The sequence below is a fragment of the Halichoerus grypus genome, chromosome 14, assembly GCF_964656455.1.
Source record: "Halichoerus grypus chromosome 14, mHalGry1.hap1.1, whole genome shotgun sequence".
In the NCBI taxonomy this organism is placed as follows: domain Eukaryota; kingdom Metazoa; phylum Chordata; class Mammalia; order Carnivora; family Phocidae; genus Halichoerus; species Halichoerus grypus.
In genome coordinates this window covers 18,648,644-18,892,436 of record NC_135725.1, presented here as the reverse complement: position 1 = coordinate 18,892,436, position 243,793 = coordinate 18,648,644, and the positions used below count along the sequence as shown (strand labels likewise).

General features: G+C 41.0%; 2 protein-coding genes across 4 annotated transcripts in view; one reads left to right on the top strand and one right to left on the bottom strand.

Annotated features, from left to right (window-relative positions):
* The first annotated feature begins 4,372 nt into the window (after window positions 1-4,372).
* GNA14 (G protein subunit alpha 14) lies at window positions 4,373-192,465 on the top strand. The gene is made up of 7 exons (XM_036103224.2): window positions 4,373-5,168; window positions 104,703-104,887; window positions 182,775-182,929; window positions 185,381-185,509; window positions 187,419-187,548; window positions 190,366-190,519; window positions 191,410-192,465. The coding sequence occupies exons 1-7, from the start codon at window positions 5,045-5,047 to the stop codon at window positions 191,598-191,600; spliced, it is 1,068 nt and encodes a 355-aa protein (XP_035959117.1). The 5' UTR covers window positions 4,373-5,044; the 3' UTR covers window positions 191,601-192,465.
* A 12,043-nt stretch (window positions 192,466-204,508) lies between these two features.
* VPS13A (vacuolar protein sorting 13 homolog A) overlaps window positions 204,509-243,793 on the bottom strand; it is a 268,847-nt gene continuing 229,562 nt past the window's right edge. Inside the window, exons 68-72 of one of the 3 annotated variants that reach the window (XM_078061570.1) lie at window positions 228,575-228,689; window positions 212,333-212,418; window positions 209,324-209,447; window positions 206,930-207,004; window positions 204,509-205,903 (exon numbers count right to left, since the gene is read on the bottom strand). In XM_078061570.1, coding sequence (XP_077917696.1) covers window positions 205,853-205,903; window positions 206,930-207,004; window positions 209,324-209,447; window positions 212,333-212,418; window positions 228,575-228,689 — 451 coding nt within the window. In that variant the 3' untranslated portion in view covers window positions 204,509-205,852. The other 2 variants (XM_036103219.2, XM_036103220.2) reach the window with 2 other exon arrangements.

Sequence of the window (243,793 nt, the reverse complement as noted above, 5' to 3'; positions counted from 1 at the left end):
TCTGCCTTCGGCTCAGGTCATGATCCTGGGGTCCTGGGATCGAGCCCCATATCGGGCTCCCTGCTCAGTGGGGAGTCTGCTTCTCCCTCTCCCCTTACCCCCCACTCATGCTTGCTTTCTCTCTCTCTCTAATGAATAAATTAAAATCTTTTTTTTTTTAAAGAAGTGGTATAATAAACAGTTTCTGGTCTTTAGGCAGAGAATATTTTGGAGCAACATGTGGACATGTTGGTTGCCTTAGAAACATAGATGTTGAGTACACCCAGCCACCTGCTATCATTATTATGCATTCATCCAAATAATCATAATGACTCCATTGACTCTTACCTATCGCACTCATCTGAAAGAGGAGATGATTGGATGGGGTAGGTGACAAGTGGAGAGAGGGGAGAAAGACTTAAAACATTATAGAAAACACAGTGAGCTCAGAAAATTGAATGAAAAATTAGGAACTCTGAAAAATGAATTAGAAAATTGGGAATCATTTGGACCCACCCATCTGGGTTATGGACAAGCAAACCCTACTGATAACTGGTCTGCTTAAGAGTTAATACTCATGTAGGGGCACCTGGGTAGCTCAGTTGGTTAAGAATCCGGCTCAGGTCATGATCTCAGGGTCCTGAGATCGAGCCCCGCATCGGGCTCTACACTCAGTGTGGAATCTGCTCGAGATTCTGTCCCCCTCCCTCTGCCCCTCCCTCTGCTCGCTCTCTCAAATAAATATTTTTTAAAATAGTTAATACTTGTGTATACAAATACAACTGAAACAAAAGTTTCATGCAACAGTAACACACAGCAGCATACTCTGATATTTTCTATTTCTATTCTATTCTTTTTCTTTAAAAAAAAGATCGGTCATAACCCAGGGATGGGTCATGATTACAGTTTGAAAACTCCCAAAGAGCAGCAAGAAGCAGAGGTGCATTAGTATTAGTGCTATTTTAGCTTTGTGAACTTCAAGGTCATATTTTTACTCTGGGTTCTTTGTTAAAATTCTAAGATGCTACATTTGTCAAAGAGAACAGCATCTTTCCAGCCTTCTATTCGCACATTTCCTTGGAGTTCTGAATTAAACACAGGGCAGTCATTCCCTCTAAGCAGGCAAATTGGGGCCACTTTACTAAAACACAAGTGTTTCCTAAGTGACACATGGATTCTTGTGGACGTGCTTATTGGTTTTTCACTGTCTCTGAGTACAAGAGCCTCCTTTTCTCTTCTAGTTTCTTTTTCTTATATCAGGCAAATTCTTTTTAATTTCAACTTTATTCAATCGACTAAATCTTACTAATTTAGAAATACGAGGATGAACACAAAAACCTCTCTACCTACATGGTAACTAATTAGGAGAAAAATCAAACAGGCGTAACAGAGCAAAAAGTTGGAGAGAGGAACATAGAAGGTTTCACAGGCAGGAGAGAAAGAAGGGTCCACCTGACAAGGGGTGGAGATGGTTTCTCCAGGGAGATGCGGTTGGGAGAGAAAGTACCAAACGGAGGAAACTGCATGCGTTAAGACTCGGGAGGTGGGGAGAACACGTGGTTATATTTGCCTGGAGTTCCGGGAGAGTGATGGACGCTGAATGAGGCTCCGCTGAAGCAGGAGGTTAGCTGAGGGGCCCACTCCGCACATCTGTAGGCTGCAGAGAGCCACCCCGGTGACTCCATGCTCTCACTGTCCTCTCTCTGGGAGGGAGCAAGGAGGGATGGGTTCAGATTTTAGGGTCTCAGTCTTAACTCCTTTCTACCAGACTTCTAGCCTATCTGAAGTCTGGAATTGTACCTGGAATGGCCCAGGTCCAGAGTCTGGCATGGACTCAATGGACGTTCAGAGGACTCCCAGACACGTAGTTCATCTATGTTCCTAGCACTTGCCAGGTAGCTGAAACTCAAGTCCACACTATGCTCTGATCTTCAGCAGGGATGGAATGGAATTGTTGTACTTTGGGAATAACCCAGGAAAACAAATACTCTCTTTTACTAAGGCCTCTTTCCCAAACTACCCCTTCCTGGAAAGATGCTGCCAATGATTTAATAACTTAAAATTATTCTCATCCAGCCCCCAGATCCTAAAGATCAAGAAAATAGAAATGTTAATAAAAAACGGGCATAAAAATAAAAATAATTGTCTTGTGATATCCTCATTTTATTGTTCTTACTAGTTACTACTGCTCAATAACAAATTTTGGTTTATGATTATTTTTAATACTATCTTCTAAGTGTGAAAATCACCAAAGAAATAATTGAATGTCAGAGTTGGGAGATCTCTTTGAGGTTATTCTGGTACATTCCTCTCATTTTACAGTTGAGGAAAGGGGGGTGGCTAGATAACTTTATATGAGCTGCCCCCAAACAATTTTATACCAGAGAATTAATCAACCAAAAAGCCATGACCTGGAGCAACTTACCTTGTTGGTAGATGCCCCTTTAATCTCTTAAAAGTGTGTATGTGTATTCCCATAATCAAATTTGTATCATACTGTTTATATTTTTGTATCTTGCCATTTTCACTCAATATAAGGTTTCCCTCCAAATCTTTAGTTGGTATTCATATATGTTACATATTCAAATATTTAATGACTTATAATATCTCATTGTATGTATATATATATCATTTATTTGACTTACTTCCTGTTGTTGGGCATTTAGGTTGTTTTGGGTTACTGTCCTTATTAGAAATAAACCTTTGTACGTAAATCATGACTTCTCTCTGATTATTTCTCAAGGGGAGAATTACTAGTTTGGGCAAAGGGGGTGGACACATTTAACACTTCTGATACCTACTGCCAAGCTCACCAGCCCAGGAACATTTTTCAGATTTGCCAGAAGCAACAGGTTTCAAATCTTTTTCGGAATCTTAGCAACATTGGCCCTAACAGGTCAGTCATTCCAGCTAACTTGGAGTTCAAATTTGCCCATTTACATCATTTAAATCATTTCATCATTTCAATCATTTTAATCATTTAAAATACAAATGACTGTAATCATTTAAAAATATTAATAATGATGATGCTCTTGGCTTCTTAAGAGGTCTTATTCTCAAATTGTAAATTTATCTGTAAGAACCAAGGAAGGAAAGTGTGATTACACGGCCACGGATCAGATGAGAAATGTCCAGAAAGTTCCCTGTAGGGGTCACTATTACTGTTAATTTCTGCCTGCGAGTTAAGAGCGCATTTAAGAATGTAAGCACATTCATTTTTAATGCCTGGTTCGTTCCCATTCTCTAAACCGTAAAATAACTAATAAGACCTTGAAGCTAGAGAGCATCACAATGCCAAGTTTCTTATATAATGACAAATACCACTCTTTCCACTCAACATGCTCCTCAGTTTGAACTGATGAAATATATGCCACTCCTATGAAAGGCACTTACGCCTGCTCGTAAGAGAGGAGGCATTAGCTAATTGCCTAACGCCATAAAGTGTTTACGCGGCACACAGTAACTTGAAGAGGAGAAGGCAAAAACACTCATTGCTGTGGACGACGGGATCCCCTCCCTCCACCTTCCCCGTTCTGCTTTTCCCGTGGGCCTCTCGGCGCTCTGATTCAAAACCTATCTCCACCGAAGACAAAAATCAGATGTTGTAATACGCATTCTATGGTAGCATTTGAGCACAAAGACGTGCTTTTTAATTTTTTAAGTGTTTATTACGCGGCTCAAACAGGCCCCCGACGTTCCAGGAGCGGGGTCAAGGCGTCGGTGCGGACACACCTCCGCAAGGCAGCGGCCGTCAGGTGCCGGGCAGGCGTGTCAGCCTTCTCTCCAGAGCCCGAGTCTTGCCCCTCATAAAATGCAAAGTAGCCAGCCGTTTTCCATTTCCCCCATCCCCAGCCCTCCTCCCCAGGAGCCCGAGGAAGGGCCCGGAAGGATATGCACTCTCCGCTCTGGCGTTCACCTATTTAATGCAACCCCGTGGCATCTGCCCGCGGGGTCAGGTCCGGCCGCACCTTGCAGGCAGGCTGCCCAGCTGGCCAAGCTCTTAGGCCGAACCTGAGCTGAGCTGGGCTGGGCTGAGGCGCCCGGGAAGCGGAAGGAGCCCGTCTAGGACACCCAGGGTGTGTGGTCGTGTGGCTGGTGTGCAAGCCTTCAACTTCGGTGGGGGTGGAGAGCTCCTCGTTGCCCCTGGTGCGCTGCGTCCCGCGGCGGACGCCGGGCTCCGTAGCACTCTTCCTGCAGCTGGGAGTCCTTGAGGCTGAAGCCGGCGGAACTCACTCACCTGTCCGAACCCTATCTGGGCAGGAAGCAGGGCCCGGCGGCCAGAGCGCGCTGGTCACCGCCACCTCGGCAGGCGGCCCTCCGGGTGCAAGGACTTCACGGCCAGGGAGGCACGTGGGGGCGGGGGGGGCTCTGCTCCCAGGAGCTCCAGGCCCCCGGGATCCGCGCCCCAGCTCCTTGCTGGTCCCTTTCGCTCCCAGGCACCCTCAGTTTGGCGCGCCCCGAAGGCCAAACGGGGCAGACGCCAGGGTTGCAGGTCCGAGACGCTCCGCCTCCTTCTGCCACTTAGAGTCACTAGCGCCAGCTGGAACCTTTACGCTCAGTCTTAATCTGCGGTCACTTTCGGAACTTCCCAAGCAAGGATTAGCTAGGCCCTCTGCCTCCAACCAACGCCGTGCCTGCCGCCTGCCTGGGACACCACCAGGACCGGGAGATCCCGCTCTCCCCCCGCCCCCCGCCCGGGCACCGACGCCCCAACTTTTTACGCGCGGTCTGCGCCCCGCGACTGGGTGTCTGGCCCCTGTGCTAAGGGGCGTGCGCATCTTCCGGGTGCCGGCAGCGCTCCCATCCTCTCGGCTGGCCCTCCTCCTCCCCAGGAACGACTGTGGGGCTGATGAGCCGGGATCTGCAGGGCACTGGACTCTTCCTGGGGCTCTGATTTCGCCCCCGCCTTCGAATCCATCTTCGAGGTCGGGACTGAGCCTCAGGCGGCCAGGCTTCTTACTCCAGAAGTCCAGGCGGCCTTGTCTTTTTCTTTCCGAACGCGGGTGCCTGTGGCAGATCGGCCGGGCGCCGGGACCGCGTCGCGCCGTCGGGTGCAGCGCGCACCATGGCCGGCTGCTGCTGCTTGTCGGCGGAGGAGAAGGAGTCGCAGCGCATCAGCGCCGAGATCGAGCGGCAGCTTCGCCGGGACAAGAAGGACGCGCGCCGCGAGTTCAAGCTGCTGCTGCTGGGTGAGTACCTGCGCCTCCCCGAACGCTGCCCGCCCGGCGTTTTCCGCGCTCCCGGCCGCTTCCCTCGCTCTGATCCCCTCCAGGCCTGGAGCCCGCGGGGTGTAGCGCGGCTTCTTCCTTTCGGGGGCGGGGGAGGGCGGGGGGCTCGGAGGCCGGCAGCTTGGGGGCCTTACGCACCTGTCCTTTGCACCCTCCAGTTGGGCGACTTTCGAAGGCACGCCTCCCCTACCCAAAAACAGGCTGAGACGTAGCATTGGATCAATGTCTGCTTTGTTTGCCCCTCTCCCTAAACCCTCCCTCACCCCATCCTTCTGCCCTCAGCTTCTTCAGAGCCACGTCTTGGATGTTGGGGTAGGTGGTGGGGAGCTGCCTGATGAACATCTTTGGGTGCAGCTCTAGTTCTGGCCGCCGTGCTCCTAGTTTTAAAGAAGTACGGTTGAGTGAGTGCTCACCGAGTGTGGACTGGGCTCGGTTGTGACCGCATCGCTGGGCCAGAACTTGGAAAGGTAGTAACCTCCCCACTTGGAGAACTAAAAAGGGAGGTCCGGAAAATGGGTAAACTTGCTTTGAGAAAAGACAAAGCAAATACCTGGTCAGTACTAGGGCTGACGTCCAAGCCCTAGCCACTCACCCCACTGTGACCTCAACCGCCTCCCTTTGGTGACCCCCTTTGGCCAGGCCTTTGTGTTTGGAGCAGGCCCAAACCTCCCCTGCTCCGCTCCACTCAGCGTGTACTCCTTCCTAGTGCTGGAACTTGGCTGCCCCAGCTGCGTTGACTAGTTACTCATCTGGCTTTTAATTTTCCAAAACCGAAAATATTAAGTTTCCCCAACTTATGCCCTAGGGCAAGGATCCCACCTTTTCTGACTTTCTAGAAGCCTGTTCAATCCATTTGCTGTTTGAGGAATATTTACCTTTTCATCCAGACCAGGATATTAGCTGTTAGATCTTTCCAGATAGTAGGAAGCGTTTCAATTCTTTGATCCCTTCCAGACAAGAATCCTCTTATACCAGTTTATTAATCTTGAATATAAGCAGTCACCCTCCCAGAAAGCTTCAAGGAAAGAAAAGTTTGATCTAGTTAGGATAAAATGGAGAAAGCTTTTATTCCGTATTGCCTTCGGGCCTGGGCAAAGGAACCCTTTTGCATTTATTCCCCTGGGGTTTAGAAGGTGTATGTGGGGGTTTCTGGCCTTCACCAGGCTGTGCTCCTCCCCACTGGGCTAGGTGTCTGCAGGTGGAGTGGGCTGCCCACCCAGAATACACGCTGCCCCTCCCCCACCCCCAGACTCCCATGGGATTCCCTGCCCGAAGGCCCCAAGCCTGCTTCCATGGCCTCTCCAAGTGGGGAGGGGAGCAGACCTCCTCTCTGAGGAGTGGCTGAAGGGCAGCTGTTCTCTGGTGTTGGAAGAGCTTGGAAATGCGGGCTGAAGGTCTGCAGGTGTGCCCCTGAGGCCTTCCTGGGGACAGACCGAGTCTGGGTGGGGGAGGGAAGACATTGTGTCCATCTAACAGGGTTGTTGAAACAACCTGTGTCTGGCCCAGAACCCCCCCTCCCCCCGCCCCGCCAGGGGTCTGCGAACTCTAAATTGTACCTGGCCTTCCAGGTTGTTAGAAAGCTACATTTGTCAAGGGAGGAGGATTATGTGACAGTTGGCTAGCTTGATGACCTCCTTAAAGTAATTACGTTGGGCCTCCATTTGTCCTCTTGCCCCAGGCCCCACAAATGATAGGGGCGGGCCTGGCTTTGGTGGCATACTTTGTCTTTTCAAGGGAAGTCTGTCCCTTCTTTCATGGTGAAGTACGATGATTTGTGCCGGTGTGTGAAGTACAGTGTCTGGAATACACCAGGAACTTGACAAATGCCGGTTGTACACTGAGCCATCCCACACTGGTGAACAAGCCTGTTGTTTTGGAGTAAAAATGCTTGCATTTACACTCTAAGTAGGGGAGAAATGTTTGTAAGGTAAGTTGTTCGCCCTGGAGGTCAGGTTTAATACTGGTGACTAGAATATCTTCTTTGCCTCCCCCAGGCCTTTGCCCCAACCCTTTCCCTGCATTCTCCAGGCACTGCCTCGTGTCCCAAGATCCCCATTTTCATTGTGCCCAGCTGTGACTAGCCTACTGGCTCAGTGCTCGTTACTTAAAAACCACTAGAAACAGTTGCCGAGCCACATACATCTGTCAGGAACCCCAAGGAAGGACTTAAGAACTTTGGGTTTCTTTCCCTCTCTCAGGGAGCAGGACACACTTCCAGTTCTCCCCAAGATAAAGGAGGAAGCAGTGACTTCAAAGATAAAGGAATCAGGACTTGGTGTATGCTGTTTTGTCCCAAGTCGTGCAGTTTGAGTGTGGAATTCACCTGAGTCTCTCTAATGGGTGAATTAGATAAACCACTGCTCAGATGCCTCAGGTGAAAACTGCACTTGGTGAATGGGAGTTGAGGATCCTGTGTGGAGTGTGGAATGACCCGAAAAGCCACCAACCCTTTCACAAGGAAGCATGCTTTGGCAACAAAATGATTTGAGGAGGTTTCTGAAGTGCATTCAGTAGAGCAGTATCCTGTTTACACTTAATAAAAGCATAGGTCAGTGTCCACAGGGAAAAATAAAAGCTGCTATCTGGTTTGGGTTAGTAATTGCAAGAGGTCAATGTGATGCTTTCAGCTGAAGGAGATGGGGGGGAATAGAGCAGATGATTGAATTTGGTAGAAAGACATTCCTTATTAGTTCCTCAGATAAAAGGACTGAAAGTAGTTCTGCAAAGAACCCTGATGAGTACTATTCAGTGCAGGAAGAAAGTGGACAAAAGCAATTAAATGGGGTGGGGGGAGAAATGAGATCTTTTATTTTTTAATATTAAATGAGGCTCAGTGAAGTGTTAATAGATTGAGTGTTTCCAGAAACTGATGGCTTAATTTTGGATGCAGACCTCATGTTGGAACTGTCTGGAAGGAATGTACACTGGGGAATTGGTATTTAACTTTGCTGGCATAGGGATTAAAAATGTAAGCTCTGAGGCCAGATTGCCTGGGTTCAAACCCTAGCTGTACATTTTTTTTTTTTTTTTTTTTTTTTTTTTTGCCACAGACTAGCTTCTCTTGGGTTTGTCTGGTAGTGTTAAGTGTCAGCTATCTTCACTCCATTTTTGAGCATTTTTAGCCACCAATGAGGTGTTACTTTTTATTTTAGTTGATCAGTTGCAGGTTGCATAGTAGTTTGTCTAAAATGCCCTGGTAGTGCTCTAACAGTAATGTTTTGCTTTCAGTTTCCCTTCTTTTCTGAGCTGTAAGCTAATTTCAGTCTCCCTACTTACACCAAAATGGGTAAAAATCTGAGTCCCCTACAATCTTACTGCATTGGTTATAACAAAATCTCATTTGGAGACTAATTATGTTCTAAGCTGGAAGTCTATTAGAGAAAGTAGCCTAGCAGGGCACCTGGGTGGCTCAGTCGTTAAACGTCTGCCTTTGGCTCAGGTCATGATCCCAGGGTCCTGGGATCCAGCCCCGCGTCAGGCTCCCTGCTTTGGCGGGGAGTCGGCTTCTCCCTCTCCCACTCCCCCTGCTTGTGTTCCCTCTCTCACTGTTTCTCTCTGTCAAATAAATAAAATCTTTAAAAAAAAATAGCATAAGGAAGGTGGTCTTCTTCATAGAAAGTGACAATTTTCTGGCTCTGAAGAGGAAAAGGAGTGAAACGGTAAAGTATGCCCATGTTCCTTTACTCTTCACTTGCTTCAATCCAGCATTCTCCCAAGTGCCGGGCACTGCTCAGTATCAGATCGTTTGTAAGTGAAGTGCTAAATTGGAGGTGTTTGTTCATGAAAAGTAACTTAGGAGGAGGATGGTCATAAGTGCTTACTAGAGAAGGTGGTATAGGCAGTGCATGAAGGGGAATCCTCTGGAGGGATCATCTGAGTAGGCCCTTAAGAAACGGGGAGGTTAGCGTGCTGATGGCCATCCACGTGTGGGCTCGTGTCGGACACACACAAACTTCTTCCCATCTACCAAGAGAAACTTCTGAGAACAGTAAGTGGTGTTCTGAGGCTCTGGGATGATAGGAAGGGGTCCTTGGAGGCAAGATTTCTTTGAGTTTTTATGTTTTGTCTTAGCCCTTTATGTGAATATTGTGTTCACTACAAAATAGATGTTAATGTAAAAATGCTTCATTTTTTGGTACCATAATGTGCTTCAGAATGGGGGACTGTGATTTTTTTTTTTTTTTAAATCTGTGGCTTCTGTCCATTCTGGCTGGAGTAAACCAACCTTACTAGGTAGTGTGCTTTTTTCCCATGACACAGCAGTCCCTCAAGACAGCTCAAGACGCTATTCCTTTTGTCTTTAAACTAATACAGAGCTTTCTCAAACCATGGACTTTTACCCTTTGTACATTTTCAAATAAAGTATATTGAGGCATAATTTATATCCAGTATGGAACTCCGGATACACGATATTGCGAGCTCCGAAGATCCTCTCTGGAGGCGCACCGTGTCCATCTGCCCCTCATTGGTGATGTTCAATTCAGTCACTTGTTCAAGATGCCGCACATTGTCTCTACTGTCCAACAGTTTTGTGGGGAGATAGTTTTTAAGGCCCGGCAAATATCCTGCTCCTCACCAAGATCCCCCTCTAGGTTTAGTATCCATTGATGATTCCTGATCGAATGCATACCATGATGGCTACAGAATGCTTTTCCTAAATTCCGCACTCTCCACCTTTACCATTTGGCGCTGGACATGTTACTGTAAGAGCCTTCCTTTTGCCCCTATTTATTATCCGTACATATTCGTGAATCCCTCATTGGTTTTTATTTCATCCCTGTACTTAATTGTTTGGGTGCTCACGTTGTACTCAGTTTGTGCAATGAGACCCTTCTTCCAGCTGCTGCTTGCATCAGGGCAACATGGCCCCTTTTTTTTTTTTTTTTAACCTTCGTTACTCTCTGGCATAATGAGCCTGGAGCTCCAACTGATGCCCTTCCCAGTTGGGGAATAAGCCATTCTCCACAGGGCCTTGGTTACTTTTAGTGGCAAATGGCACCTTTTAAGATGTTTAGGGCACTTGAAACAGAGAGCAAATACCCAATTCAAATCACTCACCAGTATCAATGTACCTGAAGGAACCACATTCCTCAAGGCATGGAGTTCGAGGATGAATGTCTTGAGGTTGTAATGTTGTGAGCAGATAAGGGGAAAATCGGACAGTAGAGTTAGACAAAAACAATGTAAAAAAAAAAAAAAAACCTTCAAAGGTTTTTTTTTTTTTTTCCTTTAAAGATGCCTTGTGGTTTATAAAAACCCTTTTTCTTTTCTGGTGATACCTGAATTTAAAAAGTTTTCTTGTAAGAACCCCCATGTGTGGAGTTGCAGGGAGGAGGGTAGCTAGATTACTAAGGCAGAGAGAGGGGTTTTTAGTGAGTCAGTGGAGCAAAGATACTAACTTACCAAAGACAAAGGTTAATATTCAGGCAAAAAGGGGACTCACCAGGATGTCTCATGAAAGGGAAAGAATTGGATGATAAAGACTGGGAAAGCACCAGTACCAGGGCATTTCTGGGGCCTTCTACAGGGCCCAGCCATCAGCGTGGGTTGGCTCCATTCCCTTCCAAGCTTGAGAGCTCTCTGGGCCTTTCTTGCCCCAGTGAGAGCCCACGGTCTTGGGTCAAGCTACACTCCTGGATCAATCAGTTCTGGCCGGGGGCTGTAAATCAAGACCTGCTCTGTCATCTGAGCACCGATCGCCTGGGGTGGGGCTCCCTGGGGGTCAAGCAGCCCTTGCTGCAAACACTATCAAAGGAATCAGAGTGTACCAGCAGAAATCCAACGGTTCTAAAGGTGGAAGGCACTGCTGGAGTCTGTGGGAGCCCTAATTTTGATTAGGATCAATTGGCTCTCTGCTGATGGATAAATTAATGGGTTGTCATATCAGCCAGGGTTCTTGGTTGCAAACCATTTACACAGAGAAATAATTTATTGGAGGGGAAGCAGGAAGTTCCCAGAACCGTTGGGAATTGGAGAGCAGGCTCAGCCGAAAGGGCATGATCCAAGGGAGTTCTGACACTGGTCTCAGTCCACACTGCCAAGCACACAGCCAGGGACTCCTCCTCCCCACTGCAGTTGAGGCTGCACTTACTTCCACAGCAGTGCTGTAAATCGTCTGTGACTGTCTCCTATATTATGTGTCACTTTGCAAAACCTCAGGCCATCTGTTTGCGCTCAGGTGCCAGGGAGCTGGGGGACAGGCAGCATGGCATGATGGTAGGGACTTGTTCTCTGGGTTTAAAATCTAGGCAAGTAGGTCCCATTGCGCTGTCAACACCCTGTCTGGGCTAAGGCCACTTGCCTACCATTTTGAGGTCACTGGTAGAACTAACATGTTCTCCGAAGGACACGTGGATAGGAAGGTCAACAGTGTGAAGGCTCTGCTGAAGGGTCCTGATAGCTCAGACAGCAGGGTCCTGATACGTGGCCACAACTTAAAACCATGAAATAAGCTGCATATTAAGACTTGGGAAACTTGAGTTGCTTTTTCTTTTTTTTTTTGGGGGGGTGGAGAAGGCTCTGAGTATTGGATATATAACCATGAACAAGACATTCTTCTCTCAACCCCAGTGTCCTCACCAGGAAAATGAAAGTTTTGGATCAGGTGACCCCTGATACCTTTCCAATGCTGTCCTCGAATATCTTCTTTTTTTTTTTTAAAGATTTTTATTTATTTATTCATGAGAGACAGAGAGAGAGAGGCAGAGGGAGAAGCAGGCTCCCAAGGAGCAGGGAACCCAATGTGGGACTCGATCCCAGGACCCTGGGATCATGACCTGAGCCGAAGGCAGACGCTTAACCATCTGAGCCACCCAGGTGCCCTCCTCGAATATCGTCTACCAGTGGTTCTCAAAGTCTGCTCCCCGGAGCATCAGCATCTCCTGTAAACTTGCTAGAAATGCAAACTCTTGGTCTTTATCATTGCTCTCTGGATCAAGTTCAGGAGTGGGGCCAGCAATCTGTATGTGAATAAGCCCTCCAGATGGTCCTGATGCATGCTCAGGTGTGAGAACCTCTCTAATAGCATTGGTCTGGCGTCCAGAACTGGCCAGCCTCTGATTGTCTATACCTCTAGGCTCTAAGGCAGATACCCTTATTTTTCAGCAAATCTCCAGGAGGCCCCTGAGACTGACCTGCCTAGGGCATGATTTCTTTTTTTTTTTTTTTTTTTTAGGTTTTATTTATTTATTTGACAGAGACACAGCAAGAGAGGGAACACAAGCAGGGGGAATGGGAGAAGCAGGCTTCCCGCTGAGCAGGGAGCCCGATGCGGGGCTCAATCCCAGGACCCTGGGATCATGACCTGAGCGAGCCAAAGGCAGACACCGCCTAACGACTGAGCCACCCAGGCACGCCTAGGGCATGATTTCTTTATTGAAGTGGAATAAGTCGCTTTCTCATCAACTTGATGAAGGGTGGTCAGAGTCTGAGCTAGGTAATTTGTATGGTTATTTAGCGATTGTCCCCATGTGCCAGGTGGGTGGGCAAAGAGCAAGCACACGTGTACGTTTACCTCAATTAAGAGTCCTTATAAAAACAAGTGTTTGCATTTGTATGCACCCTTATACTTTGATGTACTACTTAAAAAGCGATGCTCCTATAAACTGCAGTGGTCTTAGATCTAATAACTAAAAGTAGTTACTTTTTATCATGGACTAAGTGGTGTAGAGGAAACATATTCTAGTAAGAGCTGCTACGTATCTGTCTTCTCTTTGAAAAATCACGTGGAAAATTGGCTGGTATTTCCAACCAAAGGGTACTGTTCCTGGTTGTTTAAAAAAATTTAAGTAACTGATGAGTTCTCGTATTTTGTACTTTTTAAAAATGAATAATAGGAGAAGAGAACATTTATCTTTTATTATTTTGCCTGAAAGGTGTCTTCTGGATTGTTGGTCCATTGTCAATGACCCACAGATGGATTAACCATGCTACTGCTCTCTTGAATCTGCCATGAATAACAAACACCTTCATTCTGAGTGACTCATTCCCTGAATTTTTGTTTCTGGTGCCCAGCGACTATGTAATTGGGAAATACAAGCTAATTGTATTACTAAGCAGTATCAAATAAATGAAGGTGATAAATCCTGTCCAGAATCCTTGTCTAATCTACATAGTGTATTTCGTAAATGCATGTCTGCAACTGACTGGAAAAACTTAAGCTCGTCTCTCACCACAGAGTTTGAGAAACAGAAGTGCAAACTTGCATTTTATGAATGGAGAAGAAAAGGTCCAGAAGCGTGAAGAGACTCAGCAGATGTCACAGGGCTCAGTGACTAGTAACTAAATGGCAGTAAGCCAAGGCTTGGAGTCCAGTCTTCGTTGCCAACTCCTTTTTTTTTTTTTCCCCCCGTCAAGTCAGTCTGAGTCCTCTTGTTGGATTTCTTAGTTTCTAAGGCAACATTGATTATAAGACATACCACTGATTTGAAAACAGCTTTTCAGGAAAGCAAACACCATAATAAATGAACACATCAATGCAAAGGCATCTTGACTTTAAAAATGTTAATTTGTGTGCCAATAAGTCTTGGAATCAAGGATTTAAAGGCTATTGATTTTTCTTTTTTTTTTTTCTTTATCAGATAGTACAAATCTAAAATAAAGGTACTCCAGTTACTCATATAGAATTGAATTCACGAAACCAGTTTAAGTGCTGAGATTAAAAGAGAAACCTCTGTGTATTGCCATCATCCCACCTGGTTCTGTTTCAAGTAGAATGTGAAAAAGGTTGTTTCCTGGATTAGTGGGACTGTTAGATATAAAGAACGTTAAGAAAGAAAGGAGAGCCATGAAATGTTGTGGGAGATCTAGTGACTGAGTGATGGTGGAGGCATCCAAGCAAAATATTCAGTCTGGGAAGAGTTTTACATGAGACCTTGAACTCCATGAGCATTTTGTTCACACTGACCAACTGCCTGTCCCCTCCCCTGCCCCAGTGCTGAGCGCAGACCTTAGCTTAAATATTGGTTGAATAAATATGCTTGTCTCTTTTTCTTCATGAACTAGCAGATGGGTAGTATGAAGAATTCCTTATAGTAGCTGGAGGTCTCTATTGTTTGAGGTACTTTAGGAACATTCATGAAAGGAAGACTGGCATGGGTTGGATCTTGAAGACAAGCAAAGTAGAAAATTCCAGAACTGTTTTGTTTTTGTTTTTTGTTTTTTGTTTTTTTTAGATGTCCAATGTGTTAGCTACCTACTCATGTTGACTGTTTATGCTTAGAATGGCAGTGTCAAATTATGAAAATTGAGCCCAGGTCCTGGAATAAAATGATTAAGGAGGGCACATGTTGTGATGAGCACTAGGTGTTATACACAACTAATGAATCATTGAACACTACATCAAAAACTAATGATGTACTATATGTTGGCTAACTGAACATAAAAACTAAAAAATAAAATTGGTAAAATAAATTCCTTGTAGTTGCATAAGGATTTTTCCTAGTAACTGTACATAAGATTTCGATCTGTAACCGGAACTATAGTTGAGAAATTGTTTTTCTTCTCTATTGCTTTATTCTGAAATAATTTGAAAAATCGTAACTCATCATAGTTTTAATATAACTTTTCTAAATATGTGTAGATCTGCCTATATAAAAAAGGATTTTATATAGGCCTCATGATTTTAGAGGGCCCTCTCACACTTAATTTTATGAATAAGAAATTTCGAAGCTCTGAAAAGAGAATCAGTCATTACAAGGACTTAAATCCCCTGAAGCTTAAGACCTAGTTTGGTGTGTTGGGAGCCATATCATAGCCTGAGCAAATTTCACAGGAGAGTGACCTCTTTCTGTGCAGTGAACAGAATCATCTTATATTGCCCTAAGTGGGGATGTTGGAAGTGGCCAGGCATGATGTGCTCCACATATAAATATATTGCATTTATTGATATAAATCTTTGTAATTGGTGTTATTTAAATCCATGGCTTAAAGATTTTAGGATTTTGAGTTTGTTTTAAAAAAAAAATTCAAGAGAGTTAACAAAACAGGACTACCCACTTAAAAAACTTGCCAAGTAAGAATGTTAAAAAATATTGTAGCATATTCATCTAAAAGGCCGTTTAGAGAGTGCCATTAGAGTTAATTCTTTTCTTCACTTATCAAAAATGGAACTCCTTGAGCAAAATTGAAAGGTCTTCCCTTCTCTCCCTGATTCATCCAGTTCTACCTATCTGTGTCTCAGTAAATGGTACCACTGACCCCTCAGATGCTCAGGACAGAATCCTGGGTGTCTTCCTTGATTTTCCACTGTACCTAACACTAGAAAGGGAAATTATAATAATAAAGCTAACATTTATACATCCAGTCCTCCTCCCAGGCACTTGAATGATCTCATTTATTCCTCACCATTAATATCATTAATTATTATTATTATAGTATATATTTTTAATAATAATTATATTATAATTAATAATAATTATTATTAATATTAATATCATTAATATTATCCTTTCCATTCTACAGATGGGGAAACTCAGGCCCTAAAGCAAGGTTCACCAAGGGCAGAGCCAGGGTTTGGATCCGGGTAGTCTGACTCCAGAGCCCTGGTTCTTAATCACAGTCCTGCTCCGGTCTCCCAGAGCCAACACCTCACCAAAATCTTCTCCAAGAGGCCAAATCTCTACTGTGCCTATTTCTTGGAATTCTTTGCACCATCTCTTATTTGAATTCACCAACCTCTCCCTCACCCTGAGTCTAGTCTCCACACTGCAGCCAGAGTGACCTTGTGAAAACAGAAATTGGATTGTTGTTTTCCTGCTCAAAATCTTTCTATGTGTTTTTATTGCCCTTGGGTGCAAATCTAAAATCTGTGCGTGGTGTGTGAGACACTGTATGTGTCCCCTGCTGCATTCTGTGCCATTATTCCCTGTGATCACTCACTCCTGCCTGTACGGCTTTCTTTAGGAACTTCAATGGGCCATCCTCCTTAAGGCCTCTGCACATGCTCATCTCTCCACCTGCAGCATGAGCTCTTAGTAGTCTTCTAGCTAACTGCTACTTATTTTCAGAATGCTTCTTAAATATCCCTTCCTCCTGGAAGCCTTCACTGACTCTGATCCAAATTAGTTCCCTCCAGAATATTCTTCCATAGCCCATTCTGTATTTCTTACTTGAGATTTTTCTTGTTTCTTGAGGTAGGCCTATATTGCTATAAACTTCCCTCTTAGAACTGCTTTTGCTACATCCCAAAGATTTTGGATCGTTGTTTTCATTTTCATTAGTCTCGGTGTCTTTTTTGATTTCCTCTTTGATTTCTTGGTTGACCCATTCATTGCTTAGTAGCATGGTATGTAGCCTCCATGTATTTGTGTTCTTTCCAGATTTTTTCTTGAAATTGACTTCTGGTTTCATACCTTTGTGGTCAGAAAAGATGCATGATAGGATTTCATTCTTCTTGAATTTGTTGAGACTTGTAGCCTAACATGATCTACCCTGGAGAATGTGCCATATACATTTTAAAAGAATGTGTATTCTGTTATTTTTGGAGGGAGTGTTGTGTATAGATCTGTTATGTCCATCTGGTCTAATGTGTCTTTCAAAGCTACTGTTTCCTTGTTGATTTTTCTGTCTGGATGATCTATCCATTGACGTAAGTTGGGTATTAAAATCTCCTACTATTAGTGTATTCCTGTTGATTGCTTCCTTTATGTCTGTTAATAGTTGCTTTATGTATTTAGGTGCTCCCATGTTGGGTGCATAGATACTTAAAGGGAACAACCCAATAAGAGGACATAACAATTTTATCATTATGTAGTCTCCTTCTCTGCTTCTCGCTACAGTCTTTGTTTTAAAGTCTATTTTGTCTGATACAAGTATTGCTACCCCAGCTTTCTTGTTTTCATTTGCATGGTGAATGTTTTTCCATCTCTTCACTTTGAATCTGCATGTCTTTGGGTCTCAAGTGAGTTTCCTATAGGCAGCATATAAATGAATCTTGATTTTTTTTTATCCATTCAGTCACCCTGTATGTTTTGATTAGAGCACTCAGTCTATTTACATTCAAATTCATTATTGATAGGCATGTACTTATTGCTATTTTGTTACTTGTTTTGTGGTTGTTTTTGCAGTTCTATTCCTTTTTTCTTCTCTTGCTCTCTTTGTGGTTTGATGGCTACCTTTAGTGTTAGGTTTGGATTCCTTTCTCTATTCTTTTGTGTATCTATTACAGATTTTTGACTTGTGGTTACCATTAGGTTCATATACAACATCTTCACATACAGCAGTCTATATTAAGTTGATGGTCACTTAAATTTAAACCCATTCTAAAAGCACTGAAATCTTTACTCCGTCCCCCCATCTTATATGTTTGTCCTATTTTACATCCTCTTATTTTGTGAATTCCCTTGACTGATTTTTGTAGATATAATGCTCTGTGTTTTAAATGCCATACTGGTTTTATAAGTGATTAATCTACCTTTATTATGTGTTTGCGTATTTTTCATAATTTTCCTACTTCCAGTTATGGCCTTTTCTTTCCACTTAAAGGGTTCCCTTTAAAATTTCTTGTAAGTTTGGTTTAGTGGTGATGATTTCTTTTAACTTTTGTTTGGCTGGGAAACTCTTTACCTCTCCTTCTATTCTGAATGATAGCCTTGCCAGGTGGAGTATTCGTGGTTGCATTTTCTTTCTTTCTTTCTTTTTTTTTTTTTCCTTTAAGCACTTTGCAGGCCAGAAGGGAGTAGCATGATACATTGAAAGTTTCTGCTGATAAATCAGCTGAGAGCCTTAAGGGGTTTCCCATGTATGTAACTGTTTTCTTTTGCTGCTTTTCAAATTCTCTTTATCATTACTTTTTGCCATTTTAGTTATTATGTGTGTTGGTGTGCATCTCCTTGTGTTAATTTTCTTAGGGGCTTTCTGTGCCTCCTGGATCTGAATGTCTATTTTGTTCTCTAAAACTATGGATGTTTTCAGCTATTATTTCTTCAAATAAGTTTTCTGCCCTCTTCTCTCTCTCTCCTTCTGGGATCCCTATAATGCAAATGTTACCATGCTTCCTGCTGTTGCTGAGTTGCCTTAACTTACTCTCATTTTTTTTTTTTTTTTGGCTGTTCAGCTTGGTTGCTTTCCATTACTCTGTCTTCCAGATCGCTGATCCATTCTTCTGTATCCTGTAATGTGCTCTTGATTCTCTCTAGTGTGTTTTTAAATTTCAGTTACTGAGTTCGTCTCTGACTGGTTCTTATATTTTTAAATTTTGTGTTGAAGACCTCACTGAGATCCTCTTCTCTTAGGTCCAGTGAATATCTTTATAAGCATGATTTTGATTTTTTTTTTTTTTTTTTGGTCAGGCATATTGCTTATCTCTGTTTAATTTAGCTTTTTAGCTAGGATTCTTCTGTTCTTTCAGTCAGGACATATTCCTCTGTCTCCTCATTTTGTGTGTCTGTGTTTCTATGTGTTAGGAAGGTCAGGAACATCTCCTGATCTTGAAAGTAGTGGCTTTATGATAAAGAGGGCCTGTGGTGCCCTGTAGCCCAGTGTCCCCTGGTCACCAGAACCAGGGCCACCAGGGCTGTCAGCTGTGTGGGTTGTATGTGCCCTACCATTGTGGCTGAGCGGTATTTGCCTTTAGTCCAGTCAGCAGCAATGACCTGCTTCACCTACTCTGTGTACACTGGGCAGTTTGGGTCCCTGTGCTGTTGAGGATCCTGTCTGAGGTGACTTGACGCTCACAGGTGGGGGGTGTCAGCATTCAGGCTACCTGTCTCCACTCAGTCTGTCTGTTGTAGCTGTGTGCACACTGAATGGTAGGGCATTTTGTGTGTGCTCCCTCCCCACCCCCACCAGAGGCTTTCCTTGGTGGTAGTGTGGCCATCATACCAGATACTCTCCTGGGCCAGAGTAGCACCAGACAGCAGGGCACTTCCTGTGCTGCCAACTAAAAGGCTGGGCTGCTGGAACTGTGGCTGTGCTGGTGTGTGTGTTATCTCCCCCTCTCTTGAGGGCAGTAGGCTCTCTGGAGTGGTGCTAGTCCCTTCTAGGGCTGCTGGCTGGGTGTGTGGGGGCAGGAGCTGCTTTGGAGGAATGCCTGCCAAGTGGGGCAGGTTGGACGGGCAAGTCTGCAGAGGAATGCAGGGCTAGGCACACGGTCCTGGCGAGATAGGTGGAGAGTGTTTGCACTGGTTCCTGCAGGTGTCTAGCTATGTAGGCTTGGGGAGGGAAGAGAAATGGTTCCCGACCTCATGGAGGTTTTTAGAGAAGTCTTCTGAAGATCCCTGCCCCTCTAGGGCACATTCTGAGCTTAGTGAATATATACCTCAGGCTCTTTTCAAACTGCTCCTTCCATGCTGTGTCCCAGCAGGGTTATTTGTTATGCTGGTTCTTTAAGGGCAGGAACCTAGTTTCTTATTGCCCTCTGGCTCTCCTGGAGCTAAACCCGCTGACTTTTAAAGTACCTGAAGCTAAGCCCCACTGATTTTTAAAAACTCACAAAGTGAAGCCCCACTGATTTTTCAAAGCCAAATGTTACGGGGACTTGTCTTCCCAGTGTGGGTCCCCTGTGCATGGGGTGCCTGGGGTGGGCCTGGTCCTCTCACTTCTCCCTACTTGTAGCATTCCCTCCCATTTGTTATCAGTCTTCCCAGGGGTTTGGTTCTCCGCAGGGTCTCTGCCCCTCCTACCCTTTTCAGTGTGGCCTCCTCTCTCCCATTAACTGAGGAAGGTCTGGTCTGCCAGTCTTCAGGTTGTTTTCAGAGTTAGCTCCACCCGTGGAGCTGTGATTTCAGTGTGGTCTGTGGGACGAGGTAAGCTCAGGATCCTCCTCCTCTGCCATCTTCCTGACCTCCTCTACATTGCTTTTTTTAAAATAGTGCTCCTCCTGGTTTGAAACTCTTTCTGACAGTGTATTTACTGTCTTCCCTTCTAGTCTCTCAACTTGCTGAGTGTAGGGACTATTGGAACCAGTGACTCCTTAGCATTTTGTACAGTGCCTGGGTGTTCCAGAAACATTTACTGAATAAACAAATATATTGCCACATAGTATCAACATTATCACATAAAAGAAGTGATATTTTAATTTCAAGAAGTGTCAAAGGTTTATTATTTTTTTTTTTAAGATTATTTATTTGACAGAGACACAGCGAGAGAGGAACACAAGCAGGGGGAGTGGGAGAGGGAAAAGCAGGCTTCCCAGTGGAGCAGGGAGCCCGATGCGGGGCTCGATCCCAGGACCCTGGGATCATGACCTGGGCCGAAAGCAGACACTTAACAACTGAGCCACCCACGCACCCCTCAAAGGCTTATTCTTAATAGAATATAGCATTTTAAATTGAATAAATATCTGACTATTTGTCCTTTTTAAACTTTTACTTTAAGACTAATGAACTTCATTACATACTGACATTGGATTGTGGGCTGATGTTCTGGAACCAATGATTTATTGCATGTGTCTTATTTGTTTTCTAAGCTTTCAGATTTAGGCACAGAAGTAAATACTTGCAATATTAAAACTATTTTTACTTTGTTAAAAAGAAAACCACTGGCCCAAACTGACGTCACTTAGGTTAAGGCCCTAAGTCAGTAAATCAAGACTTAATACCTAACTTAATTGCAGTTTCAATCCCTCTAGAAATGTAACCTTTATCCAGTCCATGTTGGTTAACACGGGAATTTCCTGGTCAGCACTAAAAAATTCACTGATAGACCCCTTCTGTTCCTCTTACGAGGGTAACCTTGCCTAAAACAACAGATTCTTGGCTAATAATTTCCTTTTTCCCCACTTCTTTCTGCCTTTAAAAACCTTTTATGTAGCCCTTTGGAGCTCCCTCTTCTTTACTAGGTGTGATGCTGTTCAATTCATGAATCAGTTAATAAAACCAATTAAAGCTTTAAAATTTACCGCATTGAATTTTTAACAACTTAAAGAGTGGAGTATTTGTAGCAGAGACTGCTAGCCGTCTCTGGAATATCTGTTCTTCCTCCTTCTGTAATTGAAATTATACCTGGGCACATGGACACCCCACTAAAGACTATTTTATTTATTTGTAAACCAAAGCATCACTTACTCCTTTATTCCATTTTTTATTAAAAAAAAATCTTACCTAATTTTAACTCACTGGATTCTGTATGCCCTCCCACCTCCAATGGTGACCAGTTTCTTCTCTACCTAATTTGTGTTAAAGAGATTCTATACTTTTAAAGCTCTTCTGTCTTGAGACTATCATTTCTTTCACTGTCCCTGAACTTTAAAGAGGAAAAATTCAGATCAGACTCAGGAGATGAGACAGATGAGGTCATTTCTTAATGCTTGTCTGTATTCTGCTTTTGGATATGCTGAGTTTGAACGCATCAGTCTAATACTGTTCACACAATTTTTTCCCTTTTTATGGAAACATTAAGCCATTTAAGAATGATTTTTAAAAAGCAAGATGAGGGGCACGTGGGTAGCATGCTTGGTTAAGGGCCTGACTCTTATTTTCGGCTTAGGTCATGATCTTAGGATCATGAGCTGGAGCCCTGAGTTGGGCGCTGCCCTGGGCCTGGAGCCTGCTTAGGATTCTCCCTCTCCCTCCACTCCTCCACACCCCAGCCCTCCCCTGCTCATGCTCTCTCTCTCTGAAAAATAAATACATAAATAAAGAAGAAACAAGATGAAATGGAGTGAATTAAATACAAAGTCTTAATCACAAATCATGAACTACCAAAAACTCCACACCAGCTGCTAACCTTCACAGCAAGTACTTGGGTTAAATGCTGCCGCTTCTAAAATGTCTAAAAGTTGATTGAGTCCCTCCTTTTAATATCTTCTCTTTGTCTTTGTCGCTGTGGAATTGTGGACTATCTATAGGTAGCTCATGCATGAGAAAACTGCTTGAACTTTCGCTGACCATTTTCAAATTACCATTCAGTTAAGGTAATGAGTGAATTTTTCTTCCTTGCCTAATCATTTGTGTCAGCATTAGGGGATGGACAGGTGGAGAAAATGAGGGGGAAGCTCTGGTTTACTTGATATAAGCTCTTCAGGATAAGACTGGGACAGTAAAGGTAACCTCTATCAATGAGGGATGGCCCCAGGGGAACAAATTTATCCTGTGTGTGTGTGTGTGTGTGGAGTTACACATGCACATAGACCATCACCACCACCAGATAATTTGAAATCAATTAGCACTTACAAGGCAATTTGAATTTGCTGTTAGAATTAAACCACTTCTGTCTACAATGGAGTTGTATCTTGGTACAAACCAGAAAATGGCCAGAAATGTTATTACCCAGGAAAAGTATATTCATTTGTTTAAAGTGTTCATCTTGAGCATCTGAATTTCTGTTTGAAGTCCTCTTCCTCTTTAAGGAGAATCGTGTTGGCCAAAACAAAGGGTTTTGTGTTTATTGTGATTCTGAAGACTCAGTATCTTATATCTCCTCAAGCTATAATTAGAAATATTTCTAATTTGTGTTTTTTCCAGAATTCTAAACATTCCTTATTAGACTTGCTGCATTGCCTGTTTAATGAATTGCTTTCCCCCTTAATACTTTTAAACTTTCAAGTACCCAAAAAAGCTGGATGTTGTCAAAGCCTTGTAGATGAGTTGCCAAAAATCTTTGGTATGAATCCCAGTTTGGCTTTTCATTCGTAGTGTGACCTTGGGCAAGTCACAAAATCATAGAGGCTCCTCATCCATAAAATGAGAAGGCTGGATTGAACAGTCTATAAATTCTTCTAGGTCTGAGTTGCCATGATAACTCTTCAATCATAGAGGAAGTGTTAGTTACCTTGATCACTTAGGATAGACACTGTGTGTGTGTGTGTGTGTGTGTGTGTGTGTGTGTGTGTGTGGTGCACCTCCAGCACAACAGAAGAAAGTATCTGGTTGCTGTTTGCCTTGGTGATAAGTGGCAGAAAGTTCTTCGTATTCCTTTGTTCTCTGTGTTTAAATTTTCATGTAACATGAGACTTCATACGAGCAATAATCTCAGGGTATTAGAACAGGTTTGTCAGGGATAGAAATGTATTGCATTGGTAATCTGACCAGAACTTCTGATGTTAGGGGCACCTGGGTGGCTCAGATGGTTAAGCGTCTGCCTTCGGCTCGGGTCATGATCTCAAGGTCCTGGGATCGAGTCCCGCATCGGGTTCCCTGCTCAGTGCAGAGCCTGCTTCTCCCTCTCCCTCTGCCACTCCCTCTGCTTGTGCTCTTCTGTCTATCTCTCTGTCAAATAAATAAATAAAATCTTAAAAAAAAAAAAAACTTCTGATGTTAGAAATCTCCTTTGATATAAAAATGATTCCTAAACTATTTGTCATTAGCCAGAAGCCTTCCAGCCTTCAATTTATTTTAGAGTAGAAGAACATTTTAATAATAATAGCAGTAAACTTATAAAACCCCTTAGAATCGTATCTGGCATATAGTCAGTGTTACATATCTATTAGTTGATTTCATCCTTGCAAGTTAGTGAGATATGCGATAAACTTTTTTCCATAATACTGATGAGGAAACTGAGATAAAGAAAGATTAAATGAACTGTTCAGAGTCACTAAGTGTGGGGCTGGGATTTGATTAACCCAGGCAGTTTGGTTCTAGGCATTCCTTACTCTTTTTTTAAGTTTTGATTCCTTTTTTTTTTTTTTTTTTAAGATTTTATTTATTTATTTGACAGAAAGAGAGCACACAAGCAAGGGGAGTGGCAGGCAGAGGGAGAAGCAGACTCCCCACTGAGCAGGGAGCCTGATGTGAGTCTTGATCCCAGGACCCTGGGATCATGACCTGAGCCAAAGGCACTTAACCAACTGAGCTACCCAGGTGTCCCGGAATTCCTTACTCTTACCACTCTTTCCTACTGCCCCTGGGAAAGAACTCACCGTAGAGCATCCATGGCCGTGTTGGGCATTGGAAATAAGTCTGAATGGAGTCAGTGGTCTGGTGTGTGTGTGGTCCTGTGTCTTCCATTGCAGTGCAGTGTGTCTTTGGGTTAGTCCTTTAATCTCACTGAACCAGTGCTATCCAATGGAAATAGAATGTTAGCTGGAAGAGTGAGCCACACATGCAATTTAAAACTTTGAAGTAGTCACATTAAAAAAATAATAAAAGAACTAGCAAATTGATTTTAATAATGTATTCTATTTAACCCAATATATCAATATAATTACTCAACATGTAATCAATACTATTTAGAAATGAAATCTTCTATTTTCTCATATTAAATCTATGAAATCTGATGTATATTTTATATTCAAGCACATCTCAATTCAGATGACCCACATTTTAAGTGTTCGATGGCCCCATTTAGTTAGTGGCTACTGGATTGGATTGCACAGATCTGAACTCTTGAGAGCTACCATAAAATGAGACCATGGTGATGGATGATCTCTAAAATGTCAGCTCTGAAATTCTAGAAATCTGTTGTGAGAAGTATCTGTACCCCTTAAATGATTTACCATGAGATTACATGTTTCTTCTCTGCTTGAGTAGCATGGAGAATGCACTTTAAGACAAGAATTAAAGCATCAGAAAGGCAATGTAATGTCAAAATAATGTGTGCATATCAAAGAAGGAATTTCAACAAGTGAACATGCTCTAGTGGTTTAAAAAGAAAAAGATTCCTTCTACAAATCTCCAAGAGCTTACTGTGGGCCCCGTCCTGTTCTAGACATGTGAGATTCAGAAGAGAATAATCCATAGCCTCTGCCTTCATGGTGCTTAGGCTGAAGTGCAACAATAAATAGATGTGTGGATGATTTTAGGTTAGCTAAGTACTGTGAAGAAAAATAAAGGGGAGCAAGGGGTTGGAGAGTACAGACTGAAGACCCCGGGGATTGGTGGATCTAGTTTTAATAGGAAGGCTTCTCTGAGGAGGTGACTATTGAAGGGAGATGGGGTTGAGAGAAAGGACAAGCTATGTGAAGACCTAGGAAACAGCGTACCAGGGATGACACAGCAGTTTAACTTGGAAGACCGCCTGAGGTGGAAGTGAGCTCTGTGGTTTTGAGAAAGAGCTAAAGGCATTGTGTTGAGTGAGAGGAGGTGACAGGAGGCATGGTTGGGGAAGTAGTTCAGATTTCATTATAAGTGCAGTGGAAGGCCAAGGGAGAACAAAGGTTGCCAGAGGGAGGTGATTTGATTGTTTTTATGAAGAAAACCTGTGACTGTTGGACAGAGAATAGGCTGTTTAATCAGAGTGGAAGCAGGAAGACCAATCAAGATGCTATGGGATAGTCTAGGTGTCCTGTCATGGTGACTTGGACTAGCATGGGAATTATGGAGTTTGATTGAGTTGGTTAGACTTTGTATATGTGTTGAAGGTAGACTTGATTGGATCTATTGGTAGATGGCCCAGGGGGATGCAAGGACAGAATCAAAGTGATTCCTGGGTTTTGGCTTGAGTGACTGGGTCAGTAATGGTGCCATTTATGGAGATGGGTGAGAGTGAGGGAAAAACAGGTTTAACAGCAACCAGGTGGTACAAGGGACAGGGGATCAACAGTTCTCTTTTCAGACTTGCAGATTGATAGGTTTATATAAATGTAGATAACAGGCTTGAAATTGGGGACGAGATTTATTGTCTTCATCTTAGGTATTCAGAGAGAGGACTTTGCTGTGACACAAAGCAGGAAGTAGTGGGGGTTCCTGGGTGGCTCAGTCAGTTAGGCATCTGACTCTTGATTTGGGCTCAGGTCATGATCTCAGGGTCGGGAGAATGAGCGCCACGTTGGTCTCTGCGTTGAGCATGGAGCCTGCTTAAGATTCTCCCTCTGCTCCTCCTCCCTTCTCACGTGAGCTCACTTGTGTGCTCGCTGTCTCTCTCTCTCTCTCTCTCTCTCTCAAAACAAACAAACAAACAAACTGGAAGTAGGGCTATGGTTTCATCTGGGCACTGACTTTAATTGTTTCCTTTGGGATAAAGATGAGGCCTTTATGATTCTGAGCCTGAGATGGTGATATAAATGACAGGGCGGGGAATCGTGACTTAAATAAAGAAATGTTTTCCCTCTAGTGCTATAGGATCTTGGTTCTGTGCTTGAGAAAGAGCCGTAACCAGTACTGGTAATCAGCTGGTGAGCATGAGCGTGCATGTACTAGGTGTTAAATACTGATGTATTCTTTTTTTTTTTTTTTAAGATTTTATTTATTTAACAGAGAGAGACACAGTGAGAGAGGGAATACAAGCAGGGGGAGTGGGAGAGGGAGAAGCAGGCTTCCTGCGGAGCAGGGAGCCCAATGTGGGGCTCGATCCCAGGACCCCGGGATCATGACCTGAGCCAAAGACAGACACTCAACGACTAAGCCACCCAGGCACCCCAACACTGATATATTCTTATGCTAATTGGTAAATAGCCATTAGCCAGAGTGCCCTCTCCCCCTGAGGATATCAACCTCTCCATCAGGGCCTCACCTCTAGAATACTCTAGATTTTTCCTTACTAAGTAATGCCTCACACTGCAGTTAGCTTCCTTGGCTCCGTTCCAGCCACTATAGTGGAATAACCTCTGTTCTGATTGGTCAGTGCTCCTGCCATATGCATTGATAATCTTGTGAATATCACCCAAGGTTCTACCCTTGGTAGGCCATGACCAAGCCATTTGAATGTGGAAGAAACACCTTCTTGAATCAGTCACTTGCAAAAAAAAAATCCAGAATTGTGATATCCTTGATCTCTCATGTGAATTATGTTTCCACTTACTTTATTGCTCTGTGAATATTGCACATGTTTTATAGTAGTCACTGGTGAGGTTGACAAGGTCTTACAAGCTTAAATTACTTGTATCCTGGCATAAATACTACAGATTGAACACTCCCCATATTACTCCATGACTAAGAATTATGAATTTTCAGACAGAACCTTTATTCTTTCATTTCATATTTATACCATAAAATGTAGCTCCAAGGCGGAGATAGGAAATATTTGAGTTATGATAAGGAAACAAAAGATCTTGCTTTCTCCCTTTGACTCTATGCTATATCTTGTACTTTGGGCTTTCTCTGATTAAAAAATGAAAATAACACCAAAAGAACTGATGATTCTGTACTACTTGGAAGGCTTGCATTCACAGTGAAGTTTTGAGTATGGTAAAATTCTTCACTCATTATTTAAACAATTACACTTATGTGTATATATAACCTAAATATAATATGCAATATTCTGTGTAATGCTATGTACTTCATTTTCAACCACCAACACTGAGTTGGGAGATTGTAAGTATAAACTGTATATGATGATAAATAGGTTGATGAAGGGACAAAAAGCATGTCAAATAGGGTGGGGAGAGTGGATTCAGCTCCTGCTTGGTCACCCTGCTTTAACGGAGGGTCCCATCCTCTTGGAGAAGGAGCACAAACATGGAGTGGTGATCTATGGCAGGATGAACCATCTGCTGAGTGCCTGATGAGGGTAGAGCAGAATGTGCTGTTTCCCAAGGCTTTGGCCTTGACCACGTGTTCCCGGAGGTGGGAAGAACTGATCAAGATCTTGACAAATCTGTGGTACTTAAGTAGAAAAAGAAAGAAGGTTCTTCTGATATTCTAGACTATAAAAAAGAAAATGTCCCTTAAGACTGATTTCTCTTTACTGGTTTAAGCATTTTCTCTTGACATCCCAATTTGGGATAATAATGAGAGGCACTGGGAGAGTTTATTCTTTAGAATGTTGATGGTTAATTTGGGGACTGATAGAATCAAGTGGCCAGTCACATTTCTTACTGTGTAAAGGTTCTAGGATAGTGCTCCTGTCATATTTGTTTCAGCAGCTTGAGAACTTTATTCCATAGGCAATTGAGAACTTTCTCTGTGCCACGAACTGCATGTACAGAGAAAAGACTGACAAATGTAAGTGGATTTTTGGTTAAATGGGACTTTGAAACCCTCTTGTCTTTCCAAGTTCATCACCCTTTAGGAGGCAAGCTGGCTTCTATTGCTTTACATACTTTAAGTGTTTATAGTTAACTATGATTATGGGAATATTTACAATCTCCCACCCCCATTTAGAGCTGGTAGGCTCTAAATTGGAAGAATCTAGGTAGTGGATGATTCAGAGAGAATGCTAAGTGAGGAGGGCCAAGTTGATCGACAGTACAGAACTGAAGTGGGGAGAGAAGAAAGAGAAAGGCCATGTCAGGAGGGCTTTTCTGGATGGAGTGTTGAGACTAGGAAGGTCTCAAGGAACGTTTTCTCTGTGGAAGATACGAAGAGGAACAGTGATAAGGAGAGAATATTTTGAGGATACATTCTGAAAATTAAGAATTTACCTTCCTGTTGGTATTTTGTAGACATTGAGATAGAATTGGAGAATTCATGTTAGTTGCCTCCTTTTGGTTATTTGAATGTGACACACTGTCAAAATTGAGCTGCATGGAGCACCAGGGTTTGAGGAAATACACTGAAAACACTAAGATAGGAAACTATGACCCAGACGCCCCAAGAATGGAGGACCCGGGGCAGTTTGGCTGACCTTGTGTGACAGCTACAGGTGGATGGAACATGTGTCTAGTGTTGGTCATTGGAATGTGGGTAGAAGTGATACACACCATTTCCATTTTTTAATTGGGACATCAGATTTTTTTAGCCATTAAAAGGTAATCACTCTTAAGGAAATTATTTACAATCTTCTGTTTCTGCTTAGGGAACTACCACCTATTTGGCAATAAAAAAATGTGGCCCATAAAAAATCTCGCATTCACAATCCTTTTTATCTTTTTCTGTAGTCCTGTTTGAGGCCATTAGCTACAGAGAGCTGAACTACAAGATGAACAGTGCCCTGTGGTTTGAGTCACCATTTAGGGGAAATCTGCCCAACTATGAACATGTACATTGAATTTGGTATGAGTGAAAAATAAGTTTTTCACTATGCTAAGTCACCAAGATCTTGGGTTTTATTTGTTACCGCAACAGAGCCTAGCCTACTCTTATTGTCTATTTCTAAACAAGGGCAGCGATAACAGCTCTGCTCCTCTCACTGACTACTCTGTTAGCTGCTGTTTCTTCCCTTATGCTGTGGGAGGAACAGCTGCTAATCTTTGGTGAGTATGTTGCTCTCATCCCCGACATGTTTTCCAACTGGATTGAAATTCTTAATGATGTTGTTTTGTTCAAGGAGAAGCTGGTGGGGGGCGGAGGGAGCATTGGGAACAATTTAGTAGCAAATGATTGGCACATACCCAATTATAATGGAATTTTCCTGAAGCCAGTTGATGGTCTACAAGCCCATTAATGAGCGAGTGTTTGTCTTCCTTTCTTTTGCTTGTGTGTCTTTGTATTTGCTTGCATTTAAGATTTTGGTTATTTGCGGGTTTTTGTGTTTTTATTTATTACACATTTTGCCTGGTTTTAGACTCTAATAGCATGAGATCTCTCAGGGAGGATTTCAGCCTTGCTAGATACAGATTGTGTTTGGAGCTGCCTACCTTTTCAGGTTGGTAGAAATGATCTGGAATAGGATCCTGGGGGAAAACGTTTTCCATAGTTGTGTCACCTCGGCTACCTGCTAGCCATGGTCTCGGTGAGTATTTTGTTTTATGTTTCTGTGGGTGGGTGTCATCTTATTTTTTTTCCTGTCAGACACAAAATGGTAGATTGTGTTAGGAGCTCAGTTTTTCTATATTCCATCTGTTACTTATTGTCTGTATGACCCTTGATGAGTACTTTAAATTTTTAAAAATATTTTATTTATTCTTAGAAAGAGCACAAGCAGGGGGAGAGGGAGAAGCTGGCTCCCCACTGAGCTGGGAGCTTGACTTGGGGCTCGATCCCAGGACCTAGAGATGATGACCTGAGCTGAAGGCAGACACTTAACTGACTGAGCCACTGAGGTGCCCCAGAGTAACTTACTTTCTTTTAGGACTCTATTATTTCCTTATTTGTAAAATCAAGTAAGATAATATTTAGGTCTTTAGCATAGCTCCTGAGTTTAAATAACCATTCAGTAACTATTTTGTTTATATTATTTCAATGACAATATTATCTGTTGTTTTCTCTTTAGCTTTTTTTTTTTTTAATTGTGTGTTGATATGGGTCTTAATACTTTGCGTTTTGGGGACACTTGAAATTTAGAAACTTCTAGATCATTAGAGCATTCTGAGTAGATTTGTGAACATAATGGCAGGTTGGTGTAGAAATCCAAACACTAAATGCTGTTTGGGTCACCCAGAATAATCTTTCCTCATTTTTAACTTAAACATCAGGCTATATTGGGTGTAAGAAGAAAGATAAATTACTCAAACTCACTACCAGCAGAAAAAGAATTTTCACTTTCATTGCGTTGGCTTTGCCCCTCTTTGTCTGGAGATGACATGTAAGAAAAGGCTGGAAAGAGTGCAGTACAAAAGGAGGACAGTTAAAGCCAAGGGATATTCGTTGTCTGCAATTTCTGCTTTCCATCTCCATGGCCAGTGTTGGGAGGCAATTTCCCATGGACCTCTCATGATTCTGCATGTCTTGTAAGCGAGCTACTAACTGCCCTTTTCCAGGACTTTAGTTTCAAGGATGTTGGTATAATAAACAGTCTTGAAAGATAAAGTGTCTTTCTCCAGATAAAAAAAAAAGCAGATATTCTTACTGCCTGCTATACAGGATTCAAGTTTCCTAAGCTCAGAGTTCCTCTCTTGTAATGCAGCCACAGAGCTTTTAGGCATCCATCCAGACTTGTTCTCATGGGCTCCTTGGGACCTTGGCGACAGGAGAACTGATAAAAATTTGCTGATGCTCATGCTTCTTTCTACACTACAAGCAATAAAGTCCATTGTCTTGGACTCTGGAGTCTCATGTCTTCTGCCATCATCCATGAAAACTGGCAGTAACTTGTTAGCTTTCAAGTAGAGTCAAATCTTCGATCTTTCTTGTTCTTGCCAACCACAATCTAGCTGCCTAACTAGCTGTTACTAGTTTTCTAGCTGCCTTAAAAGTACTTGAGAATAGGGTGCCTGGGTGGCTCAGTTGGTTAGGTGACTGCCTTCGGCTCAGGTCATGATCCTGGAGTCCTGGGATCGAGTCCCGCATTGGGCTCCCTGCTCAGCAGGGAATCTGCTTCTCCCTCTCCTGCTCCCCCCTCTTGTGCTCTCTCTCTCTCTCTCTCAAATAAATAAATAAAAAAAATCTTAAAAAAACAAAGTAGTTGAGAATAAGACTCGCTAAAAGAAATGTAACTGCATTAAAGCCATAATCTATGTGGTATAGTCGGAGTGTGTTTTTATCCACTTCTACTCCATTATCCTGATACTGCATTATTAAAACCCCAGTTTGATAAGGACAAAACCATTCTTGAAGGCAAGGGAGGGGGACAACCTTGATTGAAATGAGAATCCTTTTTAACATAAGTGAGAGGGGAAAAATTGGTGGCACTCATCTATAGAATCCTCTCTGCCCCATCACAAGCAAGAGTCCAATCTTCTATCTCAAAAATACTTTTAATAGATGATTCTTGTTTTTCTCTGCTCTAGTCTATAATGTAACAGAAATATGTAACAGAAGTAGTTTATTTAGTTGCCTGCAGTTAATCAAACACATTATAGATGTTGGCATTAATGAATAAATGGTTTATTTAGCTTTAGTTTGTGGCATGTTATGGGCCAAATGATTGTGTCCCTCCTAAATTCGTATGATGAAGCCTTAATCCTCAATGTGATGTATTTGAAGATGACACTTTGGGAGGAAGAAAGCTCTTAACAGGAAAGGAAATGGTCAGCCCCTTGATCTTGGACTACCCAGCCTCCAGAAAGAGGAGACTTTCTTTTGGTTAAGCTACCCAGTCCATGGTGTTTTGTTATGGCAGCCCTAGGAAACTGATACAGAGCAGCATGTAATCACTGAAGAGATATTCAACAGTCAGAAAAGTTTGTGAGTGTCTTTGGAGTTGGTCTCCTTAAGAAACTACCTTCTGGTTTCATAACCATTCTTGATGAGGCACGGATGATGTTAAACTGCCCAAGACACATCTGAACGGGTTGGACCCAGCATCACTTCCTCTGGTACTTTGACTAAGCCATCCCAACTCCCATACATGCTTATTTGTATCATCTGCCTCAGAGTGGTTTCCTGAAGCCACTCTCCCTGTTCCTTGATTTATGGTGGTTTCTGTTTTCAGAATTTCACTTATTCTGATTTCTTATTTGTGCCTTTTCAGCATGTCCTTTGATATCCCTGGTGTGTATGAGCTGGTGAATAATTTAAAATTCTTTTACTCTACTTCTGTGGTAATCGGTCTTTTATTATAATAGATTGTTGAAGCTCCAAAGAATCTCAAATCATTCCGTGCAAATCCATGATTTTCCAGATAAGGAAAGGGAGGTGTCTTAGCTTGAGCTGCTATAACAAAATACCTCAGACTGGGTGGCTTAGAATAGCAGACATTTATTTTTCACAGTTCTGGAGTGGGAACTCCAAGATCATGGTACCAGCATGGTTGAGTTCTGGTGAGGGTCATCTTCTTGGCTTATAGATAGCCACTTTTAGCCACCTTCTTGATGTATCCTGATGCGGTGGAGAAAGGAAACTCTCCTGTGTCTACAACTTGTTAGAAGGGCACTAACCCATCCTAGGTGCTCTCTATCCCCACAACCTCATATAAACCAAATTACCTCCCAAAGACCCTCATCTCCTAATATTATCATATTGAGGTTTAGGGATTAACATAAGAATTTTGCATGAACCCAGACATTCATATGAAAACAAAAATCTTGGGTTGAAGTTTTTGAGCCATACAGCATTTTTACTTTCACAACATCTACCCAGAAAACAACTCCTGAGCTACAACTAATTAAGCCCTTTATAGCCCATTTCATGGCAGCATTCATGCAACAATTCTCTTTTGAGCCTTTGCTAAGGCACAGTGGGTATACCAATATGCAGGAGACACAGCATCTGAAAACAGATCTCAGTTTTGATATTCATTATACTTGTTCTAATGATAATGGCCATTTCACCTCCTAAGAAGAAGAAAGCTATACATGTTAATGAAGGAATCTCAACCAAGAGGTTGAGATTCTGGTTTTGTATAATCACAGAACAGTATTCATTAACTAGTTGTCCTAAAAATAACAGCCAGCTTAATGGGTTTGTAGGGAGAAATGTTGCTTGACTTGAAAGAGATTTGTACATACTTACACTAAAAGATTTAGTAAAAAGGAGTTTTTTGTTGTTGTTTTTTAATCATAGAGACTGGAAAATTACCTTCTTAGAATTTTCTTTAGGTCAGGATAGTTTTTTCTTTTTAGAAAACAATAACTTTTAATAGATGGTAATTTTTAAAGATCAATTAGCTGCCTTTTCCTGGGTCAAGATCTTAAAAGGGGAGAGTAGTTTTCCTCCTTCTGGGAGAATAATAAAGCACTTAACATGTTTCTGTTTGATTTCACGGCAGCCTCCCTAAGAATCTAGTTCATCTTGCTAGAACAATCTAGTTCATCAGGGCTTTCTCTCTGCTAACCCCTCTATTAAAGGGAAAGGGAGAGCTGTCTCAATATATTACACTTATCAAGATTTGCTCTTTGCCAGTGGATATTCTTTTATCTAGTTGTGTTTCTGGAATGGAAAAATACTGCTTGTAATAGGATCTGAGAACATGGGAGGAATTTAGAAATCATACAGTTCAGCTTCACTATTTGAAGGTAAGGTAACTGGCACCCAAAAAGCTTAGTAATTAGGAATCAGAACTGGAACCAAGATTCTTTGGCTTCCAGCTCATTGTGGTTTCTGACCCATGGTACTGGCCTCTTTTCTCTTTGGATGGGTCTTTGTCATCCATATTTCCTCCTCATCCATGGTAAATGACAGAAACAAGGGGCAGATCTCATGGCAATGTTGATGCAACAATTCTTCTTCGAGCCTTCTCCAGGACTCAAAGATGTATGTGACATGTCACCAGAAAACAGGGATGTTGGCCTCTGGAAAAAATTCCACAAACATTTATTGAGCATTTCTATGTGCCACACACCATGTAGGTCCCACAGCAGTCTGTGACAATCATGCCAAGTAAACATTCTTGCTTAGACTTTGCTTGGTAGGGTGGAGGGAAGAAAGAAAATCCTGATAGTGACTCTAGTCTGTGAAGGTCTCTTCTAGTCCAGTGAGGAAATGATAGGGACTTATTCTGCCTCAGAGAGCAGAGATCCAGTATCTGAAACACGAGTGAGTTTTAAGCTGTGTGTTAGGTCACTCTCCCTCTTTGAGTTAGCCCAAGAGAAGTTGCTCTGGGGTTTCCAACCCCTTTCATGACATTTTCACCTTCTGCTCATTCTTTCCCTCACCAGAACCCTGGAACATACTCTTCCATGTGCTGTTGTTTGCCTATACCTGCATGCATGGAAGACTCCATTGCTGTGCATTTGCAGCTTAGAATTTAGGCCAATCATTCTTGTTTACTAGGGCTATTTATTTTTTAAGCTTAATCTTCAGAATTTGTGGAAGGAGAAACCTTTTTAATGGAAGGGGAGGAATCTTGAAAATTTTGGAGTGACTGTGAAATCATCTATGTATCAACATCTGATTCCAAGCTCTTAGAGTTAAAAGTAAGGAGTCCCTTGTGGCCATCTTTTCTTCCAAGGATTGGTAATCTCTCCAGTCAATATAGCTGAGATGCAGATGGACTCTTTCCTGTAGAAATTTTGACAAATTTATGGACAATTAAGAGTGCTGGTTCCCTTAGTCACCATAGCCTGGTTGGATTTTCATGTTTAAATATTTTAGTTAAAAAATTGTGAGGTACTTAGGTAGTTTTTATAGGGCCAAATACCAATTTTTTGAAGTTGGACTGTTGGGGAATGCTGAAATCAATGAGGGTAGAAAGAGTGATAATTGTTAGCACCTTATAGTTCACGTAGTGATTTCCTCTATTTAATTTGATCCTTAAAATGACCTGATAGGTAGTCAGTATTGTTTGCGTGTTACTTCTGCAGAAACCCAGATACCATTTAACTAATGGTGGAACCATGACTTGTCCTGGACTTTGGGGCTCTGGGTTATGTGTTTTTGCTTCATGTCTTTGATTCCTTGGTAAGAGCTGAGAGGTAGGCCAGCAGGACTGGCAGGTGGTTAGTGATGAGAGAGAAGCCAGGTGGAGTTGATCTTGCCACGTTTGCAAACTATCCATGGTAATGTGGACTTGAGAGAGTGATCGGCTGGTCCCGTTGCCCATGTGGCTAGATTCACTTCAGTGATGATGTGTGTAAAGAATAACCTCAGCCTGGAATCATCCCACCCTCCTCTGCTGATTTTGGAAATCTGCCTAGGGCTTTACCAAAATGAGAGTGGCTCAACTTGAACTTTTGAAGTTCTGTCATTTTAATTGGTTTTAGGAACATCTTTTTCTATCCGATACATGCTTCTAAATACAAATCACAGGACTGTCATCCTATCAGACCTTGTCAGAGCTTGGCATAGCAGAACTGAGCATCTCAAACTTTTTCATCTAAGTATCCTTAATAGCAGAAGGAGGAACCCTGGGCTCCTGGGCATAAGGTCAAGCAACTGTACCTCAGCAGGAAGTATCTCTGAAGTCTTATGTTGACAAAAATTAATGGGGATTTTACATTATGCTCTGAAATATTTATTCCTACTTTCAAGATAATGTTGCAGATTAATTACAGTGAGTGATGGTGACATTTTGTCTGTGACTTTGTGTACCTAGCACACAGCCAGTTGCTCTTAGGCTTCTCTTCCCCAATTGAAGAAGCACAGACCCAGGCTGGTACTCAAGTTCCTCCTGTTTCCTCCAGGACTGTAGGAATCTGCGGCCATTCCTGATAACCAAGTAGGTGTGGTTTCAGGTCTGCACCAGTGGCTCTTAGATATTTACAGTCACTAGACCAAAATGTTAGACATCACACCAACTCTTCATTTTCCACACACAAACCATCACAATGCTATAGCTAGGAGGAAGGACATTGCTTTTGTAGCAGTAGGAGGTGATGACTGGTTTTAATAGAAATGTAATTGTTCATGGGAGAAGAATCTAACCATGCCCATGTTACTTCAGTATGAGCCTGCTGACTGTGTGAAGAGCCTTGTGGGCCAAACTTTGACAACCACTGATTTGTCTGGGTGACCAGATGTTTGCCTTACTTTAAAGAAGGCCATAAAGGGCTGGCAGTGAGGAAATCTAATCCACTACATGTAGGGCATTTATGAGTTGGGGGCAGGTTCAATAATACTCAGCACTGGCTACATAATTTGTGGTCCAGTATAAAATAAAAATGTAGGATCCTCTGTGCAAAAATTATAGATTTCAAGATGGCAACAACAGAGGATTAAACCAAGCATAGGGCCCTTCTTGGCATGAAGCTCTGTACAATTATCAGCCTGATAAAATTTCTTAAGTTGGTTAAATTCTTTGTATAACTAGAGTGTGAAGGAAGAAACCACAAATGTATAGGTTATCAGAGGAAAAAGGGAAGGAGAATTACAAGGGGAACAAAGTTTTCTTGTAGATGGAGGACACAAAGGCTGTGGTCCACATGGGATATGCGGGAGAGGAAAGGAGAATGTTGCAGGCTGGTGAGAATGAAAACAGATGGAACACGTATTCCAAACCAGGTGTCTCCCAGGGGTTGGCTGTAAGGGCTACTGGGTACATCCTAGTGGACAGAATAACACACAAAGCACAGTATTGGTTGGTTCATTGACTGCAAGATGTTCTTTTACACCATTCATGAAAACTCAGTGGCATTTAGTTGCATTTGCTATGAAGTCAGAGAATTGTGAATGAGTTATTATTATTGGTTTTGTCCACCTTGGAAAAATATTTAGTCGGTAGTGTGGAGAGATACAGGGAATTGGCATGGATGGGGATTTCAGTGTCTTTTCAAAAGAACAGAAACTTGAACATCAGTAAAGTATAAAGGCTGTGAGCATGATGCAAGCTTTATGGCAGGTGGTATAATCAAATGCAGCTCTCATTTATTGTTCAGTCAATATCATTAATGGGATGAGAGGCCAAACTCAAACAAGGCTGGGCAGGGAGGGTGGGTGTGTGAAGACAATGAGGAGCAGAGGTGACTATGGCAAGCAAGAGAGCATGGAGCCTGTTGAAAGATGCTTGGAATCAAATAATTCTAGAACACAGAGCAAATCCTTCCATAGGTGAGGTTTCGTTGCCTGGCCATCAGTTTATAACTCCTGAGAGATGAGTTTTGGGGGAGAAGGCAGACCCATCAGTGGCCCTGGAAAGTATTGAAGTGAAGCCTTGTTCCCAACAGTGGAGAGGTTAAGAGACAATATCCTCTAATGAGCATAATGCTTCCAACCAAGAGGCAGGCATCAGGTGTGCCTAGACCTGTCCTCACCTGTGTTGTCCTCTGTCCGTAAGGTGGGTTTTGCATTCTTTTGCCCATAGAGATCCATCCCATAGGCTACGTTCGTGATCTAGTAGGTTTTAATGATTACTCAGGAAGTTATTCTTTCATTGCTCTGAGTAAACTCATTTGCTTTTCATCCTATTTCCTCTTCATGCAGAGCTACATCTTAATGTATTTTTCTATGAGAATAAAACTGTCGTTACATGAATGTGTTGTTTTCCCTATTTGAAAAGATTGGAAACCTTAATTCCTAAAACAGTGTGTGGAGCCAGAGAGTTTTATTCAAGTGATGTTTATTCTATTACAATAAATAAAGTTCTGTCTGTGAACACTGATGTGACTGATTAATCTTGAGTAAAAAAAAGATTCTTTGAGTTGTCTTCCTTTTGCTGAAGATCCTCAGATCTCTTCATCGCTCATACTCTTTTCTGTGCTCTGATTCCTCCCGACTACCCCGCATCTCCCAAGAGGAACTGCTTGAGAATGTTTTAGCACCTCTGGGTGTCATGTGAAAAGCAGTAGAGAGTTTGTGCATTTGGGGCGCTGGAAGGAGAAATTGGAGACCACATTTCCCAGTTGGATTGAGAACCTCACACATACCTATGTACCCCAGGGAGTAGTGAAGGAGAAATAAATTGCTCTCAAACTGTCCCAAGAAAATCATGTTTAAAACAAAAAACAAAGCCAGCTTTTCGGACAAAAGCTCTGACAAATGCTTGAGCTCTGTTGCCAGGATAGGGACCTGACTGTCATTAACTTACCTGGTTTGAATTACAAGGATGGAAAGGGAGATGCTTCTGTTTTCTTCTCTTCTCTTTACTCATTAGGTAGATACAGCATTTGGACATCACCAAATCTGGACCTCCAATATTTTCTTTAACTGCAGAGCTGTGAAAAGGCCCCCAAACAAGGACATGCATGTCTAGTTATAGCTGGATTTTAGTTAAAAACAAGGAGAGAAGTGTTATTTCACATATAAAATGGAGATCGTTTATGATGCAAAGATACACTCTACAGTTAGAATTTTTTGTTCTGCTAGTTTTTTTAGATTTAATTTTCTTAATTTCTGTCGCTAGCCACCATGTCCTGGGAAAGAGATACCTGTAATCTTAAACTGGGATGTTACTTGGTATGATGGCGGAGGGAAAGGTTGTCTCACCAGGAGGAATGCCACGGATAGAGAGAGGTGCAGCGGCAGCTGTTGGATCCTGATCCAACACACACTTGACCGGTACATCTGTCCTTGACCTTTCCGGGAAACATACCACAGCAGGCTTCCCAGGGGTTAGCAGATGCTGTGCCCTCAGGGCTAGGCATATCTAAATTACAAAATTGGTGGCATTTGTCCCCACTCACCTGTTTTCTGCACGGCGACCAAAATTTGTTTACCAGCAGAGCTGCATTTAACCTATATAATGTGTCTTTGTGGGAAATAGGAAAAGGTTCCCTCTTGGAGCCAATCCACGGGGCCAGATTCAGCCCTCCCTTAGCATCCTTGATGAGAAGTGTGCACTGCCCGCCATCCCTTACAAGGATGCTCGGTATCGCTCCAGGGTTTAGCCTTTCTCCTTCCCCCTACTCAACATCTTCCCTGTTGTGTGTCTTTTGCTTCTAGGGCCTTCAGTTTACTGCATGACCTTATCAGACAATGACTAACATCAAACCAAAATGTCAGTAACAGTGTTTTTTCCAGGCATGCTGTTATATTGCCAGGGCTGTTTTCATTGTTCAAAATACTGTTTCCTGACTTTACATCTGGTTAAAAAAAAATCCTACTCATTTTGCAATGCTTCACTCTGATGTCAATTACTCTGAAAATTCCAGAAGCTCTCAACTGACTTATCTCCTCCTCTGACTGCTTCCAGTGCTTGGTGTGTGAATCTATTTGCATATTTCTTCTATTGCTTTGTAAGTCTTTGCACATCAGTCTCCCCTAATGGGAGATAATCACCTTGAGTTCAGAGAGTGTTACTCATTTTTATATCCTCAGCTCATGGTTTACTATTTAGAGGTGAATATAAGTCCGCAACAAATAATGAATCCCGGTGTTGAATGAACTGGTCAGTCAGACTTAGTTTTACCAGGAAATCCTTTGGTTTTGAGGCATATTTACTGCCCAAGTTCACTTACTAGTGTCATTGAGCAGGAAGCACTGTGTGCAGGGTAATGTAGACTCTAGCTGGGGATATAAAAGTACATAGTGATAAAACAACACAAGAGGTCAGAGTCCCTGCAACCTTTGGCGACTAGAGAAGACTTGATGGGAGTGGATTTTGAGCTGTATCTTGAATGATGAGCAGAATTTCAGTTTGTTCATTCAGTGTCAAAACACATATCTGATGTCCTCGGATATGAGGATACAAAGATGGCTCAGTCAGGAGTATATTTGTATCTGTTTCAAACTTTTGAGGTGGTAGAGCCCCTCAAAGTAATAGAGTTCTGTGCTCAACTCTATGAAATACAGCGAAATTAACACAAATGACTAAATGGGCTAAGTAATATACCAGCCAGGTTTTAGTGCAAACAAAAAAGAAAGTGGTTCCATGTGTTCAAAAAAAAATTTTTTTTAATAAAAAAATATGTTGGAGAAAGTTAAAAGGGAGATTTCTATCAAATCTTACTTTTCTGTATACTTGGAAAAGCTTTTAACAGCACTGAGGATGAACACCACGCAAAATGAGTATTTTAAAACTGGCTGAAGAAGATGGTCAGAAAGCGAATCATGAACTGAGGCAGAGGCTGTTGGTCAAGTTCATCAGCATGATGGGGAACGATGCTGTTGGTTTTGTGAGCAAAACTCAGCTTCGCCTTTAAAGTTATCCTGTGACCATTCAAGTCCACTTGCTTACAGCCATTTTTGCTAAATTGTTCAGCCTCCTCCCAAGGAGTTCAGGCTGTGAGGCCAACGGGGTTTCGTGTGGTACACGTGCCACCTCTTGAGAAGGGACCTAAATGTGGGCAAGAAGTTTGGTTTATCAGGGCACTTCCGATCTGTCAAGGCAGGTCCTGAAGAATGTTGTTTGTTTGGAGTGCAGCCAATAGCTATAAAGTCAGCTTTGAACAGATTCAACCAGGCTTGAATTTCAAGGCTGGAAACAAGATAACAAAATGGCCGAACTTTTCTCCACTGTGAATATTTGGGGAGTCTGCTTAATCCCTTACTCCTGTTTCTTTCCCCTTACATGACCACCTGAGGTATATGCCAGGGAGCATTTAATCTATGATACCCCACAGCAGTATCCGAAGCACTGATTATGGGATGCCGGGGTGGGGGGACACGAAGAGGGGAGCAAGAACCTTGGTTAAAAGGGAAACTTTGTGACTTCTCAGTCAGGTTTCTTGTTCTAATCCTAGATAAAAACCGTCAACAAATATCAATTGTGCAGTACTGTGTTACAACCAGTCCTTTTGGCAGAAACAAAGAAATGATTGTAAAACACTGTCGTCCTTTGGAGGTTTTTACCATCAGTTTTATGAACATGATTTAATTTCAATCATTAAGAAAATGATATTTTCTAGGGGCACCTGGGTGGCTCAGTTGGTTAAGCGTCTGACGCTTGGTTTTGGCTCAGGTCATGATCTCAGGGTCGTGAGATTGAGCCCCATGTCGTTCTCCATGCTGGGCATGGAGCCTGCTTAAGATTCATTCTCACCCTCCCCCCCACCTCTCTCTCAAAAACTATCATTTTCTTTTTTTTAATCCATCCCGACATTTATGTTTGTATTTGGTTCAGTAAATAAAAGTTGTTCAGGGACACCACCCATAGACACTGAGCGTAGGTGTAGCTGGCGTTAGGGGAGAAGCATGTCCTAGTGTCGAAAAACATCAAGTGGGTTTGCATTTTTCTGTTGAGAAGCACATTCTCAGGCAGTGCTCTTAGCAGTGTGTCCATGGACTCAGAGGGAATTGCTCCCTCCTGCGGGTGTGCGGGAGCCCCAATGTGCCATTTCCACTCTCCCTGTCCTGGGAGATAAACCTAGCCCTGGGCTTGGGCAGTGTTCCAACAGACTCCTATCTTGTCTTTGTTTAAAAATATATATGTATCAGCCTGGTCCATGAAGACGTGCTTGTCTTTTGAAAACATCCCTGAAAGCCTTGAGTGCTCCTTTCCTATCTTCCTCTTGTCGAAATGGTTGCAATTTGGGTTTTGCCGTAGTGAAATTCATTTCCTGTGGTGGTGCTGTCCAGATTGTCCAGATTGACTTGATCACACGCACATGCCTGTCAAGTGCTGGCATGGGTTAGTTGAGAGCAGCAGGAAGCGAAAAGGAAATGAGAAGCACAGTGTTCTCTAATCACACCATCAGCATTTTGCTTTGGGAACAAGGGTTCGAAGGGAGGTGTATGATGGGCTGGAGAAAAGCTGGGGCTTGGAGGCCAAATCCCCCCACTGCCCCTTCCTCACTGTGTGCTCACAGGCCCAGAGAAGTTAAACAGTTGCTGGTTTCATCTTCTGCAGGAGGGGGCACCAGGGATCTGTGTGTATTGCCCTCAGCACGATGCCCACGGAAAGGCTTCAATGCACGGTGGTTACCATTAATAGGAAGAAACAGCGAAGGTATTTGTCACTAAGAATCCTCCTCTGTGCTCCCGAAGCTGTGATGGCCCATTTGGGGGAGAGAAGGCACATTCCCAACCGTAATTCATTCATTTAGCTCCTCAAATCCCTGCTGAGCGAAGCCAGGGAATAAATCCAGACATTAATTGAACAAATATTCATCAAGCATCAGCTGTGTACTTGGGACTCCTGCCAAGCGGGTGGAGAATGCAAATATGAAAGCTGGGAAACAGTGGCAAACCGCCCGGGGGGTGGAGGGGGTGCACCGAGGCCTGGCAAACAGTTGTACCCCAGGGTGTACCTGAGCCCTGTGAGGGGGAGGAGGTGTGTGGCAGGTGGGAACTTGGCAGAGGAGATTTCTTGCCAAAGGTGGCATTTGAGCTGGGCCTTGAAGAGTGGGGGAAATTCTGAGGAATGGCCTTTTGGGCAGAGAGGCAACAGTGACGGTAAGTTTCCATCCCCACAACGACACACACAATGCTGGTCCATCCCTTGGTTTCCAGGGGCCTTCAGTGTTCTTCCTAACAGTGTCTTCTTGCTTTAAACGAAAACAAAGTTGTTTGCAGTGGACAAGGACTTGCTTAGTGCACCCGGCTCTCCCACACACATGGGGAAGACATCGAAACTTGAGCAGACTTGGCAGGGTCAAGTCCAGTGTCTGTCTTTGAGAGAAAGAATAGCATGAGCAGGGAAGGGGCAGAGCAGACAGAAAAGGAAAGAGAATCCTAAGCAGACTCCACACCCAGCACGGAGTCTGATGCAGGGCTCGATCTCACGACCCTGAGATCATGCCCTGAACTTGAAATCAAGAGCCAGTCGCTTAACTGACTGAGCCACCCAGGCACTCCCAGTATCTGTCTAAGAAAGGGCTGCTGGTTATCAGTTCAGTTATAACTCAGGGTTTCTCATGACTGTTGACGAGTCCTTCAAATTTCTTTCACCTTTTATAGACCCCAAAGTTTTAAGTTTTCAGTGTGTGCGTGGGGCCCTTTCCAAAATGGAGAGACTAGGGAAGGAACTTCACCAGGACTGACAGGCTCTCTGGCTTTCTGGTTCTCTACGTTTCTTCAGGACTTAGTAGCCTACCTACAGACACCTGAACCTTGGTGGGGGTAAGACCATTGTAGCCTATTTAGTGCTAGCTGGAGACCAGAACACTAGAATGATGGAAACTACCTTTTCCTTCCACTGCTTTGAGCTGAGGCCAGCATGGATGTACTTGTGAAAGTCTGATGGTAACTCTTTAACCAGAAAAGACGTAATCTCTGTCTGGGACTAGAAGAACTGAATATTTGAAAAAATATAAACCCTGATTCGAGGACTGGGCCTCCCCCCGTCTCTAAACTCAGTTTCTGTACCCTGAGCCGCCTTGAGTCCTGCTTTTCCATGTTATTGCTGAATTATTTCCTTATCCCTGTAACTGTTTTAACTTCGTCTGTGCAGTGATGTGTTCTGCCCCCCACACCCCTTTCCCAGAAGACTCCAGCACATGAGGCCTTGCTGCAAACAAGCTTTATAGATACTGCTGCATTAGGCAAATAGAAATGGTTCTACGAAGTTCTTTATAAACAGTGAACAACGGTACCGTACAAAGTGCTTTCAGCACTTTCAAACCTCCTCATTTGCTCACTAGCAGGGAAGAGTGAAAAAGCAAAACAAAACAAAAAAATCAAACAAAATCTTCAAAGCAAGTTTTACAAATTGTGTACATAGTTGACCCGGATGTGTTTTTCTCTTAGCCTGTCTCTGCTTTGCCAAGATGGGGTTGAAAATGAGAATCTGTAGAAAAGAGAGTGGTTGTGATTCTTTGCAGGATGTGTTGGGACAGCCTTGATCAGAGTAAAGCCCGACGGCCATCAGCTCAGACCTCGGACGTGGGGGTGCTCACCGCTCTGCCCTGCCCCACGTGTGTTTGGGCATCATTTCAGCCTTTAGAAGGCAGGAGCTGTGAGGGAGGGAGTTTCGTTCATGCAACGTCCAGCTTTGGCTTCTACCTCTAACTGGAGGGAATAACTGCCTTGATGGTTTTTGTGGGATTCTAAAGGAACAGTACCTGTGACAACACACAGAACAAAGTAAAGTGCTAACCCAGATACAGGGAAGCAACACATCTGTTAAGAAATAGTTTACGGAACTGTTTCCTGCAAATGGGTCTAGGACAAAATTTGAAATTACACATCAGGGCTGTAAGTGTGACTCCTACCTTCTCTTTCTTCCCCAGCAGACCTTTCTCTGCCGTCCTGCAATCTCCCTCCTCCACCCAGCTCCCTATTAATTTTTCCTAGGAGGAATTGATGGAGACATAGCCCAGCCCAGGGGGGAAAAGTCTACATGCCTTGTGAGATGTGACTTTCCCAGGATTAAATTTACCTGGTTTTTGTTCAGTTAAAATGATGAATCCGATACCTGCTTGCATTTGGTGCTGAGCCAGGCACAGTCCATTGAATGGTTTCCATTTCAAGGGGCTTGTACTTCAGGAAGGGGAATAAGGCAAAAATAGGAAGTATTAGCTACCCTATACTGTCGTGTTAGTTACTGCAGTGACACGTGCCTTAAATACAGCTATGGCATCCGAAAATGAGAATCGTTTTGAATACAGAAGACTCAAGAAAGAAGTTGTGAAGGGCTTACAGTGGATAAGATGTAGATGAGGGATGGCAAACTCAAATGCCTGTAGAGGGCCAAGCAGGTAACCTCATGAGTCAATCAGGCTGGTGTAAGAGTATAGGGAGCGGTGGTGACTGGGACAAACTGGAAAAGGTTTGGCTCTCCTAAAGAGGTGGCCACCACTCATGCCAAGCCAATGGCTGCCACCCGCAAATAAAGTCCCAAAGTCACCAGATATTCTATTTCATGAGAATGTGGAAATCCAGTCTTAGAAGAGAAAGGGTCCCATTGTTGACAACTAGTACAAACAAGGTAAGATCCTACGAGAGTAAGTATGCACGTGGGTGTGCACGAACATGTAATTATTAGGTTACAACCTCTACATTAACTGTTAGAGGATGGATTTGGGCACCCCAGGCAAAAGCTGGAACATTGGGTACATGAAGGGCTTTGTGGGAAATCTATATGGAAAGCAGGTCAGAGGACCTCAAATGCCAAATAGGAAGTTTGAACCTTATCTCAAAATAGGGAGCCAATGAAGGTTTTTGAGCATGGGTGTGTATTTACCAGATGGAAGAATAATTTGATCTACTCCAAGAGATGCATTCAATCAGAGCTAGGACTATCCTACTTTATTACATACCTCTATGCCACATGTTTTACACAAATTACAGCATCTTACCCTAACAAACTAAGGTAGTAGGTGTTAATTAGGTTTTAACACTTGAGAAATGGAAGCTTTTGGGGGTCCCCTAAAAATCTTACAGCTAGGGAGGGAGGGGGGAGGCCCTAGGATTTGAGTCCAGGGACATTTGATTATAAAGCTAAGATAGTTAGCCTCTCTGATATACCCAGATTTAAAAAGGGAAATATTTTTAAAAAAAAAAGATTTTGTTTATTTGAGAGAGAGAGAGCGTGTGAGTGCACAAGCAGGGGGAGCAGCAGAGGGAGAGGGAGAAGCAGATCCCTGCTGAGCAGGGAGCCCGACACAACATGGGGCTCGATTCCAGGACCCTGAGATCATGACCTGAGCCGAAGGCAGACGCTTAACTGACTGAGCCACCCAGGTGCCCTTTTATTCTTCCTTTTAATCTAGTAATTATCTTCCTATAGATTTCACCAGATCCTCAAAAATCCCAAAGCCAAGGTGAAGCGTTCACTTCCACCAGAAGGGCTGATACTATGTAGCAATTCGAGGTAGGAGCTGGAGCCCCAGCAGTGAGAGGGGTTGATTGGTACACTTCTCCTTGGGGATGGTGGGAGACGGTCCTGAAAAGGTGATGCCCGCCTTCCTGGAGGGTGAGGCTCATCCCTTAGAGCATGTTAACATTGCTGTGCATCACCTGTCACTAGACAGATGATTAGATTGATTGATCCTTTCAAGGTTGTGACCCACGTCTCCCTATGGGGAGGGGAGGATGGGGACTCTCTCACCCCAAAGTCTGGTCTGTCATGTTGTCTGTGCTCCTGATCTGTGTCAGCAGTGATTTCAGGTGTTGAAAAATGTTTTATGTGGGCATCCTGTCATGTTTATGTGTATGCTTGGCGTGTGGTTTTCTAAATGGAAAAGTCAATGTAAGGTCTAAGATCCACTAACGTTAGAGAATTTGTTTGAAAATGAGCTGATTGTGGGGATGTTTGTATTGATAAGTAATAGTATCTTCCTAATGATTTCATGCATAATCTTCTTTTTAAGTGTGTGTGACCCAGAGAGACCTTTGCTTTTCCCCATGAGTGAATGGGTCTTCAGAAACGTTCCATCCCTTGCCCTGTGCTAGGCTAGGTCTGTCTCTTGCTAGGCTGGGTCTGTCTCTTGTTCTGAGGGAGAAAGCTGCTCACATGTTGAGACAACTGTCAGCAGACTTGTAGAACAGCAGGGCAGGACATGTGAAGTTAGGGCTGCTGTGGAAAAGGTGGGACATCTGGTCACCATGCCATGACTTCTCCCTAGTAGAGACACACACAGGAGGGGCAGTTCTATGAAATTTGCTTACCGCCTTTGTCTTCAGGTCATGTTGGTTTTGTTGGGAATCTTACCTGCCCTCCTTCAACAATGTGGACACACCAGTTCCCTGCAGTGCCAAGTCTGAGCCCAGACACTTCATTTTACAGGGAGAAATCACTTAGGAACAGACTACCAAGGGTGAGGAAAATGATGGGGAGTTTGGCTGAGTTTGAAATGGACTCTGTACTGGTTTCCATATCTTTAGTGTTGGTCTCCTTATCCTTTCTGGGGAGAAGGGGCATGATTTTACTCTTAATGTTTTCCTGACTATAAAGGATGTAAGTTGCAGAGCATCATTTTAGGGAGTTAACTCCTTGGTACGGGAGGCAATAACTCTGATGGTCATACTTAATTAATTCCAACTATCAGTGTTGGTTTAGGTAACCCAGAGGTTACCTAGTGTTTACCAACTCAGGGCTATAACCAAGGGGAGAGGAAAAAGGCAATATCCAGCCACCCTCCGTGCTTTCTCCACCCTGGATGAACAAACACCCCCTCCCCTTTCAACAAACACGTATCTATAAAGGCAGAGCTGACTCATGCTATGGCTTTTGAGAATGAAATTCAGTGATGCCTGAACCCCAAGAAGATACCCTGAACAAAGAGTGTTCTTTGCTCTTCCAGGAACCCTGGCTTCCTAATAAAAACCTAGCTCACTCCATTTTGCATGAATAAAATTTATAGGTCAAAGTCAAATGAATGGGCAATACTAACAGTTTGTTTAAGGCAGAGGCAGTTAAATAGATGTGCTCTTAAAAGTCTCAGGGAGGGGCGCCTGGGTGGCTCAGTCGTTAAGCGTCTGCCTTTGGCTCAGGTCATGATCCCAGGGTCCTGGGATCAAGCCCCGCATTGGGCTCCCTGCTCCGCGGGAGTCTGCTTCTCCCTCTCCCACCCCCACCCCGCTTGTGTTCTCTCTCTGGCTGTCTCTCTCTGTGTCAAATAAATTTTTAAAAAAATCCAAAAAAAAAAAAAAGTCTCAGGGAAATAAAGTGGCCTGGCCTCTCAGAAAGGTGCACTCTCCCGACAATGGATGATCTGCTTCCGGGGCCAAGCAGGGATCTGAGCCTGTGAATACCAATGCCAGGTTTTGGTAAACAGGTCCTAAAAGTTCCTGGAAGATTCCTGGGGCATCTGAAGGTTCTGTGGTTCCAAACTTGACTTTTAAAAATGTATTGCAGTCTGTAGAAAATAAAAGAACAAGGAAGATGGCTTTGAGTGCTATCTAAAACAAGACAGCTCTCCTTTTTGGCTCTGCTGGGACTTTGCTTTCCTTACTGTGGTTAGCCTGTGAACCACCCCCCCCCACCCCACCCCCCTCAGGGTGTCCCCAGGCACTTTGGGGCAGTGGCTCAGAGGACTGAAATGTGTTCCCTCCTCTGAAGAAGCGTCCATGACAATAACAGTTCAGAGCAATGCAGTAAGTGCTCAGTACGTACGTGTGGAGCAGGGAAAGGTATTAATTCTGTCTGAGGACAGCAGAAAGACTTTCCAGCTGAGGTGACCTCTGCCTCAGATTCAGACCTCAGAGTAGGAGGGTGTCACCCCATAAAGAAGGGTGGGTAGCAGCTTGCATGCTGTATGTGCTCAACTGTGCTGTGTCTTGGATTTTATATTGAACACATTGTCCCATTTCTGGACTGTTCGCTGTGCAGTCTGATCCTTGCTTCTGTGGACTCTGATTAAATGGTTTGTGAAACTTGCTGTATTTTATTCTCCTCCTTGTATTCATTCAGCCCTCAGTCGCTTATTAAGCATCTGCTCATCTGGCTTCCTTGTTTCCGGGGAAAGCACTGTGCCAAACATAAAATCCCTGTAGATTGTGCTTGGTGGTCAAGACATCACCAGACCCTGCTGGCTGCTTTGGTGTTCCCCGTTCATTCAACAAGAAATGCTGAAAAAAACTCAAAAACATTTTATTGGTTGGGGTTCTGTGGTAACAAGCAACAGACACTAACTTAAGAAAAAAAAAATTCATTGAAGGGACAGGGGTGTCGTAGATGGAATAAGGGCCTCCCCAAAATGTCCAGGTCCTAATCCCTGAAACCTGTGAATATTACCTTACATGGTAAAAAGGATTTTGCAGATGGATTACGGATCTTGAAATGGGGAGAGTATTCTGGATTATCCAGGTGAGTCCAGTGTAATAAGCAGGGTCTTTTTTTTTTTTTTTTTTAAGATTTTATTTATTTCTTTGTGACAGAGAACACAAGCCGGGGAGAGGGGCAGAGGGAGAGGAAGAGTGAAGCAGATTTCCCACTGAGCAGGGACCCCAATGCGGGGCTTGATCCCAGGACCCTGAGATCATGACCAGAGCTGAAGGCAGACGCTTAACTGCCTGAGCCACCCAGGTGCCCCAGTAACAGGGTCTTTATAAGAGGGAGACAAGAAGGTCAGAAGCAGAGGTTAGAGGAATGCTATAGCCAGAGCGGACCACAAGCCAGAAAATGCAAGTTACCTCTTAGAAGGTGGAAAAATCAAGTTTTTTATGGATTAATCTCTAGAGCCTCCAGAAAAAATGCAGACCTGTCAACCCCTTGATTTTTTAGGACTTTGGGTCTCTGGAACTGTGAGAGAATAAGTGTGCCTGTGAGTGCACACACATGTGTGTTTGAGGGGAAATTGACATAACCTAAGAGTCACCATTTTAAAGTGATCAATGACCTTTCATACATTCACAAAGTCCTGCAGCCATCCCTCCATGTCCTTCCAAAACATTTTCATCACCCCCAAAAGGAAGCTTTGTAGTTATGCAACAGTTGCTTTCCATCCCTCACTCCCCTTTCCCCTAGTAACCACCAATTTGCATTCCGTCTCAATGAATTTACCTATTATGCATATTGTATTTAAATGCCATCATATACTATGTGACATTTTGTGTCTAACTTCTTTCAGCTAGCATAATGTTTTTGAGGGTCATCCATATTGTAGCATATATCACTACTTCGCTCCTTTTTACAGCTGAGTACTACTCCATTGTATGGCCACACCACAACTTGCTGACCCATTCACCCACTGATGAGCATTTGGGCTGTTTGGATCATCAGGCTATTGTGAATAGTGCTGCTATGAATATGCATGTGCACTGTACTTATTTGAACACTTGCTTTTAGTTCTTCTAAGTGTACACTTAGTGAAATTGCTGGATCTTGTGATACCTCGGTTTAACTTCTTGATCAGTTGCTAAACTGTTTTCCGTAGCACCTGAACCATTTATACTCCTGCCTGTAATACACAAGGGTTTCAATTTCTCCACATCCTTGTCAATACTTAATATTTTCCTTTAAAAAAAAAAATTTAATGGGGCACCTGGCTAGCTCAGTCAGTAGAGCATGCAACTCTTGATCTCAGGATCGTGAGTTCAAGCCCCACGTTGGGCATGGAGTCAACTTAAAGAAAAATTGTAGCTATCCTAATGGGGTTCTCAGTGTGGTTTTGCTTTGCTTTCCCCTAATGACTAATGACGTTAAGTGTCAATTTTTATATGCATATCTTATTTGTAGAAATGTATACTTAAGTCCTTTGCCTATTTTTTAATTGAGTTTTTTGGTCTTTTTGTTGAGTTGTAAGAGTTGTTTTTTGTTTAGGTACTTTGGATGCTAGACCCTCAATTTGTGTTGTCTTAAGCCACTAAGTTTGTGGTAATTTGTTACAGCAGCAATAAAAAAAAACAAAAAACAAAAAAAAACTAATACAGAAGGACTCACAGAGTTGAAGGAAAAAATGAACAACTAAGTTGTGGAAAAGATGTTCTGGGATTTGGTAGCAGGAATTAATGGCTGATCCATTTGAGACATTCGTTTTAAGATGTATTTATTCTAATTGTCTTCAATTCCTGTGTCCCTGATTTAAAAGAGGAGAGTGGCCGTATAGTTTGAATAATGTTCCATTGCTAGGTCAGAAGAAAGCAGATTTCCTTGATCGCTAGTACCACTGAGACTGCATTAATTGAAATACAAGTGTTATTACCAGAAGAAGGGCAAATGGAAGCTGGAAAGGCAAAAATAAAAGGAATCTACCTAGGCATACAAAGAAGGTAATACTACAGAATAGCAAAATAAGCCTAACACGAAGACTTCAAAAGCTTTGACGGTCCAGAAGATAAATTTGGAATTATAAAATGGGGAAGATGTGGCACAAGACAAGCACCAGTAAAAAAAAAAAAAACATAGGTTTAGTGGATAGACATCACAGGCTCTATCAATAGAGACATACCATCTGAGAAAAAGGAGGTGACAATCCTGTTCTTTTCTGCACTGGTCGCATACTACTTTACATTCCATTTTGGGCTTTCTACTTTGGGAGTCATACAGGCTAAGTAGAGCATTTTCAGAGATGAGAGGCCAGGAGACTGGAATCATGCCACTGGCGTAATAGAGAAAATGGGATGATTCTGGGCAAGAGGAAGTAGACCATGATAAATGTATTCAAAGCAGGCAGGATTAAGACCAAAATCTCAGTAGGTAAGCAAGAAATAGACAAGTTTTGTTAATCTCACACCCAGGTGGGCTTGTGCTAGTGAGAATTGAGTTCAGCTTCTTGGATCATAGGGCTCCACCTTTGTCCAGACATTTGCCTCCTCATGCAGTTAAGGAAGAGGGGAAAAAAGGATCCTGCTTGCATGTGTGTGTGTTCGTAGACCATTCTCACTCCATGGGCTAAAATTCTCACTCCATGGGCTAAAATTCTCACTCCATGGGCCATTCTCACTCCATGGGCTAAAATTCAGTCACATGACCACACCCACTGCAAAGAATGCTGGGAAATGTGGTCTTGCTGCTCAAAAAAAAAAAAATAGTGACGTGGACTTTAGTGAGCACCAGTTGATTTCCCAAGACCACACACGGTGGGCCCCCAACTCTGGGAAAGTGAGATTAATTATTGACCCTGGGAGGAACAAGGGAGGAAGCAAATAGGAATCCCTGCCCTTGCTCTTCTGTTAGCATTAGCTTGGCCTCTTCATCTTCCTTTTCCTTTCCACTTATTTATCTCTCCCTTCCCCTTCACAGGACTTAGCTTTATGTTGACTCTGATTTCATGACTTCTGAACCTTGCTCTTCCTTTCCAGCTCTGTCTTAATTATGATTATGTGGCTGCAGTTAAGTTTTACTATACACACAGTGGATAGACCACACTGATGGCTCATGGTCCAGATGTGGCTTGAAGTCTTGGCAAGGTCCAAGTGTGCACACCCGTGTGTGTATGTGTGCTTGTGTGTGTGTGTGTATGCACCATGTTTAACAGTTGTGCATCCAGTAAAATTCCAGATGTAGGTTTTCCTCGAAATAGAAGATCAAGCAACTGAGTCTGCATGTCCGAATGGGCCAAGAATGGAAAGCAAGGGTTCTCCATGCTGCCGCAGTCTCTGTGACTGCCTCTTGTCTTTGCAGTGCTGGGAACTAGAGTCAGTCTCTGCTTGGCACATTTATGCGGTCATTTTTTAATACTCTTCCCTCAAGATTTTGTGATCCCTCCCTGATGATTGCCGTCACATATGTTTGGGATTATTGGCCTTTCCTACTGCCACTTTAGCTGAAACACTGGTTGGAGTGGAGGATAGAGGAGATCACAGCACCAGAGACTAGGTGGGCGGAGGGAGGACACCAAGACCAAAGGACACGAAGATATTTATCCCATGTGGAATGGAGGACAGCTGGTAGTATAGAGCAGTGGTCTCTAAGCCTTGATTGTGCACCTCATATTGATGTATGTACCCCTCAAAGTAGGAATTGTTACTTAAAAATTACATGAATACACTTCTACGTCCAGATGTAGTATACTCTCCAGGTCATAGTTAAAGATGAGCATATATCCCTATTCCAAATCATCTTCATTATAAATTTGGATTTCTGGGCCAAATTTTCAGTTGGCAGATATAGATGCTTAATGTTATCTTCAATTAGCAGTTTCTTGGTTTATTTAAGCCTCTTCTACATTTTGTGAGGGTTAGTTTTACTGAAACTAGATAATGTATTCCTTAAGCCCTGTGAACTAGACAGTTAAACATATTGCAATAAGCCGAATGGGAATGAACAACTAGGTCCACCTCTGTCAACCCCTCTAAGATGCAGAATTTTATTTCTGCCCCTTTCTCAGGATTCCTTTCACACAACCTGACGGGAACTCATCAGACAGGTGAAGGTACCAGTGTTTAAGACTTAAAAGTTTAAGATAAAATTAACATGTTGAATCCTAATACTCTCCTCCTGTGCATCAATGAAACATCTTGTTTATCCTCTGACCCCCTTTGGGTCAGCTGGTGGAGGGGAAGAGCCCTGCTACTCAAGCAGTGGTCCCTAAAGCAGCATAGGCATCGCTTGGGAATGTTCTAGAAATGCCAACTCTTAAACCACACCTCAGACCTACTGAGTCAGAATCTGCATTTTAACAAGAGTCGCAGGAGATGTATATGCACAGAAAAGATTTAGGAACACTAGTTCAGGGGCCAGCCAAGGATTTGGCAGGGTGGGGATGGGACGGTGGAGGGCCAAAGGCATGAAGAAAAGTTGTTGGGATCTCATCATAACCCTGGACACAGTAGTTAGGGTGTTAAGCAGGCTCAGAAATGGGTCAGCTGGAGTCAAATAGAACTAATCTGAAAAGATAATTTTTAAAAATCCCCAACCCTTCCTCCAACAAGAAGATAAAACAAAAACAATTAAAATCGCACATAAATGTTTACTGGAATTTCATGAACTTACAGAGAAAACCTTCGTTTTGGAATCTGGAGTCCAAGGAGTCCGGATTCCCCCAGTGGGGTGTTTTGGCTGCCAGAGCCTCTCCAAATTTCCCAACTGCCTGTGGTTTATCAGTCTTTGTAGCTGAAGGGCTAATGACCTCATGCATAAATTTAATGCTTTCCTGTCTCCCTTGATTGTTTTTTCTCCTTCCCATCCTCTCAAACCAGAGCTCAGTCTTGAAGACCTTGCCTCCATTTCCTAGGCAGATGCATAAAACAGAGGCTTTGTTATCTCTGAATTTGTTTGGGAATTACACCAGTTAGAGATGGAGTGAAGCTTTTGCCTATCCCGAGACAACTAGGCCTTGCACCAGCGAGTGCTGCTGGGAAATGACTGCACATCCTTCTGTATGCAGTTTGACTAAAACAAAAGAAAATGACACTGCAGAAATAAGTGGGGAACCTGATGCATCATGACTGGGTGGAGGGGTGAGAACCCAGCCCTGCCAGCCAGATTGGGATTTCTGTCAGTACAATGAAGGTTTTGCACACCTCCTGGAGACTGCTCAGGGCCCTGAGAATTCAAAGGTGAGCAAGACCAGTTCTCTGACCCTATGGAGCCCAAGGTTGTTTGGCAAATACAGGTACATAGATAGATACTGTGGCAACCATAGATAAGTTGCACAAGAACCAGAATGTGTAGAAGGTGTCAAATGGTAAGAGTCGAGTGAATGATCACATTTTGTGGTAGCTGGGAGGATGGGGCAAAGAAGGGGGTTTTTGAAAGGTTGGATCATCTTTGTCCATTGGACTGTCAAGGTTAGATAGCAAATTGATGTGCAAATTGGCATTGAGTGTTAGCCAGCTGCAAGGCTAAGGTGATGGATAGATCTCAGGAGCAGCAGATGGAGACTGGATTTTGTCCTGGTGGACAGTGTCTCTTAAACCAGGTGTACTTCCCTGGGATGCAAATCAGAGGAGGGGATGGAAAGGTTGGTAATATTGTAGGCGGCAGTGATGAAGATGGAAATTGAGGGAAAGCATGGCTCCGAGGACCTGCTGAAATACTGAGCTGTAATTGACTAACAGCACACATTCCAAGTATTCTATAGTTTCTCAGGGCCTTTTTATGTGTGGAGTAGGATTGGTGCAGGGTTAGAAGCTTTGGGTCTTTTGGGTGGACAAACAGAGTTGATGGTCAAGTGCCAGGGAAAGGGTATTGAAATGGTAGAACACATGATCTGGGCTCTGCAGAGAAGAAAATGAAGCCACAGGGAAAAATAATAATTTGAGGAACAGTGGGGGCTTTGAGGAACCCAAGGTACTTAGGAGCTCCAGGGAGCTGATCTGAAGTTATGGTCAGAGAGTAAGATGATGAAATTTAATATTTCACAAGTGGAACTTTCCAGCTGATATCAAGGTTGGGGTCTCAGATTTCCCTTGTACCTCTTCTTCTCTGAACTGAGCTTGGCCTGTCTCCCTGTATTTATTGAAGGTGTCAGGGGAGGTCCACCAACAGATAAAGCTGGGTAATGGGAGATTATAACAAGAGTCCATAGGAACATGGGATCACAGCTGTTTCTTCTAGGAGTTCCAGAGCCCTGGGGCCTAAAGAGTCCATGAGTAGGCCAAACGGTGGGAAGAGGAGCTTCCTGTCCTCTTGAGGTTCAACTGCAGTGACCTGTTGTTTTCATCAGGTGTCTATTTCCTAAAAGAGAATCTGATTTGGTTGGTTCTGTCAATACCCAAACCAAAGTCACCTCTACCAAATCTCGTCTGAAAGTGGACCTCCCTGTTGTCTAGCCAATACAGCTGTGTGGGACTAGGATCTGGATCCAGGGCCACCACCTGTGGTAGAAAACACTTGATAGCAGTTAGTTTGCATGGGCACAGGGCCTCATGTTATCTTCACAACCTCATGACCTAGGGACTATCATTATCTTTTTACATGAGAAGAAACCAGCACAGAGGTTACATGACTAGCCCATGTGTACGTGATTCCAAGCATGTTTCTCAAGGTGGCAGCAGGCTTCATGGTTTCTTCCCTCAGCCTGTCACAGACTAGCAAAAAACTAAGTTTTCATGTGGTCCCTATAAATGTGGGTCTTTCTCCTCCCACACACCTTCATATCCCCACAATGCACACAAGGCTTGTAAGAACTACAGGTGGACTTAACTGTCTATAGGGTGAGAATATAATTGGTCATTCAAACTGGGACAGTCTGAGAGTAAAAGTGGGCACTATTAATAGCCATGCCAGCACAACAGGCACAAATTAGGACTGTCAGGGATAAACCAGGATGTATGGTCACTTTACTTATATGTTACTTGTTTAGTGAGAATTGAAAGAAACTCTAAGTAGACCCATAATATTTCCAGCCTTTCTGGATATACTTGCATGAAGAGATTTTTTTCACCTCCATTCAATTTCTTAAATTTCATGAAATTTTTTTAAAGATTTTATTTGAGAGAGAGAGCATGAGTGCAGGATGCAGGGAGAGACATGTAGACTCCCCGCTGAGCAGGGAGTCTGACATGACATGGGGCTCCATCCTAGGACCCTGAGATCATGACCTGAACTAAAGTCAGATGCTTAACTGACTGAGCCACCTAGGTGCCCCAAATTCTGTGAGTTTTAAGGCAGCCCTGCTAATCTGTGTCTTAAGATGGTAGCAGCATGTGAACAAATCTGTTCTTTTCACTTTATAAATTGCTATGTTTCATCATTGTTGCTATTCCAACAGTTGAGTCACATTTGAAGCGCAGTGTAAAACAAGTTCTAAACAAGTTTTTCAAGTCATATAAAACTGTCATTGACCCTAAACATAATAATACAGTTTTCCAGAATTATGTGAGAGATCAAAACCACAGAGTCACTGATGCAGGACAGTCCCAAAAGTCCTCAGATAAAAGCGAGACAAGACTTAATCTTGTGGTGTGATCATTCATCATTTCACTCCATCACCCTTGGCCTCCTCTTTGTAGGTTCTGATGATGAGTGTCCTCACACTGCTGTGATAAGAACTCTTAATGGTGAGAGGGGAGTATTTATGATTTCTTTCCTTACTTCCATAAAAGACCTAACTCCTCGGAGAACAGTAGTTGTGAGATCATTTGATGGGAAAAAATGAGTTTACTCAGAGCTGTGTAAGTAGCAGAGCCAGTCACTGGGGTGCTGGGATCCATGAAAGCCTGAGGAAATAATGAATTCACCATCAAAACAGCCCCCCGGAGCCCTGATACTGCTACCAGCAATTCCAAAATACTCTTTCAAATTCTTTTTCTTTCTGCTTCTAGATTCTATAGAGCCCTCTTTGGAGGTGGTCAATAAATAGGCAGGTTCCAGAGAGTTTAATTGATAGGAAAAATCAGAAGTTTAAGGAGGCTATGCTAAAATGATTCTAACTGTGTTGATGGTAAATTAGCTCCCTCCTGAGAGCCCTTTTGGCAAAGAGAAGTCTTATCTGACAGATGGCAGCGTTGGTGGGAGGGTGCCCCACCATTGGAAGATGGTTGGAGTTGGGTATTTTTTTTTTAAGCACCTTGACTTGAATCCACTAAAAGGCTTGTGGCTACCAGACCAACTCATTTAATATCTGAATAGATGGAGGGTACGCTGTGATCAAGGTCTGAGACCAAGGTACTCTGTTTTATTGTTATACTAACCAAATTGGTAAAGCTGTGAACTTTGATAGATGGGGAAATGGGGTTTATCAGATTCTTTTGAAGTGCAGAGTGTTGAAGAAAGTATGGGTCAGTTATTCCCTCTGACTGAAGGAAGCAGTAAATGCTGGTGTCAAAGCTCATATAGTCTGGTAATAAGTAAATTGAGTTCTTGAGTATTTTTCTATTTCCCCCCCATTAACTCTTCAAACATACTGTGGATCTACATATTAGCAAGTGTCTTGGTGTCTAGCATAAATCTCTTATTTCCCAATTGCTTGTAGAAGACTAGGAATATAATTGTTAAAGGATATTTGTCCATTATTAGGTTTCTGTGCATACATATACTACTGCCTTATGGGAAATGCTAGATTCTCAGCAAGAAAGAGGCATAAGTTTGTGACCTATTTGCTGATAAGGTGGGGTTCAGATGTCTGACATGTTTAGGTTAGCAGATCAGGCTCATATTTTCATGTCATTTACTCTGGAAGACATTTTCTCTGTTTCTGAGAATAGTCATAAATTCAGGAACATTTAAAACATTAATCCAGCCTTTTTATTACTTACTTGTTATTGGATGGAGTCATGGAATACATTGCATGCCCTTAAAAGTTTGGGGAATGAGTGTAAATTTTTAGAGCATGGAGAATAGAAATTATTGAATGGACAACTCAATTCTGATAATGTTCCCCACCTTTCCTTCCACATTCCTTACATCATTAGTTGCTAGGGAATATCTAATTACTCGCCTTATAACCCCATGTTATCTCATTTTTAAATAAAACTACCCAAATTCATGAACTGGAAATCTTCAGTGATAGTATGATTAAATAGTATAAGATGAAGATATTACTCTGTGAAAATGGGCTATTTCTTTAAAAATGTAACTTCTGTCTTCATAAGCAAAAATAAAAACCATAAACATGGATGGATTCTAATTGTAGATGGGAAGTAAAGTATGTCATTTTTTAAAAATTCTGATCATTTACACTGCAAAAACAATATTCAGGACAGACACTATTATCAACTAAAGAAATATGTGGACTTTCCAAGAGCGTCAGTCATACTTATTTTAATCTTTGCCCTATGTAATCTCTGGACAAACAGCAAAGAATCCTCTTTCAATATAATTCTCTTTTCCCCATCCGCCCCTCACTATATCCCTCAATCTGTCTCCCTTGACAAGCCAAAATACAGAACTGAAAATCCACAGAACAGTTCTTTGCTTAGCAGAAATTTTATCTTTCTTCAATTAAAAATATACACCAGTGCAAGATTTTGTTTTATCATCTTAGTAAATGCTCATCATCCCTAAAGATAATAAAAATTCATTGACATTTCAGCACCGCGGATAGCAACACTCAGCGCTGCGTCCCCCTTCCCCAATTGTAGTCATGCTACCTCTGGTCTGACAAGGTGGCTAGAGATAGCGGTGTTGCCATAAAATGGCAGTTCTTATACTTGGCTTCACATTAAAATTACCTGAAGAACTTTAAATATCCTGAAGTCCAGCCTTCACCACCCTAAACGATTAGAATATCTGGAGTAGGTCCCCAGTGTTAATTTGTAAGACTTCCCAGCCTTACAACCACCAAAGTGGTAATTTCTAAGCAATAACTGAAGTTTGCTTCTAAAATAGAGGTTCTCAAACTTAATTGCGTCTTAGAATTATCCAGGTAGCTTAAAAACAAAATCCTTGCCTACGCTCATCCCTGGACATTGTAGCTAAATTGGCCTGAGTTGGGGCACAGACCTCAGTGGTTTTAAGTATATCTTCAGGTGATTCTAGTATATAAGAGTTGATTAAACACTACTCGAAAGCAAGACCTAAAATTAAAATTTTTTTCATGTGGGATGTTTAGGCAAATTTGATATCTCAGTAGGAGTCCCACATTCTAGAAGAAAGCAATGTCTGGTTTTCATGACATTGGACTTGAAATTGAGAAACTCTGGCTCTAGCCAGATGTGCAGTCAGATGGGACTCTAGAAGCTACCTTCTCCTTGCCTAGGCCAAAGCCCCAATGCTAGATGTTAGATAAGAGCATGATGTATGGAATCATAACTTGCCCACAAACATCATCTTTTGTCTCAGCTACCACTGGAGATTTCAAATTATATTCTGGAGAAGTTAAAAGTTACCTTAGCAGCTTGATTTACCTCCCCCTACCAATAGGATAAATCTCTGACTTATTCACTCTTGTTTAATAAGTTGAGAGTGTGTGGCAGACATCAGTTAGAGTTTACATGCTCTCAAATAGTCAGCATGCTCCCCTGTGTTTTCAGTATTCTCTGCATTTACATTAGAGCCATGTGATTCTGAGCATGGAGTTATAAGAACTCCCATACCCACCCCTTTTCCTCTCTCTCTTTTTTTTTTTGCTGTGCCAACATTGGATGGATCACACGTTGTACACATCACTTCAACATGGAGCAGGGTTGCCTGCCTGCATGAGATTGAGAGTAGATTGAAAAGCTACTGAGATTACGTATTGGAGCTCGACCAATGTGATGGCTGCTGTTAATTTTATATAATGAGATTCTTAAAGATTAATGAATATTCCTCAGACTTTGAGCTAATGAGAATTCCTATGTTCCCATCTATTCAAATTAAGAGAAACAGTATATGCAATATATGTATTCCAGATGGTATACATTTTTTCCCATTAGTCATTATTAGCTGTACTGCTGTGTACATTTAATGACCTTTCCAGATTCGTGGCAACCTGGGGAAAAAAAATCCTTCAGTTTACTTGGAAAAGTGGCACTTAGGTGGCACAAGAAGTTCAGTTGCTTTTGGCCACTAATGATCTTTGAATTGTGATGGTTCTTAACCTGTGGTCAAGTATCCTAGTCCCTTGGAGGTTTTGATGAAAGATCTTCCTCATTATGTTGCTCATTCTTTGCCTTCCCCCATTTCCTGATCACTCCATCACAGAGCCTGCAGATGCCCCGAGAAATGGAGCCAGCTTATTAATACTCACTTCCTTGAGCATAGGTCGATTATATCCCAAAGGGAGCTGAAACCTAGATCTTCACTATTAATGTTCCCCTTGCCGGCAAACTCAGCGTCCTTTATACTTAGTCAACTTAGATATTCTCTGGAAATTTTCAGGGTTTGAGAAAAATAATTTTCAAGCAGACTATAAAAGTAACCTATAATCTAATTTTAGCTGAAAGAACATCACTGTATTTATTTAGCATTAACAGTGTGTTTACGGCTTGCACCTGCAATTCCTAATCACTTAGTTCTACAGACCCGTGCTTGTCTACCTGCAATATTATTTCTACGAAGCCACCAATGGAACATCTAGCAAATTATTGCTATAGTTCACTAAACTATGACCCCAAAGCATTCAGAAGCATCCGCTTTTCACTTTTCTAATTGGATTTGGCCTGACCTTGTTTTAAACCATGTAGAGTCCCTAGGAGACACATAGACAGCAGGTTTTTGTAAGATTTTCAAGTCATGGGATATCATTTAGGCTAATTATTGCTTTAAAATATTTAATTTATTTGATAGACTCAATTACCTTGGCTAATTCAGATTAATTTTTTATTTATAGCTAGTTAATTTCAGTTTCTAATTACAGATTGTGATTTTGATATAAATACTTTTAAAAGCTGTGGGTCACAGGTTACATGTCAATTGATTGCATATTGAAACAAAGCTGCCTATTCTAAGATATCTTTTGAAATATCCTTAGAATTAGGGTCTAGTTACATACTCTGTAGAACTAAGATATAGATCTATCTATATATTTTCATTTTATAAAAAAGGTGGAAAGAAAAAAACGTACAAAGGTGGGACTGATCTAAGATAGGGGGAAGATGTGAGATTAGTCTGGATTTGTTTGGGATATTATTTCCCAGCCTAAATAGTTTCACAGACACATTTTATAATCATTTTTCCCTTCTGAGTTGAGTCTTTACCTGATACTTTTTATCTTGGGAAACATTCTTATCGCTATGATTGTCCCTTTTCCAATTCCTTATCACCTGCTGGCCAAAAGATCACCTACTGCCAGTGAAGACCAACTGTAGTTTTTCAAATGACCTGATTTTTCTGCTTTAACTTAGATCATTTTCATGGGCTTTCCAGTTCACACTGCTCAGGGCTTCCCCTCAGTCCTCTGGTCTCTCCACCATTCTCTCTTGATTGCTCCTCCATATTGCTAGAAGACCAACATTTTCACAGTGTAAATAAGCTTGAGGTGAAAACAGATTCTCTGGTAATGCAACACTCTAGCATTCAAGTCAAACTCCTGATTTGCGTCCCTCTACACCCTTTGTCCAGGCCCAGGGACAAAGGGAAAAACCAGTAACTATTTTTTGGCTTGTCTATAAACACAAGTTTCAGCTCACAGAATTTGAATTCCCAGGATAAAAGTTAGTTTCAGGCTCAATAAAAACAGTGCATTCTGCATTCTCTTGCTCTTGCATGTTCTCTCTCTGTAGTCTCAACCTCCAGAACCTGGCATATTAGAGGAACACCAGAAAGACTGATGGAATTGAAATGCAAAAGGGTTGAAGGACAACAATTGCTATCTTACTTGTAATATTTCTATGTTTTTCCCACTTACAAATTGACATATGTTTACCACTCAGGCAAATGACTACACTGTTGAGTGTAAATGTAAGTGGCAAATTAGTATTTCTTTCATTTGACTATTAACTGCTCATAATATGTAAGCAGGACAGGCTGGCCTTGGCCCTGTGCTGTATTTTTGGGGCCTGATCTCTATATTTCAGTGTCTGACTAGTCTCCCAGCCTGTCCATCTAGGTTTGCTTTCACCTGTCCCCATTCTGGATTCTTAGTGGGGCTTCACTTCAGCTTAGCCTTCCCTGACACTCAGCCCTGTTCATTGGGACTCCTTTCTCTCAATCCAGTAGTGATAGCACCAGACCTTCTTACATATCTTCAGCTGCCTGTGTCCCCACTCCAAAATATCTCCATTGCCTAAATGAGTATCATTCTGCATCTCTGGTGGACATCAATACCCCTTACTTTTGAAGGTCCCATCTGGGCTTGTCATCATCCCCTAATCCTACTCCTACATTGGTTCTTCTTCCTGTCTTGATTTTTTTTTTTAATTAACATATAATGTATTATTTGTTTCAGGGGTACAGGTCTGTGATTCATCAGTCTTAATGCAATTCACAGCACTCACCATAGCACATATCCTCCCCAGTGTCCATCACCCAGCCACCCCATCCCTCCCACCCCCCTCCACTCCAGTAACCCTCAGTTTGTTTCCTGAGATTAAGAGTCTCTTATGGTTTGTCTCCCTCTCCTTCCTTGTTTTCCCTCCCTTCCCCTATGATCCTCTGTTTTGTTTCTCAAATTCCTCATATCAGTGAGATCATATGATACTTGCTTTCTCTGATTGACTTATTTTGCTTAGCGTAATACCCTCTAGTTCCATCCACATCATTGCAAATGACAAGATTTCATTTTTTTGATGACTGCATAATATTCCATTGTATATATATACACCACATCTTTATCCATTCATCTGTTGATGGACATCTAGGCTCTTTCCATAGTTTGGCTATTGTGGACATTGCTGCTATAAACACTGGGGTGCAGGTGTTCCTTCAGATCACTACATTTGTAACTTTGGGGTAAATACCCAGTAGTGCAATTGCTGGGTCATAGGGTAGCTCTATTTTCAACTTTTGGGGGAACCTCCATACTGTTTTCCAAAGTGTTTCTGCCTTGATCTTTAGAATCACTTCTCACCTTTTCTGAATGGCTCGTGTTGCTAATAAGAAATCCTTTGACCTGCTTCTCTCTTGAGGTGACCAACAGCCTGTCTCTCTAATCCGCTTCTAAAATGCTCAGAGAAGTCACTGTTGGCTCCTCCTTACTTCCTTCTGCTCCAGCCACTGTGCTGATACAGCTCTCCGTGAAGCCTGAGTAACCTCCTAATGACCAAATCAGAAGCACTGTATCCTTTTTTTTTTCTACTTATGTTCAGCATTTGGCATCACTGGCCCTCCATCTTGACACTGTCTTTACTTAACTCACCAGGCAGCCCCATCTCCCAATATTCTGGTCCTCTTCCTTTATAAGACTTTGCACTGGCTCCTTTATCTTTTTACAAGCTTCTCTCCTTGCCTTCACTGGGAGGACTTTTTCTAGTGTCAGTTTTATGCATATGAGTCAATTTCTCATCCTTTTTTTTTTTTATTTTTTTTATTTATTTGACAGAGAGAGATACAGCGAGAGAGGGAACACAAGCAGGGAGAGTGGGAGAGGGAGAAGCAGGCTTCCCACCGAGCAGGGAGCCCGATGTGGGGCTCGATCCCAGGACTCTGGGATCATGACCTGAGCTGAAGGCAGACGCTTAACGACTGAGCCACCCAGGCGCCCCCAATTTCTCATCCTTTTATATGCAGGGCAGTGAGCATATGCAGGGTATTATATTTGATCCAGCATTTTAAGAATTTGGGGGAGTGGTGGTTCTTGATCTTTAATTTTAATATATTTTACTTAAGTCAGTACACAAAAAATATTTTAATATGTACTCAATATAAGTATTGAGATATTATACTTTTTTTTAAATTTTATTTTATTATGTCACCATACAGTACATCACCAGTTGAGATATTATACTTTAAAAAAAAAGATTTTATTTATTTGAGAAAGAGAGAGTGAATGAGAGAGAGCACAAGCCGGGGGGAGAGGGAGAGGAAGAAGCAGGCTCCCCGCTGAGCAGGGAGCCTGATGTGGGGCTCGATCCCAGGACCCTGGGATCATGACCTGAGCCGAAGGCAGATGCTTAACCAACTGAGCCCCCCAGATGCCCCAAGATATTATACTTTTTTTTTGGTACTAAGCCTTTGAAGTCCAGTATTTATTTACAGCACTTCCCAGTTTGAAATAGCCATGTTTCAAGTGCTCAAGAGCCACATGTGGCCGGTGGCTACTGCATGGGATGGCAGCCTTAGATCATTGATTTAAGATGTTCTACCATATCTACCAAACAAGGCCCACCTTCAGTCCCACTTACTCCAAGATACTTGTCCCAAATTCCCTCTGTTAAAATTAATCTCTGCCTCCTCCAGAGTACTTTTTAAGACTGTGAATTCATAGAAAGGCAGATATTACCCTTTGTTCATCTTAGAAAAATACCATGGAAATAGAGAAGAAAATTGAACTTTGGCAGAAAACCCACCCAAATTCAATGCTAATACTCCACCTTGAAGCGGTGGCAGCGACACTATAGTTTTAGCCTATTTTTTTAAACCCCTGTTTCCTCATCTTAAATAAAGGTAAAAACTCTCAAAAAGTCAATGAGCATTAAATAAGGTGTGCCTAGTACTTAGTTGGGGATCAGCAAATAACTTATTACTATAGTCGTGTTATTTTAAGATGCCAATAATTTAAGGTCTACCATTTTTAATAATCAGCTATTAAAGAATACAAGGAGTAGATCCACTAAATTAAATATGCACATGGATTATAAATTACACACTTATTTTATTTTTTTATAACAATTTTTTTTTTAAAAGATTTTATTTATTTATTTGAGAGAGAGAATGAGACAGAGAGAGAGCATGAGATGGGGGAGGGTCAGAGGGAGAAGCAGACTCCCTGCCGAGCAGGGAGCCCGATGCGGGACTCGATCCCGGGACTCCAGGATCATGACCTGAGCCGAAGGCAGTCGCTTAACCAACTGAGCCACCCAGGCGCCCCAAATTACACACTTATTTTAGAAACACCAAAATTTGAGGGCTCATACATTGATATTGCTGTGGGAAGGTAAAATGATGCATCCACTTTAGAAAAGGTAGATGTTCCACAAAAGGTTAAAAATGGAGCTACCATATGATCCAGCAAATCTACTCATACGAATCTATCCAAGAGAATTGAAATGTATGTCCACACAAAACTTTTACAAGAATGTTCATAATAACCAAAAAGAAGAAACAACCTAAATTTCTATAAACTGATGAATGGATGAACAAAATGTGGTATATCCATACCACAGATTTTTTTAAAGATTTATTTATTTGAGATGGAGAGAGAGTGCGAGTGTGGAGAAGGGCGGAGGGAGAGAATCTGAAGCAGACTCCCCACTGGGCATGGAGCTGGATGCAGCACTTGATGCCACAACCCATGAGATCATGACCTGAGCCAAAATCAAGAGTCAGAGGCTTAACTGACTGAGCCACCCAGGTGCCCCAGAATATTATTTGACAGTAAAAACGAATGAAGTTCTGATGCATGCTATGGCATGGGTGAACCTCAAAAAAACCCAAGATGCTAAGTGAAAAAATCCATTTGTAAATGACCACATATAACATGACCTCACACTGAAATGTTTATAAAAGGCAAATCTCTACAGACAAAGTCTGTTAGTGATTGCCTGGGCTGGGGTGTTAGAAATGGGGAATCCCTGCTAATAGGTACAAGGTTTTGGGGGGATGATGAAAATGTTCTAAAATGAGATTATGGTGATTGTATAACTCATACTGTACTAAATATATTAAAAACCATTACATTATACATATTAAATGGGTAAACTTTATGGTGCATAGATTAGATCTCAACAGGGCTGTTAAAAATTTGGGAGGAAATTGGTTTCAAATTAAGGGCATATAGATTTGTCTACCTTATAGAGAAATGAACAAGTTCCCCCAAATAAGCGAACAACAACAAAACAAAAGCTCATCAAAATAAAGCTCTCAGTCCTAAAGTTTACGGACATTTTTCTCTGTGCAATATATGTGAAGAAAAACATGGATTTCTCCCCAGAAGACAACTCTTCTTTTGGTTTAGGGAACCAGACATGGAGACCTTTAAATCCACCGGACCCAGGGGAGAAACCGAAGCCTGAAGGTAGCCTTGACCCTTAATTTCTCACTGGATTGACCTCCTACTCTTCTACACACTGAAGTGGTCTCCTGTTGAGTTGTCCTTTCCTCACCATTCACCATTCACTGAGCTCTTGGGGAGCACAGACTTTGTACTGACATGCAGTAGGTGCTCAGGAAACCTGGTGGGTGGGGTAGTTCTAGCCCTTCCAGCACTGGAGAGGAGTGGCTGAAGCACCAGCGCCTTCCCCCTTCCTACATCGGGCAATGTGTACTTTCCCTTTGTGACTTGTGCCATCTTAAAGGCCCAAGTGCCTATAACCTCTATGCCATTGTGCTAACAGGACCACAATCCCCTTGTTCTGTCTTGTTAGTTACAATCTCATTGCCACAATCAAGAAAAGGCCATGTCTGAAATATGTTTCAGAAGATGTTAATGGCAAGAGCAAGTTTAAGCCACCTTCTGCAGGGAAGAAAAAGATTTTTCTACTTCATTTTATAAAAAGAGGCACAGAGATACATGAGGCTAGATATTCAGCTTAATATTCATTTGTGCCATTAGAACCCTTTTATAGACTAAGAGTGAGCCTACTGGTCTTGTGTTTCTCATCAAGGCTAAATAGAAGTCCCTTTCTGGCTGGGCATTGGCAAACTTGTCTAATTTGGAGTTTGAACTGAAAATGTCAAGTAGCAGAGACCCCTGCTGATTTCAGAAGTGGTATGATACTCTTTCCAAAGTGAATCTCATAAGAGTTTTCTGAAGGGTAATTTTTGCCTAAATTGCATCTTTGCCATATCCACCAGGCCTGCCCTAGGGGGTTTGCAGGGGGCAGTCATGTTTGCATAGGAGCCTACTGGGAGAGACCAGTGGGCACAGAACCCGGGAGGGGCCCCTGACAGATTCCGAGAGACCTGAGCTCCCCTACCCAGCCTTGTGAACCCCAGGAAGACACAGCCAGCACCCCGCCTCAGGATGACTGTTGAGGGCGGTTCTGCCACCTCCCAGCAGCCCATCCAGTGTGCACAGCCTTGCCAGGTCCTCATTCATGCTTCCGAATCAGGATTTTGGTCTAGTATGCTTTTTACCTGGGTAGCTATTTTTTCTCCATCTCACGTTCTTTAATCACGTATTTAAGTTATACTAGATGTGTCAGGACATGTGCTAGGTGCTATAGATATAATGATGAGCAAGAAAAGCCATTCCCTTTCCTCAAGGGGCTCACAGTTCTTCTTTGTTTCTCATCTCCCTCTTTCTTCTCCTCCCCTTCCCAGTGCCCCTCTTCTTTCTTTCATTATCTAGAATCTTTTAAGCCTCAAATATGAAAGTCAATGAATAGCAGTTTAGAGCAAGACGTGGTGAAGGTCATCACAGCTCTTGGTGGCCATAGTTTGAATACTTTCACTCTGTAAACTACCCCACAAAACATATTTTTAAAAACATTGTTGAGGTGTGGGGTAATGGTGACTCCTCAGAACTAATAGTAGTTGTTTCTAGGACTCCTTTTGCATGCTCTCCTGAGAGTGAATTCATGATTCAACTTCACTCCAGGAAGAAAGTTAAAATTAGTTCTTTATTAGGAGTTCATAGCAGAAGAAGCTTCTAAGAGTCACAGTGCTAAAAAGGTTTATGGCTGCCGAGTACCTTACATTTGACTTGTCATGGAAAAAGACTTGGAACATGAACCATGTTGGCTATAATTTGCATTTTTGTAAATATGGAAATTAAAAATTGGGGGAGGTAAATAATCTTGCTTCCTAAAAAAGATGAGGTGAAATGCAAATACAGGAGCAATGCTTTTCCTATAAATTTTACCTCTGGATTTGCATAGCAGATTTAAATCTATAATTCTACTTGCTGGTGTGTCAGGATCATCTCTAGCTAATAAATACATAGTGTGTTTGAGAACAAACACCTGGCCCTGGCACGTGACGTGTATTATCAGTTACTACACATGAAGGTCATCCCAAGGGCAGCATTTGCTGGGAAAACGGTGCTTTAGGGCCTGGGTTTAAGATAAATACAAGCAATTTTTTCAAAATTGACACAGTATTTAAGACCTGCAGCTCACTCTCCCAAGATTCTAATTTTGGCCACAGTTGAAAAGCAAAGAGAGATACTAATTAGTTAGGTTAGTTAGTTACATATTAGCAATGTACAGACCCCAAATGAATTATGTTCTGAAATCAAAAAAGACAATTTTTTAAAATATTGAAAGTCTGGGCTTTAGAGTTGTATTGTCATTCCTGTTGATACGAAGAACTCAGAATATTCAGTGGACATTTTGAAGCCTTTTGAACTTTTCCAGGTTGGATTTATTTGTTTGTTTTAAAGATTTTTATTTATTTACTTGACAGAGACACAGGGAGAGAGGGAACACAAGCAGGGGGAGTGGGAGAGGGAGAAGCAGGCTTCCCGTTGAGCAGGGAGCCGGATGCGGGGCTTGATCCCAGGACCCTGAGATCATGACCTGAGCCAAAGGCAGACGCTTAATGACTGAGCCACCCAGGCACCCTGGATTTATTTGTTCTTTAATGATTGATTAGAATTATCTTCATGTCCTGCTGTGAGGGGAAGCTGGCATATTCATTCTGGAGGACAGTTTGGTGTGTCTATAAACATTTCAAAAGCACAGGCTATCCCATGACTTGAGATTTGCCTTTGAGAAGTGCTGTGATGGGTGGACAAGGATTCATACATAACGGAGTTTCTCATACTCAGCACCTTGAATACTTTGGGCTGGACAATTCTTGCTGTATGAGCTATTCTGTATGTTGTGAAATGTTTAGCAGCATCCCTGGCCTCTACTCATTGGATGCCAGTAGCACCTCCAGCTGTGACAACCAAGAATGCATCCAGACATTGCCAAATGCCCGTGGGACAAGCCCACGCCCTGCCCCCGCTTGAGAACCACTGATAAATGAGAACGTCCACTAGGGCGCTTCGTAATGTTACATGAACTACAAATATCCTAAACACCCATCATTTGGAACAGAGCCATTCAATAGAACATAATGTGAGTGACAAACATAATTTCCTATTTTCTAATTTTTGTGTTAATAAAAGTGAAAAGAAATAGTTGAAATTGGTCTTAAAGTTAAACTTCATTTGATCCAAAATATCCAACAATTTTCACATGTAATCACCATAAAATTAAGTTATCATATATATATATATATATATATATATATATATATATTCTTTCTAGTAGTTAGTATTCAAAATCTGTACGTGTTTTACACTGACAGCACATCTCTGTTCCTATCAGCCTCACTGAAGCATTGAGTAGCCACACACCACTAGTGGCCACCTTAGTGGTTGGCGTGAATTTTAGAAATAATTGATATCTTCCTATTATGCAGCAGTTTAAAATAATGAGGCAGAGAAGTACTGCATGGAAAAGAGCTCAGAGGCATATTGTTAAGTGAAAACAGAGCAGCGGAACAATTGGTGTGTTATGACACATGTTAAAAATTTTGAAAAATGAAATATATATGTATTTTCACTGTGAAAATACATTTGTATGTAAACAAGTAGAAAAAGTTGTGGAAGAGTGCCCATCACTGAGAGGGGACTGGGGCAAGGGGAGGGGGGGGGACAGTGGAAGTGGCCAAGGTAGGATTTAACTGTAATATTTTAACTTTGTAAATGAGGGATGTATTCATGTATAACTTGTGTAATATGTGCTTTAAAAAATGAGCTCACTAGGTCTGATCATCCCCCACAGCCTCTGGGTGCCAATGGTTTCTGCCCGGGTTGTACCTTAGAATCACCAGGGCAGCTTTATAAAAATACCCTGCCTGCATCCATTTTGAACCAATTAATTAAGAATCCCTGAAGGTCAGGCTTCTAAAGCTCTTCAGATGATTTTAAAGTGTAGACAGTATTGAGAACCACAAATATGGAAAAAGGGATAAACTTTGTGTCCTTAAAACATTATCTGTGAACATTCTTGAAAAAAGAATTTAAGGATCCAATGGAAGGTTCTTTAAGGCACATTATCTGGTCAGGGTTTTCTCTTGTTGAATAAGGGCAGATCCATATTTTAAAGATAAAATAGTTCAAATGAGCAGAGGGATGGGTTTGATATCATTTTGTGAAAATTGCAATGTCTGACAAGACTTTTAATATACAGCCATCCAATTTCATGTAAGTTTGGCCAAGAGAGACTGTAAAAGTAATGCTGGCCTTTTGTTAAAACAACTCTAATAAACTTTAACAAATGAGCATATTGGACAGAAAGACCCCAAGTTGTACTCCATAGGAAATTGTCAATTAGGTAGTTCCCCCCCCAAAAAGGGTTATAGACTTAAACTGTTCACTGACCAAAAAAAAAAAGTGTTCACTGACATTCATGAGCTCATTGTCCCCATTTGAAAACATGACATTAACTATTCTTAGTGTTTAGAAAGCACCAATGAAAGCCTCTCAGGGCACAACACAGGGAAGGTGTCCTGCAGTTTGCTGTGATAGCAGCCCTGGTAAGCTGGCCGAGCATCTGGTCTGACTGCTGACACCACCCAGTTACAAGACTACAGAAGCCCTGGACTGGCCCCTTAACAATACAGGCACTAAACCCTGGCTGGTGTTCCTACAGTGGGTAAAGTGGGCATAGCAGCCAACTAGACTAAAGGCAAATGCTGCCCCATCACAACAGTAGGAGGCACACAACCCATTTAGGAGACACCCCTGAAGTGCCTGGTTCTGGTGCACACGAGGCATTATACTACAAGGCACTACAGGACCTCTTCTTCATAAGGCCATTACTGTTCAGGCAACACAGCTGACTTTCCTAATACATAGAAACAAACACAGAGTTAGACAAAATGAGAAGACAGAGGAATATGTCCTAAATGAAAGAACAGGACAAAATCATGGAAAAGAGCTAAATGAGATGGAGACAATCAATATGCCTGATACAGAATTCAAAGTCATGGTCATAAAGATACTCACTGGACTTGAGAAAATTGGAGAACCTTCAACAAAGAGAAAAAATAAAAAAGAACCAATCAGAGATGAAAAACTCAATAACCAAAATTAATCAAAGGTAGACTAGAGGAGGTGGAAGAATGGATTGGCAATCAGGAGGACAGGGTAATAGAAAGCAACTAAGTTGAAAAACAAAAATAATTAAAAAATAGGTTAAGGGAACTCAAATATCATCAAGTGTAATAATATGCACACTATAGGGATTGCAGAGTTGGAGAGAGAAGGGGGCAGAAAACTTATTTGAAAAATAGCTGAAAACTTCCCTAATCTGGTGAAGGAAGCAGACATCTAGATCTGGGAAGCAGAGAGGCCCCAGTAAAAGTAACCCAAGGAGGTCCACGCCAAGACACATAATAATTAAATTGGCAAAAAGTAATAATAAAGAATTTTAAAGGCAACAAGAGAAACCCTATATGGCTATCAGCTGATTTTTCAGCAGAAACTTTGCAGGCCAGAAGAAGTGGCGTGATATTTTAAAGTATTGAATGGAAGAAAACATGAAACCAAGAATACTCCATCAAGGTTGCTCTTCAAAATAGAAGAAGAGCTAGTTTCCCAGACAAAAGGTAAAGGAGTTTATCACTGCAAAGCCAGCCTTACAAGAAGGTCAGAGGGAATTCTCTGAGTGGAAAGAAAAGGCCATAGTTAGGAGTAAGAAAATTAGGAAAGGAAAAGATTTGACAAGTGAATGAAAACCTATAATAAAAGTAGTAATCACATATAAGATGACTTATAAGATCAGCATGGAGGTTATAGCACAAAAGCAGTAAAATCATATTTACAGAAATCATTCAAAGGATTCACAAAAGTATGCAAAGTATGACAACATATATGTAAAATGTGGAGGGGGGGAGTAAAAATTGAGTGCTATTAGAACAGGTTCAACTTAAGTGACCAACTTAACATGGACTGCTATATGCAGATGTTATATATGAACCTAAAGATGACCATAAGTCCAAAACCTATTAAAAAAAGAAAGGAATCCAAACATAATATTAAAGACAGCTATCAAACCACAAATGAGAGCAAGAGAAGAAAAAAGAAACAGAGAACTACAAAAACAATTGTAAAGCAAGTAACAAAATGGCAATAGGTGTATATATATCAGTAATTACTTTGAATGTAAATAGAGTAAATGCTCCAATAAAAAAATATAAGGTGACTGAATGGATTAAAAAAAAAAAAGGCAAGACTCATTTATATGCTGCCCATAGGAGGCTAACTTTGGACCTAAAGACACAAGCAGACTGAATGTGAAGGGATAGAAAAATACTGGCCACGCAAATGGAAACAAAAAGAAAGCTGAGATAGCAATACTTATATCACTCAAAATAGACTTTGAAACGAAGACTGTAGCAAGAAACAAAGAAGGACACTACATAATGATAAAAGGAAAGACCCAACGAGAGGATATAACAATTGTGTCTGTGCACCCAACATCGGAGCACCTAAATACATAATGCAACTATTAATGGACATAAAGGAAAAACTGGCAACAATACAGTAATAGTAGGGGACTTTAACCCCCCACTTACATCAATGGATAGATCCTCCAGACAGAAAATCAACAAGGAAACAGTGGCTTTGAATGACACATTAGACCAGATGGACCTAACAGACGTATGCAGAACATTCCATCCAAAAACAATATACACATTCTTTTCAAGTGCGCATGGAACATTCTCCAGGATAGGTCACATGTTAGGCCACAAACAAGTCTCAATGAATTAAAAAAAATATATTATCATGTGGCTTTTCTGACCACAACGATATGAACCTAGAAATCACAAGAAAAAATCTGGAAAGAACACAAATACATGGAGGCTACATAACATGCTACTAAATAATGAATGGGTCAACCAAGAAATCAAAGAATAAATAAAAAAATACATGGAGACAAATGAAAATGAAAACACAACAATCCAGGATCTTTGGGATGTGGCAAAAGCTGTTCTAAGAGGGAAGATTATAGCAATATAGGCCTTCCTCAAGAAGCAAGAAAAATCTCGGGGCGTCTGGGTGGCTCAGTCGTTAAGAGTCTGCCTTCAGCTCAGGTCATGATCCCAGGGCTGTGACTGAGCCCCATGTCGGGCTCCCTGCTCAGCCGGAAGCCTGCTTCTCCCTCTCCCACTCCCCATGCTTGTGTTCCCTCTCTTACTGTCTGTCAAAAAAATAAATAAAATCTTAAAAAAAAAAAAAAAGGGCAAGAAAAATCTCAACCTAAGCTTACACCTAAAGGACCTAGAAAGAGAAGAACAACCAAAACCCAAAGCCAGTAGAAGGAAAGAAAGAATAAAGATTGGAACAGAATTAAATGAAATAGAGACTTAAAAACAAAACAAAACACACCAATAGAGCAAGTCAATGAAACCAGAAGCTGGTTCTTTGAAAAGATAAACAAAATTGATAAACCTTTAGCCAGACTCCTCAAGAGAGAGGACTCAAAAAAAAAAAAAAAAATTTTTTTTTTTCTCTTACATTCATGAGCTCACTGTCCCCATTTGAAAACACAAGATAAACCATCCGTAGTATTTAGAAAGCACCACTTCAATTAGACTGATAGGAAAAAATCTCATTTAAAAAAGTTTTTCTTACTGCTGTGTTCTCCCTGAATGCATGACAGTTACAATGTCAATGCCCTCTGGGGTGAAGCCAACATAATTTCATTTGATGAGATAAGCCCTCTGAGAAGCAGGCGTGTTTTACACTCAATCCAGGGTCAGTATTGATTTGGAATGCAGTTCTCTTACATTTCTCAATCATTGGCCTCCTCTGCACTTAGAAATGAAGCAAATCAGTGTTTGGCAAGACTGACAGCCATTATCTGTTTTTTCCTCAGCTTTGAAAATACCCAGAAATTGCCCTGATTTACTGAATGCTCCATTCGTTTGTCCTGGAGTTTAAAGGCACACACTCTTGTTGCCATGGAAACAGACTCACATCCTAAGGAAACAGATTCAGTACCTTCCTCCTAATGATAATGTATAGGGGTGAGCTCTGAAGAGATAAAGGAATCTACATTAAGTTCTGTTGTTGAGATTACGGTGTTCTCTAGTTCCATGAATCTCCACTTCATTTGGTTTTTGGGGGGGTTTACATTCACTGAGCAATGGTACATGGTGAGAGGTTTGATAGTATCCTTTGCCACTGAATTACTGAATTTGTGCGAATAACCCCAATACTGGATTGGTTTCATACAGATGCTGAAGTTGTTAGGTATTTAATAACAGGTACCCATGTTTGCTCCCAGAAGCCCAGAAATCTCATACTGGGATCTAACTCTGGGCTGGGGCTAGAATAAACTAGTTAAGACCTACAGGAGGCCTTCTGATGAGATGATTAATTGAGGGAAAAGGTCACTTTAACTGAGGCCATTTACAATGGGGCCCAACATTTCATGGTAAATACTGGGGATGGGAGTGGCTTAATTAGAATTCCATTTTGAAAAACAAAAATTATGGGGCATCTGGGTGGCTTAATTGGTCAAGTGTTTGCCTTTGACTCAGGTCATGACCTCAGGGTCCTGGGATCGAGTCCCGCATCGGGCTCCCTGCTCAGTGGGGAGTCTGCCTCTCCCTTTCCATCTGCCTCTCCCCCAGCTCATGCTCTCTCTTTCTCTCTTTCTCTCAAATAAAATCTTAAAAAAAATTAGGAGCATAAAGTTACTTGATCTTACATTGAAAAAATTTTACGTTTTAATATCCAGAATGGTTGAAAATATAAGTTGAATCAGGCATGAAACAAGTACTGCTTTTTTTGTTATAGATTTTTCCGGGAGAATTTAATAGCTAAAAGGTACTTTCCAGCACTTGGGACCTTTGCCACACACAAGCAGACTCTTTTCAGTAATTCAAACCACTCCCTCTTCACCCCATTTGGTTTCAGCCCCCTCCCCCCTTCATGTTATTTTCTACTTCTTAGAATAAATCGCCTAGTTGAGCTTGGTGACTCTCATCAATGCCCTCCCTCATATGTGATAATTCTTTTGTACTCTGTGTTTTTCAAACACCCTCCTTGCCCTTAATCCTCATTCCTTATTCACTATTCACTGTAGGTGCTCCATCCTTGCATAGGACTATGGAGACTCCACCCTTTCTCAGACTTTCCATCGCGCTTCTGTTCCACTCACTGTGGCACTTGATAGCACAGTACTTCCCAACTTCACATAAATGACATATTGTTATGTCTTGTGATGTCTTGTGTACTTACAATTTGTCCATGAGAGAAGAGACAGTATGTCTCCAGGACTCTAGCATAAAGTCATTTGTTACTGGAATTTAAGATCCTACTGCTGAATTTCAGTCAAGTAATTTGAGTTTTCTTTTCTTTCTTTTTTTTTTTTTTTAAAGATTTTATTTATTTGAGAGAGAGAATGAGACAGAGAGAGAGAGCATGAGAGGGGGGAGGGTCAGAGGGAGAAGCAGACTCCCTGCTGAGCAGGGAGCCCAATGCGGGACTCGATCCTGGGACTCCAGGATCATGACCTGAGCCGAAGGCAGTCGCTTAACCAACTGAGCCACCCAGGTACCCCTAATTTGAGTTTTCTGAATATATCATTAACCTATGATTTTGCTTTTTTTTTAACAGCTCCTCAGTTTTCTAATGAAATCCTATAGACAGATATTCCAGAAACTTCTACAGACTCATAAGATTATTAGAAGGAACCAGTTTTACATATATCTGGGTAATTGATGTGGGTAAAAACTTGACTGTGGATTGGAAACTTTGTAGTTCATCAGGCTTTGAGACCCTCCAAAGAAAGTCAGTAATATATTGTTTGGGCTTCATCCCAAAAGAAAGGTGAAGCAATGCAAAAGAGGGGAGCTTTCCTAAGAAAGAAGGGCACTCTATAAGGCCCCATTTGATTGATGGAAACTAGGCAATAGGAAAATAAGATCTAGATTTGATAGTTTTTTAGTGCAGTAATAAATTAGCCAGCTTAAGGAAAATATCAGGTTCTAGCTTCCTGGGTTTTGTGCTAAGCATGGGCCTAGGAGGTGGAAGATACTTGTTATTAAACATACTTTTTTTATTGTGGTGAAATATGCATAACAAAATTGACTGTCTTACTCATTTTTAAGCATCAAATCCAGTCATTAAGTACATTCAGAATATTGTACTTCCATCACTACTATCCATTTCCTGAACTTTTCATCATGCCAAAGAGAAACTGTTACCCATGAAACGACTCTGTGTTCCCTTGCCTTCCAGGCCCTGGGAAGCTCAATTCCGTTTTCTGTTTCTATGAATTTGCCTATTCTAGCTAGATACCTTGTGTAAGAGGAATCATGATATTTGCCTGGGCTTATTTCACTGAACATACTGTTTTCAGGGGTCATCCATGTTGTAGCATATACCCAAATTTCCTTCCTTTTTAAGACTGAATAATACTCCATTGTATGGCTACACCACATTTTGTTTATCTGTTCATCTGTTGATGGATAAACAATTTTTAAACCACGAAATAGTGACACCACTTGCTTGGCATTTTATAGTGTTTTTTTTTTTTTCTGATTCACTCTTAATGTTCTCCCTTCTTTAAAAGACTCCTTATCCTCTGTTGGGCCTTTACAGAGGAATTTAACAAAACATTTGGTCTGGGAAGGTATTTTGACCCAAGAGAGTGGGATGGATGAGACCAGGTGTGATGAGCTTAACGGCCCCTCCTTGTTGATCCCTCCTCAGTTTGAGGTGCCCTTAGAGGCCTAGAGAGGACCATGCACTGTATTTTAATAGGTACAAGGTGACACGTGAAGTTTATTTAAATCTCTGCCTTAAAACCCCTCTTAAAAATTCCAACTGAAGTTTGTGTTTGGAGTGAAAGCTCTGGAAGGGAAGACCAGACACTTGAGAATTACCATCCCGGCTAAGGGAGCTCTCTGAAGAGGGCTTCATGTGACTAACCTTTTCATTTAGCTACGTGGCAGCTAGAAAAGTTAAGCTCAGGAAGTCAGAAGGAATGGGTTTATTCTTTTCCAGAAAATTAAGGAAATTTTTGTTTGGATGGTTTTGTTTTTGTTTTCGTTTTTTTTAATTCTCTGCCTCCTACCCCAGCCCCTTACCTAGAGGAAAATGGAAACATTGTAATTTCTCGTTGAAGGGAGAGATGTGTCTCTCTGCAGATAGATGTCTTTGTAGAGATGCTTGCACTACTCCAGGTAGAGAAGGACTGGACTGAGTTAAACCCACTCCTGGAGTAGCTCTCAGAGCCAGGATAGCATGCTAAGACCCTGAATTAAGTTGGTGAGATTATTAAGCACCGGTTTCTATCTAAATAGTTTATCTCAGTTTGCATTCATATGTATATTCCTTAAATGTAATGTAGTTTATTGTTACTTATTTTCTGAAAGTTAGAAGAAAAAAAACTAAGGTGTAAAAAGTTCGTAGCTCTCGCCCAGGAATTCTCAACCGTAATGACATAGTAGAATCACCTTGGGAATTTCTCAGGGTGAGCCCTAGCATCACATAATTTAAAACTCCCCAACCGTGAGTATGAGGATCACTGATCTAATCTTCTGAGAATCCTCGTCTGGTGTATGTCACATAACAAGGCTATACATACCACCACCTGATTGAAGCATTTTCTATTTGCAGGTTTAGTTCAACAGTTAAAATCTGAGATTGAAAATGTCCACTTATCGGGCGCCTGGGTGGCTCAGTTGGTTAAGCAACTGCCTTCGGCTCAGGTCATGATTCTGGAGTCCCGGGATCGAGTCCCACATCGGGCTCCCCACTCAGCAGGGGGTCTGCTTCTCCCTCTGACCCTCCCCCCTCTCATGCTCTCTGTCTCCCATTCTCTCTCAGATAAATAAATAAATAAAATCTAAAAAAAAAAAAAAAAAAAGAAAATGTCCACTTATCAATCCATGACTGATCCCCAAAGAAAGGAGATGGAAGGGCCATTTATTTTGCACTATAACATTCAGTAATTTGAGGGACAGTTTGCGCATATGAGGTTGTTTCTTCATTGTCTTTTTTGGGGGGTAAAATCTGATGGGGAAAAATGGCCAAGGAAATTGTTTTTGTTGAATCAATCTTTATGCTCTTTAACAAGCTCAGAGCTTGCTAAAAGAATTTCTTCCCCTCAGCACAACCATGCACATAGGCCTACACACACATGGTCACCATCACTCCATGACATACGCTTTTGTCAGCCCATACCCTTCTTTGGAACACACTCTTTTACCATTTCCACTCATCAGAGTGCTACCCATCTGTCAGGATGCAGATCCCCTGCCCTTTTTCATTCTGCCCTGTGGCCAAGAAGGGGTGCCCTGTCCTTTGTTCTAGCCCCCACCAGTCCTTTGTCTCACTCTCTTGGCAGTCTTTGCATTGAATTTCATGTTACATTTCTGGTGACCTGTCATCTCTTCCATTCACAGTAAGCTGCTTCAGAGCAGAGGCCAATACTTGCACCTTTTTTCTAAGTGCTTCTCAGGTTTGGTGAGCACAACCACCTCCACACAAGAGTCCTCCAAGGAGTTGTGCTGGTTGGTAGCAGATGGAGCTTAGGAACAAGCTTTATAAAACAGCCTCTGGAAAGATGGATTCCATTCTGAGTAATTGGGCTTTAAATGGTTAATTGATGGGGATAAAAAAACAAGTGCATTTCTTATTTGTACATAATAAGTGTTTAGGCTCAGAGAAATTTGTGGAATCATAGCTAAGAAACCAGAGAAGAAGATATGTACTCTGATTCATATAGACGTGGTAAGAGCAACAGACTTGAATCAGGTTCAAAGGGAGGAGTAAGAACAGAGCAAGGTTAACACTAGATGGAGAAGATATTCGGCCCCATCTGGCCAGGTGCTCAGCGGAGGTTTTCCTATTTTCACTATGGTACTTCCTAGGGGAGACACAACACTGAGTTGGATGATTTGAGGTTGCTTCTTTAGAATACAACCGTAAAAAAAAGCAATGAGTGTCTTTATGGAAAATAAGTACTGTCTGTATTCTGTTTTTTCTGGGATGCTTCTGACTTTGTATAGAAGGCAGGCTCCAGCCTCCACCACCCTCCCCCCACCCTAGTCTTATGGGAGGAATGGTGTACAAGACATCCGGGTTCAGGGTCTCCTATGTGTACTCCGAGTGAACAACCTCTCGTTCTTCTCCCTAGACACATTTTCTAGATATGATTTTGCTATCATTAGGTTTAGACATACTGTCTGGGAAACCCACAAGTCCTATACTCTGGAAGTCTTGATTAGTTATGTCACATGAAGCATCTGAGCACAGAGGTGACTCTGTGTACAATCTATTTTTTTTTTTTTCTAGTCCTGAATGACTTCTCTTTCAGGCTTGACTTCAGATTTAAAATTTTGCTTCTTATATTTTATCCAGAATTTCTGTTTGTAGTAGAAGAGTGCCTATGTGCATTAATATAGTCTACCATTTTGCTGGAAATATCTCTCTAGAATTTTCTAATCAAATAGCAGTCTTAGCTCTTCCTATCCAGTATTGATACTGTGTATTTCTTTTCTTATTTCTTTGGCTAGGACCTCCAATACAACATAGAATAGTAGCAGCAACGGCAGATACATTTCACTCCTGACTATAGTGGGAATGCTTTAAATGTATTTCCATTAGGAATGATATCTGATATATTTCATAAAGTTAATAAAGTTGCTTTTTATTCCCAGTTTACTAAAATCAGGCACAAGTACTGAATTTTATCAAATGGTGTTTAAATTGATTGAGAGGTTAATCCAATGATAGATCATTATATTTCCTGATGCTGAACCAGTCTTCCATTCCTGAAAAAAATCCCTTATTCTCAGTTACGCCATATACTTTATATATTGTTGTGTCTAGGGTTAGATTTGTTTTAAAGGTTACTTTTCTGCCACTTAAGGCTTATATAGGAAGAAAATGAAAATAAGAGGATTTGTGTGTTATATTATTTCAAGAAGTAAGGAAGCTGGGGGTATTGCTATGTCTAATAGTTCTGTAACAAAAATTCCCTGCCAAGACTCTGCTATTTCATTTGGAAAAGCAGTGGCAAAAGTGAGAAAGGGGACAGATTTCAGCACTAAGACATGGTTTAAGCAGTATTATGGTTAGAAGAAAAAGAATCACAATGAACTCATGCCAGAAAGTAACAAAAATTACAGCTGAGTTTGAAAGACAAATATCCCTAGTCTTAGATATGGAAAAAAGCTCATGTAACATTCCAGTATGGTGCAGGATATTTAGTGTTTCAGACTCCAAGATTCTGCCTGTCCCATGTTGTACTTAAATGAGAAAGGGTACTACCTGGGTTAAAAGTTGTGTTGAAAAGAACAAGGAAAATGGTCCCTGTTATTGAGGCCTCACCCTCTCCTCTCTGGACTCTGTTGTTGTCTAGACCCATCTCCACAGTCTCGAATGAAACAGCTCCACTGAGCTTTCCAATCTCATTTTCCTCTGCCTACCCCATGTCTTCCTAGACGTAACGGTCATCAAACACAATTGAGTGCCTGCATACTGAGCCCTCGTGTCTCCTCCACAGCTAGAAAGAATACCTTCCTCTCTAGATCACCAGTGGCCTTTGGTTATCCTTCCCTCTTGCAGTGAGGTACCTTATAACTTACAGGGTAGTTGTAAGTTATAGGTAAGTTACAGGGACCCCGTAGTTGTAGGGAATCTATTGCTCAAAATTTGAAATGCTTTAAAAGAACAATTTTTAAAAACATACCTTCATTTCCTCATTTTTATTATGTGACATTTTAAAAATGAAGAATTGAAACCATTATATAGTGAACTCCTTCCCTTCAATCTGTGCTCAAAAATTGTACACAAATTGTACACAATTTGCCATATTTGTTTACCTATCCTGTTTTGCTGAACTGCTTGAAAGTTGCAGACTTTTATGGCATGGCACCTCTAATACTTAAGAACATTCTTCTACATAAAATACCATTATCCCACCTAAGAATATTAATAACATAGAATCTATATGCAAATGTCCTTATTGTCGTAAGAATTTTTTTAAAATTAGTTTCCTAAGAGAAGCCTCAGAAGACTGGGAAACTGAGGCAAATTTCAAAGGATGGAGAATGTGAAGGAAAGAGAGAAGTGGTACCAGGCAGAAAATAGGAAATGTAGAGCTAGAGTCCTGGGTTGTGAATCTAAACTGTTAGGAGACCTTCAGCTTCCCGAGCTCATGGGCAAAATGTGGGTGTTGGGGAAAATAATCCCTAAGGTCCCTTCTGATTCCCTGCTCAAAAATTGCGTTACAAATTGCAAATGTAAAAACATTTTACAACTGATACCCTCACTTGGAAAGTGGTTTGTTTTTGTTTGTTTGTTTGTTTTCTTTCCTCTTTGTTCTTGATTAGGGATTGTCTAGGTTAGTGATGGAAGTTAAAGGTGACTTACCCTTCTAAGGTGCCATTTTCTCCCATGAAATAATCCTCTATTAACCACTGTACCCTTGGAGCACTGGAGGAGGAATGATTTTAGACTCTGCTTACTTCTTTGGAACATTTATTTAGGCCTGCTCTTGTTTTTCCATCATATTTTCATCAGTCATTGAAAAGACAGTTTCATCTCCTGCCAAAAAGATTCCCTAATGTGGGCTGTTCCTATTCCCTGCTAACCAATATTTTGTTCTTAATGAAATATTGTTTGAGCAATTACGGAGAGAGAGCACTGAGCAAAATGTCTGTACTTGCCCTAGAACAAAAAGACAACTGGAAATAACAAGGTGGTTTTCTCTGACTTCTTGGTGATTTTGTTGATATGCACCATGTTCTGGTTATTTTTCCAGGGGGCCAGAGTCGCTTTTGGTTTTAATAAATCTGGGAGATGTGGCTGGCTTTGCTAACTCACCATGGTCTCACTGATATCAGTTGTTTCTTTATCTATTTTCTCTCTCTCACTTTCTCTCTCCTGTCTCCTTTCTTTCTCATTCACTTATCCATTCCTTTATTTGGTACATACATGTATGGCATGCCTCCTTGCCAGGAAGCACAGGGCAGGGCTGCGGTGGAGGGACATCCCTACCCATTAGTTTATTTTTACATTGGCCATTGCCCACATCGAAAGAAAGGGTTTCAAGAGGGTCCTTGTCTTGAAGAGCTGCTTGATTACCATAATGAAGAAGAAAAAGGACGCATGGCATGTGTGTGGCATATTAGTTCCTCGCAAAGCAATTTCCAAGGAAGCTTCTGATTTTTCAAACCTGGGATTTGTTAGGAGAGAGAAGTGCGAGAGCTCAGAGCACACAGTTGTGACTGGTCTGGGTTGTGAGGAGGAGGAAGGCTTGGTTCCCTGGGACTTGTTAACGTACAAATGGAGATGGATTTGTGATGTCTGGGTAGTGGCCTGAAATGATTGAGTTGTATGATGAGTCCGTTTTATTCCTTTCTAAAACATTTTATCCATTAAGCAAAAACAAAAACAAAGACCCACCAAAAAAACTTCCCCAAATATGGTGCTCAGAATTGGATTGCTTTCATCAATATTACCTGTAAGGCCTATCATGGCCCCTCTTTCTTCATGATCCCCCACAAGCACCCCATTAGCATCCACCTTCATGTATCTACCATGACTTCTCTGAATCCATTCTTCATACTTTTTATAGCTTTGCAACTAAGAAACAACACATCTTGTGTGTGCTTATAAAACCTTTAAATACATAGTATGTAAGACTCATTTGGCAACCTGCTTTTATTTAACTTTGATTCAGCACTGATTTACCAGATCTATCTATGTAGCTATACTCCAGATTCAGTGCACTCCTTTTCATTCCTGTAAAACATTTCATCCAACAAATACGCATTTGTTTGGACATTGGGGTACCGTTTAGTTCTTCACAGTTACAAACACTGCAGTAGTGCATGCTGCCTTGGGCGCACGAAGCTATGCCACGTTTTCTCTCCAACTCTTTGGTTTTGAAAATTTCAAATCTGTGGAAAACTCAAAAGAGCATACAATACTCAACTGCTTTCATTTTACCTAAATTATCCAATTATTTAATTTTACCATAGAAGCTTTCTCCCCTTCTTCTCCCCCTCTCCCCATCTCTCCTCCTCTCCCTCTTCCCCACTCCTCCTCTCCCTCTGTGTGGGTGTCTGTGTGTGTGTTCAATCTGCTATAACAGAATACCATGGACTAAATGGCTTAAGAATAATAGAAATTTATCTCTCTTAGTTCTGGAGGCTGGGAAGTACAATATCTTTTTTTTCTTAAGATTTTATTTACTTATTTGAGAGAGAGTGAGAGAGCACAAGCCGGGGGCGGGGGGGGGGGGATCAGCAGAGGGAGAGGGACAAGCAGGCTCCCTCAGGGAGCCCAACGCAGGGCTCAAGCCCAGGACTCCAGAATCATGACCTGAGGGGAAGGCAGACCCTTAACCGACTGAGCCATCCAGGTGCCCCTGGGAAGTACAATATCTAATGCTAGCAGATTCTGTGTCTGGTGAAAGCCCACTTCATGGTCCATAGATAGCTGTCTTTTTGCTGTATCCTTACAAAGCAGAAGGGTAAATAGATCTCTCTGCAGTCTCTTACAAGGGCACTAATCCCATTCATGATCTAAGCATTTCCCGAAGGATCCATCTCCTAATACCATCACCTTGGGGATTAGGTTTCAACAAAGGAATTTTTGGGGAAACACAAATATTGTCTATAGCATTTTTATATATAGATAGATATACACATATTTATACATACAGACACACACCTACATGCATATATGGGTGTGTTGAGGGTCTTTTTTTAACTGAATCTTTTAAAAGTTTTAGACCTCCCTCCTAAATATTCCATCATTGATCTTCTAATAACAAGGTCATTCTTTTATGTAACCACGATAAAATGGGTCACATCTAAGAAAATGAAATAATTCCGTAGTATCCTGTAAGAGCAATCTAGGGGCACCTGGGTGGCTTATCGGTTAAGCGTCTGGCTTCAAATCAGGTCATGGTCCTGGAGTCCCAGGATCGAGCCCTGAATTAGGCTCCCTGCTTGTCAGGGAGTCGGCTTCTCCTTCTAACCCTCCCCCTGCTGGTGCTCTCTCTCTCTCTCTCTCTCTCTCTCTCTCTCTCTCTCTCTCTCGCTCACTCACCCACTCTCTCAAATAAATAAAAATCTTCAAAAAAAGACCAGTCTAGATTAGCGCATATTTTTATTTTTGATAAATATTGCCAGAGTCTCTCCAAAGCTTCTGTACTAATTTATTGTTCCCAACAGCAAGGCATGCAAATCCCAACTTCCCTGTACATTCACCAACATTTAGTTATTATCTGGCTTTAATTTTTGCTAGTCAGATGGATAAAAAGTATCACTTCTACATTTGCATTTTAAAAAAGAAAAATCACCCACAAGAACATGTAATTCAAGTGCAAGATTTTATCTTTAATTGTCAAAGTAGAAATGAGATCCCAGTTTGGCTTCCAGCACAGGGTAATAAGCTCCATGTCTGTGAACAATTTAGAGTAGGATGCTCACATTTTTCTGCAAGTTTAGGAAGAAATATAATGCAGCTTAAGTCTTCATTTTATAAATGTAGACCTTTCAGCTAAAAGTCTTATCAGAGAATGTTTTGACACAAGTATCTTGGGGATCTAAAATTTTTATTAATAGTTAATACCATTTTAAAATTCATATAAAATGGATAACTTTAGTATTAGAAAAGCCTACAGGATATGAAACCCTCGCATTGAGAATAGGGAGAAAAAAGACTTTATCCCTGCTTGTGACAGTAAACTGATACTAAAACTTTTTTTTTTTAATTTTAGCAAAAACTCTTAGGTTTACATTTTGACAACTGATATATGTGATACTCTCATAACCAAATGAGAATGGGATTTTGTTTACTTTTTAATGCATGAGTGATAAAAACACTGTATTCCTACTACCCAGTGATGGCCCCCATTAATATTTGTGACTATAATTCCACTTTAAAAGTGTATGTGTGTATGTATGTGTGTGTGTGTATGCATGTAAGCATAAAAATAATCCAGATTGTTTTTGCCTAAAGGTAACACAGTTGGTGGTGTTAATTATGGAATAAGCACTGGTCTAAGCATGGACTATTATCATTCCCATTTTCCTGAGGCCAAGAGGTTCAAGGTTAGGCAGCAGGTGAGTGGAAGACCTAGAATTTGAGCTCAAGGAGCTCTCTTAACCTTTAATATACTCCCTTCTGGCAAAGTAGGCTTTATGCATTACTTTCTCATTTACTGTACTAGGAACATCATTCCATGTCAGTAAGTATGCATCTGCATTGATTTTTTTAACTGTATGGTATTTTCATTGGGTAACATCACCACGACTGATTGATTTCATCTCCTACCACTGTGCACTTTTTAAAATTTATTTTTTGATATTATGTATAACGTTGTAATCACTGTCCTATTACCTATATCTTTGCTACATGTCCAGCAATTTCTTTAGGTTACGTATTTTATAATTTGAATTTCTGGATGATATAGTGTCACATTTTGAATGATGATGCAAGCGGTCTTATCCATCACATTGCTGTGCACAGGTGCTACGGGAATGAATTTAAATAGTGTGTTTTCTGACATTCCCACTAATAGACAAATAGCCCCTGTAATAGATAAAATATAGTATCTCGTGGTTTTAATTTGTACTCTTTTATTATGGTGAAGCAAATATTTTTTCATATGCCTACTTGGATTTTCTTGTTGCGAATTGCCTTTTCGTACTTTGTTGATACTGTCTTTTAAAACTTGATTGGCAATAGCTCTTTAAACGAAAAATGTAAATTCTTTGTTATGTTGGAGTAGATTTTCCCTAGCTAGGCCTTTGTTTTTTTCATGTTTTTTTTTTTAAATGGCATGTTTTACATTTTGTTTATATTGAAATAATCTGAATTTCCCCAATGCAACATTGGACAGATATTCAGCTTTACTTTCTTGAAGTCTGTTAATCATTGAGATTGTTTTGCATATACATCTTTAATTCATCTGGGATTTATTTTGATGGGCCGTACAGATGTGACTTTTTTTTTTCCAGATGGTTAAGATCTAGTCACAACACTATTTATTGAGATGTCATTTATAAGAACGGTGGGTGTGGTGGCTGGCACACAGTTCGTAGGTAAATGAACCTTTCCTCACTTTTTCCCTGTGTGTCTCTTGCATAGTCTTAGGCAGAGGTACAGTGTAAGCCTTGCCTTATCCAAGAGTTGGGTTGGAGGAGGAGAGAAAAAGAACAAGACTAATAAATTGAGGTTTCACCATTTCATTAATAATAAATATTTATAAATTTCCTCTGAATGATGTATGAGGATTGTTGGCTTCCATGAAGCTGGTTGGGGATTTTGATAAGCCTTTTGGGACATACTTTTCCAGCAGGTCATGTCACCACTAGGTAAAATGGCAGTGGTCCTTTCTGGATTCTCGTAATAAAACAGTAGACGGCAACCTTTAGAAATCCCTGGATTGAGTTACCCTTGGTTTTACCTGTCCGCTGACATTACAGAATTCCCTTGTCAGGCAAGGTTTTCATTGCTTGATGCTAGATAGAAAGTAGGTGAGAATCAGATTGTTCTAGGCATATTAATTCTGGTGCTTAACAGGACTAATTAAATTTGGTTGTAATAACAAAATGTCTGAGGCATATTAAAAAACAAACCTAAAGTAAAATGGTGGTGATTTTTAAATTAGCTTCTGTTTCTCTGAGGTATCAAAGCTAACCAGGGCTACACTGGTAGATGATTCTGGAAGAGATTACCTCTGCTTGCTGGATGAACTGGGTCTTTTGTAGCATTTGATTCCTTTATTATATCAGAATATATACTTGGTGAGGTGATGTTGGAATTCGTAAAGGGACAGAAAGTAATTATTATAAATAATATACCATAAGGAGAAAGATCATCGAATTTACCAGCTGGTGTAACGTGTAACATCCCTCAGAGTACAGGACCAAGAAGAGCTTGTCAGTTTCCAACTCCAGATAGTGAAGTTCATCAACAAATTCTTTGTTTTGTGCCCCAGACCAAGGCTTTAAAAACCTAAATCTTCTCAGAGCATCTTTTCTGCCATTATTTTCATGTCTAAATCTTTTTCTTAGATTTGCTCATCTCTCAGTCTCTCAAGGCCTCCACATTTTCCTCACTGTTCACCATAATTCCCCCCAAAACCAACAAACAAACAAAAAAGGCAAACCAGCAAATAATTCCTCAGAATCTGAACATTGTAGATTCTATTTTATCTTAAACCTTTCTGGAAATAATTGGCTGCCTGTGTTGAAATTTTTTATATTAAGGCTGTATTGCAAATAGTATCATTCTAAAACCACTACATATATTTTCTACCAGGTAAGGCAAGAAGAATGAAAATGACTTTCCTTTAAGAAAAACAAAGGACACACTACTAACCCCCCTTTTAAAAGATTGGTTCCCAAAGATCTAGTAGGAAAACAGTCCTTTTCATGTATTTTCTCTCTACATTTCCTCCTGTGGGCTGGAACTGACCAGCCTTTAGGAGCAGGACAAGTTTCCATGTAAAAGGGGCTCAGCTTCAGTCTGTAAGCAGCTTCAGCACCTGATGGCCTGGAGACTTAAAGTTATATGAAAGGATGGGTGGGTGAGTGTATGTGTATGTCTAGACTCTTAGTCTTGTATCTGTCACAGATGTACTTCATGGGGGAAAAGGGCAGGATAGGGTAGACAGAGGATGAGTTTATGTCAGGTGGTGGTTGACCTGATGTCATAATCACAACAAAGAAAGTTAAAAATCCTGCTGATCTGCAGGACGGTGTTTTGATTATAAAAAATTAGTGGATGAATGAAAAAATGTATCCTCCAGGAACCCAAGAAGATGCAGAATTTAAGAAAGGAGGAGGGAGAAGAAGAAAAAAACAGCTGGAGAATGTACATCAAACTGTGTGTGAGAGTATTAGCCAAGGATTCTTGGTTTGGATTGTTGTTGGTTTGTGGGCATGTAAGTTCTGCACAGAGTTGAATGAAAATACTTCACTAATCTGCCAAAGAGGTTGAAAGTTTTTCCCTGAAGTCTATAGTGGAAAAACATGCATCCATATGTGTTGGACTCAGGGCAGGGACAACTGGAGACTGACCAAGTGGCTTAAAAATACTGTCTTTATCAGGAAAATCAGAGCTGAATTTTCATTTCCATAGAGGATTTAAAGCAGGAATTAGGCTCACAGTATCATAACCAGTAAGGGAAAATCTCAAGTCTGATCTTGAGACCTACTGTAACTAATTTTCCAGTGTATGAGAGAGAATATGGAAATGACTGTTTTAATATGCACACATTTAATATGCACTGTAGCCTATAACTAATCTTGTTTCTCCTGTGGACAACCTGACTTCGGTGAAATTCTGCCAAGGCCATCTCATTTCCATCTCCCATTAGATTCTGTTTGGATTTCAAAGTATAGATAATGGTTGGATCACAAGAGAATATATAAAGTGTGATTTAATGGCTACTTCAAAGATATTTTAAATGCACTTCTCATTAGTACTGTCAAATTGATTTCACACTGCGGTGCCTCACTTGAATGTATTTTATAATCATGCATTTGGAACCTAGATATGCTCTGTGGTTATGGTTATTTGGATATTGATTTGAATGTTGTGATCATGTGACATCATTCCCAATTTTCTTGGGTAATATGGCTGGTCCAGAAACACTGGCTAACTCAGAAGAATCTTAGCACATTGAGCTAATAGTATGTACCATCCTTACATGTTTTTGAAGTTTTCTTCAGCTCTTAGAAGCCCTGGGTGAAAACAAGTACTCTCTTTAATTTGTCATTCTTTCAGCAAATAACTAAAAGTCCATTATTTCTCTAATGGGTAGATCTATACCAAAATATACTGAGACTGGAGAGTATGTCCTGTGTAAAAGTGAGAGATAAGAGAATTCTGCCGTTAATATTTACCTCTTCAACCCTGAATGCCCATTGAACCACTTAACACTTACTGGACCCGGGCATGGGTATAAATGGCAGCTGGATGTCAAGCTAGCATCCCCTTGCCACTCCCACCCCCCCACACAGTGCAGAAGGTTTGCATGCAATCACGCCAGTACATCCAACTTTGTCCACACCCTGTCAAAACATCTGTCCCTTGGCTACCCTTCAAGACTAGGGATGTACCTTCTAGTGGCATGTTTATGCTCAAGAGGATGGATTGAGGAAGGGCCCACATAGGCCATGGCAGTGGGCCTGAGACCAGTGGAATTCCAGGGTCTTAAGTGCCTGGAGCATGGATGTGAAGCTAGGGAGAGAACATGGACTATAAGTGGGCATGACCCCTTGGTCCTTTGGCCTCACCGTTCCATTGGGCAGTGAGGGAGGCATGAGGTTCAGAATAAGGCCTTCTACATTTGGAAGCTTCTCTGTCCAACTCTAAGGGTGGCACTGTGTCGAGCCCTGGAAGATGAGAATAATGGCAGAATGTTGTCTTGCTGGCCCTTTGGTTTTTAGCCAGCATGCATTTGAATGTCTGTTCTGTGCAGATTGTTAGGCTAGGTGCTGTGGGAGGATACAAAATACAAAGCTATTTTTAATCTAGTTGTGGGGGAGAAAAAGCTGAACTGAGAATAATTACAAAACAACTGAATAACAAGGGAAAATAGCCCCATAATTGTCAAGTGAGGGGATTTGGGGTGAAATGGATTATGAGAGATCATGGAGTTCAGGGCTGGCAAACTCCTGCTTCCAGGGCTCCAGCAGGTACCATAAATGTGTGATGGGACCTGGTATAAGACAGTGGGGACTAGGGATAGAATGTGGGAGAGTTTGTGTTGAACTAGTAAATGTATGCCTTATCAAAAGATTTTCAAGTTGAAAGTTAAAAAGTTGAACAAAAAGTTGGCGAAAAACATGGGGATCGGATCCCTGAATCTAAACTTGTGGGGTTGTTGCTGATGAAATTCAAGTGATGTTGCCACGTTGATGCAGAATCTTAATTGCTTACCCACATTTACTCCTAATAAAGTAACTTCAGTGAAGAAGGTTGTTTCACATAAAACATGAGTGCTGGGGCAAAAACTTTCAGGAGAAAATTCTTGAGCATCCCAGAAACAGTCCAAATGGTAGTTATGACAAATGGGAACAATGAAAAGCCCTTTTCCCTTTCATGTTGGAAGTATAACAGGTTTGCTATGTTTAGAAAATGTGGAGGAATCCCCTAATATCCTTTAAATTTCTGTAAAATCCTACCGGTAATTATTACATCAAGTTTCTTGGAGTGTTGAGCCTGTGATGACCTTTCTCAACCAGGTCGTGGGTTGACTAGAGTGCCACCAATTCATGATGAATTTGGAATCTGTGAATGTGAGTTTATTTGGAAATACTGTCTTGGCAGATGCAATCAAGTGAAGATGTAGTCACACTAGACTAAGGTGGGCCCTGAATCCGTTATGACTGGTGACCTTGTAAGTGAAATCTGGACACAGACACACAGTGCACTGATGGCCAAGTGAAGACAATGGCACAGATTGGACTTAAGCTGCCACAGACCAAGAAGCATCAAGGGTTGTCAACAACCACCAGAAGCCAGGAGAGAAGCAAGGAAGAGATTTTCCCTCAGAAGCCTTTGTGAGAGAATAAATTTCTATAGTTCTAAGTCACCCAGTCTGTGGTACTTGGTTATAACAACCTAGGAAATGAAAACAGGCACTACTTCCCTAACTTCCCCATTATTAGAAATATCGCCAACATCCTGATCTGAAAGGGTATGATTTTTGTGTCTAAGTTTGTCTTGCAGATGCATTCAGTCTTCTAAGCCCTCAATGTCCTCTCTCCATTTCCACAGTTAGCACCACATATCATAATACTTATTTGAATATTGTTTTCTGGAATTAAAGTGACTTTAATTCTTAGAACCAATGGTGACAGAAATGGTATTATTCTGCCCCCTTAACTGATGAGGAAACCGAGGTTCAGAAAGTTTAAGTAATTGGTCTAAAGTCACACAGTTGATTAGTACATTAAAAATCTAGAATTCCAGGGGCACCTGGGTGGCTCAGTCATTAAGCATCTGCCTTCGGCTCAGTTCATGGTCCCAGGGTCCTGGGATCAAGCCCCGCATCGGGCTCCCTGCTCCGTGGGAAGCCTGCTTCTCCGTCTCCCACTCCCCCTGCTTTTGTTCCCTCTCTCGCTGTCTTTCTCTCTGTCAAATAAATAAAAAAAAAAAATCTAGAATTCCAGGGGCACCTGGGTGGCTCAGTTGGTTGAGCATCCAACTCTTGATCTTGGCTTGGGTCCTGATCTCAGGGTCATGAGTTCGAGCCCTGCATTGGGCTCCTTGCTGGGCACGGAGCCTACTTAAAAATAAATACATAAATAAAAATCTAGGATTTCAGAAAGATAGGCCCTTTATCTCCAAGAAAGTAACACTCAACCCAAAATGAACACCTGGTTATAGTTCTTTTGCCATAGTGCCTTCTCCATCATTCCAAAGACAAGACCTCAAGAGCTTGTCTGTATCATTGGGGTGAAATGAAAATAATCCTCAAATGATTCTCTTTTGCTTCCCATCACCTTAGAGGACTAAGCCTTGTTATTATCACAGCAAAGGCAGCTTAGTGTAGAACAAGAAAAGAGACTAACAATTTCTTTCATATGTTTAAGTACAGCCTTGGAAGAGACATCAAATTGGCTTTTGGTGGAAAGTTTTTTTTCCTCCACAAGTAGGTCACTGGAGACATATGTAATTAATAGAGATAATCGCTATCTCATAGACAGATTTTGCTTGGCTGAAATGGCCTCTTTTGCATACATTTTCCCACTGTGTAACAAAGCAGCTAGTTGGGTAACATTGTTGAGCTGGTTTTATAGCAAGGTCAAAAAAGTATATCCTCCCAATATAAGAAACATGTTTGTTTTACTGGAAAGCTGGGTTTTGCTATCGCTGCTGTTATAGTGGAGACTTATGAAAAGGAAAATCTGGTTGGTGACAGATTTTCTTACCTTGGGCTAAGTAGTGAATTAGAGTTGTAACATCAGAGGATGCTGTCAAGTGTCTCTCAACCCCACTATGACAGAGTTATACTAAGGGTGATCATATACTTCATTGTCCAAGCCAGGACACATTTGAGAATGATAAAGGATGCTATTAATAATTACCTCAGGACGACAAGTATAAACTAGGGACTGGTCCTGGGCAACTGGAAGATATGGTCATTCTGGTCGTTTTAATCCACCCTGGTAGGGAAGTCTAGATAGTTTTTGAAAACCTATTTCCACAAGCAGAGCTTGATGAGTGGGGCTAGAGATTGTTATTAGTTATGAATCATTAGACTGTCCCTTGGAAATTAAATATATACATATTTAACTTTTTTGGGTATCTGTAAGAGACACGTTGAAAAATTATAACCCTAATGTTTTAGTTTTAATCATTCATGAGCTAATAGTTTTGGGGAGACAGAGACTCAAAGGGATCTGGGCCTGGAGGAAAGGAAACCAAGGAGTTGGCCTTCCCCGCTTGCATGGAGACATATGCCCTAGAACTTGTGCTCAGCCTAGGCACTTACAATGTGCTCAAAAATGATTGAAATGACTCTAAGCACATCCTGAATTGGACTGTGATCTTCCTTGATTCACAGTTGTGCACCAGGGAGGAAAAAATTTTTTTCAGAGAATGAAGACATAATAAAGATAGTTTGATGAGAACTTGGGAGTTGAGTGGGCACAAACTTGTTTGTTGATTTGGGGGTTGAGAGCAAAATTATAGCAGGAGAGGATATTTCATTTATGTTGGGAAAGGCCCCTCTGAATTGAATGGTAGGAAAGATTCCAAGGCTGTGTGTCAATCAGAATGCTAAGGAACATGATACTAGGTAACTCTTAAAATATTCACTTATTGAGTATCTACTCTATGCAGGTGTTGTCCGCAGTCCTGGGGTCCAAAGGTAGAAGAGGGTTCCTGATCTAAGGGAAATCACAGACTACTGAATACTGAAACATATAAACATCATGATAAATGCAACAGTAGTGGTATGTAAATAGATGGTCATAACAGGAAGAAGAGAATGAGCGTTTCTACCTGGGACTTCTGGGGATTCATGGAAAAGGTGATGCTGGAGCAGTGTGAGGATGAGTTGGACAGGTTAGCAGACCGTTGCAGGAGAGGAAGAAAGGCAAAAATGACATGGCCTGAGTTTTAAGTGGTTGATGACCTTGCCAATGTACTGCTGTGACTTAACCCTTTTGTTCTTAGACCTTTCAAACGTAAACTCACATATTTTGATCATAGTGGTGGGCTGAACACTACCGTATACCTATCTGCATATCTACTTAAGTCTGAATCAAACTAATACCATATTCTGCTAGAATGGTGAGAAGGACTAAAACATAACAATTTTTTAACTTTTTCATCCAACACAGTGATAGTGCATTGTACTTTTAAAACCCTGCAGTTTTGGAATTCTTGTGGTTTTTATTTTTTATTTACTCTAAGTTTTTATTGTAATTCCAATTAACATATAATGTTATATTAGTTTCAGGTATACAGTGTAGTAATTCAACACTTCCATATATCACCCTGTGCTCATCACAGCTGGGGCACTCCTGAATCCCCATCACCTATCTAACCCATCCCCCCACCCCCACCCCTCTGGTAACCCTCAGTTTGTTCGCTATAACTTAGAGTCTATTTCTTGTTTTGACTATTTCTCTTGCGTTTTCTCCCCTTTGCTTGTTTGTTTTGTTTCTTAACTTCCACATAGGAGTGAAATCATATGGTGTGTCTTTCTCTGACTTATTTCACTTAGCATAATACCCTCCAGCTCCATCCATGCTGTTGCAAATGGCAAGATTTCGTTCATTTTTATAGCTGAGTAATATTCCATTGTGTGCATATGTATATATGTAGTTATACATATAGGTCTGTGCACACACCACATCTTCTTTATCCACTCATCAATCGATGGACACTTGGGCTGCTACCATATCTTGGCTATTGCAAATAATGCTGCTGTAGTTTTCATTCTTAACATGATCCTACATGTAACAGCACTTTTGTTTAAGTAACAATTTATTTTCATTTAAATTTATTTTTGGGGTGGGGGAGGATGGAAAGAAGAGTGGATCAGGGAGTTGCTGCTATTTTAGCAAGATGCTTTAGTGTTTCGAAATGTTACCTCGTCTCCTTGCCTACTCTTATTGGGGCTTAAGGATTTTAGATCCATTCTCTTTTAAGAGCTTCTTTATTTTCCTTTAAGTAACTTTTGTCTTTGCTGTGCTCTTTCTCTTCTTTGTCATAAGAGCAAAATCAAACTTTGAGATGATGGTAACTTGTACAAGCACAAGTTTTGACTTGAGCTTCACTGTAGTGTTAGCCATTTGAGTGTAGTGTTAGCCCATTTCTATGAATGGAAATTCTTCATGGAAAGACAAATACTATATGATTTCACTCATAAGTAGAATTTAAGAAACCAAACATATGAACATGGAGTAGGGGAAGAGAGGCCAACCAGAAAACAGATTGTTAACTATAGAGAACGAACTGTTGCTTCCTAGCGGGGAGGTGCGTTAAATGGGTGATGGGGATTCAGGAGTGCACTTCTGATGGGCACCGGGTATTGTAGAGAAGTGTTGAATCAGGGGCACGTGGGTGGCTCAGTCAATTAAGCTCTGACTCTTGATCTCAGCTCAGGTCTTGATCTCAGTGTTGTGAGTCCAAACCCTACATTGGGCTCCATGCTGGGCATGGAGCCTACTTCAAAAAAAAAAAAAAAAAATGTTGGATCACTAAATTCTACACGTGAAACTAATACTACACTGTATGTTAACTAACTGGAATTGAAATAAAAACTTGAAAAAGGAAAAAAAAATTTACATGTTCTATCAAAAGTTGAGAGGCCAAAGTCTTATCTGTGCCCTGGTGTTATGATTTCTTGGTGAACATTTCTGTAAGAATGAGTGGAAAATGTTACTTTTCAGGAGGAATGGTGAACAGTAGAAGATTCTAAAACCATGTATGAAAATGCTTACAATTTGTCTTTTTGGAAAGTAAACCAGTGATGAGTCAGAATCATAGAGCAGATAGGGATCTCATGACCCTCCTTTCCAAGTGAAATGAGTTGTAATGAAATTGCTAATATTTTACCTGTCAGCCATAGAGTTTATTTGAATAGTTTTCCATTTTTAGGGAAAAATAATTGATGTTCAGGGCATTTTCCAGAAGAGAATTTTGTCACAAGCATTTGATTCTTAAGATTCTGTATATTGTGTTACTTTTCCAGAATCTTACACAAATGAGCTATTGCCACAGAATGAACAAAATTGTGTAAATCTTTATGGAAGGGTCAGTTATAATGTTTGGTAAGTAACTAAGACCTCTGGATCATGTGACTATATACAAGAGATCAATGACATAGCAATTAGTGACAACTATTTCCTGACATAAAGCAGTTAATACTGAGGGAAACAAATTTTATCGCATTTTTAAAGAATACCACATTTAAAACAAATTATAGAAATTTGGTTGTATAGGTAAATAACTCAATTTAGAGTAAAAATTAGCCTTGTCCCATTGCATTGAACTTTTAAATACGCTTATGACAATTGTGAGAAGTACATGGTTTTTGATACTTCAAATCAGAAAAACAATTATTCAAAAATTTTTTGTGATTACCATTGTTAGCGTGACTTTTTGGCTTTCCCTGGAAATAAGAACTCAGAAGTCAAGTTTGAACTTAAATACCTTCTTCATTAAAATGAGGCCAAGGATGACTGAAAATGGCAGGAATTGCCATAGGAATTGTTCAGAACTCTGCTCTTCTTGGTGAGTCGTTAAAGATGATTTGGCAGGGGCACCTGGGTGGCTCAGTCGTTAAGCGTCTGCCTTCGGCTCAGGTCATGATCCCCGGGTCCTGGGATCGAGTCCCGCATCGGGCTCCCTGCTCCATGGGAAGCCTGCTTCTCCCTTTCCCACTCCCCCTGCTTGTGTTCCCTCTCTCGCTGTGTCTCTCTCTATCAAATAAATAAATAAAAATCTTAAAAAAAAATTAAAAAAAAAAAAGATGATTTGGCAGGCTAATGTGAAACGGAAAGACTATAAAATATACATCATCTTTGAATTCCCCCCATTGTTTTAGTCTCACATTTTTTTTTTTAATCCCAAACTGTTTACTAAACCTCCTCACTTAATTTCTTGCAGCTTCCCCTTTTTGTTTCAGAAGCCCTGTTATTCACCTCTTCTGTTGAGAGAGCAGCCATGAACACTGTCTTCGATTGTTTCCAGTTCTCTGTTCATAGGACATTGCTGCTGCTTCTTTGGTAAAAACTAGCACCTCCTCTGTTTGAAAGCACAGAAGCTAGAGAAGGTGACATGGTTGTGATGGTGACGTGGGGGCTGGGCAGAAGCAGACAGGACTGACTTGAATAAGTGAATCTTCATGGCATTCTAAAAATGTTTTCCCTCTAGAAATTGAAAAACAGAGCTCCTATGGGGATATTTTATTTATGCATAAATTAAAATGGGACTGGGTGTAAAAACCCATCAAGTAAATCAAATATGATATAAAAACTTCAGCATTCCTGTCCCAGGTAGATTATGTTAGTGGATGTTGCCCTCGAAAGAGCCCTGGGAAAGTGCTTCCCAAAGCATTTGTGGACTGGGTGTATTAAAATCCCTGGAGTTGTGGTCAAAAATGCATATTCCCAAGTTCCTGCACGAAGTCAGAGATCAGGGTGTCAGCATGGTCTGGTTCTGGTGAGCACTCAGTTCAAGGTTTCGGACTTCTCCTTATGTCCTCACATGGTGGAAGGAGTGAGGGAGCTCCCTGGGGCCTCTTTTATTAAGGCATGAATCCCATTCACGAGGGCTCTATCCTCATGAGCTCATCACCTCCCAGAGACCCTTTCAATACTATCACCATGGGCATTAGGTTTTCAACAGATGAATTTTGGTGGAACACAAACATTCATTCCAGTGTCACAGTGAGAAATCATTTGGAATTTCCCCCAGCTTAGCCAGATTCTGTCCGCCATTGGTATCGAGAGCAGCAAGCACCAGGACTCTAGCACTCACAGGTGCAGGAACTCCTGCTATGTGGGCTGGCGGCTGCCCAAGGTCAGCTGTGAGTTCGGGGCCAGAGCGCCCCAAGTTGAGACACTCTCCCTGGGCAGCCCTCCTTGCTGCTGAGAACTGCTCCTGCTTAAAGATTTTACAAAAAGAATTTTTTTTTTTTTTACAAAAAGAATTTTTTAACTCATTAATCCCACTATCAGAAAACCCTGCTATGGAACCCAAGCCTCCCTGCCTGGCTGGCACTGGGTCTCACGTGTCCTCATCAAAAAGGGCAACCTGCAGGGTGTCTGCTCCTGTGTGGGGGTGTTTTGTCTACTCAACAGACCCCATCCAGGTCCTGAATCTTCTCTTGGCCAGACAAACCTACTTCCTATTGCTTTTCAAAATCATGATCATCCTGGTTGTCTTAGTCAACAGATAACCATTCCCAAATATGGATTCCTTAGGTTCCTCCTGCGTGCTGTGTTTTAGGCTCCAGAGATAGCAGAGAAATAAAGCCCTATAGAACCAGCCTGTAGGTCACATCCGTAGGTCCACACCCTCGTCTGCCTGTAGGTCTCAGATCATTGATACCAACATCCAGAATTGTGTCCCCGTTTATGTTTTGACTTACATTTTGTTCTGTTTTTGTCTTCTGTAAAGCTGAGCTAAAAGACAATGGCTTCTCACAGATGGTTTCAGAAAACATCCCAGAATATTGGAGACGGCTCTGCCCATCTGAGCAGCTTTATCAGCTCCTTGCTTTGGCCCTTGGGGAGGCTGTCTTTACAAAAGATTGTAGGTGAACTTTAGAACAATTGGCTTACTGTTCAAATGTCCTTGGTCTTCACTTGCAAAGGATTTATTTTGCTTTGGCCTCTGTTCCCTCTTGGCTCCTAAAAAGCAACTGTTTTTTTCCCCATGAGCTTTTCTGTGTATTTAAAATTAAGCTGAAAGTTGAATCTCACATTGCTTTCTCAAATCTCAGAAAGAGTTTAGAATTTTAGTGCTAAGACATTTTGTTGGCCCCTTTTCAGTAACATGAGTTTTAACCCTCAGTTTTTTTTGTTTTTTGTTTTTTTTCCATACTTGGATGAGGTTCATGGGTAGAATTCCAGAGGTCCCTAGAGAAAAAAGAAGGGGAGATTCCTTTAAGTAAAAGGGCAAATTTCACAGAAAGAGGATAGTGATTTGTATGTATTATTTACCAAAATGTGATACCTGGATCACTGATAGACAGGATGTTTTCATTTGGAATATTGCTGAAGTCTTACGTTGTTACAACACATGGCAAATGGTACTCGTTTTTCACTTATAACATTCGTGTTTCCTTTCATAACAACCTGAGTAAAAATTTTTTCTAAATAATAAAAATTCATATATGTGGTATATGAACATGGGAAAAAAAATCACAAGATGGGTATTCAGATGATGGAGTTTTGAGAGACAGTGATTAAGGAAATGCCAGTGGCACGAGTCTCGTAGGATGGCCTGCAGCCCCGCAAGGTGAAAGGTGCACGTGCCTCAGCCACAGAAAGAAAAAGCCTGTAGGGGTGAGTTTTAACTTGAAATAGAACACAAATTATATGAAATAGAACACATATGGCGTATGCCAAGCATGCTAAAGTAGCAAGCTATGTGTGTTCAGTTTAACCACTTATTGAGTGGCTATTCTGGGAAAGGAAATAGCTCCTATTTAAGGGGCTGGGGAGAGGCAGAGAGCCCAGGCAGAGCTTAACAGGGAGAGACTCAGGGGAGTATGTGAGCCTTACTTGAGACGCAGTTTGAGCCAGAGAGCGAGGGGGCAGAGAACTGGTCCTGGAGCCTCTGGGGGGAATCTGTTACCAGCCAAGTGCCTTACCAAGATGCTACCCGCTGATTTCATTACAGAGGCTAGTTGTAGTAGGATGACAGCGAGCAAGAACCTCAAACTTAATGAAAGTTTAAAAGTACTTATAACCATTGTTGGTGGTTTTTTTTCCTCCAAATACTCAAATGTTGAAGTAAAAACTAAATGGGGGAAAAGAGCCATTTCCTTTATTAATATTTGGAACAGAATCTGGAGATGGATTTAATTTTATTCCCTTGCCTGTCTGGTGTTTTAACAGCGTTGGGTCCAGGAGTGAAAGTCCTTCCAGTCTGTGGTCCCTTCTGGGTCCCCCCACCTCTGCCCCTCCTCCACCCTCCCTTGTCACCTCCCCCCTCAGATAGAATCCCTTGGTAACCTGACACCAAAGTTCACCTTCCCACCAAAGGCATTCCCCCTCCCTGTGACCTAAAAAGCTGCTCCCGGAGTGAGGGCTCAGGTTGTCTTCATTATCTGCTGTAGCATGGTGATTTGAGTGAGGAACCCGAGAGAAAGTCCTCACAAAGAGACAAGAAACAAAGCAGAGTAGCCCAAGCTACTGACGTGATTAGGTGGGAGGTAAAAGCTAAGTCACCTAATCCTCCAGTCACCAATCATTTTCATTCTAAAACTCCTATCCTTTAGATCTTTTACTTGCACAGAACGAACAGTTGTACTCAGTATGAGTGTTGAGTTTCTGCTGAGAACAAATGCGGAAAGTCAGCTCAGACCCTTAGCTTGAGTTTCTTGGTTCCTCTGGTTGGTCCCAGTCACAGCGGTCATGGCAGAGAGAGCCCCACCTTTCCCCTCTGTTGCCCCCGTCTGCTGCTGGAAACATCTCACTTAGAGCAGAGCTCTGAAGGATTCGAGATAAAGTCCCGAGTGTTGCAGTGTCAGTACCAGACAAAGACTGCGCTTAAAACGATAAGAGGGTGGGACTTGACCATTTATTTGGGGAAACGCTCAGTGTAAAACTAGCACAAGGTGTTATCATGGGAAAGGCACATACCAACACAGACCTGAATTTCGACCCAAGACCCAGCACTTCCAAGCTGAGCGACCTTGGGCAAAGATTAAATAAACTGTGTAATCTCTCTAGTTTTCAGTTTCCCTTTTGGACAAAGAAGGTTCTAACTGGGATATCCATGTTGCAGCTTATGTGAGAGGCAGTGGACCTCCCACCCTGAGACTCTGTTCTCTGGACCTCAGCCCCCCAGTGGAGCATGTCTTTCAATCTCTCTTTTGCCTTTAACCTGGCCTTTTTTCCTCCATGTTTGGTTTCTTATTCTTCAAATAACTGCAATATAAACTGAAGAATATTTAAAAATACTGATGTTTATCAAATAAGCTTGTATCTTTTTTTATTAATATTTAAAATCATTTTTAACATTTTCTTTTGGAAATGCTCCCTGTCCAAAAGGAAAAGTCAATGACTTTTAAAAACTGTTACTATGTTTGAGGCTGGTGGTGGGGTTGGCTTTAATCTCTTGTAGGTGAATGGCCTTTATGACTAAAAAGGTTCTCTACCTTGGTAGAAATTTGGGCTGAGTCCTGAGTAATTTTTCTGGTCGCAGGGCCAAAATCACAGCTTGCCTCGAGATAGTCACATAATCTCTCCTTTCACATCAGCTTCACGGTCTATAAAATGCAGAAGGATTAGTATTTGCTTGGGGTAAGGTAGCCCTGGACCATGGGTCAAACCTCCTGGCGTGGAACAGAAGAATGCATGGCAGCATCTTAGACAAAAGGAGATTCAGGGACCCCAGGATCCTGTAAGAGCAGAGATCTAATGTAATCTGGGACTTGGGACCAAGTTCAGGCAGTATACGGTTCCCACAGGTCCTCACTTTATTGTATGGGATTTGGAGAGCTGAGAATCATCATGAAATGGTGGCTTCAGGGGCACCTGATGTCATTGCAATCCTTTAGACAATTCATATCTTATTTTTATGTGATTGACCAGGATATAAGACCTATAAAAGAAAACTGTGGCTTCTCACATTTGTTCCGTTCATACCTGCATTTTGCCATTCTTTGACAGCCAGCTCTGTAGCAGACAGTATTCATGGTACCCAAATGTGTGACTTTCAAGCTTTTACCCTTACTGGGCTAAGTAGTGAAAGATCTGCAAACAAGCAATTACGAGATGGGACTGGGGTGTCCCAGGTGCTTAGAGAGCTCCAAGGGGGCTGGCCTGACAGTTGAGGGGATGGAGGGGGAAAAAATTCCTTCAGGGAAGGTGATATCTTTGGGAAACCTGAAGGCTGAGGCGTCGGCAGCCCGGCTTCCAGCCCCAGCTCTGCATTGGCACCAACCTTACCTTGTTTGCTGACTCACAGCTGGCGAGTGGCATCTCTGACATCGGAAGGCAGCACCCACCCTTCCTGCCTCCGGAGGTGAAGTGAGGTGACAGTGAGGCTACTTGTGAGTACACGCACCTGTCCGAAAGTTCTTCCTTGAGCCTGGCAGCTTCTGTTTGCAAGATGGTGGCTCTGCTAGGGCTTGAACCCAAACCCTACGAGGTTTGGGTTCAGTGTGTGGCGGTGAACCTCACATTTGTCTTTGTTAGACCGGTATAGCTGAGTCCTACTGGTCATGACCTTGACTTTTTTCCCTGACAAGAGTCTTTCATTAGTCTCATTGAATAAAGCCCTGTCTTTCTCTTGCTAATGGTATGGTTTTGCAGAGACTACTTAACTAATCTGAGCCCCGGGTTTCTTTTTCTTTTCTTTTCAGTTTCAGAGGTAGAATTTAGTGATTCATCAGTTGCATATAACACCCAGAGCTCAATACAATAAGTGCCCTCCTTAATGCCCATCACCCAGTTACCCCATCCCCCCCACCAACCTCCCCTCCAGCAACTCTCAGTTTGTTCCCTAGAGTTCAGCATCTCTTACAGTTTGCCTCCCTCTCTGATTTCATCTTATTTTATTTTTTCTTCCCCTCTCCTGTGTTCATCTGTTTTATTCCTTAAATTCCACACGTGACTGAAATCATGTGGTATTTGTCTTTCTCTGACTTATTTCGCTTAGCATAATACCCTCTAGTTCCATTCACGTCATTGCATATGGCAAAATTTCATTCTTTTTGATGGCTGAGTAATATTCCAGTGTGTGTGTGTGTGTGTGTGTGTGTGTGTGTGTGTGTGTGTGCGCGCGCGCGCACGTGCGCACATACCACATCTACTTTATCCATTCATCTGTTGTTGGACATCTGGTGAGCCCCAGGTTTCTTATCTGTAAAACAAAGGTAACAGTACAAATCTCGTAGGGTGGTTGCAAGAAGATAGGAGATAGTTTGTATAGAATAGCTGACACACAGTGACTACTTGAATAGTTGCCAATATTGGGAAGGAGGAATAACGCAGAAAAGGTCACAGAGAATCAGGATAAGCCTCCTGCTTGTCCACTTTTTGTGGTGGTTCCTGCTGTGATTGAAGTCATGCTGCTCACATAGCTCATGGGGTGGTTGGGAGAGGATAACCTACCCTGTTGCCCATACCTGTAGTATCCAGGTAGTTGAGGTTGGGTATACTCTTAATTGCTATCATGTATTCAAAAAATACTGCTGTACTACTCAGGTCTTTAAGAGGAAGGAAATCTGTCACATGCAGCATCTTGAATGAACCTTGAGGACATTATGCTAAGTGAAGTAAGCCAGCCACAAAAAGACAAATACTGTGTGATTCTGCTTTTATGAGGTATCTAGAGTAGTCACATTCATAGAGACAGAAAGTAGAATGGTGGTCCCCTGGAGCTGGAGCAGGGAGTCGGGGAGGTGTTTAACGCGTGTGCAGGAGGAAGAGTTCTGGAGATTATGCAACAATGTGAATGTACTTAACACCTAAGATCTGAACACTTAAAAATGAGGAAGATGCTAAATTGTATGTCTATTTTACCACAATGTAAAGTAATTTAAACGGTTATTAAGCATGTGCCAAGTGTCAGACATTATCCTGGCACAAGGGGAGACCATGTGAGTAAAAACAAACATGGCCCCCATCTCTTGTTATGGAGCTTAGGGGCCAGTAGGGGAGACACATGTCAAATGGAGAATGACTTTAATAGGCAAAAGTGCAACCAGAACATGTTGCTAAAATTGGTACCATGAGAACTTCCAGTCGGGGAACCTGACTTCATTAGGGAGGCCATGAGCCAAGGCGAGCAGGACAAAGGAAGAACATTCCAGGAACATGCAGAGCATGAGCAAAGACAGTGAGAAGGGAGGATCTGCAAGAAGGCCAGTGTGCCAGAAAGTAGAGGGTGGAAGGAAGCCTATGTGAGAGGAGGCTGGTGAAGACCAAGGGGCCAGACCACACAGCCACGATGGCCGTAGTGAGGTTTGTCTTTCTTCCTGAGAAGACTGGGAAGTTAGCTGTTGAGGGTTTGAGTGAGGTTGGGGAGATAGACAGAAAAGCATGTTTGTGTTTTGAAAAGGTCAATCTATAGGAACAATTTTTTCTTGCAAGGAAAAATCTTATCAAACGCCAACAGGTGTATCTCAACTATCCATGTGGAAAAATTGATCGAGTCTCTTAAGTGTGTCTCAGGCCCTTGTGATAGGCCCTACCCTGATGTTTGCAGGGCCCAGGTAAGAGTCCACATAGAAACCCACATCCTGTAAGTTGAAATAGTTACAGATTATAATCAAGCTAACAACCTGTTATCAATCTGTTCTGTCCTCTTACCATGATGAACATATCTTCATAACTAAAATGTCAAAAAAGGTGTGTACAACTATGGTTTTTATGTGACTCAGGGTCAGCAAAGTATCGAAGATGATTGAATTTATCTATAATTGCACTGTCTGGGTATTCTGTTGGGCCAATGAGATATGGGTAAGTAGTAAAGATTTTATAATTAATAAATCATTTCCTATTCCACAGTTTTTTGCTGCCCTTATAGAAAAATCACTAATTATATTTTAATTAAGATTTTCATGTAATTTGTGTTCTTTTGACAGAAATACTGAGACAACTTTTTTTTGCACTAGATTTGTTAAAATATAATTTGAATACTGTATAACTCACCCATTCAAAGTTAGAATTTATCTTGAATCATTTTAGTTCTGAGATAGTTTCTCATTAATTTCAATCTGAAGAAATTTTACCCTGCTGGGGGCACATCAACCTGAATTGTTACAAAATTCTTAAAGCAATACAGAGATTTGAAAATGGACCACAAGTATAACATGACTTGTCGTTGTGAGTTTGGAGGAGGAGGAGCAGGAATACAAACATGGTCATGGGATCTCATACAATAAATTATCCATTTTTATTGAGATCTAATTGGCATGTAACATTATATTAGTTTTAGGTACAGTAAATTATCACAGGGAATGTTAGAAAATATTTTAATTGCATCATAGAAATCTCTTTCACTTACACTGTAACTGTCATTGTCCTTTGAAGCAATATCTCAGTCTGATAGTAACGTGAAGTCCTGGCATATTTCACTGCTTACACCTGGACATCTCTACTGATTTCAGGGCAGTAGGAATGGTTTGATACTGTTGTTCCTCAGCTGCCATGTGCAGGGGCTGTGAGTTTGGAGGAGCTCCTGATCTACAAATTGGAATGGGAGGAGGAGCAAGAATACAGACAGTGGGCACAACTGGGGATGGTGATTGATGTGCAAGGATCACTTGTATTCGTGTATCCAAAAGGCGGGAATTGACAGGTGAATCAGACTTTTATCCTCCTGCTCAAATGCTCTCTGAGTTCTGAGGCAGCCCCCATCACCGTCACTGCTGTATTGGCAGTGATGAAACCCTCACATGTTTGGGGCTTTCAGACAGTTGCCAATTGTCGAAGGAACTTAGGACAAGGGGTGTGGGGGAGCAGTTCCCTGGGGCCAAGACAGTGTTAGTTCCAAGAGCTGATGGTTAGAATTACTCCAAGGGACAGAGACACTCGGGTACCCCTAATAAATTGTATGTGTGTGTGTGTGAGAGAGAGGGAGAGAGTGAGAGAGATATCAGGCCTTCTAAAGCACAAGGTACAAGATAGGGATCCCTCTGCCTGGGGTCTAGGATACTACTACTGGCAGGCCCTTTCCAAGTTCAAGTTCACCCAATCAACCTATTCTTCGTAATACAGACCAACACCGCCAGGAGGGCCTTTCTTGCCCAGTGTGCTCCTTTCAAAGACCACTGACGGTGTTTTCCCCTTATGTCGTCTTACCAGGAACTGGTGAAAGTGGCAAAAGCACCTTTATCAAGCAAATGAGAATCATCCATGGGTCTGGTTACAGCGATGAAGATAGAAAGGGGTTCACGAAGCTGGTTTACCAAAACATATTCACCGCCATGCAAGCCATGATCAGAGCCATGGACACTCTGAGGATACAGTACGTGCGTGAGCAGAATAAGGTAAAGCGCCGCAGGGGCATTGACCCTACTTGTGGATGCGTGCTTTCCTTCTCTAGATAGCATATGGCTTTGGACAGAAAGATTGACGGAGTGCTTTGGTCAGAAGCCAAAGAAGCTCTGGAGCTCAAACTCCAGAAGGATGTGATGAACTTTAGCTCTGTACAGTATTGTGGTGGTCCCCAGTGATTCAGAAATGCAGGCATTTAGATTGATTTTTTCGGGTGCTGAGAAAAGGAAGACACATACATTTACTCGTACAGCTAAGATGCCCCATTAATTTCTCCACTGGCACAGTAGAAATCTTGGGCTTTTCCAGAATGCCCAATCTTAGGAAATAGTGTCATGAATGCCCTGCAGACCACTCAGAGCTATCGGTGGGTTTTCTTTAAGTGATGGTTTAGGAGCGTGATGCTTATGTCCCAACTAGCATTAGGCTCTCATAAAGTACTAGTATCAAGCTGGTATTTGTTTTGGTATCACCACTGGTTATTTAAAATACAGTTATGTTTCAGGGGTACCTGGGTGGCTCAGTCGGTTAAGTGCCTGCCTTTGGCTCAGGTCATGATCCTGGGGTCCTGGGATCGAGTCCCGCATTGGGCTCCCTGCTCAGCGGGGAGTCTGTCCCTCTCCCTCTGCCCCCCCCCACCTTGTGCTCTCTCTCTCACTCAAGTAAATAAATAAAATCTTTAAAAAAATACAATTATATTTCAAAACACAGGAAAATAATGAAACAAGAATGTGGGAGGAGGAGGCAAATAACAATTGTATATGGTATACTGGAAGGCAAATCCACTGGAAAATTCTGAGTTCATTAAGAATCTAGATCAAAAATAGTTTATTTAAAATAATTGATACCAAGATACAACAGGACATCATGATAAAGAAGAATACTCTGTCTCAGATGAATCTCTTGTGGGTCTACTAAAAAGAATTTAGCTGCTGAAGTGCCAGCATTGCATGGGCTTTAGTGCGGCCCCCAAGGACAACTTTATCATGAACTTGTAGCAACTGTATTCATGTATATTTTATATATGGTCTACAAAGAGTTTCAAAGCAGTCAATCTAAGTTTTTTATTATTCAGTGACTGAATTGCATAGGAACATAGGATGCACCCAATTTTTGACTTACCTTTATATTGTGTTTGCAACCTCATGTCTTTACCACCATTTTCTTACACTTTTGAAGAAATGGAGGAATGTATCTTGTTTCAACCTTCAAAAATGTTGTGCTGAAAAATGTATGTGGGGTTTGGTTGGAGAATTAGCCTTTAGAATATCTGGTGCCAAGCAATGTAAGAGGTGCATACTGAGCCATTGGGAGTTTCTAGAAGTGACTGATGGTTCTGTGATACATTGTTTGGATACATGTATTGTATCTGATTGAAAGTGTACAATTCTGGGGCACCTGGGTGGCTCAGTTGGTTGAGCGGCCCACTCTTGGTTTCTGCTCAGGTCATGATCTCAGGGTCTTGAGATGGATCCCTGTGTTGGGCTCAGTGCTCAGTGGAGAATCTGCTTGATATTCTCTCCTTTTTCCTCTCCTTCTGCCCCTGCCCCCTGCTCATGCTCTCTCTCTCTCGCTCAGATAAATCTTTTTTTTTAAGATTTGATTGATTGATTGATTGATTTGTCCGGCAGAGAGCACAAGCAGGGAGAGCGGCAGGCAGGACAGGCAAAAGGAGAAGCAAGCTCCCCATTGAGCAGGGAGCCCAATTCAGGACTCAATCCCAGGACCCTGGGATCATGACCTGAGCTGAAGGCAGACGCTTAACCGACTGAGTGTCCCAACTCTCAGATAAATCTTTAAGAAAGTGTGTGATTCTTTTTTAATTACTTATGCAGTTGACCCTTGAATGACACGGGTTTGAACTGTGTAGGTCCACTTACATGCAGATTTTTTCAATAAATACAGTACTGTAAATGTATTTTCCTTATAATTTTCTTAACATTTTCTCTAGCTTCTTTATTGTAAGACTACAGTATATAATAGATGTTCAAAATATGGGTTAATCGACTGTTATTGGTAAGGCTTCTGGTCAACAGCAGGCTATGTAGTTAAGTTTTTGGGGAGTCAAAAACTGTATGCAGATTTTTGTGCAGGGTAGGTGCCCCACGTCTTGCATTGTTCAAGGGTCCACTGTACAAAGTACTTTAAAAATTAGGCCATCTGTGGAAATTTCAGGTTATTTCAGAAAAGAGGTATGTCAGGAACATCCTTGCAGAGATTTTAATCTATTTTCCTGTGTTGTAAAGTGCATTTTGTTTCCCATTCATGGAGGGGTGATGGGAGAAAGCCTGGAATTTAGGGGATGGGCTTGTAAACAGATCCACTGGGAAGAAAAAGCTTAAATGTTAGTCAGTTCTGCTTACCTTGGCAACATGTGTTTGTAAAACCCAGTTAGATCGAATCATCAGGGACTCTGGGTTTCTGTTTCATTTTGTTTTCCACCAAGGTCTTCTAGAGGTACTCTGAGTTTATGTTTTAAACAAAAACTTCTTTATGGGGTTTGGTGTTCCACGACTTCCTCCTTTTCTCTTGGTCTTGATTCTTCTTCAAAGGCCACTCCTCTTGACCACTAATCTGCGTTAGTTTCCTAGGGTTGCTGTAATAAAGTACCTTAAACAGGGTGGCTTAAAATGGAAACACATTCTTTCATGGTTCTAGAGGCTGGAAGCCTGAAGTCAAGGTTGATTGGTTCCACCTGGAGGCTCTGAGGAAGCCTATGTTTCATGCTTCTCTCCTAGCTTCTGGTGGTGCTAGATATCCTTGGAACCCTTTGGCTTGTAAACACGTCACTCCAACCCCTGCCTGTTGTCACAGAGTTCTCTCCTGTGTGACTCTGTTCTCATGGCATTCCCCTCTTTGTGTCCAAATTTCCCTCTTCTTATGAGACCAATCATTGGATTAGAGCCCACCCTCATCCCAAGGATGACCTCATCAGAACTTGATTATACCTACAAAGGTTTCTAAATAAAGTTACTATTTCTCTGTTTTACAGTCCGAGCAATCCTTTCCTTGCTTATTACTGACTATTTCTTTTTTTTTTTAAAGATTTATTTATTTATTTGAGAGAGCGAGAATGAGAGAGAGAGAGAGAGCACATGAGAAGGGGGAGGGTCAGAGGGAGAAGCAGGCTCCTCGCTGAGCAGGGAGCCCGATGCAGGACTCCATCCCGGGACTCCGGGATCATGACCTGAGCCGAAGGCAGTCGCTCAACCAACTGAGCCACCCAGGCGCCCCTGACTATTTCTATATAAAGTTACTTTCTGAGGTATGGGGCTGGCATGAATTTTAGGGGGACATTATTCAACCCAGTACAGTCTGCCCTTTGCCCCCCCATTCATGTTAATTCCACATGCAAAATATATTTGTCCCATTCCAGCATGAACTCTAAGTCTCAAATCTAACTGAAATCTCAACTCAGAAGTTTCCAAATCTCATCATTTAAATCATCTAAATCAGGTGAGATTCTGGATATGGTCTCTGCTGGGATCAGATTCCTCTCCTGTCGCCTCCTCATTTGCTGTTCTCTGGCTCCCTTCTCAATACCTTCTTTCTTTCTATTCCAAGTACCTACATTTATGCTTTGTGAACTTCCTCTTATCCCTCAAAAAAATGCTTGGGATGAACCACAGGCTTACAGAGAGGCACAAGGTTGAGTAGAAAGAACACTGGATTGGCTCCCAAAAATCTGGACTCTGTTCATGGCTCCCCTGTGGGTCTTGGACAAGAGTCAGCTATCTTTTTCTGTAAAGGGCCAGAGAATAAATATTTCTGGCTTTCAGGGCCATATAATCTCTTTTCTGCTCTGCTGTCATAGTGCAAAATCACCCATAGGAAAGGTGCCAACGAGTGAGTGGGCTCACTTGGAAACTCTATTTGCAAAATGTAAATGCTATTCTTAACTTATGAGCCATACAAAAACAGGCCACGAGTGGATTTTATCTGTAGGCCGTGGCTGTGCACCCTAGTCCTCGGGGAGGCCATGTAACCTCCCTGGTCTTACATTGTCCCAAATGTTAAATGCAGACAACACATGCTCTATCTACTTCCTAAGCCAACATGAGCAAAAGGAAGTGCTCTGCAAATGAAATGGCACTCCAGAAATACAAGATTATTACTGGGGCAAATTCAAAAACCAAAAATGGACTTATTGTTTCTAATATTACTTGCTTAGGTCTTTGTCATCCATTCCTTCTCTGTTGTTTGCCGAATAATTTTTTCTGTGAAAAAAGAATTTTTCCTTTCCCGATTCCAAAGGTGAAACTGTAACAAAGTACCATGCTCAGATCATAAGATAATAAAATGATTAGTGTTCATGTATTAAATCATGAGTTTAGGAAGCATGGTACATGTGTTCTTTACCAAGTATTGCATCACTTGAAACAAATGATTAGGAGGGAGAGGAATAGAACCTTAAGGAGCTTCTTGTTTTACAGTCTGAGCAATCCTTTCCTTGCTTATTACTGACTATTTAATTCCATTATCTTGTTTTTTCAGAGGTGGGAACACTTTCTTTAAAGTATGTAGAAAAGAATTAAGTGATTAGGGAATATTTATTTATTTAAAGTAGGCTCCACGCCCAATGTGGGCTTGAACTTAGGACCCTGAGATCTAGAGTTGGACACTCTATGGACTGAGCCACCCAGATGCCCCTAGAGGGTCTTATTTTATTTTATTTAAGATTTTATTTATTTATTCATGAGAGACAGAGAGAGAGAGAGAGAGAGGGAGGCAGAGGGAGAACCAGGCTCCCCAAGGGGCAGGGAGCTCGATGCGGGACTCGATCCTAGGACCCTGGGATCATGACCTGAGCCGAAGGCAGACGCTTAACCATCTGAGCCACTGAGGCACCCCTAGAGGGTCTTATTTTAAATGTTAGCCATTTAATTGCTCAGCTAGGTTGTTAAAAATCTTTGCCTATTACTCGATAGGCTGCTTATGAAAGGAATTTTATCAGAAATTCAGTTCAGTATTTGGTTTTTAACCAACATTTTTTTTTTTTTTTTTCAATTAAGATATATAGCCTGGAAGATTATTTTCTTATACCTTGCCTGTTTTTTTGTTTTTTTTTTAAGAAATGATTCATATGTGTTTGCTCACTGTGTTGATAAGCCTCAATTTTCATGAATGTCTCTCAAGAGTGTCGTATGAGCACATAGTAGAATTTATGACTTTTTGAATAAATATTACAAAAGTAATCGCTCAGTGGCAGGGCTCCTAAATTGGAGTCAGTATATAACTCATGTTTACTGGTGATGATTTCACTGAAGCCTGAGAGCTTCATATTTTTTGCTGTTTGTAGTGTGTCCAGCTTGGGAAATTCTCATTCTAGGCCTGTCCTGCAGTAAAGGAAATACTTTCTATCCTTCTAAAGGTTCTGCAGAATCTGTGTGGATGATGGAGACTGAGCATTTCCCAAGGGCAAAGGACAGCTCTGCCTGACTTCTCAAAAGCCTTTTCGTTCTGTAGTCAATGATCCCTGGAAAAAGGAGTAAGGTCTACGGGCTCTTAGGCGGCTGACTCCAGCTTCTTCCCTGCCTTCCTACTTATGAGAGCTCTTCACTACACTGGGGTCCCCTCCTATTTGCATGTAATTATGCACAACTAATTGCAAGGGCTCATCACAAAAACGACATTTTTAAAAAGGAGAGTTAATCATTAAGCAATAAGAGGACGATTTTGCCTGCCATTCCACGCCAAGTACCTAATTTATGATTCAGTGTTTCTAAATGTGTGAGGTCTGAAATTCCCTTCAAAAAAGCATCTTAGTCTTCCATTGGTTGCTTTTGCTGAATTCCAAGGCACAGTTGAGAGGATGGGCTTGGGCCATCCTGCCAACCACAGCTGAATTGTAGGGTTGGGGGTTGGGGGGTGTGGAATTGACTCACAGGACCTCTGCTGGTTCTGATGGAAGTTCTGCAGGTAACAGGTATGCCTTTGTCACCAGTTCAGTGTCTTGAGTTTTGGCACCCACGTCGCCGTCTCCTGACTGCTAGGTTTATCAGGCCAAAGGACGTTGGAAATAGTCCTTCTCAGTCTTGGCTGCACTTTGGAATCACCTGGGGACATTCGCTGCTGCCATCCAGGTACCACCTGCAGAGAGTCAAAGCTAAGTATTCTTGGAACGTGGCCTGACCTTTTATTTTTTTTTAATTTTTAATTTTTTTATTTAATTTTATTATGTTAGTCGCCATACAATACATCATTAGTTTTTGATGAGCTTTGAGATTGACTTTTAGAAGCTTCCCCAGTGCTTCTGATTAGGCACCCACGGTTGAGAACCAACTTAACATTATTTGGAGGTGTTCAAGCTGGGTTCTGCTTTCCTATCAATCTTTCCATAATGGGGAGGGAGACTTCCGGTAATGTTTTCCATGGAATGACCTGCTTAATCTCCACCGGAGGGTGAATTGAATGGCTGGCATTGGGGATGTTTGTTTTGTCCAGCTGAGTCGGCTGCCTTGATGAGTTTTGCGATGGTAGCATCTCCAGGTGACCTATATGATTTCAGGGCAGACTCTCTGTTTCCTTTGGGTTTTACAGGGGCCTAGCACAGCCAGTCTCAGGCCGAGAGCTTCCAGAGATTGGGTCGGGGGTCAGGGAAGAAGAAGGGGCTATATCTTAATCTCTGGAAGTCATGGCACTGGTGCTTTCTCATCCTCCTTTTCCTACTATTGTTTATGCAGAAATGATCATTTCTTTTTTGGTCAGTAAAGAATCAGGGATGCAGGTCAGGTTGATAATCTGCTCAAGGTATAGATGATGTTTGAAGTAAAAATACCTTACATGTTGTAAGTGGAGATTCTATACTAGGAAATGAAGTAGTTAAATATTTTTACTCATCTTTAATAGATACTTTATTTATTGAGATGGTAATTCTCTAGGTATACAGCTTAAACATCAAATATCCAACTTCACATTAAAGAAGTCTAGTATTTATGGGGCAGGATCAGGGACATTACTTTTTTTTAATGCCAAAAGGAGGTTTGATAATGCTTCATATCTGTGTGTATAGAACAACTCCACCTTAACATCATCCTCAGAAAGCAAGGGCCTGAAGTTTCAGATCGGTCTATTAAAGACTCCTGTGAGGAAATCAGGCACAGTTAAGTGAAAATGGTCAACTTCTGCCACTTTTTTATAGACGAGTTTCTCAGAGCTTGAAGTATTTTAAGACCCTCTTATTTTCTAATTTTTAAAACATCTGTTTAAATATATTTTTCAGTCCCACTTCCTCATCCAGTTTGAAAAGTCAGCTTCTGCATGAGCTTCTGGGAACAGGGAGGCCAATGTTCAGACTTTGGCTGTAGCCCAGGGTTGCTGGTTCTCTGGCAAATGTTAAATTCAGTCTCTTTCTGTGTCCCATTGGATATTAAAAATCACATGGTACATTTTTCTCCTTACTAAGAACTTGGAGTTCTAGCTAGTGTCATAACAACAACAAGAAATTCTCCACCAAAATCCTGGGCTGGAGTTTTTCCATTTATGCCAATAGTTCTCTGATTAATCAGTGTTGACTTTACTGTGAAAATTGCTGTAATCAGAGCTTGAAATGTAAGAGTTTGGAAAACAGGAAAGAATAAGATGGAGAAAGAACTGGGTTTCTCCTTTATCACCATCACAGGTAAAACTAACCCCACAATCCCTTTAGCCTGGCTTGGAAGTTGAGGAAGGTTTGGGGCCAATGAGGAATAATGAGATTGATCTGGCCATTGAGATACTCATTTCTTACCTTACCTCAAGGCTAAGTATGAACTTAGCACATCCAAAGAAATGCTTTAAAAAACCTGGTGAAAAGGGGAAATCTCACAAAGTTACAAACAATCCAGAAACCAAACCAGAAACCAGACCATCAGTCTCGTCGAACCTCTATTCATCCACCCAACATGTGTGAAATATTTGCCTTGAGTCTTTTGAATTGCATCCAACTTTGTTGTTATCCTAAAATATAAAGGTGAACATGTGATGTTCAAACACCATCATGATTCAAACTCTGTAATAAAAGCTAGAATGATCCTCAGTGTTAGATCCTCCTTGTTAGATCTAAAGTCCTTCACAACTGTTCCTCTTGGCAGAGCTGCATCCTCATTTTCTGTTGGTAGAGAGGTGATAGGTGTGATGACCCTGAACTCTTCTCACACCTGCCTTCTCTGAACAGCCAGTTACTTCACTGATGAAGGAATGCCGTATACACGTGACAAAACATCCCCGGGTTTTTTTGGAATCCTGCCAATGGAGTCACGTGTTCTGTTATTTTTGTTTTTTTATACTTTTTTTTCCTTTTTTTTTTTAGATTTTATTTATTTATTTGACAGAGAGACACAGTGAGAGAGGGAACACAAGCAGGGGGAGTGGGAGAGCGAGAAGCAGGCTTCCCGCAGAGCAGGGACCCGATGCGGGGCTCAATCCCAGGACCCTGGGCCGAAGGCAGAAACTTAACGACTGAGCCACCCAGGCGCCCCTATTTTTGAATTTAGACATAGATTTTTTTATTAACTGGTTAATAAGCTCTGCAATATTATCCCAGGCAAAACATTCTAGAGAGTATCCTGTCTATTAAAAGCTTTTATTGGGGGTGGGGGGAACTCAAATGGGATACAGTAATGACTCCAACAGAAATAAATTATTATTATTATTATTTTTAAAGATTTTATTTATTTGACAGACAGAGACAGCGAGAGAGGGAACACAAGCAGGGGGAGTGGGAGAGGGAAAAGCAGGCTTCCCACTGAGCAGGGAGCTGGATGCGGGGCTCGATCCCAGGACCTTGGGACCATGACCTGAGCCGAAGGCAGGCGCTTAAGGACTGAGCCACCCAGGCGCCCCAGAAATAAATTATTGAAAGGTTGTGTGTGTTCGCATGAGTGCATGCAGGTGCATAGGTGTGTTTACAAACAAACATACCTTTAGAGTACAACCCATGTTTGTTAGAAGCCAGAACAGTTGGCTTTTTTTTTTTTTTTTTCCATTGACACTTCCTTTTGGATATTTCCAGGGAGCTTTGAGACATTGCATGTCATGTACTTCATCTTGATTTCTAACACCTAAAACTCTGTTGGGTTTAGTTAAAAATGATCTAAAGTATTCTAAAGTAGCTCCACGTCATTACTGTTACTTTGTATTTTGCCTAAATCAAATCTTAAAATATTTTGGCACTTTCTTTCTATAATTAGAGGTAAAGATATGGGTGTGTTTAACTTGGCCATTTTCAGGATCTGGTTAGGAAACTGCTTTTGTATGTGAGTGTATAATAATTTACTAAAGGTAGAAAAATGACTTTTTTAAAATCTAGAAAAACCAACTTCTAATTTTTTAACCACTTAAATAATTGAAGTGTAGTTAGTTGCAAAAAGGTTGAGGATGACTGGAACGACGCTGATTTTATTTTGGGTGCCTCTGAGTTCCCTCTCTTTCTTTTATACTGAGAGCAAGGGAGGCAGTTGAATAATGAATGGCGTGTGTGGGAGACCATTGTGGTTGATCAGTGACCATCCCGTCTCCCCAGGGCCCTGAACTCCTCCCCCCCTCCCATTGTACCTCTGCTTTGTGTTGACATGGATTGTCTTCCTGTTGAGTTGTGTGGAGGCTTCACTTTAGGGTTTATCATCTTCATGATCATCATGATTTTAATCAGTTGATGTGTAGAGCCCTAACAATGTTAATAATTACCCCAAACAGGAAAGTCTTTCTTTCCAAGGTCAAGTTAGCTCCTGGTATACCGGAATGAGACAATAGCTGACATAAAATTGAATTCCTGCCCTGCCTGTCATTTACATCCTTAATAGCCTTGGGCAGATCACCAAAGCTCTCAGTGTTTTTATTTCTTTTCTCAGCTGAGGGCAATATTGGCTCCTGGTGGTAATAGGAAATGTAAATATATGGGTAACCAATCTTCAAAAGCAAAAAAATCATATTCTGCAATGTCTTGAACATGTTACTTTTTCCATCAAAATTAAAAAGAAGTTATTACTTTATTAACTTCTTAGTTAATAAGACTTAGCATCAAAGTACAATTATTTTTATTGAGGTATAGTTAACATACAGTGTTAGTTTCAGGTTTACAATGTAATGTTTCAACAGTTGTATACATTACGCAGTGCTCCTCACGGTAAGTGTACTCTTAATCCTCTTTATCTATTTCACCCCCCCCCCCACCTCCCTCCCTCTGGCAACCACCAATTCTCTGTGTTTGAGTCTTTTTTCCTTTTTTTCTTTGTTCCTTAAATTCCACGTAAGAGAAAAATCGTAAGATATCTGTCTTTTGCTGAATGATTTATTTCATTTAGCATTATACCCTCTAGGTCCATCCATGTTGTTGCAAATGGCAAGATCTCATGCTTTTTAATATTCCATGGCATGTGTGTGTGTGTGTGTGTGTACATACAGGGACCACATCTTATTTATATATTTACCTATCGATGGACACTTGAGTTGCTTCCATATCTTGGCTATTGTAAATAATGCTGCAATAAACATAGGGGTGCATATATCTTTTCCAATTAGTGTTTTGTTTTCTTTGGGCAAATACCCAGTAGTGGAAGTACTGGATCATATGGTAATTCTATTTTTAATTTTTTGAGGAACCTCCATACTGTTTCCCACAGTGGTTGCACCAATCTGCTTTCTTCTCAACAATGCATGAGGGTTCCTTTCTCTCCACATCCTCAGCAACACTTATTTTTTTTTATTTTAGCCATTCTGACAAGTGTGAGGTTATATCATGGTTTTGATTTGCCTTTCCCTGATGATTAGTGATGTTGAGCATCTTTTCCTGTGTCTGTTGGCCATCTATATGTATTCTTTAGAAATATGTCTATTCAGGTCCTCTGCCCATTTTTAATAGAATTATTTGGGGGTTCTTTGGTGTTGAATTGTATAAGTTCTTTATACTTGGATATTAACCTCTTATCAGATACATCATTTGAGGATATCTTCTCCCATTCAGTAGGTTGTCTTTTTGTTGATGTTTCCTTTGCTGTGTAAAAGCTTTTTATTTTGATATAGTTCCAGTAGTTTTTTATATTCATTCATTCATTCATTCATTCATTCATTCATTCATTCCTGCAGTTCAATTTTGCATTTGTTTGCCTTGCCAGAGGAGACATCTAGAGAAACGTGATGGTTGATGTCAAAGAGATTACTGCCTGTATTTTTTTCTAGGATTTTTATGGTTTCAGATCTCACATTTAGGTCTTTAATCCATTTTGAGTTTATTTTTGTGTATGGCATTAGAAAGTGGCCGAATTTCTGTTTGGTTTTTTTCACATTAAGGGTTCAGTTTTCCCAGCACCATGTATTGAAAAGATGGTCTTTTCCCCATTGTACATCTTTGGATCCTTTATCATAAATAAATTAACCATATAAGCATGAGTTTATTTCTGGGGTCTCTATTCTTTTCACCTGATCTATGTGTCTACTTTGGTGTTCGTACCATACTGTTTTGATTACTGTGGCTTTATAGTATATCTTGAAATCTAGGATTGTGACACCTCTGGCTTTGTTCTTTTTCAAGATTGCTTTGGCTTTTTGGGGTCTCTTGTGGTTCCATACAAATTGTAGGATTATTTATTCTAGTTCTGTGGAAAATGTTGTTGGTATTTTGATAGGGATTACATTAAATCTGTAGATTGCTTTGGTTAGTATGGACATTTCAGCAGTACTGGTTCTTCCAATCCATGAGCATGGGATGTCTTTCCATTTGTTTATGTCATCTTCAATTTCTTTCATCAGTGTTTTATAATGTTCAGAGTACAGGTCTTTCACCTCCTTGGTTAAGTTTATTCTTAGGTATTTTTTCTTTTCAGTGCAATTGTAAATGGGATTGTTTTCTTAATTTCTCTTTCTGCTATTTCATTATTAGTGTTTAGAAGTGCAACCAATTTCTGTATATTAATTTTGTGTCCTGCAACTATACTGAATTCATTTGTCAGTGCTAGTAGCTTTTTGGTAGAGTCTATAGGGTTTTCTGTATATAGTATCATGTCATCTGCAAATACTTCTTTCTTACCAATTCAGATGTATTTTGTTTCTTGTCTGATTGCTATGGCTAGGACTTCCAGTACTATGTTGAATAAAAGTGGTAAGAGTTGACTTTCTTGCCCTGTTCCTAATTTTAGGGGAAAAGCTCTTAGTTTTTTATCATTGAGTATGATACTAGCTGTAGCTGTAGGTTTTTCATATATGGCCTTTATTATGTTGAGGTATGGTCCCTCGAGCCCTAGTTTATTGAGAGTTTTATCAGGAATGGATGTTGTACTTTGTCAAATGCTTATTCTGTATCTTTTGAGATGATCATATGGTTTTTATCCTTTTTCCTTAATGTGATGTATCATGTTGATAGATTTGTGAATATTTTTTTTTTAATTTTTTTTTTATTGTTATGTTAATCCCCATACATTACATCATTAGTTTTAGATATAGTGTTCCATGATTCATTGTTTGTGCATAACACCCAGTGCTCCATGCAGAACGTGCCCTCCTCAATACCCATCACCAGGCTAACCCATCCTCCCAACCCCCTCCCCTCTAGAACCCTCAGTTTGTTTTTCAGAGTCCATCGTCTCTCATGGTTCTTCTCCCCCTCCGATTTCCCCCCCTTCATTCTTCCCCTCCTGCTACATTCTTCTTCTTCTTTTTTTCTTTCTTAACATCTATTGCATTATTTGTTTCAGAGGTACAGATCTGAGATTCAACATTCTTGCACAGTTCACAGCGCTTACCAGAACACATACCCTCCCCAGTGTCCATCACCCAGTCACCCCATCCCTCCCACCCCACCCCCCACTCCAGCAACCCTCAGTTTGTTTCCTGAGATTAAGAATTCCTCATATCAGTGAGGTCATATGATACATGTCTTTCTCTGTTTGACTTATTTCGCTCAGCATAATACCCTCCAGTTCCATCCACGTCGTTGCAAATGGCAAGATCTTATTCCTTTTGATGGCTGCATAATTAGATTTGTGAATATTGAATCATCTTTGCATCCCTGGAATAAATCCCTCTTGATCATGGTGGTGATTTATTATTATTATTTAAATTTATTTATTTTATAGAGAGAGTGCACAAGAATTGGGGGAGGGGCAGAGGGAAAGAATCTCAAGCAGACTCCCCACTGAGAGCAGAGCCTGACACAGGGTCCAATCTCAAGACCACAAAATCATGACCTGAGCCCAAATCAAGAGTCAAGATGCTCAACCAACTGACCCACCCAGGTGCCCCATGGAGATGATTTTTTAAAATGCATCATTGGATTTGGTTTGCTAGTGTTCTGTTGAGGATTTTTATATCTGTGTTCATCAGAGACATTGATCTGTAGTTTTCTTTTGTTGTAGGATCTTTATCTGGTATTGGTATCAGGGTAATGTTGGCCTCATTGAATGAATTTGTAAGCTTTCCTTCCTCTTCTGTTTTTTGGAATAGTTTGAGAAGAATAGGTATTAACTTTTCTTTAAATGTTTGATAGAATTTACCTGTGGTCCTGGTCCTGGACTTCTGTTTTTTGGGAGTTTTTTAATATCTGATTCAATTTTATTGCTAGTAACCGCTATGTTTAAATTTTCTGTTTTTTCCTGATTCAGTTTTGGAAGGCTAGCTGTTTTTAGAAATTTATCCATTTCTTCTAGACTGTCCAATTTGTTGGCATATAACAAACCTTTCACAATATTCTCGTATAATCCTTTGTATTTCTGTGGTGTCAGTTATTATTTCTCCTCCTTCATTTCTGTTTCTGTTTGCATCCTCACTGAAGCATGATGTTTATATATCTACATAGGCTGTTTTATTTCATATAATCCAGGAGTTTTTTTTCCAGATGCAATAAAAAATACTGGAAAGACACATAGACCAGACTTAACATGAGGAAATCCATGTTCCAGAATGTGTGTGGTTTGCAGATAGGTTCTCACTGCCTTTCTGAGGATAATACCAATTTTTAGGTTTTTAATCTCTATTTTTGAAATAATGAATGAATGAATGACCCTCCTTCCTGCATGTGCTGGCATCCACATGTCCTGCTCTTCACCCAAATCACCATGAGAACAAGCATCTGTGGACAAGAACACCCCTCATAGAAATTGTTGGTCAGAAAAGTGGAGGGCGCCTGAGTGGCTCAGTTGGTTAAGCGACTGCCTTCGGCTCGGGTCATGATCCCAGCATCCCGAGATTGAGTCCCGCATCAGGCTCCCTGCTCAGCAGGGAGTCTGCTTCTCCCTCTGACCCTACCCCCTCTTGTGTTCTCTCTCTCAAATAAATAAAATAAAATCTTTAAAAAAAAAAAAGTGGAAGGATAAGGCAGAATTCATGTAATGTCTCTCAAGTTGCTTGATTCCTTTAAAAAAATTTTTTAAATGACAAACTTAAAGGATTGGAGAATCTTTCCTAACAAATGATGCTATTTCTGGTGATTTCTTGACTTCCTCACTCAAAAAGAAAGGTTTGCTTTTTCCTTCTTTCTTTTTTCCTTCCTTCCTTCCTGCCTGCCTGCCTGCCTGCCTGCCAGAAATGACCCTTGTCACTGTTGTCCTCCCTTAATTTAGTTATGAAAAACTGGACGATAATTTTGCTTCCTTGCTTCTGAGTGGGTGGTACTTCTGCCAGTAGACACTAATGTGAATGGCTGGTAATGCCTAATAGCCATTTTCACCTAGGAAACTTAAAAGTAAAGACCCAGCCCATAGCAGTAGTAGGCACTTCATCCATATTCGTTTGGCACAAGCTAAAAGAACTCTCTAAATGAAAGTCGGGCCAAAGAGAAGGTAAAATGGACAACTCATTTAGAATCTTAGGGTTTTAAGGATTTAAAAGTCTGTTTCCCTTGAAATAGGTCTCCTGAGTGAAGGTCTCCCAGTGGCCCTTAAGTCCTCAGTGGCTCCCTCATGTTCCCAGGGCATGTGCCACATGCCTTGATGAGTGTTTCTCTCTCTCCCCATGCCGTGAAGCTGTTCCATGGCTGTCTGTCCCAGCTCACTCTGAGTGCCTCAAAAGCAGTGATGTATTCATGCCTGTTTCCTGCAGCTCTCAAAGATGGTGACAGAACAAAACAAAAACCTGATTTTTAAAATTCTAGGGTGGAAGGCATCAGAAATTTCAAGTTGTTACATCATAGATTTAGCATTAAAAAGAAAACAACCCAGTAATACAGACCAGAATTTCTTTTTTTTTTTTTTTGAACAAGCATTATGGCTCTTGGCAGCAACAGCGTCTCTGCTACTCTGGTGCTTGCTCATTCAGCCCCAACCACAGTGACCTCCTCTCTTTTGGCCTGGTATTGACAACACTCCTTCAAGTCCTGGACTTTATATACACTCTTCTCTCTGATCTTCACTTCTCTCCTTTCCTAGCCAAGTCTTTTTTTGTCCTCCTCCAGAATGGAAGCTCCATGAAAACCCAGGACCATGTCTGTTTATGTGCATCTTGGTAGCTCCAGTGTGTGACAAGGAAGCTGGCCAGTTTGCCAAAACCCTTTCTGCTAATTGCTGTAGCAGGTTTTTTTTTATAAGCCCATGCAGGTGATCTTAGGGGCCCATTCTAGCCTGTCCTGAACTTGGCTCTGACACTTTACAGCCTCATCGGTCCTTCCTAATGGACTGTAATCTCTTACATATCCCATGCCTCTTTTTGCTCATTTTCTCCATCTGCTCGAACATCCTGCCACCAATTCCCTCTGCACTCATAAATAGGTAACTTTATTTATTCAACTTGAATAAGCCATCCAATACTGTAGCAAACTTTGACAATCTCCCTCTTCCATGGTCCCTTGGGTTAGTCACTCTGTCCAGTGTCCCTATAATACCTTACATTTACCATATTACATTATGATTCTTTAATTATGCATCTCTTCTACTTCAGAGTAGGGGTTCTTTGAGATTGGAATCATGTCCTATTGATCTCTGCATTCCTTTGGGCTCAATAATTGTGAAGTGACATTAAAACCTTCTGTGAAGATAATATCATAAATTTAACACGGTGTTAGAGCTTTGTCCATAGGTGATACCACAATTTCCCAGAGGATGACTGAACTCTTCTTTCCTATGATTCTTTTTTGCTTCCTTGCTTTTGGGATTGTGATACTGGGCAAAAAGGAACAGATAGTCAACATAGCCATGTTTTTCTTCTTGCAAAGAGCTATTTGGCCTTTGGAAATATTGCTTCTGAATGGCAGGATAATTAAGAAGCCTTGCATAGTCTTCAGTAGTCCGGTATAAGAAACTTGGGATTGACCAGTGCAGCTCTTGAAATGCATTTGGTGAACTGCAGATGTACTCTGCCTGTCAAAGTTAGGTCACTGGCAATGACTCTTTTTAAGCTGAATCACCAGGCAGCTGTTTTGGAATCAAATAGGGCCAAAAAATGGTGCTGTGGGGAAGAGTGGCTTGTTTATGAGATAAAAGAGAGACTCGGTAAATCATATCTTCTTCACCAACCAAGTTCTGAGGTAACTGAGAAATACAACAAGTAAGGCATATGGTAACCAATATAATCATGTGTTATTGTGAAAGCTGAGAGTAGAGAATGTGGCTCATTACAGAGTCATGTGAGCTTTCTAATACTGAGACAGAATGTGGTAGACTCCCTGTAAGGTAATCATTAGCTCTGGAAGACCCCAGATTTCACCCCCAAGGCCCCCTGGTCTCTAACAGCACAGAAGAAAGGGCAAAGGTCAGGAGTAGGACCCAACCCACATACCTCCACATGGCATGTCACCCATGCTGTCACACTTAACACGGGCCACCCCCTCTCCTGCTTAGTGAGCTCCTAAGGGTGCGGACTGTATGTGCTCCTGGTTGCTAAAATGAGTATGAATCTGTGCCAGGCTTTACTGAGAATATATCATTCTGTCCTAAACAGCTCTTCAGTGTGGGTGCTATCAGTTGCCCCACTTTAGGGATATGGAAACTGAGGTTTATGTGAGTTAAATAGTCTCCCCGACACTGTACAGGTGTTACATGTCACAGCTGTAAACTGAATCCAGGTGGCCTGACTTCACAGGTAAAGCTGTTAACCATGGTGCTTCATGCCTTTCTACAGGTAATATTAAGACCACATCCAGTGAGAGGTCATTTAGAGGTTTGATTATGAAAGTAGTAAATGATAGGAATGGAGGGCTCTCTGTCTCAGCATCTCTATTCCTGACCACTTTCATTATTTTTTTTTTCGTCCTGGCTGGGATCCAGCTGGTTCACACGGGCAGTATTACCTCTATCAATATTTACACAAATGGGGCCACGCAATTTAAAAAAAGGAAATATCAGGATTAGAGCATCCACTGGATGAAGTTTGAGGATTGAAGAGTGTTCTATTAAGTGGATTTGAAACAGCTGCATGGGGAATATTTAAAATTATTTTTAATATTCTTAATAACTTAGAGATGTGAACAAGCCAGAGATGACTTCAAATTTATTTTGTAAATTGAAAGAATCAGAACATAACAATGACTTTTGAACCAGTGCTGGAGAGTCCAGAAAGATCAAATAAACCTGGAGTATATTCTGATAGTGGTGTGAATGGGACTTATTTTAGCTTTGGGGTTCTGCCTGGATTATATCTGAAGTGCACTTTAAAAGTATTAACTAGCCCCATCCTCAATCTGTTGAGGCTCTCAGACCTTCTCATGAGTTTGGTTTAATTCAGGTGGAAAGGCACAGGCATTTTGTACCTCCAAGTTCTCTGAGGAATGGTCGCTGATTGCCAGCGTCTTTCAGTGAGCTGGTGGATGGGACCAATATGAATGGCATGTCTTCCATTTTGTGTGCCATTTTAAGAACACTTTGATGTTCTTGGGATTTAAAAGTGTAAGGTCTGTTCTGGGGAGCAAAGCAAGAATTGGGGTTGTACCTTCATGGCTAGTTAACTGGATAACCTGGGTACATTCCTGGCCCTTTCTGAACTTGCTTCCTTGTTTGAAAAATGAGGGAACTAGACGAGATTACCTTTAATTTTTGAACTCTAGAGAAAAGGAGGACTAGTCTTAGAAGTGGAAAATAATAAAATGACATTTTGGGATTTCATAAGATTATGATTAACCTGGGGACAAGGTTCTTTTAACCTTCATTCCCTCCTTAAAATATTCCCTCTTTCATTCTGCCTTAAAAAATAATTTTTTTGAGATGAGAAAATGTCTTGTGCCCTGTGACTCGGGGGCCTGAGATTCAGTGCTACTGGGCAGATCTACTATGAAGACCATCTGGCCCCTCCCTTACTATGGCTACTTCTGAGAGCATCTCCCCTTCCTCTAAGAACTGGGCTGCTTCATCACTTATCAGATGATCTTAGAATCCTAGAATCTCCAGACAACATGTCTCCTTACTCCTCTCCCCCTTCTCTCTGTGGACACTTTACAACCTAACTCCCTGCACATCTGTTCTGGGAGCTGCCTCCTAATTATATCCTAGGATCCTGATACAGAAAGGACCAAAGGGAATATTCCATCTCTGTCTCCCTGGATGTCCCAGGGGCATCTTAGGTCATGGATGGAGGTTTGCTCCTTGGTGAGATGCCCAGAGGCCACTGATTGGGAACCAAACCCAAATGTACAATAGGACCCATCTGAGGGCATTTTGCTTGGGCATAAGGGCCATGGGATGTTTCCACCATGTTCCGGCTGATCCATTTAAATGTGATTAAAGATTTTTGGTTAACATTAAAAGAAGGTGCTCATTCCATCTAAAGTTCTGTGAAGAAAAGCCCTAAAATGTAACCTCCATAAAAATGTATTCAAAGGGAGATTCATCCTGAATTCTACTTAAGAAGTATGATTATAGAGTCATAGAATTTCTGAGCTCGAAGGGACCAACAAGTGGCTTCTAGGTCAAACCAGATCTTTTCAAGGTTCAGAGAACCAAAGTCTAAAGAGATGAGATAATGTGCCCAGGGCAAGGTAGAAGAACTGAAAAAGAATCTCAGTAGGGTTCTGTTTCATGGCAATCTAGCTTAGAGTGAGCTTCCAAGGCAGCTGGGAATTTTCCATAGAGAAAGTCTTCCTTTTCCCTATTTAAAAAATTATACTAGACCTCAAAAAGTTAAACACAAAATAATCCTCTGATCCAGCAATTCTACTTCTGGGTATGTATCCAAAAGAATTAGAGGCAGGGACTCCAACAGATACTTGTATAGCTGTGTTCATAGCATTATTCATAATAGCCAAAAGGTGGGAATAACCCTCATGTTTGTCAACAGATGAATGTATAAACAAAATATGGTATATACATTTGAAAAATACTACACAGCCTTAGACAGGAATGAGACATGCTACTACATGGATAAACCTGGAAGACCTTATGCTGAGTGAAATAAGCCAGACATAAAAGGTCAAAGATTGTGTGATTCCCCTTATATGAGGTACCTAGAGTAGTCAAATTCATAGAGACAGGAAATAGAATGATGGTTGCCAGAGGCTGGGGGGAAGGAGGGAATAGGGAGTTATTGTTCAATAGGTATAGAGTTTCCATTTGCAAAATAAAGAAGTTTCAAAGACGGGAGGTGGTGATGGTTGTCCAATAATGTTAAAGTACTTAATACCACTAAGCTATATATTGAAAAATGGTTAAGATAGTAAATTGCATGTATATTTTACCACCAAAGAAACCCTTATTAGGTTTCTGTTTATGTTTATTTCAATAAAGTGTCATAATTATTCTTGTGTCAGAAATAGGCTACTGGTAGCCCCTTCATGCTGCTCCTTTGTCCCTCATTATTCTTGGAGTGTTTTTTTGTTTATTTGTTTTGTTTTTTTGCTCCTTGGCACAAGAGGTTTCAGGTCTACTTTGACTTCACCTGTCCCAGTCTTGGACACAGCCCTTTCTCCAAGGAGACCGGTTCCATTTATAGGGAATTGCAGTCATAAACCAAGATCTGGATGCTGGGAGAGCTCATTGCTGTTTGGTTATCATACGCTTCTCACCCTTTCAGTGTACAGAGCTGGGACATATACTCATATATGCACATGTCCACACACACACACAATAATATGCACTTGTGTATGCATTCATACACAAACTTACAAATATATACAGACATGTTAATCATTAATCTCCCATTTGAATGCAACACCACATTTTTGCCCACTTCCCTGCAATCCATATTTCTCACCCTTTGCCACTAGTGACAGCTCTGTTCCCCAAAATACCAACACGTTTACTCATTTGCTTCATCCTTCAGTAAAAAGCAGAATTTTTGATTTACTACACCAATACCACAAATCATTTTAAAAACTAAAGGAACAAAATTCACATCTATTGATTCTTAGCAGTGGTGTGTACATTTGTACATTTTCTGAACTGTTTTCCTTTTTTAATGGGTGAGAAGGGTTGGAATTGAGATAATGATGGTGCTGGTAGTGATGACAGTGGAGAATAAAAAAGAGAAAGGAAGAGAGGTGGGGGTAGGTAGGAAAGAAAGAAGAAGAAAGGTGGGGGGGTAGGTTGGAGGGAGAGAGAGAAGGAGAGAGGGCTTTTTCAACTTTTAACACTCACATGACCAAGTACACTAAATAAGGTGTGTAGGAGGTAAGAATTGGGAAGAGAAGAGCCAAAAGAAGCATTTAGAAAAAATGGTTTTTGACTGTTGGAACAAATGCTTTGTTTGTTTACTTAAAAAAATATATAATACAGTGAAAATAGAGGGAAAGACAGCTGTTTTTTATGAGTTACTGATAAGATTTTATCCTGTTTGGCGGGGGGGGGGTCAGTTGCTGTACTCAGCTTTGATGGTGACATTTTCTCAGACGTGGCATTTGAGCCAGCATACATGCTCTACATGGTTGTTCTTAAAATGAGGAATTGATTTATTTTTAAAAGGTTCCCCTGCTTTTGGAAGAGAACCAAATATCTCTTTCAAGTTGGGGAAATAACTTCCTTTGGAGAACTAACCTCTTTCTCACCCCAGTGAGCCACTTGGCCTTTTGTGTAGGAGTTGGGTAAGCATATTGAAACAAGAGGTTCTTTTTCTTCACTAACTCTCAAACAAGCTGTTTTTCCCTTGCTATGAAGTCTTCCTGATTTCTAAGAGAGCTGGTGAGATAGAAGTAAAGACACTCAGGAGCAAGTGTCCCAAGACCTAGTTTTTAGTTATGGCCTGAGACTTAATACCTGGGTGACTCTAGGTGCTTCAAGATCTGAGCTTCAACTCTTCAACTGTGAGGTGGGGATAAAACCTGCTTTGTTTTTCCTTTCATTGAGATTTTGTGCCATACACACTTCCAAAAAAAAAAAAAATTTCGGGTGAACTTAAAAGAAATGACACAAGTCTAACCAATCTATGTCAGGATAGATGATGAAGAGTCAGGGGATGATGGGTGGAGGAAATAGTAATGACACCGGAATCCCAAAGTACATGTAGCTGCTGCATAAAATTCGCTGTTCAATATGGTACCCATTAGCTCTATGTGGCAAGTGAGTCCTACAACTGTGGTTAGTTGGAATCAGGATGTGCTGTAAGTATTAAAGACACACTGGGTTTCAAAAACCTGGTATAAGTAAAGGCAGTTATCACAACAATTTTTTTACATTGCTTACATGTTGAAATGATGCTTTGGATATATCAAGTTTAAAAATATTTTATTAGAATTTTTCTTGTTTCTTTTTATATTTTTAATGGCTACTAGAAAATTTTAAATTTCATGAGAGACAGTAACATCACATATTTTCTAAACATCTCATATTTCTCTCAGTGCTGGTCTAACCTATTTTCATCCAAGATCCAAAAAAAAAAAGGAGTTTGTTTTGTCAGCCTGCCACGCATTCATATTGAGCTGTGGATGTAAAAGTTTTATGTAAAAATAGGGCCAAAATGGTGGTGCCTTGCTATAACTATAGTCCTTTCTCCCTGTCGGAAAATCTTTGTCACATATGGAGATTTCTGACTAGCAAACAGTATGTGACACAAAATCTGCTAATTTATTCCTCATTGGTCATTCACTCATTCAGACATCCATTTATTCGATCCATGATTTTTATCCAGGCACTCTGTTGCGTCCTCAGAGTACAAGGCTGAATTACGACTCAGTCCTGCCTTTAACAGTTTCAGTCTTTGGGGAGATGGAAGAGGAGAAGAGTGTCAGCCATGCAGACCAGTAATTTAGAATACAGCACTATGATCCCTGGTCTGGAGCTCTGTGCAAAATGTAACTAGGAAGAGAAAAAGATGACCATGTCTTGGCTTGGCTTTGGAGTAATTCAAATTCAATTATTCATACTGTTATTCTAAGAGGCTTTGCCAGGTTTATTTAAAGAGATTGGAAGATAGCAAATACAACATTAAAACAGTTTCTTATTCAGTCTACACTTTCAAAAGATCTTTACTGTAAATATTTTTTAATCATCAGGCTGGGTCTACTTAGGCTCTGAAATTTAGTGTGTTTACTAACTGTACCTTGGCCAGCCTCACTCTCTGTAAGAGCAGACATGGGTTATTTATTGATGATCAATTTGTCAGGAGAGATTCTCTTGAGAGTTCCTTATTTGGATCCATACATCTAATTCTGCATTTTCTCAGGCAAGGGTGAGTACAAATGATCAACGGCTTTTAATTTGAAAAGAATTTTAAGTAGGCCAGACAGCCAGAACTCCAAAGCCCAGTAGAGCCATGGGCTTCTCCAACAGAGGACACAGTCAGTTGGGTTGAGTGTGGGTTTGTTTCTCAATTGAAAAAATAAAAGGGGGGGAGGTTGGGGGCAATCATACTTTCACAGGCTGTTTCTTTTGGTTAGGAATATACTGAAACCTTGGTCATGGTAATGAATCTTCTGAGGACCTTTTCCTTCTTTAAACATTTCTGGCTTTTGGCCTTCGGAAGAGAGCTCTGTGTGGTCTTAATAAGGTTGCCCTGTAGGCTGAAGGCTTATGGGAAGCAGCAAGCCTTGTGAAACAATCTGGTTTGTATAGTCTCAAGCAAGCAATCAAATATTTAAGGCTTTAAAAAAGTGACAGTGTTTATAAGGGTCCTCGAAAAGAATTTCTGATGGAAGGTGGCGAAAAAGATTTGTTTCCATTACTCATAACTTAAGTCGGCTGTAATGGGAGTTGTTTAAATTCTCACTTCTCAGATGGAAACCTAACAAAAGTGGGTGATGAAGCCTGTTGGAATGGATGATTGGGGGCCAGAATAAGTAGAGAGGTGATAGGGTCTTACTGGAGGTGATTTTTATGTGCTTGTTTTTTTACACATCCCATCCATTGTCTGCATTGGAATTCTGGTGTTCTGGCCAATGTGGGGTGTAAGTATCTTTGTGTGCTTACTCAATCAAGTTAGGTGTTTGTTATATTTCCACAGAACATTTTTAGAAATCAATGTAAGCACATAGCTTGTGTCCAGAGGAATGAGAAACTGGGGAGGACATTCACATTGTGTGAATGTCCTGAAGTCCTGAAGTCATTTTTAGTTTAGCAAGTTACTCTCTATTTCTGTGGGAAGTGCAGTTGAAACTCTTGAAATCATTGACACTTGTACAAAACTGGTTAGTTCAGTATGAAAGGGTTTGTCGGGTGCCTCCCTTCTAGGCTCCTTACCTTTTGCATTTTTATCTCTTCCTAAAATTCTTTAAGGATCATCTTATGAGGACTGTTTTCCTCACAGCCCCCTAGGCACAACTAGTCAACCTGTGAGGACTGGCATTTAGAACAGGTCCTGTCATGTTTGTGCGTTAAAAAGAAATGAAGACTTGCATTAAAAGGAAATGAAGACTTCTGCTTCCAGAAAAATGGAGTAGCTGTACTTTTTCTTCTTCCTCCTGCTAAATACAACTAAAAGCCCTGTACATTATATATAAAACAGACCTAAGAAAACTTTGAAAGGTGGAGAGAAAAAGGAAGACCATCAGGGACCTCAGAACCCAAGGAAGAACAAAGTGGGGAGTTCTTGGGTTTCTGTATTACCTCATGTGTTCCAGACTTGGGGCTGAAGATGCCAGTAACTGGGCAACAAAACCAGATCAGGCAAAAACAAGAAAAAAACCCCCTGCTCTCTCTAGCCAGAGGAGCAGGAAAAGGCATACTAGCAAGACAGAAAACTTCTAAGTAATAGCCTTCTACTCTGGCCAAACACCATTTAAAAAAATCTGTGGCTAATCCCACCCATGCCAGCAAAGGCCCAGAGGAGAACTGAGACGTCCATGCTCTAACGAGCTGCCCCAACGCTTCTGCTGGGGCAGTTCAGAGAAGGGACTTAAATCCCCACAGGGAGGTAACAAGGCATGCTTCTTCTTCCCCTGGGTCGATATCAGAGGAAGCCAAGTGGAGAGTTGGGACTCTTACTACTCCCCAGCACTGTTTTAAGGGTACCCAAGATTTGTTTTAATCAGGCATGTTAAAACATGCAGACATGGAAATGACTGTCAGGAAGGGAGAAGTTTATATGACAGTTACCTGGAAATAGGAGGCATGGTGCACCCACCGTGCAAGGCCACATGGAGAAGCCCCAGAGGGGGTTAGTAGGCAAAAGGAGCAGGAGAAAACATGGCCAAGAGCCTTTATTGTGGTTTCTATGTGAAGGAACAGGTGAGTCTAGGTAAGCTGACTTAGGATTGGCCAGTTTGAATAATTTTAACCATTCTTTGGGCTGTAGGAGTTGTCTTAAGTTGTCTGATACCTTGTCCTGGAGTATTGAGGGCAGAAGAATAGTGGCCCAGAGTGTAAAAGCCCAACAAAAGAGGTGGCTGGGGATGTGGGCTCTGGATTGGTTGGTTTGTATATGAGAGAGACTCCTGCAGAGGAGTCTTTCACTATCTAGGAAATGGCTAGCTCTGGGAGAGGCCATCCCTCCAGGGTCAGCAAGGCACCATGTCAAAGCATCAGAAAATAAAAGGCATGGTTAATGTAAAGAGTCAAAAGACCAGCCCTGCATTGGTGGTGTAGATGGACATCACATGGGGAGGAGGACATCATATGGTCAGTTGAAACAATTCAGAATTTCATCATATAATATCCAAAATTTCCAGGTTAATTGAAAATCACTCATTATGCCAAGTACCTAGAAGATCTCAAACTGAAGGAAAAAGATAATCAACATACGCCAATACCAAATGACTGAGATGTTAGTATGATAGGACAAGATTTTTTTTTTTAGTCTTTTTTTTTAATTATGTTAATCACCATACATTACATCATTAGTTTTTGATGTAGTGTTCCATGATTCATTGTTTGCGTATAACACCCAGTGCTCCATGCAATACATGCCCTTCTTAATACCCATCACTGGGGATAACCCATTCCTCCAACCCCCTCCCCTCTAAAACCTTCAGTTTGTTTCTCAGAGTCCATAGTCTCTCATGGTTCCTCTCCCCCTCCGATTTCCCCCCTCTTCATTCTTCCCCTCCTGCTATCTTCTTCTTCTTCTTTTTTTTTTTTTTTAACATATAATGTATTATTTGTTTCAGAGGTACAAATCTGTGATTCAACAGGCCTGCACAATTCACAGCGTTCACCATAGCACATACCCTCCCCAATGTCTATCACCCAGCCGCCCCATCCCTCCCACCCCCCACCACTCCAGCAACCCTCAGTTTGTTTCCTGAGATTAAGAATTCCTCATATCAGTGAGATCATATGATACATGTCTTTCTCTGATTGACTTATTTCGCTCAGCATAACACTCTCCAGTTCTATCCACATTGTTGCAAATGGCAAGATTTCATTCCTTTTGATGGCAGCATAATATTTCATGGTATATATATACTACTTCTTCTTTATCCATTTATCTGTCGATGGACATCTTGGCTCTTTCCACAGTTTGGCTATTGTGGACATTGCTGCTATAAACATTGGGGTGCACGTACCTCTTCGGATCCCTACATTTGTATCTTTGGGGTAAATACCCAGTAGTGCAATTGCTGGATCATATGGTAGCTCTATTTTCAACTTTTTGAAGAACCTCCATACTGTTTTCCAGAGTGGTTGCACCAGCTTGCATTCGATAGGACAAGATTTTAAAGCAACTGTGATCAGAATACTGCAGTGGGCAATTCCAAACATGCTAGAAACAAAGTCACAACAACAGCAAAAATGAAAGATTTAAAGAAGAACTAGGTGGAAGTTTCGGAATGACAAAATACAGTAACCAAAATGGAATACTCAGTGATAAACTCCACTGCAGAATGGAGGAGACAGGGGGAGGAGAATAATAGAAATCATCCAGTCTAAACAACATGAAAAATAGATTTTAACATCACTTTTAAAAGCACAAGCTACAAACAGGGAGGAAATTTTTTCAAACTATATATCCAACAAAAGACTAGAATTAGAATGTATAAAAAATGCTCAGAACAACAACAACAAAAGCAATCCAATTAGAAAATGGGCAAAAGACACCAAGAGACATCTCCGTGAAGAAGAGAGACCAATGGCAAACAAGCCCATGAATTAATGCTCACTATCACGAGCCATTAGGGAAATGCAAATTAAAATATAGTGAGATATCTCTCTATGCCTATTGGAACGGTTAAAATAAAAAGCAGTGACAACACCAAATGTTGGGGAAAATGTGGAGAAACCGGATCACTCCTAAATTGCTTCTGGGAATGTAAAGTAGGACCCTGTGTCTTAAATCACTGACCCTACAACCCAACAACCCAACACTTACACTCTCGGAGAACATTTATCCCGGAGAAATGAAAGCTACGTTCACATAAAAGCCCGCACACAAGTGTTCATAGCCGCTTTGTTTCTAATAGCCCCAAACTGGAAACAACCCAGATATTTTTCTCACAGGTGAATGGTTAACTTTGGTGCATCCATACCATGGAATACTACTCAACAATAAATAGGAATGAACCGTGGATAGGCTGAGTGAATACAGCCAGTCCCAAAAGGTTATATACTACAGGATTCATTTATGTAATATTCTTGAAATGACAAGCTTCTAGAAATGGAGAACAGATGAATGGTTACCAGGAGTTATGGGTGGAATGGGGACAGAATGTGTTTGTGGCTATAAAAGGGCAACATGAGAGACATTTGTGATGGTGGAAATGTTCTATATTCTGACTATATTAGTATCAATATCCTGGTTGTTGGAGGAAAATGGGTAAAGGGTCCACAGGATCTCTATTATTATTATTATTATTATTATTTATAACTGCCCATGAATCTATAATTCTATCAAAATAAAAGGTTAAATTTAAAAATGGTTATATAAACTTTACCCCATAGGTACACTCCCAAAAGTTTATCTTAAAGAGATAACCATAGATTTGCACAAAGATCCTGGATCCTAAATATTTAACAGGAGAAAGATTAAATTATGTCACATCCATGTGTTTAAATACTATGTAATCAGCAAGAACCATACTCCAGGATATTTATTTTCTTTTATTCTTATATTTGCAATGTACATATACATTATATAGTCCTTTTTGTATGTATGTCTTGCTTTCTAATAGACTAAAAACATTTAAAAATTTAAGAACATGGTAAGATGTACATGGTCTAGATGGAAAAAACACTATGCTAGGGTGTCTGGGTGGTTCAGACAGTTGGGTGTCCAACTCTTGGTTTCAGCTCAGGTCATGGTCTGAGGGTTGTGAGATCGAGCCCCACACTCAGCGGGGAGTCTTCTTGGGGAATCTCTCACTCTCCCCCTCCCTCTTCATGCTCTCTCTCTCTTTCTCTCTCTCCCTAAAATAAATAAATAAATCTTTATTTTTTTTTTTAAAGATTTTTATTTATTTATTTGACAGAGAGAGACACAGCGAAAGAGGGAACACAAGCAGGAGGAGAGGGAGAGGGAGAAGCAGACTCCCCGCTGAGCAGGGAGCCCGATGCGGGGCTCGATCCCAGAACCCTGGGATCATGACCCGAGCCGAAGGCAGACACTTAACGACTGAGCCACCCAGGCACCCCAATAAATAAATCTTTAAAAAAAAACCCACTAAGTTCTTAGCAATATGGTCATGAGTTTATTTTTTAAAAAAGTAATATATTATGAAAAACGAAGGAGGCTTCTGAAAATGTGAACAGTGGACATCTCTGGTGGAAAAGTGTTCGTATTTCTGAATCATTCTTCCGGTCTTTTCCAGAATTTTAAAAATGAACTTTTATAAGTATAAAAAATAGGATGAACTTTTAAAATCAGGAAAAAATACAAATGTTACTCAAAAGAGCAGGAGTCTGAAGGGGATGCTTAGAGGTGGCTAAAGGGCTTGGGGCAGCCACCACCTGACTAAAATACCCTTTTCTTAATACCATCTTGTTTCCAATACGTTTGCGGAATTCCTCACATTGTAGAATTTTGCCTGTTATCTTCCCCAATCTAGAACATGCTTGACATTTGCTCTCTCACATCAGGCCAAAGTGCCACAAAATTCCATGCAAATAATTCCCCACAGCTGTTCGTGTTTCTCTGACAGCTTGTGGAGTTTTGTATGTATTATCTGGTTGACTAGGCACTTGTGTGTGCAGGAAGCTTGATAGAATGGGGAGGAGAGTGGAGGTGAAGGAAGGCAAGGACAGACACCCACTCACTGCCTTTGGTCTTTCCTCATGGGATCCTAGGAATGCACCACACAAAGCCAAGAGGACCAGAGGAGCCCATCAGCACCTCTGAGTTCGGTCATTATGCTGTGGGAAAAGCGAAGCTCACAGCATCCTCCAGTGTAAGACAATCTGGGGGCTAGGAGACCAAGATTAAGGCTCATTATGGCATTCTCTCAGAGCCATGAACTCTTAATCAAAACCTTTATCTCAAAGAGGTGTGTGTTCTGTGCTCGTTACATGCCAGGTATCCTGCTATCCTGCTGAGCACTTCCATACACATCAAATCACATGAGCTCTCTGTGACCCTAGGAGGTGGGTTCTAGAAGCCAGTCATTCACTAACTATATGGTGTATTGACTTCCTATGGGCCTGGCCCCATTCAAGGTATGTGTTAGGTTAGTGAATAAAATAGACCCCAATCCTTATCCTGGTCCAACTTGTGTTCATTTGGGTTCATTTCCAGATGAGAAACGGAGAAGCTGAGAGGTTAAGTAATTTGCTATGGCAAGTTAGTGGCAATGCCCGTATTTGACCTTGGACAGCCCAGCTTCAGAGGCTGGGGAATTGGTCACTCTCACAGGAGCATTTCCAGGTACGGCAGTCCACGTATCAATGTTCACATGGCGGGGCGGGTGCTGGCCACTAATGTCATGTATGCTCATTAGTGTTGCCAAATGAGAATTATACCCGGTAGTTGTTTGTATGCTTTATAGATCGTAAATATGTGTATAGACAGGTCAGATCATAAATATGTCTATGTGTGAGCAGTTTAAATTATCCTCTATTTATCGAGCACCTATTACGTGTCAGTCATATGGTTCCCATTCTCAAGAAGTTCACAGCTTGGAGAAGACAAGTGAGTCAATAATTATTACACCGTTGTGAAATGCTCTAATAGAGGCAAGTTGAAGGTTCCAAGGAGGCATGCCAAAGGTAGACACACAGTCCTGGTGGGCTGGCAGCTCAGGAGTGTGGTGTCTTCATTTTCTAGGTAAATAAATGGCTTCTGCCCATGGTCATATTGCTAAGAGCTGGAGGAGCTATGATTTGAAACCAGGACTTCTGACTGTTGGTCTAGTGGTCTTTGTCTCTCCTGATGTGTGATTTCTGGAGTGTCCTCTTCAAGCCCAGATTAGCTTCTGGAAAAATGAGAAGTCAAAGGGTGGATCAGACCCAGTTAAGTCTTTCCTCCACCTCTTAGGTTCTAAGCCATCTGGAAAGGTCTGGAGTTAGAGGCAAGGCCAGTAGGCTTTATCATTCATGCCAGCTTCACTCAGAGTCCCAGGTGGAGAACTTCTGTAAGGTTCATGGAAAAGAATAAGTATTCTATTAGCAGTGTCTGCCCTGGAGATACAAATTCCAAATAAGAAAAATGAGTGGGTTACTTCTGGAGAGAAAGAGAAGAATATGAAATGGAGGGCTCCCTAGGAAGCTTCTATGTGATATTAAGACCAAAAGCCAATACCATAAATTGTTAAAATTTGACAAAACAGGATAGCAGGTACAAAAAACATTTGTTATCTTATTCTTTTTACCTTTCTGTTTGCTCAGAATACCACATTAAAAACATAAAGCATAGCATGAATGGGGCATAAAATGTGGATTAATCCCAACCCACAGTGAGCACTTTACTAATTTTCGGTAACCCTGAACTTTCCTTTATAGGTTCATTGTTATCTCTAAGGTCTAGTTCAAATGTCACTTCCTCCCTGAAAACATCTGAGTGCCTTTTGTGGCTAAAAGAATGTGCCTGTGAATTTCTGCTGTACAAATTAGTACCTCTTTCTTGGCAGAACCAGGTCACACCTCTCATACTACACAGTCTTGCCTAACTCTGTGCTTTGGGTAGCCTACAGCCCCTGGAATTGTTCAGAAAATAGTCCATCAGTTTGCTAAATGGAAGAACAAACCTTGATGCCAGAAGTGGAAGCCAGGTGTTCAGTAGTTTTAGCTCTGAGAGTTTCAGATTTTACTTCCTTGAGTGGGTCATTGCAGCTGAGTGATGTGACTATAAAGGTAGAATCATGGAAGGAACGTGTACTAAGAACACTGTCCCAGGACCAGCAGTGAGGTCAAAGGAACTGATGTCAAAGGTGTTGAAACTCTGAGATGGGAGAACCCCTTCCTTCCATTCCTGTTGCTGGACCACAGAGAGTGCTTAGGAACATATCAGGGGGTTAGAGTGTCCTTGAAGTTTTATGTAGCTGAGCTCTGAATAAGCAGGGCATTCTAAGCAAAGCTCTTCTTTTTTTTTTTTTTTTAAAGATTTTATTTATTTGACAGAGAGATAGCGAGAGAGGGAACACAAGCAGGGGGAGTGGGAGAGGGAGAAGCAGGCTTCCCGTGGAGTAGGGAGCCCGATGCAGGGCTCGATCCCAGGACCCTGGATCATGACCTGAGCCGAAGGCAGATGCTTAACGACTGAGCCACCCAGGAGCCCCTAGGCAAAGCTCTTCTTTTTTTTTTTTTTTTTTTTTTTTTAAAGATTTTATTTATTCATTTATTTGAGAGAGAGAGAGAGCACATGAGAGGGGGGAAGGTCAGAGGGAGAAGCAGACTCCCTGCCGAGCAGGGAGCCCGATGCGGGACTCGATCCCGGGACTCCAGGATCATGATCTGAGCCGAAGGCAGTCGCTTAACCAACTGAGCCACCCAGGCGCCCGGCAAAGCTCTTCTTAAAAGGACTTAGTGACAGGTGGTTAGAGAACCACTATATTATGTCCTGTGACAACTTGACTCCTGGACTTGTGGATTTAGATGGATCAGTCAAGGGGAACGTAACCCAGCCAGCATCATTCTTTGATCATGTAGGCACAATTACATAAAAGTTTCCTAAAAGTCAGCTGTTTCAAAAATGGTACTAAAATGACTTGAAATGTCGTTATTTGCCAAAGGAAGGAAAAACAGTGAATTCCTTCCCTGTTTACTCATCTTCAGAGGATACAATAAAGGGTTCCAAGAAGAATGTAGATATGTGGGCTCCCCCAGAGCACTTCCCTGTGTAGGAGGTGTCCTGGACATGGCTCCTGCTTGCACTGGGATCCAGTTCTTACAGAACAAATCCAGGGTCTCCTTGGTATCATGCACATCCTCCACCCTATTCATGGAACATTATCCTTTCTGGGAAGAAAGCCGACTGATGATGAATAAGATTTTTAATTGTTTAATAGAGCAAGTAGCCTTTCCTTTATGTTTGGCTAAGTAATTTCAGAGCAACTTATTTTTTTTAATTAACATAATGTATTATTTGTTTCAGGGGTACAGGTCTGTGATTTCATCAGTCTTATATAATATCTAGTGCTCATTACAACGCATACCCTCCCCAGTGTCCATCACCCAGTTACCCCATCCTTCACCCCCCTCCCCTCAAGCAACCCTGTTTGTTTCCTAAGATTAAGAGTCTCTTATGGTTGGTCTTCCTCTCTGGTTTTGTCTTGTTTCATTTTTTCCTCTCTTCCCCTATGATCCTTTGCCTTGTTTCTTAAATTCCACATATCAATGAGATCATATGATAATTGTCTTTCTCTGATTGACTTATTTCACTTAGCATAATGCCCTCTAGTTCCATCCACATCATTGCAAATGGCAAGATTTCATTTTTTGGTGGCTGCATAATATTCCATTGTATATATCTATACCATATCTTTATCCATTCATCTGTCGGTGGACATCTGGGCTCTTTCCATAGTTTGGCTATTGTGGACATTGCTGCTTTAAACATTGGGGTGTAGGTGCTCCTTTGGATCACTACCTTTGTATCTTTGGGGTAAATACCCCGTAGTGCAATTGCTGGGTCATAGGGTAGCTCTATTTCCAACTTTTTGAGGAACCTCCATACTGTTTTCCAGAGTGGCCGCACCAGCTTGCGTTCCCACCAACAGTGTAGGAGGGTTCCCCTTTCTCTGCATCCCCGCCAAATTCTGTCATTTCCTGACTTGTTAATTTTAGCCATTCTGACTGGTGTGAGGTGGTATCTCATTGTGGTTTTGATTTGTATTTCCCTGATGCAAAGTGATGTTGAGCACTTTTTCATGTGTCTGTTGGCTATTTGGATGTCTTCTTTGCAGAAATGTCTGTTCAGGTCTTCTGTCCATTTCTTGATTGGATTATTTGTTCTTTGGGTGTCGAGTCTGATAAGTTCTTTATAGATTTTGGATACTAGCCCTTTATCTGGTATGTCATTTGCAAATATCTTCCCCCATTCTGTTTGTTGTCTTTTGGTTTTGTCAACTGTTTCCTTTGCTGAGAGCAACTTATTTTTGAAGAAATAGAGCATTAAAATACAGTTGAAGCCCTTGTATATACTTTGCCCTTCTCACTTGCTTGCTTTTTTTCAAACCATAAACTAGCGCATTTCTCAGAGAGCCTAAGGCGTGGAGCGTACTGGTTTCTTACTTATTACAAAATATTCTCAATATGTAGCAAACTGTAGAGAATATAATAAATGAAAAAAAAAGAATATAATAAATGTCTTTGTGTCCACTTTGTTAAAATCTGTTAGTCACATTTGCTACATGGTCAGGGAGAGTAATACTAGCTGTTGTAACAAACAGTCCCCAAATCTCAGTGCCTCAACACAGTAGAAGTGTATTTCTTGTTCATATAATAACCATGAATCTAGTCAGGAAACTTTTTTCCAAGCAGTGACTCAGGGATCCAGGCTACATTCATATGGGGCTTCTGCTGTCTTCAACATGTTATCTGCAAGTCACTGTGGCACAGAGGGCTAATTAACCAAGAAATTACCTTCCGACATCTTTATGTTACTGTGGATGAGAAGAATTTGTTCTTGGCTGATGAGCAACTATTTCCACATTTCAGGGTTTCTTGGGGGAACGGGATTTTTTTTTGACTCTCCTAAAGCAGCCTACTCACTGTGTAGCAACCCGAGATCTTACATGGTTCTTCCTTCGGTCTAACCTAAGTCTCTACTGAGCCTGAGCCCCGTTTTCTTGTGTTCTCTCTTCCAGAGATGCAAAAGTTTCCAATATTTATAAAAAACAGCTTTACAAATTTGAAAGCCCTTTCTTCTCTCTTTGGTTTTCACTTTGAAAGTTGAATACTTCCAGTTCAGTATTTCCTTGTAGACAGAAGTTTCCAACTCTTTTAAATCAGAATTTCCCAAACTGTGGTCCTCAAATGGGATTTAAATAAATGTTAAATCTAAAATGTCAAATGTTTTGAAGAAATACTGTGTTAGAAAAGTAAAACTGGTTTCTTTTTTGAGGACATCTTTGCATCCCTGATACACTAACAGGAATTGCGAGTGTCTGGAAATAAGCTCTACAGTGTTTCCCAAATACTTTTTGATGCTGGAATTTTCCTCTAGAGAAGCAGGATTGGTAGAAGGTTTGGGAGAATACATTCTATAGGCTTTAAGTCTTTCTCTTTTTTCTCTGATTCTTCCAAATTATCTATTTTCCTTTTACATGGTGGTCCTGCCGTCATATGGGATGTCAGCTGGGTTTTTTGGCTTTGTATTGATGAGCTGCAGAGCCCAGCTTGGTATGTTTAGCACACTGGTGTTTATGATGATGACTCTCTGAGATGGTGAGACCTGGAAGTACCTTTTGAAACTCTAAAAAAAGCCTAGGTCATGCTCAGAAGGCTTTAGTGTTAGGTGCTTGTAATTGTTTTAAAATCAGTAATTCATAAGTGGCTAACATTGCAGTTGCTTACTTGCCATAATTTTTAGTTAACCAGAATATCTCAGTAGTTCAAGCTCCCTCAACTGCCTAAGTATTTTTACCTATTTTTTAAATCAGAATAACACAGGTACATAATATTTTTAAAATTTTATACTGCAAGACTTAAACTGAAAAGAGCAGTCCCCTGCCTCTTATCTGACTAAAATTACCCACAAATAATCACTTTCAAAGTTACAGCTATTTCTTTTGTTAATAATCTCTGTATTTTGAAGGTTTACTCTTACATTTTTATTCACTTCCTATTACAGAAACATTTTATGTCTATTCCCAACTCTCTCTCTCTCTCTCTCTCTCTCTCTCTCACACACACTCAGGACCCTGAGATCACAACCTGAGCCTAAACCAAGAGTCAGTCACTCAACTGACTGCACCACCCAGGCACCCCTGATATTCTAGTTTTTCTTGTTTTACTTCTAATTTCTACATATTTATCTTTTATTCTATATTTAGAATTTTTTCCCCACCTATCTGTAAAATTTTTAAAATCTTTGTTTGTTCTCCAAGTGTTCCTTTTCCATAGCACCCTGTTCTTGCTTCAAAGATTTTTCTTTTATTCCTAAAGATATTATTATAAGGTTTTACAAAATTGTTCTTCTCTGTGTTTTCTCTGTTTTCTCCCAGGGTATTTCCTTCTCTTTGTATCTTTCTATTTTATGCTGGAGATTGTCTTTCACTGTTAACCCTTGACTGTTCCTTTTGAAGAGTGAGGCATGGTAAAAGATCATAGCAGGTTCTATGTTATGGATGGGTGATGAGATGGTAGACTGCTTTGTTATGCAGTTTCAAATGCCTGTAATTATAGGTCTTTTCTCCTGGGCAGGTCTGTTTTCCCAGAGGGGAATGTCCTGAACTCAAGCCTGGCTGCCATATTCCAAGCAAGAGAGTGAGGCTGGGGAGCTCACCATTCACTACATAGTCTTTTACTTGAATGTCTATTTTTTTTATTTTTAATTTTTATTTTTTTATTTTTTATCTTCTTTATTTTATTTTTTTTAATTTTTTAAAAAAATTTTATTATGTTAGTCACCATACAATACATCATTAGTTTTTGATGTGGTGATCCACGATCCATTGCTTTCGTATAACACCCAGTGCTCCATGCAGTACGTGCCCTCCTTAATACCCATCACTGGGCTAACCAATCCCCCCTCCCCGCTGCCTTCTAAAACCCTGTTTGTTTCTCAGGTCCATAGTCTCTCATGGTTCATCTCTCCCTCCAATTCCCCCCCCCCATTTTTCCCTTCCTTCTCCTATTGTCTTCCATGTTATTCCTTATGTTCCACAAATAAGTGAAACCATATGATAATTGACTTTCTCTGCTTGACTTATTTCACTTAGCATAATCTCCTCCAGTCCCATCCATGTTGATGTAAAAGTTGGGTATTCATCTTTTCTGATGGCTGAGTAATATTCCATTGTATATATGGACCACATCTTCTTTATCCATTCATCTGTTGAAGGGCATCTCAGTCTTTCCACAGTTTGGCTATTGCGGACATTGCTGCTATGAACATTGGGGTGCATATGGCCCTTCTTTTCACTACATCTGTGTCTTTGGGGTAAATACCCACTAGTGCAATTGCTGGGTCATAGGGTAGCTCTATTTTTAAATTTTTGAGGCACCTCCACACTGTTTTCCAAAGTGGCTGTACCAACTTGCATTCCCACCAACAGTGTAAGAGGGTTCCCCTTTCTCCGCAACCTCTCCAACATTTGTTGTTTCTTTCCCTGTCCATTTTTGCCATTCTAACTGGTGTAAGGTGGTATCTCAGTGTGGTTTTGATTTGGATTTCCCTGATGGCTAATGATGATAAACATTTTTTCATGTGTCTGTTAGCCATTGAATGTCTATTTTCAAAAGGCGCCTGCTCCTCAAACCATTCTTGGCGCCCCTGTGTCTCCTGGTTAAGTGAGCAAACTCTAGATTTCTGGCAATGAGGATGATGGTGGAGGATGGGGAACCCCGCTGTTACTCATACAGACATTCCATCTGCTAACCCACAGCTTTAGGGGCATCTACTTCTTAAATGGTGGGCCTCTCAGGAGCCTCTGAGGTGTTCTGAGTGATGAATCAACTAGCTTCTTTTGGTTGTCTCTCTCCATAGCAGATAAGAAGTGTTGCCTTTCTCTACTGTTAAGTGCTTAGCACTCGCTCATGTGCCATCTGCTTCCCATTTCCACAATTTTTCTTATTGCCTCTCCACGATATCTCCAATGCACTTTGTCCCTTTGAGGTGACAGGGTTTTAAAAAAAATTACTATTTTATCATTTTAGTACTATTTTAGGAGAGGGCATTTCTGTAGAGTTATACATATTCCAGACTGACTGAATTAATAATTTAGTATATTCATAATTCTACCCAAATTCATATGTTGAAGCTCTAACCCTTAGTGTGACTCTATTTGTAGATAGGACCTTTAAGGAGGTTCTTAAGGCTAAATGAGGTCATAAAGGTGAAGACCTAATCCAGTAGGACTGGTGGCCTTATAAGAAGGGGAAGGGACAATAGGAGTGTGTGCACAGGGGATAGGCCATGTGAGGACGCCGTGATAAGGCAGCCATCTGCAAGCCAAGAGGAGAGGCTTCAGGGAAAAGCAAACTTGCCGACATCTTGATTTTGGATTTCAACCTTCAGAACTGTGAGAAAATAAAGTTTTGTTGTTGATGCCACCCTACCGGAGATATTTTGTTACAGCAGTGCAAGCAAACTAAAACACCCATTTAAGGGGGCAGTGTAGCTCACATTCTTTCCACACTGTCTCTTTGACACAAATATTCTTCATCTCTGCGGCTGTTCCCTGTCCAAATGTGAAATCCTCCATACTTCTGTGCGTGAACTTTATTATTCTGTGTGTGAGTTCTTATTCTGGTTTTGTTCATTCAAAAAGATGATGAACCAGCCATTGGGCTGTGCTCTTTGGTTACCCAGAGAGAATAAGATACTGTTTGCTGTTCTCAAAGAGCCTCCTCCTTATTTATAGAGATAGCAATGCCAGTCTTCAGAATCCTGATACCTCTGCTATTTTAAAGTACCAGAACAGATATTTTTCTTGGTAAAATTTTGTCATTTTTTAAAAAATCTCAAACCTGAATAATTTCGCTGAGAAGTTGGATGCTACAGATTCTTTCATTTCTGAAACATGGTGACAACTGCCCTCCCCTGCTTAAACCCTTCTGAGCTAAATTACTGTATGAATTCCCATTTCTCAAGTTACTTGTAGGATGGACCATCTCTTTTTCCCAGTTCTTAGACATGTGTATTTCTGCCAAGCCAATTTAGTTCTCAAAGATTCAAGCTAGAGTGCCCTGCTTGGGACTTTAAGGGTATAACATGACATGCCTACCTGGAGTCTGAGCCAGAACCCCTGAGTCTCCTGCCCACTGCACTGAGCTGCTTCCAGAGCCCATGTGGATCCCTTTTCCAGATGCTTCTAGTGAACAGGGAAGCACACACAATCTGAGGCCCACAGTGGTTGTATCAGGGACCTGAGAGCATGTTATATCCCCTTTAATTATGCACCCTAGATGCTCTGCTTGTCTCAGCCTAATCCTAGGAGGATGCTAAGGAAAGAATGAGGACTAGTGAGAGTTAGGGGAACTAACAGGAAATTAAGTGGGCAGGCTCAATTCTCCCCCCTTCCCTTGGAACCAGACCACTCAATTCCAAGGCCAGATTCTTTCCTCTCTTTTACTGAAGGACCAGAGCCATTCTCCTAGCCTTTCTCCACCATTTTCCTGAACCCCACAGCTTCAAGATACATTTTAGGTGATACAAATAAATACTAAGTCCCGATATTATCATTTGGCCTCAATATTGCGAGAACTATAAATCCACCTAAGCCTTATCAAATTCTGGTCCTAGTGAGCACAGTGTTCTTAATGGGAGCAACAAGTTTCTAGTTACCTTTATAAAAACCAAACCTGACTATAGGTATAGGTGACTATCAGGTGAGCAAATTCCTTTGCATAGCCATGCTGGAGCAGAGTGTTTACGTCAGTACTGCATCTCCCAGTTCAGACCCTGTGCTTTGTTTTTCCATTATTACGATGTGACTTGCCATCCCTCAGGAATGGTAGGCAACAGGTAAGTTGTCTCTCCTTGGTGTCTGGGCCTGTATCGACACACACGGCTGCCAGGTGGAGGACGGCAGCCTTTCTCAAACTTCAGAATCACCCAGGGCACATGTAATAACAGATTGCTGGATCCTACCCTCAGAGAGATTGGAGATTGGGGTGGGGCAGGAGATTGGATTTTGTTTTTAAGATTTTATTTATTTATTTGCCAGAGAGAAAGTGAGAGAACGAGAGAGAGAGAGAGAAAGAGTGCACGAGCAGGGGGGAGGCGCAGAGGGAGAAGACTTCCTCAGACTTCCTACTGAGCAGGGAGCCCGATGTGGGGCTCGATCCCAGGACCTTGAGATCATGACCTGAGCTGAAGGCAGACGCTTAACTGACTGAGCCACCAAGGTATCCCAGAGATCGGATTTTTTTTTTTTTTTTTTTACAAGAACTCAGGCAATGCAGATGTTACTGGTATGAAGCATACCTTGAGAACAACAGGAGTAGGATCGTCCTTCTGACCCATGGCTTGAATTTAGAGCTGAATATCAGAAGGGGAGGAATGTACAGAACAAAGATGTCATCCTCATTAAGCAGTCTGAGTTACTGCTTCAGCTGCTTTCACATGGTCCAGAATTCCAGAGCTCTCTAGCTTCGGGCTCCTTTTACTTCTCTTTCTAAGCTACTATTTAAAAATGTTACATCTTTATGAAGGTATAATTCGCATACCGTGCAATTCACCCCTCCAAAGTAAGCATATATATAGTTAAATGTTTTTCAGGAAATTGTTGTCCCCCATGGAAGAAACTCTGTTTCTCCTTGCCACTTCCCAGTTCTGGGAAGCCACCAACCCTCTTTCCTTCTGTATAGATTGGCCTATGGGGACATTTCACATAAAATGGAATCATACAGAATGTGGCCTTCTGGGACAGGTTCTTTTCACTTAGCATGATGTTTTCAAGATTTATCCATGGGGCAGCATGGGTCAGTACTTCATTTCTTTTTTATTGCCACATACTATTCTGTTGGATGGATATACTGCATTCATTTATCCATTTGTCAGTTGATGTGTATTTGGGTTGTTTCCACTTTTTGACTATGAATTACATGGCAGTGAACATTTATGAACAGGTTTTTCATGGACATATATCTTCTCTTTTGTATATACCTAGGAGTGGAATTGCTGGGTCAGAGTAACTCTGTATTTAACTGGGTAAGGGACTGCCAAAATGTTTTTCAAAGTGCTGTATGATTTTCCAATCCCATCAGCAATGTATGAGGGTTTCTATTTCTTGACATCCTCACCAACACGTGTTATTTTCTGTTTTTTTTTTTTTGAATGTACCAATTCCAGTGAGTATAAATAGTATGTCTTTGGTTTTGATTTGTATTTCCCTGTTGGCTAATGATGTTGAGCTTCTCAAATGCTTATCAATCGTTTTTATATCTTCTTTGCGGAAATGTCTATTCAAATCCTTTGTTCCTTTTTGATTTGCTCATCTTTTTATTACTGAATTGTTAAGAGTTCTTTATACTGAACAGAAGTCCCTTATCAAATATATGATTTAAAAATGTTTCATCCCATTATGTGGCTTGATTTTTCACTTTCTTTATAATGTCCTTCAGAGCGCAAAGGTTTAATCTTTATGTAGTTCAATTTACCTATTTTCTTCTGTTGCTTTGCTTTTGCACTCATATCTCAGAATCCATTGCCCAATTGAAGGTCACAGAGATGTACTCCTATGCTTTCTTCTAAATGTTTTATAGTTTCAACTCTTACATTTATGTCGATGATCTATCTTGAGTTAATTTTTGTATATTGGGTGAGATAAGGATCCAGCTTCATTCTCTTACATGTGAATATCTAGTTGTCCCAACACAATTTGTTGAATAGATTATTCTTTTCCCACTGAATTGTCTTGGCACCTTTGTTAAAAAAACAAAAAACAAAAAACAGTTGACTATAAATATAAGGACTTATTTCTGGACTATCTACTGTATTAATCTGTATGTCTATCCTTATGCCAATACCACAGTGTCTTGATTACTGTAGCTTTTTAGTAATTTTTGAAATAGGGAACTGTGGGTTCTCCAACTTTGTTCTTTTTAAAGATTATTTTGGTGATTCTGGGTCTCTTAGACTTGCCTACGAATTTTAGAAATAGCTTGTCAATTTCTAAAAAACAAAACAAAACAAAACACACCAAAAGCCAGAGGGGACTTTGGTAGGGATTGTGTTGAGTATGTAGATCAGTTTGGAGAATATTGTCTTCTTAAAAATATTAAGTCTTCAGATCCATAAATATGAGATGCTTTTCCATTCATTGAGATCTTTAATTGCTTCCAACAACCTTTTGTAGTTTTTGGCATACAAATTTCGCACTTTATTGAATTTATTCTTAAGTGTTTTCTTTTTGATGCTGTTGCAAATGGAATTGTTTGTTTTTGAAATGTTGATGTTAATATATAAAAATACAATTGATTTTTTAATACTAATCTTGTATCCTGCATCCTTGCTGAACTTACTGATTCTCATAATTTTTAAGTATATTCCTTAGGATTTACTACAGACAAGATTATGTCATCTGCTTTTTTCCCTTTCAATCTGGATGCTTTCTATTTTTTTTTTTAATTGCCTAGTCCTGACAAGAATTGCCAGTACAATGTGTTTTTTTGGAAGGTTAGGGCTCAGAAATGTAGTCTTCCATCACTATGATTGAGGCCATGCCACGGAGGATTCAGTGAACAGAGAGGAGCTTTGTGAAACCGAGAATAGCATGGTTCCCCTTAACATACCTTCCCATGATGACATTTCAAAACCTCTTAGAACAGAAAAATGTTGGGGCATCTGGGTGGCTCAGCAGTTAAGCGTCTGCCTTCGGCTCAGGTCACAATCCCAGGGTCCTGGGATCGAGCCCCGCATCGGGCCCCCTGCTCAGCCAGGAGCCTGCTTCTCCCTCTCCTGCTCCCCCTGCTTGTATTCCCTCTCTAGCTGTCTCTCTCTCTGTGTCAAATAAATAAAATCTTAAAAAAAAAAAAAAAAGAACAGAAAAATGTTGCTGTATTGTCATCCATTTTCCAAGTTACCAATGGAAGTTCTAGTGCACGGATTTGCAAGGGTATTTTAATCTGAAAATAATCTGGCGGGAGGGGCACTGGTCAACAGTGCTAAGGTTAAGTCACATGGAGTTGAGTTCACTTGGACAATGACTACCAGGTTCGGCACTTTGTCAAAAGCCAGAAGAAGACAAATTCAACTCCAGTGGCATTGGCTGGTAATAATAATTTTATTAATGGGGTGATTACATGGGAAACAGACCTCCAAATAATTCTGATAGACTACATCTTACTGATGCAGCTGGCACATACATTGCATTTTATGTATTTGTTTATACTTGCTCATAATAATTTTCTGGGGATGTACTTTGTCCTCCCATTATTCTTGAGAACAGAGACCTTTTTATTACTTTTACAAACACCTGGTGTGGTGCAGTGCACCGAATTCATGGATGGTGTATCCGAGCTCATGCAGGATTGTAGCCAATGACTTGAGTGCTTGATTTGCCACTCTTAGGACCAGTCTGGCTTTTCTCCTATGCTTTCATCTTCCCTTCTGAACATCTCCCCTAAAATGCATCCCTAGCATCTCACAAATTGTAGCAAATTGAACCCCACTGCCCTAGCTGAGACTGCTCTTCCCCCTAAGATTTCCAGTTTCTCCTGATGATGCCATTATACTTGTCTGTCTCCCATATTTATTTAATGTCGATATCTTCTGATCCCTTGCCTCCTTTATCTAGTCATTAATGGGTCATGCTTGGTTTCTATCGAATACACTCATACTTCCCTCTCCCTGTATTCTCGGGGCTCTCTCCCCAACATAAAGTAGCCCGGATTGTTAGAGCAGCCTCTATTCATCTGTTTCTTCAATCAGTAATAATTTGTTGACTAGCCTTCAAGCATTGTTATGATCATCTCTCTTTCCTGCACATACAACCACAATGTCTCCCCATTTCTTGTAAAATTCTGTTCAAAATCCATAGCATGCAAAGTTTTCCTTGAACTGGCCCCAGCAATTCTTTTCCATCTAATCTTGCGCTGAGGCCAAATCTCAGCCTCTTCCGTTTTTGTCCCTTTGCTTTCTTATTCCCAGATCTTTGCTTACTTGGTCTCTTCAGCTTTGAATGCCTTCTCCATCTCAGCATTTATCCTACTGTGCTCTTAGAACTTGGCTCAAGTGCTGCCTTCTCTTCAAAACCTTTATTGATCTCTCCAGTTTGTAGCAATCTCATGTGCTTTCTAAGACCCTGTAGTACTTGAGCTATAGCTTTCTTTGGCAGTTGCTACTTAGTATCTTAACAACCTTAGTTACATTGGTACATGTGTGTAACTTAGTCTCCTCTACGCTCTTTGCAAGGAAATGGACATTGAGTCCATGACAGTATTCAGTAGCCAGTGTGGTTGACTTTGCTATTCAATGGGATCAGACCCTGATCATTTCTCACATGTGCTTTATAGTCACATGTATTGATCTCCCGTTCTTGTCTTTGCAGTTTATTCTCATTGAAGATACTGTCCAGAGTTATCTGATCAGGCACTTCCCTTCTTAGTATGATTCATTGCCATTCCATGTCCTCAGAAATCATTCCAGGCTCCTTACCCCTACCAGCCTCTGTCTGCCGGTTCCCCCCGCCCCACACTCAGGCTTATTGGACATCCCAAACCTACCATGTCTATTCTGTACCCTTGAGCGTTCTGTACTTCTCAAAGTGTCTGGATGCCTTAGTTTCTCCTTGCTAGCCTCCAAAATAGAGATGTTTTTTCTTTAAGCCTCTTCCTTTATCCTGCCATCACTATGAGCACAAGTAAACACACTCCTCTATGTAGTTTGCTTAGCCCCCTGAACATACCAAGGCAAGTTTTGTTTGTTTGCTCAATTATGTTGGACATGTCTGTTTTCCTCCAAAGGCAGTGAACTCCCTGAAGAGAAGAGGCTTTCTTTTTATCTTTATAACATCAGCATCTAGCCATCTGGCAGCTATTCAATAAATGTTTGAATGAATGAAAACAAAATCCAGGAATGCTTTTTAATTCTAAAGAGGAAACTGATGAGTGAACCACAACCAATCAAGCCAAGACTGTGTCTTTATAGCCTCCTGAGAAAGAAAAATTGTCCAGGTCTGCAGCAGAACTTTCTGCATAATGTAATTCTCAAACTCCTTCTGGGAAGTAATTTGCATTCCTGATTAAATGCTTGGGCAATTCTCTGATACTGCTAAGTGATTAAGAACTTCTGGGAAGTTAGGGTTGTCCACCCAACTGACTGACTAACCTGATAATTTTTAACTAGACTTTTGCTGTTGTTGTCAGTCTTTCCTTGCAGAACTTGAAATATAATTTTGACAAATTCTTGTTAGCAATTTTTTTCTGGAAAGTTCTTTTTAACACAGTTCATCTTAAGACTGTTTCTGGGCCCTCCCACTTTCACAGCTTATATATGAATGCGACATCTTGTTCATTCCTTCTTTTCATTTCACCTTCCCCTCCCAACCTTCCCTGTCCCTAGAAAAGGGCATGTGCTGAGTCCAGAAGGATGGATGGGTGGTACCATACAAAGGAAGGAAGAGAACAGATGGTATTTGTGAGGGTAGGAGCCTCAAACAGTTACATTCAACAAGAGAGGAAGGGAGAGGTAGAGCGTCTTCGAAGGAGCTGAGACCAACATATTGGCACAGAAGTTGTGGACTTGCTAGGGAGTTGGATCTTATATGTATTACCAAGAGATGAAATTGACCTTAACCAGGATCTTCTGAAATTTATTTAAAAATTACTACATGTGATAGGAGTTTTAAAACAAATAACATTCTTATCAGTTAGGATAGATTACAATATGCTGGAGAAGGAAACAATACCCAAGTCTCAGTGGCTTAGAACATTGAAGATTTACTTCTTGTTCATGTCCCATGGGCAAGCAGAGCAGTAAAGACTCTGCTCCACACTGATTGTCACTTAGGACCCAGGGTAACCGAGGCTTCCCCAGTTCATACGCTGTCCTCTCATCACAAGGCTGCAGGCATTGTTGCAACAGTGAAGAGAAGATAGAGAAGGATACAGCCACAATGAAGCAATTAATTCCAAGCCAATGATCCTTTCTGGAAGTAACAAACTTCTTACATTTCTTTGGCCAAAGGAGATCACAGGGTCATACCCTGCTTCAAAGAGGGTAGGAAAAGGTAATCTTTCCATATTCCTGGAAAAAGAGAAACATCTGAAATATTTCTGAATTCTAGACATGTCTATCCCACATAGCAAACATGGTACAAGGGCAGAATAACCACATCAGATTTTGGAGGATTTTTTTTGGTTCTTTTTTTTTTTTAAGTAGGCTCCACGCCCAGCATGGAACCCAATGCAGGGCTTGAACTCATGACTCTGAGATCAAGACCTGAGCTGAGGTAAAGAGGCAGATGCTTAACTGACTGAGCCACCCAGGCACCCCTAGGAGGGTGTTTTAAGTGGTGCTGGAAAGAACCTGATTTACCTCTGTACATCTGAATATAAGAGAGGATTTCAGACCTTCAGAATAGTGGTGTGAGGAGCTTGGTAGACCCTCTCTCCAGTGAAACCATTTAACTGGTGAAAATTACAATCATTTAAAGTCTCTGGAAATTGTCTTAAGAGCCTACAGAAAAGGGAGAAACATTTATTTGAGAAATATCTGTATTTCAGTAAGAACATCAAGAGTTGGTCACATTTGCTCCGTGACCTATTCTCATGCCCCCTTCCCCCAGCTCCATGTGATGGAAGCTCTATTCCAGGAGGGTGTGGCTGTCGGTATATACTGTCGGAGTATACTGTCTTGCCTAGAGCCAGGCAAGTGTGGAGGAAAGGGGGAGTGACTGTGTGTTACTTTCCTAGGGCTGCTCCATCAAAGTACCACAAACTGGGCAGCTTCACACAAAAGCTGCTTCTTACATTTTTGGAGGCTAAATGTCCAAAAATCAAGGTGTTAGCAGGGCCCTGCTCCCTGCAAACCAGGACCACAGCTCCTAGTGCAGGGCTACAGTTGCACTCTGGGAGGGGCAGGCTGCCAGTGGATCTTATGCTCTCCCTCCCTGGTGTGGAAACACTAGCTCAGGCAAATATGGTTGAGAGGTCTGGGCTTCCTTTCCCTCTCTAGCTCTTACTCATGGGGCAGAGCCTCTGATAGGCTCAGAATAGGTCTCTTACTGCCCCCCACTCAAGCCTGCTTGTAGGGTAGAGGTTCCATGTCAAAAGGGTCTAGAAAAGACCAAGGATTATTGACTGCCTCTTCCTAACACATACTTATAGAGCAGAGGTTTCACTGCAAAAGAAGCAGGCCATTGTCCCTACCCCCCGCTCTGGCACAAGGGTTCTCTCCTGAGGGAGAGATAGGATGTAAAAATGGCATTTCTGTCTGAAGGAGTGACTTGACTTGGAATACAGCATGGAGGAGTTTCCACCTGAGGTTACTGTTGAAAACAATGGGAATCATGGTGGTGAGCGATTAAGGGTGTTCCAGATAGCTTAATGATACCAGTAGCAACAAGTCAAATGGCAGATTGAAAACAGCCAACAGCAATGCTCCAGAGAGCGTGCTCACCCCAAGGGGTCCAGAAGGTTGTGTGCATGCAAAGTGCTTAAAGGAAAAAAAAATTCTGAACCCCAAATCCTATATCTGACAAAGCATCTTTGAAAAATGAAGGCAGATCTCAGACATTGCTCGTGGGAATTAAAAAAAAAAAAAATGGGGCTGCTTTCGAAAAAGTTTGATAATTCCTCAAAAAGTTAAACACAGTTATCTAGCAATTCTACTCCCAGGTATATATACCCAAGAGAGATGAGAACATATGCCCATACAAAAACTTGTACATGATTGTGCATATAGCAGCATTAACAGTAGCCAAAATGCATTAAAAAAAAAATCCAAATGTCCATCAGAACGGATAAATGTAGCATATTTATACAAAGAAGTGTTTTTAGGCAATAAAAAGAAACAAAGTGCTGATACATTGTACAACAAGGATGAACCTTGAAAACATGATGCTACAGAAGAGTGAGTCACAAAGGACCCCATATTGTACGGTTCCATTTATATACAATTTCCAGAATAGGCAACTCTGTAGAGATGAGTATACTGTCGGTTGCCTAGAGCCAGGCAAGTGTGGAGGAAAGGGGGAGTGACTGTGTGTTACTTTCCTAGGGCTGCTCCGTCAAAGTACCACAAACTGGGCAGCTTCACACAAAAGCTGCTGCTTACATTTTTGGAGGCTAGATGTCCAAAAATCAAGGTGTTAGCAGGGCCATGCCCCCTCCAAAGCCTCCAGGAGAGGATCTTTCTATCTTCCAGCTTTTGGTGGCCCCAGGTGATCTTTCAGTCACAGTGGCTACATCATTCCAATTTCTTTCTTATTTTAAAGATTTATTTACTTGAGAGAGAGAGCATGTGCATATATTCACATGAATGGGGGGAGGGGCAGAAGAAGAGGAGAAGAGAGAATCTCAAGCAAATTCCCTGCTGAGTGTAGAGCCTGATGTGGGGCTTGATGCAGGGCTTGATCTCACCACCCTGAGATCATGACCTGAGCCAAAATCAAGAGTCAGCCGCTTAACTCACTGAGCCACCCAGGTGCCCCTACGTCACTCCCATTTCTGCCTCCATCTTCCCTGTGTGTACCTGGCTTCCCATGGCATTCTCTTCTCTGTGAATCTTTGTCCAAATTTCACCCTTCCTTTAAGGATACTCATCATATGTATTAGGGTCCACCTGATGGCCTCATCTTAATTTGATTACATCTGCAGACATCTTATTTTCAAGTAAGACACATTCACAGGTACCAGGGACTAATACCTAACGTCATCATTTCTTTTTTATTGAGGAGTGGGGGAGGCACAATTTAACCCATAACAGGCTGCTAATGAACACAGGGTTTCTTCTGGGGGCAACAACAATGTTCTAAAATTGCTTATAGTGATGGTTGCAAAACTTCTTGACTACTCTAAAAACCATTGAACGGTATGTTTTCAGTAGGTGTGCTCTATGGTATGTGCATTATATCTGAATAAAATTGGTTTAAAAAAAAGTGAAAGAGAAATCAAGACATTCCCACATTTAAAGAGGAAAAAACAGAGACTTCACAGCTAGCAGGCCTTCCTTAAATACCAAAGATCTTCAGGCAGAAAGCTAGGGATACCAGACAGTAATTCAAATCCATATGAGAGATCAGAGTTCCGGTAAAGGTGGTAATGTAGGTAATGATAAGAAACAATATAATTATGTATTTTTTTCTTTTTGTTGACCTAAAAAGCAGTTGTATAAAAGGTAGGACTCCATATATGACTTTACCCACATGAAGCCAGAAGGACCCCAGCATCAGTTCTGGATTTGAGCCATTCACTCTGGTTCTGCCTGCCTTCACAGATGTTCCCTGATCCTAAGATTTCTAGTCCTTTCTCAGAGCTCATTGAGGTATTGGTCTATGGAATCTGGCATTATTCTACCGCCACCCACTCCTGAAATGAAAACCAAATCATTTTTTTTTAGACATTTCTAATTGCTTTTGATATTGCTTGAGAAGCTACACATGTTCTCTGCTGAAGGAAAAAAAAACTTATCTAAAAGCTAATCATACTTTCTAAATGACAGAAATGTTTGGCTGGAGTTAAAAATGAAAGGTTAAGGATAAAGGTCCATTTTCTCAGATTTAATCCCCTTGGCTGTGGTCCTGCCCTGTGTTGCACAGGGAGATTTTCTAAAGCAAAGGTCAGCATCTGTCTTAGAACTGACCAGTCCATGTATAATGCAACCTTTTTAAATGACATCAACTGATTCCAAAATGTTTGCATGAGCAGCCCTGGGTCTTAGGTATCTTGAGTGGAGAGCTATTCATGGCTTTGCCTAAATTGTGGTAGTTGTTCTAGATGCATCCTTGCTGTGTCTGGTTATGATGGAGTTCCATAGTATCTGTTCTCATCCAGAGAGCGAATGAGTCTGTGCACTGGTGTGAGAGTTTTAGGACCCAATACACAACTGTGTATTCTGGAATGGCGTGTTTTATAGGAGCAGAGGGTCCAGAGCTTGGTCTTCCAAATCCCACTCTTACCTGGTGTTTCCAACCCCATGCTGTTCAGTACCTTTGAGTTGTTGTCACCAGAGGGATGGGGTAGGGATGAGGCTGAAGTCACTCTTGAGTTATGTCAGGAGGGAACTCAAGTGGGCTCCTCCCCCATGAGAGGAACCATTTACTGCAGAGGCTGTGAGAGCCCAGTACAGAGGCCCAAGGACAGCACATGTGCTAGAGGAAGCTGGTGTTTGGGGATCTGTGGATCTTGGGGGAAAGTTTGAAGCTGCCCGTTCTCCCCAAACCCTAAAAGGCTAAGAGAGGCTGCAGAAAGAATGCACTGTCTTTCCTAACCAAAGTTAGGAGAATGAGGAAAGACCAGGATCTCTAGAGAGATTGCATCCAGTTATTTCGAGAGGGAGCTGACAGCAAGAGCTGCTGGCCTTGGGGTTCCTGGGTGGCTCAGTTGGTTAAATGTCCGACTTTTGATCTCAGCTCAGGTCTTGATTGTAGGGTCATGAGTTCAAGTGCATGGAGCCCATTAAAAAAAAAAAAAAAAAAAGGCACTGGACTTTGATTGCAGGACCACTCCTCCATTACCGGTATTCCAGGGACCAGACGTGAGTACAGATGAGCTTGCAGAGGAAAAGAACTGCCCATCTGAGAGGCACAGACTCCTGGTCAACCTGGCTGAGCACACACCTAGGGAAAGAGTCAGCGGTTAGAAATCATGGTGTTGGCAGCATTGGTTCCTTCTGGAGGCACTGAGGGAGATGCCTGTCTCCTAGCTTCTGATGGTGCTGGCAGTCCTTGGCATTTCTTGGCTTCCAGACACATCCCTCCCATCCCTGTCCCCCTCTTCACATCGCCTTCTTCCCTGTGTCTGTGTGTCTTTGTCTGTTTCTTTTAAGGACCTCTCAGTGGATTGAGGGCTCACATAATCTAGTATAATCTCAGCCTTTACCTTAACTACACCTGCAAAGATGCTATTTCCAAATAAGGTGACATTCTGAGATGGACATAAATTTGGTGGGGACATTTTTCAACACACTAGAGCCTGAAAGAGCTTTCTGACAGAAGGTTTGTGCAGTGGGGGACTATAGCAGGGAAAGCAAAGCAGAGAAGGACATAAGCTTGTTGAGGAGAGGTACATGGAACCCTCCTGGCATAGAGCTGCAGGTAGGGGTGGCAGTCACCATGTGGCCTCCAGGACCCCACACGGCTCAGTGGGCAGGTCCCCTCAGCCTGGGCTGCTGTGAGGTAGGAGGAAGGGCAGGGCATGAAACCCTGGCAGAGGGTGGCCATGAAATGCCTGGGGGATAAAAAGGTGGGACCCGTGGGTTGTGAGCGAGCTTTGTACCTGTCGGTCAGGGGAGTTTGGGGTTGAATGAGGACACGTTATTGTGTTTGGTCACTGAGAAGCTGATTTGACATTTGGGAGACAAAAAAAAGAAATGAAAATTGTTGAGGGATCAGGCATTGCTAATATTTTATAAATAGCAGGAGGACTCATGAGCCCAGCCTCCCTGGTCGGATCAACATGGGAGAGCTCTGGAAGGAGCTTGCTGTGGGACCTTGGAGCTGAGGGTCCTAGAGGGGTGGGCTTTTCTTGGCAGGAGACGAGTGGGTGGGGCCCTGTGTGGCAGACAAAGCCACATGGGGACACATCATGGAAGCAGGAAAGGCTGTGGGTTTGCACACAGGCCAAGTCAACAGCACATGGAAGCAGATAGGAGGAGGTGAGCTCAGACCATCATTTTGATTGAATTTTGCGGGCAGGAGGGTGCCGGGGCGTGGCAGGCTATGATACGCTGTCAGCCAGCCTATGGTGGGATATAACTCCATGCCTGCCTTTTTCTTTCCCAGAATTGTGATAAAGCATACGTAACATGCAATTTATCATTATAACCATTTGTAAGTGCATAGTTCTGTGGCGTCAAGTACACTCACGTTGTGCGTGGTTCTTCTCATCATGTGTGAGGGATGGAGGGCTGTGGTGTGTGTGTGTGTGTTTATTTGAAGTTAGTGACAGAAAAAGTCCCATGAGGAGGTGGGCCTGGAAGCTTGGGGGGAGGGGGGGGAAGAGCTGATCCTTCTGTAGTCTGTGATAAAGAGAGATTTGGGGGGCGCCTGGGTGGCTCAGTCGTTAAGCGCCTGCCTTCGGCTCAGGTCATGATCCCGGGGTCCTGGGATCAAGCCCTGCATCGGGCTTCTGCTCGGCGGGAAGCCTGCTTCTCCCTCTCCCACTCCCCCTGCTTGTGTTCCCTCTCTCACTGTGTCTCTCTCTGTCAAATAAATAAATAAAATCTTTAAAAAAAAAAAAAAAAAGATTTGGTTCTGCAGAGAAGTGGACTTTTGGGGACACGGGAAAGTAGAGCAGAGCCATCATTCAGAGACACATGGGCACCAAGGTCTGCTTTCACCCCTTGAGGGGGGAGCCTTGCTCATGCCGAGTTTGCTTTGAATGCCAGGGAAACGCCCCCAGTGTTGATAAACAGGCCCTGATTCAGAAGTACCCGGGTTTCTTTAGCATCACTGCTACAGCAAAATACAATAGGTTAAAAAGATACTTTTTTCTTTTCAAATGCATGGGGCACCTTAATACCAACAGAGTATTTGTTGTGCATCTGAACATCAAACTTAACTGGGTGTCTTCTGTTTCTATTCGGTAATTGTATTCAGTGGAACTTTGGTATCTGGACTAATTAAATCCAGAACTTAGGCTAACTGTACCAGCTTGTGCTGCTGTCCCTTTCCACCAGCCCACGACCCATCAGAAATGCCGCAGGCTCAGCACTCATCAGCCCGTCCCTAGCCGCTACTCTGGCATGTCACAAGGGCTACCAAGAGAAAGCACCCATGTCTCGCCCAAACCCCTCAGGCCCCATGGAGTTGCCAGGAGAGCCCTTTTCTCCCTTCAGTCATCCACTTGGACCTGGTTTCACCTATTAGCGAAGTAGGTCATGGCTGACACAGGATATATGGGCTGGTCTGGCGCCCCCTAGAGGTAGTCGCTTCTTCTCCACTGTCGCACCTAGAGAGAGCCCAGGGCACACCCTGAAGATTGCAGGGTGCGGGTGCTGGAAGGGCCTCCCTCAGATCCAAGGATAAGGGAGCGCTTGGGAAATCTGGGGTGCCCTACTCTCCTGATGCCACTCCAGCAGAAATGCCTGCGGATTCTTACGGAAAAACAACCAAAAACGCATCCAGGATCAAAACCACCGTTTCCAAAGCACATCATTAAAACAAGCTGTGACCCACATATTTGTTGTGGTGGGCTCCAGAGTTTTTCAAGCTATTGGAAGGGACGGAAAAAGTGAAACACCAAAAAAAAAAAACAAAAACAAAAAAACAAAACCCAGAGCAAGGAATGTGGTTGGATGATTCTCTGGGAGTTGTGGCAGTTTTTAATTTTCAGAAATACAGGCTTCAGTGTGGAGGGAGACCTGGAGGACGGATGAGACGTGTGAAGCATCACTGGAGCATGATTTTGAGAGTTGAAAGGGTGACAAGGCAGAGTGAGGGTGTCTATAGCCCAGATGGATGTGCCTTTGAAATGAAGGGCACGCCAACGGGAAATCCGAGTGCTTGGAACACGTTAAATTCAGTGCAAAGAGTACAGCGACCTCCTGCAGGACCTCGTGTGCGAGGGAGGCCCGCTGCGCTCCGCGATGGTGCTTTCCCACACACTGCAGGGCCTGGTTTGTCAGCCTCACAGAGCTGGCTACGAAGACACTGAGAAAGTAATATGGACAGCTTGCAGATGTGGGCAGTTGGACTCGCGCCCTTTACCACTCATTTGCCTACAGCTAGTGGAAGCAACATAACCTCTCTTGCCAGTTTTTATACACTTCAGAAGATATACCAATAAAATGTGAATTTATAGAGCACTGTCCTCCAAGTGGTTAATATCCTACTAGCCTAAACGTAGCAGCAAAGATGTGCCTTCCGCTAAACTCTAACTCTGAATCTTTCTTCCTTAGTCTCCATCTCAGAGAGTGAGAATGTTTCAGCCTTTGCCTGGATATTATTAATTCTGAGATACACTCCAAGATAAAATGCAGACCATGTGATTTCTGGCTGGAACTTTTAGGTGCAGGGATATAACGCAAGCTCTAGAAGAATCTTGCTACGGTCAGTGCATGCAATCAGAGAGGCTGTCACTAGGTGGCGCCATGAGTCATAGTGGCAAATGGCCCACGTCTCCAATCATGGATATTTATGGGCCTTGGTAAGTACATAAACTAATAAATGATGCTTATTTTCCTATAAACCTCACAGAAACCATAAACTTCATACAAACCTCATAGAAACCATCAAGACAGTCATTAACTGACTTTAAGAAGGATTTATTGTATAAATGATATCCTTGAGAATAGAGGTTAAAGATATATGGGCTGGCCTCAGTGATGTGCTCTCAGAATGTGAATTTCTAACTCTGGTTTCCATATTCTGTCTTAAGGACACATTTGTTCCTCAGTAGCATGGTGTATACTGGAGAGTCTTCTATTTGGAAACAGTCGCATTGTGCTTGGGGCTTGGTGTCCGATGTTCTCACACCTGCTTGCAATTCACTGTGGAAAAGGTTTACTAATTTCTAAGTCATTGTTTTGTCTCTGGAGGCCCCTTTCCTCCTTTGCTTTGAGAAGGGCCTGGCTGTTGAATTCTGCAGCCCAAAGAACTTCGTCTTAGGTTGTAGAAGAGCAGTTGGCAGTAAGGTGTGCAGAAAACAATTCTTGTCCTCACCTCCATGATCTGTGTCTAGCCTGAGGGTTTCAGAGGCAACCACTATCCCCACTCATTCCTCCCTTTAAAATGTAAAGGTTTTAAAATTGGTGGAGCAGGGTAGTTAACTGGCTTCAGGCACTCCTGAGCTTGAATGGCTTTTCCACCAATCCTACCTCTTCTTGCTAAGCCTCGGCTTCCTCGTCTGTATCATTAGGGTGTTCAAAATATCTAACTTCATAGGGTTGTTGTAATGATCAAAAGAGATCATGCTTATACAAGACGGTCACATAACAGTGGCTCAGTTTATACTAGCTTTTATTATCATTTTGGTTATGTTCATTTGTATTTATGCCCTAAGAATATGTATCTTAAAAAATAACAACAACAACTCAGTGCCAGAAAAATTTTGAATTAAGATAAAAGAGTGAAGCTGGAGGGGGGTTGAAGAGGACACGGGTATTGTAAGACACAGGTACCATAAACTTCTGAGTTACTTAGACCTACCTACATATTTATTTTTGAGCTTCCCACTGGTTAAAGCAAAAAGAGACTCCATTTTAGTTAAATGATTCCTATGGATCATAAGGCAAAAATTACCATTTGCTCAAGGAAGCATAATTTTCCTTGGTTCTTAATTACAAAAATATATATATTATATAAAACATCATAAAGCAAATGCTAACGGATATAAGAAACAGTAACCCCAACAATAGCCCTATATGAACTATCATAAGCACTCCTTTATTACAACCCAAAAGAAAAGTAAAAGGCAGTTATGCTGCCCAGAACTATGATTAAGTCTATGTGGTAGGCAGAATTCCAAAATGGCCCCCTAGACTTCACGCCCTGCCCTGTACATGACCTGCATAATCCCCTCCCCTTCGGTGTGGACAGGAGCATGATGAATGTCACTCCCATAATTAGATGATGTGATAAGGCAGAGGTGAAGGGATTTCGTAGATCTAACTGAAGTCCCTAATCATCTGACTTTAATCATCTCAAGTGGCCTGACCTAATGAGCCCATTAGAAGAAAATCTAGAGGTATGGAGGTTTTCTTGCTAGTCTCGAAGTACTTAACTGCCATGTCAGTAGAGGGCCATGGGGCTAGAACCTGAGGGCAGCCTCAAAGAGCCAAGAGTGACTTCCACGTGACAGCCAATGAGAAAACAAGGACTTCAGTCCTATAGTCACAAGAAACTGAATTGTGCCAAAAATTTAAATGAGTTTGGAAGATCTTGAGCTCCAGATGACCACACAGTCTAGCACAAACTTTGATTTCAGTCTTGTGGGACCCTGAGCAGAGAACTCCCTTGCACTGTGCTTGCCCTACAGAGTGAGATACTAAAAGTAGGTTGTTTTAAGCCACTAAGTTCAGGGCGATTTGTTACACATCAATAGAAGACTCATCCAGATAATATGGCTGAAGTCCACAGCTTTTGGGTAGATTCAGAAATAAAGCCTAGAGCAAATAGGACATTTCCCAAACTAAATTTAATATAACATGAATAGAGGAAGATGTTACTAGATGGGAAATAAGAAACATTTTCTTGTAGACCCTGACTGTTCACATCAGAGAAAAGGTCTTTGTTCTCCTGGTGGGATGAAATAGGCTCTTTGGTTATAAGCAACAGAAATAGCGGGCTAACAAACACAGAAGAGAGTTTATGGAAAGGCTGTCGTAGAGATCATGGAATCAAGAGAAAGGCTGAAGTAACAGCCTCAGAATGGACAGGAACCTGGGGATTCCCGGGGTCACACTACCACAAAGACCCATTGCCATCAAAATGAGAGAATTTCATCTGTTCCATCCCCCTGTCCCCACCATTATCACTCTGCTTGGGGCTCACAGCCTCGGTCAAGTATGGGTGTCCTGGCAGTTAGCCGTGGGAGAGCAGGATACCTGAATGGGATTAACACAGGTCCCCGAAGGATGACTGTAAACAGTAGGAGGGGTAATGGATGGTGGACCACCCAAAAAGCAAAGGGCTGGGCGTTGCTCACAGACGTAGGATGGGCTTGTAAGTTTGGGGTAGAACCAGAGTGCTTCTCTCCTTCCTCTGAGTCTTTGAGGAAAGAAGAAATCACTCTTACAAGAAAAGGTGAAGGATTTGGAGCCCCCGAACTCCAAAGCCTGTGAGAGAGGGCTGAGGAAGCGGAGATGTTGGAACTGCCCAAATGGGAGAAGGCCATGGATGTGACCCTTCCTTGTGAAACCCAAGATTTTGAGACTGGAGGCTCTGTGTAAGGGGTGAGGAAGCTAAGCTTTGGAAGAGCTGCTGATCTTCACAAGCCATGAGGCTGGCTGATGTTGAGCCAGTCAGACCCTGTGAGAAAGTGGGGCCCCAGCTGCCATTTAAGCCACACAAGTTTGGCAAGGAGTGCGTCCCAAATCCCCTCTTGGGAAACTCACAACGAAATGGCCTCTTCACAGTTCTGTGCTCTGCCGGGCATCCCTACTCGATGGTGTTCTATTTGTTGTCGCTGCTACGGGCTTGAGACTCTGCTGATGTCCTCTGTGTTCAGTAAGTTATCACTAAATCCTGCATTTACTGATGGAGTCAGTTTTAGGCTTCCCCCCCCCCATCATACATATGTGTGTTCTCATTCCAAATGATGGAATGTTTAAGAATTTGGTGCTCATAGTTACGTATTTTCGTGAGCTGTTGCATCCCGTTAATGCACATTCAATATATTTTATCAGTGTTGACCGAAGGTGAAGATTTTCATGTGACATTCATTTGAACAGCTGATGTCCACCACTTGGGGTACCTCAGTGAAGCCAAGAGACTAAGATCCGTGCGCCCAAAGGTGCATGCAACACAGGCCCGACGTGCCTGTTTGCACACAGCTTCGGAGACGACCAGCAGTTTAAGAAAAACTTGAGTGACCGTTTCAGACCTTGTCTTAAACTTACTTGGGCAAGGAACTTTTTTTCTTTTTCAGTGTCCTTAAAACATTTTGTAGAGGGTGCCTGGGTGGCTCAGTCGTTAAGCGGCTGCCTTCAGCTCAGGTCATGATCCCAGGGTCCTGGGATCGAGTCCCGCATCGGGCTCCCTGCTCAGCGGAGAGCCTGCTTCTCCCTCTCCCTCTGCCTGCCTCGCTCGCTCTCTCTATCTCTGTCAAATAAATAAATAAAATCTTAAAAAAAAAAAAAAAACATTTTGTAGAGTAGCATTCTCTATAATATATTACTCTGGGAAATGCTGACAAAAGCATAGCCGGACCCTGTGCACTTAGAAAAAAACATCCATAAATATCATGTGTTTCAACATTTGATAGGCGTCAGACAGCAGAAGGATGGCTGATAAATTCTCCACCAGCATCTGGAGTACAGATATCCTTTGTTTCTGCTTACAAGGAAATTTACATATTTTACGTGTCCCATGAGAGGGTGAGTGGGTGAATACCGAGGCTTTATCTGAGACTGTTCGTTGATTGACTAGATGTCAGTCCCACATCTGCTGATGAGGCCAGGTGATTTCTAAGAGATGCTGGACCAGGCAGTGTTGCAATCGGATGTGCATGGTCTTTGTCTCCTGCTGGGTTGCGACTTTCTTGAGTCAGCCTCTGTGGATTCCTATCTGCATCCCCCGGCACCCCGCGTGACACCTAGCACATCGTAAGCATGAAATATACTCTGTTGGACTCAAGAAACGTTAAGAGACCATGTCCAGTTTTTTACACAAACATACATACAGTACCCACCACCTACACATACTCAGCCACTTGCTTCAAGGTTAGGAATTTTTGAGAGGGAGCATAAAACTTGGTTAAATGTCTGTACAACTTTGAGATGCTTGAGGGGAGAGGCAATAGGTGTTCTTTACCCAGTTCCAGCAAACAGTCTCACGTTATTGCCTGGAAGAGTGGCTGATGACTTGGAGGCGTTTGGCCCTTTCCAGAGCCCTCCGTGTTGCTGAGGAACGTGTGATGAGAAAGGAAACGGTTTGGGGTGATAACATCTTTAGGGGTAACTGCCTGTGACTTTGCCTTCAGTTATTTTGAGGATGTGAGACATGCAAGAGATGGGCTGACATGTTGGTCAGGCTGAGGATTTTTAAGGCCAACCCAGAACAGCCATGACCTGGGTCCCTGGGGCAGAAATGGCCTCTCGTCGGTCCATTGTGGTTCTGTGCTGTGGGTTCCGTGTACTTTAATGGAGGCAATCCCTTACGTGCTCTCTAGGTGTCATTCACTCATTCTCCCTTGGAAAATCTAGTGATTGTTTTTTCTAGAAAGACTGAGTTTTCCTTTAAACTTTGAAAGAAGGGTGTCCACAAGATGAAATGTTTATAAAGCCATAGAATCAAAGAATGCATTCTTCAGCACAGTAGAACACTGATGTTGAAAAGACCTTCCCCGGCCACCTGCCCGCCTCATTTTACCAATGAGGAAACTGAGGCTTCAGGGTAGGATGAATTGATCTAAAGCTCCTTATTGGTGAATGAGCTGAAATTATATCCTGAGTCCCCCTCATGCCTGAACGAGGCACGTCCAAGCCTTCTTAAGCTTAGGAACATAGGACAGCACTGCAACCCTGTCCTGGGGGCCTTTTAAACAGCAAGATCGCTGACAAACAGCACAGAAGTGCCAAAAACACAGCACTAAATAGACCGCAAAAAGGACACTTGTTTATAGCAGGAGAGCTGAGCTGAGAAGCTCGTGCCTGTCTCAGCTGGGAGCGTGGGCATCGGGCGATTCCAATTTCTCTCAGCTCTGTGCATGCCCATAAATGGCTGTGAAAGCACTGTGGGTTTTGATTTGGGGGTTACAAATAAATTTTCACGAGTAGGTGAATTTGCAAATCCAGAATCCATGAATCATGTGGACCGACTGTATGTCTTCCTTATTTCGAGATGCCAAAGAAGAGCCAGGTATGCGGGAAGGCATGGGGAGGTGAAGGGGGGCCAGGTTAGAATCACCACCATCTTTGAGGAGTTTAATGGACACGGGGCACTGTGCTGAGCACTTGATATTTTGCTCGGCTGACTCCAAGCCCGCGAACAGAAATGTGTAGACACAAAAAGATCCTCTTATCTTGCCTTGCTGTATCCCATTTTACAAATCAGGACTCAAGACCAGTGAGCATGAAGGACCCAGGATGGAGACAGAAAAGGGCAATTTCTATGGTCTAACAGCTGGGAACCTGAATTCCAAAGTCCCAGAATCCTGCTGTCCTTGGGACAAATGCCCCCAGGGCGCCAAGGGCCTCGGAATACTGAATGTCCTTCTGCCTGTCCCCAGCTTCCAGGCGGTCCCGATGGGACGACATAATCCCGTTGAGTTTCATGTTCTCTGCTGTTTCTAATGTTCATGTCTGGGCAGGGAGGAGGGGGGTGTCTGATCACTATGAGGCACACACAAGGAATTTCTAGAATTATGCCCGGGCCTAAAATGGCTTTTAAAGACAGAGATGTCCAGATAAGGCTGTGGCTCAGTATCACGGGAAGAACTTTCTTGTTTGTCCTTCAGCCGTGAATGGACCTGCCTGGCTGGTGCTGCTGAACTTGCGAAGCTGGCAATTTCCTTCCCTCTGCATTTGCTTGAAAACCTGCTTTACAGGGGTGGGGGGCAGGGGGAGGATTTCCACCCCTCCCCCCCCGGAGTTGCCTTAAAGAAGCTCCTTCCCTCCCCCCTCCACTGGCTTCTCTTGAATATCAGGAGGACCCCTCCCCCCCCGGGAGAATATGGGGACTGCCCACTTAGTCTGGGGCCGGCCTGCTGGTCTTAGACTTCAGGGTTTCTGGAAACTTCTGGTTGTGGGTCCCAGGCTGGTCGACACAGCAGAGACCTCACAAAAACAAACTGCGGACTATTACACCTCCAGAAACGAGCACGTAATAAAATGGCCTGCTTAAGGAAGTCATGAAGGAAAACAAAAAAGGGAAACATTCTCCAGATTTTGTGAAAAGGAGTCGGAATCAGAAACAATTCCAGCTTTTTCCACTGGGTGGTGTTTTAGTTAGACGCTTCCAAGGCTCAGGGCCAGTCCACAATCCAAAGGAAAATTCTGAAGACGTGGGGAAGTTCGCCTAGGTGGGTTTCTCTTGCTTTTTACACTCACTGAGTATGTTTCTTGGAGGATTCCTTTTCCATGTCCCATACGCCTGTTACCATTGTTCCTGCAAAGACGGGAAATGTCCTGTCGTAGTTGTAGACGCGTACCTAGCATAATACTTTGCAAAGAGGGGGTGCTTCGTCATTACACAGCCACTGATTCCATGAATGAGGGACTTAAGGGGCGCCTGGGTGGGTCAGTTGGTTAAGCATCTGCCTTCGGCTCAGGTCATGATCCCGGGGTCCTGGGATCGAGCCCCGCATCGGGCTCCCTGCTCGGCGGGGAGTCTGCTTCTCCCTCTCCCTCTGCCGCTCCCCTGCTCAGGCGCTCTCTCCCTCTCTCTGGCAAATAAGTAAAATCTTAAAAAAAAAAAAAAATGGAGTGAAGTTCACAGCAGTGTTCTACTTGGACGCACTTAATTAGAAACTACCCATCTACACCTGGGCGCAGCAAACAGCTTCTGCAAAGGGTCAAAGAGTAAGCATTTTAGGCTTTGTGCAGCTGACAGGCTCTGTCGCAACAACTCCCCGCCACCGTCCTCCTTGTGAAATCAGAGCGGGACAGGGCGTGGCTCTGTTCCAGCCGAACTTCATTTGCAAGACCAGGCTGAGCTGGATTTGGCCTCGGGCTGTAGTTTACCCTGATTTATGTAAAAGTACATGTAGGCACCACACAAACCTCAGAGATCACTGTGGTGTCAGATTTTGACCTCCGTGAGCAGGAGAGATCTTGGAAGGCATTCACTGAATTCTGTTCTGCTTTCCGCTGGATCGCGGGAGGACCCCATTTCCCCACCTCCCCTGCGGTCAGGTGGTGCCTTGCAGCTTGTTCTGGCCCTTGTTTGCCCAGAAGGGAAGTCCACCGCGTTCAGACCTGGCCCGGAAAACCTCCTGCCCACTGCCCCACGCTCTCTCTTCCCTCACCTGCTGACCGCGTGCAGAGAATCCAGGGCGGGACTTGAGGGCCCCGGGAGTTGGCAGAGCTACTTGCTGGAGAGAGCTGGGTCCCAGCATGATTGCACCCAGCGGAGCCCTTCCCACCCACACCCTGGGCACATAGTGGGAGGGGAAGGAGTATAAAATAATCCTATGTGTGCTGTTAAGGCACTGAACTTCTGTGGTCATTAGCCTAATCTCTCTGTTAATACCATGTTTGTGGTAAGGAAACCAAAAAATAAGAGCTCCCCTTCTCTTCAGGGCTAACAGCTTCCTGGGGGGCAGGTCTGGTTTTTGATAGGAGAGAAGGAGAATGAGGAGGTGTTGGTGCTCACACTCTACTGGAAAGTGTGGGTATAGGGAAGCGGTACCGTCACCGGTTGGGTCTGAGAATCAGGGGGTATTGAAGACAGAGTCACTGGGAGGTAGGATGGCGGATGGAGAAATGAGGAGATGAACCACACGAATCCTCGTACCCAGGATTGGCCTGGTGCCTTCAGGACAATGGTTCAGTTCCGTGCTGGTTAAAATGTGTTTCTTTGAGGTAGCCTAGGGCCTCCCCATCCTAACACCGTTTCTCTTTTTCTGTAGATGGAGGAAGTAAAATTTGATGGCCTCCGTAATAAAACAGTACGAAAACAGTGGCTTAGCAAAATCAGTGTTGATCTCTCGGTCACAACCATCTCAACCTAACGTGAGTTGGTGGTGGGATGTGCTCTACCTGGTCCTTCAAAGATCCAAATCTCTTCTCCTTTTGGCTGAGAATCAGGGAAAGACAAGGTGGAGGAGGGGGGTTGTATGTGTGGTGGTTTAAGGCCAGGCCTGCTAGTGGCCTGCTTCATTTGAGCCTGAATTCCATCGCTCAGAACTGTTATGGGGTCCCACCTGACCACTAGGGGGGCTGAGAAGTCCAGCATGACCTGGGAGCCCAACCAGCAGGAAAATACCACAGGATTTGGTCGACCCATAGCAGTGTCAGTCTCGATGGGGAAACACTTTGAGCTCCCCAAACTAACCTTACAAATAAACCCTTAGAACCTACCTGTTCTTGAATGGAGACCTTGCCAGTGCGTTTTGTAACTGTAAGCCTTACAGTCTGGAAGGACCACAGACAAGAATCCAGCACCCAAGAGAACGGGATTCTTCACAGCTGATTGTGATGCTGAGGAAGCCAACAGGAGGAAAAGAGCACTCATTACCTTCCCTGTGAGGGGGGTGGCAGGGGGTTGGTGGGGGTCGGGGCTATCTTTTGGTCTCAGACCAGGCCCCCTACCACCCTAGCCCTGCCTCTCTAATGTCTCTCCTTATTCTGCCACTCTGCCTTTCCCTGAAGGTCCTGGCCTCCCCACATCCAGGCCCCTGGCCACAGTCATTCTGGCTTTATCTGGGGCAGGCCTGGGTGGAAGGGTGGACCCTGCTAGGGCTCCCAGGTGCAGAAGGGACAGATCTTCCCCTTGGGAATTTGAACCGTCTCTCATAACACAATTCTGATGTGCTGAAAAAAAAACTAAATGAACTTCTCTCAACTAGGGGAGGGAGGGAAGGAACACAATGGCGACAGAGACAAAACAATCCCATCTTGCTGTGTTAAACTGGTCCCCCAAACAAGTGCTTTTCTGACAGCAGCTTCCATTGGCCGAATATACTTATTCTTTCTCGGAGGGGGGTTCAGGGGGGAGGCCACCTGATGCTGCTGGTAAATCTGGTAAATTCTCCCTGAATATGTTCTTTTACCCTAGGACCGGTGTGTATGTGTGTGTGGGGGTGGGGGGTGTCCAGATGCTTTCAAAGCATCTCAAGGGAAGGAATGCCATGTAAAAGTTGACATAGCAAGGAGCTGATCAGGTCCCTGCCCTCTCCCAGGGCTGTCTTTGGCAAGCATTCAGGAATCCACATTCATGCAGGAAGGAGGGCATGCAGCCCCCTTCTCTTAACACACATCAGGCCACCTCTGGCGGGAAATGTTAGCTCATCCCCTCCCTCATCCTCGGTTGAATTTCTCCTTTGCTTTGTTAGTGTTTGTGTGGGGATCTGGTGTGGTTTCCACACAATGGGCATAGCTGTAATGCTGCACTCTTCAAGGGCAGGGTCACGGTTCTAGCTACAATCCCGGATGCCAGGCCTGGATCTAACATGAAGCAGGTGTGGGATCCTGTGCCCTGAAAGGTGACTGAGTCTGGCTGCCAGTGCCCAGCTGAGTTTGGGATGTTTAGGTCACCCCAACTGAGGCCTAAGCGGCTACCACCATCTGGACCTGAGGTTATAGGGGATTTTGCCCCTAAAAAGAATTGAATGGACCAGAATGGAAGATTCTCTGCATCAATTTGGGTTTCATCAGGAAGTCAGAGTCACTCGGAATATGGAATCATGTTGATTTACTGTAAGGATTGCACTGTATGTAACTGGTGGAGCTTCGAAGAATGTGCTAGAAGGCTGTTCCCTCTGCCTATCTGGTGGTTGGTTAGCAGGGCTGGCAGTGAGGGGAGAAAAGATGGATGTGAAGGAGGCAGAGGAAAGACAAACCAAACCCTTGAAAGCAAACTGGACCCCAGAGGGACTCGCTGGAACCTGCACGTGTCTCTCCCCATCTCTGTGTTGACAACACAGGTGACTTGTAGAAGCTGGCATCCTTGACCTTGGACCTACACATGTGTCTGCCCCAGGATTTGGAGAAGCTGGAGGAGGAGGTCCAAGCTAGGGCCGGGGTTCCGAGGGCCCAGCTCCTGCCCACACCAGGGGGGTTGAGCAGAAGATCAGCCCCAGTGTGAGCTGAAGCAGAGCTCTGCCCTGGAGAGGAGAATGGCTGTTTCTCTCCTCTGATTCCCAAAACTCTTGCAGCATTCTCTCATGGCCAACCCTAACCCAGAACCATGCAGAGAAGGGAGTTCTGGGAAACTGTGTTACAGCTGGGCCAAGGTGGAACAGTACAAGGCCACAGATTGCATCTCTCAATGGCATCATTAATACTCATTGTACCTACAGATGTTTGTGCCAAAGTCATTTATCGCAGGAGCCTTTGGAAAGAGCCTTTCAGTGAAACCCACTCAAGTTTTGACTGACGGGAAAAGATAAAGTAACTTGGCTTTTCATGCTAACACTTTGTGGCCAGTGAATTCCGTTATTTATTTTTGTTGGAAAAAAAAGATGAGGAGAAAGAGGAAGACAAATACTGGAGTAGAAATAAAGACTTTTGAATTTTGAATCAAGTTAGGAAAGCTTAATTTCCATTCTGAGTGTGGTGGCAGATGGCTTTTCTACAAGGAGAACTCTAGGTAGCTTTAGACCAGGGGTGGATTATTCAAGTGCCTGCACGGTGAGTGGGGTATCCTGGTGGCAACAGTGGCCGATGGAAAGTAGGTCCCTGCTGGAGCCAAGAGTTGCTCAAGAAGCTGGAATTGGATCAGAAGAAGCTGGACAAACAAATTTTTATGTGAAGTCTTAATAAGTAAATGGTCATTTTGAAAATAGTCCAGGTATGCTTGAAAGAAGCATATGTTCTACAGTTATTTTGATTATAGGGCTCTCCATGGGTCGCTAAGGTCAAATTTGCTGATCATGATGTTTGAATTGACTGTATCTTTACTGATTTTTTAAAAATTTTATCAGTTACCGAGAGTGTTGTGTTAAAATTTCCTGTGAGATAAGGAACAAGTGTTGGCAAGGATGTGGAGGAAAAGGAAGCCTCATGCACTGTTGGTAGGAATGCAAACTGGGGCAGTCACTGTGGGAAACTGTGCAGTTTCCTCCAAAAAGTTAAAAGTAAACTTACTGTATGATCCAGTAAATGCACTACTGGGTATTTACCCAAAGAATATGAAAACACTAATGTTTATTGCAGCATTATTTACAATAGCCAAATTATGGACTCAACCCAAGTGTCTGATAGATGGATAAAGAAGATGTGGTACATATATACCATGGAATATTATTCAGCCATAAAAAAGGAATGAAATCTTACCATTTGCAACAATGTGGATGGAGCTAGAGAGTATAATGCTAAGTGAAATAAGTCAGTCAGAGAAAAACAAATACCACATGATTTCACTCATGTGGAACTTAGAACAAACAAGCAAAGGAAAAAAGAGGAAGACATACCAAGAAACAGACTCTTAACTATAGAGAACAAACTGATGGTTACCACAGGGGCAGTGAGTGGGGGGATGAGTGAAATAGGTGATGGGGATTAAGGAGGGCACTTGTCATGATGAGCCCTGAGTACTGTATAGAATTGTTGAATCATTATATTGTACACCTGAAACTAATATAACTACATATGTTAACTGTACTGGAATCAAAATGAAAAAAAACTTAATAAAAAATTTCCTGTAAGATTAAGATTTGTCTGTTTTGCCATTTAGGTCTAAGAAATTTTGCTCTGTATATTTTAGCCTATGTTATTAACTACATTGAACTTTAAAACTGTTAGGTCTTTCTAAACCTTTTTCTCATTTAAAATATTCAAATCTTAGGGCGCCTGGGTGGCTCAGATGGTTAGGCATCTGCCTTCAGCTTGGGTCATGATCTCAGGGTCCTGGGATTGAGCCCCACGTGGCTCCCTGCTCAGCAGGGAGTCTGCTTCTTCCTCTGCCTTCCCCCCCTGCTCATGCTCTCTCTCTCTCTCTCAAATGAATAAATAAAATATTTAAAATAAAAAAATAAAATACTCCTATCTCTTAACTATAGGAAACAAACTGACGGTTGCTGGAGGGGAGGTGGGTGGGGGGATGGGGTAACTGGGTGATGGGCATTAAGGAGGGCACTTGATATAATGAGCACTGGGTGTTATATGCAACTGATGAATCACTAAACTCTACCTCTGAAACTGATTATACACTATATGTTAATTAAATTGGTTTTAAAGTAAAAAATAAAATATTCCTATGTCTAGTTATGCTTTTAATCTTGAAATCTGTACTTTTTCAGCTTTATTGAGGTATTATTGACAAATAAGACTTAAACTCTACTTTTATTTTAATAGATTCCAGCTTCCTTTGGGTTGGTGTTTGCATGGTGTATCTTTTCCAATTTTTTTATTTGTCACCCTTTTGGGGAGTTATCTTCTTATGCTTGGTTATTTTTGTTGGTGTGCTGGACACATGTGAAAAAATAATTTGAGGGTAAGGAAGAGATTATCTTCTAGACTCCAAAGAGGAATTTTTCTTCTGCCAGGTGTCTGGGGATATTCAGTTCTAAAACTGTGATGATTCCATGCTGAGTTGCAACCTCCTAAGGGCTACCCTTTGGGATCCAAACCCAGAAGGTTTGGCTCTGGCTAACCTTTGAACTTCAATCCCTAGTGCTGTGACCTTGAAAAAGGAACTGCTCAACCTTGGAACTGCCCCTTCCAGAATAAAAAGAAGCCCCAGAGAGAAAGGCTTCTCAAATGCTGGTTCAGCTTTTTAGATCCCATTCTTCCCTATATTCTGCCCAGTATTTACTATTTCATTAGTTTTGTGGTATTTTCAGCTGTATTTTTGAAAATAGTTTGTTCATCACTTTTAGCTGTCCTTAGTGGAAGAATCGATCCAAATTTCCTAGTTGTCCTTTGCCGGAAGCAGAAGTTTCTCATTTATTTTTCTATACAAAACTTCTCTCTCTAGCATAGTTGACTGGCATTTTCTTTATAATGTAATGTTTGAGATGCCTTAAAAGCTGATAGTAAAGGAGCACTAAAATGTTACTTTATAATTTTTGTTTAATAGGATCTCTAGGTGCAATTCTGGATTTTGATGCAGATGCCAAAACAAGTCGGGGGGGGGGGGGGTGATTGCTCAAAAGTCAGCAATACTGTGCTACAGGGAGCTTTCCTTTTTAATCATATATTTTATTTTAATCTTGTTTTCACAAAGTTTATAACGTTCATAGGTACTACATATAACAGTAGCCACTTGAAATATTATTAGATTTTTATTGTACAGAATATGTTAATATAAATTCTAACAAAAATGCTTGAATATCTGACAAATGAACCCTGGCTCCCAGAAGAATCTGCCATATTTAGTAAGAAAGTCAGTCTTCCAGAGAAAGCTCAGGGCCCTGCAGTCCTGGGAGGGTAATGGTGAAAGGAGCTCTCCTAGTAAGGATCTGGCAGAGAACTGGGCTGCCTGCTGGACTCTGAATTCCAGCCAGAGGGGCTTGCTGGTCTCCACGGGGCTGTCACCCGGGCAGCCGTGGACCCACGCATGAATGTAGCAAGGCGCCACTTTACGAGCAGCTCCTTTCATGGTCACCCTGGGAATTTCTGAGTGAGACACACATGTAGGACATCTGGTTTCCGTATTCCTCTTTCAGAGCAGTGAAAATGGTGGTTTTGTTTGAGAAAGAAAAAGAAGAAATGCCAAATCGGAGCTCAGTGTTTAAGAAACGGGTCATGTGTCTTCATCTGCTGAATAGCTCCCATAGTATTTCTACTCCTTTGAGATTTTTCTTTTTTTTTTTTTCTCTTGGATGAAACAAATGTGTTAGGCAATTTCAGTTCAATATGCTGCTCTAACCTAGGACTCCTGCCAACTACAGACCCATTTTATTCACCTGCTTCCTGGACATCTCCACTTAGATGTAGGCCACCTTAGTCTCAGCATGTCCCCTACACAAATCATAACAGTTCCCTAAACCTGATTCTCTTCTGATTTTTCTTCCCCTCTTTCCATGAAATGAAGTCAGTATTTTTATTTTATTATTGAAGTATAGTTGACACACAATGTTCCATTGGTTTCAGTGATTTGACAAGTCTGTACATTATATTCTCACCACAAGTGTGGCTACCATCTGACACTGTACAACAGTATTACAATACCATCGACTAGATTGCTTTCATTGCCATGACTTATTCATTCCATAGCTGGAAGCCTGTCTCTGTCATTCCCCTTGACCCATTTGTTCATCCCCCCAGCCCCTCCCCTCTGGTAACCATCTGTTCTCTGTATTTACAAGTCTGTTTCTGCCTTTTGTTTTTTAGATTACACATAGAAGTGACATCATAGGGTATTTGTCTGACCTACTTCACTTAGCATGATACCCTCTAGGTCCATCCATACTGTTGCAAATGGCAAGCTCTCACCCTTTTTATGGCTGAATAACACTCCATTGTATATGTATATCACATCTTTATCCATTCATCTATCGATGGACACTTAGGCTGCTTCCATGTCTTGGCTATTGTAAATTATACTACAATTAACATAGGAGTACATTTATCTTTTTGAATTAGCGTTTTTATTTTCTTTGGGTAATTACCCACTAGTGGAATTACTAGGTCATATGGTATTTCTATTTTTAATTTTTTGAGGAACCTCCATACTGTTTTACAGTGGCTGCACCATTCACATTCCCATCAACAGCGCACAAGGGTTCTCTTTTCTCTACATCCTCAACGATACTTGGTATTTCTTGTCTTTTTGATTCTAGCCATGCTGGTGGGTATAAAATGATACTTCATTGTGGTTTGGTTTGCATTTTCCTGGTGATGTTAAGCATCTTTTCTTGTGTCTGTTGGCCATTTGTATGTCCTCTTTGAAACACTATCTCTTCAGATGTTCTTCAGATCTCTTCACTTTTTAGTCAGATTACTTGTTTTCTGGTACTGAGTTATGTAAGTTCTTTATATATTTTGGATACTAACCTCCTATTGGATATATCATTTGTAAATATCTTCTCCCATTCAGTGGGTTGCCCTTTTGTTTTATCAATGGGTTCCTTCCTTATGCAGAAGCTTTTCATTCTGGTGTAGTCCTAATAGTTTAATTTTACTTCTGTTCCCCTTGCCTGAGGAGATATGTCTAGAAAAATGTTGCTAAGGCCATTGTCAAAGAGATTAATGCCTATGATTTCTTCTATGATTTTTATGGTTTCAGGTCTCACATTTAGGTCTTTAATCCATTTTGAGTTTATTTTTGTGTATGGTGTAAGAAAGGGGTCCAGTTTTCTCAGCATCATGTATTAAAGAGACTGTCCTTTCCCATTGCATATTGTTGCCTTTTTTGTCATAGATTAATTGACCCTATTAGCATGGGTTTATTTCTGGGCTCTCTATTCTCATTGATCTATATGTCTATTTTTGGGTCAATACCATACATTCTGTTTTGATTGCCCCAGGTTTGTAGTATATCTCAAAATCTGGGACTGTGATACCAGCTTTGTTCTTTCTCAAGATTGTTTTGGCTATTCTGGGTCTTTTGTAATTCAATACAAACCTTAGGATTGTTCTGGTTTTGTGAAAAAAATGGTGTTGGTATTTTCATAGGAATTGCATTAAATGTATAGATTGCCTTGTGTAGTATGGACATTTTAACAATATTCTTTCAGTCCATGATCATGGAATATCTTTTTATTTGTGTCATCTTCAATTTCATTCATCATTGTTTTAGAGTTTTCAGAGTACAGGTCTTTCACCACCTTGGTTAAGTTTATTCCTAGGTATTTTATTCTTTTTGGCACAATTGTAAATAGAATTGTTTTCTCAATTTCTCTTTGTACTTTGTTATTAGCATATAGAAACACAACCAATTTCTGTGTATTAAGTTTGCATCTTGCTACTTTACTGAATTTATTTATTCTAATAGTTTTTTGATGAAGTCTTTAGGGCTTTCTATATACAGTGTCATGTCCTCTGCAAATAGTGACAGTTTTACTTCTCCTTCCTTATTACTTCAATAAAGTGGCAAGAGTGGACATCTTTGTCTTGTTTCTAATCTTAGAGAAACAGCTCTCAGTTTTTCACCAGTGAGTATGATGTTAGCTCTGGGTTTTTCATATGTGGCCTTTATTATGTTGAGGTATGTTCCCTCTAAATTTACTTGGTTGAGGATTTCCATCATGAACACATGCTGACTTTTGTCAGATGCCTTTTCTGCCTCTAATGAGGTGATCTTATGATTTTTTTTATCCTTCATTTTGTCAGTGGGGTTTATCAGTTGATTGATTTTTGAATACTGAACCATCCTTGCATCCTCAAAATAAATCCCACTTGATTTTGGTGAATGATCCTTTTAGTGTATTGTTGAATGTGATTTGTTGTTTTGCTGAGGATTTTTGAAACTGCATTCACCAGGGATATTGACTTTTTTTGTAGTGTCTCTCTGGTTTTGGTATCAAGGTAATGCTGGCCTTGTAGAATGAATTTGGAAACTTTCCTTCCTCTTCTATTTTTTGGAATACTTAGAGAAGAGGTATTAACTTTTCTTTAAATGTTTGGTAGAGTTTACCTGTGAATCCATCTGGTCCTGAGCTTTTGTCTGTTGTAAGTTTTTTGATTATTGATTCAATTTTGTTACTCATAATTGATCTGTTCAGATTTTCTATTTCTTCCTGATTCAGTTTTGGAAGACTGTATGTTTCGAGGAATTTATCCATTTCTCCTGTCCAATTTGTTGGCATGTAATTTGTCATAGTATTCTCTTATAATCCTTTGAATGTCTATGGTGTTGGTTGTTACTTCTCTTTCATTTCTGATTCTATGTTCTCTTTTTTCCCTTGCAGTTGGCTAAACGTTTATCCATTTTGTTTATCTTTTCAAAGAACCAACTCTTGTCTTTTCTATTGTATTTTTTTAGTCTCTATTTCTGCTTTGATCTTTATTATTTTCATCCTTCTACTAGACTTGGATTTTATTTATTCTTTTCTTAGTTCCTTTAGGTGTAAGGTTAGATTGTTTATTTGAGCTTTTTCATGTTTCTTAAGGTAGGTCTGCATTGCTATATATTACCCCCTTAGAACTGGTTCCGCTGTGTCCCAGAGATTTTGGACTGTTATGTTTTCATTTTCAACTGTCTCCATGTATTTTTTTATTTCCTCTTTGATTTCTTCATTGACCCATTAGCTATTTAGTAGCATGTTGTTTAGCCTCCACATGTTTTGTGGGCTTTTTTCCAGTTTTTTTCTTGTGATTGATTTCTAATTTCATACTGTTGTGGTTGGAAAATATGCATGATACGAGTTTACTCATAAATTTGATGAGGCTTGTGGTCTAACATGTGATCTCTCCTGGAGAATGTTTCATGTTCACTTGAAAAGAGTGTGTATTTTGTTGTTTTTGGATGGAATGTTTTGTGTATATCTGTTAAGTCCATCTGCTCTAATGTGTCATTGAAAGAAACTGTTTCCTTATTGATTTCTTGCCTGGATGATCTATCCTTTGATGTAAGTGGGGCATTAAAGTCCCCTATTATTATTGTATTACTGTCATATTCTTCCTTTATGCCTGTGAATATTTGCTTTATGTATTTAGGCACGCCAATGTTGGGGGCATGTATGTTTACAATTGTTTTATCCTCTTGTTGGATTGACCCATTTACCATTATGTAGTGTCTCTTGTTAAAGTGTTTGTTTTAAAATCTTTTTTGTCTAGGGGTGCCTGGGTGGCTCAGTCAGTTGGGTGGCCAACTCTTGATTCCAGCTTAGGTCATGATCTCAAGGTCGTGGATCAAGCCCTGCATCAGGCTCTGTGCTCAGAGCAGAGTCTGCTTGACATTCTCCCTCTCTCTGCTCCCCTCCCCTCACTTGAGCATGCTGTCTCTCTAAAATAAATAAATCTCTAAAAAAATTAAATCTATTTTGTCTGATACAGGTATTACTACCCCAGATTTTTTCTCCCACTTCTATTTGCAGGGAATATCTTTTCCCATCCTTTCATTTTCAGTCTGTATGTGTCTTCAGGTCTGGAGTCTCTTGTAGGCAGAATATAGATGGGTCTCATTTTTTTTTAACCCATTTCACCCGCTGAACACCCATTGTGTTAACTTTTCTGTTTGATTTGTGGGTCTCTGTTCCTTTTTTCTGTTCTTGCTCTCTTACCGTGTGATTGATGACTTTCTACAGTGTTATGCTTGGATTTCTTTCTCTTTATTTTTTGTGTATCATAAGTTTTGGGTTTGTGATTACCATGAGGTTCAAATATAACATCCTAAGTATGTAGCGGTCTATATTAAGTTGGTCATTTAAGTTCAAACACATTGTAAAAGACCCTTTTTACTTCCTCCTCCATATTTTATGTATATGTTGTCTTTTTTGTTTTTTTTTTACATGTTTTTATTCATAATTTTCTTCTAATTATGGCCTTTTCTCTACCACTTAAAGAAGCCCCTTTAACATTTGTTGTAAGGCTGGCTTAGTGGTGATGAACTCCTTTAACTTTTGTCTGGGAAACTCTTTATCTCTCCTTTAATTCTAAATGATAATTTGTGGATAGAGTATTCTTGACTATAGGTTTTTCCTTTCAGCTCCTTGAATATACTATGCCACTTTCTCTGGCCTGCAAAGTTTCTGCTGAAAAAAATCTGCTAATAGTTTTATGGGGTTTCCCCTGTACATAAGTTTTTGCTTCTCTCTCAATGCTTTTAAATTCTCTCATCTTTAACCTTTGACATTTAAACTATTACGTGTCGTGGATTTCCTTGGGTTCATCTGGTTGGGAACTCTCTGTGCTTCCTGAACCTGATGTCTGTTTCCTTCCCAGGTTAAAGAAATTATCTGTTATTTCTTCAAATATGTTTTCTACCCCTCTCTCTTTTCTCCTCCTCCGACCTGTATAATGCAAATCTTTTTTTGCTCAGTATTTTCTGAGCAATCCCTTAACCTATCTTCATTTTAAAATTCTTTTTTGTGTTCTTCAGCTTAGGTGCTTTCCATGACCCTGTCTTCCTAATTGATAATCCATTCTTCTGCATCTGCTAATCTGTTGTTGATTCCCTCCAGTGTATTTTTTTTATTTCCGTTACTGTGTTCTTCAGCTTTGTTCTTTTTTATGTTTTCTATCTCTTTGTTGAAGCTCTTACTGAAATCTTCCACTCTTCTCTCTTGTCCAGCGAGCATCTTTACAATCATTAAATTCCTCATCAGGCATATTGTTTATCTCTGTTTTATTTAGTTCTTCTTTTGTGCTTTTGTCTTCTTCTATCATTTGGATCATATTCCTCTGCTTCCCCATTTTGATTGATTTTCTGTGTTTCTATGAATTCGGCAAACAGCTACGTCTAAACTTGAAGTATGTATTGTGTATGGTCATACCTTATGTAGACTGTGTGTGTTCTCTGACTTGGGCTGGCTGGCTGGAGCTGTGGCTGGTGTGGGCTTGGGGTCCTGGGGCACTCTGTGCTGGAGCTGCCCTGGTGGGATGGCCAGAGCTCAATGGGCACAGGCAAGGCATTCCCAGGGCTCTCCATGCAGTGGGTGTGCTGGCAAGACAGCTGTAGCTGAAGTGGGTACAGGCTGTCCCGAGGCTCTCTGGGCAGATGGTGCCCTGGGGGGCAGCTGGAGCCAAAGTAGGGTATATGTCGGGGGTCCCAGGGTGCTCCATGCAGGGGTGTCCTGGCAGGACAGCTGAAGCTGGAGTGGGTGAAGCAAGGTTATCCTGGGGTGCTCAGAGGAGTGGGTGCCCCGGTGGGATGACTGAAGCTGAGGATGGCCCTTGCTGGGGTGTCTTGGGGCTCTATGTGTAGGCGGCACCCTGAAGGGTGGCTGGAACAAAGGCAGGGTGCGGGCCAGGAGTCTCCGGCTGCCCCAGAGCGGGGTGGGGGTGGGGCACCTGGAACGGAGGCAGGCATGGGCCAGAGCGTCCCCGGGCACTTAGCACAGGGGCTGCACTGGGGGCAGTTGGAGACACGAGCCAGGAGCTCCCGGAGTGCTGTGGGCCGGGGATGCCCTAGGAAGCCCCCGGGGACCGAAGTGGAGCAGGTGTGGAGTGTTCCAGTGCACTTTGTGCCCGTGTCCCCTCGACGCGATGCTGCAGCCATCATGGGTGCAGACCCGGGGTGCTCCGGTGCGCCCTGTGCTCGAGCTGCCTTGGGGGCACAGCTCGGGCTGGTGTGGGCCAGAGGCCTGGGGCTCGCGGAGGTGCAGGGGGCCCATGGCAGCTGGACTCCGCTCCTGTCTGGGGATCCAAGTGGATGGCAAGTATCACCTGTGGTGTTCACTGGCCCCTCCAGCCTGAAGAGCATTCCAGTAGCTCCCCCACCATTTTGAGGAGGCTGCATCTTTTATAACTAGTTGCTCTTTTTTTTTTTTTTAAAGATTTTATTTATTTGACAGAGAGAGACACAGTGAGAGAGGGAACACAAGCAGGGGGAGTGGGAGAGAGAGAAGCAGGCTTCCCGCAGAGCAGGGAGCCTGATGCGGGGCTCGATCCCAGGACCCTGGGATCATGACCTGAGCCGAAGGCAGACGCTTAACGACTGAGCCACCCAGGCGCCCCACTAGTTGCTCTTTTAAATTGCAGCTTTTTTCTGTGCCCCAGGGCAGATAAATCTGCTCCGGATCCCTCAGTACTGTCTGTCCTCACTGCTGTTGGCAGAGTGGGAGGGGGGGTTCCCTCATTACCATGTCTCTGTCTCTCTTGCTCTTCTCTAAGTGGCTTCTCGAGCTTTTGTTGTGCAGAAGCCCTTCAGTCAGCCCTGTTTTTTATTTTGTTCTAAGTAGGTTCCACACCCAGCACGGAGCCCATAGCGGAGCCCAATGTGGGCCTTGAACTCACGACCCCGGGATCAGTACCTGAGCTGAGATCAAGAGTTGGATGCCTAACTGACGGAGCCCCTCAGGTGCCCCAGCCCTCACTTTTTCATCCGGAGTAATTGCTCTGTAACTGGTGTAGGTTTGGTGTGTCCCACAGGAGGTGAATTCCGGGGCTTCCTGCCATCGCCATTTTAGACCCTCAGCTCAAGGAGCTGGTCTTTTTTTTTTTTTGAAGATTTTATTTCTTTATTTGACAGAGAGAGAGACAGTGAGAGAGGGAACACAAGCAGGGGGAGTGGGAGAGGGAGAAGCAGGCTTCCCGCCGAGCAGGGAGCCTGACGTGGGGCTCGATCCCAGGACCCCAGGATCATGACCTGAGCCGAAGGCAGATGCTTAACGACTGAGCCACCCAGGCACCCCTCAGGGAGCCAGTCTTCACACAAAGCTGCTCCCACGTTGCACAAGGGGCCCTCTGCTCTCAGATGGTGTGCACTCTCTAGGTGGTCTGAACATGCTCATCACACTGGCCCTGCTCCCGCCGTGCATGAAAGTATTTAGCCAAGCCATGGGAAAATATGCACAAAACCCCACTTTCTGTAACACACAGATGTTCACAGTGTATAGAAGTCCTGCATATACCAATAAAATTTATTTAAAAACAGGTCACTCTCTTCCTCGTTCCTCCCCGCCCTTCATAGTATTTTTTCCTGGAACCGTCTCGGGCTGTGCCACGCTCCCTACCAGCCCGCCTCATTTCTCTGTCAGGCAGTTCTTGATCAGGGTGACCAAGCAATTTCTGACCACAGAACCTTTCCAAATAAATAGAGATCACAGAGAGGCAAGTCAATGCATTTTGTGACCCTAGATGGGGCAGATAAAGGGCAATAAGGGGACCACTAACAAACGTGGCATAAGGTCTCAGGATGAGATTACAATATTGTGTCAATGTTAGTTTCTTGATTTTGGTCATTATCCGGTGATTTTATAGTCCAGTGTTGGATTTTTGGGAAATCACACTGAAGTCTTTAGTGATAAAGAGGTACTGTGTCTGAGACTTCCTTGCAAATATTTCAGGCAGAAGTTCTGTGTGCGTGTGTCTTGCATGCATTTGGAGGGAGAGGGAATAGATGATATGGCATGGTCATAAATGGTCAACATTTGGGCAATCTTGAAAGGCAGAGAGGAACTCTTGTACCATTTCCCCCACATTTTTGCAAGTCTTAAATGATTTTAAAATCTTGGGGCACCTGGGTGGCTCAGTTGGTTAAGCGTCTGCCTTTGGCTCAGGTCATGGAGTCTCGGGATCGAGTCCCGCATCGGGCTCCCTGCTCAGCGGGAAGTCTGCTTCTCCCTCTGACCCTCCCCCCTCTCTCTCATTCTCGCTCTCTCAAATAAATAAATAAATAAATAAATCTTTAAAAAAAAATGATTTTAAAATCTTAAAAAGAATGATCTTGACAGGTGGGAGATCTAGCTGGGAGGAGAACTCTGAACTTGGAATACTTCTGGGCTCCTTGAATTCAATCGGTTCCAAACCCAGTTCCCAATTGTTGGGTTTCTAAGGAGACTGTGGTCCCCTCTTGCTTCAAGCCAGAGTCCCTCCATTGTCCCCTCACCTGGCTGAACAGTCACTGGATGTTGCTCTCCTGGCTGAGCCTCCCTGGTTACCTGAAAGCTCGGGGTTGTCTTTCCCCAGCCTCCAACCCCCCGGCTCCCCATGAAGAAGCCTGCATTCTTCTGGGATACCTCCCTGGGATCCACTCTCTCTCTCTCCTGGAAGAGTTGAATACTGGGTTTACCCATTTCAACATGTAGCGGGATAGCGTAGGTCATGCTGCAGGAACAAACTGCCCTCAGAGTTCAACCTAACACAATGAAAGATGATTCCTCACTCATCGCAGGATGGTGTGTCGGGGGGTCTCTGCACATTGTACTCGCTCAGGAAGCCGGGCTGATTGAGGCTCCATCTTGTCTCATGACAAGCACTGCAGCAGATGAAAGGGAAGGTGGTAAATGACTCATTGGCTCATTAAAGTTTCTTCCTGAAAGAGACAAAGGTTTCCACTGCTGTTTCGCTCACCGTGAAGTACAACCCTACCTGGCGTTTGTGAGGAGGGGAGGTGGGAATGTTTGTAACATCCCAGTGACTCTCATGGGGAAGCCTCTCAGCAGGTGAGCTGAATGTAATTGTTGTATTTAGGGGGCGCCAGGCTGGCTCAGTCAGTGGAGCCTCCGACTCTTGGTCTCAGGGTCATGAGTTCGAGCCCCACTCTGGGTGTAGAGTACTTTAAAAAAGTTAAGTTTTAAAAAAAGTCATAGAAGAGCAGCATGAGAGGCCGGCACCCCAGAAGCAAGGATTCTGCCTGCCACCAGGGGCAGAAAGACAGGTTGGCCAGGAGTCCCAGAGCATTTCTCTCCTGGAGAGACTTTCCTGTCCTCGAGCTGCTCTGGGCTCTCGCTGTGACCGACTCAGGCTGCCGTCATCCTGCCCTCACGTTCTCCGGCTGTTATTTTCTGGGGGTGGTCTGTGTGTTAGAATGACAGATGTGCGTATGTGCGGCATGTTTGCGGGCTGCCTGCGCCACCGGGCACTGCACTAGGGTCTGGGATCTCGGGAGCGAAGACGGGGAAGAAAACAGATCCTTTCAATGCGGAGGGTAGAGCCAAGCCCAGCGTGGGGAGAGACCATCTGATCGTATCGGGAGGAAGAGGGCGGCAGGAGGCAGGGAGAGAAGCAGAAGGAAGACAGTCCCGCAGGTCCGTGCACACACTGTCCGGGTTTTCTGGGCTGTGCTCTCTCTGGCTTACAGTAGGGCTGGTGACGCAGAATGTGCTCGTGGGCGGGATTCGAAGTCATGGCCGAAAGGCCAACAGTGTGTCCTCTTTTTGCCAACAAATATTAGGCATCTGCCACAATAATAATGCTAATTTTGCTTTCGTTTAGGTGAAACTTTATAATTGATAAATCAGACACCTTGAAAATCACTGGCTCCTTTCAAATGAGGATGCGGAGATAGGGAACTGTTGGGGTTGGGGTCCTCCAAAGTCCCAAATGCACCAGAACTCAGGGTCCTTATTCCTCGTCCAGGGCACTTCCCACTAACCCATGCTGCCTAGACCTGTTTGAGGTTCTGCAACTGGGATCCTCTCCCTGCCGAGGATCCCACAGTCCAGGGGGAAGAGCTGATAGCCACTCTTGATGGATAGGGGCTCACACGGCCCTCGGTTTTGCCCCGAGTCCAGTAAATCTCTAAGATCTCCCTTTTCTCCAGCTTCCTGTTGGATTGTTAATGAGGATGAATAATACAAGATATGAGCAACTTTTCAGGGAGTACCAAATACACACAAGCAGCTCACAGCCGCCACACTGATGCTTTGCTGACTCACAGGGGCCAGTGAATAGCCAGCTCTAAGGGTGGCAGGATGGGGGAGCTAAGGAGAGGTCGGATTCCTGTCTGTCTTGCAGCAGGATTCCATTGTCTGTGCAACTTGCAGCCAAGGGACGGGATGTTGGATCTCCATGGCCGACACATGGACATGTTGAGGATGTAAGCCAACCATATCATTTTCATTTGCTAAGGTTTGGCAAGATTTCTGGCCCCGTGCTAGCCTTACATTGATTAAATGAGATAATGTGTGTTCACCTCTTGGCACACAGGAAGTGGGCAATAAATGGTAACTGACAGTAATAATTACAGCAATGATCTTAAGTACTGTAATAATGGGGCCACAGTATCAGAGCAATAGTTATTGAATGAGAGCAATGATAAATATAGCAGTAATTGGCACGGGGCGGGGCTTGCAATGGGAGTGGCTCTACAAATGGGAAGGAGTTTTATCAGTGATGTCTGATGATAAATAAGCCTACTAAGTTATATTAAAAAACTGATCTAAGAAATAAAGTCTACTAAGTTATATTAAAAAAAAGAAAAAGAAAAAGCAAGCCAACGGACACAGCTAGCTGGTGATTTAGTGTTTGTGTGTTCTCTGAAGCCCAGGCCCTCCCCTACTGCGGCTTCGAGGCGGACCTGCTTCCTCCACCCCACCCCCGGGGATGCCAGGACAATAAAAACGGTTCTTTTCAAATTGCTTGGCCTGCCATGCAGATGTTCAAAGGACAGTGATGATCAATGGCTCTTGGGTTTCTCTGTTCACCACTGGGTGCCGAATGCCGGTGGCACTGGCCCCTGGGGGCTGACGGGACCGAAAGCCGCAGGTCACCGTCTCTCTGTGGCTCTCCCTGAGTGAAGCGGCCACATCGTCGGCACTGCTGGTGGCTGCCGCTGCGTGGCTGGCGTGAGTGGAGATCGTCCCTCACCCACAGCCTGGGGGAGGTCTTGTCCCCAAGTCACCAACGGGCTGGTTTCCTTTCCTTCGCCCAGTGACAGGTTCTCTTTCCTTCGTGCAGGAAAATGCCCAGCTAATCAAAGAAGTGGAAGTGGACAAGGTCTGCGCCCTGTCCAGGGACCAGGTGGAGGCCATCAGGCAGCTCTGGCAGGACCCAGGAATCCAGGAGTGTTATGACAGGAGAAGGGAGTACCAGCTGTCGGACTCGGCCAAATAGTGAGTGCTGAGCCCAGGCACACGTTGTCCACGCTTCAGAGAAGCTGCTCACTGGGGAGAAAGTAGCTGCCTGTAAACACTACCTCTTTCCTGCTTGTCACTATCCCCCCCGTGACTCCTTGATGTGTCTCTGACCGCTTCCTAAAAACTGTGGACCCCCAAATCTCTGTCCTTGCCCATACCCACCTTTCCTCGCTGTGTTCTAAGCCTCTCTTGTTCAACAAGAAGCTCAATCAAATGTGGGGTTCCTTGGAGGGAGCTTATCTCATCTGGGGTGCTGAAATCTTCTGACTTGAGTAAGGACTACCACTGCCTCTGGCTTCTCCTTTCCTCTTCTCCATATCCCTCTGCCTTCTGGTTTCCTGATCAGCAGACAGCAGGATCAATTGCCCTCCAATCTAAAATCGGAGTTTCGACCGGCGCTGCAATAGACCAGCTCCAGTGGCTGATCTCGTGCTGCCCCCTGGTGGGCAAGACAGGTTCTGCAGGCCCAGCACAGGGAGGAAGCTCAGTCCACAAGCCCTTTGCTTATTGACTCCCTGGGAAGGCCTCCGCGCTTTAGTTTTGATTCATAAAGTTCTAGTTTTAAATCATTAATTCCTAAGGTAAGATGAAATAGATGGTCCTGCATGCAAATTATCCCATGGTGATCACAGAATTCCGTGTCTTCAGATTTCCGGAGGCAGTGTCTCCATCAGCTAGGTCACTGGACACACAAATTGGTCATGCTCCTGCTTGAAGAGGCGGTTTTTCCTGCTTCTGCAGCTCAGCTCTTCCCCCGTTGCTCCGTGTCCTCCCCCAGCCTCTGAGAACCCCAGAATCCCGTCCCCTTCCCTTGGGGTGTTGCTGTTGCCCTCCGAGCAGGTGTGGGTAGGTGGTTCACCCCGATCATCTGGACAAGGCAGTGGGCAGGAGAGGAAACCTGAAATCTCACCTCCTGTTTCAATGGCCTCCCTTTGGCGCTAGTGCCAGGCTGAGTGTTTCAGGCTGTTGCCCTAGGTTGGCACAACCAATCTGAGTGCAGGGACGTTTAAATGCAGTAGGGCAGCCAAGTAGGAAAAGGAAATAAAAGAAGCCCAGAGAAGGTATGGGGGCAGCTCAGAAAAGAGCCAGAAGGAAGGAAGGCAGTGTCCCAGGGAGGAGGGCAGACGGCAGTGGACAGCTGGGGACCCAGCGACAACTCGGAGTCCGTGAGGCCATCTCTGGCCCTTCCCTGAGACTCCCCGAGTGTCCTTTGCTTCTGTGAACGTCCTGGGGAGTGGCGGGGCTCTTGACGTAGATCCATTTGGAAGAGCCCCCTGGAGCTGCTGGGGAGCTCGGTGGAGCCCTGCAAGCTGGGGCTCGTGCACCGAGAGGCACGTAGGGAACGGCTAGGGGGACTGTGCTGCCCCCGAGACAGTGGCGCTGCGGCACCAGCAGCTGCCCCACCTCCGGAGCTGCTGAGTCGGACCAGACGCACAGGTGTCGTCTGCTGTGCCAGGACTGTCCGCTTATTGGGACATTCATTTCACCAGAACGCAATGTGCTGCTGTGGGCCAACCTGTGCTCTCTGTCCTCCAGCGACAGACCGTCCGACGGAGGGCTGCACGAGGAATACGGTCCACCTGCCTCCCTGGGCTCTGGCTCCTGCCACCTGCTGGGCACTGCAGTCCCCGGCAGGGTCCGCTGCGCAGGGAGGGGGCGGGGCCACGCTGTGCTTTGCGGGACGCGCCGAAGCACCCCCTCCATCGTTGGCTGGGGCCTGCGTTACAGGTCTTTTACTCAAAAATGCCTTCTATAAAGGCCTTAAAGATAAAAAAAAAAAAACAAAAAACAAAAACAAAACAAAACAAGAAAACAGAAAAAGTGATTTGTTTCCAGCTTAGGAGTTTACTATGCAGCCAGAAATAATCCGGGACAAGCGTTGGCTGATTTTAGATGTTTAATGTCCCAATGAACAGTAAACTTTTTCTTGTTATTTTGAAAGAGCTTTGAGTTGGCCTGTTCTATACCTTTATATTCTCATAGAAACTCGAATTCATTGAGCAAAGCCTTCGAGAACAGCATCTGCGTTCTGTAATGTTCGTGGGTGGGGGTGAGTGTGTGTGAGGGGGTGGGCTTTGAGGGAGGAAGGCGGCTGAGAGGTCACAGACCGGATCCCATCCTTTCCTTCTGATCCGTTGGCTCCCTCACTGGCCAGGGAGAGGGAAAGCTTAGAGCCCGGAGGAAGAAATGGCATTATTCCCAGATTTCCCAGAGGGCTCATGGAAGCTTCTGATCCATATTCTCTCCCAAACACTCATAGTTGGGGGGCGGGGGCGAAACCCGGTCCAGCGCCAGCTCTCAAGGTCACTGATGGAATCCACGAACCTGAGTGGGGGCGCTGTGAGTTGGGGTGACTTCCCTGGAGTGGGATGGACGTTTCTCCGGTGTCTAAAACGAGTCTTGGTGCCTTGCTGTCTGATATCGCAGTTACCTGACTGACATTGACCGGATCGCCATGCCGTCGTTCGTGCCAACACAGCAAGACGTGCTTCGTGTCCGAGTGCCCACAACCGGCATCATTGAGTATCCGTTTGACTTGGAAAACATCATCTTTCGGTAAGACTGTCTCCAGGACACGGTCCGTCGGAATTTGTGTGGCCTTGGAAGTCCTGGGAGGGATTCTTTTTTTTTTTTTTTTAAAGATTTTATTTATTTATTTGAGACAGAGAGAATGAGAGAGAGAGCACATGAGAAGGGGGAGGGTCAGAGGGAGAAGCAGGCTCCCTGCCGAGCAGGGAGCCCGATGCGGGACTCGATCCAGGGACTCCAGGATCATGACCTGAGCCGAAGGCAGTCGCTTAACCAACTGAGCCACCCAGGCGCCCTCCTGGGAGGGATTCTTAAGTGTGTTATTCCTCAAAGGGTTCTATCTCCCAGAGCCATATGGGCCTCTCCATCACCGAGTGTTTAACATTACGGGAGGTCTCAAGTCCTGGAATGGAGAGGAACTCACCTTCCTATTCCCCTTAGAACACAGTCTCCTTACTGAAGTCTGGAATAACCCTTAGGTGTAAAAGACACACCACACACACACACACACACACTGAAAATACTGATGCCTTTTCCCTAAACTTGAATATTATTCTTCCCTATTTATAGTCCCTTCTGTGGCATCTATCCATAAAAATAAAAAAACTAACAATCAGTACAGAAGTGTATTAATTACATAAGATAATATAAACTATATACAGTTGTGTAAAAAATGTATGAATTTCCACATACAAATTTAAGAAGTACTTTTAGGATGACTTAAGTAGATCCTCATTGCATTTAATTATGGCAGAAAGAGGAGGATATGGTACTTATGCCCAGCACTGCAAGTTATCCATTAGTTCCCTTGTTCCTCATCAGTTACTGCATTATGCTTTTCTAGTCGAGATGACACAGGTCTGGTCCTGCCACAACCAGGGCCTGTCTGTAAACCCGATTCCATCTCTGGGCCTCCGGAGCATTGTGGCACTGGGGAGCCCTCTGGTCGAGCCCCTTGAAAATCTGCATCCAGGTGCCCATGAATGTATGACCGTGACCTGCTCAGAATCAGTGCTGCTTGCTATGTCCGAACCCTGAATCGGGTCCACAGATGTGTTTGGCCCACTTGGTGTTTTCTAAGCCCCTTTTGAGCCAGTATTCAAGAATTGGTCCATTTTGCTTACAACATTTGATACCTAGTTTCTCTTGAAAGGTTGAGGGGCTGGTCGTGGCGTGCCTACACGTCTGTCCAGCAGGCCTTGGCTACAGCCGCCCTGCAGTCCACCCTCTGGACGGGGCCCCTGGCGTTCTCGAAGTTGCCTGCCGTTCTACTTTGCAGAGGCCCACTTGACTCATTTCCATAAACTGCCTGCCTCCTGCAGCGTTGGAGCTTATGAGCCGTCTTTGGGCTAGGACTCTCTTAAGTCTTTTCCCAAAGCCCCAGATAGAGCCTTTGGATTGCCAGAGACGATGGAGGCCACTTGCAGGTCTTTATATGCCAGAAGGGGCAGCGCCCACGTAATGCGGAAAGGACTCGTGGCTAAGTCTGAGGAGTGGTGAAAAACAGGCAGGGGGAGGGCCTGGAGGCAGCTGGTGGGCCTGGGAGACTGCCTGCCTTTCTGCCCCTCGTGTATCTGCTGTCTGGCACTCGACAGTGGTTAGAGCGTCACCTACGTGGATGCTTGTGCTTTCTACCTGGACTAAGGCAGCAGCTTCCAAACCAGTGTCCCCGAGCATGCTGCTCCCCTGGAGTCACCCCTGCACCCGTCTTCAGTAACTTTACTTACAGTATGTGCCTCCTTTGCTAACACCCAGGGTTCCTCTCTGCCGAAAGCAGTGGTGCTCAAACATGGGCATCTTAAGACCCCTTTTCACCTCTAAAAAATTACTGAGGACCCTTAGGAGTGCGGATTCCCACAATATAATGATTCCTGTCCTCCTCCTCCAAAGAGCCATGTATTCCAACCTTTCAATGTTCTGTGTTTCTGTCGAACAGGATGGTAGATGTTGGTGGCCAGCGATCTGAAAGACGGAAATGGATTCACTGCTTTGAGAGTGTCACCTCCATTATTTTTTTGGTTGCTCTGAGTGAATATGACCAGGTCCTGGCTGAGTGTGACAATGAGGTATGCTGGGTGGGGAGGGGTAGCTGTGGAAAACAGAGACCCATGGCTGCAGTTTGCAAGAAGCTAGCCTGCCCTGGCGTTAGACTGTATTCTTTAGGTTAAACCGTCTTGCTATTCAAAGTGCAGTTTCTGGAATTAGCAGAACCAGCATCATCTGCGTGCTTGTTAGAAATGCATGCCTAGTCAATCGACCTACATGGAATAAATCAGAACTTGTATTTTAACAAGATTCCAGGTAATTCAAATACACATGAAAGTTTGACAATCACTGGCCTGGAAACCTGGTTCTCAAAGTTGGATGCACACTGGAATTCCCTGGGGATCTTAAAGAGAGACCTGGCACGTGGGTCCAACTCCAGATTCTGATTTAGTTGGGGTGGGGGTGGGCTGAGCCTGGGATCGAATCTCAGGTGGTGCCAAGGGTGGGGCCACCCAAAAGCATTGGTTCTCAGTCTTGGCTGCATATTGGAATCCCCTGGGGAGTTTCTAAAAAAGACCATCTTTTGGACCTCACAAGTAGAAACTCGTATTTCTTAGGTTTGAGTCGGGGGTATTTTTTCCAAGCCCCTCAGAGGTGCTCAGGCACAGCCAAAGTTGAGCAATGCTCTTTCTCATAAATATCTGGGAACAGGCTTCCTAATCTCTCCCCATGGTGCTCCCAAATTAGGTCCCTGAGTTGACATGAGGAGTGGTGTCAGATGCTTAGAGATGTTCTGACCCACCCCGGTCAGGTCAGGCATTCCATGTCCTCTGCAGGGTTGCCGTAGGGCCAGCTGCGTGGAACTGCATTAACCACATCTGCCCAGAGAGTGACGATAGCTGTCACTTCTCTGTGAGGTGGGGCTATGTTCTGTGGGATACCACTGTCCTCCCAGCCTTGCACGAGACATCCTGACCTCACAGAAAAGTGTCTCTTCCTTCTAGGTCATGGTAGTAAACCAGTAAAGAACTCTGCCCAGGATTAGACAGTAACTATGAGCAAATTATATCTTGTATTTCTTGAGAGCAGGCTTTTCTCTGAGGAGCAGAGTTACATTAGCTAATTAGTGGAGGATTAACCCATTTACTGGTGTCATTGTGCAAAGAAGAATAGCAATCTTGGCTGCCACCCAGCTCGTCCAGGAGGGATTTTTTTTTTTTTTTAAAGCAAAGGCTTCAAGTTATCAATATGAAAAATGAGGTCCAAATTTGTGTCAGGATTTCTTGTTTCTCAGGAAGCTCAAAAGATGATTCAGGGGCACAAAGGACCAGTGCCTCAACCCAGTGTGCTTACAAATTAGACATTTTCTCCTCTCCTAAAAATCACAAGGTATTTGGAGAGGAATTCCACTCCAGACTTGTCCTCCTGGGTGTACATACATGTGTCCACTCACTGGACTTACAGGAATTGTTTCTTCATGTATAGTTGACCCTTGAACAACACAGGTTTGAACTGCATGGGTCCACTTACTTACACGTGAGCTTTGTTTCTGATAAATACGGTACAGTACGGGTATTTTCCTTGTAACATTTTTTTTCTCTAGCTTTAGTGTAAGAATATGGTATATAACACCCATAACATACAAAATATGTGTTGTTATTGGTGAGACTCTGGTCAACAGTGGGTATTAGTAGTTAAGTTTTTGGGGAGTCAAAAGTTATATGCACATTTTCGACAATGCCAGGCGATCAGCCCCCCTAACTCCTGTGGTGTTGAAGGGTCAACTTCCTTGCAGATTATTGATAAGACCATCATAAATTTTTTTAAAGCTTTAAAAACTGAGGGGTTACCTGTCCGGTAATAAATTCCAGATCTTGATTGCCAAAAATGTACTGAATAGGAGAATGGGCCCAGGTATGCAGGGGCTGTAGGGAAACAGGTTTATGGCATGTCCCTCTGAGCAGGTGTGCAAAGCTTTGTTTTTGTCTGACCACTGCCCTCTATAAAGACCATTGTTTCTTAACCCTTAGAAATCCTTGAGAGCAGGGGGAGTGTGGCCAGCTCAGTCCATGGGGGATGTGACTCTTGATCTCAGAGTCATGAGTTCAAGCCCCACGCTGGGCTCTGTAGAGCTTACTTTAAAAATACCTTATTAAAAAGGTGCCATCTAGAACAATTTTTGTCAGCAGATAAGATTTGTATGTGCCCTGTCTACTTTCCCTAAATTAGGAACATTTGATATATTCTTCCCAGTGACTAATGTTAAGAAATTCTTACTCTTTTTCTACATAATTTTGACCAGATCCTATCATTACATGGGCTTGGGACCTAATTTAAATTTGCGAACACTAGTATGTTCATCCATAAAATGGGGACCCTGTTCCCCAGCAGACCTCGCCCATATTACCCACCTGTAACGCATGGCGCAGGGAAGGTGCTCAGCAGCGTCAGTGCCCTGCTCTCCAATGCCCAGCCTTCCTCTGGACAGTGGCTGTGCTGGAGGACCCTTCCTCCCGAGGTCTGGAAGCCCACCCCCAATTAGAGGGAGTGTCTCGGGCCTAATGCACTTTCCCTACTTGGTAACCCCCGTAATTAAACAGAAAACTCTGTCAAATACAGGTATGAACCTTTTTCCAAGTTTCACAAAAGCCTTTCTTATGTGTTATGTGTTTATTTGGGGGGCTGCAGGAGAACAGAGCCAGAAGGGAAGGGGGGGAAATAGAAGCAGGAGGCCTGGTGTCCTGGGGGGGCCCCTATGCTCACCAGCTTCAGCATGGAGAATGATGTGGAGCCGGCAGCTGGGTGAGGGGACACATGGGTGGAACCAGCGATTTGGCCTGTTGCTTCCAAAGTATGGTTTTTCTTTATTAACCCTAAGTCCCTTGTTTCGCACTTAGAACCGCATGGAGGAGAGCAAAGCCTTATTTAAAACCATTATAACCTACCCCTGGTTTCTGAACTCGTCTGTGATTTTGTTCTTAAATAAGAAGGATCTTTTGGAGGAGAAAATCATGTACTCTCATCTAATTAGCTACTTTCCAGAATACACAGGTAAGTGTCCCTCTTGCTGACCTCCCTGGCAATGGGCCGGCGTTACTGACATGGCCCCAGGGGGTCATGGTCCCTGGTCCGTGATGTGGGCCCCAGGCCCCATGGTCCCTGATCTGCCTCGAACAGACTTTCTCAGGGAAGCTCCAGGTGCATGACTCTGTTGTTGCCTCAGCACCTCCACACATGCCACCCCCTGTGGAAACTCCTCCTCGTCCTCCAAGACCCAGCTCAGGCTCGTCGTCCTTGGGGAAGTCCTGCTCACACTCCCCCCACTCATCTGCACTCGGGTGTGCCTCCTCTGTGCTCCCTTGGCCTTCCTCCCTCTGGAGCGCGAGCCTCGGCCTTGTCCCCGGTCTCCATCAGAGTACCTGCTCCTTCTCTGTGTAGCTTAGTGTGACAGACCCCTTTCCAGGCACACGGTGTGACAGACCCCTTTCCAGGCACACGGTAGACACTGAAGTTTGTAGATAGAGGACTGATCCCAGGCCGGGAAGTTTATGTCCTGATGCTAATTATTTCTGGTACAGGAAGTCTCAAATATCAGCAAGTTTGATACTGACATTTAGAGTGCTGTTTTAGCACCCCCTTTCCTTTTATTAACTGCATCAACCATGTGGTGAGAGCCCAAACCAGAACATTAAATTGGGTCAGTTTTTCAACAAAGTGCTTTAAAGTACACTTTTTAGATAGCAGTGGACATTTTAAAAGTCTCATTTACAGGTTCATGATGAGCTATAATAAAAGTTCACACCCCAGGTAAGCTCTTCTCTAGGAATAAGAACTCAAAGAAGGATCCCAAGTAAGAACAGGAGTATACTGAAACCAATTTTGGGGAGGACCCGGGGGTTAGTAGCGTTCTTCTTTATTCCTGTAACTGCACTCTTGACTAGGACCGAAGCAGGATGTCAAAGCCGCCAGAGACTTTATCCTGAAGCTCTATCAAGATCAGAATCCTGACAAAGAGAAAGTCATCTACTCTCACTTCACATGTGCTACAGACACGGAGAATATCCGCTTTGTGTTCGCTGCTGTGAAGGACACAATTCTCCAACTCAACCTGAGGGAATTCAACCTGGTTTAGAAGCTGCTGCCCACTCCTTACCCCTCCCAGAAGACAGGATTTGCAAGCTCCTCCCGTTTTATTTGCCAGTGCTTGTGACGTCACCCACCAGGCTGGTGGCACCAAGCCGGCCATGCAGGCCCCAGGGACAGGTGATGGACTTTGTGAGATATTTTGAGTTTAGCCAACTTTTTCAAAATCTTTATTTCTAAATTGTTTTTATATTTCTTTTCTTGACTTTTGGCTATGAGATTTTAAGTTTTGAATTTGATATTCTATAGAATTTTTAAAAGCCACTGTGATTTATTGTGTTGTTGTTTTAAGTTAAAGTGTGTTTACTAATAGTCCTTAACACATCCTGTAACAGAGGGGTCTGTTAATTTATAGATCATGCCTTGAGCCCTCTAGGATTAACTTGGGTGGTATTTTTGTTTTTTTAAAGAAAGTTAATGGGTTTGAAGCTTTTTATTAAATCTTGTAATTTAGAGATTTAAAATTTTCTCTCTTCATGCTGAAGTATGCATTTAACATGCCATCAAACATTTTTTAAAGTTTTTTTGTTAAATATTTCTTAAGCCAAATTAATGACTATATCAATGTATCTTAGTTTTGCCATAATTTGATCACCATGCAGCCAAAGTTGACATAAATGGGCTCTAGACAGCATATTATGTTGTACTGGTGGAAAAAAGTGTGTGTTATATATCTATGACCAAGTCTTGTAAACTTATGAAATAGCTAAAAGTCTAAATTGTTTAACAAATGTAATGATGTAACCCCTGCCAAAGTTCTGATGGCCACCACAGATTGGCTGTTTGTTTGAAACATGTATGCTGTGCCTTTCGGAGGAGGCTACGAATATACCATTCGGCCATCAGCCTGGGATTATGTTGTGTTTGTTTCTTTGTGCTCATGGTTGATATAAACTAGGAAAGTCACAGCATTTTTCTAACTAACTCAAACTTTGTCGTTGGAGGGGAGGAAAAATAAATTTCCTCTTACCTTCTCGGTTCCTGGCTGAGCTCCCCAAACAAAACAGATTAAGGGGGGGGGGCACCACCACACTAGTTTAATAATATGTATGCCTCTGTATACAGGAGAGAGACCCAGAGAAATGAGTAACTTCCCTATAGGCCAGGCCCTCCCCTTGAGTACCTTCTTCAGCTCAAGATGTTGGGGGAGGAGGAATCACCTATGAGAGGTGAGTAAGGGTGGTGTTTGTTAGGATATAGAGTCCTCCTCCTCTTTCTGGTACAGAGAGGGAGAGACCCTTACAAATGGGAGATTTCACTTATACATGTAAATTTCCCTCATGAAAGGGTAACTCTTGCTAGGTTTTCAGAGCTTTTGCTGGATCTCCTGTTCCTTAATTAGCTCAAAATAATCCTTATGCCAGAGAGGCATATTTTGGGGTGCTCCCCTTTGGGTCTGCCTTTGAAACTTCAAATTACTTTCACAGTCCAAAACCTGAGTGGATTGAGAGATTGTTCTATAGTTTCACTGAACCAGTCTCAGGTTGGTTAAAAAGTTGTGTCTCAATTCAGAAGGTGGAGGGGCAGGTGGTAGCCCAGTTTGGCTTCTACAGTGCAAACAGGGATTTCATAAGCATTTCTATGGGGGAGAAGAAAGGAAAAGGGTCATGGTTGGAGCAAATTTTACACTAAATTTCAGTCCTGAGGGCAGCCAGTCAGAGGATTTCTACATGTTAAGGTCAAAGGACCTTTTGCAGTGTGAATGTCTCTATCATCAGATGTAGAGGTAAACTCTGGCCCACAAGGCCTGCAAAACTGAAATAACAACTTCTGTAAATGACAAAAGACTTACAAAATGGCCATCATCAAAGATCTGATGGGAGTTCACTATAATGCAGCTGACAAGGACATCTGATTACTCCTGTGACCTACGTTTTAAGATAACTAGAATTAATTATAAGTGATAACATTACACCAGGACATTTCTAGGAATTTCATGCAGTTTGTTTTTAGTGATTCCAAGTCAAAAAAGGGTAGAGGAAAATTGGAAACGTTAGTTTGAAGAGGTCTACAGCAAGATTATAGGAGGAAACGAAGAATTCAGGATTAAGTCCATTTACAGGTAAATAATGAAACCTCAGACAGCACAACTAGAATCTGATATCCACAAAGGTGCATTTCCACCGAAGCATCATCTTTCTTTGTAAACAAACATCCCTACTTCTACCAAAGATAATAAAATTACACTTGGCCTGATTTTTTACGTTACAAGAATAGTGACTGGCCATTTACGCTCTTTTAAATGTGCTTTATTGGAAGCAAGTGCTTCCCAAGTCTAGTTAAATAGCTCTTCTTGCAAGGAGAGAGACAAACTTGAGATGTTCCAGGGGCCCTCTGGAACATCCCTAGTTAGTTCAAGGTCAAAAAGACTTCATTTAGAATTTGAGTTTCAGCTTTTCAAAAATATCAGTACTTTTGAACACCTGACTAGAATTAAGAAACAATACTTGATTACCTATTTTAACCAAAGTGACTTGTGGTTTTCTTAAATGATCAAAGACCTGATGATAAAGATAACAGGAAATTTCAGTAAAACACAAAATCTTTTGCTTTCTAGTCAGCTTACTTAAAAGGTAGAGAAAAACTTATCAGGAGCAGACCGACCAAAAGTCTGAGAGAACTTTGTCCTTTTGTTACCAGCTAGACCCCATAAGCCTGACCTTTACTGCTCCCTTGCGTGTACTCACCGGCCTTTGTCCTCCGTTTTCCCTTAGGCTTTTCTTTCCAGTTTGTCTCTTAACTCAGGCAGACGGAAACCGAAACCACCCCTCGGGCAATAGCACAGCGACAGCCCTGATGAGACCTCCAGCAGGCCCGACCACCCAGACCAGTTTGGGCTTAACCCCTGGCTTGCATCTGCACAGATGGACCATGCAGTGACCTCTAGAGTGACCAACAACTACCTTTACCTCATTGTAATACTAAAATCTCCACCTAACAAGGAGCACAAGCCTCATTTACATAACATACAACGTAGCATAGGCATCTTTCCTTAAGGTGCATGCAGGATCTCATGCCTGCTCCACATATGATGGCAAGAGATCCCTTTTAGAGGATTTTTTTTTTTTTTTTTGAGAGAGAGAGCGAGCAAGTGAGCACGTGCCCATGAGCTGGGGAAGGGGGAGAGGGGAGAGAGTATCTAGGCTCCATGCCCAGCACAGAGCCTGATGTGGGGCTCAATCTCACGACCCTGAGATCATGACCTGAGCCGATCAAGAGTCTGATACTTAACCGACTGAGCCACTCAGGTGCCCCCAAGAGATCCCCTTTTTAAAATATTCATCCTAACCCTAAATAAAAGGAACTCATCCACCCTTGGTCAGGGAGTCACAGTTTTGGAGGTTATTCCCCGTGAACTCCTTTCTTGCTGCAAATAATTTTTACTCTGTGCGACAACCCAACCTGCGGGAGTGTTTCTCTGTGACTGACCAAGGAGCAGACTCAAGTTGGTTCAGTTACACCTTCAGCAGATGGAAGAAAACTAAGTTCTAGTTTTACATGCGTATACTATTGATAGTAAAGTTTATCTTTACACATTTATGAATTCATTCCATTTTAGCTAGCTTATTTATACAAGGTTTTCTCTCTCTTTCCAACTTTCTATATCCAGTTATTTTTCCCTTACTCTCCTCTTTCCTCTTCTGAAACCACTCGTTCTACTCCAGAACACAACTTCTCTTTCCTGTAACAAAAATGCATCTTTGTACCTCATATGTTTTCTTAAACCAAACCACATCTTACTTTGTTTGCATACAAAGAGGTTTTCCTTACTATTTCTAGTAGTTTGAATTACGTATGTTAACTAGTATTCCCAACACTCTGAAACCTTAATTTCTAGAACTAAGCCATTATCAACTGTAGTTTGGCAAATTTATGAATACATTTCCTAATTTCTAGAAGCATATGCTGCTTCACAGTACAATTTTTCAATGTGGTACAAGATGTTTACTAATAGACCCAAATATGTTTAGTCTCTCCATATTAAGCCAAAAGTAGATAAACCTACATTCAGTAATGTTCCAGTATTTTGTCATATTTGGAAATTTAGACATTCCAATGAATTCCCATCATTTAACTTAGGAAAATTTCATTTATAAACTTTAATCCCACTTAAATCTACTTAATTCACTTGTTCTTAATCATATTGAGATTACTTCTAAAAATTTCATGAGACATTAAGGCCATCATCCTGTTATTTTTCTTGCTGACAAGTTTTGTGACAGAGATAACATGAACTCATGTGACTAATAAACCAGGTACAATAAAAGTTGTATGTCTGCATTACATCCAAAGCTGACAACCCTGAAGACACACCTATTTCAATTAAACCAAATTAAATTAGCTTATATTTACTGAGTATTTTCCCAGATCACATGAACTTGGAAAACATTTGGGTTAGTTTCTATATTTCTGAGTCTAGAAGTGCATAATTCATGTAAGAAGTTATTTCTGAGCCAATTAAGTAGAGCTGGTTTACAAATTTTGGCAATACCATCTGGAGGTAGAAAAATAGCATATCTACAACATACATAGACACACACAAACAGATACAAACAGAGACCTTCTACCTATCACTAACATTTTTAACTGTGAATCAGGTACAATAACACAACTCAGTAGTTTGTAAAAGAACAGCTGTATCCAAATTGTGTTTCTGGCAGATGGAATGAGTTCATTTACTTATGGCTAACTCAGATGGCTAAGGGTTTTTTACCAAGATTTGTATGGAAGATACTTTTTTTTTTTAAATTGTGCTCAATTTCCAAATAGCTCCTTTTTCCCTTCTCATGAGAATCATCTCCCTAAAGTCTTCATTTCAAAGAGATGGAGGTAGAAAATGTGTATCAAAGGCACAAGGAAAGTATCCAAGTTGTCTCCAAGGGGTTTGGGGCATATTTGCCTATTATCAGAAGTCTAGAGTAATTACTATTAAAATTTTTCCTTTTCTTAGATGCAGGACAATTCTATTTCCAATATCCCAATCTTACACAGTATCTGCAAGCATTTTGAAATGAAGAGGGGAGGCTCTGGGATTGGTAAGGATGGATGGACTTTGTATTGTTTCTAGAAATGCATTTCTAGTTTTGTAAAGATTTTTAAGACAAAAGATAGTATTTCTAATTCCTCAAAGAAGTAGGGGTACCTGAATATTATGGGGCTGACACACTCATCCAACTACATTATCTTCAATTTGCTTCTTTATATCATTATTGGGTAAGATTTCCATTCCAACGAAGATGAGAATCAAAAGATTCCTATGTCCAAGAACTTCAGCGTTTAATGCAGTATGCCTTTGTAAAGAGTATATACAGCGTTCAACAAGAACCTTTGAATGCTCTCCTCTCTTGAGTGTATAATCCAACCTTGGACCAATTCACTTTAGGGGGAAAAGACTCTACTATTGCTTTTATCAGTCACTGAACATCAGAACATCAGTCTTAGCCAATCCATTTCCTGATCATTTGCAGGAAGGCCTAGGAGAAATTCTGGTCATCCATTTCCTCTGGGAGGGGAGTCTGCCCCAAGGGGCTGGCTGGCTTATCACGGCAGTATAAACATGGGTGGGAAGAAGCCCCCTGAGCAGACAATCAAGGTCCCAGTGAATGGAGTTGTGAATGGCCACTGATCTACAAATCTGGTAGAATCTTCTGAAAGTGGAGATAAAAAGCGCTTTGTAATTTCATCTTGTTAATAGAGTCCTTAAGGCTGGATGCTATATTCCTTCACGTCCTCTTCAATTTGATCATTCCACAGATACCAGTAAGACGACCATTTAGATTGAGAACTCTCTAAAATTTTTTTTTCAAATACGTTAAGTCTTTCCAATTCAAAGCATCCATCATCTCGCTATTGATGAGTAGAATCTTGTATTAATCTCCATAGGGACTCAAACCCGTAAGCCTTTTTTATGGCTTACCGGTGGATAAAGAGGTGCCCCTTTTGGACAGACAAGAGGTATCCAACCCTTTGTTGGAAAAGATGCAGCCCTTATACGATCCAGAAAGTTCACTCTTAGGGTTAGCGTAAGAAAGCAAAGACCTTCCCTTGTCACAGGCAGTAAGAATGATGTAGTGAAAAGATGTCTCTTGTTTCCCATGAGAACATGAGACACTTCCAGTCCCAGACCTGCTACTCTGTGACCCCAAACACATGCTACTGGAATGGGACTTCCCTGGCACGGAAACAGTGAAGGCTGAGATGACAGGCCCCTTATGGACTGGGAACCCCTGAGATAAACTCCCCTGAGAGCTGGCACAGTGGGATCGAGAGAACACTGCTTCTCCTTTCATGTCTTGGATCCCCGGCCTATTTGGCTGGCTGCCACATATAAACCCATACTTGCATTTTCCCTCTAGTGGAGACCAGGGAAAGTATTCTCACTGGTCAAAAAACCAAGCTCTCAAGACACAAAAATGAAAGGAAAACCTCTGGCCTATCCTTCTCCTCTTTATGACAAATGACACAAAAGAGATAACAAAACAATGACCATCTCTGGAAGGAAAGGGATCAACAGAAAACAAGGGTACTCATAACAAAAATCTTTGTACCAGAGTCTCTATACACAAAGAACTGTTCATACAAATATTTTCTCCTGCTAATGTAAATTTGTAAAGGATGAAGAAGGTGAAATTTTCCCTTCCTCTCTCAACTAGGCACAGAGAGAGAGCTAAGAGAGCTTATGTTGGTAAGACTTCTTACCCTTTGCCAGCTTCTGCCAGTTTTCCAGGATCCTGTCTGCAGGCTCCAGAGGGAGTATGCTGTTTCAGCAAGTCCCATCATGAGTCACCAAACTGTAGGGAAGGAAAAATAATTTTCCCTCTCCCCTTTCTAGGTTCTTGGGTGGGATTCCACCCCTGTAATAAAAGAGACTGACAGGAGAAAAACAGTTTAATAACATATATACCTCCCGTAAACGTGGGAGAAACCCAGGAAAACTGAGCAACCCTCTGAAATGGCCCAGCTATCACTTTTTTTCCCCCCACACGAGAAAGATGTTGGGGGTGGGGAAGGCCATAACTATGGGAGGTGGGGGGTGGAGCATGGTAAGGTTGATATGCAGATTTTGCGCTCCTTCTCCACTGATTAAGAGTTTCTTGTGATTGAGAGTCATCCTTCTTTTAATACAGAGAGGGAGACACCCTTACAAATGGAGATTTGCTTATAAATTTCCCTTACAAAAGGTAACTTCTGCTTTTCCTGTGTCTGTTATTTCTTAAAGAGAATCCTTACGCCAAAGAGGCATGTTTTGGGGTGGCATATTCTACTCCCCTTCACCCTCCTTTCTGAGGCATTCTGTATTCATCATCATGTTGTGTTGGGAGTTCCCTTAATAGCTGGCCCAGTAAAGCAGAAGCAGAATCACCTGGGAAGCACAGAATACTTCAAACTAGAGGCCCAATGTGGTTTTGTTTCTGCTTTTTATTTGAAGGTATGAACACACATACAATTACACAAGCAAATCACTTAGGGATTTAAGGTGTGACAGGTCTTATCTCCAATCAGTCTACAAAACATACCCAGATAGTTACGCATGTTATGGAACAATGGGTCAGCATTCCTGTAACTGTCCTGAGCCTTTTTAATTAGCCAGTTAGAGGACAGTCAGGTTCTCATTCTGTTGGAACACTTCCAAGTGTGAAGCTAGTGAAGAGCAGAAGAGCATCAATGTTAGAAAAAACAGGAATTATTCTTATAGCCTGTGATTCTACCATAGCAACATTAAGCTGTAAAAACCAGCCTTCCGTCAAGAAATGAATGCAAAGCAACAGTTTTTGTGGAACCTGACAAAACGTTAAAAATTACCTGGAACGGTGAAGGTCTAGGAAGAAAAGAGCCAAGATAACTTTGCCCAAGAGAGCACAGAGATGGGGAAGTAGCTCTCAGGGACATCTAGGCACAAACGAAAAGCAGAACCATGGGGAGGAGGGGAAACACACCATGCACTAAAGAGCAGGAACTGCTTCTGATCATCCGTTAACTAAGGCTAAGTGCTCAAGACCATCAGTAACCGAGGGAATTAATGTAGGATTTTTTTTTTTTTTTTAAAGATTTTATTTATTTATTTGAAAGAGACAGAGATAGCAAGAGCAGGAACACAAGCAGGGGGAATGGGAGAGAGAGAAGCAGGCTTCCCGCTGAGCAGGGAGCCCGATGCGGGGCTCGATCCCAGAATCCTGGGATCACGACCTGAGCTGAAGGCAGACGCTTAACGACTGAGCCACCCAGGCGCCCCTAATGTAGGATTTTGTTTAAGTTCTTGCTAGCGTTGAATTATTATCTTCAATTTTACCTTTGGCTGACAAAGCATGTTAGAAAATGATGGCTTTCAATCAATTCTAGTAGCAGGAAATGCTATCTAATAAATCATAAGAAAAGACAGTAATAACAAAGTATTTTCTTAAGTCATGCAAAGGCTGAACTCTCCATATCAGAGTAAATTAATCATCTCTGCCAATATTAATTATGCAAGTAAAAAAATTCTCTCCTAGCCCTTCTTTCAAAATATACCCATTACTTACTGAGGAAATGAGCCGTTTGAAGTTTCCTGAGGTTGAGAGGCACAGTCTTGGTGCTTTGCTTAAGAATTTACAAAGTATTAACCACAAGCTTTTAGTTCGCAAGGACCACGCTGGGCTGGAATGCTGTCTTATAGAAAAATCAGGACTTTGGGCAATCTGTTTGTTATCCACACTTATTTAGGTCCCCAAGAGGGTAGAATTTACATAGGTGAGGGAGGACTTATTGGTGATGTTTCTGGTTCTACCCAACAACTAAAAACAGAGGCAGACTGAAGATCAGAAAATTTTATGACCCATTTTATTTGAAAAAGTATACATAAACTGAGGAGTCATCTGACCAAGAAATCTAATTCTACCAAAAGCAAAAATTAGTGATTGTTTAGAAAAAAAGTCATTAGTGAGCAGGGCTAATCAATTTTTAGGAAAAAGAAAAAAAAGACCAAGTTCAATTTCAAGAGGAAGAACTTCACTTTATATAAACGTTGGTGTTTATAAATTATCAACATAAAAAAAAAAAAAGGCATAGACTGTAACAGGCAACTGGGTCAGGAGCCCACATAAGGGGTATAAGGAACACAAAAGTGAAGGAAATACTGCAGCAATGCAGAAATAGATATTTTAAAAATTAACATCATCAATAACCATACTTTTACCAAAGAATAGTTAGCATCCCAAAGAAGCACAGACTATTTGGTCAATAGAAAAATCAGTAAGGAAGTATTTTTAAAGTGCACATTCCCTGAAAAATCCATTTTCATTTGTCATACACATATTCAATACAGAGATCATCATTTTTTAAGAAGTCTATAACAATCTACCCGAACTTGAAACAAGCCCCAGGGCCGATTTCTAATAGTTTGTGTATAAAATTACTGATATCGAGAACATTTCAATGTAATCTACATTTTTGAGTGCTTTTCAGCCCCTAGAGAACTTTTGGGTAGCCAATGGAACACCAACAGTATGAAGGGATGCGGGGCTTTCCAACATGTTCTAAGTACACTTCTGATTGTTAGACTTTTTATTGTGGAACTCTCACAGGATTTCTTGTTACAGGACCTCACTAAAAGGGACCCATTATTTAGGTATCAGAGCAATGAGTGTTCAGTGACAGGGTTTTCAGATCGACAGATCACATCATAGCGGGTATTAAACTATAATACATATTCATTTGTATTGTATAAGTTAATAAAAAATTTACACACATATCAAACTATAAAATTTGAAGTTAACATTTGTTATGTATAGCTCTTTGGGTAACCAAAAGTATCAACTTTTTTTTTTTTGAAAATGCTATTATGCTTTAAAAAAATAATCCATACTTTTAAAGTAAAACTTTTTTTTTTTTTAAATGACATGGCACAACTTATTTTACAAAACAGGAAATAAAGTAGAGAAGGTTTCAATTAAAGAAACATGAAGGAGGTGTGGATAGAGCAGGATCCCACATCTCCTCAGCCCGTGTGCTGGCCTGCTTGCAGAATAACCCTGGAACAGTATTCCTTTACACAAATCGTGGCAGAAAGAAAAGAAGCACGAGCGAAGGTCTGCATTAATAGCTGTATTAGCCAATGACCAAAACCAGAGAGTCAACGAACCATAAAAATTATAACTGTTTAATACTAACTTGATTGGTCAGCATGAGCAGTCAGGTGTAATTTCAAAAGTCTATTTCAAAGCCCTGGGTGAATGGCCTTCTTTAAGGCACGTGAAGGAGCTATAGGCGATACTGGGTAATAGCACCAAAGAAAGTCAGATGGAATGAACTTTGTCCTGAACCTTGAATAAGGACTGCAGGTTATTTCTACTAGAAATCTACAGAAATGAGGAAATCCAATTATTTCACATCAACTGCACCAACATTTGTAGAGCACCCTCCAGAGAACGAGTTCTTTGACCCCTAAAAAAGTGTGACCTGTATCTAAGCTCCCCATTTTTAAGGGCCTTTACCACCTTACAGTGAATCACACCGAAGGCGGACAGAGCAAATTCATAAAAGGAGAGAACTTCTGTCTCCAGTCCTAGTAAAATGCTTAGTGGGAGAGAGGTTGAAATATCTCTAGTTAAGAATCTCTAGTTAAAAGCCTGTGGACTTTTTTGGGTGCTGTTTGCAGATCTAACTTTTCTATGCTTTTTCTGGTACCTGAGGGCATCTGATACACATCAGGAAAGGAAAACATCTTATAAAAAGCAAAACAATAGCCATCCTATCTTCTCACTCAAAAGAAAAAGACGATGCTCACAATCTGAAGATATCCCTGAGTTGTGAATCTGCTCCTCCTTATCTAAGGTCACACTCCACACAATCCAGATTGTTCCAACAATCAGTGTTTGGCCCATGCCTCCCACAGCAGTGGTTCTCAAGGTTTTTTGTTTTTGTTTTGTTTTGTTTTTTAACTGCAATTCACAATAGGAAATAACGTTTTATATTATGACTCAGTACACATAGTACATAAACTATTTAGTAAACATCTCAGGAAACAATATTTAACCTTGTTACATGCAATGTTCTCTTATTTTCATTTCTATTCCACTTTTAAAATATGCTGGCCTTGAGCTGTGAAATTGGTTTTATGGCCCCACTAATGGGTTAAGACCTACAGTTTAAAAAACACTGTCCTTGAGGATTTTGATTATCTTGAGAAAAGGTAAAAAGCAATGGCTTTGGAACCCAAACAAATTTCTCTCAATTGTGTTGGCAGGAACAGGAAAACATCCAGTTCCAAACGACTACTTCTATCTACAGTGTATTTGGCACCCAGTTTCAACTCCTATGGGCAAACTAGCCTAGTATCTCCTGTCCCAACCTTTTTAATACAGGGACTTGGCCTGGCCTGAGGGATCACTTAACACTGGCAAGTGATGACTGAAAATTCAGAAAATTCAGCACTATATATTTTTTTTTATCAGACAGGAATAAAATACTATGATATTTCTAAGAGATAAGCTAGATGCACATATATTCACTGGGAAAATTTACTGTTATTACCATCATAAAAAAACAAGATAATTATGATGGAAATAATATAAGAAGAAATTCTTATTTATTTGGAGGCCACAGGATAGTTTTGTCATGGGTTAGGACTGTGGAGGAGGGTGGATCAGGGAAGGACTGCCTACAGCAGCTAATGATTATTTAGGGACCAGAAAATAACTTGGCTGTATTAAACTGAACCTGGGGAAAATCCCAAGCTTTTGCTAACACTAGGGAAAAAGCAGCCAATACATACACAGTAAGAGGGAAGGCAATGGAGAAGTGCACACGCTCTTGGGTTCAGACAGTGTTTTGTAAATGTGAAGAAATCACAGGCTTCTCATTGTACCAGAAATCAAAGTTGCTATTTCTAATGATCACAGTTTTTCGGAGGAGAGTTGGCAGGGAACAGATACTCTGTGCTGGGCTCTACGCAATCATCACGGGCCAGAATAGATGTTGGGCTAGAAATAAGGGGCTGGGGCTACAGCTAACAACACAGGGAAGGGACACAATACTCGGGATCTCATTCCATAACAGCTACCAACCAACCATGAGAAGCTTAAAGCTCTCAGCCATTAAATGTTAAACAGAATTCAGGAAAGATTATTTTCAAACACAGTAAGATTATGGACTCTGTAATGTTCAAGAAAAAAGAATATAGAATCAAACACATAATTATAAAATGTTATGCTAAAAAGACTCATTATCTAGTTATCTACTGATGTTCCTTATTTAGATAAGACAATCTTCTAAGACAATTGATAAACGACTGCTCTTAGAATTGTGGGTCTTCCTACTATAGAAACAAAGGAAGTGACAGGAGGTGTTGATGGGCAGACCACTACTCAAAAATAAGAAAAGATATTTCTAGGTCCTCACTGGTAAGTGAACAACAGGAACCAACAGGCAGGCTGGCTTTGCATATGTACCAGTTTCTACACCTGCTCCCTGTTGCTCTCCGGAGGATACTTGAAAAATCTTTGCTTACTCTTTTAGGCTCTTCCCCTTTACCATGGAACACCCAAGAAGTTAGGGGTCTATATTCTTTCGGAGAATGAAATCATGAAACTGTAGTAGGTAAAGAGGTACTTGGTTAATGGCACTGGATGGAACTCCAGTAAAGCAACATTTCAAATGGGGACAATCTGATGAAAGTTTTCTGGCCACTACTCTTAGTTTTAATTCTAATGTGTGTAAAATTGGAGGAGCTGAGCAATAGAGAAAATGTCGATGTTGCTCTGAACAAAAGTCATCATGGGAGCACGCACTACCATGGGGTATGAAATTTGTCATCTTTTGATTCAATTTATGTTCATTATGGGGGAAACTACTGATAATAAACAATGTGTTTTTATAATCAAAGGAAAATCAGTAGTAGGATTCAGTCAGGAAGAAATACAATTACAGTCTGGCATGCTGTTTATTTTAGCTTTTACAACAAAGCAAGGGTTTGAGGACCCTGAGAAGAATTTCACAATGACTGACTATACAGAGTCTCCAATCTCAGAAACAGTTTATAATAATTTCATGGCATATACGACATGCATCAAATACTCTGTATTATTCAATAACTAAGTAAGACACTGCATTATTCTCTTCATGGTTCACAATCGTATATTCATCCCCTTTCACTTGAAAAAGTCCATTAATATTAAAGTACAAGGATCTTGGACAAAAACCAAGAAAAAAAAACCCCATGACCTTATTTTTTACTAATGCGCAGCCCATGATTTTTGTCCTGATGAGCTTTTAAAAGTGACTGTCATTTGAATAACTGTAGAGAAAACACAGCAGCAATTCCCAATCTTCTGCCAACAGACACTTTAGGGTACAGACACTTACTTACAAGAAGGGCTGTCTGTTCTGAAGCTTAACTTGTATCTAAGATGGTGGGAATTACGTTTATTTCATATTATCAGTGAATGGAAAGTTGGTATTGTTAAGGCTTCAGGGATTTTCCATTAAAGTCAGCAATCTGTTAAAAACGTGACTTGGGTAAACCAAGTAGATCCCATGAAGTTGGCTTGAGGAAGTATTTCTAAGGCTTCAAAGTTCTGAAAGGGGCTTTTCCTTTTTGGGTATAACATTCATTTCTTCCAGCCTTTCTTAAGATGAGGCTTGAAGGGGTATTATTCAATCTGTATTGTATTATATTATATTAAAAAAGGTTGTTTTTCATAGTCATGCTATGGAAGTATAATTCAAACCTATCCTTTATAAAAAAATAAGGAAAATAATACCAAAATATTTATCTGTAAAAAGAACTTCACGTTTCTAAAGAAACCACCACTAAGGTTCTCTTGATACCACTGAGGTTATGTTTGATTTGATCAATTACCTGTCACTGATTCAGGGAGTCTGAAGTAAGCATGATAGAAGTTTAAAATACAAATGAGAAACATTAAACTTAGCTCCATGCGGGGTGCGCAATATGGGTAATTTCTCCATATTGCAGAGAACCACTTGGAGCAAATATTTAAGATTCATAAAAGAAATGTTTCCTTTATAAAGTAATTAGAATTTTAACCAGATGCATGATTCAAGTTAGAAAACCAAATGGATCCCCAATGAGTTGAAATATTTTAATCACATAATTGTTTTACCTGATTGCAACCAATTTTTTGGTTTTTTTTTTCTTTAGTCCTTGAAATTACTTTTGTACTATACTTCCCAAACTGGTTTTGGAAGGTACAAGGTTGAAACTCTAATGATTTATTGCTGTGTCTCTTCAGGCAGTATTCTCCATCAGAATCTCGGAGAAGGTTCTCTTGCTTCTTCTAGTTTTGTGAGGATCCACTGTTGTGGAGAAATAAACCAACATTTGCTTATTTCAAGAACTTGCAATGAAACCCAAAATGTAATGAATGTAAATTTAGAAGTTGGCTTTCTAGTTTGGTTAGGTGTATACTCATGGCCAATAATTAAATTCACCCTGCATAAGACATCATTCACCTCAGTTAAATAGCCCAGAATTTCAGAGACAATGGTACCAGGTTTGATTTAACAATAAGAATGCTTTTCTAAGGTCTTTGGACTTGAATGTTCATCTTCAGAATAAGTAAAATAAACCATCTTGAGAGAGAAGGGTAATTTGGCATCTGGCTGAATAACCGTGGCATAGCTGAAAACCATCTATGCAAACTTTCTTCCGACAGATGTCAATTCTGTATCACAAACCTTCATGATTCCATATATAGGATTCTACTGATGGAAGTAGGAATAATTACATGTAATTCTACAGTGGCTAGCAGCATAGCAACCTTCTTGCGTATTTTAGGTATTCTCATGATATAGATCTTTTCTATTTTGAAAGGCTTTGAAATTGCAAAAATAAAATGCAAATATAATGCAAAACTCCCTACCAATAATGTCTATTATCACAGGGGCTGTGTGACGTATGAAAGCCCTGGAGGCGATATTAGGGTTATCCCATTATGAGAAGCTTCAACAGAGGAATATGCGCTTCTATTAATGTAAGAAGAACTTAGTGGGACCGTCTCTAAGATAAACAGAAAATGAGAACTGAGGCCAGTAGTCTTCTCCGGATGTTTCTGGCAGAGCAGGAAGATTAAAAACAAGCCTTCTGGGATAAAATAACATGGTGACAGAGATTAAATGAAAAACGTATTACAGAGAAACTGAGAAAGGTGGTAATGAAAAACAGTTTTGAGGAAACATTATCTAGTTGCATATACTAAAACTGTAAAAACACAAAAACAAAATTAAAAGCAAAACTTGTCTGCCTTAGAAAACAGTCCAACTTATTACATGGCTTTGAAATGAGAAGCTGCTGTTTAAGTAAAAGAGATTCATTATATTTACCCTAGCATCCTCTGGGGTCTTGAAGTTAATTATTTTTCCAAACTCTTTGGCATGAAACACAGACTTCACCCGTTCCTATAAACAGAGTAACTTCATTAAAATGAAAATCCAGTTGTAGACATAGGATTTAAAAAATGCCACAGGTTTATAATTCTGTGCTTAAAGTATCCACCTTACACAAATTATACACCTTTTTAAAAAAGGCAAAAATGAAGAACCAAGAAGAATCAAACACAAATGGAAAAAAAAAAAAAGACTAAATTCTAACATATCCATTATCATTAAGCTTAAGTTAAAAAGCTTTGAGATTTCACTTGCCAAAGCCATACAGGGTTTATGCAAAGGATGAGGAGGTAAATCAGAGCAGTGTTTTCCCCTCCAAATAGTTTTGCAGATAGTTCTTGGTATCTGGCCATGAAATTAAGATGAGTTCAGTTAAAAAATAAATTAACAGACATGTGTGTGTTGGATAGGGGTGTGTGTATGTATGTAACCTCTGACATTTTAAATCAGTCATGTAATAAGAATGTAGCTTAAGCTTAACGCCTTCTACTTTTTTTTTTTGATTGTCCCCACTTTTTACACTCCTCTGGTATTCTGTTCAGTGTTTGTGGGGAGAGCTAAAGGTGGATAGTAAGCATGAGAGGGACAAACAGAAATAACAGGACTAATGAGGAGTAGGGTGATGTTTACCTCTATTAACTATGGGCAGAGCTATAGAGGAAGCAACGTGAGGGTCTCTAGGTAATTCAAACAACCATGTAAATACAGACTCTAGAAGCTATCAGATTCTTTTACTTTAAAAAAAAAGGGGTATTTGCTGATAAAAGGGTTCAAGAAAAGGTAGAAGGGAAAGAAACCAAGAAGATAAGAAGAAGTTTAGCTTTGGAGAGAGAAAAAGGTTATGAAAAAAGCCAGGAAAGCAGCACAGGCTAGAGCAGAAGGTAATAGCCGCTATCCATTATTTTGCATAAGGCCACAGGGCCTTTCATTTTCTGAGTGAATCAAGAGAAATTCTCAATGTGTAAGATGGTCTAAGATCCTCAAGAACAAATAGCCAGTCTACTCAGGAGCTGCCTGTGTGTTTGCAATGAGTGTTAAGACTAGAGACATGATCTTTAATGGGGCAGTTCTGTTCTCCAGGCTAACCCACAAAACAGCTGTTTCTGCCTGCCTGTGTCTAGTGCCTCTTGCTGCAGCAACAACTTTTTCAATCTCCTTTGGGTAACTATTTCTCACCCTCTCTCACTCCAAATACTTCAGATAGAGCTGACCCACCCTTCTTGGAAGCCCCATGGTGATCCCATGACCCTCACCTGGCCATATGGCTCATACCAGCTCTCTGACCAAAGTGACTGGCTCAGGAATGGGCATGTGACCAAAGTGGCCCAGTGAGACCCAGTGAGAAGCTTTCATGTTGCTGAGCTAGTAGGATATAAACCTGGAACTTCTGCTGGCTGGCTTGACAACGAAGCCAACACTGAAGAAAGTAGAACCTAGAAGTGGGGGTGGCGAAGAAGGAGAGAATGAAGGAGGAGAGGAAGGGAGAGAGAGTAACTGCTAACGACACCATTGGAGCATATCTAAACTAGCGGATATAGACTTAAGACTTTCAGTTACAAGAGCCAATTAAAGCCCTCAAAATCAAAATAAAAAAAAATAACAAAGAACAAGACTTAACTTGGGTTGTATCATTTACAATATTTCCTACTAATACAGCCAGTGCCAAAGTGCCCCTACACAAAGGTATCTGGTCAAATACCTTGAGGCCAAATACCTTATATTTCTTTATATCGCTTATAATACCTCGTGCAATCTTTAAAACTTACAATGGATACTGAGAATCTGTTGATTTGCCAAATGACTAGCAATTCATATCTACATCCAAGTACCAGGCACCATGCTAGTAATCAATGCAGAGTGAGAAATGGTCTCTGCCTTCAATATTATAATGGAATTGGGAAGTTAGTATCTATAAAAAGAAAAAGAGTATCTATAAAAAGAAAAAGAAGTTCCAGTAACTGTCTTAGAGAGGTAACTTTTCAAGTGTCGTTTCTTAAGATTTTCAGGGAAAAGCATTTTGTACGGAACTGCTAGGGATTCTGAGGTATACAAATGATTTTCTCATTTTTGTGTCTTGGACAGCAGTGAGAAATTGGGGGTTCTAGAAAGTGAAGACCCAGGAACATTGTTGTCAATGCAATAGCACATAAAGTCGCGTATTTTTTCTTGGCCTAACTTGCTTTTCTTCAAGCCTGAATAAGACAGGAGGTGTAAAGGAAAACCACAGTAAGATAAAGCAATGTCTATGAAAGAGATGGGAAAATTATAAAGAGCACCATTTCAATGCGTTATTTTCAGTTCCAAGTTTTCAAAAAAATCTATTCAACATACCTTTGCTTCAATGCGTAATCTCCTCCCGTGAACAATGAATGGCTCTTTGGTAAACTCATCAAAACTGTACTGCCACTCACATGTAAGCTGTCCAAATGTTCCTTTTGTTACAAACAATACACCACTGGGGGAAAAAAAAAGAATCCACTATAGAAATAAAAGCACCTATGTCCAATAATATAATAGCAAGATATACATTCACTGCAAGTGCACATAAAACATTAACCAAGAGAGACTATATTCTGAGTCATAAAAAACCTTAAGGAATATAGAAGAACTGAAATCATACAAAGTATATCCTCTGATCATAATGAAATTAAACAAGAAACTAGGAACAGAAGAGTATTTCTAAATGCTTGGAAATTAGCATACTATTATATAATCCATGGGTCAAACAATCTCAGAAGAAATTAGAAAATATCTTGAAGTGAATGAGAATGAAAATGTAACACAAAATAGCAAAATCTGTGGGATGTAACTAAAGCAATGCTTAGTGGGAAATTTATAGCACAACGTACTTCTGTTAGAAAAAATGAATGTACTTCTAGAATATGTAAGGCACTTTATACACAATAGAAAAAAATTGACAGAACCTATTATTAGCTAATATCTTGGAGAACTTTCATGTAATTAAGGCTTTAGAATGTTTTTATTACCAAGGCTCCATGCAATAGGCTTACCAATCTACCTTAAAAAAGGCTTTTTAAAATTAATTCTTGCTTTCCCATCTTGAGAGGAAAAAAAATCAAATGAAAAATGCATTCTATTATACTTCTACTTAATCCTTCCTTCAAAGGCCTTTACTTTCCCAGTTCTTTCTGGTTGAAGCATCCATTCTAGGTGCAACCAGATTTTTTTTTTTTTTTTTTAAGTAATACATACTTTAAGTCAAGGGATTGCGTTAAAGAGCTGGCTCCTGGCTGGAACAAGCTAATCAGGACTTACATCTCTCACTTCAATCTTTTTTTTTTTTTTTTTTTAAAGATTTTATTTATTTATTTGATAGAGAGGGAGAGAGCAAGAGCAGGAACACAAGCAGGGGAGAGTGGGAGAGGGAGAAGGCTTCCCGCCGAGCAGGGAGCCCGATGCGGGGCTTGATCCCAGGACCCCGGGATCATGACCTGAGCCGAAGGCAGACACTTAACGACTGAGCCACCCAGGTGCCCCTCTCTTCAATCTTCTGTCTCTGATCCCCTCTTTCACCAATCCTGGATTACAGGGACTGTTCGAACAAACCTACTGGTGCTCCCGCACATCTTCAACCACGTAAAAAATCTAAGGCTAATTTTGTAGCAGGCACCTGGTACTCTCCCCACCCCCCCACTCAAAGACCCTTTAAACCTCAAATCTGAAACTTGGAAAGAAAGGAAATGCTAAGTATGAATACCACCTTTCAGTCAACTACAAGTCACTTCCCTTACTTTATCAAGGTTTATAGGACTTCCTTTAAAGAGGTCTACTGTGTTGAGGTCAGTTTTTAAATGTTGCAAACTAAATTGTAAACTATTAAATTTTGCAACTGACTCTTGTTTAACTCTGATGAGTCACACTTCATGTAGTCAATGGGAGAGAGGGTTAATAAAAACATGACTGAAAATCGCTATGAACAGAAAGGGCTGCTGAAGCACTGCCCCAATTATAAAAGCTTATTAACAACTTAAATGTAAAATATAGTACATACTTCTAAATGAACGCTAAGCAGTCCTTTACAAATTAAGAAAGATATCCATATGCTGATATCGACATAGATCTAAAGCAAAAAATTAAAGCAAAGTACAGAATGGTACATGTAACAGATTTCCATTTACGTTAAGATATACATGCATGATGCTTGTATACTTACAGAATATTTCAAGAAGGAAACAAGTAAAAGTGGTTGCCTCTGGGGCAGGGAAAAGAGGGACTGGTATCTGGGATGGAATGAAGACTAACTTTACATGTATATCTTCTAATACTGTGCGAATTTTCTATTCTGTGTTACTTTTTAAATAAAAAAATTACATAGTGTTGTAAATTTTAGACTCAGAAATGATTAGGACGAAAAACATTAGAAATGACTGCTAAGTTCAACAGTGAGCTTGAACTAACAAGATGTTACTATAACTTCACCTTTTCGATAGTGAACAAAACCACATAGGCTTATTTACCACTCCTTTCTATTCAGCCACAACCTCTGTCCTTCAGGCACATTTTTCACTCTGTGCCATCCATCCAGAAATCCCCATTTTAATACTGCACCAGCTCATTCTTTTCCTCAGTTTAACAAGGACTCCTGCAAAAACTAGCCCCTCTGAGGCTGTGTATTTTTTTTTTTTTTTTTTTTTTTTTAAAGATTTTATTTATTTATTTGACAGAGAGAGACATAGCGAGAGAGGGAACACAAGCAGTGGGAGTGGGAGAGGGAGAAGCAGGCCTCCTGCCGAGCAGAGAGCCCGATGTGGGGCTCGATCCCAGGACCTGGAATCATGACCTGAGCCGAAGGCAGACGCTTAACGACTGAGCCACCCAGGCGCCCCTGAGGCTGTGTATTTTTACATGTACTTCTGTCTATAGTCGACTTGAGGATTTGGCTGTAGCTGGGAGTACCCATGTAAGAACTGATCTGTCTACAATGGTGTATGTACTTACATGAATGAATTTCCTGCATGCTAATGAATAGGTATCACCAGAAGATTTCTGGGGTAATCTGAAATTGTGTACTTTTTCAGAAGGGGAAGAAATGGTAGTGTGAGGATAGTTTTATGGGAATTTCTGTATTATTCATATTGGTTGAAAAAATACTAAGTTATTTATGTCTGTGCATGGCTCAATGCATTTATCTGTATGCACGCACAAAGCTAAATATGAGTTTATGTAAGGTTTTTGGTACAAAGCTTGTAGAGCAAAATGACCAGAGTTAGCAGGAATCAGTGTGACTATCTGCAACAAATGATGAATGTCAACTGCTTCTCTTCATGAGTGGCTTCTCAGTTAACCTCTCATTAAATTACATTCGAGAAAGAAAGTTACCTTTTAGTTATCATTAACATATCTGTTTTATTGATCATGACATGGGTAAAATACTTGTATTTTGCAAATCTCCCATTTTCCATGACCTAAAAAAGGTGAGAGAGAGAGAATTTCATTATTATTTCTATTCTAATGCAAGTAATGCACTGCGATCCTCTAGAAGCCATTTCTCAGTGGGGGCAAGTTATTAACATACTTATACAGTAAATATATCATCATAAAATTGAATATTCACAGAATTATTGCTGCTTCCTTTTTAAAAGCACCTTTTTGCACTGCTTTATTCAAGATGACTCAATTGCAGCTATGCCAATCATTAATGCTGGATTTTTAGAAGATATTGTTATTACCTACAAAATTTAAATTGAACATTAAAGTTACTATTAAATTAGCACATTCATTTTATCCTAGAAAACATAATCATACTTGATCACATCTGTACAAAAACACATGCTAACACATATTTACATGTATGTATCACATAAATTAGTATTAGCCCCATCTTGCATCTTCCCCGGAATTTTCATATCTGCCTTACAAACATGCTTTTCTTTGCCAATCTTATAACTCATTCAAAAATAAGGAGCAGAGTGTTTCTGGACAAACATGGAACTCCAGGACCTAACTAGCTTATGCAACAACCTTTATTTTCAAGACTGATGAAACATGGTCTATCCATGACATTGTCAACAATTCTTTTTCCCCGAAAATAAAAAAAAATATATATATATATAAACAAATTACACTTATCATTTTTAATTCTGTTCTAAATACTATTTGCTCTGAGGATGGAGTTACTTTGGTTATTTAAAATACGTAGTAGGCTAGAATACTATTTTTTAAAGGCAAACAATGTAATTGTGACTAAGATCCCTCAATAGGAAGTATGTTAAAAATTTAGCCAAAATGTTAAATCTCCTCAAGAAATTCCAAAAGAGATATAAAGATTTTAGAAAACTGTGTTCCATGAGGCTATATCCAAAAACTAAAAATATTTAGCTTAGAAGAAAGCTAACAAGTGACTTCATAATAATCTTAGTAGAAAAAGCTATCAGAGTAGTCTTCATTTTATGGGAGACGAAGTTAAAAAAAAAAAAAGCAGTGACTACAACAGCAGGATGAGGCATACAGATTAACTGCATGGAAGAATTTTTTAACTTCAAAGATGATAATATTGAAAAAAAAGAGTATCTTTACTATTTGCTGTAGTAGGTAAGGCAAGTAAACACAAATTCCTTGAGTAACAAAAAAGGGATATAAGCACAGATTCAAAAGAAATAAGAATTATTAGATAACAAATTATGCAAATAAATTTGAAAAACTAGGTGAAGTGGGCCATGCTTTAAGAAAATATAAATTATTAAGAGAAAGAAGTATCAAAATTGCAGAGGAAAAGGAGAAATTTTTTGCAGATGATAGTATTGTCTGGAAAACCCAAGTACATAAACCCAGTAACTTTATAAACATACTATCAAACTGAAAAGTGGAAGGAAAAATTGTTTACAAGAGTAATAAAAAAGATAAATATTTATGCACAGTTTAACAACATGCAGAATTTATGTGATAAATGCTATTTTATTGAGGGGAATAATGGAAAATTTAAAATGGAAATCCCTATCATATTACTAGATAGAAAAATTCATTACAATGATGGTGTTATTCCCTCTCCGCAGCCCCAATTTTTACACCCCCCTCATATGATCCCAAGATGGCGTGTATTAGTTTGTTTTGGGGGCAAGAGACGGAAGTGTTTTGACAAAATTATACTAAAATTTATCTAGAAAAAAAAGCGATAATATCCAATAAATTTTAAAAGATGAATGAAAAGAGAACTATCCTAGCAGACAGTAACACAAGTTACAAGCTGCAGGAGTATAGACGTATCAGTAGCAACAATACAGAGTCCAGAAATAAATGCACACTAGGACTTTATAAAATCCTATATATCCAAAAATAGGAATATATAAAATCAAGACTGCATTTTAAATTACGGGGGAAAAGCATGTTTTAATAAGGGGTGTTTCAGGCAACTTGTTGGCTAAAGCCGGGTCCCTACTTCTCTCTATACCAAATTAATTCCACATGGATCACTGATTTAAGCATACAAAACGAAACTAAAGAATTACTAGAAAAAGTAACATTTTAAAAAATAATCTTTAAGTGAGAAAGCCTTACATATAAAACACAAAGCCGATAAAACAATGTAAAAAAATTAAGTACATGGAAATTAAACACTATGTAGTGGCAAAACAGTAAGCAAATAAATAGATATAAAGTAAAAACAACATAAAAATCACAGAATTGGGAAAATATCTGCCAATACAGCGATATGGAGCTAATTTCATAACACAGAGGAATATGAATAAATCAACAGAAAACAACTGAGTAAACCAATAGGAAAATGTGTCACAAGTTTATGAACAGACAGTTCAGCAAAACACAAAATCTGACCAATGAACATATGAGAAAATGTTTAACTTAACTCAAAATCAAGAAAATGCAGACCAACTAAAAGTACTCATTAAGTCAAGAATTCGACTGCTAAGATTTTATCTTATGCAAAAGTATGCCAAGATATATATATAGAAATCTTCACGGTAATACTATGTTAAAATAAAAATATCTAAATGTTCATTAAAGGGGGCTGTTTAAATTAATTATAGCACAGTCATACAATGGGACATTATGCGGTCATGAAAAAAAAAAGGGCAGATGTGCATACTAATATCAAAGATGTGCAGATATATTCAGTGAAAAGAAATTAAATTACTGGGAATGAATGGCGTGGGGACTAGAAACACATTCATGTATACTTCCTTATATATCCATAGAAGTATCTGGGAGGATTGGTGGTAACACACTAATAGCACTTATCTCTGGGCTTGAAAAGGATAATAGTGGGGGCAGGAGTGGTTTCATTTTTAATTTTACAAACTTTTGTTTCAGTTATTTTTTGTGTTTGAAAACAAATTAGCTTAAAAGTATTTATTTTCTTTTGTTCTACATAACCAAGTTGAAAAAAATCAAGAGTACAAATGTTGATCTCCTCAAGAACATCACTACTACCAGGAGTCAAGAGTCCACATGCCCCATTAATAGACCACAATCTTCAAATAGCTTAAAAGCTATGGTTTACCTCTAAATACCTAGCTTCTATTTCAATACTGTTTTAAATTTGGGCATTACAGATGACCCTGCTTCTCATCACTTTTCACTTTTCAGATCCAACTTAAAGAAAATCTAACCTCTTCATATAAGCAATTAAACCAATGTCAATAGTCTCAATAGTACCAATAGAAATAAAAGCTAAAAATTTCAAAAAAAAAAAAGTCTCATTCACACAATGTTTTTTGGAGTTCACCAAAAACCTTAAATGCAACACTTGAAAGATGACTGGGACATTATGGTCATAGTAGTCTACTTTGAAACATACAATGAACTGTATTCTTTGTTATCAGAATGGATGTATTTGAATAAATATCAAAGATAACTCCTTATAGAGCAAAATTTTGCTGGTCAGTCTCCATTACAAACAGGTACATAGGGAATAAGAATAGCACTACACGCAGAAGCTAAAACTCTGTAACTAAGTCCCAAAGAAACATGGGAGCGAATGAGAGACAATCTGATGATTTATCAACCATCATCTGCCATCATGCTGTAAAGTCTACAAATGTCAAGCCTTTGACCACAATTTCCTATTTGTCTTTATAAGTTCCTATATATGAAGATTTATACTTTTCAAAACATCATTATAAATTATTTTAGAAAAAAAACTCCAGAATTCTAGACCTGAAGGAAAGTTATTATTCATCTAAGCATGAGCACATAACACATGAAGCAATGGAGGATCAGGTTAAGTGTCTTATCCACCTAATCTTCACAACCCTGGTAATTAGGTAACAGTTGAGTGACTTGCTTGGGGTCATACTGTTAGTTGCAAAACTGGGCTCAGAAAAGTGGTTTCTTCAACTTCTAGTTCCAGTGCTTTTCACTATACCATGATGTTTCCTCTTATGGTGTCAGTCACACGTTTCCCACAGGACCTCAAAAATGTCTTCAATATCCCTGGATGCTGGTTGCTGCTGAGGCAGGCTGCTAAAGCAGCGCAGGAAGGCTGATTTTTTTTAGGTTAACAGGGTCCAAATAGTTCAGTATTAATATCCTATCTTCCTCCCTCTGAAACAGATATTAGGTATCAATGTTTCTATTGAAATAATTTGTGATACGCTTTAAAATAAATGAAGAACTAGCAAAACCAGGGCTAGAAATCACTACGTAGAGCCTTTGCATAAAGACCAAAATTTGGCCAAAATATCAACTAATTAGGCTGAAGTATCAAGTACATTAGTCAGTATGTTAGACATGTTAACTTCATTTAACATGAGGCAATATTAAATAAAAAAACAAATTTTTCCTTATTCATTAAAGTATGTATGAATTACTTATCATTGAGAACTTTCTTAAACAGAGAAACACAAACAAACTGTTACAGATAATTGTCAGAATTTGTAGACAACAATTAAAATGTATGGTTATTGGTAAAAGGGTTCCTTTTGCATTAGAAAATATGAATATGTAGAACTTAGTTTATTAGATACAAATAAATCCAAACCGAAGTGACTGCAAACTTAGAAACACAGAAAGTAGCAACTTGTAAGACAGTGGCGTCAGGATTACCCTCTACTAATACCCACATTTCCTATCAGATCAGTCCCAAAAAGAACGTAAGCTGGAAACTATAGTAATGCAGAGAACACTGCTAACATTTTCAAATCATCTAACTGCTCTGAATTTCCACAATTTCTGAAAAAAAAAAAAGCAAAATATGAAAACACAGATATTAGGAATAAATCACTAACATGGAAGGCTTTAAATCCCAAACAATATAAAGTGCTAATATTCATGGGAAATATATTTAAGGAAACCGGATAATGGATAAGAACACACAGTTCAGCAAAAAAAAAAAACAAACAAAAAAAACCAAAATCTGATCAGTATCTGACACTTTTGGAAGACTAGAATCTCATGGAGGTAAGAGGTTTTTTGTTTTGTTTTGTTTTCCAAGATAGCAACATGAAGCATAAGAGGAAAATGAAATTTATCTAGATGAGATAAAATAAGGAGTAAGAATGCTATCAGGCAAGAAAATCTATTGGATAACAAATAGATGGCTTTATAGATTGGCTAATTTGAATAGTCAGGAGATGATGGGAAAAGAGGAAAGGTTTATAAACATGTTATATTAAAAAATTAAGCTTGCTTTTAAAAACAACGAAATTTAGGCAGGTAATTGTAAATTAAAATGGCAAATGCCAGCATTTCTCCATTACTTAAGAAATACACAACTTGTTCAAAACAATCTTTAGAGAAAGATGTAATCAATAAGTATAACTTTCCTAGAGTTATCTGATTATAAAGGTTAGGGATAAAACCTTTTTCTGTTTCACTTTAAATATGAGAGATTTGAGGGCTATGGCCCAGGAGAAATAAGGCATTCAACCAAGCTTCATGATAAAATGTAGTAGAAATTCATTACCTCAAAGTTCAATGATTTCATATATATCATAGAATAAACACATTTAACAGTGAAGGAGTGATATTTGGCCTATTCTGTGAGGCAAGTTGGTGTAAAAAAAAAAAAATCAAATCTCATTGTCATCAAATCTGATGAGGAATTAGCCCTTACTGAATCCCCCATACCTTTGTCTCCTCCCAAGCTAATGAACTATTTTGATTGTTAACCAAAGGATATGCTACGCTAACAGCTTAGGGCAGGAAAGCAGAGTATAACCATGTGACATAAAAATCAAATCAAGTATTACCTTAAGAGATGTGAACTATCATCAACTGGTTCAATTAGAAGTCTGGACAAAGGACAGAATTATGCTCAGGACATAATTATGTACACTGATAACAGAAGACCATTAATTAACCTACCTAATACATTCTAGAAGAAGGGCCAGAGGTGGGTCAGAAATAATGTAAGTGGATAGTTTTAAGTCTCTGTAACATAATTCCAGCAGAACCTCTATGCAATATTTACTGACCCATTATGCTAGCCATACTTGAAAACAACAATTTCTTTTAAACATTTTACCATTTCTTCTAATATATTATGAATTTCAGAGCAGTCCAAATTACTGAGGTTTTATTGTTTCAATTGCTCACCAATTAATGTGTGGAAATGGTTGTGGTATTTTTCATGTATTCTATTAATGTTGAAAGGAAAGAAAAAAAGGTAAGATTTATTGATGCTTTTATCCTGATAAAAAGGAGACAAATGAGGAACATAAAATTTATGTAATAGTGACCAAGAACTAGCATCAGCTGGTATTCACCTGAAATAATGAAAATACAGTGAGTTCTTACTATACATTGTGCTAATAATCATATTTATTACCTCACTTGGTTTAATTATTTTAAACCACCAAGGTTACTGTTATTTTGTTAAGTAGTGCAGTTACCTCCATTTTACAGTCTGGACACTAAGGTCAGACAAGCATAATAGAAGATTATAAAGCTAGCAAAAGGAAAAGCTGGAACTGGACTCAGGTTTACTGGGTTCCAGAATCCAGGCCCTGAGCCACAGGTATTGTTGCAGCGCACTTTCTATTGTCAAAATGGATTAGTACAGAAGGACTACATACAGTCCAGTGCAGCTCACTGGACTAGGGATTCAGATATCGCACAAGCTGTACTGTGTCAGTGCTTCAATGTCATGTAATACCTAGGAATCGTTATCTTTCTGGATTACTGGGCTTATCTTATGTCTCCTTTGATTCTTACAGTTCCTCTGAGCCTTCTGTGTAGCAGCTAATCAACCAACAGGAAGGAGACTGTGAAGATCTGACATGACAGGGTTGGCCCCTAACACAGCTCTTGATTTATCCTCAAATCATGAGAATAGTAAATGTCATTATAGTTATAATCTCATGAGAGATGAGCAGGAATCTTGACTACTCTCTTCAGGCCTACAATCTTAAGATCTAGAAGGGTGTCCAACACATAATAAGAGTTTAACAAATACTTGTATAGAGAATAAATACATGGCATTAAATTTTCCTTTGAATTCATATAAACTATACTACTAGATCATCTAACAAAAATTCACCTATACATATATAATTATACATTTACTCTTTTGGCAGTTTTGAATTTGAAGTAGTCTGGCAATTTATTCTACTTGACAAGAAATATGTAGACTCCCATACTTGTATGTTCCAACACTGGTGCTTCATTATATCTCTAACTTAAACAACTACCTCAGACCTGAAATGCCGCAAAATACCTAACATAGGTTTCTCCACATTGCTTCCTACACGGTTCTTGACAGTGGTAGTTTTTCACTGAAAATTTGACATTACAATTCATTAGAGTCATCTTCAGAAGTAACTGGGGTATCAATTTCATTTGATTTTATAACTGAAGACTCTTAACTGACAGAAAAAGTAAACACAGTGCTTCCTTTCATAGATGACATTAAAGTTTGTTTTTAGATGAATGAAAGTGGCCTCCAATTCAATTTTGTATGAAAAGGAATAGTTTCATTTGGTGAGAGAACATCCTTTCTTTCATGGGATATCTTGCCAATAAAAAATAGACTGCATAACGTAATAGTAATGTTTTCTAACAACACTACTGTTAGAGCACACACTAAAAAAAGTTTCCAATGAGCTTTACTAAATTCAATTTATGCTGAAAATCTCTGTGCTGTCCGAAGTAGCCAGGGGAAATCATACAAGGTAGGGCTCTAACACATAAGTAAAGAAATCCCAAGTTACAATTTAGCATCTTTGGCTAAAATAAAGGTTAAAGATCTTCTAAACTAATACTCTGGTAAGAAGAGAGTAAGACTCCAGGTGAACCTACCTGAGTGTAACATTTGAGGATATACTAAATTTTCTGTTTTGATAGTATTTATCCTTCTCTAACATATTTACAAATTTAAGGGATGCAATGATGACAAACTTTTGAAAAAGATTTAAAAATCCAATTGGTCTCATTCAAGTTACTGGATTAGAAAACAGAATTTTAAAAAATCATTTTATACTTGAGACAAAGAGAAAACTGGAAACTCCACTAAGTGGAACCATCACCTCCAGAAAAAGATATAATTTCAAAGTCTTACTCAAAAAGTACTGCTATGTAATACTGGAAAGTTCTAAGTGGAGTGAAATACTCTTTGATGCAAAATAAAGTTAGTGGGACTTACTACTAAATGTTGGAAAATATGGGCCTTTGAAAATGATGTACCCAAAAACTCTCCAAGAGATCGCTGCTAAATTGATAAATGAAGTGTGAGACTGCATCCAGGTTGGATGGGTAATCTCCTTTCCCATAGGATCTGCTTTATTTGGGATGCTAAGAGCTTGAACTTCCCTGGATAACAGGATTTGGCTCTCTTCAGTTTTCTCATCCCATTCAGAAGTCTGCTTCTGGAGGGGAAGAATTACAAAATGAAGAGTGAAATCCAGAGAGCCTTTGCCTCCTAGTTCTTGTCCACTTACTCAAAATTTCAGATGAAGCCAGGAAGAGTGTTCGGCACTACTCTGGTGATCTGACTGCCTATGGTAAGCCCTTTCTTCCAGATCAGTTGTAATCCTCCTCCCGAGGTAAAGGGAAAGACCACGTCGGCTGAAGGCAGTTATCTTCCAACTGCCATTTAGGCAGTGTTTGAAGCTAATTATAAACATCTGTAATTTCTGAAAGAAAAGAAATATACAACAAACAAAAACAGCCTCCCTGCTACAACAACTCACATAATCGTTAACTATGATATCATGGAAAGAGATGTAAGAGATTCAAAGACAACACAGATAAAAATTTAAAATATCTGAAATGCTTAAGAGTATACTACCCTCATGGGATACCCCAGCTAACAACATTCATACACAGTGAATGACACAAAGATCACACACACACACACATACACACACACACTCATTTTAAGAGGCAAAGAGTTAAGGGGTGAAAACTTTTTAAAAAGATAGAAACATGTTCAACAAAAAACAAGAAAGGAAAGCTGTTACAGCTACAAAAATTATAAAAATTAAGATTCTGCTGGCTTTTATGTATTCCAGAAATAAACACCAGTTTCCTCACAATGGGAATTATTCTATGAATAGATCACTCTTTTTAAACTTTAGAAGTTAATAATTCTAAGAACTTACAATAACAAAAATATACAACAGAAATTTATATATTTGGATTATAATCATGTTAAAAAAATTAAAAAGGAAATATAAATGGCGGGGAGACAGGATAATTTTTATTTCTATAGTTTCCTACTTTACTGAGCATGTATTACTTTAACAATGTAAAAAATAATTTTTGAAAATTTTCATATCTCCTATAAAATACTACAATTGTAGACAGAATCAATGTTAGCTAATTGAGTCACAAAAGGAATTAGCTTTTTTCATGGAAGTGCGGGTCTCTAAATTTTTTAATTCATAGAAATCCCCAGCTCTACATTCAGAAAATCTTTGTAGACATATATGATTAACAGGTTATTGATAAATGATAACTTAGGATAGAAAAACACACCATACCCAATTAAGAATTATATATATATATTTAGCTAAGTTTCTGACGATCCTGATTATGTTTTTTTAAAAAAAACTAGTAATAAATATATTATTTTGAATGCTCAGGTATTTAAGTATCTCTAAGATTCTGAAGAATGGCATACTGCAATTTAGTACATACTTTTATCATGTCCACTGCTTAGAATATTTATATTAATAAAGAGGGCTATATTAAAAACCAATTTTAAAAGTTATTAGACATTTAATTTTAAGCTCATTTTTTAGAGGTATACTGTTGCTGAATAAATTCATCACCCACCCTGATTGAGAGATAATAACATACATGAGAATGGTTTGCCACATTAAAACTAACCAACCATAAACCCCTATGTATGAAATTATAAATTATTCTAATTAGCTCCCTAACACAGACCTATTTGAAATCATTTGTTTTATTCTTCTCGGATTCAGGACTTTCAGTAATGTTTTGTATTGTACTAAGTGTACTCACTGCACTTCATCAATTCAAACATTCAGCCACTGAAATTAACAATCTAAACATTTTTAATTAATCTCCATTTATCCCAAAGGTGCAGGGATAGAATAATCAAACTGATGTTTTTATATGTCCATCATAATTATTACTTGATCTAAATGAATAACTGTGTATCTTATTTAGACCCCATAGAATCTCTAATATTTTTTTACTATTACAAATAATAAATTATTATAATTTATTATCTGTAAAACAAAAGCCAAAGGCTTGAAGGTACAGTATAAGAGTACACAACACTTAGGACGGTGGTTTCTGCTCCTCCTCCCATTACTATCGGGAAGTATGAAGCTAAATTTCACCACAGGACTTAAAGCAGACCAACTACTATAGCAGCTATCATTCTTTATATGACCTTGGGATGTAAATATGATAGCATATATCTCATGTTGAATATTGACGTCTTGGTCACATCTAGAATGGCTTCATTTGCAAATTTTAATAACATGACCTGAAAAATCAATACTTAACACTGCTATGTGTTTTGAACAATTTCAAAAAGTAAAATTTATAAAATCCAGATTATTTTAAATACAGAAACAAACTAAAATTTATTCTTTTTTTTATAAGGAATATTGACAGCTGTATTATTCTGGATTTACATTTGCTATATCCAATTCATCTTATTTCATTTATAGGCTGCTCTTATAAATTTAATCCATGGTGACAGGTGTTCACAGTTCCAGGCTTTTTATGAATTTTTCTTCCTGCCGGTTTTCAGTATGTTATTCAAGTGTCAGGTAAATACAAAGGCAAATAAAGAATGAGTAATTACTCCCTTAGAGAAGACAGACGGACCCTCCTTCCCTTTTCCTGTACATAAGCAGTGACCATGTAGAAATCCAGAATATAAATAAAGGATATGGATAGGTGTGGTATTTCATAATCGATCTTTCAAATGCAGCTTTTTCACTAGACTTTCTCATTAGATAACAGTCCCATTTTAAAATTCTAATTGTAGAGCCTCTAATAAACAAAAGAACTATTCATCTCATGAGAGTGCCAAAATTGAACATCATTTTCTATTTATTTGATGGAGTAAGAAGATATTTTTGTCCATGTCCTTTATCTCCAACAAGAGCTTATTAGTGTAGAATAGTGCAATCTTAAATCTTGAATTTTTCTCTAATAAAAGCAACACAATTTTTTTTAACTGGAAAAATAGTATCTGTGGTCAAAGGAGCTTGAAAAGATTTTTTCACTGTGGCAGGAAAACAAAAACAGAAAGAACAAGGGCAATTATACTGTTAAAGAACATATTTCACTTCTAAGAAGGGTTAAAAACTTAAGACTGATGAATCCTTAGGACCACATGAGCCACATGACAGTTTACTAGCTACTAGAATATTCTTTTAAATTATTTCACTATTCAAGGGATTTTAAATAAATGTAATCCTACTTAAAATTTTCTTTGCATTAAAATGGCAAGTCAATGCTGAAATATCCAGAACTTTTCCAGATAAATTCTTACAAATCTTTATGAAAACTGTACCATAGCATTAAGTGTCACAGACCAACCACAGGAAACTCAGTAAATGCCTTGCAATCAAGAAGTTTAGCATTTTTCCCTTTTAGAAAGGCCCCGTGTCTAGCTGAAATGTAAAAAGCCAATGAAGACATTTCCAGACCTCTCTTTCCTAAGGCATACAACAATATGTAACAACAGGCTGGGTTCTTTCTAGCTTCTTGTAGAAGGAGTAGGTTTTGTATGATTTTGGCCAGGGGTGAAAGAGACCAGTGGGGACCAGATACCAGTCTCTGATCCCAGTCATGGCTATTTCAACGGTCACTGTTCTCATGTATTTACTTATTCCAAAAAGATAATACTATTTTGATGAAAACACATTTTTTGGCACTCACAAAGTTCTTAGTCCTAGTACACACAACCTGGATTTCTACTTAATTTAAATGAATGCTAGGCAGGTAGACATTTCAAAAGAAATGTCTTATACTTTTTAGCATCCTTTTTTGTAAGCTCAGTATTAAAAAATTAAAATAGTCATTTTCTAAGAAATAGAGAATACTGATACATAGAAATAAAATCTTGGTAAACTTAAGAATTAAGACTCAGAAATCATGGGCTGAATCAATTAAGCCAAAAGTTGAACAATTAAGGCATTTATTAAAATCTAATTCATATAAGCTCAATATACATAAACTGATTAACATAAATAAGGTAAATGTTTCTTTGTTGATCCCAAAGCACAGCAGTCATAGGGATTAAACATCATATTACTATAAAAGAGACACACACACACAAACCAAGAAACACTCTTAACTACAGAGAATAAACTGGTGGTTACCAGAGGGGAGGTATGTGGTGGGGGGAGGAGTAAAGCAGGTGATGGGGATTAAGGAGAGCACCTGTGTTGAGCACCAGGTGATGTATGGAAGTGTTGAATCACTATACCATATACCTGAAACTAGTTTTACACTGTATGCTAACTATACTGGAATTTAAATAAAAACTTCCAAAAAACCCATCATATCACTAACATTCATTCACTCTTTAGAGGATTTTTTTTTTTTTTTTGGTATATCTAACTTACTAGTGAAACAGGACAGAATAGTTTTATCTAAATTGAAAATTAAAGAAAACCCTTCAGTGCACAAAAAACAGTTCTGCTCACAGATCTTTCAGAGACATTGACAGTATTTTCCAATATAACCAAGAACAAACATACGTAATTATGCTTACCATAAAAATTCTTCTAATGTCCTGAATTAATTTTTAATATTTTATAATAGGGATATAGCATATGAATATTTAGGTTAATAAGTAAATATAATGACTATAAAACCAACTTTGTTCATTGTATATATACATATGTAATGAAATAAAAAGTGAACCAAAGAACAGAATTTCCTTTTTCATTCTAAGACTATAAATTATGTCACTGTCCAACTTCCATAACAAATCATGAATGCGCCTTATAATAGCAGTACAACCTATACGGTTTTGGAATAGAACAACAAATTCATATTGCTTGAAGTTATATAAGTTTATTATTATTAAAAGAAATTTGACAAAAATACTTTTAAAATGCTAAATATAAAATATTGACTAGCTATTACTATTTTTTTTATGCAATGGCATTACATTACAGCCCAGAAATTTACAGAGAATATTAAAAATGGCATTTTGCTAATAAGCAGATAATTGAAAATAAAACTAGTGAACATTAAAAAATAATTAAGTTTAACTTTAAATCTTAAAGATAAACTCTGCATTGCAAAGCTACAAAACATATGTAAGCAAATGCTAGAATATATAGTATGCCCTAACTTTAGATGTAGAATACATTTTTTCTGTGCTTAATGCAATTACTTTGCTTTCTATAAATACGTAGAAAAACATTTTAAAAGGAAAAAGATTTTAATTCCCTAAAACTGGACATACGGGCATTATGGTAGCAGTCATACAAAACATGTTAATAAAACATTCCAAATAAAATGACAAAGACCATATGAATTTAACATTTCAGGTCTGACTAATCATCATCATCATCATCATCATCATCATCATCACTACTGCTACTGTGAGTCATAATCCACTCCCTGTAGACCTGAATTTTCTGTAAGCATGGTAGAGGAAAAAAGAAGCACAAAGGTTAGTTAAGCATGGCAAAATGCTTGCAAAACATGTAAAATTGTGAAATGTTCAAGGAGTCAGAATAATCTTAAGGCAGAGTTCAGATCTGAGTAGGGCAGTAATTACAGATATAATATTCCATAACTTAATAGACCTAAGACTAAACCTATTGGTTGGTACACTCAATGGATAAAATAGTTGGATGATACCAGTAAGGTATTCCATGAATATATGAGAATTATTATTCTATTTCTCTAGTAGGTAACTTGAATTGACTCGTAGGAGACACTATAATACAGTACTTCTTTCTAGATACAAAGACATACAACCAAGGAGTGTATTTTATGTTTAATTATATATACGCCCATATAATTTACTGAACACAGAGTACCTTTTTTTTTAGAGAATTAGAAAATAAAAGGAGAAACATTTAAAGTATTAAACATTTTCTAAGGCACCAATGTTAAATCACTTAGATTAAATCTCTCCAGATGAGATTTTAAATCCTGTTTCTATGTCATCTGCTTTTTTTCTACAGTACTGGCACTAATGTATTGTAAACTATTTGCTAATAATAGAGTTTTGAGTAAAAAAGCACCATTACCACCAAACCAACAACCTACTTCTTATACCCGTAAGAGAACAATGCTAACCACAATCATCCTAAGGCCTCTGGTGAATTCCTATAGGTATTCCAGCTAATATTGTGTTTAATAATACTCTTGCTGAAAAACAAGTAAAATAGCTAACAAGGATTGTGAGGTTTAAGTCATTTAAATAGCTCTTTTAGCAGTTAGTACTAAAACTGGCCTACCAAAAATAATATGTACCTTTAAAACACACAGTCAAAGGTCATGGCCTTTAAATCCCAAAGTTTAAAGCTTCAGCAAACCATTAATGAAGGTATAAAATAAATTTACTTGTCACTAAAATCAAGTTATCAACTGAGAGAAATTTCTGGTATCTCATGGCTTTCTTATTTATCATAATCTATCTCCTAATAATGAGGATGTATTTCTAAATTCTCCTCACTACTCATCCTTACTTCTTACTGAATTTATTAAAAGTTTCTCAAGAAATATTTTTAGTTTTTCAATAGGTGATCTAATATTCAGTCCAGTAAAATGTCAGTAATATGTTATTAACATAAGCTACTAATGTAAGTAACATGTTACTTCCCTAAAAAAGGGAAGGCAGGAATTGAGTAGTTTATTTTCAATTGTATTAACCACGGGTGACTTCTGCACCATTTCCATCTTCCAAAGAATGATATACTGTCATTGTAGAAATTGCACAAAATGCCTTTTAGAGCACAACCTCTCCCTAGATCACCACTTCTGTTCCAATATGCAATTATTTTGATGCTTTAAAAACATTTTAAATACACTGTCACTTTACTAATACATATTATCTCAATGGTTATGTTTTACTATATTAGATGGAAGTACATTTTATGCAAAATTATATACTCTGCATGTAGTGGGTAAAGTACTGAAGTTTTAAATATTTACCATGATCATTTTAGACATGACAGTATTTAAAATATCAAGGCTATAAAGGAAGGACCATATCCCACAGTTTATTATTACTACAAATATTTTCAAGTCTATATATACATAATGACTCCTTGTCTGTTTGCAAACAAATGATTTAATTTAGTAGTCCACATCTAAACCACAGATGAAATAACTTTAAATTGGTATGATCTATTATGGTATGTTACCTACACCATAATCCAAATTTTAAAAAGTCCAGTTTTCAAAGTAAGAAAAGTATCTATTATTTTAGATAAAATATTCTACCTTTAAATGGTCTTTTGTTTCAAATCTAATTTTCCTTAATAAAAGATGTTGGCTTTCATGTGCACTGCTTATCAGATTCCACAGATTTTAAATAGGACTACACAAGCATAAGGCAGGAAGAGGGTCAAGGCCAGTGGAGTATCTTCAAAAGAAAAGACTAAGAACCCAAGAATTAGCCAACAGCAATGGTACTGGTTTTTTCCTTAATCATGCCCAAGTGGACACGAGAACTGTGTAAAAGCTACTAGTGGCTTGATATGCAGAAGGAAGTACCCTAAACAAAAATGGTTTAATTGGTTAAATAAGTACCACCAACTATGAGGGTACATAAGGCACAATGGTTTTCAACAAATCTAGCAAATCCAGTACAGAACTAAGGATACCCTATAAAAAGATCGGATTCACTAAAATCCTATACAAAAAGTTACCAATACAAAAGCTTTTCTTTGTATTCAAAATACTGAAACAGCTGTACGTAGTTTGTAAATTTTAAGACTAAAATCTACTGTTGGCTTTCACTTGCAAAGTCATGCATTAACTGTTTTCATATCAAACTTTTTGATGCCTGTAAAAAAGAAAAAAAGATCTTATAGTAAATAAATGTACATTAAAACCTAAGTAAATATAAGAAACTTATAAACAGAATTAAGTAAAACATACAAAAACCCAAACAATCTAACATATATTTGAAATATTATTTAACTACTTTTAATAAAGTGAACTTGACTAAATTAATCTTAATGTGTAAGATATTTCTTCACCCACCTGTAACATCTGGTTTCCAGTCCCATCCCTCAACCTGTAAGGTCTGATAACTCCATCCTCATTAAAGAATCGAGGGGGTCGCAGGCTCTCCACCTCATCAGAAGTCTCTGTAGCTCTACAGGAAAAAAATATGTAACTTGATTATAAAAATTATTCAAAAATTCTTAAGTACACTTTAAAATGCAACTACTAAAAAGAATCCTTTTTTTTTTTAAGATTTTATTTATTTATTTGAGACAGAGAGAGGGAACACAAGCAGGGGGAGTGGGAGAGGGAGAAGCAGGCTTCGCATTGAGCAGGGAGCCCAATATGGGGCTCAATCCCAGGACCCTGGGATCACCACCTGAGCCAAAGGCAGACGCTCAACGACTGAGCCACCCAGGTGTCCCAAAAAAGAATCTTCTTTTGGATAAGACTATTACATCACTTCTCTATTTTAAAATTTGTCTTTATGACACTAATGTAAATTCTCTAGAAAAATGTCGACTTGTAAAGAAGTTTGTTTATAGATTGTCTTGGACTTTCTTTGTAGACAATAATCAGAATCAGCAAATGCATACTGCTTTTTCTTTTTTTCTCTGATTTAAGACTTAATTTCTTTTTTGTTTCCTATTATACTGTCTGGTTCTTCCAGTTCAATGCTAAGTACACCGATACAATGCTAAATATAAGAGGGGATTGTAGGCAACCTTGTCTCATTTCTAACTTTATTTATTTTTTTTTTTTTTTAAAGATTTTATTTATTTATTTGACAGAGAGAGAGATAGTGAGAGCAGGAACACAAGCAGGGGGAATGGGAGAGGGAGAAGCAGGCTTCTTGCCGAGCAGGGAGCCCGATGTGGGACTCGATCCCAGGACCCTGGGATCATGACCTGAGCCGAAGGCAGACGCTTAACGACTGAGCCACCCAGGCGCCCCTCATTTCTAACTTTAAAGGGAAAGCTTCTAAGAGTTCTCCATGAAGAACCAATATTAACATATGTTTTTGTTTTTTTTGTTTTTTAAAGATTTTATTTACTTATTCATGAGAGACAGAGAGAGAGAGAGGCAGAGGGAGAAGCAGGCTCCCAAGGAGCAGGGAGCCTGATGCGGGACTCGATCCCAGGACCCTGGGATCATGACCTGAGCCGAAGGCAGATGCTTAACCATCTGAGCCACCCAGGCGCCCCTTTCTTTTGTTTTTTAAAGGCACATTTTGTCAAACCAAGGATGTTCATTTCTACTCCTAGTTTGTTTATAGTTCTTTGTTATTGTTATTTTTTTTTTCAAATCTAGAATGGGCAATGAATTTTAAATAAGAAATTCCTTCCTGGTCATTGCTGTCTTCATATAGTTAATCTCTTTCAATCTATTATTGCTATAAATCACATTACATGTATGGTTTTCTAATGTTCAAATACCCTAACATTCCTCATAGTCCCACCTGGGCTTGACATGCACCGTTTGAAATATACATATGCATTGCTAAATTTGGTACTATAATAATTTAACATTTTTGACTGTATGGACCTACATGAGAATGTCCATTTGTTTGTTCATTCATTCAACAAATATTCATAGATTCAATAAACATTAAGAGCTTACCACATAATGTGTCCATATGTATAACACATACTTATGGGTAAGTTCTCCAGTTACAAAGCAGAAATTGGCAGAATGGATAAAAAAAAATATGATCTAACTATATGCTGTCCAAAAAAGATTGACTTTAGAGTCAAAGATGAAAGTAAGTTGAAAATGGAAGGATGGAAAAAGATATACCATGTAAATTGTAACCAAAAGAGAGCTGCAATAGCCATACCAAGTTTAGAAGAAAATTAGACTTTAAACAAAAAATTCTCATTAAATACAAAGAAGGACAATTTACAAGAAAAGTTAATACATCAAGAAGATATAAAAATTATGAACACATAAGTACTTAACAACAGAGCTCCCAAATACATGAAGCAAAAACTGGCAGAAATGAAAAGAGAAAAAAAATCAATAGTAATAGTTATTTCTATATCCTACTTTCAATAATGAATACTACATATAAGATCAGCAAGGGAATAGAAGACTTGAATTAACACTATAATCCAACTAGACCTAACAGACATCTATACAGAGAACATTTAATTCAACAACAGGAAACTACAATAAATTTTCCTCAAGTGCACACAGAATACTTTCTAGGACAGACCATGTATTAGGCCCTAAAACATGTCTTAATAAATATAAAAATACTGAAACTTATAAAGTATGTTTTCTGGCCACACAGAATAAAATTGGAAATTTGTAAGAGAAGGAAATTTGGGCAATTCACAAATTTGTGAGAACTGAACAGCAGAAGGTCCAAGAAAAATAACCAAGGAAAGTAACTACTTTGAGACAAATGAAAACAAACACAACATACCAAAACTTATGGGATATGGCAAAGAAAGTGTTCACAGAGTGATTTATAGCTGTGAATACCTAACACTTAAAAAGAAGAAAGATCCCAAATCAATAATCTAAATTTACACCTTCAGAAACTGGAGAAAGAAAAGGAAATGATACCCAAAGCAGACAGAAGGAAGGAAATAAGAAAAATTAGGGCAGAAAAGAAAATTAGAGCAGAGATAAATAGAAAAACAATGGAGGGGATCAATGAAACAAAAAATTGGTTCTCTGACAGAGTCAACGAAAATGGCAAAGAAAAAAAAGATAGAAGACTTCGACTGAAGAAACAATCTGATTAAGACTTCTACCAAATAGGGGCGCCTGGGTGGCTCAGTCGTTAAGCGTCTGCCTTCGGCTCAGGTCATGATCCCAGGGTCCTGAGATCGAGCCCCGCATCGGGCTCCCTGCTCCGCGGGAAGCCTGCTTCTCCCTCTCCCACTCCCCCTGCTTGTGTTCCCTCTCTCGCTCGCTCTCTCTCTGTCAAATAAATAAATAAAATCTTAAAAAAAAAAAAAAAAAAAAAAAGACTTCTACCAAATAAAGAGACTGAAGTAGTAATCAAAAAACTTACCAGAAATAAAAGTCAAATCCAAATGGCTTCACTGATGAATTTTAACAAATGTTTAAAGAAAAATTAATGTAATTCCTCCACAAACTCTTCCCAAAAAATGAAGAGAAGGGAACACTTCCTCATCATTCTATGCAGACAATATTACCCTAATACCCAAACCAGGCAAAGACCACAAAAAACTACAGACCAATGTCCCTTGTGAATACATATGCAAAAAAACCTCAATAAAACGTTAGTAAACTAAGTCTAGCAGCACATAAAAAAGATTATATACCATGACCAAGTGGGATTTATTCCAGGTAGGCAATGTTGGTTCAACATATGGAAATCAATTAATGCAATATACTATATTAATAAAAGAACAGAAAAAACAAACAATGCCAATTTAATTAATACAGGAAAAGCATCTGACAAAACCCAACATCCTTTCATGATACAGGCACTCAAACGCAAAACAGAAAGGAACTTCTTCAACCTGATAAAGGATATCTCCAAAAAAAGCCATGGCTCTTATCATAATTAATGGTTTAAGACTGAAAGCTTTCTCCCCTAAAATCAGGAGCAAGATAGGCATGACTGCTCTTGGTACTTCTGTTCAACACTGTACTAGAGTTCTAGCCAAGATAATTAAGCAAAAAGAAACAAATGGCATTTAGATTGGAAAGGAAGAACTAAAACTTTTGTATATATAAAATCATGCCATCTGAAAATAAAACCTTAAGGAATCTAACTATTAGAGCTAACAAACAAGTTTGGTAAGGTTGCAGAATAAAAGTTCAATATACAAAAACTAGTATTTCTATATACTAGCAATACACAATCCAAAAATGAAATTAAAACAATTCCATTTATAATAGACCAAAGATAATACTTAGAAATAAATTTAAGACATGAATACTGAAAACTATAAAACATCATTGAAAAAAAATTAAAGACCCAAATTAATGGACAGACATCCATTTTCATTCATTGGCAGACTTAATATTGTTTTTTTTTTTTTTAAAGATTTTATTTATTTATTTGACAGAGAGAGACACAGCAAGAGAAGGAACACAAGCAGGGGGAGTGGGAGAGGGAGAAGCAGGCTTCCCGCGGAGCAGGGAGCCCGATGCGGGGCTCGATCCCAGGACGCTGGGATCATGACCTGAGCCGAAGGCAGACGCTTAACGACTGAGCCACCCAGGCGCCCCCAGACTTAATATTGTTAAGATGGCAATAATCTCCAAACTTATCTTGATTCAATACAAACACTATTCAAAATTCCCACTGTCCTTTTTTGTAGAAATTAACTGATCCTAAAGTCATATAATTCAAGTGATTCAGAGAATATCTAAACAATCTTGAAAAAGAAGAAAGAGAACTCACACTGACTGATATTAAAGCTTACTACACAGCTACAGAAATCAAAATGTGTATTGGATTAAGGATAAACATACAGATCAATAGGATAAAACGGAGAAATCTAGAAAAAAATTCAAATTAATAGTCACTTGATTTTGGAAGAGACTAGGAAGACCATTCTGTAGGGAAAATGCAGTCCTTTTGACAAATGGTGCTGGGCCAACTACATTTGCACATGCAAAAGAGTAAGTATGGACCCAACCTCTCCAACCTCTCATTGCATACAAAATTTAAAAATTAAAATGAATCAAAGACCTGAACTTAAGGGCTAAAACTGTAACTCAGTTTTAGATGTAAATCTTCATGACTTTAGAGTAAGTAATGCTTTCTTAGGTATGACAGCAAAAGCACAAGCAACCAAAGATAAAGATACATCAGACTTCATCAAAAGGCACTAGCAAAAAAGCTAAAAGACAATACACAAATAGGAGAAAAGGGCGTCTAGTTTCCAGAATATATAAAGAACTCTTACAATTCAACAGCAAAAAGATAATCAGCCCAATAAACATAAAAGGATCTGAATAGACATTTTGCCAGGAAAGATATATAAATGACCAATAAGCAAAATGAAATGAGTGCTCTACATCATTCAGAAATGCAAATCAAAGCCACACTGAGATATTACTTCACCCAACAGATTAGCTATTAAAAAAAAAAAGCAAAATGGAAAATAACTAGTATTAGAGAGAATGCAGAGAAAATGGAAACTTCTAAATTTTTGGTGGGGATATAAAATAGTATAGCTGCTGTGGAAAACAATTGGGCAATTGTTCAGAAAGTTAAACATATAGGTTACCAAACTCACCGAGCAGAGCAATTCTCCTTCTAAAGAAAAACTGACAAGAACTGAAAGCATATGTCCACATAAAAACTTAAACATTGTTTTTAGCATCATTGTTCATAACAAAGACTAAAAACAACCTAAATACCCGTCAGCTAATGAACAGATAACCAAAGGTCGTCTATCCATAGAATGGAGTATTATTTAGCCATAAAAAGGAATGAAGGTCCCATTTATTCTACAACATGGATGAACCTTGAAAACATCATAATGCTAGAAAAGGCCACACATCATATGATCCCATTTATTTGAAATGTCCAAAATAGGTCAATCTACAGACAGAAAGTAGAATAGTAGTTGCTACTGGCTGAGAGGAAAAGACATGGTGAGTAACTGCTGACAAGCACAGGGCTTTCTCTACAGTGAAAATGTTCTGGAATTAGATAGTGCTGACAGTTGTACGATCTTGTGAATGCTAAAACCTACCAAAATGCACTTTAAAACAGCGATTTCTTATAGCATATGAATTCTATCTCAATTTTAAATAGACTATAATAAGGTGTTTAAAGGAGCATTAAAGATTTCAGGGGTCTGAGGGAGGGAGGTAGATGAGTTGTGAAAGGGCAATGTGAAGTATTTGTGTGGTGCTGGAACTGTTTAGTATCTGGACTGGTGGATACGTGAACATGCACAGGTAATGAAATTGTATGGGATGAGAGCATATACATGCCAATGAGTGCAAATCAAAGTGGGGAAATCTGAATAAATTCGATAGATTGCATCAACGTCAATATTAGGTTGTGATATTATACTATGGTTATGCAAAATGTTCTTAGTCTGAAATCTGGGTAAAACCTATGTAAGTGATCTCGATGGTGGTTCCTGAAGAAATCAGGCTAGATCCCTGAACTTCTTTTTATTATTATTATTATGTTATGTTAATCACCATATATTACATCATTAGTTTTTGATGTAGTGTCCATGATTCATTGTTTGCATATAACACCCAGTGCTCCATGCAGAACGTGCCTTCTTTAATACCCATCACCAGGCTAATCCATCCCCTCTAGAACTCTCAGTTTGTTTTTCAGAGTCCATAGTCTCTCATGGTTCATCTCCCCCTCCAATTTCCCCCCCTTCATTTTTCCCCTCCTGCTATCTTCTTCTTCTTTAACATATAATGTACTATTTGTTTCAGAGGTACAGGTCTGTGATTCAACAGTCTTAGACAATTCACAGTGCTCACCATAGCACATACACTCCCCAATGTCAATCACCCAGGCACCCCATCCCTCCCACCCCCACCACTCCAGCAACCCTCAGTTTGTTTCCTGAGATTAAGAATTCCTCATATCAGTGAGGTCATATGATACATGTCTTTCTCTGATTGACTTATTTCGCTCAGCATAATACCCTCCAGTTCCATCCATGTCATTGCAAATGGCAAGATTTTATTCCATTCGATGGCTGCATAATATTCCATTGTATATATATACCATCTCTTCTTTATCCATTCATCTGTCGATGGACATCTTGACTCCACAATTTGGATATTGTGGACATTGCTGCTATAAACATTGGGGGGCATGTACCCCTTCAGATCCCTACATGTGTATCTTTGGGGTAAATACCCAGTAGTGCAATTGCTGGATCGTATGGTAGCTCTATTTTCAATTTTTTGAGGAACCTCCATACTGTCTTCCAGAGTGGGGCTGCACCAGCTTGCATTCCCACCAACAGTGTAGGAGGGTTCCCCTTTCTCCGCATCCCCGCCAACATCTGTCCTTTCCTGACTTGCTAATTTTAGCCATTCTGACTGGTGTGAGGTGATATCTCACTGAGGTTTTGATTTGGATTTCCCTGATGCCGAGAGACGTGGACCACTTTTTCATGTGTCTGTTGGCCATTTGGATGTCTTCTTTGGAAAAATGTCTGTTCATGTCTTCTGCCCATTTCTTGATTGGATTATTTGTTCTTTGGGTGTTGAGTTTGATAAGTTCTTCAGAGATTTTGGATACTAGCCCTTTATCTGATATGTCATTTGCAAATATCTTCTCCCATTCTGTTGGTTTGTCTTTTGGTTTTGTTGACTGTTTCTTTTGCTGTGCAAAAGCTTTTTATCTTGATGAAGTCCCAATAGTTCCATTTTTGCCCTTGCTTCCCCTGCCTTTGGCGATGTTTCTTGGAAGAAGTTGCTTCGGCTGAGGTCGAAGAGGTTCTCCTTTAGGATTTTGATGGACTCCTGTCTCACATTTAGGTCTTTCAACCATTTTGAGTCTATTTTTGTGTGTGGTGTAAGGAAATGGTCCAGTTTCATTCTTCTGCATGTGGCTGTCCAATTTCCCCAACACCATTTGTTGAAGAGACTGTCTTTTTGCCATTGCACATTCTTTCCTGCTTTGTCGAAGATCAGTTGACCATAGAGTTGAGGGTCCATTTCTGGGCTCTCTGTTCTGTTCCATTGATCTATGTGTCCGCTTTTGTGCCAGTACCATACTGTCTTGATGATGACAGCTTTGTAATAGAGCTTGAAGTCCGGAATTGTGATGCCGCCAGCTTTGCTTTTCTTTTTCAACATTCCTCTGGCTATTCAGGGACTTTTCTGATTCCATACAAATTTTAGGATTATTTGTTCCATTTCTTTGAAAAAAGTGGATGGTATTTTGATAGGGATTGCACTGAATGTGTAGATTGCTCTAGGTAGCACTGACATCTTCACAATATTTGATCTTCCAATCCATGAGCATGGAACGTTTTTCCATTTCTTTGTGTCTTCCTCAATTTCTTTCATGAATGTTTTATAGTTTTCTGAGTACAGATTCTTTGCCTCTTTGGTTAATTTCTAGGTATCTTATGGTTTGGGGTGCAAGTGTAAATGGGATCGACTCGTTAATTTCTCTTTCTTCTGTCTTCTTGTTGGTGTATAGGAATGCCACTGATTTCTGTGCATTGATTTTATATCCTGCCACTTTACCAAATTCCTGTATGAGTTCTAGGAGTTTTGGGGTGGAGTCTTTTGGGTTTTCCACATAAAGTATCATATCATCGGCAAACAGTGAGAGTTTGACTTCCTCCTTGCCGATTTGGATGCCTTTTATTTCTTTTTGTTGTCTGATTGCTGTGGCTAGGACTTCTAATACTATGTTGAATAGCAGTGTTGAAGTGGACATCCCTGACGTGTTCCTGACCTCATGGGGAAAGCTCTCAGTTCTTCCCCATTGAGAATGATATTGGCTGTGGGTTTTTCATAGATGGCTTTTATGATATTGAGGTATGTACCCTCTATCCCTATACTCTGAAGAGTTTTGATCAAAAAAGGATGCTGTACTTTGTCAAATGCTTTTTCTGCATCTATTGAGAGGATCATATGGTTCTTGTTCTTTCTTTTATTAATGTATTGTATCACACTGATTGATTTGCAGATGTTGAACCAACCTTGCAGCCCAGGGATAAATCCCACTTGGTCGTGGTGAATAATCCTTTTAATGTACTGTTGGATCCTATTGGCTAGTATTTTGGTGAGAATTTTTGCATCCATGTTCATCAAGGATATTGGTCTGTAATTCTCCTTTTTGATGGGATCTTTGTCTGGTTTGGAGATCAAGGTAATGGTGGCCTCATAAAACGAGTTTGGAAGTTTTCCTTCCATTTCTATTTTTTGGAAGTTTCAGAAGAATTGGTATTAATTCTTCTTTAAATGTTTGGTAGAATTCCCCTGGGAAGCCATCTGGCCCTGGGCTCTTGTTTGTTGGGAGATTTTTGATGACTGCTTCAATTTCCGTAGTGGTTATACGTCTGTTCAGGTTTTCTATTTCTTCCTGGTTCAGTTTTGGTAGTTTATACATCTCTAGGAATGCATCCATTTCTTCCAGATTATCTAATTTGCTGGCATATAGTTGCTCATATGTTCTTATAATTGTATTTCTTTGGTGTTGGTTGTGATCTCTCCTCTTTCATTCATGATTTTGTTTATTTGGGTCATTTCTCTTTTCTTTTGATAAGTCTGGCCAGGGGTTTATCAATCTTATTCTTTCAAAGAACCAGCTCCTAGTTTCGTTGATCTGTTCTACTGTTCTTTTGGTTTCTATTTCATTGATTTCTGCTTTGATCTTTATTATTTCTCTTCTCCTGCTGGGTGTAGGCTTTATTTGCTGTTCTTTCTCCAGCTCCTTTAGGTGTAGGGTTAGGTTGTGTATTTGAGACCTTTCTTGTTTCTTGAGAAAGGCTTGTATTGCTATATACTTTCCTCTTAGGACTGCCTTTGCTGCATCCCAAAGATTTTGAACAGTTATGTTTTCATTTTCATTGGTTTCCATGAATTTTTTTAAATTCTTCTTTAATTTCCTGGTTGACCCATTCATTCTTTAGTAGGATGCTCTTTAGCCTCCATGTATTTGAGTTCTTTCCGATTTTCCTCTTGTGATTGAGTTCTAGTTTCAAAGCATTGTGGTCTGAAAATATGCAGGGAATGATCCCAATCTTTTGGTACCGGTTGAGTCCTGATTTGTGACCTAGGATGTGATCTATTCTGGAGAATGTTCTATGGGCACTAGAGAAGAATGTGTATTCTGTTGCTTTGGGATGGAATGTTCTGAATATATCTGTGAAGTCCATTTGGTCCAGTGTGTCATTTAAACTATTTCCTTGTTGATCTTTTGCTTAGACGATCTGTCCATTTCAGTGAGGGGGGTGTTAAAGTCCCCTACTATTATTGTATTGTTGTCAATGTTTTTCTTTGCTTTTGTTATTAATTGGCTTATATAACTGGCTACTCCCATGTTAGGGGCATAGATATTTACAATTGTTAGATCTTCTTGGTGGATAGACCCTTTAAGTAGGATATAGTGTCCTTCATCATCTCTTATTACAGTCTTTGGTTTAAAATCTATTTGTCTGGTGTAAGGATTGCCACTCCAGCTTTCTTTTAGTGTCCATTAGCATGGTAAATGGTTTTCCACCCCCTCACTTTCAATCTGGGGGTGTCTTTGGGTCTAAAATGAGTCTCTTGAAGACAGCATATCGATGGGTCTTGTTTTTTTAACCAACCTGATAGCCTGTGTCTTTTGATTGGGGCATTTAGCCCATTTACATTCAGGGTAACTATTGAAAGATATGAATTTAGTGCCATTGTATTGCCTGTAAGGTGACTGTTACTGTATATTGTCTGTGTTCCTTTCTGGTCTATGTTGCTTTTAGGCTCTCTCTCTTTGCTTAGAGGACCCCTTTCAATATTTCTTGTAGGGCTGGTTTTGTGTTTGCAAATTCCTTTAGATTTTGTTTGTCCTGGAAGCTTTTTATCTCTCCTTCTATTTTCAATGACAGCCTAGCTGGATATAGTATTCTTGGCTGCATACTTTTCTCATTTAGTGCTCTGAATAGATCATACCAGTCCTTTCTGGCCTGCCAGGTCTCTGTGATTATGTCTGTTGCCAATCTAATGTTTCTACCATTGTAGATTACAGATCTCATCTCCCGAGCTGCTTTCAGGATTTTCTCTGTCTTTGAGACTCATAAGTTTTACTATTAGATGTCGGGGTGTTGACCCATTTTTATTGATTTTGAGCTGGGTTCTCTGTGCCTCCTGGATTTTGATGCCTGTATCCTTCCCCAGATTAGGGAAGTTCTCTGCTATGATTTGCTCCAATATACCTTCTGCCCCCCTCTCTCTCTCTTTCTTCTTCTGGGATCCCAATTATTCTAATGTTTCGTCTTATGGTATCACTTACCTCTCGAATTCTGCCCTCATGATCCAGTAGTTGTTTATCTTATTCTCAGCTTCTTCATTTTCCATCATTTGGTCTTCTGTATCACTAATTCTCTCTTCTGCCTCATTTATCCTTATTTAGGCAGTTAGAGCCTCCATTTTTCATTGCACCTCATTATTAGCCTTTTTGATTTCAACTTGGTTAGATTTTAGTTATTTCTCCAGAAAGTGTTTCTCTTAATAACTTCCATGCTTTTTTCAAGCCCAGCTAGTATCTTTAAAATCATCATTCTGAACTCTAGTTACAACATCTTACTAATGTCTGTACTGATTAGGTCCCTGGCAGTTGGTACTGCCTCGTGTTCTTTTTGTTGAGGTGATTTTTTCCATCTTGTCATTTTATCTTCTAGAAAGTGGTCGCTTTTCTGTTCAGAGAGTTGTTGCTATTCTTTTCTTCGATCTCCTGTTGAGTTCGTAGGTGTTCAGAATGGTTTGATCCCTATCCAGCTGAATTCCTGACGAAATCCAGATCTCCTACTCCTCCGCCATCTTGCTCCTCCCCCCCTAGATCCCTGAACTTATGAATGTCATTTAATATGGTAAAGTCTCTGAGGATGTGACTAACTGAAGGACTCTGAAATGAGGTGATAATCCTGGAATATGTAGGTGGGCTCTAAAAGCTACCACAAGTGTCCTCATAGGAGAGATTCAGAGGGAGACCAGGCCTACAGAGCAGAAGGTGATGTGAAGATGAAGGCAGAGCTTGGAATGACGTGGCCATAAGCCACCAGAAGCAGGAGGAGGCAAGAGGCAAATTCTACCCTCCCAAGGGATTGCAGCCTTGCTGCCACCCTGATTTCTGACTTTTGGCCTCCAGATCCGTAAGAGGATGAAGTTTTAGCGTGCAGGCCACCAAGTTCATGGTAATTTGTTACAGCAGCCATAGGGACACAACACACTGTACAAGGGATCTCTCTACATTATTTCCAACAACTGCATGTGACTCTACAATTATCTCAATTAAAAAAAATAAACAACCTACCACAGGTCAAGCAATATTCTAAGTGCTCTGGAAATAGACAAGAGCTACTGCATTCACAGAACTTACTAATTCTAGCAGGAGAGACAAGCAAGGTAAAATATATAGTGTATTAAGTAGTGAAAAAAGCTAAAGAGAAAGAAAAATCAAGGAAGGAAGGGAGATATGAAGTATTTGGGGCAGGACAGGGGCTAAAATCAAATTTTAGGGTGGCTGTGGAAGGCCTCACTAAGAAGATAGCTGATGAATATAGGAAGCAACCATACACCAGAAAGAGTATTTCCAGCAAAGGTAAGGAGTGGGTACAATACCTATTTTAAGTTCCATATCTATTTTTCAAATCAAACTTATAATACTCTCACTAAGATGAATGGGGAAGTGGGGATTTCTCTTTCCTCTTATCAGAATAAACTGAGATTGTCTGTTTCTTAGCTTTGGGAACACCACCTTCTTGATTATACCCCTTACTTTAATGGCCATTCCTTTTCAGTTTCCATTGCTGGGTCCTCTTTATTTTCCCAACTTCTCAGTGTTGGTGGACCTGGGGGTCAAGTCCTTGGATCTATTTTTTTTCCTCTTTCCTAGTCTCATTCCCTAAGTGATCGCATTCAATCCCATGGCTTTAAACACCCTGTTATAAGCTCGCACATTTCAAATTTTTAACTCTAGCTTGCACCTTCCTCTTGAACTTCAGACTCCTATACTCAGCAATTACTTGATGTCCCCATTTGGATGTCTAAGAGATAGTTTAGACTTAATATGTTCAAAACAAAACTTCTAATTCCCTCCTTCCCTAAATGGAATGACAATACGATATTTCCAGTGTTTCAGAAAAAACTTTAGAATTATCCATGATGATTCTCTTTAATTTGTGACATCCAATTTATTAAGTAATCCTGTTGTCACTACATTCAAAATACAAATAGAACATGACCCCTTCTTACCAATGTCTAGCCTACATGGGTCTCATCACCACTACCTCTCACCTCGATTATTGCAAAGGCTTCTTTCGTGTTCCCCTGTGGCTTCCCTGGTCCCCCTATGATTTCTTCTCAATATATACAGCAGCCAGCTCACATCATTCTTCTTGTCCAAAACCTTCTAATGGTTTCTTGTCTTAAGAAAAAGCCAAAGTCCTTAACAGTGGTTTACCAAGCCCATACGATCTGATTCCCTGCTCATTCTCCACTATCATCTTTTCCAACTCTCTCCTCTGGGTACACTGGTCTTGCTATTTCTCAAGTATACTCCTGCGTCAGAGGCTTTTTACTTGCTATTCCTACTGCCTGGGACATTCTTCTCACATGGCTCACTCCCTTACTTCCTTCTGGGCTCTTCTCTAGTTTAATCTTACCAGTAAAGCTGCCTTGAATGTCTTATATACAAGATAGCAACTTTCCTCCTCACCACTTTGGATGTTATGTTTCATGCTGCTTTATTTTTCTTCATAGAATTTTTCACCATTTAGCATATCATATTTATCAGTTTACTTATTTTTGTTTACTGCTCTCCCAAGAGAATGTAAGCTGTATGTGGACAGGAGCTTTGCCAATCGTGTTTGTTTCTGGTTCCTTACGTGATTAAAAGAGTGTCTAGTTGGGGTGTCTGAGTGGCTCAGTTGGTTAAGCATCTGCCTTTGGCTCAGGTCATGATCCTGGGATCCTGGGGTCCTGGGATCGAGCCAAGCATCGGGCTCACTGCTCAGCGGAGAGCCTGCTTCTCCCTCTCCCTCTGCCTGCCACTCTATCTGTGCTCTCTCTCTGTCAAATAAATAAATAAAATCTTAAAAAAAAAAAAAGTGTCTAGTTGATACACATCTTATGTAGAATACAGAGCATATCCCCTTCGTAAATAATACATGAAAATGCTTAATGCCAATTATTCACTTCTCAAATTGCAACTTATTATTTTTAATATTTTGGTTCCAATCTTGATTTTATACAGTTCAATTAGATTTATTCACCCATTTATATTCTTATATATTATTCTCATAGCCCATTTTTCCTTTCTGGTTTTATTTTTATCTTATTTTTTTAAGATTTTATTTATTTATTTGACAGAGAGAGAGAGAGAGTACAAGCAGGGAGAGTGGAAGGGAGAGGGAGAAGCAGGCTCCCACTGAGCAGAGAGCCCAACGTGGGGCTTGATCCCAGGATGCTGGGATCATGACCTGAGCTGAAGGTAGACACTTAACCAACTGAGCCACCCAGGCACCCCCTTTCTGGTTTTAATATCCTTCTTCACAAGTACATCTTTAATAGTTCTTAGTCTTATTTTTATTAAAAATGTTTTACTTTGCCATTAATCCTTAAAGGTAATGCAGCTCAGTACAGATTATAAAGTTTTAGAAAAATGTAAGGTTATTTTAGCAACTCTGGGCATATACTTGCATAGCTCTCTCTAGATCTTGAATTACTTATGTTTCATTGAGTTTTGAGCTTCTCTGATGACAAGTAAACAAATTCTATTTGTGAATTTAAAGTTACATGTAGAAGAGATTGAACCTTTTTCCCCCACCTTAACTCTAAATTACAAAACCGGAAACACCCAATTAAAGCAATATGAAATACTGACTTGAGGGAAGCAGCTCATATGATGACATTACTTAACTCTATAAAGCAGGAAGGAAGGAATATATTAGGGAGATGTCGACCCACCTAACTTTCTAAGTTAGGTCCCATTAGCATGAATTTAATCAACTGTTGTATGTGTTACAAATCTCTAGAGCAGAGATAACAATAATGTAACTATCAGGACGCCTGGGTGGCTCAGTCAGTTAAGCGGCTGCCTTCGGCTCAGGTCATGATCCCGGGGTCCTGGGATCGAGTCCCACATCATGCTCCTTGGTCAGCAGGGAGCCTGCTTCTCCTTCTGCCTCTGCCTCTCCCCCTGCTTGTGCTCTGTCTCTCTCTCTCTCTGACAAATAAAATCTTTAAACAAAACAAAAAACAATAGTGCAACTATCAAATTTCAATCCTAAGCTCAATTTAACTTGGAAGAAGAGAGAGCATTTTTTTTTTTTAAAGATTTTATTTATTTATTTGACAGAGACACAGCGAGAGAGGGAACACAAGCAGGGGGAGGGGGAGAGGGAGAAGCAGGCTTCCCGTTGAGTAGGGAGCCCGATGTGGGGCTCAATCCCAGGACCCTGGGATCATGACCTGAGCCGAAGGCAGACGCTTAACAACTGAGCCAGCCAGGTGCCCCGAGGGAGCATGTTTTAAAATTATTTGCACAAATGAAGAGAAATAGAGGAAATAGATGTTAATAGTTTCATAACAAAGTAAGATCATAAAGGGAGGGGA

What these genes read in the sequence shown, in the direction of transcription:
- GNA14 (XM_036103224.2), top strand. Translation starts at nt 5,045, where the DNA reads ATGGCCGGCTGCTGCTGCTTGTCGGCGGAGGAGAAGGAGTCGCAGCGC. An exon ending in GTTCAAGCTGCTGCTGCTGG is followed by an intron (nt 5,169 to 104,702) that starts GTGAGTACCTGC and finishes TCGTCTTACCAG; the next exon opens with GAACTGGTGAAAGTGGCAAA. An exon ending in ACGTGCGTGAGCAGAATAAG is followed by an intron (nt 104,888 to 182,774) that starts GTAAAGCGCCGC and finishes TCCTTCGTGCAG; the next exon opens with GAAAATGCCCAGCTAATCAA.